The sequence below is a fragment of the Rattus rattus genome, chromosome 2, assembly GCF_011064425.1.
Source record: "Rattus rattus isolate New Zealand chromosome 2, Rrattus_CSIRO_v1, whole genome shotgun sequence".
Classification (NCBI taxonomy): Eukaryota; Metazoa; Chordata; class Mammalia; order Rodentia; family Muridae; genus Rattus; species Rattus rattus.
In genome coordinates this window covers 116596542-116884899 of record NC_046155.1, presented here as the reverse complement: position 1 = coordinate 116884899, position 288358 = coordinate 116596542, and the positions used below count along the sequence as shown (strand labels likewise).

Genomic DNA, 288358 nt, shown 5'->3' with positions numbered 1-288358 from the left:
AGCCCAGCCACACTTACTTAAATTGAGACTCTTTTCTTAAAAAAACACACTCATTTAGCATTAAAGCAATCCAGCGTCTAGATTTGGCAGATCCACATTACACTGTCCTAATCCCAGTTCCCAAATTACTCATCCCTGCACCTTTTATTTACTGTCTCCAGCTTCTTCTCCCCCTGGTACCTCTAACTCCTCTCAGTTCCCCATCGTCTCACCAACTCCCTCTCTTCTTCCTCCTGGCTTCTTCTCTAACCCCTCCTCCTCAACTGTCAATCCTCCCCCCCTCCTCAGGTTCCACTCGCTCAACTGTCTCCAACTGTCAACTGTCAACCAACCTCTGAATCTAATCCCCTCTCACTCCCAACTCCTACCTCTGCCCAAATCTCACGCTCTTGCCTTTATTTAACAAATTCAGAGAAAACCCCAAGGCAAACCACAACATTTCCCCTTTTTGTCCAGTTAAAAACTTTTTCCTATACATAGGTGAACTAAGCATCATTATTACCATTCTGCAATTTATAAAACCAACAATATGCTGATCACCCAGTCCACCAACTCTGTTCACCAACCATGTTATCCACACCACATCTTGGCAAGGCAAACCACAACACCCATAAATGCCAGAGAAGAATGGTGATGTGTTAACACGAGAAATGCTAAGACAGACAGCAGGGAGGGAGGGAGGGAGGGAGAAGGAGAGAGAGGAAAAGGGAAGAGGAGGGAGGAGGAGGAGGAGGAAGGAGATGGAGAAAGGAGGAGAAAAGGAGGGAAAAGGAGAGGGAAAAGAAGGGAGGAGGAGGGAGAAGGAGGAAGAGGGGAGGGAAAGGAGGAGGGAAGAGGGGGGAGGAGGAGGAAGGAGAAGGGAAGGAAGAGAAGGAGGAGGAGGGTGGAAAGAAGGAGAATAAAGAGGGAGGAGAAGAAGGAGGAGGGAGGGAAAAGAAAGAGGAGAAGGAAGGGGAAAAAGAGGAAGGAGGAGAAGGAGAAAGAGAGAGGAGAAGGGAGGAGAGGGATGAGGAAGGAGAAGGAGGACAAGGAAGAGGAGAAAGGAGGAGAAGGAAGAGGAAGGGGAGAACAAGAAAGAGGTGAGGAGAAGGAAGGAGGGGAAGAAGCAAGAGGGGGAGGAGGAAGGAGGAGATGGAAGGGGGAGGAGGAGGAAGAAGAAGAAGGAGGAAGGGGAGGAGGAGTGGGAGAAGAGGGAGGAGGAGGAAGGATGTGCAATGTCATCAATGAATTGTTTCTGCTCGAGCATGGGTTTCATACTGAATTGTACCAGAATCTGTTGGCTTCTCGGAAAAGACAAAGCTGTTTCATAGCCACATGAAATCTGCCCTATCACTAGAGCACAACACAGATGGACACAAAGCACACGGGCAGGAGCAGGAGGTACTGGGGCAAAGAAGCCCTGTTGTCTATGCTAAATGGATTCCTAGCCTTTCTGGTGCGCCGTCCACATGGCATATCTTAAACTATGCAAAGATCTTTTGAGTGTCTGGCAACAACATGGGGCGTTTGAAAATAGAAAGAGTTCCACAAAAATACATTTGGTGCTACTGACCACAGAGGAACTGGGGCTTTTCTGTTTATTTGTTTGCTTTGGAACACCGGGAGGCAGCCATTCCAACAGCCATAGGCAAAGGAACCAGAGGAGAAACATTCCATGGATTATGCAGAGTGGGGCTAGAGGGAGAACCTAAGAAGATGGAACTCAGTCTGAGCCAGAGGAAAAGCTTTTCTTGGCCACATCTGGATGGGAACTTTGCCAGTTCTGCTGGCAGATGGCTTGGGAGTTTGTAAAGAGTTGAATTGAGTGGCATGTGTGGTTTGTTGTGAGTGTAGTCTGAACTGCAATTAACTCTTTAAACAAATCATCTCCCAGTTCAGCCAGAGTGAAGTTGCCCCATTCTCACCTAATTTTTGGGGGTACTTGTCCTGATGATGCAGAGCCCTTTTCTAGAGATGTTTTGAGCCATAAGTCAATGGAAGAAAACATAAGCCAGAATCCGTGCGCTGGGAGCTCTAGAGACAGCTTATTTGCACCGTGGGAATGAGAATGGCATGGTCCGTGAGCCCGGAATATCCCCTAAGAACCATGGACCTCCTGTGCGCGTTATTTTAAGAAAGCATTTCCTACTTTTAAATGGCTATTGCAGACATCTCTCTATGCATGCACATAGACTAAGAAGCACTGGCAACAGAGACAGTAAAATGGTGATGAATAGTATACGAGAACAAATGTCACGTTAAGTCTGTCAGTGTGTGAGGAACGTACTCAAAAAAGAAATAACTACACAACAGAAAATACTGAATCGCTCTCCTTAGATCCCAATAATACCAATACATTTTATATCTCAAAATACTACATTGAATTGAAAAAATAAAGTAAAAACCAGCACAGTAACAATATTGAAATGAAAAGACCAGCTGAATAAAAGATCTAGGTAGGCTGGTAATCATCTCTCTTAGGCTGGGAGTCAGTCAACTCTAGAATTACAACCTGTGTTTTTAAAACATTTAAAACAGCCATTGTCCTATAGAATGAGTCCACCATCTCCTCCCCCAGCTTTTGTCACAGTCAATGTTTTTGGTGAATTTTTTTTTTCCAGAGCTGAGGACCAACCAGGGCCTTGCGCTTGCTAGGCAAGTGCTCTACCACTGAGGTAAATCCCCAACCCCGTGAATTTTCTTTAAACTGCTGTTTTGCCAAATTGATTCCATTATGTGGTGTGAGAAAATGGCTTTTCTATCTGCATTTATTCTATTACCTTAAGTTGGGACTCACCAGCTTCTGGTTTCTTTTTAACATGTTGCTGGATATTTGACTGTAGTTTAAATTACACTTAAGGAAGTAACCTCCCACCTTACATGTTGATTAAGTCACTGGAGCTGTGATTAATAGTTTACACTGTGTCTACTACAGCTTGGGGTCCTTGAGGAAGCCAACCTTTTAGGGAAGAATCCCATGAAATGGCATAATATTAACCTACTATATCCCAGGTAAACAAACATAAATGAGCTATCTCAGGCACATCATACATTTTCGTCTCATATTCTGCTTCTGTGAGACGCTAATAATTGAACTAAAAATTATGCAACGTCTCTTGATGGGCAATTTCTTATAAAAATTCAGAGAAATTCTAGTTTTAATATCAACTTTCCATCTCCAAATCCTATATTGTGTTATTGCCTATGGCCACAGCTGTTTAAGACATAAGAAGGGGCTGGAGAGATGACTTGGCTGTTAAGAGCACTTGCTACTCTTGCAGAGAATCAGAGTTTGGATCCCAGCACCCATGTCAGGAAGCCCACATTTGCCTATAACTCCAACACCAGGACATCCACCAACCTCTTCTAATCTCTTCTTTCAGGGCACAGTGCTGATAGGCAGGCTGCCTTACTTACCATTCGGAGGCTTGGATTTGGACGCCATTCCTCAAGCTTGAACAGCAAGTGCTTTTCTCTCGGTCTTTACCCCCGCCCTATCCTTGATTTACAGGAGAGCAAAATGAAACAGAGGCAGAGGTGAAAGAGTCAAGGTTACATGGCCTCAAGTGATGAGAGTGTTCCACATAGTACTCGTTCAGTTGCTTGGAAATAGGGAAATGGCTATAGAACTCCATTTCTTCCCACGTTCTTCATGTCACTTAAACTTTGGTGAGATCAAATACTTGGGCGTTGTTATTCAAAAAATAAAATCTTCATTTGTTTGAAAAGAAGTGGTATCCAGGATAATCCCAGAAATTGTAATACATTGGCAAAAATATCTCATTATCTCTGAGAAGAAATAAAATTGTAGGTCTTTTGACTTTGAATGATTGGTGGGAATTTCATCGTGGGATGCAAGGACTCAGTTCATCGGCTCCTAATCACCAGGAAAGGGGCAGAACAAAGATACCCCACCCCACCCCCATGTTGCCACTCCTTGTTGAGGTCTGTCTGACGTTTTGGAGAACAGCAGCATATTCACAGACACTGAGATAACAGAGGTGTGTGGCAGCAGACCACATATCCACAGTCTTTAGCCACCCTTCATCCATGCGCTGCTCAGCTTTGTGGGAAAACGGCGTCATCTTTTGTATTTAGACTTCTTGGGCAGCCTCACACACAGCGTCTTGGCATTGAGCTTGTTACTTTCCTGTCAGTTTCATTTCTCTGTAGGTCTTTGTTTGGTCTGGTTTGGTTTTTTGTATCTTCAATTCTTGCTATAAGTATCCTAGCAAGTTCTTGTTATCTGATTTAAAAAAATGTAGCTACCTCTAAATCAGCACAACATTTGCTGTCGGTAAAACAGGAGAAAAAGCACCAAAACTTGAATCCTAGTGTTAAAAATAGTTAAAAATCCAATGCCTCTTGGAGAATAAAAACTAAAGATGGGCACTAGCCGATGCAGACTGCTGTTCGAAATATTATTCAAATATTCTCCCATCTCATTATTTAAAAAAATTATTTTCTTTCTCCATTTGAGCCCCACCATTTGAATATATTTTTTTACCTCAGCTAATATTGTCAATTTCTTTATTGGAATTAGCTTTAGGGGAGAGCTTTACTTTTTAGAAGCATTTGAATTCCTACACATACTTAAAAACTTATGATTGTACCACCTCCAAGCCCCTCCCAAAGAATGTCAGAGTATACAACCAAATTAATAATTGTTGCAGTAATATGCCAAACTCAACCCTCAAAATATATTATTCATGACTGCTATGTGATTTTTTAAAGCCTGTATAATTTCCCCAAATATTTTTGATACCATAAGAACAAATGAATTCAGATGGTTTGTGGATGTAGGCAGGCATCAAAAACCATGCAACTGAACATTTAAGGGCAAGGTATTTCCTCATCTATTCATTTTCATCTCCATTTTAAAAAGTAGGAATGTTCCATCACTGTTAGCTATGGTAGATGTCAGAAGGTAGGAATGGATGAAAAACCTCTATAGTAGAGAGCATAGAAAATTTAAAATGAAATTGCTAAATCAACTTACATGCATATAGGCATTGATTCTTGCACAGAGCTGAATACTTAGTCTTAAAATTCCTATGAAATAGGTGCACAATCAATTACTTATTAGGACAGAAGAAAAAGCACAATGTTAAAAATTGTACTGACCATAATCTAGAGCCATGGTATGACACAAAAATGCATTTAGTGATGTAGTTAATGAAAAGTATGGGCAAGATTGGACTGTACAATTAAACTGCCATCAAAGATTAAATCAACATGGCAGAGTTTGAATATTAATGGAAACAGCATAGATGATAGTTTAGAGCTAACAATAAAGACCAAGTTATCCTTGAGGGGAAACTCGTGGCTCAGATCGCTTTCTATCAAGTCGTTTAAAATTTCAATGAATTATTTAGGAATTTAACAGGAGGTTATAAGAAAGGACAACATAATATGCTAAAGTAAGGCAAAGGGGACTCTTTATTCAATAAGAAATGAACAAATTTCAAAAGAAAAATGGAAGAATGTGTTGAAATTTTGGCCATTTTTATGTCACCTGGTGGACTCTTTCATATCTTTGATAAACATTCTTTTTAACCTCATGAATTGAACAACTCATCCTAAATTAAACATTCCCTGGTCCTTACCTAACTCATCACTTCAGAAGGTAATTTTTGAGGTGTTTATATCTTTTTATCTAAAGATGATGAATTTTTCAGTTGGACTATGGTTTAGCCTGATGTAGTGGTTCATGTCTATAATTATATCCTAAAGAAAACTGAGGCAGGAGGATGCTCATGAATTTAAGGTCAACCTGGCCTACATAATTACCTTGACTCCAAAGCCAATAAATAAATTAACCAATCTGTGTGTGTGTGTGTGTGTGTGTGTGTGTGTGTGTGTGTGGTGTATAACAGAAATAAGGTAAGTATGCTGATTCACTCCTATAATCCCAATACTCAGAATGCAGTGGCAAGAAAGCTGTTGCAAGCTTGGGCTGCATAGTGAGTTCAAGTCCGCATTGGCTACAGAGTAAGGCTGTTTCTGAAAACAAATAAACAATAACAGCAAAAATGGCAATGTAATTGCTCAATCCATCTCTTACAAACCTGTTAGGAGGTTCTGGCAAAATGGGGCTTTGAGTCTGCCAGATATATTCAAACAAGTAAACAAAAATATATTATTCACTAGATGGAATGAATTCAAAGAAGAACCTCAGTACTTACTATCTGCCCCAGAGTGAAGGAAGGGGAGCTCCCCTATTTAATAGGCGCCTCCAGCCTCAGGATGGGTGCCACAGGAAAGGGGCCCATTGATAAGGATTCTGCTGCTCAGTGCCAAAGTCCAGTCAGGCAGAGATGAGGAGTCTGGTTTTTATATTGGTGTATTATCTGAAAAGAAAAGATATATAAATTTTCACAGTCCTGTGCTTTACCGAATCTTCCATGCTCCTTTCTGTGACTGACAGAAGAGCTTACAAGGAAAGACCCCAAGCTTGTCCCACGGGAAGGGAGTACTATGTTTTGCCTTTTTGTCTCTACGCCCACCCAGGCCAATAAAGGTCTAAGAAAATCTGGCAATGAAACTGAACATAAATCAATATTCCTGGCATCAGCTACCAGTGAGAGATATGAAATTATGTGATTCATTTAATAGATTCCATGAACATGTGCTCCAGAGACTCCAAACTCTGCCCCCGACCTCAGATTGCTAGAAACACAGCTCTTTGCTAAGGACATGCAACCCTTCACAGTAGTCTGTGGAAAACTCTATAGTCACCCTGAAGCCTGCCTTTCCCTCTTTATTTCCTAAATATTCACCTCAGGGGAGTCACAGGAACAGCATTCCAAATTTCCTGTTATGGTAGATTGCTGCTTGAGTAAGTAATCTTATTTCCCACCAAGTGGTCCAACATCTCTTTCCATTTTAATTAGTATTTAGAAAACCCCTTGCTTTTTTGTTAATGTGCTTCCTAATTAACCCCACACTTAAGAACAGATTTAGTTCTCACTGTGATTTGGATCTGGAATGTCCCCAGAGGCTCCTGGGATAAACGTTTAGTTCCCAGCTTGGCACTATGAGGGAAATGCTGGAAACTTCAGAGATGAGACTTCATGGGAGAAGTCACAGGGCATGTGCTCCTGACTTGCTATCACTCTCTTCCTGGCTCTGTCATTCCTTCGATATGCCCTCTCCATGCCCTCTCCATGTCCTTACCATGTCCTCACCATGCCCTCGCCACGAGATGAGCAATTTCACTCCACTACCCTTGCTCTATCCATTCTGAGGCAGAGGGCAACGAATGAAAGACTGGAGGCTCTGAAACCATGAACCAAAACAAACCATTTCTCTTCATGAGCTGATTGTCTTGGGTATTTGGTTAGGAGCAGAAGGCTCACCAATGCAGCCATTTCAGTGGCCGATCCCTAAACCTGACCATCTTTGAAATCTCACTCTCAATATTCTAGCCTTAAATCATCACCTCTAACACATCAGCTTCCTTCAGCCTTCCTCTCCAATGATTTGTCCCATAGGAGTTCCTCCATTCTTCACACCGTTCTTTTCATGCTGCAGCCTTGGCTGTAAAGTTCATCCCCTCATCTGTACCCATGATATGGTTGCATGTTAGATACCTCTCAATCAAGTATAGAAAGTCTCCCGACTTTTTTTCTACACTCAAGCGTGTGGACAGCTAAGTGAATTCCCTTCCTAAGAATAGTATGCATATTCAGCCAAGCTGGAGAGATAGCTCAGTGGTCAAGAGCATGTACTGTTCTTACAGAGGAGCAGAGTTTAGTTCCAAGCACCTATGTCAGGCAGGTCACAACCTTCTGTCACTCCAGCTTTAGGAGATCTAATATTGCAAAACCTTCACTCTTATTTGAAAGCAAAGAAGCTTGGAATGTGATCTGTGACTGTGGGATAAAACATGGTGTTCTTCACACAGCAATGTTTCCCATGGGCTACCAAGTGAAACCAGGCTGCTTCTGAAACACAGTGAAGTTTTTATGCCCCTCTCCTCACTTTTCTAGTGGATAGCCTTGAAAACAAAATCCACCTTATTTTGCATAATGAACTGTACACAAGTGGGGCTCTTTGTCTCTCATTCAGGTTTCTACATCTGGTTTATTAGCTCACTCCACGGCAAGCTTGTAACTTCTCCCCACATAGCAGGGTAAGTGTTTTCTTTCATGTAAGTCCTTCAATTCTTAGCTAAACCTGTGTCAGCTTTCCTAGGGTCTTCCAGCGTTCCTGAACCCGGCAGGACCTCTCTTGTCTCCAGGAACGTGTTGTAAATGTCACAGATGACCAACTTCTGCTGTTGCACTGTAGGCACTCCTCTGTAACTTGTCACCAAGCTGTCTCAAAGTCTGGAGCTTATCTGTCTACAAACACACTGTTTATCAGCGTTCTTAGACATGTATGAGTCATACCATCATCAGTGGCATATACACTCTCCAAAAAAACCTCCAGTTTCTCCTCTAATGACGATGTTCCTTCCAGAAACTTCCCAGTCCCATTATGTTAGACTCCTTGTATGCAGTAAACTCATTTGGATTATCAGTTTCTTTAGGTTCCCATCCAAAGAAAATTTTGTTTTCGCTGATATTTGTATCATTTTTCTTTTTCTGATAGCTGTAATTGCTCAGGTCAATACTCTACGTCCCCATTGAAAGCTGATGTTGTTCAAGTTCAGATGAGTCAGCTGTCAGAGTTCTTCCTTGCTGATACCAAAAACAAACAAACAAACAAACAAACAAACAAACCCTCTCCATCCAGTCCACAGAAATCCCAGAGATAAACATTGGGCTTGTCTACCAACACTAAGCTGAGAATCATACACCTGACACTCTTCCCTTCCCTCCTCCCTCCCTTTTCCCCTCCTCCTCCTCCCTCCCCTCTGCACAGGAAATCTGTCAAGGGTGTAAATGATTAAAGAGTAAGAATGAGCCAAGCATCATTCAAAACAGCCATACAAAAACTGACTCATTCTGACTTGTTCATGCCCTGAAGTGTTTGCCTGCTTCCCACTTCCAGCCAAGCTCTGCTGTAATGGAATCTCCACTGTGCCCCTCTTCAGTGCTTGTAATCCTGTATAGCCCATGTTAGCCCTTGCTCTGACTTCACACCGTCCATGCACAAATCCTTGAATGTCTATGCTCGGCTTTGCTTCTTCTTGATGAATTCACTCTCACCCACCTCTCTCTAGTCCTTGAGCAACTCTGTTCCTTTGGGTTCCTGCCTCTTTCCTCCTACTGTACCAAGCATCTTCAGTCAGCTTTCATCTGTGCACCAGCTGTTCTCATTCTGTTCCATCTTCTAGAGAAGCTATACCTCCACCCGGCTGTCTCATTAGGACCTGACAGGAAGATTTTTAATGTAGGGGAAGAAACAACTTAAAAGAAAACGGACATGGAGATGGATTGGCAAAGGATGAATGAGTAGACGATGGGCAGATAGGAGATAAACAGATATAGTTTAAAAGATGAATTAGTAGAAAAGAAGCAGAGATGGGTGATACACACACACACACACACACACACACACACACACAGTAGTTGTTACTGGGCTTAATGATTCAATGAGTATGAGGATTTTATAGCATGATAATTTGAATCTAGATGAACTTTCTCCTACTTTTAGAAGAGTTTCCTTTTGACATAGTTTTTTTCAGCCAAAGGGCATGATCAGTATTTTGGCCATTATATACACATAAGATAGCTCTCCACTCTCATCAGAACTAAACATCTGAAGATGTTAAGTGGAAAGGTCAAAATGTCACAGTCCTTTCTCTTCCACCAGGACACCTGTACTTGACTCGTACCTACTCCAAATACTAATACACAACATAAAGGAGGGGCAGGGCAACCAAACTCATGTGACTGGATAAGTGGCAATTGGTTTTATTATTCTGCTTGTACACGTGTTGGATTTTTACTTAGCACTTTCAAATATTTTGCACTTTAAAGTCTCCATCTCACCTGGGCTCAACAGAAACCTACCTTAAGTCAAATTGCATAAAAGATGGAGGGGCTGGAAAGTTGGCTCAGAAGTTAAGAGCCCTTGTTGCTCAATCTTGATGGCCAGTGTCTGAATTCCAGCCCCACCTAACATGCCAGGCATCCTGTAAAACACCTAAAACTCCATTTCTGGGGGGTCTGAACTCATCTTGTAGCCTCTTCATCAAAAGGCATGACTACCTCCCCCACATAAAGAACTAAAACAAATATTTTTGGTGGGTAGGCAGCAAGTGGAAAGGAGCTGACCGCCAAGCATGATGATCTAGGTTGGATCCCAAGGATCCTCATTATAGAACTGACTCCCCCTATTTGTCTTCTGACCTTTATGCGTGTGCTGTGGTATACACACACCCGCAACAAACGAATAAATGTAATTTTTAAATACACGGTGCTTTTTCTTACCATGAATTCTTGCATATCTTGTATATCCCTGTACTTACGCGTAAATCTCTAATTGTCCACTTTTTTATTCTACACCACAGGGTTAACTTTTTTACTACTCTTTATGCAACAGAAACTATTAGTTTATTATTTAGTGTGTTTACATGTGTGTGTGTGTGTGTGTGTGTGTGTGTGTGTGTGTGTGTGTGTGTGTGTGTGTGTGTGTGTACCATAGTGTACACAGGGAGGTCAGAAAACAGCTCTCAGGAAATTCATCCTCTCCTTCCACTGTGGTCCTGGGGATTGAACTCAGGTTGTCAGTGGAGCATGGCAAGTATTTCAACTCATAAAGCCACCTCCCTGGCCCAGTAATTCTCTTTTTGTATGTTGGCTATTTCTTGTTTTCTGCTTTCACTGGTGTTCTCTCTCTCTCTCTCTCTCTCTCTCTCTCTCTCTCTCTCTCTCTCTCTCTCTCTCTCTCTCTCTCTCTCCTTCCCCCCCTGACTTGAGTTAGACTGGAACACTTCTCCCTCCTGCCACAATGTTATGTGTTCCATCTCTGCCACATACTCTCATCTCTCATTTAGAATTTTCCTTCTGGCTTTTTCTCAAGGATTCCTATTTTTTAACAAAGTGCTCTGAAATCAGAGAGGGCCATGTTTTTTTTTTCCCTACCTGGTTCATTTAATCACTTCCTGTATTTTTCTTGACCTTCTATTGCTGCCAACAAAGAATTTCCAGTGGCAAGGCAGGCACGTGTGGAGCTATCCTTTGTGTGGTTGAAATATCAGTCGCTCTCATGAGAAGCAAACATCTGGAAGATGTTGGATGGAAACGTTGAAATGTCATATTCTTCTATTCCCTCCAAGATGCCTACAACTAGCCCAATTTTTTTCCTAGAATTATCATTACACCATGGGAGTGGTGGGCCACCTAAGGTGACCGAGGTCGTGACAGTTTGCCTCACTTCTGCCTGTATTAGTTTCCTGCTCTCCTTCAGTAGCACTCTACCATTTTTCCTACTTCCTTGAGTTGAATTATTATCAGTTTTCTTTCATTTGCAATAAAATTTCTCAATTATATCTTTACATGTTTCTTCCACTTCATCTGTCCTGGTATCTGCTTGTTTTCATTACCAGATTTTTACCTTTTTCATTCCAGCGGTGGAGTTTCAGCGAATCTATCTGCACACGCTACGGTTCCTAGAGTGCCTCGTTTGCCTGAGTTCAGGGCAGTCTATTCCTCTGCTTATTGAAACAGAGCCTGCTCCTCCACTGATGCTCGTTCTCAAGAGCTCCTTGATGATTTCATGCCCCCTTTGTCCACAGATAACTAAAATAGTTTTGTTTTCAGACCTGGCCTCCAAATCTGTTCACAGACCGTGCTGCATTTCCATTAGCTCCTCATCCACTCGGACACACCACACTTTCTGGTTTATAAGCATTCTAACCTCTCATTTTTAGGAGACAGTCCATGGCTGTGCTGCTGGGATCGGGTAGAGAGATGGCTAGAAGCCTCTATAACCATAAAAGGCTAGGATTCTTAATGGGAACATCTGTTCATGATTTCCCATTGTCAAATCTCTCCAAGGACACTGTATTTGAAAGAAGCAGTCCTTCCAGAGAATGCAGAGTTCATTGGCCTCATGCCTTACTGTTTTCTAAGAGGTTGGAGACAGACGCCATAGGAAAGCAAGACCTCGGACTAGAGAGATGGCTCAGTAGTTAAGAGTATTTGCTACCCTATCAGAGGACCTGAATTCTGTTCCCAGAACCCATATTAGGTGTGAGTACCTACAGTTGAATGCACACACCCTCACACAGCAAACACATAAACACGATTAAGATATAAACCTTAAAAAGCAGGAAATCAGGTGCCTTGTACAAGAGGCTTTGCTCACCTCACTGTTAATTTTAGAAAATAAATTGGGTCTTTTTTATTTAAAAGAAATGGTTTCATTTTAAGATACAAAAGTAAATTGTAGTATGGAAGAAAAATCAAGAAGTCACTCTGTGCAGTCCTATATGGTTTACTGTTAGTGTTCAACTATCCCTGACATTCAGCAGGAAGTCACAAAGGGTCATACCAGGTGACACTTCCAGAGCTCATTCAGAGTCCTGGATGCCCGTTGCTCCTCTCCACCCTTGCCTTCACTCTTTGTATTTTTTATTTTATAAATACTAGATCTTACCTAAACATTCTGGATCTGTCAGGATTCTGGGGGTGGGGGGGGGGGTGGGGCTGCTTTCATGGTGAGTGTTTTACCTTTGAACAATCTCCTCACCAACACTACCATGTCTTTGAAACAAGACCTCTTGCTGGTATGCAGACTGCTAAGTAGGTTAGTCTGGCTGGCAAGCAAGCTTCAGGTCTATCTCCCCAGTTCTGGGATTATAATCCTATGCTACATACACACACACACACTCACACACACACACCCACACACACACCCACACACCCACACACCCACACACACACACACACACACACAGTGTGTGTGTGTGTGTGTGTGTGTGTGGGTGTGTGGGTGTGTGGGTGTGTGTGTGTGAGTGTGTGTGTGTGAGTGTGTGTGTGTGTGTGTATTCTGGGGGTTAAAGTCAGGTCTTCATGCTTGCATGTTAAGCATTCTAGTGACTGAACATCTTTCAGCCCCGTTATGACTCTCATTCTTTTTCCTTTGTATTTTTTGCCTATTAGATAATTCCATCTCTTCATCTTTTCCCTTGAGTTTTTGTAGAAATTAATAACAATCTTTTTAAAACTCTTGAATTTTTTTTACAAGCTAGCAGATTACATTTAATATTGGTTACAGCAACTAGAACGTAATGTGTTTCTTCAGATTCCCGCAGGGCTTCTCAGTCCCACAGAGCACTGGTATGCCTGATACTTGTGGCATCATACTCTTAACTACAGGCGCAGAAGCAGGCATCTGACAGTTATAGACACTTCCCAGCAGACAAAGTGATATTTTCAGATATGGGTATATGACTTTCCCCAGTTCAGTTAAGTTCTATCTGGTTTGGGGAAAATTTAAAGTAGAGCTTTTCCTTGAGATTATGCACTGCCATCATAGAGACTCAGCTTCTGGTGAATGTTTTGTTGGGGTTTTTGGAAGTCTGTGTACACTGAGAAGGATCAAAGTCAAAGCAGATATAAATGAAGTCATAGAATCAATAAAGCTGATGCCATCATTTAAGCTCCAGAGTCAAACCAGGCCTGAAGCTAAGTTCATTGTTCAGAAGTACCCAGTGATAAGAGACAGTAAGTTCTCTCGCTGTTCCCTAAGAATCCAAGAATACTAATTATCACATCTATTGTGCCATGACTGCTTGCCACGTCCAACTCTTCCATGGTACTTTCTTTTTATTTCTTGTGTGTACACAATACAGATTTTATGTTCGCCCTTGTCTATGATTCTATGCTGTGGTTTCATAACTGAATGTTAAGTGAAATGAAAGGTTTGGGGCATTTTCTTGGAGCTTATCATCTTCAAAAATGTTTCTCCAAGATATGCAATGGTCTTTTCTCTATCATGGCATCATTGAAAGTGTGTATTGTGGATATAGTTTGTAGTTGTCAGTGTAGTTGACTTAAAAACAGTGGCTGTCCAGTGTTGGTGTTTACTTAAACCCCTGACAGTTTACACATACATATTCTTGTATTTTTAAAGATGTATTTGATTATTGATTGGGTGTATGTGTGTATGAGTCTGTGCATATGTAGTTGGATGCACACACAGAGGCCAAAAGAGGGCATCAGGTCCTTTGGAGCTGGAGTTAAAGGCCATTTTCAGCTACCACATGTAGGTGCTAGAAACTGAACTTAGGTCATCCACAAGAACAACAAGTGCTCTTAACTGTTGAGCCATCTCATAATCCCAATACATATCTATTATTTTGATCATTTAGATATGAGTTACAGAAATGGTAGGAAAGTTCAACTCGATGGAAATTTGTAGGATTAAGCATCCAATGACTGGTAACATTAAGCAAACAAATAAGCAACCACCACAAATGGAATCACAGAATTTGTGTGTGTGTTGCCAGGTTTTCTTTTAATGTGCTTAACATAGCAGCCAGTCACCTGACCCAGGGCTCTCATTTCTTGAGCTTTGACTTCTCTCTACCTTTTCTTAGCATGTTTTCTATACAAAAGTGACCACTATCCCTGTTTGAGTGGCCTTTCTCACTACGCATTTTACACATTCCTTCTCTCTGCCTGATCATACGTTATTGCTACAGTTAATTCTGGATGCTCTAAGAAAGTGATGATAGCCATTAATGAGGAATTTCCATGTCTTGTTACCCCACACCTCTGCAGTTGTAAACGCAACAGGTCAGTTCTTGCGGCCTTTCTTAATCTAATGTGTTCTACAGAAATGTCTTCCTTTTGGTGCTTTATATGTTTTACTAGGACAGTATAGATGTACAGACATTTGCTATTATTGTGTTCAAATGCAGAGAAGAAAGCAAAGAAGAGAAGGGGAAAGAAGAGGAAGAGAACAGGAAAGATAGCAGCTCACTGGGTATGCTTAGCTTGCTGTCCGTGTGGTCTTGCCAAAATTATAATAAGAACAGCACAGCTTCCCAGGTAGATGGTTGAAAGTCACCTCTCCCTCCTCTTACCCAAGACCTGCATTCAAAATTAGACTCCTGCCAGCTCAAATGGAACCATCTTTCTTCTCTGTCTTTCCTTTTATTATGATTTTTTAAGACAATTATTTATATATTAGTCACGAGTGTTTCTTCACAGAATGTGACATAATTGGTAACTCTGTAAAGGCATGGGAATTTTCTCTTGTCTGCAGAGTTAAAGCTCCCCATAACGAGAAACACATGTGTGGATTTTTTTAAAAACTATGTCTAGACTTGGGATCTTTCCCAGGAGAACTTCCAGGTGTTTGTCTAAGCAGAGCAGGCCAAATTACTACATTTTTGGAGGCTGAGAACCAGGAAGGACATAACAAAAGTATAAATATGACTGGACAGCCTCATAATTCTAAAATGAATTTAGAAATTGGAGAGTCTTGAGTGAAATGAATATGCAGGAGCTCTGGTTTTAGAATTAATGCTAATTTCTGTTGGGTAATCTCTAGTCGATGGTGGTGTTCTTGGGTCTCTTCTCACTTGCTCTTTTTTGTCTCCTGGTCAATGAAAATCTTCGTCTAACATGATGCAAATGTTCAGAGCCGGTCTGTAAGCTCAAATCACAAATCTTCAATATACTGAATGGCACTGAGGCAATGATACATTCAAATCATAATCCTCACTAAATTCTGATTCAGAAAAATCCAAATGCTAATTCACTATAGTAACTGATCCAAAATTTCTCTTTTTTTTCCTTGCATATATAAACTAAATTCTTCAAAAATGTCAAGCAGTAAGTTTACTGTAAGTCTGAACATGGAATCCCATCCCCCGATGGGCCCATGTTCTCACACTTGGTCTCAGTTGCTACTGTTAGTTTGGGGTTGGCTGAAGTGGCAGGTAGTATAGGTTATAGCCCTACCCCACTTCCAGACAGAGCTTTCTGCTTCCGGAGCCACTTGGAAGTAGTCAAGTCTTGCCTCAAGTCCTTAGCTACCTCAGTAGACAAGCTTTCTCAGCCACAATAAGCTGATACCCCTTAAACTGTGAGCCGAAACCTCTCCTTTCTTTAAGTAGGCCCTGTCAGGTGTTCTGTCACAGGGGGAAAGTAACAAACACAAGAGAAGGAATTGGACTGTGGCCCTTCACTCCAACCCTGTCTTCTCCACTCTACCCAGACAATTTCAATTTGGATTCTTCAAGAAGGAAGGATGGTGGCACTCTTGGGAAGCAGACAAGAACCTTTTCTTTTTCTGTGATCTCTTCTCGATGCTCTCCTCTTAGTAAAGGTTCCACTCCTCCATGACAGTATTTAGTTTTGCGTGTCAGCTTTTTTCAGGACTCTGAGGAGCTACGGCATCACAGACTTGCAGAGTGTTCTGCCAAGTGCTGCCCTGGTAAGAGGCCTTGGGTCCAGGTATATGAACCCTACCTCCATACTTCGTGTTTCAATGGCTCCAGGTGCCTTCCTTTCCCCAGTTCTGTGGGTGACCACTGCTTTGTATTGTGCATGTTCGTAAGCACATATGTTTCCTCATTTGCTGTGTGTTCTCTTTCAATATTCCAACTAAAAAGTAACTCTATTTCCAATGGCCTCAGTTGGAAGCCATTTATATTTATATTTTTATGACTAAACCCTAAGCAATTCTAATATTATATTAGTCCTGAGAGACAGAGCTTCATATATGGGGTTCTGTTTTGTGGGTGTTACTGTTATGTATTTTATCACCAATATCACTTTGCAAAGTCTTCTAAAAGACCTCTTTCATCTCTTGGAGACAACAGGATGAATTCGTAACCTTGTGTCAAGTCAATATTGATGGCTTATATCTGCCACAAAATGGTTTTCAGGGATCCTAATTGTCTTGTCTTTAAAACGGCACCACACTGGCTCACTCCTCCGATGCTATCAGTTGACCTATACCTGATGAACTGCAATAAACCAGTATGTCAGATGCCCTAACAGCTTGCATATGAGCCAATGGATGTAAACCTGTAAGATTGTAGGTGTACGCCATCCTAGTGAAGTTACTCAAATGCACTCAAAGTATTTCAAGCAAAACTCAATGTCCTTTGGAGACTGTTTCATGCTCTAGAAGAATGACAGTTAAGATGGCTGCCATTTTTGATCCAAGCCATGCCTTCTTTTACAGTCTCAAGAGCCAGGACCACTTGTTCACATATATGCCCAGGCAACCCAGGAATTTCAGATTACCTTGACAAATTAGATTCTTGCTTTGTCTTTTTTTTATAAGGGTATTTTAATGGGTATTTTTCCCAGCCTAAACTAATAGATTAAAAATAGATGATGTGAACCTGTATAAAAGTCTCTTAATTAAGTCTTGATAATTGGCCAAGTGGCCATATACTTTTTGAAACTCCACAAATTATCCATCGACTTGATCAAAACTAATTCAGGATAGAAAGTATAAGAACTGAACCCTTTCTTGCACACAGAGTGGATCAATTTGTGATGGAATTTGAACTGTTTTAATTCAAAACATCTTCTTTCCTAAAGCTGGAATTCATGTGCATTTTGTTTTAGTGAAAGAAGAGGCACATTTTAAACCAGTGATGTACTAGGTCCACTTCTGCCAATAGTCCTTTCATTGGATTATGTAGAAGACCAGTAATTAACATAATAGAAACAAATAGGACAAAATGTACGGTTCCCAGGCCTCCCTTGACAACACTACTTCATTTAATTTTAAAGAAAGCTACTAAGACCTAATCATAACGACTACCCAGCATGCAATGGAAAACCCAGCCATCTATTACTACCCCATTTCTTTCAGGAAATGTGGAGATAAAAACCTCAGCTTTTCTGTAACTATTTCCCTTGGTGGCCTTGGACTTCTTAGGCTTCAATCAACTGAGACATTTAGACCAGGAAGTCTTCTCCAGACTACTCCATTTGCAGGGGCTCACTGGAAGCAAGGAATGAGTAAATTAATGACTCAGCTCCTAAATCAGAGGCTATCACCATTAGGTTCTTCGATAAACTAGTATTTTCTGTGGCATTGTGACAGATGGCAGATATGTCAGTTCCTTCTAAAAGAGAAGGAATCAATAAGTCAGGAAGTCCTCCCCTGTCATTTACATGTTTGGAAAAGCTCTTTCTATTCTGAGTGGCAAGAGACAACAGAGAAATAGACATGGGCCTTCAAAAGTCCCAGTCAGGACGAGTCGTCCGGCTTTCACACGTTATTCGGCACAGGTTGTCTGCTGTGAAGACTGTGTAACCGTCCTCTAAGATAAGCACTTTTTAAAATATATTTATGCCCCCCCTCCTGCCCATGGGTAGTTCTGTACTTATATACCCTTTGAGAAGAAATTCCTCTGAAGTTCTGCTAGTCTCATTCCTATTAGGGCCAAAGGAAATTCCAGTTCCCAAAACTCCCAATTCCCAAAATATCCAGTAATGGGTTCGGCCTTGACTATAGGAGTATTTCTGGAGGCTAGACAAAAGATAGCATTTCTTAGGAACTTGTAAATCCAGTTCCCCTACCAAAAGAAGTCATTTCCCTTATCACTGGCAGAAGGGACAAATGGCCACCTGTGGTGCCTATTACCATACCAAGCACGTGGTGGCCTCCAGGCTCCCTCAATATCTGGAGTACCTTCTTTTCTCACTGTCTCCCTACCTAAACCCCCCCCCCCCCAGCTCACAGAGCTTTTTCATCCCCATAGCTACTCCTACTTATAACCTTGCTATTTAGGGTTCTCTTTTCTCTCTCCTCTCTTCTTTGTCTGTGTCTCTACCCCCACTGTCCCTTTTCCCTCTCCCCCTCTCTCCTATTTCTTTCACGGCCGGGAACACTCTGCTGGCCATGTTCAGTCTACTTCTTTCTTCTTCTCTGGACTCTTCCGGATGCCTCTGGCCATTCTCTGTCATATCCACAATAAAAACCTTCCTTTTAGTCAAACAATGGAACAGTCACCATCAATGTACACAGTCCGCACAACACACAAAAGGTCCCCTGCTCAGTTCCCAGTCCTCTCCCTAGAACAGGTCCTCACTCAGGTAATCAGAACATAGATTTCCTTTACAAAGTAGGTCACAATCTAAGCCCTTTATATCTCCCAATTCTCTTCCTCTTTCTCACATAGTAGAGGGATATTTGTAAGCCTCAGTGAGTAGAGAGATATATTAGATCTACCAAATAACCTTTATGCTGGTAGTTTGTATTGTGCTTTGTCCAACACTGGCCAATAAGAAGACATCCTCTGCCAAAATCAAATATTTGTTCATAGTATATCATTGTTAATTCATTGCTGTCCAACAGAATTTTATATACTTAGGCTTATTGCTCATGGTAGTGCATTCAACCTGTATTTCAACTAATTTGAAGCATTTCAAAATTGTTCAGCTGGTCTCTACACTACCCCCCACTCCCCGGATGTTTAACCTATTGCTTCTAAACCCTGTGAGATAGTCCACAGCCAATTTGGGTCCCGAGAAATTTCTATGTCTCTCCTCTATATATTCTTGTATAATTTTCAATGAAGATGTTTTTCTGAGTATCTTTTAAAGCCACCTATCCATTTTTCAATCTTGGGTTAGCTTGAAATATAACCCAGAGACCACTAAGCTAGGCATGTGGAAATGATGAGGAGGACAGATAAGGAACAAGTACGGCTAATGCTCGTAGAAGGGGAAACCCACACTTTCCTCATTCACCAAGATGAGCTCTAGGGCCAGGGCACCTACTCCCCTGCAGAAGCAAACTCACACATACATTCCACATTCCAGTGGTTCTGCTTGTATGCTCTTTGGAAAACATTGCTATATGAGTTTCTGCAATGTTCTCTGCCAGAGCATCCCTCCCATGAAGCCACAAATACATTGAGAAATAGGGAGGGAGTCACAAAAGGAAGTCAGAGGATGAAGCAGAAGCATTGTCATTTATATAAAATTCCTTCTTACCATATTTGGATTTGGATGTGTGACAGAGATACAGCTTTCTGAGCCAGGGACAAAACTTGATCTGAGACAGGGATTAGGGATCATTAGGACACATGAAACCTGCAGGCTTTCTGGTGGGTGTGCACTGTGGGTTATGGAGACAGAGATCTGCTGGGCATAAAAACACCACAGTGGGGCAGAAAGAGAGGTTCTAACCATTCATGGCCATTCCCTTTCCTCATCCTGTCCACCAGCACTGCTATACTGCCTTCGTCATGCTTCCTGCCCTGGAGAGGTTGTATTCTCCCCACCCCTGCTTCTCCACCACCACCCAAGGCCTGCTGTCATTAGCCTGTCCTGCCGCTGTGGCCTCCTAGCTGGCCTTCCAGCTGCCCAGTCTGTGCCCCTGGTGGTCCTCCCACCTCCCTCCCAGCTGTATTTCCTACCATCTTGCAGGACATCTTGATTTATCTATATCATCTTCTAACAGTTCTTTGAACAATGTTACTTCCTTTTACTATACAGATTTTGGATGTTGTATGGCCCATCCCCTACCATATCCTACCATTTTCAGATCCCACTAGCATGGTTCTCTAAGCAAAGTCTCCCTCAAGGTCCTTAACTGAGTCAAATCCCCTATCATGGAATCACTGCCCCATATCCTTCTGTCACATATCATTTTTATTGGAAACTAAGTTTATTTATCCCAACCCTGAAAATAACAAGTAAGACTAATTCACAGAATATAAAAAGCAACCAAACATTGTAGCTCAGTGATAAAGCATCTCACCTCCTTAGACTGATGAGAGAGAGAGAGAGAGAGAGAGAGAGAGAGAGAGAGATTGAGATATCATGGAGATTTCATTAGAATCAATAGGACAAAGCTGTTGTCAGAGGAAAATTCATGGTCTTAAATCATTTTACTAAAAACTATAACTCGTCAAACTATATTACACATCTTGTCCAAGAAGTTCACCTAGGAAGAATAAAATACAGCTATAGATATCACAAGGAAGAAAAAAGATGGTTATAGGGAAAAAGGCTTTAAAAAGCTATTTTAAATATAATCCTGAGCAGGTAATTTTGGGAGTCTCCATGGTTTTAAAAAGTGTTAAGATGTACCCTCAAAGAAGAATTCTACATAGCTCAACTAGCAGTGAAGACTGATGCTTCCTAAGACTCAAGCAACCACGAAAGTACAAATATTTCCACAGAAGCATAAAAGCAAAGCACCAGTGTCCCATCCCTTCTCCAGAGGTTCTGCAGGCAGAGAGGTCCTTCCCTTCCAGCTATCTAGAAACTAAATAGCCCTGGTCAGCTTCCCTCTGGACAAGAGCTTGTTGAGTTAGCAGGTTCTGTGGAGATGAGTTCAATGACATTTCCCTTAACTTCAGTGATCATGCATTCTGATTGTCTAATTTTTTCTTTATTTTCCCAGAAATAATCTCTGTTTTCTAGGAGTAGATAGACATTGGTTGATTCGTGGTTGAGTCTGCATTGCGGGTGCCTTGTGTGCATGTATCTCTCTCTCTCTCTCTCTCTCTCTCTCTCTCTCTCTCTCTCTCTCTGTGTGTGTGTGTGTGTGTGTGTGTGTGTGCACATGGAGGCATAGATTTGAATGTCTTTCTCCTTCACTCTCCACTTTATTTAATACAGAGTCTCTCACTGAACTTAAAGCTCCCTAATTCAAACCAATCTAATTAGGCATCTTTCCCAGGAATCCCCTGTCTCTGCTTCCTGGGTGCTGGAAGCACAGGTGGACCCACACTTGTCTGTCTTTAGGTCAGTTCTAGGGATCCAAACTCTTGTCCTCCCCCTTGTGCAACAAGCACTTTATTCACTGAGCCATTACCTCAGCCCTGGCAGTTGGTAGATTTAATACACAGTAACGACATAAACTGGATCCTAAATCACTGAATACTGGAACTCGCCATTTTAATTAATGGTAATTTCACAAATTAAGGTGAGCACACGAATACCAAAATCAACAAGTATATGATGGTGAGGCACACCTAGGTTATTTTAATAGCCAAAGTCCATACACTCCTGTTAGTCCGTTGGGCTAAGAGGCTCCCTACTGTCATCAGGACAGACATGGACACAGGTGGTGCCCACCAGGAATCTATTGGCAAGTGCCATGTTACGAGATTATTCTACCAGTCTTCAAAGACACTTGAAAGTTTTGAAAAAAAATCTTGCAGTGCCTTTTAAACTTTACTGTCGAAACGACTACAAATGATCCTTTTGATAAAAAGAAAATATTTACTTTAAGAAGCTTTGCCGAAAGAAATGCAATTGGTACAAGGAAGGGTTGCAGTTTGCCTTTTGTCTCCAGAGATCAGCCTGACTCATGCAGAAAGGGAGGCTAATAGTCTCTTCACTCCAAAGGCTCTCTTAGCTGTAGACTGGTGAGTGCTTCCCTGAATAGATGGCCTGTGATAAGGTCCTGTAAAATGAGGTTTACTGCAAAGCATGGATCCCCCTCTCAGGGCTCAATCACAGTCACACATCCTTCCTGGAGTGCACAGTAAACCTTTCCAAAAGCATGCCTGAAAGTGTGGACTCTGCCAGGGACGTGATGTAAATCCTGTAAACGTGGGTGATGCTGCTCGCAGGCCGCTAGCATGAGTCACCTCCGGCGCAACACCAATTCTACGTAAAACTTCACATTCTTCGAAAGACTGTTTTCATCAGTGCACATGGCACGAGACCGAATTATCATAAAGCATGTTCTGTTCTTGCTCCGTGAGTTTAAAGTATTTTGCTTTAGAAATTGGATAGCATTTCATGTTTTGTGGTGGCCGAGCAAAGCATCTGTTTAGCTAGAAAAGTCAAAGCATTTCTTTCAAAAGTTAGTGTGGGGGATTGCAGTCTATAGCTGAGCTCCAGGGGTGTCCAGTGCCTCTGGCTTCATGGACAGATGAGGGACCCATGCCGAGACACAAGCATGCACATAGTCAAAAGTAAAATAAAATCCTTTTAAAATAGCTAATATGAACTTCATAAACCATCAGCTAGTATATATATATATATATATATCTTTAAGAAATTTAAGTAATGTGAATATCGCTTGGTAACATTACTTTTTATAATGCTAATATCAGTAAAGATGATAGAGTCACTTTTTGCTTTTTTGAAAGTGCAGAACATATGAATTGCTTTATTTGAACATGCAAGGAACATGCATATGCATATGGTGCACAAACTTGAAAGAATATTGAGGGTTTGCCTATGAATATTTTAAATATTAAAGTACATTAAATTGATTTTTTTTTCTTCAGGACCTTGTATCTGGTTTCTGGTTTTATATCATTCAGTGCTACAATTATTTTCCACTTAATTTTTTTTCCAGAATTGCAAGGGAACTGCTCCCCAGAACCAGGGCCCATGTGACTCCTCACACGTCCATTGGTAATCAGAATGATGATTTAAACACAGACACAAGCTTCTGGGAAGGGGGAGTCTCTCTGGGTGTTTGCCGGGACTACAAATCTCTAACAGGGCAGGAAATGAGTGCACTGAGGAGCCGAAGCCCATCAGAGGCCTCTGTCTCCAGGTTCCAGAAGCGCTTTTCTGTAGGGCAGAAATATGCTTTTATAAATGACTCTGTGCACCACGGTGGTCCTCAGAAGAGAAAGTAGAAATCTCTATTTCTCTAGAATTCAGCAGAAAGCAAGATCTTTACCCTAGGGGAAAAGAAATGTCTTCAAAGGACTCCTCGTCCTTCATTTTAAGGTTCATTCACCTTACATTTGCTGTCTGCAGTTCATTCCTTCAGTGGATCTTCAGTAACCTGTGTGTTAGACAAGAGCTGGGGTTGGGGAGGACACTGGGACCCAGAGAGACAGAGGTCCTCCTCTCTGGAAGGTAGCTATTAAACATGCAACTGTGGCTGCTGTGACTGTATAAAGACAGGGGAAATGGGGAGCCTTGGGGTCTATGTAATAGCACAGGCTGGTCTTTCTAGTCCATGGACAAAAGGCTCACTGGAAAGGATTTATGCAAGTTTCAGGGCACAGGCAGATTTCTATGTGAATTCTGTTTTTTTTTAATTCTTCTTTAGTGAGACCTTCCTCCTAGGGAAACAAATAGCTGTTGGAGATTGTAGAAGGGCAGCTGTGGTTTCATGATGATATATTCAATATTCTATAAATAGGGAGGAGATGCAAATCTCCCCTCTAGCTAGTGAGCAGTAACTCTGACCTTGATTTCTGTGATGGATGATCCTCTTCCATCAGAAAAGTCATCAGTGGCTATTAAAGGGATTCCATAAAACCTCTCTGGATGACCCAACTAAGTTGCCCACAGGTGCTTGGAAAAACATAGAAGAGTGAAGAGTGTTTGGGCAAGATGAATTCTGCTAAAACATTGTCATCAAGTTCAAAAAATAGATGGATGAGGAAATTGGTAAAGCAAGAATTGCCAACTTCTATATTAACAAAATTACACTTCAATTTTTCAAAATAGAAAATGCAGTCAAACAAGTAGAAAAATTGAACATCACCCTAATCTTTACTCAGAGAGGACCCCTGCCTGCATTTTGGGGTGACTCTCCAGACTGTGTTTATGTTATGGGTATTTAAGGCAGATTAGATGTAATGTCATATCAACATCTCTGAAAAGAGAGGAGAGTTATCAATAGTTTTGACTCCTTTGGCTGGAGAAATGGCCCAGTGGGTAAGAGTACTTATTGTGTAAATATAAGGACCTCAGTTCAGAACCTAGCACCCATGTAAAAGCTATCCGTGGGCATCTATACCTGCAACGGGGCCTGGGTATCAAAACAGTTGGACTCCAGAACATCACTGACCAAGGCAGTGTAGACAAAGTGGTGAGATGAAAAACCTTGCATGACGGCTTACCCTGGCTGTCAAGTTCACTACATCTGGCATCAGCTAAAACGCAAGCCTCTGGTACGCCTGGAAGGGTACACATTATTTGAGGTTGGGGGCCCACTCTAAATCTGGACAGCACCTTCCTTTGCAGCCTTCATGGAAGGACACGGAAGAAGGAAGATTTTGCTTTTTGCCTGCTTACCAACTCTCCCGATGGCAAGGTCATCTACTCTGTTGTTGAAACAACCCTTTGTAGAGAAACTATCTTATGTTTATGTGGATGTGGCACCTGTCAATAATAAATCTGGTGGCCTATGACTTAGTCAGGGAATAGGAGGTGGGACAACCAAGAGAAAGAAAGAATTCTGGGACACAGCCAGGCAGGAGTCGCCTGGAAAGCTGTGAGGAGATAGACACATAGTACCTGAGCACAGGTAACCAGAGCCATGGCAAAATGTAGATTAAAATAAATGGGTTATCTTAAGTTATGGTTCTAGTTAGAGAAGAGCCTAACTATATGCCCAAAGTATTTGTAAATATATTTTAAATCTGAATCTTATTTCTGGGAGTATGTGCTTAGGAAGAAGAACTAGTCATAACTTCTATATTCCTTCACTGGTGTTAGAACCTAGCTGTGCATATTTTTCAGGATTCCTTTAAAATACAGCATGGCAACCAGCAGCTCTGTTAGGAATTTCCTGAACAGTCCAGAACTGAATTAGTGCCATGATTTAAACTGCTGAGACATCCTGTTTAAATCCTATGGATCAAAAAAACTATGGTTTTCCATTTATTTTTTATTGTAGAGACAGACATTTGAAGAAAAAAAATTGTAATTTTGGACTCCACCTGGCATGGTTGAAAGACCACAGGTTGTAGAGCCAAGCAATGCAAATAAATTTGATGGAGTAGTGTGGTTTTTCCTTTTATATATATATGTGGTGTGTGTGTGTGTGTGTGTGTGTGTGTTCATTCAATATATATATATATATCGGACAACATAGAATCCCTAGGTATGCATGCACCCAGCGTGAGGCCATGCATCTCTGTGTGTGTGTGTGTGTGCTGTGTGTGTGTGTGTGTGTGTGTGTGTGTGTGTGTGTGTGTGTGTGATGGATAAACAGTTCTCTACCCCAAATTGGAGGGAGGGCTCTCAGAGAGGTACTGTCATTGAACTCTCTAAATTGCTGACAGAAAAACACAATTGACAAACTGAAAAGCCAGATCTATTCTAATGGGCAGAACCCCGAGAGCACTCGAGCCTCAGGGGCCACAAGGTGACACCCTTATCTGCTACTGTCTTGGACCTATTTCTGCTGAAAGAAGAGAGAAAACTCTCAGCACTCCTGACACAGGCCTATAGGACAACACATGAAGGATATGTGTCTGGACCATGCCCAATTCTCCCCATCAAAACAGTTATCTATTCAAAATCATATTTGATCATGATGGAGAATCAAGAAAGACATGATGAACTCCTTAGAGAACAAGTAGAATTTGGCAAAAAATTGAAAGTTTAAATTTACAAAAATGAAGAAACCAATCAAACAGTGGAAGGAATTAAATATAAATCAAGAAAGAACACATTTATAGAAAAACCAAAAGAAGAGACCTTACATTTACAAAGAGATGGAGAGAGAATCTCAGGAGCAGAAGATTCCAGAAATCACTCAACCAAAGATTTCTTTCAATACGGAGGAGTTCAAATTGTTAAGCATTTCCATAGCCTTTAAAAAGACAGTCCATCAACTGAATTAGTGCCCATGATTTAAACTGTATGATTTGGAAGATACTCTGTTTAAATAACTCTACAGATCAAAAAAAAACTATATTTATTATGCCATTTATTTTTCAATTATGACTCTAGAGACTCAAGCATGACATTTGAGAAGAAAAAAATGTTTTGTGTAATTTTGATTTAGCTACTCCACCTGGCATGGTTGAAAAGCGCTTGAGTGTTTTGTGCCAGAGCACACTGATTGATTTCAGTCCCTCCACAGAGAGTTCTAGCTCATTGCCATTTTTGCAATGCATACGTGAATGTGGTTATGATGGAGTCATGAGCCAAAATGTGGTTTTTCCTTTTTGACTCTTCTGTCTCTGGTATTTTTCAAAATTGACCATATAATTGGGGTGTGTGTGTGTGTGTGAATGTGTGTGTGTGTGTGTGTGTGTGTTACCAAAAATGGGACTCCATTGAAAACGCCTCAGAAAGAAACAGTTTCAGGAAGACAGATAAAAGTGGCTTAGTCAGAGGAAATCAACCAAAGAAACAAAAGGACCTCAGGAACAAGTTGGTTTTTGAGAAAATCAACAAGATAAGATAAACCCTTAGCCAGACTAGCGAAGGACACAGAGAGAGGGTGTCCAAATTAACAAAATGAAATGAAAGGGAGACATAACTACAGATTGAGTTTGATCATCAGCACTATATCAACAAAACTTGAACAAACAGGAACAGATAAACCAGTTAAACAACCCCATAACTAATTTTAGGTTTACCCTGATTTTAAGTTTGCCCTTTCCTCTTCTTTACTGGAAATGACTTAAAGTCTTTCTGCCCTTAGGGACTCTTGCTTCACAATAAATATTCAGTGTGAACTGAGATGTTCATCCATAGCGTTTTACCTTGTTTCTCAAATCTTGGATTCCACATTTTAGTAGGCGTGTGCGTTGCAGATGGACCGGGATAAGTGGGACATATAATAATGTCCTGTGGGTTGGTTGATTGTTTATTTGTTTGTTTTGTTATTTGGGGGTTGTTTTAGGTTGATGAGTTTGTACTCTTCTGGTACCTGGTACTTCTTTCTCAGGAATAAGACAGAGCAGGGAGCAAACTGGACAGATCCTTTCTCCTGTGGAGCTTAGATGTTTCCAGCGAGGAAGATGACAAACTTGCAGCGATTGGTCCATGTAATGTATCTGTGGTATTGAGAGTGGAACTGCTTTGTTAAATGAGCATCAATGGCTCTGCCCTTACCAATTCTAGCAAGATCTAGAACTTTCTGCTCACATTCAGGTGGCGTCAAACAAACAAACAAATAAACAAAAAAGGCATTCATAGAGTCATTTGATTTCTCGTGACTACAAATACAATCTCAATTTTTATTGTGGGTTTCTGTTCGTAGGTAAGAGTGAATATGAAGTAATTTAGACTCCAGCCTTCTCTGAGTCCCTGCTCAGCTATGGCAAGCTTTGTACGTACAAATGCAATGGGAATGGGCCATCTTCTCTTCTCCTTCCTGATGTGGACCTACAACTTCCCAACTTCTGGATCTGGCCTCCCAGAGCTTGGAGAGAAACCCCACACTCCTGCTAGGCACAGCTGCATAGTAACCCCACCTGCCTCCTGGTCCCCACTCATTCACTCCCCTGTATACTCATTTCTGTACAGATATTCCTCTTTGGCTGCTCTATTCACCACCTCCACCTGTGCTTCAACTGCACCATCTGGATGATCATAGGTTCCTCCATCACTGCGCTGAGATGAAGGCAAGGAGATTTAGAGCATCACGGCCTTCTGTTCTTAGAGGAAGGAAAGTCTTTTTCTGAAACCTTTCTGACACCCTTGTATATTCTTGACAGCTGAGTCATAATCTTCAGAAATCCTAAGATGTTTAAATGATAGAGATTCATCTCACATTCACTTTGGTGTGAACCATTGTAGTCACAGCTTTTAAACAAAGACTGGAAGAATTTGTTTCCATGCATGGGGCTGTAAAGAGAAGCAAATCAGGATGGCGAGAGATGTGAGTGTCAGGGCAGAGTGATGTTTTATATGGAGTGTTCAGAGAAGCAGAGAAGCCCTCTCTGTGGATGTGAGAACAAACTCCAACTAAAGGGTGGAAAGGAGTCCTATGACTACCTCCTGGAAGATCATCCATTCTGGACAGAAAGAAAGCATGCAAAATGAATGGTCTTGGAGCAGGGTTATACCTGGCATAGAGGAGCTAGAAAGTCAGAGGCTATGGCAAGTAAAAGGAAATAAAATAGCCTGTGGATGACAGACAAGTCAGGAAGATAGCTCAAGCCTGACTCTGTGAGTCTTGCAACTGAACAGTCTTTGGATTTTTGTTTTGATGTTGTTCTGTCTGTTACTGCAGGTTTTCTGGATTTGTTATTTGTTTGTTGTGGTAGTGGCTCATGTTCCAAGAAAAGAGTGTTCCTTTAAATGTCAGGGAAACACATGAAAGGGATCCTGTCACTATAATTGAGTGAAATACAGTGGCATGTAATATTACTGGGGACATAAACATGGTTGATCTACTGATAACTAAGACTGTTTGGGTGGCTTTTTGATATACAGAATAGATTTCTGTTTTATAACTATATAAATATATACTGTTAGTTTCCAGAGATTTTATTTGTATATTTTCTTTTATTAAAAGCTGGCCTTAGTCTTCTTGAAGAAAGAATTTTCATGTACTCCTCTTAAATACAGTTCAGTACTATTCTACACATTGGCTCTCCCCTCCTTGAGCACTTTAGGTGAATGGAGCCTGAAGTCACTCAAAGGCAAGAATGGAATGACTAAGGATTGAGGATTGTTGTGGCAAGTCAGGCAAGGGTAGGAACTAACCATGTCCTTAGTATGGGACATGGAGGTGTCCCACAGGACATTACCTGCAAGAAGGCCAACTCTGGGGCACATGTGCAACTCAGTTCTGGGCCATTCTGCAGCCTTCTACAAAGTCCAGGGTGATGTTACCAGCTGGTGATCCATGAGGTTTACTCTTAGAACAGGAAGTCAATTCCCAGGTCTCTAGGTGCCCAACACAGAAAAGTCACTGAAGGATTACTGCTCTCGTAAATTAGGGTCAGTCTAGAGCCTATGTGGGTAGAGAGAATAACACTGTAGGAAAGAGCTGAGACATCAGAAGCATAGCCTTTCCAGGACAGAGAAGAGTCTGCCAAGCTGTAAACAGAGCCTGAGACAGTAAGGCAAAAGTAGAGAAGACAGCAGTAGCAATACTGAGGTTTCTATCAATATAAGGCATGTGCCCGACCTGGCCACAGCAGGGAGATATCATCAAAGAGACAGAGTGGTAGGTGTCTCTGTGCTCTCTGAAGTGAGTAACAGCCGAGGACCAAGGAGAAAGCCAAGAGTAAATTTGAGTCACCAACTGTATGCCTGAGAATACAACTCCCCTACTCACTGTCAACCTCTCTATTCGGCAGGTTAGGCACAGAGCTTAAGACCTGAGATATGTTTAAAGAACTATATTTTTTTTACATCAGAAGAATGAAAAGAATATGCTTTAGATATTGGTATTTAGATTATGACCTTTATCCTTATGTTGGGGTAATTTTAATATTGAATTAAGTAAGAGAACTATGAAAGCAAGTGCCTAAGACTCACAAAATCCACAATGCTGTTATTGCTGTCCTCACTCTGCCCATCTAAAAATGGATACAGTAAGGAGTCACCCAGCCCATCCATTACTAAGACAACACATAGGTACCACTTTCTTGTCCCTGGAACTGCACACATTGCGTCACTGCTGACTGCTTTACTTAATGGGAGGCAGCCAGACAAACACATCAAGAGCTCCATCTCCACCCAACAGGTGTCACTGCAGATCTGCCATGTGCCTTTCATAGCATTGTTCTCAAAGAACAATGTTTTCTGTGGTTCCCAAATATATATGTCCATTATGATGGACCTGAGAACCTCAGACCAGATCTCCTGAACTTGTGTGTATGTGTGTGTGTGTGTGTGTGTGTGTGTGTGTGTGTGTGTGTGTGTGTGTGTGTGTGTGTGTGTGTGTGTGTGTGTGTGTGTGTGTGGGGGTGGATGCGTGCATGCATATGCACAAATGCATATGTTGATTCCCAGATGAGTATCAGCCAGCCTTGGAATGCCTGCTGTCATAAACATTGATCGGCCTCTTATATTTATATTCCCCATGCATCCCCATTCCTGATTTTTCCATTCTTCTACCTGTCCCATTGTATGCCCAGATAAGCACATCACTATGGCCTATTACTCTGGCTTCTGGTTTGGCTCTGCTCAGGGGGCTCTGGCAGGAGAGGGTAGGAGGAACTCAATGAGCTGAGTCCAGGAATCGACCTTGGTCCTTCCCATGCCAAAGTTTGGCAGCAGTTGTGTTCATCTGTTTAATGTCTCTCCTAAAGCTCTCACTTTCTTCATGTTCTGTCGGAGAATGTTCCAGAGGGCTGACAACCGAAGGCACTTTGCCATTGCCTTGTAAGTTTCCTTTACCCACTCCTAACTTTGTAAATGTACCTTTCATTAAACCCTCTCCACTGCCTCTTCTGAACTGAACCATCCCGCTGGGGTTGGGGTGGGGATAGGGACGGCTCTTTCCTCATAATCTGCAAATGTCTTGAAGGTAACGCTGCAGTATTGATGTGGTCACCTTCAGGATCTGCAAACATGGATGCAGTCCCATGGCATGCACTTATCATTACGGCTCGTGCTTTGTGCTCTCAAGAACTGAGCACTTCTGTTTTGCTTTTATACTACGATTGTTGCTTTGTCCCTGCAGCAAGAGCAGGAGGTTAGTGAAAGAAAGAAATGCACACAGTCAGAGGGAGGCAACTCACTTCAGGTAAGAGGTAAAGCCAGAACCCATCACACTGACTGCCCTCCTAGGTCCAGCCTTTCCGGCGAACCACTCAACACCCCAGGAAGAAGGCAGCTGTCATATCTGGCACCTAGAATTTGCTTTTCACAGGTTGGCAAGCCGCGGCTACTGGATTATAGACTTCTCAAGTGCAGCCTAGCCTTGCTCCAGTTTCTGGAAAGGGCTTTATTGAAATATTTTTTCCCTGTGATTGATGGGCTTAAAATCTCCACCATGAATCTGGAGGTCGCAGCTCACTTCTTGCTGCTGCTGAGGCAGTGCCGTAGATTGTAATGTGCAGCTACAATAGAGTGGGTGTTTTCCAGGAACAATGCCTGCTTCTACTTAAATTTTATGGGGGTCCCCACTTAAAATTTCCCCACTTAAAAAATCCATATATAGCTTTTCTGCTCTAGGCTTTCCCAGAGATACCCAAGGGGCACAGAGTCACATCATCCACTCCAAAGAAGGAGGGAGGAAAGGAAATGGCACACTTTGGCTTTAACTGTTTGCTGGCAGACGTTTGTGTGAGAATGCGTACCTGCAAGCAATTATATCCCACTCCTCGGGCGGCTTACAGACAGAGAGGTTTGGGAATGGAATAGGATCTACAGTTTGGCCTGATGTGTTCCTTTTGCATATAATTTAACTCTTTCTGAGCCCCGCTTTATTCACTTGGAACTTGAGATTATGGTTTGGACTGAAAGGAACAATAGAAGAAGAGGGCAGGGTAACAAAAGACAGCTCACTACCCAGATGTTGGCCATCTTCTCGGGATATTCTGGGTCGGGTGATTGGATATCTTTTGGTGTGACTGGAGAGCTCACGCATAGAAATCTTGAAGCTCTTATATTCTATGGGTCACATGGAATTGGTCCCTTGCACATGGTTCTATCTGTTTCCTCCACAGATTCCATCCACATGAAGACAGACCTGGAGAGAAAGACAAGACCTCAGTCCAATTCTCTACAAATCGAGGGATATGTGAAGCACACAGATCTGAGAGGTGGCCAGACAGGCTGAGAATCTGGCAGTGGGTTTAAGACTCTACCTTTCCCACCTGTGTGGACAGGGTGAGTCCAGTAATTCGCAGAGCCCTGTGGTGACACACTGACCTTGTTAGAGAAAATCAGGGCAGCAACCCAGCATGGGCAGGAGCTTTTCATCACAATCAGACCCTGTACACACAGGACCTTGGCCAGATCTTGAGATGCTGAACCAACTGCTCTGGAACCTTCTTCTTTCATCTTGGTTTGCTTGCTCGCTTGTTTGTCACGGTTTTCGTGGAGTCTATGCTGGCTTTGAACTTTCTGTGCAGCCATTGATAACACTGAAGCCCTGATCCCCGGCCTCTCCTTCCAAAGTGCTAATATGACAGCTGTTTCTTACATCTTTAAAACGAAGGCCAGTTGCCAACTGGCAGACTGTGCTAGGAGAGGCTCCTGGACATCTGGTGGCAAAGTACAGACTTTGAATTCCCAGGACTCCATGGAACTGCTGTGAGGTGGGTCAGTCCCTTCACAACACCACTGTCCAACCAACTTGGAACAGCACTGCTCCATTGTAGGCTTGTTCTTGAGTGATTTTTTTCTTTTTTTATTGGATATTGTATGTATTTACATTTCAAATGTTATCTCCTTCCCCCATCCCATCTTTTCTCCCCTCTCCCCCTGCTTCTATAAAGATGCTGCCACTCCCACCCACTCACTCCCACCTCAGTGCCCTGGCATTCCCCTACACTGGAGAAACAAGACTTCACAGGACCAAGGGCTTCTCCTATTGATGCCAGACAATGCCATTTTCTGCTACATATGTGGCTGGAGCCATGGGTCCCTTCATGTGTACTCTTTGGTTAGTGGTTTAGTCCCCAGGAGCTCTGGGGGATCTGGTTGGTTGATATTGTTGTTCTTCCTATGGGATTGTAAATCCCTTCAGCTCCTTCAGTCCTTTCTCTAACTCCTCCATTGGGGTTCCCGTGCTCAATCTGATGGTTAGCTGCAAACATCCTCTTCTGTATCAGTAAGGTTCTGGCCAAAGCCCGTGAGGAGATCAGCTATACCAACATACAACAAGGACACATGCTCCACTATGTCCATAGAAGCCTTATTTATAATAGCAAGAAGCTAGAAAGAACCCAGATGTCCTTCAACAGAGGAATGAATACAGGAAATATACTACATTTACACAATGGAGTACTACTCAGCTATTAGAAACAATGACTACATGAAATTCTTGGGCAAATGCATGGAACTAGTAAATATCATCCTGAGTGAGGTAATCCAGTCACAAAAGAACACACATGGCATGCACTCACTGATAAGTAGATATTAGCCCAAAAGCTCAAAGTACCCTAGATACAATTCACAGATCATATGAAGCACCAGAAGAAGGAAGACCAAAATGTGGATGCTTCGGTCCTTCTTAGAAAGGAGAACAAAATATACATGGGAGAAAATACAGGGACAAAGAGTAGAACAGAGACTGAAGGAAAGGCCATCTAGAGACTGCCCGACCCTGGGGATCCATCTCATATGCATCCACCAAACCCAGTCACTATTGCTGATGCCAAGAAGTGCTTGCTGACAGGAGTGATTCCTTCTTACAAGCAAAAGACCCTTGGGAGGGTAAAACTCTTGATCCAGATGGAGTGCTGTTGGGGTAACCACTGTCAGCAAATCTTGATTATTGTTTACTGTCACAGTTGAGTCTAAATTTAGCAACAACAGAAAAACTATTTTTTTTAAATGAGTAGACTTGTATTTGGATCACGTTCTCTTTTAAAAATTTTAATTATATTTTATTAGTTGTGTGTGTGCATGGGTGTGTGAGTGTGTGTGCACACATGAGTGGATACTCCCCAAGAGGCATCAGACTTCCGGAAGTTAGAGTTATAGGCAGCTGCGAACCTCCCAAGGTTAGTACTAGAGGGGAGAACTTGGAGCAGTCAGTCCTCTGGAAGAACGGTACACGCTCTCGACTGCTAAGCATCCCTCCAGCCCCAGTCTGTAATTCCTTATTGGAGCCATGCGGGTTATTATATGGTTAAAATCCCCGCTGTACATTTCTTAGAGGAAAAACACTCCAAGGCTCAGAGAAAGCTGCCAACCCCTCATGCTGCAGCCTTTAGGTTTGGGGTGCTGAAAGAGACCCTCACTCTCCTCTCCATCACGAAAGGTTTAAATTGTCAAATCAAACTTGGAAGCCTTCACTCAATTTTGTTGCTCAGCTACGTAAGTGCTTGGAGCCTTAATAAAAGGATTTAACTCAGGCCTTTTCTCCCCCTACATAAGCTTCCCCATCGAGATCAGGGAGAATGTTTTAATGTGCACACACAAGTCAGACTGAGCCAGTCTGTGGCTGCAAGGTTCCTGGCAGACTTCCATTGTTGTTAGAATTGATGGGGCAAAGAGCTACACCACAACCCACAGCAGGGAGTCTGCCACTGGGCTTCGGTCCAGAGCCTGGCACAAACTCCTACCTCCAATCACTTGACCACTGGCTCTTTTCATCTACAAACCGATCCCTTCGCCAGACCATCCTTCATCCTGCCAACTTTAAGTGAAGGTCTCCAAAGTATCTCCCGCTTCCACTGTGGAGGCACATTTCCCTCCCTCACATCCTCCGCTATCTGAAAAGTCACCAGCCTAGCCAGTCTCTCATCCTGTGGCCGAACCAACTGATGGCAGAGTGCTTTTGAAAGTCTCTGTTAACACTGATGAAATTCAGCGGAAGCATTAGAAATGACTGAATTGTTTTAAAATCTGGACTATTTATTATTGCTATTCTTACTAGACAAGGTCCCACTCTACAGCTCAGGCTGACCTGGAACTGGTGATCTCCCTGCCTTAGCTTTCAGAGTGCTAGGATTACAAACATTCACCCCCACACCTTGTTCAGACCTTAGTGTTCTTATCACAATGATGAGAGTTTGTCTTACTTAAGTAACACAGCCTTTCTTTAGGATGTGTAAACCTGTGAGGATACTCAACCACCTCGTTTATAGCTCCCTGGTTATTGTAACAAAGCTCTACTTCCTGAAAGGGTTCTGATGGTTACGAGCCCATGGCAAGTCTGTCACATTCGGCTGATAACTTCCGCTCTGCTATGAAAATGTATGGCCCCATGCTAAACAGATTCTAGAGTGAAGCTTGGAGCCTGTTACCGCCCTTCCCCCAGACCCACCCCCACCTCTTTCCCTACCTTTTCCCCTTATCTACTTTCCCTTAAAGAATTCCATCCCTGGTGAGAATAAAGTCCCTTTGGCAATCTCAGCATCAACCTTTTGTCTTCCTTAGGACCAACTCATTGTAAGCCAAAGATGTACCAGAAAACGGTGTGCATATCAGCCCTCATTGGCCTGCCTTGGAGATAAGGATTTTTGTTTTTAAAGTGCAGCAAGCATATGCGTTGCTAAAACTTTACACAATTATAAAATTGAGGTCGCACTTTCTCCCCAAGGAGCAACCTCTAACTTCTAACACCGTTCTGTTCTTTTCAAGTAGGGTCTTTGCAGAATGATTGCTTCTTGAATGTGTTCCCTGCACCCCATACTTCTCTGCAAAAGTCCTCATGTTGATGTCATTTCTCTTGAAAATCTCTCTGCTGGAGTCTCTTTCACTCTCTGAGATACCCTGGGAAGGACACACTTTCTGAGGAACTCTGGAAATAGTAGAGTCTGTGATGATGGTCCCTAGACCCCCTTCTTTGGCAATAGTATGAGTGTGTGTGTGTGTGTGTGTGTGTGTGTGTGTGTCTGTCTGTCTGTCTGTCTGTCTCTGTGTCTGACTGTCTGTCCTTCCTCATCTCCTTGACACAGAAGTGGCTGGCACTTGTTCTCGAGGTTGATCCATCTCATTGTTCTCTGCAACTGGGATCTCCCTGAGAAAATATTGCCCAGGGTTCTGGGAGTTTTAGCATGTTATATCTCCTCCCCTGAACTGTCCAACCAATTTAGAGACATTCTGTATGCTGGCATGTGCCTCTACATTTGCTTAAGTTTAAAATGCCTTGGCTAATCATTTACTGGGCAGTTCTAATTCTTCCCTTGTTACCCCATTGGCCACCCACCTGAATTCTCCCATGGTTCTTGGCTTCTGCAGCTCCTGCATCCCATTCTTCTTCCCCAAGTCATGGTCATGCTCTGCTCTGTGTCCTAGCCCAGGCGACTCTAAGGATCCCACCCAATACCCAGCCATTAGCCATTGGCATCTTTATTGATTGATCAAAAACCAGCTGGGGACAAGGACCTTCAACATTTGGACACACAGATTCCAGGTTGAATCAAAGCATTAGAGTCAATTTCCAACAAAGACTAAAGTTTGACGAGCTGTATCTTTAAAACTAATATGCATTACATATAAACACACAACTAAAGAAAATTCAGATTAGAAAAAAGAGTAGCAGCACTAAACATGACAAAAAGACAGCTGCGGATCTGCTACTGAAACGTTCTTTTCTTTTATTGTTTTAGTGATGTGGTGTCACGATGCAGTCCTGGCAGGCCTGGAGGTCTCTGTGTAGACCAGGCTGAACTCACGGAGCCTCTTGCCTCTGCTTCCCTAGTGCTACAATTAAAACTGTGGGCCACCTTTGGTCCTGTGAAGTCTGGATGCTCCACTGTAGGGGAATGTCAGGGCAGGAAAGCGGGAGGGTGTGTGTAGGGGGTGAGAGAGCACCCTCACAGAAACAGAAGGAGGGGGAATGGGATAACAGGGTTTCTGGGGGAGGGGGGACCAGGAAAGGGGATAACATTTAAAATGTAAATAAAAAATATCCAATATTTTAAAAAGAAGTTTGGGAGACAATGCCAGACAATTTTTCATCTCTTAACATATAAGATTGAAATCTTCTTTTTCAAAATTATAAATTATTACTTGTCCGTATTTTCACATCTTACTTAACTTATATAAAACATTATTACCTTGTATAGTCAGCCAGCCTTTCTCTGCTCTGGAGTTAGAAAATATATTGTTTCATTTTTAGAGATTTAATTTATTTCTACTTCTGTCTCTGTGTGTGTGTGTGTGTGTGTGTGTGTGTGTGTGTGTGTGTGTGTGTGTGTGTGTGTGTGTGTGTGTGTCCATGTGGGGATATGTCAACATGACGTAATCTAGTATAGAAGCCAAAAAGGGACATCAAATCCAATAGAGCTGGAGTGACAGACAGTATAAGAGCTCTAATAAGGGTGTTAGGAAAAGAACTCCAGTTCTCCACATCAGCACTATACACTCTCACCTTCTGACTCATCTTTCTAATCCCCTAAACTTTTTTGTCTTAAATGATTATAAAAACAAATCTATCAATTTTTTCTTAATTCTGTCTTTCGTTTCCTGTTTATCATGGCATTCTGCCTTATACTTATAAATATAGCCATGATTTATGCTTTTGTCTAACTTGTAAACTATATCCATATACTTGTTTTACTTGCCACTGGGGAGAGATCTTTCTTAGTTCTTCCCTTTCATCACTAACGTCGAGACTGTCTTCACCCTACACACATGGAGCTCCATCTGCAGCAGCCGTGGGTGTCAGCAGATATACACTGACTTTGCTGCTCTTCCTGATGTTTGACTATGATGCGAGTAGATGTTGGAAGATCGGTAATGAAGTTGAACATCCCAACAAAGCCAGTCCACCATGAGCACAGGACTTCTTACATACTTCCTTTTACAAATGAACTTGCCTTAGTTAGGACAAGTCCCTCTAACTAGATACGTTTAACTCTCAGAGTGAGCTTGTACTAACTTATTAATTGAGCTAGCAGTTGGAGAGAACTGGGTGTGGTTATATTGTCCCTGTGAACATATGGACAGCTGCAGCCTTTCTGGAGATCAAGTTGGCAACATACACCAAGAACTAAAAATACAAACACCCTGGGACTGAGTCATTCCAGTTTTCATCATCAATTCCAAGTAAATAATTAAAGATCTGCACAAATAGCTACCTATAAATATCTCAACTGTATTTTGTAATATAAAATATTAGCAATACATAAATGGTTCTTATTTACTGGAAATTATTTTATACCTGCATACATACATACATACATACATACATACATACATACATATATACATATATACATACACTCATACACGAGACAAATTATAGGCAGGTACAAAGGTGCTTTGATCAAGCCAACTCTCTGGGGACAAATGCTTAGATGTGGCCTTTGTCATTTTCTGTAGTGTGAAACAGACTAACAGCCAATCTCAAGGTACCAACTCTGAATCATTTAAGTTCAGAACTGAAAAAGCAAGGTGCATGCATTTCTCCTGAACTATCTGCAGGACTCTGATGGGGACAAGGGAGAAAAGGGAAGTGTGACCTATAAGTGGCTTCAGCTTTTCTTTAGTTCCTGAAGTGAGAGTGCATTGGAATAGTGAGAGAAGTCTCTGATGTCTGCACCCTAAGTGCATAGTGGTGATGAGGATGCATGGAGAGTCAAGCGAGAGAGTGGAAAGGGAAGAGAGTCAGCAAGTCTGAGCAGTAGTGAAAACAGGGTCCTCAAGGCCCCAAGGGAGCTAAGATTGGAAGCAGAAATACTGAAACATGCAACCACCAGAGTTCTGCAATATAGATTCATTTTATCTCCTTTAAAGTGTGCTTGTTGCCATGTGCATGTGTCTATGTGCATATGCAAGCACATGCACATATGTGCATGAATGTGAATGTGTTTGGGTGCATACAGGTATTTTTATGTGTTAATATATATGTATACATATGTACACATGTGTTTATGTATATTGAAGGAAGGCTTGAAGAAGCCAGTGACATACATGACTAAGCATAAGCCTGCTGGTGTGGGAGGGAGGTACTGCAGAGAAGGAAGTGCAGAAGTTGGGTGGGGTATGGTGACTGGAGGGATGTGAAGTGTGGGGGTGGTAAGAAGTGGTGGTATTAGATGTATTTAGAAGGGACAGGATTTGCTGTGAATCTCATGCCACCAGACTGGCACTGCTGTGCAGACAAGTGTCCAGGCATCCTGATTTAGGTTGCTTCCAGTGAACTATTCTTTGAGGGAGCAATTAGATTTTATTATCCTTGTGGAATGCAGCCCATGCATATATAAGGGGCCAAACAGTCACTTGAGCAGCAGCTCCAATCATGTCACTTCCCTAGTTAGTGGCCCTCTCCTGTTCCTTATGATTTTCTGTAGGGTCTCTAAGTTCAGAATCCTGTCCTGGCTGCAAATGACTGTTCACTGTGTTTGAGAACCTCCTTTCAAACCATCACATGCCTCATTAACCCATTATTTCCTGTTCTGATTGTAGACACCCTACTATGACAGAGTATATTAATAAATGCCCAAATTTCACTTTTCCTTTCTCCACACTCCCTGAGGGAAAATGTATGCTTCCCACCCCAAGGGAGTTAGCCTGACCCAGTCACTTGTCTTTTCCTAGTGAACTGAGTATGAACGTCTGAGCAAATATGGCTTTATTCCTTCCCATCTTCCAGGAGACCAGCTCACCTCCCTGGACAGACAACAGTACACATTTTCAGCGCAAAGACTGATTGAAAAGTTGGTTTATATATTTACTGTGTTGGGTGTACTTCCTATATCCTAAATGAAATGTCTAAACTCTGCATGTGTAAAGAAAAGACATCTACTTAGCTCACAGTTTCAGAGGCGGGAAATCCAAGATTGGGCAGCCTACACTGGTCCACTGAAGGGCTCACTGGACACCTCATATCATGGTAAAAGACATATGGTGAGAGCAAGCAAAGTGCAAAGAACAGATGGTACAGTAAACAAGAAGCCAGAAAGAAACTGAGGAGGGGGCAATGTTGCTTTTGTATATGAATCCCCTCTGACAAGCTGACCAGGACTAGTAAAATGGCTTGGCAGGAAATGACACCTACTGCCAAGCTTGATAACCTAAGTTCAATCCCCAAACTCACATGGTGGAAGAAAAGAAACAATTACTACAAGTCATCTGACCTCCATACACCAGTTGTGACACACATCAAATCAATTAATCAATCAATTAATTAACCTTAATTTAAGCATTAACTAGAATGCCATGAGAATATATCAATGCTTTCTGGAGACTACACCCTCAGTCACCTAGCCTCCTTTCAGTAGTTTCCAACTCGAGAACCCCACCACTTCCCAGCATCACTACACTAAGGACCAAACTTTTGAAGTGGGAAACTTTGGGGGACATGCTTAAACCACATCCAGCCACTGAATTGACATTATTCATTATTTTTTCCTTACTAAGAGAATCACTCAAGAGTAGAAGGGTTTATTCTGGCCCGTGGATTAAACGTACAGTTCTTCTTGACAGAGGAGGCAGCATGGCAGAAGCAGCTTTCAGCAGCAGCAGCAGCAGCAGCAGCAGCAGCAGCAGCAGCAGCAGCAGCAGCAGCAGGATTTGAAACTTCTCACTCACATCTGGGAGGACAGGAAGAAGAAAGAACAGGTAACAAGGGGAACGGGAAACAGAAAAAATAGGTAGGTAAGAGGACAGGAGGTAGAGAAGGCAGGAAGTAGAGAGGATAGAAAGCAGTGAGGACAGGTAACAGAGAGGACAGGAAACAGATTGAGAAACAGAGAAGAGGTAATAGTGAGGACAGGAAGTAGAAATTGAAGAAAGCAAAGAGGGGAGGAAGCAGAGAGACCAGGAAGCAGAGGGGACAGGAAGCAGGGCAGAATTATAAGCCTCAAGGCCTACCTCCTAGTGACTCACTTCCTCTAGGTTACTTCCAATTCCTAAACCCTCCAATATGATGTCAGCATCTGAGCACCAAGTGTTCCAGCTCAAGAATATAAGAGGGACTTCTACACCTCAATAGTGCTGACCCTTCCAACACTCTCATGATTCCATGGCTCTGACAAGCAGGGTTAGACACAGTGTGGGCTGTTTCCAGAGAACTGTGAGGAGCTTGGCATGGGCAGCTATGTGCACTTTGCTAACATCATTGAACAGGTTGTACTGGAAACCTAGAGAACTGACCACAGAAAGCTCCTACTCTTTGCCTGTGTACAGGATTCCCCTGTCTGAGAAAAAGGTGACTGGTCTCCTTCCTCTCCAACAGCAAGAGCTTGTAAATGGAAGGCTCCTACTGACTTCTCTTGAATGTTCTAGCACCAAATCCCTGCTGGATAAACAAGAGATGACAGCAATCACGCGTAGATTCTCTAGACAGACCTCCTGGATCTGAATCTTGCCTCTAGTACTCATCAGCTGTTTGCCCCCGAGCAAGTTATTCAGCTTCTCTAAACCTTACTTACTCACCTGTAAAAATGATGTGAAGTCAACAACCACACTTTAGCTCACCCTGCTGTTAAGAGGAGCAATGAACTCTGACCTATGAACCATGTGTGAACCCTCCCTCCCTCCACTTTCATAGCATCAGTTGAAGAAATAACTCCATTCTTATAAATCTAGGCTCTTCTGGAGTGGGAGTGGGAGCATACGCTCTCTAATACCTCATACATAACACAGAGCTAGAAAATTCATCCTGATTAGCAATGAGTAGATTAATTTTGTGAGGGACAAAGGGTAGACCTGGAAAGCAGGCACTGAACTTTCTTTTACTCACTTACAATTCAGAAGGTATTTATTGTGAGGCAGAGCCCTAAGGTCTAGTGTGAACATCCTGGCCAGAACAAACAAAAGTCCCTACTCCTGCAAAGATATTCTATACTGAGAGCTTGGGAGAAGGCAAAGAGCAAGATGAATCTGAGAAACATCCAAACTGCATTGGATAGTCCTGAAGAAACAAAGAAAAATAAAGAAAGAGGAGAGACTGCAACTGCAGACCAGGGTGGTCAGCAGTAGCCTACTCAGGGAGGTGGCTCTCTAAGGCAGATTGTCCCCAGGATATTTTGTGTACCTTGGAGAGTCCATGACTCAGAAATCAAGTTCTTATCCTTTCTCCAAGACTCCTTGACTCAGGTGGAGCAAAGCAAATCGGAGTCTCAACATTTTTGCAGGCACTCAAGTTAAACATTGAACTTGGAAGGGCATAGAAGATCATGGCTGCTGGGCCAGGGTAAGCAAACACATGGGCCAAACCTACATTTGCTGAATTCAGTTTTGAAAGAAAATCTTCATTAGAAGTGGTGATGACTGAAGTTTCCCTGCCCAAGGACAGTTGGCTAAACACTTCACAAGGAAGCAAAAAGAAAGCCCAAGGGGAGGTTGCAGATGCCTCCCCCTTCTGAACTCTCCATATGAAAACCCCAGGGTGTCCAGGAAGAAGGCATAATTACCCCAGAGACAGCAGCCAAGAGAACACAAGCCCTTGCATTGTGCTACAGTCTCTGATACCAGCAGGCATTGGCCCTGCTGCTAGCATTGGCTAGCTCCTAGGTTTATTTATCATTGCTTCTGAAAGTCTTACTCATATCCAAGTTTTAGATCCTCTGTCATTTGTCATTAAGACTAATTGCTCCTGGGGAAGGAGTCTGGCTTCATGCAGAGATAGGAAAGAAGGGCCTAAGCAGAGCCCAGCAGATAGAGCTCCATCTATCCTTGGCTCAGCTTTCCCCAGCACAGGTAGTGGGGCCTGGTGGGCAGTAGGAAGAGGAGGAAGGGCTCCCCAGCAGTGGGCTTTCCTGGCTCTCAAATGCAAAAGGAACCATGGGGATGACAAGATGAATGAACCTACTAATGGCTGCTTCATTGAAACCTGGCCCACATCCTCAGGAGCCATGCACTATAGAAGCTATGCATCCATGCTGTCTGCCCCTCCCCAGAAGGTGAAAGAAGAGATTACTTCCTTCGGCGTGGAGGCTGAACATCATTTAATCAGGATATTCTGCACCAAACTAATTTCACCTGAGTCAGCTATGGGGCCCTGACTTTCCTCTAGTCCAGCGGAAGAAATGCAGAGGAGAAAACACAAGATGTTGTACCTTGAAACCAACAGCCGACCAGTGCTTCTAGGGAAACATACGTAAGAATCACAGATAAGAAAAGCTCAGAAAAGCTAAGGGGGTGTGGAGACAAGCACCAGAACAGAGCAACGAGAATAACAGTCAAGAAACACTCAAGTGGGTCTGGTTTTGTTTGTTTGAGGGGTAAGACAGATCAAGTTCAAATTTGGTTTGGTGTAGGGAAAGCAAAACAAAACAAAAAACAAACAAACAAACAAAAAACCCTTCTAACTCCTCATTTTTCCTTTTAGATTTTTTTCAAGGCGGTGACTTTGTGTACAGTTCTAGTTTTCCCTAGCTGGTCATGTGAAATAAAGCTCTAAGAGACTTACCTAGTGTTACCCCTCTCCCTTCTCCCCTCTCCCCACCATTAGATGACTTTCCTGGAATTCACAGGAAGCCAAAAACCAGTTTCAAGATAAGGCATCCTGCCCTGCCCCCAGGAATTCCTCTTCTGTGTCAAGATCACAAGGCCAAGTACATGGGGTTTTTGCCAAACAGTATTTTTTGATGTTCCTGTGCTTGCTGGTTGGTTGGTTGGTTGGTTGGTGGTTGATGGACTTTCTATAAACTAGGGTATAGTTTATAGAAATGTTAGGAGATCTCATCTCATCAAGCCAAAGGTCTTAACTCCAAGCAAGAGTTCTGCCAGCAGGTAGCTATCAGATTTGGAGTGATACACTCCTAGATCCCCAGCCCTTGGAGCCACTTGGCAGTCTTCTGCTTCCCTCTGAACAGAAGCTAATCCCTTGCCTGATACATTGACCCAGAAGTTTCTGGAAAAATAACACATTTGCTGTGAAGGATTAAGACAATGTCTAAAAGCAAGCATGCCACACACAGTGTGCTTTAGAAGGCGCCAAATGCATCTGTTACCGTTTTGGCAAGCATCCTTTCAGACAGCTCTTAGTGGGGACATATTCTCATTCACACATACATGTAGACAACTTTTATTGCCATTCACAAGTTGCTTGTTGTAGTGAACATGACTCTTTCTATTTTTTTTACCACATGAGTGAAACTTCTGGCTACACGATGATTCTTACTGTCATAATTAAATGGTTCCCACAGACGACTATTGGAATTCCTTTCTGAATAGACTGTTTTTAATTGTGTATATGCATGAGGGTATAAGTGTATGTGTGTGTGTATGTTTGTGTGTGTGTGCGTGTGTGGTGCATGTATATAGTGTACAGATATAGCTATAGACATACATGATGTAGAGATAGAAATAAAGAGATAGGTAGGTACATGTGTGTACATGTGTGTGTGGAGGGCAGAAGTTGACACTGTTGTCTTTCTCTGTCACTTTTCATCTTATCTTTTGAGACAGGGACTGTCACTGAAATAAAAGCTCAGCAGTTGACTAGACCAGCTAGCCAGTTAGCCAGCTCTGGGGATCCACCTGCTTCTACCCCCTCAGAACTAGTGTTACACATGCTTGACCACACCCACCTAGTATCCAATGCTGAGCTCAGGTTCAGGTGCTTCTACAACAGACACTCTGCTGACTCAGCCATCGCACTAGTTGCAAATGTTTCTAATTTTTAGCAATTACTGACAATTCTGCGATGACCTGTGCAAACTTCTCCCGAAGAAAGTCACTGAAGTGGGGAAGTATGGTCACAGATACAGATATTTTGCATTTTGTTGGACAATGCCAACCTGACTGGGAAAAAAAGCTAGGGCATGCAGATTGTTTACATTTACATAAATGCTTCAGAAGAATGCCCACCAGTGAAGCCTGTGAGTTGACCCCACAGGGCCAGAATGGGTTGGGAATGTCTCTTTATCCCTGATCGCCACCCCTCCTTTCTCTATGCTTCAGCCTCCTCACATTCTTCCTTTGTCCAAATATATACTGTTTGTCCTTCCCCAGTCTGTGGGGTTCTCCTGAGCCTCTCACCTCTCATTGTCTTGCGTTCAGCTTGTCAAAATTATCTCCCCACTTCTGGGCCATTCAAGTCAAAGAGAGTCATGGGATGTCACCTCAGTCACCACTGGTCTCTTCTCACAGCCCTTGGCTTATTCTCTCCTAAGTCCCCAACAGTCTCTGTTGTTGTTTAACAATATATCTGCCCTGCATATGCTCAGCTTCTGTACCTAAGGATTCAACCAATCATGGGTTGGAAATACTTGGAACATATGCATGCATTCAAACTTGCTGACAAAGTCGTGTTTGTCATCATCCCCTAAATAATACAACACAACTGTTTGCACAGAGCATAAACCACATTGTGTATTATAGGTCATCTGGAGATGGTTGGAAGTATGTTGGGGAATTACATAAGTTCACTATAAATTCTGTGCCACTTAACAAAGGGACTCAGGTATGCACAGGCTTTGGTGTGTACTGAAGTTGTTAAACCAATCTTCCACAAATCAGGAAGTGACTATGTTTCTGTTCTGGGTTTCTACTCTTCCTGATATACCCTGAGGACAGAAGTCTGTTTCCTGGGTATGCACACACGGTACCAACTTGTCCCAGTGTTCGGAGGACAGTATGTATTCAGTGGCTTGCCCTTGAGGACTCCACAACCTTTAGCAGATACACCAAGAGAGCTATTCCATAGTCTCAGGATCTTGTTATTATTATTGGTTAGAGGACATCAAAAGCTTGGTGAAGGCAAGCATAGTGAATGTGATCTCAAAGCCGTTTGGATTCCCCGTTAACCATGAGTGCTCCACATCTCCAGAGACTAAAGAGCCTGGAAATTGATCCTTCGTACATCCAGGGAACTAGAACTCTTTTACTAGCAACAGTGGCCTATGATAGCTTCCTGTGATTGGACTGCTGACTGTTATACACAGCATCTAGGATTCCTCTGACAATGACGACAATCAATGGAGCTCAGAGGGTAAAGTGATACAGATGTCTTTTTCCACAGAAAGGAAAAAAAGTTGTCAGTGATGAAGAAGAAATTACTTTATTGTCCCTTGAAAACATTACACTGTAGTGAGAAAGCTTTCCGTCATTTCCCAGTCCACAGTGGCATGAGACCTCTGGAGACCTCAGGTGGCATCAGAAGTGCCCCTGAACCTGGACTCTTGATACTGAGTGAGTTTCGAGTTGGTCATGACAGCCTCTCATATTGTCCTGGGCTGGGGCCTCCACCTGCTGATAGTACCTATTGTCCTCTGGCAGGGATGAAGTGAGACCTAGGGAACAACACACACTGATTTCTGCACACTGGCAGTCACACTGGACTATGTAAATACTGTCCCCTAGTGGGGGTTCATGACAACTCACCCCAAAACCTCAGGCCTCTCAACTTCACAGATTGAAGGGATTTGTCCAACCTTTCCCTTGTGACAGATGCAGTTGTGAAAACTGAGGCCAGGTAGAAAAAGTGACTGTCCCAAAGTGATACACTGCATGATATATTCAGGAGCCAAGTGGAAACCTGAGGTTCCGTCTGGTCATCTGTCTCCTCTCTGGTCAGAATTACTGGGAAAGAAACTTTCCGGGAAAGTTCTATTTGCTGAGAGCAAAACACCAGAAAAGGCCCTGAGCTAACTTGTTAGGATGGTTTTCATTTTTATTGTCTTGTTTTTGAAAGTTGAAAATAGTCTCTTTCACACAGTATATTCTGATATTTAATGTTTCATTAATGATAAACATTTTAGGGAAAAATCTGTTAGTGGATCATTGATATTTTTCTTTATTTGAAGTTAATGTTTAAATATTTCTGAGTTCTACAGAAGCCATGAGCAAATATATATATATATATATATATATATAATATATATATAATATATATATATGTAACATAAACATGAGCAATTAAAAATATATATATTTATATATACACAAAATTAAATATATATACAAACATGTATGTATGTCTTAAAATATTTTGTTTATAAAAATAGTTGTTCTTTTTAAGTTACATTTATTTGTTTATTTAATTTTTTGTCTGCACTTGCACATGCATGCATGTGCATATGTGTATGACATGAGCTCAGGCTGAAGGTCAGGGGATAACTTACAGGAGTCAGTTCTCTCCCTACACCGTGTCGATCCCAGGGACCAAAGTCAGGTCGTCAGGCTTGACAGAAGGCTCCTTCCCCCACTGAGTCATCTCAGTGTCCCAGGAGCAAGGGTTCTTTAGATTCTGTTGGGGTCAGCTTACATAATTCCTTTTGCCTTTTTCATTTGTCCGTTCTAAGAGCTATCAATTGGGAAACTTTCTGCTTGGCCTCTTCAGTTGGAAACGGTGGTTGCCTTATTGTACTGTGGTCACTGTGGCGGCAGCCATTATGGTGCATGAAAACCCGCAAACCCTGCGGGAAGCGCATCTCCAATTGTCTCCTGACCCTCCATCCTCTTCTGAGATGCACCTCCCTCAGTTCCTCGGGTTTGTGGGAATGATAATTCTTTCCTGGCATTTCTCTTTGGGACCCAAATCAAACTGGGGTTTCTCCTGACTTTGTCTTTAGAAAGTACTGAATTAATAAGTATGGGAACATGGAAGGTTGAGATTGAGTGAGTGAACGTTGAATCATAGACCCGCCTGTAGTCTCCTCCTTGCTTTCCCTAGGAGGCAAGGCTAGCAATCTGTTCGGTTTAGGGTTACGATTGCTATGAAGAAACACAATCACCAAAGGCAGCTTGGAGAGGAAAGGTTCGTTTGATTTATTTGGCTTACACTTGCACATCTTAGTCCATCACTGAAGGAAGTCAGGACAGGAATTCAAAAGGGCGCCACCCTAGAGGCAGGAATTGATCCAGAGGCTGTGGAGGGGTGCTAGTTATTGGTTTGTTCCTCATGGCTTGCTCAGCGTACTTTCTTATGGAACCCAGGACCACGGCCTAGGAGTGGCACCACCCGCCATGGTCTGAGATAATCACTAAGAAAATGCCTTACAGCCAGATTTTATGGAGGCATTTTTCCATTTGATGTTCCCTTCTTTCAGATGGCTCTAAATCCCATCAAGTTGACATAATCCTAGCCACCAAATGGTCATAATAGCAATTGCTGTCTTTGATGTACTATTTCTGACCCTGTGCTTGATTACCACAGGATTGTTTCCAGCCCACAGTCACACCTAACAACCCCAGCTCCTTTAAAGTCTTTTTACTGTGATATAATCAAGACTGTCTCAATTCTCACCACTTACCTCTAAGGCTGTGGCATTCACCCCTACTTTACAAGGCACAAAATTACTGCTCAGACATGTGAGACAGAGCCAACCAGGCCACATCGTTAACACGTGGAATGCTAGAGATTCCAGCCGGGCCTATCTAACCTCACTTCCTCTGCCCTGTGCCTCCTGATGGCACAGTACATTAGGGAAATCTCTGAGAGAGTGCTGTGACTTTGATATGGCTTGATGATGTCCCCCCAAGGCCTCATGTGCTGGAATCTAATCCTCGAAGTGAAGTGTTAAAAGGGTGAAAATTTATCTGACTAAGGTGCTTAGAAAGGAAGTCTTTAAGAAGGGATGGCAATTAAGTGAGGTCATCAGGGTGGAGCCTCGTGATCAAAAACTGGTGGCTTTATAGGATGAAGAGAAAGAGGAGAGAGATGCATTTGCTACCTCTTGTCACGAAATGCCCTGTGCTTGCCGAAGCCTCTAACAAAGGAAAAAAGAAAGAAAATGAAAAAAGAAAGGCTCTTGCTCTTCATAACTGTGAGCTAAGTAAACTTTATGAAGCTATCCAGGCTCAGGTATTGTATTATAGTTATACATAGTGGACCAACACAAGAGAGAGTCACTCTTCTTCTCTAGGCTGAGAAATGGGTGTTCAGAGAGGCTGGGGACATCAGTGTCAGAGGATCTCAATCCAGTCTGTCAGCTGCCACCATCTCTGTGTTTATTCTATTTATTTGGTCTCAGGAAAATCCCTTAGAGAAGAAGTGCATCTTCAGGCCTCCTCATGTCTTGCTGGGCCACTCCAAACCTGGTAAGGCTTCTGACTAGGACAGTGGAGCCGAGGTGGGCTCTGTGGCCTCCGTCCACTCCATGTGAAATGGAGTCTACAGTCTATTACCATTTTAATTTTATTCCCAGAGTCAAATTAAGTATTTTTTTGACTTTGAAGTCTATTTTGTCTGACTTAATATAATTACCTCAGTTTGGTTTTATTTAGCATTTACTTGTAAATTTGTTTTCCATCTTTGAATTTCAACCTTTCAAAACCTATTATGCCTTAGATGTATCTTTTATAGACTGGGGACTTTTGTTGTTGTTATTTATTTTGTTTTGCCTTTACTAAAATCACCAAGATTCATTTATGTCAATTGTGGATTTATTCTTTCACCCATCTCTGCATTTCTGCTGTTTACTTTGACTCGCCGTCATGTAACTATTATTCCATTCATTCTACTTCAGACGGATTTCCTCTTTTGAAAACTCTAGATGACCAAGTGCTGCTGGAGTAGAGGTCAGCCTCAGAACAGCCTCACTGTCACCTGGTCACTAGAGAGCATGAAGTGTTCCCTGAGTTCTGGAAAGTTCCAGAAGAAATGTTTGATTTTTTTTTTGGATATTTTATTTATTTACATTTCAAATGTTATTCCCCCTTCTTGGTTTCCCCTCTGCAAACCCCAAATCCCATCCCCCCCCCACTGCTTCCATGAAAGTGCTCCCTTATCCACCCACCCACTTCTACCCTCACCGTCCTAGCATTTCCCTATGCTGGAGCATCGAGTCTCCACAGGACCAAGGGCTTCCCCTCCCATTGATGCCAGATAAGGCCATCCTCTGTACCTATGCAGCTGAAGCCATGGGTCCCTCCATGTGAACTTTTTGGATGGTGGTATAGACCCTGGGAACTCTGGGGAGTCTGCTTGGTTGATATTGTTGTTCTTCCTATGGGGTTGCAAACCCCGTCAGCTACTTCCATCTTGTCTTTCCCCTAACTCCTCCATGAGGTCGCTGTGCTCAGTCTGATGGTTGGCTGCAAGCATCCATATTTGTATAGTTAGGGTTCAGGCAGAGCCTCTCAGGGGACAGCTATATCAGGCTCCTGTCAGCAAGTGCTTCTTGGCACCAGCAATAGTGTCTGGGTTTGGTGTCTGCAGATGGGATGGATCCTTAGGTGGGGCAGTCTCTGAACTGAAGGGATGACCTTTCCTTCAGTCTCTGTTCCACTCTTTGTTTCTTGTGCTTAGTTTGTAGTCCTGAGTTTTAGGTGCACCACTAGAGTTGAGAAAGAAAAGAATGCTTCTCTGCTGTGTTGGGGCTAGGAACTCTAAAGGAACAGAGCAAAGGAATGAGAAATTATTATAGAAGTAACTTGAGTGACAAGGGATGAGTGATCTGACAATGGTGGCCTGCATCCTGGAAAAGCAGAGAACACTGTAGCTCCCCAGCCCAGAAGCTCAACAGTCGCAGCCATGGGCTGAAAGCCTGGCAGATTCCTGGAGAGCTATACAGTGGTGAGTCTGTGTTATAGGCCCAAGAAACTGAAGTTTGCCTTAGCTCATCCACACATGCACTCTTTTTTGTTGTTGTTAATAAATTTTTATTGGATATTTTATGTATCTACATTTCAAATGCTATCCCCTTTTCCCCTCTTCCATCCCCCCTTCCCTACTTCTATGAAGATGCTTCCACTCCTACCTATCCACTCCCACCTCAATGTCCCGGCATTCCCCTACACTGGGAAAACAAGCCTTCACAGGACAAAGGCTTCTCCTTCTATTGATGCCAGATAGTGCCAAGCTCTGCTACATATGTGGCTGGAGCCATGGGTCTCTTCATGTGTACTCATTGGTTGGAGGTTTAGTCCTGGGAGCTCTGGGGAGTCTGATTGGTTGATATTGTTGTTCTTTCTATGGAGTTGCAAACCCCTTCAGCTCCTTCGGTCCTTTCTCTAACTCCTCCATTGGGGTCCCCATGCTCAGTCTGATGGTTAGCTGCGAGAATCCTCATCTGTTATCACCAGGGCTCTGGCAGAGCCTCTCAGGAGACATCCATACCAGGCTCCTGTCAGCAAGTATTTCTTGTCATCAGCAATAGAAATGCACTCATTCTTAAAGAACAGGATCTGCAGATGAGGGGCTGGATTCTTCCAACTTCTTCCCATGACTGCCACTATGTTTGAAAGTGTGGCTCAGTTCAGGGTCACTCTCCCCCATAGCAACACTGACCCACACACCAATGTCAACTTCTCTGGCAGTGCCACATAGATGTCAATCAGTTTTACCACCCTAGACAATTCTTGGCTCGGTTGACAAGCAAGGTCAGTCATCACCTCTATTGCTTCTACAATTCATTGATTCATTGATTCATTCATTCATTCATCCACATATCTCACAAAAATTAACTAAGAATCATATAGCTAATGGTGCTTTTTGAGGGGCCTTACTGTGAGAGTCCTGCTGTAAAACTACTTTGTATTTGGTTTTGGTTGGTCGGCTACTATGCTGTGGTCATTATTTATCCTGAGTTCATTTTCAGTGCTATTTCAGTGTCATTTGCTATTACTGGTACTACATCCGATTATCATCAGAGTGTCTATTATAGGATTCCTTGTGATGAACAAACTTGCAGGAAGGTCTTCAACTGTAGATGTTATTGTTTTCACCGGATAGCATTTTACATATGAAATGTGTGTCTTGAAAGGTAACGTGAAAGGCGAAATACAGGAACTCGGTGAATTCGGCTCCATTTAACACTCCAGAGAACATTCAGATTATTTGGGGTGGGGAGAGACTTGTAAGAAAAGCTTTGAAGAAAATAAAACTAAATAAACCATGTAAGATCCCCGTAAGTAACTAGAGAAAATTCAAAGTATCTGTACAAAATAAGAAATGAAATACAAAGTGATAATTTTTAAAAATGTAAATGCAGAATAGAAGCTAGCTTGTATTCTTTTAGATCCAAGAGTCATAGCCTGCCCCCCCTTGCATTTAAATAAAGCTTTATTGCAACAGGCCCAAGGCTACATATGGGTTCTGTCCCTGATGCTTTCATATGAGAGGTATGCAACCATGGTATAGACTGGTTTAGTCAGTTTAGTACAGTTTAGTCAGCTGCAGAACAAAGAGTGCAGTCTCTGGTGTGAAGATGAATGTTCTGATCAGGTTAAGAATCAGTAAGAAGGCAAACTCAGTTTGACAAATATTGACAGAATGAACCCTGAGCTGGGTCCTGCTGCCAGCGTAGAGCTGAGTTTGAAAGGGGATGATAATAACAGATCTATTAGCAAATATAAACTATGCTCTACAAAGAAACTTTTAAAATGACAACATATGTTGTGTTTGTAGCAGTTTTATCTCGGGTTAGAATTAAATTTTAGTGTACAGAGCCAGTGTTGGTGACATAACTAAAGTCAGGTGCGGGGATCAGCACTCGAACGTGAGAGAACTGTAGAACGGATCTCTGTGCAGCTATTGAATATTGACAAACAGGTAGAGATTACATATTATATATAACTAAATAAGTTAGTGTTATGCATCTGTCCTATAACAAATGCATTGATCACTTATAACATTTTTCGCAAATGCACTATGTCTGAACAAGCTTCTTTTTATTCAGTCACTGCCCCCCTCACAATGTGTGGGAAAGTCTGGAAGAATAGTTTTAAAGCCAGGTGTTATAGCACCCACTGTGATCCCATCTCCAGGAGGCGGAGGCTGGAGAGTTGTACCAAGGTTCAGGCAAGCTTGGGCTACATAAGTTCCAGGCTAGCCTGGTCTATGGAGTGAGACTATCTCAAAAGACAAAAGCAAAACCAATAGAATAGCCTTTGAGTTGATGCTTGACCGAATTCTATCTCAAGGAAAACTTCTCTGACACAGGACTGCAAAATCAACTACAGGGCTTGAGAAACTCCACTGGATAGTGCACAGTCGTGTGCATTTCCCCTGGGCAGCAGGAAGGTTGGCTGTCTCTCAAAGGTCCCCTAAAATAGTTCCATTGCTTCCAACATGATGTGACAAATATTAGTGATAGATGTTAGTGGCTATGATTTTCATGTGGGTCAGATTTTACATACTAATTCGTAGCTCACCTTTTAAGAAACTTTTATATTAATCGCTTACATGTTGTTCCAATGTAGTCATTGGCTGGGGGACATGGTTTACATTCAAATAAAAAGTCATACCTCCTCGGCAGGTCTGTTCACTTTTGTTCATATATTCCTTTATTTCACCATTAAGTATGGGGCTGACTGATTCAGTTTAAGGAACAGCTTAAGGAATTACCACTTTCACTGTTAGTTTATGAAGAGCTTTTAGCCAAAATGAACACTGAGTTTATGTGTCTCCTTTGGTGGAGAAGTAACTAACTGCCCTGCTATTCACCTGAGACCTCTCGGTTTGACCCATACATGACAGTGCTTCTTCCTGCTTAAATGCACTGACTTCATAAAAACAACTCATGACTTTATCAGTTTGACTGCTTGTAAAGAGCTACGGATTTTTGTGTGATGCTTTCTCCTTAGAATGTTGCTAAATTCTTTCTCCTATCATTTAAGCAACCAACCCATATGGTATTTGCTACACTAAAGGAAGCAAACTTTGAAGTTCAATAAAAATATTTGCCCGTTGTTCATTTACAGAACCCAACTTATGAAAAGGACACATTATTGGGGAATAACGTGCACAGAGAGTCCAGTTGAATCACTGTAATAACACAACATAGCCTTGGTGGCTTAAATAGCAGAAACCCACTTCTCAGAGTCCTGGAGGCTAGAGGTGGGGTTTAGGACACCAGTGCTGTTGGGTTCTGGTGAGGGCCCCCTTCCTGGCTTACTGCCTTCCTATGCTCACATGGCCTTTCCCTGATGGGTATAGGTAGAGAGAGTCCTCTTCAATTAAGGCAACAGTGTTATTCAAGTACAACTCTCCCCTCAGAACCTCCATTAACTTAAAGGGCCTCCTAAAGATCTACTATTTCAAAAAAGAGATTATTTGGAGAGACACTATTCAGTCTATAACAATGTGTAAGCAGGTCCCTCTTCATGTGGCCTGAGCAAGGAGACTCTGTCCTTTTCTCTTAGATTCCACACCAGCTCCTCATTCTGATAGATACACCATCTAGTGTGCTGAGGTATTTCCTTCTGCATACATTTTGAAATATATTTATTTTCTGCTACTATTACTTTTAACATTGGCTCAGAATTTCATTCTCTCGTGGTCAGACAATGAAGATAAAAACAGTATGAACATCCTCACAAAAGCTAGAGTAATTGCTTACAGGGGTACTGCTGGGTAATTTATACAAGGGAGAGCATGACTTTGCTTTATTTACTATCATTAGTGCATGTGCACACACATATGCTGCATGCATGTATGAATGTGAGTGGAGACATGCCATGGCCCGTGTGTAGAAGTCAGAAAACAGCTTTCAGGATTGAGTTCTTTTCTTCCACCACGGGATCCTGAGGTCACATTTAGGTTGTGAGGTAAGAGCCCTTATCTGCTGAGCCACCTCATCCAGCCCAGGGATTTTTACCTTAAAAAGGAAAATAGATGGGATAGTTTGGGTTTACATCAGGATAGTTTTCAGACATGAGGGCTGGTGAGATGGTTCGGTGGGTGAATGTTCTTGCTGTCAAGAGAAATGAAATGAGTTTGATGCCTTGAACCCACATGATGGAAGGAAAGAACAGACTCCTGCCATGGCCTCTGATTGCCAAATCTGCACTACAGCACACACACACACACACACACACACACACACACACACACACACACACACACACAAATTAAAAAGTTTTGAATGACATGAGGCCTATACTATAACAGCTCTCAGTCACATGCACATATTTGAACTGAAGTAAAATAAAAATTTTGAAATTTCTTTCTTTCTCATTAATAACACTTCAAGTAATTAATAGCCATGTAAGATTGACAGCTTTTGCCTTGGACAGTGAGGATTAAATACTGCTGACATCACCAGGCATTCATTGCGGCTTGATTTATTAAGACTAACCAGGTTGACTATCACGTTTATATGACTGAACTGAGGAGATGAAGATTGACGAAGAAAATGTGTTGCCTTTCCTGGGACCAGTGTCTTCTTTTTTTTTTAAGATTTATTTATTTATTATATATCAGTACACTGTAGCTGTCTTCAGAGGGCATTGGATCTCTTTACAGATGGTTGTGAGCCATCATGTGGTTGCTGGGAATTGAACTCATGACCTCTGGAAGAGCAGTCGGGTGCTCTTAACCACTGAGCCATCTCTCCAGCCCAACCAGTGTCTTCTAACACCATTTCAGTTCTAGAAAGCAAACCTGCGGTCCTTCCGTGCCTTTCGGGAACACATTTGCACCACCTTCCACTCACACCTTCCTTCGTTCTCCCATTCACTCCAGCCCCGGGCTCCTTGCTTGCAGCAGACTGGCTGGATACCTGAATTTCTAGTGCCAAGCTGATGGGGTTCAGGCTCTCTGCTGCTCTAGGTGTGGCTAGGGGATGCTCTCCAGAGAATTTCAGCATTGGCCAAAATGGGGAAGGGAGGGAAAAGCTGGAGAAAAGCAGGGGAGAAGCCAAGACAAGCGATCCTTAGATGGCCCAGCGCTTGCCTTCTTTGTTTCTGAAGGGCTTTGAGCATGCAGCAAGCTGAGCTGGATTCATTCCGTCTTTGCAGCTCCTTCTGTCCTTTTGGTTTCTTCACTGGTTTAGTACAGGAGAGCAGCTGCGAGGATGAAGAATGCATTTTCCAATCGTATTTGCTTCAAAATTCTGTTGCTGCTATAAAGTAAAGAGGACTATCCTTCCTGCTACCCATATTCCTGAGTATGAGTTGACTTTGCAACCTCGAGGTCCCTAACAGTCACTGGCTGCCTCTGGATTTCACTGGAGCTCACAGGAACTTTGGCCAGGTTGCTTCCTCTCTTCCTGGCTTTTTGCTTTCTAAACATTTCCATGTGACTTGAAAGTTCTAGGCTGTAAATCACCCAGGGTTCTCTGCACCCTAAAAGAAAGATTCTTTTTATCCTAGTACATCTGAAAAACTCAAAGTAAAATGTAGTTGGAGAAAGCCCCCAGATTTTTATTTGGATTTGCCTAAAATTATTTTGTATTATATGTGGTGATTTTTGTAGTATAGCCTGTTGGGCCTCAATCCACTCTAACTACACAATGAAACTCACAGGCCAGCCTAGAGCAGAGCTAGAGAAGCAGTTTCTGACATTAATGTGGGTGACTTCCAGGTAACCATGACCCAGGTCTGGCTCTGAACCAGGTAGTGAAGGCTGACATATTATTTTCAGAGCCAAGGAGATTCCTAGAGGGGCTTGAGATGCTAGGAATTTAAGCTGAGATGAAGTATAGAGGACTGTCTTACTTAGGTTTAAATAAAACACTATAACCAAAAGCAACTTGGAGAGTTTATTTCTATATCATAGTCCATCAACAAAAAGGAGCTCAAAGCAGGGACCTAGAGGTGGAATTAAAGAAGTTGAGAAATGGTTCCTACTGGCTTCCTCTTCATGGCTTGCTTGCTCAGCCAGCCTTTTTATAGAATCAAAGAGCACCTGACTAAGGAATGGTGCCACCAACAATGGGCTGATCCCTCCCACATCAATTACAAAGTAAGAAAATACTCCAGACTTGCCTACAGGCCAGTCTTATGGAGGTATTTTTTTTTTAACTAAGATCTCCCATTCCCATATATCTCTAGGTTTGTGTCAAGGGAACAAAAAACTAACACAGGGACTGAGGGGAGCTTCACTTTCTTCATGATCTTTGTTGAGCTCCAAGCTCTTTGTCACTGAGTATGATGTTGTAGGCATCTTTATCCAGTTGAGGAAGTTTCCCTCAAGTCCTAGTTGAACTGAATGTTTTCCTTCATCTTGAATGAACATTAAATTTCAACTAATATCTTCACCACATCTATTGATCCAGTTGTGTGCTTTTCTTTGTAACTTGTTAATGTGGCGGATTACACAAATTGATTTTTTTTTTTGCAAGTTGGAGCAGTTCTGTATCCTTGCAAAAATCCTTCTTGTTCATGTTTTGTAATTATTTTCATTTGCTGTTGGATTCAATTTCTAACATACTGCTAGGAATTTTTACATCTACATTTACAAAAGGCATTAGCCTAGAGTTTTCTTCAGGTGTCTCCAGGGTTGGTACTGGTGTAATCCTGTCAGCATAGAATGAGATATAGACTGCTTCCATCTTCTGAAAAAGATTGTGTAGAGCTGGTGTCCATCTGTCCTTAGGTGTGTGGTAGACTTCACCAGTGAATCCACTGCAGCTTGCTGTTTTATGTTTTATGTTATTAATTGTGATTCTTTTAAAAGAACATTCTGATTCCATTTGTAGACTCAGTTTCAAAGTTACACACACACACACACACACATGTATTTATCTCAATACATTTGCATGTAATGTATTCAAATCATTTTTAAATCTTACATAATATCTGTGTGTCATTGATAAGTATATGTACTCATTCTATATTATGCATCTATAATATACCCTTTCACTTCAGTTATTATTAGGTACATAGCAGTCCCTAGATCATTAGACTACTCAGAAACTTCAGCACTTTATATTAAAACAAAGCAAAATTTGCATTTAAAATGGGGATTATCAAACCAAAATATTTCTTTGATTCTTTATAAAATGTATTTAGTTCTTGCAGTGTTTGAACCATTAGAAAAGATTTTAAAGATGATGTTATCAAAGACTTTGTGATAATTTATCTCTCTGATCATTTATTTTTAAAAGTTTTTAAGCACATTATTAATTTGTGTGTATTGTGTATATGTTGAGGTACAGAATAACTTGTGGTAGTCTGTTCTCTCCCTCTAACCACGAGAATTCCAGTGATCACAAACTGAGATCATGCACTGAGTGGTAGGCACCTTTACACACTGAGCCATCTCACCAGCCCTTTAACATTTTCTTCAATGGTAGTGGTCTCCACATTAGCCAAAAAAATTCCTGAGAATGGAGTGTATTCTGGAGATGGGTATACCACTGTTAATTTAGAATAAATCATAAGAATCCTAATGCTTTATGAATAAAGAGAAAGATTGTCTTACAATCAGAGATGAACTCGGAGATAGCCTGTAAGCAAGCCATTAAAATTCTTTATTCTTTGGACCAATTGCCCATCTGACCTTTGCTCCAGAAAGTTACCAAATCCCACGACATGATATATGGGAAATTTTCCTCATGACCTTATTCCAGGTCTACCACATTCTTAGGTCTACCACAGTCAACACTACGTCATCTAATAGGTGATTGTCAAGTGCAAAGAAAATAATCATCCAATTGAATTTGAATAATACATAATGAAGTCATTCCTCTGAGATTTTTGTTTTAGTACAACAAATATATAAGTAAATTTGGCAACCTATCATCTGTCCAGACCTGGGTAGTCTGGACATAGACCAAAGTATTCAGTATTCCCATGGAAGTGCTGGAAAGCCTTGTGTGGGGATGAGAAACCCCAACTCCTTGCAGAGGGAATCCAGGTCTGTCTTTCCTGAGGAGATTATTAGATCCTGCAAACTTACTATGCAAGCTTGGAGGAACTTACTGTGTTTAATTCCCTCAATGTATTTAATTTTCTTTTAGTTGTAGGAAATATAAGTTTTTCTGAGTGAGATCTCCCCAGTGCATTTTCAGTCTGTGTTGGGTAAGAAAGACAGAGTATGCCCTGGATACACATTCTCCTGAACCCTTGCCATCTGTGTGTTGCTGAGTACAGTCTAACAGGAGGAACTGGGAGGAACTTCAGTGAATTTCCCCATCAAAGGCAGTCTGGTGATGCCATATCAGAACCACTAAATTGCTTTGATTTTCTTGAGGTCAGCCAAGCTTCCAATCCATTCATATATATAGTCTCAACTTTTTAAACAAGGGTGACAGGCCCAACAAAGATCTTCCTAAAGCAGCAAAATCAATAGTTTTACTTCCCTTTGACTCCTGGAGTAAAAAAAAAAAAAATAGACCCTGATTGACCAAAGATGGTAATGTTTCTTCCATGTGCACTTCTTGGAAACTCAGGCAAGGGTGTGTCAGATTTATAAGGGCCATTAAGAAGAGTGAGCACGTGTTCTCATCTGCATCCATAATTTATGCTAATGGCACACATTTTCTGAGCACATATAAAAGCAAGCACATTGGACTGTGGTTGTGGGATGGATACAATTAGGCATCAGGTTACACGTGTGGAATCTTCCTCTGAAATGTCAAGGCTGTAACAGAAAGCACAGGCATGCTCAGCAATGGCTGCCAACTCGTGTGTCACTGCAGAGATAATGACTTTTGCATTTCATCATCTGTCATTCTCTAGCATGGTCTTCTTTATAAGTGGGCTTCTCACCAAATGATTTCCAAGTGAGTATTTAAAGTCACTGCATGGATTTGACAAGGGGCTCCTTGTATTTGCCACAAGGAGATATTTGAACATTTTTCTACTCCAAAGTTTCTCAAATGCAGTGTGACTGTGTTGGGGTGGCGGGGTGAGGGTGGGCGAAAAGGTCACCCCTCCAAGCCATCACAGAGAATTATTTTGGAGAATAAGAGCAAATCACAAGGATGACGAAATGTTTAACAATATGAAATAAATGCTAGGCCTTTTTTGTTTAGTTTTGTTTTTAAGTTTTCAATTAAATGGGTAGGAAATTACTTATCCTGTGACATTATAAATTCCTATGCTTATTCAATTTCTGTATTTATTCCAGCTCCCAATAGTGACAGATACTTGACAGAGATACTTGGATCGTAGTCAGTGCTTTGAGTATCCCTGGCCTAGATACTGAGAGATGAAGGAGCTTGCAAAGGCTGCCAGCTTCCTTTTCCTTGCAAGATGAATAGAGTGTTAATAAAAGTACACTCTTTTTATTTAAACTTGTGGGGTCTTATCGTATACCCTAAATCCTGTATGACTGAGGAGCTAGCTGAGAGCAAGGAGCCAGTAAGTCTAGAATTTCCTTCTTGATCCTGCTCTCAGACCTTAAAGATATGAGTGAACCTCTTCAAGCCTCTGTGGAAGGGCTTTATTTTAAGAAAATTCATGACAGTGGCTACATGGAGGTCAGAAGAACATCCCTCAAACATCCACTTGTCCCTCCCTTCCTCTATCCCTCCCGCTCCCCATCTGCAAATCCATCTGCAATCCCACTAGGTTCTTCTTCAGGCCATCCTGTGTATGACAACCATCACTGGTATGATGAGGACAAAATGGTGCACCAAAACGTGTCATCTTACCAGCCCCTTTTCCTTCACTCTCCTAACACTCCCAGAAGCTAGGTTCGTGTCAGAAAAATTCAAATGCCAGATTCGTGTGGTTCTTGCCAGGGAGAGATGGAAAAATTCAGTTGACAGTAGATAGAATGTCTGCAATACATTAAAACATGCCACAAATGTACTTAAATCTTTGTGTTCACAGTAAGCCTTCTGAAAGGTACTGTTCACATTCAGGAAATTAACTTAATTTTCCGAAAGCGATGCCAATTAGTTTTCACTGTCAACTTGACATCTGTGAGAGTCTCTCTTGACTTATGCTTGATCTGTGGAGGCCCAGCCTGCTGTAGGTAGCGCCATTCCTACACAGGTGGACCTGGTGGTATAAGAAAGGTAGGTTAACATGAGACAGTGACCAAGCCAATAAGCAACATTCCTTCATGGATTCTGCTTCAAGCTCCTGCCTTGAGTTTCTGCCCTGACTTTCCTCAATGATGAATTTTGACCTGGAAGTATAAGCCAAACAAACACCTTCCTCCCCAAGTGTTTTTTGTCCATGGTATTTTATCACAGCAACAAAATGAAACCAGAATGGGTGGGTGAGTCAGGGGGAAGCAAAGGCAGCTTTCCCACAAGCAGTTATCTCCACTCTACAAAGTTCATCTCAGGGTGGGTAAAGGTTTTCATTTTAACAGAATTATTTCAAATAATACGTTTTTAAAGATCCTCAGTTTGCTATCTCTGTTAGAAAAATTACACATCTAGACAATGATCACTAGTGGAAGAATTCTTTCTAACAACTCACACCTCAATTTCATTGAGCCCATGGATCTAACTACAAGGTTCAGGAAATGTAGTGTGGGGGAATTCAGAAAGGTCAGTTAAGAACATGGGAGACTATGCGGGGTGAAGTATACTGCCCCTCCAATAAATGTCAGGTGAAACTAAGTACCCAGAGGGTAGAGATCTGTAGATCAAAGCACAATCAGATGATACTCCAAACAGCTGTTTGTAAACTGTGTTTTTTGACTCAGGTTTGAATAGATCAAACTGCCTACATATAGACAAAGAGATATTTTGAATAGTTCATGTGGAGTTTGAGGAGCTTCAAGAACTGTAGGCTGATGGTGATAATCTGGCTAATTGTTTAAAGAACTTGTGTCTTTAAGCAGCACTCTCTCGAAATGTGGTAAATTAAAGCATACAAAAGCTGAGGAGACAGCTTAGTTGGTAAAGGGCCTGTCTTGCAAACATGAAATCAGGAATCTGAGCCTGAGAACCTAGGATTAAAAAAACAAAGCAGGTTGTGATTGGATTGGGCAAACGTATGATCTTTGTGTAGAGGGGTTAGAAACAGGCAGAACCCTCAGGCTACTTGGTAAGTATCCAGGCCAATGAGAGACACTACCTCAAGAAAGTAGGGGTCCATTGCCTGAGGAATGACAGCCAAGGTTGATCTCTAGTCAACATATATACACACCTTCACACACATGTGCATATGCATACATAAGTATGCACACAGACCCACAAGCATGAAATGTTTGTCTTTTCTCCAATACAGGCAAGTCATGGTATGTGTGCACATAAAGTAGGATATGATATCAAAACACATAATATTAGGTGACCCAAGAGTTCTTGACTGTATGCTTTGGGTTATTCCATTTGAATGTTTCTAGTCATTTTTTATTAAATCTTTATTTTTAGGAGGCCCAAATGATCAGTGTTTATGCTACTTCTGAGCCAGTTGTTTCTATAAATGTCTATAATACAAACACTTCACTTGGAGTTTGTCTCCATTACCTTTCTTGCTATTGTGACCAAAACACCTAATAAAAGCAACTGAAGAGACATAGTTATTTTGCTCACAGTTCCAGAGGGCTCAACCCATTGTGTCTTGGCTCTGTGTTTCTGGACAAGTAATAAGATGAATTGTGTAAGTAGTGTAAAAGAGAGATTTCTCATTTCAAGGGGGATAGGAAACAGAGAAGGAGGAAAGGTATGGAGACCAGGTACAGCCTCCAAAAGGGCACCCTCAGTCGCCCACTTTTTCCAGTCATCCTTATGTCCCAAGTTTTCCCATATTTCTGTATGGTTAATGGCGGAGTCCTGCATCAGGGCAAGGCTGCTCATGGAGGCAAGAGGCAGGAAGTTTGACCACCTTTACTCCACACTGTTGTTGGGCCATAGGGCAGCTCTGAGACACCCTCTGGGAGTGGGGAAGTACAATCTGAGGCCTGGGACACAGCTGGAGCTGGCTTGGGGTTCTCTGGACCTGCAAGGAAGCTGGGACCATCGGATGGGTTCTAAAGCTCTTGGGCATCCAGGTGACACTAGAAGCCGCAGAAGAGCTGAGAACAGAGCTGGATCTAGCCTAGGACCAAGGTGGAAAGAGGGGAGCTCCAGCTGGTCCAGTAGGAAGGAGTCCTTGGCTTGATGATGGTGGGCTTGGCCTTGGTTTAGCTTGGTGGTGGCCCTGGCTCGGAGCACACAGAGGCCTTCTATGAGAGATTAGACTGTGACTCTGTAGGCAAAGGCCATGTCCATGGCTCCCCACAGTGGGTCTTGATGAAAAGAGACAGTCACTGGCTTTAAGACATTTATTGTCATGGAGGAAGGTGAATGAATAAAACTGTACCCCACTTCTCAGGATGGGCATGAGATTAAGTACCTTTTGCAAAGAGGAACATCTGGGAAGGAAAGGTTATTGGTTAAGCCTCCAGGCCTTTAGGTACCTCATTATAATAGAGATCTGTCTTGAGCCTATGTGACCTGTGGTCACATCCTGTACCTGAGGAGGGGCTTGGGGCATTGCCCTTACATGACTGATGGCCACAAAGCTATGGGGGTTTTGCTAGTGATGCAGGCCTGATTTCCTGGGAGTCAGACAAAACATCTACCGTCCCTTCAGGGTCATGGAGGTTTCTAGCCTTAGCTCAACCAGGAACCAGGCTGCCTTTCATGGTTTCACAGCTTCTAGAAATAGCACCACCAACTGGGACCAAGAATTTAATATCCAAGTCTGTGGGGGACATTTCATATATGAGCTCTAAACAATACGGTTTTTATTTTCTGGGAGAAAAGGGTTTATTGCATCTACCAATTTACAGTCCACTATCAAGAGAAATCAAGGCAGAACTAAGAGACCATGGGAATGTTGCCTACTGGCTTTTTGCCCCTGCTGGTGCAAAAACTTTTTAATATAACCCAGAAACACCCACTCAGGCTAGATGTGACCTCCCACCTCAAAATAAATGAAGATGGTGCCTACAGACCCACTGAAGAGCTCATTTCTTCAGCTGCGGTTCCCTCTCCAGGTCTGTAAAGTTTACAATCAAGATTAGTCATCTAATGGCCACCACTTGTCTATATGACAGGCAGACATGTCCCAGATACTGGGCTCTCCACTGCGACAGAAGCTGAATCATCACTAATGTCTCTCTCTTGGCTTCTTACAATGCCAAGCCTCAGCTTTTCCACAAGACCCCTCCAATCCTGCAGCTTTAATTCTGCCAAAACCAGTACCAAGTGGGAGATTTGCTCATTACCAAGTTCAACTGCCAGCTGGAGATGCAGCCTTGAACTCCTCTGGACCACAGCTTCTGTGTGCTGCCCATGGGCAAATACTTCCCAGAATAGTGACCTCAATTCTATGGTCTTTTCCTAATCAGAATGGTACCTTAGTAACTCAATCCTAGTTAACCAGCACCTGATAAAGCTAAGGTTATACTTCCTTGAGCCTTAATACAAAATGTCGAATGAAATGTACTGATAGCCCTCTCTGGTTGCTGAAACTTCCCAATCTACACATCCATCTCCCTCATCTGCCACATCATTCTTTCTGTTTTTCTTTTATTAAAAATATTTTTTCTCTCTACTGACCTCACCCCTACTGCATCAGGCATGACAGCTAGCAAATAAGTATATGGTAGTGAGTCTGAAGAAGAGGAGAAACCAAGAGGTTTAGGCTGAATGGGAAACACCAAGGAAATTGTTCTTGCTTCTTGGGAAATTTCACTGCCCTTCAATAGAGCCAGTAACAAACAAAAGTGCTGGTGTGTTTATATCTTCTTCCTTTGAGAAGACCCCTCACACTGTGTGAGTTGTGATGACTCCCAGAGCTATATCTTAGCTGGGAGGAAGAGTAGTATCTGCAGAGTGGAGACCCATAGCTGACTCGACCTGTCCTGCCACCTGAGGCCATGGTGAAAACCCAGCCCAAGCTATCACTGAGGATCATATCTGAATCTGTGGCCCTGTAGCATCCAAGGTCTGTGTTGATGTCTATGGCTCATGGTACTACCAAAGGCCATGTCTGGGCTGCCACATGGGCCATGTAGATGAGAAGAGATGTCCCTACCCCTCTCCAGCCATGAAGTGGCATGGACATGGGAGAGATAACCCCCCATCTCCCCCTAGCAGTCTGGGACAGGCAGAAGAGCTGACCCCAGCCTTTGCCTTGGCAAAGTGGGAGAGCTGGCCCTGGTGGTGTGGATATAGGAGAGCAGGTAGACACTCCAAGTCAGCCCAGACCCAGGACTTTGAGTTAGACCATCCCAACATCTACCCTATCTAGGAACTGCTAGACATGTGAAAAGACCAGTCTTGCACAACTAAAGCTGATGGATACATGACATAGGGAAACAAGAGACTATCAGAGAAAAGTCCAATAACCATGTGACAGAACCCAGCATCTTCAATACAGACCAATGACTCATTGCAGTGAACATTTTCAAGTGAATCTGTTTAGACAAAACGGTATATTATGCAACACATTGCAGCTTTCACAGTGAGATTTTTATTTTTCTTTGCTTTGTTTTGTTTAGGGGACAGGTTGCAAAGACAGAGGACAGACATGTAGGGATGAGGAAATGAGTGCAGTTGGGGTACATAATGCAAAAAAACACAAAGGATCAATTTTTTAAAAGCTAAAAATAATTTTTTTATTTTTTAACAAAACAAAATATAGATAAAACAAAAGCCATCATATTAAAGTTGGATAAGGCAAGCCAGCAGGAAAAATATAATTGAAACATCCCGAGAGAAAGCACAAGAATCAGACACCCAATCATTCATCCATTCAAGAGTCCCATAAAAGTACTGAACTGAAAGCTATAGTATGTTTGCAGAGGACCTGCTGCAGACACATGCAGGCCTGGGATTCCTGCTTCAGTCTCCATGAGTTCATTGAGCTCTTCTCAGTTGTGTTCTAGAGCATAGTTTTCCTGGAATCCTCTTCTGAGTCATAATATTTTAATTTAAAAGAAACCAATGCATACATATTGCATTGGGGTAGAACACGGGGATAGATAATAATTAGGGGATGTCCTAATATATAAGTAATTATTATTTGAATAGAACCTTACCCTGTATAACACTTATTTTTTTATTATTTCTGTTTTTCTACAAGGTTACCACTATAAATCATGTCTCACTGAACTTCCTTGCCTCTTGGTCTCTAAATTATAATTTCCTTAGGAAAAAAATCAAATTGACCAGTAGAATTAAATGAGAAGCCAGGCACAGTAGCGTAAGTCATTCCATCACTTGGAATTATAGGCAGAAGGACCATAAGCTGACAAACAGTCTGGGCTACCTAGAAAGAACTTATCTCAAAGGAAAAGCGAACAAAACTTAGCTGCATTTCTGTACGGTCATTAAGGAGTTCAAAGGAAAAGCACAATCCATTAACAAGGTGGGCAGAGTATAAAGAAAGCCAGGACGCCTCAGAAGAGGAGTGTCACCCATGTCTGATGAAAGAACGCACACAGAAATCTGAAGCCTCAGATCCTACTTAAAGCTAAAAGACTTTCTGGATGAGGTAAGAAACGTCATCTGGCCTCTTTGGTTGTTAAGAGAGGCATCCTAAAGAAATCACAGACGAGCTGAAAGGAAATGAAAGGTAACCACACAGAGACAAAAGCTTTGTATAATAGGAGTTGGCAGTCAGAAGCATGGCCACAGTAAATGCACTACTGTGGTTTATATAATTAACACACGTGTGTGTGCATATCCTGGAGTATGCAGGTGCCCTCTTGTACACAGGTGTATGTGTATGTACATTGAGAGACTCTCTCTCTCTCTCTCTCTCTCTCTCTCTCTCTCTCTCTCTCTCTCTCTCTCTCTCTCTCTCACTGGTTTGCTAATTCACCTAGGCTGGCTGCCCAGTGAGCCCCAAGGATGCTCCTGTCTTCACTTCCATAGAGTTGGGATTACAATCAAGTTCTACCACATCCAGTTCTTTATGTGGGTTCTGGGACTTGAACTCAGTTCTCAGTTCCTCAACCCTGTGTTCCAAGTACTTTCCCATCTGAGCCATGTCACCAGCCCCGCGTCTAAGAATATGAAATGTTTCAAATAAACGTTGTTACATTTAATGGTAATAAAATATGCATAACAAATTACTCTCTGTATTAGTCAATGAGATAAACACTTGGGATAAGCTGTCTAGGAGCCAAGACTGATTTGGTCTAGGTTTACACAGGTCTCAGTTGATGGCTACTGGGCTATGAAGTTCTGTGAGGAGGAGTATATCAGGGGGCAGAGCTAAGCTCATATTAGGACAAAGCGGCTCATCTCATGGAGGCCAAAGGGGTGGAGGACAAGTCTTTCCAAGGACACCCCAGTGACCTCACCTCCTTCCATCAGGTCCCATCTTCTAATGGCTGCATCACTTCCTGATAATGCCTTAATTGATGAGCAAGGTTTTACCACATGGTTTGGGGAATAATATCCAAACCTAACATAGCCTAAGCATTTGTAGGTGTGGATTCCCAATATAGAATCTTCCCATGTAGCAACCAACCATCCCCCAAAACTCTTGGCATCTTACAAAACTGAAACTTGATGTCCATCAAACACCACCCTAATCTACCTTCCTCTGGACTCAGGAAACCACAATTATTCTGTTTGCTATTCTTATGGATTTGACCACATTAGATGCTTCATATAGTATTTGCCTCTATGTAACAGGCTTATCTCGGTTTACATAATTTCCACAATATCATCTCAATATCAAATTAATACCTTGAGTCCTTCCTTTTCAGGGCTGAATACTATCCCATTGTGCCTAACGACCACATTTTCTTGTCCATTCATCTGTGAGTGAACACTTGGATTGCTTCCTTTGTTGTGTGTGCAACATGTAAACTGTGTGAAACATTTAATTGAATATCCATTTTAACAGAACCATTGCGGAAGGACTCAAATGCAAATTCTCTGTCTCATCATTTTACATAATTTCAGTTCTCCCAGGAGACAAATCTTCACTTCATCACTTCGAAATTGATTATATCTGTGTGACTTTGCCAAGGTGTCATGGAGAAAAGCAGCCAGCAAGGCTCACGTTTGGACCTGAATACGTCTGCCTTCAAATTTCAAGTTAAAATAATCAGCTCTCCAATAAAAACCCAAAAGAGACATCAGCTATTGCCTGCAACATGGATGGAATGAAGTATTCATTTACTCCCATTTGCCAGGGCTGGTCTCCCACATACTGCTCATCCCTCTGTGTGATGGTTTTCTTTCCCTTCTGGCAACTAAGGGCAAGTCCTTGGAAGGACACGGAAGGGAATAGAAGACTCTCTCTCTCTCTCTCTCTCTCTCTCTCTCTCTCTCTCTCTCTCTCTCTCTCTCTCTCTTTACACACACACACACACACACACACACACACACACACACTCAGTTTCATCTCATCTCGTAGTTAAGAATTCCAAAGTCAAATACTTAAATAATGTGAAATGAATTTAAAACAAGCCATGACTAGACAAGACAAGCAAAAACACCCATCTCAAAGACAAACTAGAGGGGAGAATGAAGGGACAGGGAGGGCTGGGAAGCACCCAGCCCTCATCCGCAAGGTAAACACAAAGCCTGAAGTAAAAACTCAAAATGTTTACATTTCAAGTTATGCCTCACCTTGAAGAGGTGAGCGTACTTTAAAAAGAAATATTTCTAGGAGGCAGTGCTAACTGGGATTTAACACGATGCCCTTCCCCCATCTCCTTGGTTTTCTGCTCCATGCTATCAACACTGCTAAGCATAGCCCACGGCTACTGGACTCTCTGCCCACCCATGTGAGACTGCATGGTGCCCATTAATTCTTAAACACATAAACTCTTATCTTCCCACTGTGCTTCCTTCCAGGTGACGCTCTCCTCCTCTGTCCTGGATTACTGCAGAGAGAAGGATGAGGAAGGATGCAGTGGGTGGAATAGGATTCAAAACAGAATTTTTGAACTTTTAATAATATAAAAGTTAGAAAATGTGAGGCCAGGTTTGCCAGTATGTATGCCTTTATGGAAATGAGTGATTAGAACATGTTAACAAAACATTGTTAATAAAGGAACCCTGGATTGTTTACAATATGATTTTATTTGTTTAAGAAATACAAACTAATTTTTTTAAAAAATAGTATTTTTCAATGTTAAAATGTCATAAATAACCAACCTGATTTTGCAATTGTAAGCACAATTCCCTGGGCCAAATAGGAAGAGGACACACAAACCCTCCAGAAGAGAAAGCTATCAGACACCTGCCATGTCTCCCCAGAGCCATGCCCAGAGGAAGGCACTCTGTCTGGCCAGTGCAGCCCCATTTCTGCAGAAGAGAGCCTAGGAGAGTGGAGGGTGGTTGTTTTTTTTTTTTTTTTTTTTTATTAACTTAAGTATTTCTTATATACATTTCGAGTGTTATTCCCTTTCCTGGTTTCCAGGCAAACATCCCCCTAACCCCCCTTCCCCTTCTTTATGGGTGTTCCTCCCCATATTCCCCCATTGCCGCCCCCCCCAACAATCTAGTTCACTGGGGTTCAGTCTTAGCAGGACCCAGGGCTTCCCCTTCCACTGGTGCTCTTACTAGGATATTCATTGCTACCTATGAGGTCAGAGTCCAGGGTCAGTCCATATATAGTCTTTAGGTAGTGGCTTAGTCCCTGGAAGCTCTGGTTGCTTGGCATTGTTGTTCATATGGGGTCTCGAGCCCCTTCAAGCTCTTCCAGTCCTTTCTCTGGTCCTATTCTCAGTTCAGTGGTTTGCTGCTGGCATTCGCCTCTGTATTTGCTGAATTCTGGCTGTGTCTCTCAGGAGCGATCTACATCCGGCTCCTGTCAGCCTGCACTTCTTTGCTTCATCCATCTTGTCTAATTGGATGGCTGTATATGTATGGGCCACATGTGGGGCAGGCTCTGAATGGGTGTTCCTTCTGTGTCTGTTTTAATCTTTGCCTCTCTATTCCCTGCCAAGGGTATTCTTGTTCCGAGGGTGGTTGTCTTCACCATGCTCTTCTCCTTGAAGTCTCTAGTTTCTTTAGAGCTTCATCTCAGACTGGGTAAACTAATGGAGCAAGCCCATAGCTGGTAGAGAAGAGTCTGTGGGTACTACTACTCAGGGATCACCAGCCACAAGTACTGCCACAGGAACTCAAAACTGGGGCTTTAGTGAACAGCATGAGAACTTGCTTCAAAACTCAAATTCAAATTGTACTGCTCTGTGCTACCTGGGAGAGCCTCACAGAGCCTGTTAACGAGCTCTCATCTCACTCTGTTCCCCAGGGTACATCTCTCCATCTGAGCCCTTCTTAGCTAGAGGAGTAGGCACAGCTCCTGCCAGACTCTGGACAGAAGGTTTTGATCCTCTGATAGCCAGTTGCATCCTCCTATGGGTACCACAGATTGCCCGTCTCTCTTGATCCTGCAGAGCTACCTGTCCTGTTCTTGTTTGGCACTTAGTTGCTGAAGTCAACCTCTGTGCATCTGTGTATGTCTGGGTATTCTCCTCCATTAGTTGTTTGACTTTTCCTGGGGAGACAGAAAGTGTATTCACCCCAGATTGGGCACTGAATAGACTAAATAATTCTACCTCAGTCTACCCTAGTGAGCCTGTAAGATTGCTGGATGACTTACAAGAGTATTTGGCTACTACAAGAGTCTGGGGTGTCACAGGGTCGTGGATCACTCCAAGGTAGTTGCTATTACCACACAAACCCACCCCAGCCTGGGCCACAGCTCATAAAAGTTGTACCCAAAGGGCTCCCCATGTAATCGTTGCTCTCCATATGTTTATGTATCTATGGGGATGGAGCTTGTGACTCTTAGGAGCTTCCTGACCTTAGGAGTTTCAATTACTTCTTTAGCCTTATAAGCCTCCTCCTCTTTCCTGCCCCCAAATAACAGCCACACAACAACCAGGCTGACAGTAAGTCAGGCCAGCTCTGTCCAAGGTAGGGGTCATACTTCCATCCTTCATCATAATCATAAGGCAGCAGTCTTTCCTCACCATTTTGATGTATATGGAATGCTAACACTCACTCAACCCCTTGCATTTGTGTTGAGGATCGGACAAATGTGTCATTTCATTAAAGACCAGGCTAAAGAAACTGTGTAAGTCTCCCAGCAACCAGAGCTTGACTCCAGACATCCAGAGGATGTCCCACCTGATGGATCGAGGTACTTCCTCTCCCTCATTCTACTTCATGGGAGAAAACAGTGGGAGGGGGATCTCAAAATATGAACATTTAACCCAAAGAAACAATAAAACAGACAGTTTCATTAAATTCCTTGCCTGGCTCCAACAATTTAATGGAAGTAAGTGGAGGACCATAGGCTGAGTGTAATAAAAAAAAACTAGAAAATGTTGATTTATTTTTCTTTCTAAAACTGAGTGTAACTTAGTAAATATTCACAGCCCACCCTTGTAAAAAAATATCAGAAAAACAACTATAAATGGATTAAAGCTTTTATGTGAGAGACGAAACCTATACACTGAGCCAAAACCACAAATCTATATTTATGCTATCTGAAAAAGAATTTTTTAGATCAAAACAAAATAAATTTAGGTCAGACAAATGTCTATTTAAGATAAATATGAAAATGTATTAAACAATAAGCGATGAATTCACTTCTGCCGAAAAGGAGAGAGATTCAAATGAAGAGTTACTGTCACACACAGTCTAGAACAAATGACAAATCCCCCAGCTAAATAAAAGCTCTTTTCCTTTTATTATTCGTGGCTGTGGGTAGCACAGTGGTAAAGTACATGATGGCTTGATTTGACTTTGCATCTGTGCACTTTCATGTAATCAAGTGTGTGTGTGTGTGTGTGTGTGTGTGTGTGTGTGTGTGTGTGTGTGTGTGTGTGTGTGCGTGCGTGCATAGAAGCCAGAAAATAGCACTTCACCATTTTTTAGACACAGAGTCTCTCACCATGTAGGTGGGACTGTCTGGCCAGTAAACCCCATGGACATACCTCCTGAGCACTGGGGTTGAAGCCACACACCATCACACTTGGCTTTTTATGGGGGTGGGAGGTCCTAGCGTTTACTTTCATGTCTTTTGGCTTGCAAGGCAAATACTTTACCAACTTTAATACATCCCAGCCTCTTAGCTTGTCATTTCTTCTTTTGTTTTAAAGATTTATTTATTTATTCTATATAAGTAGCTGTCTTCAGACACACCAGAAGAGGACATCAGATCTCATTACAGATGGTTGTGAACCACCATGTGATTGCCGGAACTTGAACTCAGGACCTCTGGAAGAGCAGTCACTGCTCTTAACCACTGAGCCATCAATCAAGCAAGGCAAAGCCTTTACCATGTGTTTCTTCCCTCACAATGGACCCAGAAATGCTCCCATCATTTCTATGTTCTGTCACGAGTGATCTCAGCTTCAGCACTGGGACAGTGTTTCCTCAGAAGGTATGCGAGTCATTTCCCCTTGCACAGTTGAAACAGTTGACTCCTTTGTTGAGACCTTCAGCCCCAGTGTCATTGAATAGCCTTGGGGAAGAGACAGGCCTGGAGCATTGGCTAACATAGCCAGGATCCTTTCTGGGAAGTCTTTACTTCCACCTGAGGGGTGTGGTATGACCGGCCTTTCAGGGTTCTGTTTCTAGGTTCAGGAATAGAACCACCTCACCTTGGATCTGTGGTACCTGCCTCCAGGCTGAAACATTTGTCATTGTCCTTTAGTTGGGTGGGGAACCACAAGACCACAGTCAGAGTCCTTGGGCCAAGTCCACACTTCAAATGTAAGCAGACTAATTGGAGCCCTTTGATTCCAGCACCAAGGAGTATGAGGCAAGAGGATGAATATTGAGTTCATCCTGGGCTATATCGTGAATACTCATTCATCCTGAACTACATGGTTGAATAGAAAATGAAATGAGAAATTATGCTTATATGTAAAAGACATGTTTTATATAATTAGGAGTATGGGTCTTGCAAACATGTAAGCATTTTTCCTGTAGGAGATAAGCTTGAAACAGATGTGGAATGACTTCAGGTTTATAATTGGTAAGAGTTAATGCCTTCTCGAAATTCCTATCCCATTACAAAAATAACTGTAACTCTAGAGTGTCCCCCTACCTCTTACCTCCCAAGGCTGACTGTTTCCATTCTTTCTGCTGGCACTCAGTGCTTCAGTCCTGCCCCCCGGGTCCCTACCCCCAGTACCTGATCATATCTCCTCTTCCCCTCCCTGTTGTCTTTCTCACCCAGGTCCCTCCCTGTCTCCACAATGACTCTGCTCCTGTGATTGCTTTCTTCTCCCTCCCAGGTAGGACTGAAGCATCCTCGCTTGGACCCTTCTGCTTGTTAGCTTTCTTGAGTTCTATGGATTGTATCCTATGAACTTATTTTTGGCTAATATCCACTTATTAGTGAGTGCACACCTTACATATCCTTTGGTGTCTGAGTTACCTCACTCAGGATGATATTTTCTAGTTCCATCCATTTCCCTTCAAAACTCATGATGAACCTGGGAGGTAAATGATTCTCAACACTTAAAAGGGAGGGACCTTGGATGAAAGGTGGGGAGAGGGAACTTGTAGAACCCACCTCCAGGAGAAAGACAGGGCATCAAGCAGAGGGATGGGGTTCCCATTCCACAGTCAAAAACTCTGATCCAGAATTGTTCCTGTCTGAAAGAACTTCAGGGACAAAAATGGAGAAGAGACTGAGGAAAAGGAGGTCCAGTGACAGGTGCAAAGTGGGATCCAGCTCAGGGGGAGGCCCCAAGGCCTGACACTATTACTGAGGCTATGGCATGCTTACAAACAGGGTCCTATCATGACTGCTGTCCGAAAGGCCCAACAAGCAGCTGAAAGAGTCAGATGTAGATATTTACCCCCAGCAACCAACAGACAGAGGCTGGTTAACCCTGCAGTTGAATTAGGGAAAAGCTGGAAGAAGCTGAGGAGGAGGGCGACCCTATAGGAAGACCAGCAGTCTCAACTAACCTGGACACCCGGGATCTCTCAGACACTGAGCCACCAACGAGGCAGCATACACCAGTTGATGTGAGGCCCCCAACATATATACAGCAGAGGTATATGCCGGGTCTGGACTCAGAGAAGAAGCATCTAGCCCTGGAGAGACTTGGGGCCCCAGGGAGTGGGGAAGTCTGGTGGGGTGGGGTGGGGACATCTTTGGGATGGAGGTTGGGGATGGGGGACGAGGTGTGGAATGTAGAACAGTTGGAGGTTGGACCAGGATGAGGATAAAGTCTGCATTGTAAAAAATGATTAAAGAATAAATAATAATAATAAATAATAAAAAAAAAGTTCCTGTAACTCCAGTCAGTGTCTCAGGTACTGGAAGCATAAGACTGTTAACAGAGAAAAACAGGAGCTTGGAGGGAAAACAGTTTTTTTAATTAAATTTGCAACATTCAGGTTAAGTACGTGTCTCAGTTGGCAGTATATACAAAGTCCTGAGTTTAATTTCCCAGCATTGAATAACCTAGTCTTGGTGGCACATGCCTACAATTCCTGCATTCACAAGGTGAAGAGAATCAGAAGTTCAAGGTCACCCTCAGCTGCATCGTAAGTTCAATATCAGCCTGGGATACATGAGACCTTTTCTCAAAAATATAATAATTGATTTTGACAGTTTTCCACAGTGGTAACTTTTGTAAAGTATACAATTTTTTAAAGTAAGGGAATTGGAAAACCTAGTAAAAGCAAATAAAAAGGGGCCGGGGAGATGGGTAAGTTGTTAAGAACATCTGCTGCTTTTCCAGGGGACCAGGGATCAATTCCTAGCACACACACATTGGCCCACAAAGATCTATAACTCCAGTGCCACAGGGTCCAATTCTCTCTTCTGTTCTCTGCAAATATTGAACACATTTGATACACAGATATACATTCAGGAAAACAAATACATAAAATAACAATAAAATCTTACAAAAAGAAAAGAAAAGTTAAGACCAAAACCCCACTAGCAAGCCAAAAACAATTCAAGATGGCTTTAGTTTTGTAAGCTAGATGTTGAAACAAAGTTGTAGTTTTGTGGACCTTTGAATTCACTGCACTGGCTTTGAGGTCCTTCCTGCTTCCTTTGGGTCTAACTGGCAGATGCCGATTGCTACTGTTGCAGATAACTGTTCCTAGTTTATAAACAAGGCTTGAGGAAGGATGGTTTCTCCTCCATTTACTGGCAATGAGATCACACACAGCACAGAGGAGTTTCAGGAAAAGGGCCGTCTTCTGTGGGCTCACTCAGTCAGTATATGAGCACTGCGAGCGCAGGCTTCAGTGGCTTCTTTCACATGACTTTTCTAAAGAGAAATTCAGGAACCAATGAGGAAGAATTATCGAATCTACAATCCACTCCAGTAGCCATGATATTACAGTAGAAGGTTGAGACCACCCTTGGTGATGTGTCAGAAAGGGGAAAGAAGGAAGGAAGGAAGAGAGAGAGAGAGAAGGAGGGAGGGAGGGAGAGAGAGAGGGAAGAAGGTCAATTTAATTAACAACAAAGAAACAATTAAGAAACAAAGAAAGACAGACAAAAAGCCACCTGGGATTCACGGGGGCGGAGGTGCCCTGGGTATAGGGCAACCATGATCTTCACAGTTGCCACAAACATGTTCCTCCTCCATGTGATTGAAATAGATTCACACATGTGTTACTGTCCTAGCCTTAATAAAAGCAGGAGAGATTGCCACAGGATGTATCGCCCAAAAAGGAATTTGAAATGCTTTATCTAGGTTAGGTGATGACTTCATTGTCGACAGAGAAAACCAGAAAGGGAGAAGAATCGTGTTCATCATTTCACCCATACTCTCTCTTGTGTTGATTCAAGCTTCTCCAGGAGCTATTTCAAGAACTACTTTCACACGTTCACTGATTTTGTTTCCTTTTTTAAGCCTTATGGAAGCGAAATCCAAGCTGTGGACTGCAGCCATGGAGATAAACAGAGATCTAAAAGCCATCAGTTTGAAGTTGCTTTGCTTTTAACTATTCTTAACAGGGTGAAGCTACCCTGTCTACATCAGAGAGCCACCTGGGGAGCTTTTCAGAAACCCTACATGCTCAGGACACGTCGAAGGCCAATTAACCTGAATCTTGCCAGGTAGACACCAGCAACGGCTGCTTCCTGGTGGCAGCATTGTCCTGGGCCCCAGATTCACCGACATTTTTTTAAGGCCATCATTATAAGCCATAATGTTAGACTAGTTTTTTTCCTTATTTTTCAAATATTTCATTTAATTTTCGCTATGTGTTGTGAGTGTGTTTCATTATTCTTTTTATCCAAGTAAGACTAAGGTTCAAATGGACTTTCCCATGGCAGTCTTGAGTATGAGATCCACTGACCAGAATCCTGGGGCGAGCTAGAAGATTCCAAGGCAGACCTCGCACTAGCTTCCACAGTGGCTTTAATTCTTATGACCAAATTTCTGTAGGTTGGGGTTGGAGTCAAGTGCTCAGTGGTTAAGAGCACTTGGGGCTCTTGCAGAGAACTGGGGTTTGGCTTGGCATCCAGAACTCACACAGTAGCTCACGATCATCTGTAACTCAACTTCCAGGGTGTCCAGTGCCCTCTTCTGGCCTCTGTAGGCACTGGACCATATGTGGGGCACACTAATAATCACAAAATAAGCAAATCTTTTTAAAAATCTGTAGAAGGGAATGGCTGGATTCCTAGACAAGGACATACATATATATGTATAGGGATGTGCACAGGTGCACAACTGTGCATGTGCCCTGCTAAGATCTAAGGCAGTTTTGAACTCCTGTACCTAGCCAACCCTGGGGCTCCAAAGAAGTGAGTGGCGAGAGTAAGAATTGTAAAGTATCTGCCTAGATGTGAAATTGCCCCACATCTTGTACCAAAGCTTTGGTGAATACAGGGATAATCATGGATTCCATAAACTTAGGGGAATCCCTGTTCAGGCATGGCTTGATCATTAAAGTAACTAAGCAGATTTCAGGTGCCTTGTGTCTAAGTTTGGGTTTTACTGCTGTTGAGAGACGCCATGACCAAGGCAACTCTTACAAAAGAAAACATTTCATTGGGGCGGCTTACACTCTCAGAGATTTAGTCATCGTCATAACAGAAAGCATGGCAGTGTGCAGGCAGAGAGGGTGCTGGAGGAGCCAAGAGTTCTACCTTGGTCCATAGACAGCAGAAAGAGACTGGATGTGTCACCGAGTATAGTGTGAGCATTACCTCAGTGTAGCCTCCCCCACAATGACACACTTCTGCCTACAGGGCCACACCTACTCCAATAAGGTCATACCTCCTAAGAGTGCCACTCCCCATAGGCCAAGCATTCAAACGCATGAGACCATGGGGCCATTCCTATTCAAACCACTATGTTCCTCTCCTTGGCCTCCATAGGCTTGGGAATGGAAATGTATTTAGTCCAACTTCAAAAGTCCCCATAGTCTATCACAGTCACAGTTTAAAAGTCCAAATTTCAAAGTCTCTTCTGAGATTCATGAAATCTCTTAATTGTAAAATCAAAATTTAAAAAAGCAGATCACATACTTTTAATGTATCATGGCACAGATATACATTAGCATTCCAAAACATAGGTGAGGAACACAGTGAGAAAATATTGACCAAAGTGAAACCAAAAACCAGCTGGGCAAACTCCAAGCTTTGCATCTACATGACCAATGTCAAAATGTTCTTCAGATCTCCAACTCCTTTCAGCGTTGTTGGCTGCAATTCATTTTCTCTCAGACTGGTTCTACTCTGTTTTACCTGCTTTCTTTGGCAAGTATCCCACAGCTCTGATATCTCTAACATCTTGGAGGTGTCAAAGGCAATCCAGGGTTCACCTTCACAGCTTCATGCAATGGCGTCTCTAGGCCTTCATGCAGGGACACCCCTGACACTAAGTTGGCTACAGTAGCTTTCTTAGTTGTGGAGGGAGAGTCCATGACCCCTATTACACCATGGCCTCTCAGAGCCTCCATACAGGGACACTCTTGACACATTTCTGGCATCGGTGTCTTTCCTTAGTTGCAGAGAGAAATTCGGTAACCCTTTCTTTCTATCCTTGATTCTAAAGCTAGAACCACGTGGCTGAAGTTGCCAAGTTCTGGTGTTTGCTGGGGCTGGAACATGGCCTCCTTGTTCAATTCTATCTTTACCAGCTTTCTGTTTTTAACAGTTTCCTTCCCCGCCTAAGCTTGGCTGTTCTGGAACTCACTCTGTAGACCAGGTTGACCTTGAACTCAGAGATCTCCATTCCTCTGTCTCACAAGTGCTTGAACTAAAGGGATGTAACACCTCACCTAGACCTAAGCTTTTCTTTAATTCCTTTCCACCATAGATCTTTATTAAAGATGTGTGTTAATCTGGATCAAAAATGTGTGTCATCTCACCTCAAGATACAGATCAATAGCCTGTGTTTTCCAACCTCAAGATACAGACCAAAGGTGTGTTGTCTCGCTCACTCAAGTTCCAGATTTGCTCTCCATTTCTGCATTGTTATTTATTCTAGATATAGTCAAGATGATAACTTAGAAGAGGCATAAAATCTACCTCTTGTTAACTTGACACACAATCCTATCCTCTTATGTCCAAATGAAAATAATAACCAGGTCATTATAACATCTAACATAATATAACTGTCCTTCATATAACAGCGAATGCATGGTAAGTTTAGAATATCTGTCCCTCTTTTAACATCCTTTTCACAATATGGAAGCTTAGCTGGGTTGGTGTTTGCCCCAAGGTCACCACTCCCTTAATTCCTTTTCATATCTTTAATCTGTTTATTTCCTTGAACACAGAAATTATCTCTGTTCCACTTCCTGGTGCCCCTTTAACTCTTGAACCATATATTTTGTATTTTTCCTTTCTCAGCTTGCTACCTTTGATCAAAATACTCTTCATAAATGTGAACTATCGGACAAAGTCTATGCTAAACTGTTTTGAAATTTCCTTTGTCAATTCAATTAATCTAAGTCTCTTCACTTTAGCCTCAGTCAAATTCTTCAGACAAGGGGGGAAAACAGCCACATTCTTCACCAAAATATCACAGAACAATCTCTAGTCAACATACTAAAACTCTTCTTTGAAGCAACTAGAGTTAGACCCCCACCATTCAAATCACCCTTAACACCACTGTTGTCCATGTTTCTACTAGTATAACCCATTAAGCCTCACTTAAAGTTTTCCACTGTTTTCTTAATCCAAAGCCCCAAAATCCACATTCCTCCATACAAAAGCATGGTCAGGTCTATGGACAATAGCCCATTCCTGGTACCAACTTCTACCTTAGTTAGAATTTCCATTGCTTTGAAGAGACACCATGACCAAGGCAACTCTCATAAAAGAAAACATTTAATTGAGGCTGGCAGTTTCAGAGGTTTACTTCATTATCATCATCATGGTAGTGTGCAGGTAGGCATGCTGCTCAAGCAACTGAGAGTATTACATCTTGCTATGAAGGAATCCAGGAGGAGACCGGATTCCACACCGGATGGAGCTTGAACATAGGAGACCTCAAATCCCACCCCCACAGTAACATACTTTCTCCAATGAGGCCACACTTGCTTCAACAAAGCCACAATTCCTAATAGTGTCACTATGGGCCAAGCATTCAAACACGTGAATCTATGGTGGACAAACCTACTCAAACTACCATACCTTGCATGGCACAAATGTAAATTTTATATAATTAATTTAGGTAAGTCATTGGAAAGCATCAGTAGTAGCAGAAGCAATGGTAACAGAGGGAAGAATAATACACTGTAATAACTATATATAACATATGTAATATATAATTATGTAATCTAGAATTATATAGTATATAATTATATAATTAAAACTTCCAGTTTTCACCAAAAATATGAACTATTCAAAGAAATAAGCCATACATAGAAAAAATATTTTCTGAGAAACCCAAGATGTTCACCTTACCAAACAAAGACTTTATTTAAAAAATGTTCAAAACTAGAGAACACCAAAAACATCATCCATGAAAGAAATAATTCATGAATCAAACTTCATTAAAAATACATATTTCTGGTCGGGGGAGAATGGGACATGCACTTGCAATGCAAGCATAATTACTTGAGTTTCGAGCCTACATGCAGCTGAATGCATTAGTGCAAGTATCTGTTACCTCAGCACACCTACATGCTGTGGGAGACAGAACCTCTCCTGGAGCCTGGCGACCAGCTAGCCTGGCTAATGCAGAGGCAAAGAAACCCTGACTCACAAAACCTGGAAAGACAAGAACAAGTAACTGAAGGTTGTCCTCTGACTGTGCCAGGGTATGTGCACGCCCATACCTACCCATGTAAGGAAGCACATGCACATGTATTTACATGTATGCACATACACACACACACACACACACACACACACACACACACACACACACCATTTTTGCTCTGTGAAAGAGAGGAAGGACAGAAGACAAAAGCTGAAATCTCAAGGTAGTTTCAATCCTATTTCCCTAATTTGCCAAGAATGCTAAGAACTATATTTCTTGGTCATTCTCATTTCTTCTTTTGAAGACTCCCTGTCCAGATCTATAGCCCACTTTCAATAGATTTATTTATTTTCTTGATTAGTTGAAGTTCTTTTTCATCCTTTGTACATTCTGGATATCAATCCTCTGTCAGATGAATAGCTGGCAAAGATTCTTTCTGGGGTGTTTCGCTTGATTGTTTCCTCTGCTGCACAGAAACCTTTTAGTTTTATAAGGTCTGATTTGTTAATTATTGCTTTAATTGCTGAGCAAATGGAGTCCCATTCCTATGTCTACATCATGTACTGCCTGTATTTTCTTCTAGCAGATTGAGTATTTTGGGTTTCACATTGAGGGGAGTGTTTCACATGGGTGGAAATGATGTGAAATAAGTTTCATGAGTGAAATAATGTTTAAAATAATTTAAAAATGAGAGATGCTTAACCTTATATGCTCTTAGAAGAGTACAATTAAAACCATAATGAGGTACCACTTTATATTCATCATAGTGACCCAAGTTCAAAACACTGAAGATAGAGGATCCCTGTGATGGGAGAGCGCTCCGGCTCTTTAATTGATGACTGGTGGAATTGTAAGGTGGTAAGGCCAATTTTAGAAGACTGGTAATTCCTTATAGCACCAAACCTTCTACCTAACCAGCAATTCTCTAAAATCTCTGTAGGCACGAGGGAGTTATGCTCCTACAAAGAACCCATGTACTTACATCTAAGCAACTTTATTCATAACTCTCAAGGTCAAGCACAAATACATGAATGTCTAAAACATCACGGCACATTCACGCAATAGAATATTGTTCAGTGATGAAAAGACACAGCTCGAGCTATAAAAACACAAGAAGAAAAGTAAATAGGTATAAAAGAGCCCGATATAAAAGGACAAGATGCTGTGTTGCGTGTCATTCTGGGAAAGAAAACACTTTGGGAAGGGTGAAGGACCAGTAGTTTCTAGAACCCTAGGGAAGTGGCAGGGTGAAGAAAATAACAGAAACAAAGGCCACTGACAGGTAAGTGAAGGTATTAAAAAAAAAACCCTCATCCATCGTATGCCTTGAAGGAGAGAGCTTTCCACAGTGTGTCTAGATTCTCTTTTAATATATATATATATATATATATATATATATATATATATATATATATAATCCTCTATTAAAGAAACAAACTACACACATTGATCCATCTACATGAGGCTCAAAGGCAAACGTGTGTTCAGGGACACATATCCAGGTGGAAAACTCACGAGAGGAACTATGTTTTAAGCAACAATTAAAAATCCATATAACTGTCCTGTTAGGGGGTTAAGAACCATGTTTTAGATTGAAATACTGGTGAGAAGGCGGGTACGGGTGTGGGATTCTGGAGATGCTTCCTGTTTCAGTATAATGATGATGACAACCCCACTATTCATTTTATACTAGTTCAAAAAGTTGCACAAGTATTCAATGCGCATTTTGGATTGTGTGCTGTACATCACAATAAACATAAACTTGCTAGCCAAACATTTGCTAATGAAAATCCCATGGGTTAGATGAACTACATTTTTCCCCAGTCACTCCCACATTATTGATATTTTGATGGCTCACAATTGTTCATCACCCTCATGGACATTACCATTAACATTCTGGGGCAAAAATTTCCTTCTATAATTTTTATTAACTTCAGAAGGACTTGCAAGTGTGGGGATGCTGAGCCAAGAATTTAAGATTGATGCCATAGAGTCCCAAATGTAGTATTTTTAATAAGGCCCATGGGACTTAGTTCAACCAAATGTTCTGTTTTTGTCCAAACCCCTGATGACCTCTGAGTCTGTCCTTGGGTATTGGTAAGCTGACATTAGTCTCTGGAATGTGTGTTCCACCTTTTTCTCAGGTAGCTTCGCCACCACCTCTCAGCAAGGCCAGGTTTGACAAGAGTTTGTTTGGGTCCTTTCTCTTGGTTATCTGTATTGGATGAGTAGGACCCTGCTGAGAGCCCTTGATAGAAGGGACTTTGGTGTTGAGCACCAGAGCACCCAGTGACCTGTTACTGTCAAATATCCTCTATTCTACAATCCATTCTCAGAAAGTAAAACCAGGATGCAAGCCACCCACGATGTCAAGATCCAAAAGTTATAAAAAATAGAGATGGAACATCTGTCAAGTATTTTATTCAAGACATCAATTAACACAGGACCAGTAGGACACTGAAACTGGTTAAAGAAATTTATCAAGGAACAAATATTGCTGGAACAGGTAAGTTTAAAAATACTTAGGAATACTCTGAAACTATGTAGAATTCTACTGTGGCAGGGCAATATGAAAGAGTAGCTGTTGGTGTTATTTTTTTACTAGGCATAAGTTCACACATTAACATGTAATTTCATGATCTAGGAGCTCCAGTCAAGTGGCAACAAAGTCAGACTCTGATGGTTTTTGCCATACAGTGAGTCTCCATAGGAAAAGACCATAAAGCTTGCAATATTCCTGTGCAATAGCCAAAGGTCACTGGGTCATCCCTTGGCTGTACTCCCAGGTGTAAGGTTGCTTCTATAACACCTCACCTCTCTCTCTCTCTCTCTCTCTCTCTCTCTCTCTCTCTCTCTCTCTCTCTCTCTCTCTCTCTTTCAGCCACCCTGAGAAAACACTGGTTGTGTCTTCTGTTATTGTCCCAGAGGACTAAGGTAGGTTGTATTGTTTAAAACCAATCAACCAACAATGGCAAAGACAAAATAAGTGGCTACATTAGTCGAGTTTCTCTAGAGTAGCAAAACTTTTAAATGAATATATATATATAAATGAATATATATATATTATATATATATATATAGAGAGAGAGAGAGAGAGAGAGAGAGATAGCGACTGAGAGAGACATAGGGAGACAGAGAGATAGAAACAGAGAAAGACGGAAACATACGGAGACAGACAGTGAGGGACACACAGAGAGAAAGATTTATTAGGATGACTTAGAGTCTGCAGTTCAGCTACTCCAACAATGGCTGGCCATGAAAAGAAAGTCCAAGGATCCAGTAGCTGCTCAGTCCACAAGGCTGGATGCCCCAGCTGGCCCTCAGTACATAATAGAATCTCTAAGAAGTAGGCTTTAACGCCAGTGAAAGGATGGATGTGCTAGCAAGGTGAGAGCAAGCAGATGGGGTAAACCTTCCTTCTTCCAAGTCCTTATATAGGCTTCCAGCAGAAGGGGTAGCCCAGATTTGACGGTGTGTCTTTTCCAAGCTCAAAAGATATGGGTTAAAGATCCAGACAGAAGTGCATCTTCCTACTTCAAATTAAGAAAGAAAGAAAAAAACCCTCACAGATGTTCTCCACTCTTGAGTTTTTAGTTCCTGATGTGGTCGAGTTGACAACCAAGCATATAAATCACAGTGGCTAACTGAACTCTGCTTTATAATCTGAAAACTCAGGGCTCAATTCTCTTTTGCTTAAGGCCATTGATATCTTGCAAGATATAAGAAATTGTCCATCTCCAAATGGACTTGGATGGAGCATATGCCACTGAATCTCTCTTTAGGTTTCGTTCAGATGATCACCACAGGTGCACACGGGCATTCTTCTTAAAATAAAACCAAATTCTGTGATGGCACAGGGTTGAGACAGCTGGAGATAAATACACCACAGTTCCTAGTCTCTCACTGGGAGACTGCAACATTATTTGAGGAGGGTGGCATGAGATAGCCTTTTCTTCGCTTTATGTTTGTACGCATCTGAGTCCCCAGTCCCTGATGGGAGACTAGAGAGCTACAATAGGATAGACTGAAGCAGGTGAGTTTGTCTCACTGCAGTTGCAGGGAACACTGCAAATGCCAGCCAGGGGATCAAGAGCAAGGCAACGGAAGCGAGATTAAGACGATGCTCTGCTAAGTGGGGCTCCAGCAGTCGGTGCCTCAGCAGAACTGGTCACCATGTCAAGGGTGTCTACCTTCTCCTGTGCATTCTTTAGAAAGACTGCTTATAAACTCTGCGTGTGCTTCCATCTCACCTACCCAACAGCTCTGAATGGCTGTATCCTTCTTGAGAAATAAAAGGTGTCCAGAGCACTCCATGGGATCTACTCAAACGGAGCCGCCCTGTCAGGAAGGAGCTGCTGTGACAGTGTCTACCATACTGTGCAATCACTAAAGGCTTTTCTGAGAGGGAAAGGTACCTTTGTTAAGATCATGTCTTTTATGCTAACTTATACCTATTACCCAAGTTTATTAAAAATCCAAACACCTCTAGGTGATGATTCAGGGGATAAAAGCTATTGCTCTACAAACACGAAGACCTGAGTTCAAATCCCCAGACCCCATGTTGAAATAAGTGGTTCATGGCTATGCATGCCTGAAGCCCCAGCATTGGAGGACAGAGACAAGCTGATCCTGAGAGCTTGCTGGCCAGCCAGCCTAAGGGGAATGGTAACCCTCTAGTTCAGGGAGAGACCCTTTCTCAATGTAATAAGGATGAAGGCAAGAGAAGGCGGCACTCAAAATATTTCCTTGCCCTCCTTACACTCATGTGCAACACTCACGCTGTACACACATAGGCATGCACACATACATACACATGCACACACACACACACACACACTTGCACGCACGCACGCACACACGCATATCTAAAACAAAGGAAAGGAGATTCAAACACATTCATTTATATCATATGGATGCATATATTTAGTCAAGTTATTCCAAGGCGACAAATGTAACTGAAGGTAAAATTAGCTTTCCTCTACAGTCTGTAAGCTAAACTTCATAATCAGGATGCTTACCTTCACCTCTTCACAGACACGATCAGTCATGTTTTCACCTTATCAAAAACAAAAGTTTCAAAACAAGTTGTCAGAAGCTGCATTTAAAACACACATTTCACTCCAATTAAAAAGACCAAGATATTTGGTAAGAGAAGAAGACATCATAGTACTCTTATATTCGTTATACCCTAAGATAGCATTTTGCTGGGACTGTGTTTTCTTAGTTTAGTGGGGGAAATAACACAAGAATCAAAAAATAAGGGATAGGAAGGATAAAAGAGACAACTAAAACCCCAGACCAGTGCAAAATGTGTTTAACTTTTTGAAAAGTCAAGAAAGTGAACATTTCCATAAGGAAATAGGTTTAGCAGATCAATGATCATTTTTCAATGGCATGCATAATATTTGTCAAGGATCCTGAAAGGAGGGTCCTCTTATTTTAACAATGGGATGTTGTATTGGTTAGTTTTTTGTTAACTGACAGAAGCCAGAGCCATCTGAGAGGAGGAAAGTATAACTAAGAAAATGTGTCTATAAGTTTGGCTTGTGGGAAACCTGCGAGGCAGACTATTAATGCAGAGAGCCCAGCTCACTTCAGTTACTGTCATCCCTGGGAAAGCAATCTCCTACATGTTGTAAGAACACAGGCTGAGTGAGCCACGAGGAGCAGACCAGTCCACAGTGTCTCTTTCCTGACATCTGCTTCAGTTTCTGCTCTGCGTCCCTGCCTTGAATTCCTTCCCTGACTTCCATCCATAATGGACTGACTGTAAACCATAAGACAAAATAAACCCTTTCCTCTCCAAGTTGTTTTTGGTAATAGTTATCTCTTAACTAAGAAAAATGTATACAAATCCAAACATTTTAATGGAAAACTAAAATTTTATATTTACTTGCCTTCATTATATACATTTTTCTACCAAATCTACCAGTTGTAAAATATCCTAAGGAAGCAGCTAAACAGGGGACTATATACTTAGATAACTACGGCTGCACAGTGAGAATGGAGGGACAGCATAAAGGCCCAATTGCAGGGAGCCACTTAAAGGTATTGTGGCATAATCATTTAGGCTGTCATTAATCATAGTTTGGAAAAAATATGTTATTTTAAATTAGCTGAGTAGAAAGGCAAAAGAAAAAGATCCATTCCTTGAGGAATGAATCTGATAATCACTGTCTGCTGATCATAGTGTAAATAAAGCTGAGTTCAAAGCGTGCCAGGAAAATTCTCCTCACACAAACACACAAATGCATGCAAACAACAGACGTTAGAAAAGTCCCAGAGGTTATGATGATTTTTCTCACGAAATCCAAGCAAGAGAGAATTTTTTTCAAAATGTTTTACTTTTATTATTACCAAAATCACATAATTTGTGCAAACCCTAAGATGTCCAAAGGAACTTTCTGGCCTGCCACCCTTTGTAGATGAAGTTTGCTTTCAGATCAGGCTTGCGATTCAGAGAACTCTGGGAAGGATAGTGCGTCCTGACCCTGCTTCTCTAGGTCTGGTGTATGAGCAGCTCTCTCCTGGGAGTTCCTAGAGATGACTATGTTGGGATCTCCCTTCTCAGGAGACTAATCTTATGAACTGTCTTAGCTCTTGCTACTATGGGTAGCAAGATAACAAATCACCATGGGTTGGGTGGCCTAGACGACATTCTCCACAACCCTAAAGGCTAAGGTGTCTGAGATCAAGCTTCTGTGCTCCCATGTGTGCTGTCACCATTGTGAGGGCCCGGCCATCAACACCAACACACTGGGTTACGACTTCCACATAGCTATTGGGGGAAACCTGAGCAGTCAGTCCGTCAAACAGCCTAGTTGGCCTTGTCTCTCCTCTGGTTCTGAGTGAAAAAAAAAAACTATGAGGTGATTACTTAAAGGTGGAGCTGTTAGGTCTCAAACCAGAGACAAATGGCTAAGATGCCTATTTAACATATATCTCAAAGCAAACCTGGCCATTGAGTCTCCCACCACCCCTCAGTCCCTATCTGCTACAGTGGCTGGCATACCTGGCACCCTACTGAATTCTCCAGCCCAGGGGGCAGGGCTACTCTTTTCTCTATAATCCAACCATTTTGGTTACTCTTTCTCCATGTGCCTTTGAGCCTCCTGGCTGCAGCACCTGGTTCCTTCCCCCTCCCCGTCCCCTCACATGGCCCAGCTTAGCCCAGTCATGTCTACTCTGGACTCTCCCAGATGTCCCTGCCTCTGTCTCTGCTCTCCCACATATTTATAAGAAAGCCTTTCTTCTCCACCATACACCTTTTTTGCTTATTTTTTTCATTAGGGAGACACATGTTTAACCACTAAAGGACTTCCCTCTGCTTGTAAAATGCTCACGCCCTCATCATGGCCTCTTGTGATTTGGGTGAGCGTGAGACAGGCAGAGCCAACTCACTGAGTTCTGGCCAATGGCCCCTGAGGCCAATCCCCCTATTGCAACAGCAAGAAGAAGCCTGCCAGTCACTGGGACTCATTGGAACAACAGTGTTGTCATGAGGGGGAAGATCTTGGATCTTTTCTCCCCTCTGCCTAACTTTTGTCTCATTAAATCAAAGTGCAAGGAAAATCACACAGACGAGACTCTGAATCTTTCATCAGAGGTCACTCCATTTGTCCCTGGAGAAGATGGGCAGAGATGTGTACACAGCTGGGACATGAATGAAACCAAATGCACAGTGACCACTCCTCAAGGGTCACAGCACCAACAGTAGCAAGTCTGCTGCTGGACCTGTTGGGTTCAACCCATTGGGAACGTGACCTGCTTTGGAACTGGGAATATAACATCCTATTGTTGTCATAGCGAATGAGGCCAAGTGTCGTGGCATCGATTTTCAAGTTTTATTTCATTTGATTTTATTGAAGTCTTGAATGAGAAACTGTTCTTATATAATCGTTACATCTCTTGGCTTTGGAGGAAAGACAATACTATGAAAGGTGGTTGCTGAAAGCTAATTCAATCAGCGTTCTCATAAATTACACATGTTTTCAGTCTGATTTTCATAGAGGGAAAAGTCTTCAGGCAGAGTGTCTTCCATTCTTTAACTGGATTTCTAAGCCTATTTGCATATGCCCAAACTCAGTGCACTTGTGATTTCACACCAAGGAAGATATCTTGGGATACAACTGCGGCCTTTGCAGCTTCTGAAGCCACCATCCTTCCTAGGAATCAGACACCCATGGCAAGCCAAGGACCCAGGGACCACTTGGAATTTACTTTAACCGTAGATTAAGTAAAAGATTTAATAAAAAGTGACTAGATGTAGCTTCTTATGGAAAATCAGTGTAATGTTTAAGCAGAAAAGTCATGCAATATGAACAGTGAAGTTCCAAATACCCACTGTTAGTATGAACGTTCACACCTTCTCCCCAAGTCTAGCAGTATAACAGAAGCTTTAGCCCTTCCAGTTGTTCGTTTGAACCTCTTTACCCATTTTCCCAGTCCTGTCGGTGAGCTGCCAAATCTAGGGAGCTGAGTTAGCCCTGAACTTGGGATCTTTCTGTCTGAGTGTTCTGACTCCACAGTGCTGGGGTTACAGCCCTCACCACTATGCCCAGGTTAGTCCTTTTCTCCCTTTGACATGCCTGAATTATTATGACGTCTCCTATTTACTTCCTTTCTCTCCAATCTTTCACTTTCTGATCATTTAACGTGTAGATTATCACGTCTACTATGTAAGCTGCCTGTATTCATAATCACTTCACTCACAACCAAACCCAAGCCCTTTAGACAAGTAGGAGAATAAAAACAGGAATATTTGAGATTAGAGAGGCAGCTCAGAAGTTAAGAGCACTTGCTTGCTGATCTTTCAAAGACCTAGATTTGGTTCCCAGCATTCATATTGTGGTTCATAACTGCTTGTAACCCCAGGTCCCGGGGACACATGTGGGCACAAATACGCACACAGAGAAGCACTTATGCAAACACATAAAATAAAATACATTTTTAAAAACCAATAATTTTCACAGCAGCAAATTTTTACTAATATTTATTTCCGAGATGCTTTTCAAAATAGTCCCCATGACTTTAGCTCACTAGTTGTGATAGTTTGTATATGCTTGGCCCAGGGAGTGGCACTATTAGGAGATGTGGCCCTGTTGGAGTAGCTGTGTCACTGTGGGTGTGGGCTATAAGACCCTCATCCTAGTGCCTGGAAACCAGTATTCTGCTAGCAGCCTTCAGATAAAGATGTAGATCTCACAGCTCCTCCTGCACCATGCCTACCTGTGTGTTGCCATGTTCCTACCTTGATGATAATGAACTGAACCTCTGGACCTGTGAGCCAGCTCTAACTAAATGTTCTTATAAGAGTTGCCTTGGTCATGGTATCTGTTCACAGCAGTAAAACCCTAATTAAGGCACTGGTTCTCATGATAACCCTCAATATAACTAAGATGATGCTCTCACCATCGATGTGGGAGTGAATAGCAGATAGTCTGAGTTGACTTTACCATCACAGGTCAGGATGGTAGAACTTTAGCCTAGATTCTGGCATAGTTCTTGGGTCTGAGCTGAAAACTGGAAGGATTGAGGACGAGTAGTGAGATGGTGCAATCTCAGGAGGTGGATTACCGGCCCTCTGAAGGTTAGCCTAAGAAATGGATAGAGAAATCCTGGAGACTCTCCATTACAAACATTGAGAAGATGTGAGTCCAAGAACCCAGAGCTGAAGACATGAAGAATGGTTTAACACAGAAGCATTGCTCTGATGCATTGCAAGAATGAAAGGCCAGCATCCATTCTTACAGCATGTACTTGGAGAAGCCTGCACATTCAGAGCCCAGGGAAAGGACAGCACAGGCATGGTTCTGTCGGTTCCACAATTATTTAAATGCCCACTCTTCTTCCTCTTGTTGCCATCTTATATAAATCTTTCCCAAGAGTGTCTGCCTACAGGCCATTCCGTCTCTGGTCCCATGCAACATTCATTAGCTACAAATGATCAAGTCTGTGAAGATTTTATTTTGTGTCTTGTTTACAATTTTCTGTGCCCTTCCCCAAGGGTCAAGAGGGGATTTGTTGCATCATCCTGTATGCTCTCCAAACTTACCACGACCACAGCAGACCAGTGAGCCTCCCCCCAGAACTACATTGTGTTCAAGTTTCCATCCTTCCTTCAGGAGACTAGGAAGCAGGCCACAGCCTCCGTGGCCAAAAAGTCCAAGCAATCGAAGTCCCAATAACATTCCTCATCAGCTCAGCAGTGACAAAGTGCTCGTTAAGGAAGTAACAACGGCAGGATTGCATCTGTCAATGGTTTCCCCACAAAGAAAAGACCCTTTCATGATTCTGAACATTATCTAAACAAAATGATGTTCCCTGGGCCACTCAAGCCATTTGAAACCATGAGGGAAGTCAGCCTCATGGTGAAGCTAATGTTAGGGTAAGCAGAGGGAGAAATTAAAGAACCATGAATCTGTGGTGATAGACGCTTCCCTCAGTCTGCATTCCTTACTCTCGTGTGGACACAATAATACATTTCCTGAAGACAATTTGATTTGGGGTTGTCTCTTGGCTGCCAAGATGTTTTAGTTTAGCCCTCACTCATGATGGCCTTCTGAAGTTTTTAAGACTGACAGATAACTGAGTTAGTGGACCAACACATAGATGCTATTATAATGTGTTCAGGTCAGTGTCACAAAACAAAAGGAACTATCACCAAATCTTATAATTGAGTGGCTCTCATGGAGACTGGCATCTGCTTTTTAATTCTTTCATTTAAATTTCATCAGAAAAATGATATTTCATCAAAATGCCTGTGTGAAGATGTATTCGAGTGACAGGTATGGCAATATTGCATGCTGTTGTGATATAAGATGTTTTTATGCTACAGTTGTAAAATTATTATTAAAGTCAACATATCATAGCTATCCATTGCTTGGATTTAAAAACTGGTTTAATATATAGATCATAGAAAAAAATTGTTGCTATTACATCTGTCTATAGACTTCCGGACAGTGAAATTTTACAAAGGTTCTATGGATTTGTTGATAAATGCATTCACTCTCCCATGCCTCCAGGATCTCCCTAGAAAAAAAATGGGCAACTGTCATTTGTGGAAGTTGTGTGGGGATGCGACTCAGTGGTTTAGAGAAGTTATCTAACAATTGTGAGACCTGAGGTTCAACCCTAGCTCTGATGGGGGAAAATGCTGTAACTGATTGTGATGCCTTATTTATGCTGTGTGTGATGACTCATGCCTATACTCCAGCATCGTAGAGGCTAAGGCAGGGCACACACACCTCTCAGAGACATCATCTCCCAGGCTCTACCTCCAGCTGCCCAAGTCTCTTTCTTCTCCCTTCTGCAATCTTCTCATGGGGATCCGATGAGTTCCCATGAGTTTGAGGCCAGCTTGGGCTACATAGTGTTTTAGGATAGCCTAGATGGACAAAAGGAAGCATTGCTATTTTATGATTGTAAATGTGTTGACTTGTCACTTCTATTTTATCTGCCAAAATAGGTCATATATGTCACTTAGTGTTCAAGAATTATTTTACCAGCTTTGAGCCTTTTTGAAAGTGTGGATCCAAATTTTTCTATTTTTGCTTTCTTTCAAAAGGGTGGAATTGCCCTCTCCTTTCTAATAAAACCTTGCCTTTTGAGAATAAGCAAGCAGTTGAGGAGGGCTTCCGGTTTTTTTGTTTGTTTGTTTGTTTGTTTGTTTTCAGTTTCGTTAATCACAATATCGCCAAAGAGACAGAAGCTAGGGTTCTCCTAACCTCCTGTGTTCTGAGGCAATTGTGTGTTTGGTGTGTTAGATGCTCTATGCAAAGTCAGTGGCAGGGAGAGATCTTGGCGCAGATGCAAGAAATACTACTCTGTCTCCTTTCTCTGTGACCAGGGTGAACTGTCTGAACTCAGAGCCTCCGGCATCAGGAGTCAACATTTATATTTTGTGGGTCTTGGCCACATTCTGAAACATGAAAGGAAGAGCAAGGGGCTGTCCCCCTGAGATCATGCTAGGGGTGGGAGAGTAAGGGGAGGTCAAGGACCTTGGTGATTTCAGCGTCTCCAGTTACAGTTTAAATCCAAATGCTGGGCAGAAGAATTAGCAGAACTTAGCCCTCTCCTTGCTTTTCCCAGACTCTGCCTCAGCAGAGGGTATAGGGTGACTATTTTTGAAATCGCATCCAAAGAAAGTTGAACACAAAGCAATTCAAAGTAAGCAGGACCTGTACCAAGCCCTTGTGGATGGCCTCTCTTTCTTCATTAGAATGTGGACTTTGAAATGTTTAATTTTCTGAGAGATACATATGGAAATCACCTGGGAACCGAGAATGAATATGTACTTGGGAAGCACGTTGCTCTGACAGTGCTGGTGTAAGGCAGACGAGGGGCTGAAGCAGCACAAAGTGCTTTCTCAGTTTGGGATGCATGAGTTCACAAATAAGTACCAGCAGCCTGCAGAGTAGGGTTCCCATTAGAGTCCCCCCTTCTGGCTTATATGCACTTTTAACACCATGTCCTCACTTGATCTCTTCCCTGTGGGGGCGTGGGGGGAGAGAGACAGAGCTCGTGGAGGGAAAGGAGGAAAGGAAGAGAGAGAGAGAGAGAGAGAGAGAGAGAGAGAGAGAGAGAGAGAGAGAGAGAGAACAGGGCAGGGAGAAGGAAGGGGGAAGAGAAGACAGAAAAGAAAGGAGAAAGAAAAGAGAGGCTAGAAGGAGTGGCCTCATATCCCTGTTATATTAAGGCATCCCTCTTAGAGCATCATTTAACCTTAACGACCTCTGTTAAAGGTCCTCTAAGTAAGATGGTCACAAGACTTTAACACACAGATTTGGGGAGGACACAGGATGCCATCGACTGCCTAATAACAATGAATCTGCTTGAACACAAAGTGGTTTGGCTTGTTCTGGGTGCCATAATAAAATGCCAAAGATCGAGTGTATTACCCAACAGAGATTTATTCTTGGCAGGCTTTCAGTCTAAAGTCTAAAGTTATTGTGCCAGTAGGACTAGTTTCTTTGGAAGCTTTGTTTCTTAGCGTTATGGTTTGAATCTGAAATGTCCGTCACAGCCCCCTGTTTTGAGCACATGTCCCCTTATGGGATAATTTCAGGTGGTTCCCAGAACCTTGGGAAGATAGGAAGGAGGAATCCCAGAGGGTAGGTTCTTGTGGGTATGCTATCCCTGCCAACTTCCTGCCATGCTTCCCTGCCCAGTGTTATATGAAAAGCCCCTATCACATACTCTGCCAACATGATCTCAGCTACCCCATTGTCTCCTCTCCAACAAGATCGACTGAGACCCTCTGTCACATAACAATAGTCACAGTGTATGAAAGTAATTAATACACTAGACGGTTTTGTGACTTTTCCTGGAGAGACATGAGCAAATGTCTGTTCACCTTAGATCAATAACTGATCACAGAAAGAGCCCACCTGTTAGCTGGGTGACAGTGAGTTTATTGCAGTCACTACAGGAGCATAGACCACTCAAAAGCAGCTACGTACGGCGAAGCCATCCAAGCTTGAGTGACAGGTCACAGAACCATATCCCTGAGGTGGACTGCACAACTGGACGTAAATCCACTGAAGTGTCACGTCTCCTGCACACCCCTAGCCATTGTTTACTGTATTTATGACACGGAGCCCTGTGACTTCTCCAAACTGCTGAGTTTCTGAAGTTCAATTGACTTCCAGGTCTTATAAGTTCTGCTTGCTTTCAGAGTCTCATGTGCCTCAATTCAGAAAAAAAAAAAAAAAAAACAGCTGCAAGGCATTTGTAATAGCTGCCCCTCCCAACATGATCACTCCTCACCCGTTCTGTTGTGTGCATCTCCTGTTTTTATAACAGAGAGTCGTTAGGTTAAGGTATTTAATAACAAGCTTGTCTTATCTTTGTAGCATTTCAAAGGGCCCGTCTCCATACACAGTCACATTCTTGGGTATTGGGAATCAGGACTTGCCTTGGATGGTTTTTCTCATTGTTGTGACAAAAATACCTGACTAAAACGATTTAAGGAAGAAAAGGTTTACTCTGGATTATAGTTGACAGAGATCATTCCATCAACACAGGAAGGACATGGCTTGAGGCAGAGAAGGCAGGCAGGAGGCCAGATGGTAACAGTGCACCAGCAGGGACAGAGCAGGAGTAAATAGCAGTGAGACCAGGCAAAGAGAACCACCCTGAGTGACCTACTTCCTTCAGTGAAGCTCCATCTGATAAAGATTCCACAAGTTTCTCAAACAGGATCAGCATCTGGGGACTAAGTGTTAAAACCCTTGAGACTATCGTGGACAATGCACATTCACACCACAATAGGACATCAGCATCTGTGTCTGGAGGAAACAAAATTGAGACTGTGATTTAAAATTAGAGATTGGTGCTATGATGAAAACTAGACTGGTGCACATTAATTTACAATAAAACACATTCAATAGATGATACCAAGATCTTAAGAACATGTTTATAAGAAAAGCCCAAATGAGTCCCAATCTGTTTATTATTTTCTTTGCAATCCTGTGTGGAGGTGGGGGGATTGGGGAATATCACTACATGTGTAATGTGTTTATTACCATTCAGTACTAGTTTTAAATGCTTCTGTTTATGTGTATTTGATTCAGGAGTTTTTTTAAAGTATCTTTTTTTCTCTTTTTTTCGGAGCTGGGGACCGAACCCAGGGCCTTGCGCTTGCTAGGCTAGTGCTCTACCACTGAGCTAAATCCCCAACCCCAAATCAGGAGTTTTTTAAATGTCTAAGCACATGTTGCACTTTTTATGATGAGATTCTGGATGCCTATATGAAAAGAATTATTTTTAATTATTTTAAATGTGTTAAAATTTCATTATAGCTTAAGATTTTCTGAACTTTGTAACCATCCCATGTGTTTCAGAAAAAACCAAAACAGATTCCTTAGTTATTAGACTAACATTAGTTTAATTGGAACTAAACTAACATTAGAACATTAGTTTAATGTTCTAAACAGGACCGTTAAATATTGACTAATAGTGTTACCGATTTTTCCAGTCTGTAATAAGAGCTGTGCAGTAAACAGGGGGTGGTGGTGGTGGTGGTGGTGGTGGTGGTGGTGATGGCGGTGGTGGATAGATTTCCTTTGCCTCTAATTGTTGCTATGGCTAGTGAAATTTTCTAAAATACGATAGTTCCATTATTTTTTTTTTTTTGCAACTAGCCTATCTTTGTTTCATAAATCTTGATACAACTCTGATTACATTTAGAATCATTCAAGGCTTACTGTTATTTAGCAATTTTCTACACTCTTTGATATTTTACATCAAAGCCCTCTTACAGACATTCTGGGGTTCCTTGGTTGGTGGTTGTATCACTTCTCACCTTCTATTTTGAAGGTTGATATGTTCTTTGCCTGCTTTACTAGGATATACCCCAACAGGATCTCTCTTTTCATCTCCCTGCACTGTCTGTGCCTTTTATAGATGTGTTTCAATCTCTCTTTCTTAGGTTATTGTTTGTTTTATTTTTATTTACCTTAATTAGTTTGTGCTCTTTCCATATTTCTCCTTCTTTATTCTTTCTACCGCCTCTGTGTTCTTTTAGTTATTCATTTCACACTTTGTTCTTGTGACCCCCCCCACGTTATTTTGTTTAATTAAAAAGCAAGCAATTAATTGGTGTGCTCTTCCCCTGGGGAGGGTCACCACTCCTGCTCCAAGATTTACTCAATTGCCAGTTGTTCTTTGTGTAGGTGGGGCCTTCACAGGCTTTACCCTGTCAAATGGAGATGTTTGCTGGTGTTGATGCTTACTGACTGTCCAGTGTCAAACCATCAGCCCTGAAAACATTCATACAAATAGCACTGTGTGGACTAAACAGGTTATACTTAGGAATATATAAGCTTATACAAGTACACAGGCAATAGCAATTAATGGAGAGGGGCGGCATGAAGGAGAGGGGAGAGGTGGGTATACAAGAGAGTTAGGAGGGAGGAAAGGGAAGGGAGAAACATTGTAATTAAATTGCAAATTCAAAAACGAACAAGAAAGCAAACAGTTATAAATAAATGTTGTAAATGAGTGAAGCGACAGAACCCAGATAGCTGAATCCAAGCTAATAAACAAGAAGAGTTCATTCAAGCTTCCTTTGCAAAACTAACAGAAACCATGTGACTTATGAACAGTAAACGTTCGTTCGTCCCTCACAGTCCTGCAGACCAGGACACCGGGTCAAAGGACTGTCACAGTGCTCAAGGAAGCCTCCTTCCAGGCACATGCCATTGCTCTATTGCATCCATACATGGCAGAGAGATGAGGCAGATCTCTGGGGTCCCTTTTACAAGAGGACCAGTGTCATTCATGAAGACCACCCCCTCTACCTTGGAACAGAATCACTCCCCAGAGGCCCTAAAGAGTATTTCCATCACCTAATGTGACCGGAACATAGAAGGGGAGCAAGCCTCCACACTCTTGTTCCAGTTGTTACAAACTTGTTGGCAACAGGAAACACAATGGTGGGAACCATTTATTTGTCTTACAATTCTGAGAGGTGGATCACTTCAGGGAATACAAGGCAGGAACTCAAGCATCTAGTCACATAATATCCACAGTTGAGAAGGAGGAGATTAAAAACCATGTTTGCTTGCTTGGTTGATGCTAGCTAGCTTTTGTTACTCTTACATGATCCAGGGCTCAGCCTAGGCAATGGCACCACCCACAGAGGACCGTGGTGCCATTGGATTTGACTGAAAAAACTCTTCATTCTGATTTAAAGGATTCTCTCATTTCTGTTCTACCACTTTTAATCCAGCATTCCATCTCTCAGTCCTCTCCTTATCTAAGTCTATTTTGCTTGGATCTTTCTTAGAGAGAACATAGAAAACCATAATCATGACCAAACAAATTATAATTATTTCCATGTTGTTAATCAAAACAAAACTATATGAGGTTCAAATGCCCTCTGCCATGGTGTCCTCCTACATCAATTAACACTGCACAAAATCCAAAGATATGCCCACAGGCCATCCTGATCTACATAATCCCTCGCTAAGACTCTCTTCCCATCTAGGATGTATCAAATTGACTGTTTAAAATAACTGGTACATCCGCAGACGGCAGCAGGCAGGAAGTACACTACTACACTAACCAGACTACAAGTGAAGTGGGTGGGCAGTGATCAGATGTCCACAAAAGTCTTTTAAGGAGCCTAAAAAGGACTTTCATACAAACCCACCATACCAGAGATAATGTGGCATCCAAAGAGAACAAGTTAAAGCCAGTTAAAATAGGACTTTTTGCCTTTCCTCTTCCCCCAAAAGCCCCCCACAACAAAATAACAAGAGACATGGGGATCAGTAAAGGAGAGAGCAGGGAATGTGGGGCAGAAATGAAGAGCTATGCATGCTGACCCTGAAGACATCGGCCACAGCCCCGCTGCCCTTCAGCAAGCCCAGGGTGGGGGTGTGAGCTGGAGGGATGTGCAAAAAACAAGGAAGTCCCCTTTATGTTTACATTACATGGGACTTTCAGAAAACAGTGTATAGTACACAGCTCGATATGTACAAAAGTAAGAAAGAAGAATAAAATTCATCCCCAAAATACCAACACCTCTACTCCAACAATTACCCATGCTTCCTGGTTGTGTACTGTGGGTCACCTTCCTTTTGTTTTAGTTTTGGAATATCTCAGAACAAGTATCAAACTCCATAACATTTTGCCAAAATATGCCTCGTTTAACATCTTTGATGGATGTGGACATTTCTCTTAAAGGCATTCACAGGGTCACTGTGACAGGCTTTGTGTGGCCTGAAATGAGGCTGCTCTTAGGTTAAAAGTGAATGGAGAGCTGGGAAGCTGCCCACTGTCCATTAAAAGATGGAGAAGGCAACATGACTACATGGTTTAAAGACAGTTTGTGGAAGCAAGGGAGAGTTGTTTCCAGATTGTCTTTGGTCAAAATGTATTCTCTGCATTTTTCATAACTGGCCTGGCACAGACCAAAAAGGGGGGCCTCCCGGTTTCATATGCACCGTTTTGAACTTGAGTCAGTTGGGATTTGCTTCTAGGCATTGCTTGACCAAAGACTTCCTTTTCCCTCCGGGGTACACACCATATGATGAAACCTTCTTTCAAAATGGAGAGCTGTTTGTTGATTCTGTGAGGGTTAACCTTCGCCATCAGCCTGCCTAGATTTGGAATCCCCTAGGAGACATGACTCTTGCTGTGTCTACAAGAATGATTTTAGAGAGTTTTAACTGGCAAGGGAAGACCCACGCAGAAGGTGGAAGGCACCATCCGCTACCCCAGGGTCCCAAGATGAATACAAACGTGAAAGTGAGTTCATTCGCTGCTCTGTCTCCTGACTGCACATGGAGTGCCTCATACTTCTGCTGCCATGAACTATAGCCTCAAACTATAAGGCAAGACAAATTCCTCCTTTCTTATGTTGCTTTCCATTAGGTATCTTGTCATAGCAGTGAGAAAGGTAACTAGGACAAATATTATTGCTTAATTCTTACTTAATAATAGGACTGTATTTTTAAGATTCACTTTGTGTTTTGAATGTATATATGTGTATGTGTGTCTGTTGGAGTGCCTGCCACATGTGTGCCGATGCCAGGGAAGCCAGAAGAAGGTGTCAGGCTCCTGCAGATAGGCTTATGCAAAGCTCAATCTTTCATCTGTGAAATGGGGTGAAGCCCAGTGTGGACGAGATGAAGGCATACATGATGAAACGGGGAAAGGATGAACGTAAGCATGGGTGAGAGTTCTTAAGTCTGAGTACTTGTGTAATCTGTTCATTTATTGAGCAACTATTTAGCAGATTGCTTTTTATATACAGCAAGCCCCACTGAAAAGGCAGCAGTGCATGGGAGCCTTGGCTTTCCAAATGCTCACCTTCCAAAGGAAGAGAAAGGGGGAAGAGAAACCTTGCTATTTGCCAGTCAGTAGCAAGCATGATCTGTTGGACTACGAGGAACTCAAGCCAGTATGAGGGTTCCGGGGAGACTTTCAGAGGTGGGAACAGATGGCCTTTTCCAGTGCACATGGGTGTTCATTAGAAATCACTCGTAATACACTCCCCAGTATAAAGAGAGTCCTTCTGGACTGGTGAGCTCTCTATGCAGTTGCCCACCTCCACATAAAACAGCAGGCACACCCAGCTGCTCCTGGTTCATCCTGGTTGTCAGTTCTCACAGAAATCAGGCACACTTGAGAGGGAGCCTTTGCTGCAGGACTCCCAGGCTCTAAGCTCATGTTTTCATCATCTGTTTTTAAACACGGTGGAGATGATTATCTTTTCCGCTATCTACAATCTTCTTGTTTTTTTCTTCGGGCGCATTTTAGTTATTTATGTTGACTTAATAGTCTCCCGTAATAGCTTTCATCCTAAATGTGATGTTTCGAATCAAATTTCATAACCAGAAGGAAGTAGAGGGATGGGCCAGCCTATCAGTCACCAATTCAGTCATTTGTTCCATTTTACAAAGGCGTTTACGATGTGCGGCATGCTGTACTCAAAGGTAGAGATGCAGGAGGAGGCAGACCAAAGAGGGTCCTGCCCGCTTCAACAATAGTGCAGGCAGGGGAGGCAGACAAAGGAGTGTAAAACGAAGTGATTTTATTTTGATAAGTGCTAAATGGAAATCAGTGGAAAATGTGACAATATTCGAGAGGAAAAATCACGTTAGATAGGAGGGTGGGGGAGGCCTCACCCAGTGGGTGGCAGTTTAATCAGAGACACACGGAGAGGAGACATGAGATCATTCAGGAAAACAGCGTTTGGGGTTCCTCCTGGTCCCCTGGACTCTAGCCCAGCAGGTGAACCTGTGTTACAGAGCTAAGCCATGATTTAAGGATCAGCCGTGTTGAGCCATTGTGGATGGGGGTGTTGGGATTGGCCCCGGGTTGTGCTGAGCAATGCTAACAATGCTTGAGTGCTTCGATCTGTGTCTAAAAGATAAACCAGTAACTGGCTGAAGGAGGTAAGGTGAGTATTGGCTGTCGGTTACAATCTTACCCACCCTGCCAGCTGGGCTGCTCACTGTTTTTCATCCATTTGCTTCGAGGAGAGTACATCTCTCGTTCTATTACGATAGGATGCATTCCACCAGGTATTTAGGGACTCATCTCTCCAACTCTTTGCACTGGGTTTGATAGCTGCTATCATTTTTCAGCACGACTTGTTTGTTTCTTTGTTTCTTTCGGGCTTAACGAAAGTCCCTGACAGGAATTGCTATTGTAAATGAGAATGCCAAGGACCCTGCCGCCCCTTCGGATTCCTGTTTTCCTGCAGGCATCTGTGTGTATTGGATTGTACTGCAACAAAAGCTGCACCGATGGCTTCTGCAGTAACACATCTATCTCTCCGCACTTTGTTCTGGAGACAGTGGAAAGGACCACCCTCTTGACTCTCGGATGGCCGTGCACAAAGGCAAGGCCTGTGTGTTTGCATCACGGAATTCCACAATCAAGTGTCCCTGACAGCAACTGGACATTTGCAAAGTGGGTCATCCAGACAGTCCTCTTCCTTCATGGCTGAGTGACAAGGGGCCATTTCCCTCAGTCAGCCTGCCTCTTAGGAACAAGACAAAGGCTCATTGGAAAGAAAAAAAAAAAAAATGCCACTCTGTTCTTTCTCTCTGTTCTCTGGTGCCATCTGGAGGTTTAACGTTAATTTGCATCCACGCTTTAGTTCCACATAAATGACTGGGTGTGGGCCAGAAGACCCTACATGTAATCTATAAATTAAGTCTTAGCCATGTCCGAAAAAGTGAAGTGAAGCACAAGACTAAGGCAATGCATTAGCTATTTGACCAAATAGACATTCTAATATAATGCCAAATAGCATTGTTGGCCACCTGTGTGAGAGATAAGGAACAATGGACAGACATACGCTATCCTGTTATCTGTATTGAGAAGACATAGTTGGCAACAGCTTCATTTAATAGAGCACACTCATGCTTACATTAAACTGGCTCAACTTCAAGGGTGAGAAGAACAATGGAAGATAATTAAAGTCTCTTCCTCTAAGAATATGTTTTCTGGGACAACTTTGGTTTGTTTGGGTCCAGTGCCTGCTTCCATCGTTTATAAACACCCGGTCTTAAAGAAGCTGTATAAACCCTGGTATCTTATCCAACTTTTACTTTGTGAAATGAGCTTCAGAGTCTGTATCCTGGAGTGTCACGATGACTTGCAGATGACATAACGTGTGTTAAAGAGCCTGAAGATCGACACTCGACACACGGAGATGTATGAGGTAGGGCTGGATCCTCCCAAGTTTTCTCCAACAGCCTGTGAGTGAGAGGTTCTGTGGGCTGGCTATGCAAGCAGGCTCCACTGCAGTGAAGAAAATGAGACCCACGGAGTGGGTGTCCCCCAAAGGCTTAGGGGTTTGAACATGCTAGCTACCCACTGGCTGTCATCAGAACGGGAGGTCAGGCTTGAGTGTTCCCCTTCCACATTCCTCTCTGCCCCAGACAATTATGCCAGAGCAGTTCCAATCAGCCCAAGTGGCCTTTGACAGAAACGATTGCTGAACAACATCAGATCCTCTTGAGGAGCATTGCTGTGTGAGTGAGACTTTGTCCCTGTAGTCAAATGCGGGAGAGAAACAATTCAGAGGAGTAAGGAAGATAACATGGTTTCAGGGTTTCACTGCACAGTCCGTGAATCTGTTGACTGCGTGGTGAGCAGAACATCATGTGTGCAGAAACATGTGCTACTTACCTTATGGGAGATAAGGAGAGGGAGAGATGCAGGAAGGGCCAGGGTGAGTCATAATTCACTAATGATGTACTTCCTTCAACTACGGCCCACTTACTTTCTACTACCCTGCCTAAGGCCATCATACTACAAATCCATCAAGAGAATCACTCATTAGCTCAGAGACCTCAGGATGCAACCTCTCCCCAAAAGCCCATCAACCAGCATTCAACACATGAGCTCCCAATGCATGAGCCTGTAGGGCTAGTTCACAATCAAAATAGGCATCGTCCCCTTGCCTTCTAATTTAGGTGGGAACGGTATACAACCACAGTTAAAATGGCCGTCTATTGTAAAGAATGGAGTCATAAATAGGAGTAAAAGTTTACCAGATTGGGTAAAACAGTGGGTGTGTATAGGAGAATGTAAAACCTCCAGAAATGGAGACGCAGAAGAGAGAGCCACAGTCTCCAGTAAGATAAGCACTGAGGAGCTGGAGAGATGGCTCAGCAGTTAAGAGCACTGGCTGCTCTTCCAGAGGTCCTGAGTTCAATTCCCAGCACCCATGTGGCAACTCATTGCTGTCTGTAACTCCAGTTCCAGGAGATCCAACAATCTCACCCAGACATACATGCGTCCAAATCACCAATTTACAGAAAATAAAAATAAATAAATTGTTATTTTTTTAAAGACGACAACTGAAGAGTAAGGAGGGAAGGCCTGGTTTCAGGGTATGCTAGAACAGGCATTTTTCACTTTTCTTAAATGAATACTAACACAAATGAACTTCTGAAGTAATGAAGGAAAAGCACATCTTACATTAATGCTTGCTGTTCTCGGGGCCTTAGTAACATGGTGACTCTGCATCATAGTATAGCATGTAAGGGGCTTCCCCATGTGAAACACCACCATAGGCTTTTAATTTCAACAGTTATTGAGTCCATATATAGAAGGCATATAAGAAGTACTTAGCACCTGGATGTTATATAATATTATTAGAGGGCTGTGAGTCTAGAAGTAATTTCTTCACAGCTATGCATGGTCCAGAGACTAAGTTTTAGAATGCATTCAGTATGATGTTCTCTTCCATAAGGAAAGTGAAGATTTATTTGAGGAAAAGTAAACTCTCAATGGCCATGTTGCTTGCTGGGTAGCTGGCTCTTAGCACATCAGTTATCCTGTATTGGACACTAAAAGGTTGATCCTCAGGTAAATAAATCATACTAGTTAAGATGGTGGCCATCTTCAGAAATGTGATTCTAGGTGGCTATAACTGATTCTGTGGAGCCGTCTGAACTGTATGAGACACCCCATGAAATGGTTTTCTGTTTTCTCTGGTCTTTTACTCTCAAACTTGATTGCCTGCATCTTGCCTCCCCTGCACTTAACAGACACTTTGGACAAATCCCATAGCTTTTCAGTTACTTTTGAGAATTAAAGTGATATTTTAAAGCCCACTCTAGTCTGGTTTGTTTTAAATTTCAATCACTCACCCATCTGCTTTCCAAAAATGGGCAGACATCAGACCAGAGACATGAGTGTAGTCTACGATCTCTGTCATGCTTCTACCTTTGGGAAGAGAACTGGTTAGAGAAGAAAGCCAATGTATTATTTAACTGGTATTGTTGTAGCCTCTGTGGTGAGTGTGCTTTGTGTAGGCTACTGGCTACTTTGTGGCCTGTGTGCATGATTCTTCAGGAGGCTTCCCAGGGCACATTTCCTTTCCTTAGGAAACTGTTGTGGTTTAGAGACGGAGTGTCTCCTGAAAGGCTGGTCTGTTGAAGGGTTGGTACTCAGCTGGTAGGTGAATTGAGAAATGGATGGATCATGGCGGTCAGTGAACTCATCCTTTGTTAACTTCCTAATATGATGACATCACTGGAAGGTGGGGGTCTAGCTATAGGAAATAGGTCACTGGGGTAGCGACCTGAAAAGATGTGTTTTTTGGTCTCAACTCCCTCCATGCCTCACCCTCCACTTCCTGGCTGGTCTGAGGTGAGCTGTTCTTCACCAGGGTTCCAGGTGGTGGTTTCTTCCCTCACTTGACTCATGGGCCCAAACACAAAGGCCAAATGTCCACAAGCACAAGCAAGAAGCCATAAAACTATGAGCCAATATAAGACTTTCTTCTTCCTGAAATGTTTCCTCTTGGGTATTTATTACAGAGTTGGAGAACAGACACCAACAGCAAGTCCGGCTTAAGCCCTTACAAAGGCCCTCCCCAGCTCCTGATCACAGTGAGATGGGCTTGTCTGTGTGTCCTCTGGCTAGCCTCCAGATGTTCCCATCTTGCCTACTGGATTCTTAATTATAAAAACAAAACAAAAAAATCACCCAGCTCCCTCCTGTGGTATCCTTTGTTGGGGAGCAAGTAAACTGCCCATCCCCAATTTGCAGGGAGCATCCTCCACTGCAACCCTCCCTCTTCACATCTCTTTCCCTTCTCTGCCTTGCTTCAGTGTACACACAGGGCAGATAAGACAGAATCTGGCTTATGTTCCTGCAGATGTGCAGCAAGGCCTGAAACATTTTTTGCTTTCCCTCTCCAAGGATATTGAGCGATGACACCTCTGCCAGTGGCGTGTAGAGTGCTTCTCATGTTGTGTGGGAAGCAGTGGAGACTAAGAGCTGTGCACTGCTGGCCTGGGTCTCAGTGGCAGAGCACTTGCCTAGCATTTGCATGACCTTGGGTTCCAACTCTGATAAAGAGAGTGAGATGGAGGCGGAAACAGAAGAATGCCCTCACCTCTGAAGGTTCTATGGTGGCTGCTTTTCTTGTTGCTGTGATAAAATGCTTTGACAATGGAGACTTAAGTGAGGAAGGGTTTATTCTGACTCCAGGCTTAAAGTAGAGTCCATGATGACAGGGAACGTGAAGCATTTGGTCACATCCAGCCAGGAGGAAGAGAAAGATGAATGCTAACTCTCTTCTGTGGTTTGTCCAGATCTCCATTGGCCACCCATACTTGGAACATCTTCCCACACTTAGTCTAGACAAGATGACGCCCAACAGGCATACCCAGAAGAAGCCTACCTCCCAGTTGACATGGAGTTGAGCTCAGCCATCACTGTGCCCTTCCCTTTCTGCCTTTCACTTTTAAATACAGTAAGGCAAATAGGAAGCTTCGTGTATTCCTGGTAAAGGCATCCATCTCAAAACAGCTCCTGGGTGGAACTCCATTTGGAATGTGTCGACACTGGACACTTCCTGTTTTCAACTGAGGAGCTTAACCCTAAAACTGTTAGAGGATGGAAAGAGTCTTAAGAACATGTTGTCACGGTAGTGTCACTGCTGTCTTAAAATCTTTTTTGAGACTCTTCGTTTGTTGCTGAAACCTTTTCCCTTGGCAGCCAGCATGGCTCCACAGGAAGAAGCAAAATTGTACCCTTGCTGCCAATTTCTAGGTGAAATTTGCTAAAAATATGTATTCTCTGTGGGCATGATTTGATTAGACTTAAATTTTCTTTCTACAAATTTGTAAATACTAAATGAAGGGCAGGTATGCTATTTTTGGGCCAATGCAGCTTTTTAGGAAGCAAAACAGTGAATGGATTGGCATCCAAGCACACATTGCAGGTGAGTAGAATTGGTTATATTCTTGACACATCTGAATTTCTAGTTTACAACAGTTTACAAGCTGGTGGCACATACCTGTAATCCTGTCAGGAAGCTGAGACAAAAGAAAATGTGAAAAATGTGAATTCAGGAATAGCCTAGGCAACAGATACATACATATATACATATATATATATATATATATATATATATATACATACACACACACACACACATATATATATATATATATATATATATATATATATTACTTAGTCTCTTAGTCTAGTCAAGATGATGCCAAACAGGTATACCCAGTGTGTGTGTACATATATATACATATATATGTAATATATATATATATATATATATATATATATATATAGTGTGTGTGTGTGTGTGTGTGTGTGTGTGTGTGTGTGTAATTTCTGATTCTTGGCCTTGATCAATGGTAAATAGTAAACCAAGCAAAAGTCTATGTCTAGAAAATTAATAGTCCTTGGGTGAGCCCATTAGACTTTGCCTAGGCAAGGACAATGAAAAAATGAGCAGTTCTTTTTTTCTACAGTCTGAGTAATTTTTAAGTGGCAGTATTTGCTTTCTGATACATGCAACCAACATCTTCACATGGTGTCCACTTGTGCATTTTTTCTACAAACGCAGTGACTACTTACTCTCCCAGACACAATATTTATCCTTGCTTCTGTGTGGCTTCTAAACAGTGTATAAGGGATATAACTTTAAAAGTGCCTCATTTACTTCAGGCTTCTCCACTTTCTTAGCTTTTCGTGTCTGTGGTATATACATATATATCTGTGTTCACGTGTAATATACATATGTGTGTAGGTACACATATACATCTCTACATGCTCATGTAGAAGCCAGAGTTCAATATTAGGCATCTTCCTCAGCTGATCTCTCATTTATTTTTATTTCTTTTTTTAAAATTGCATTTCTTAAATTGAAGTAAAACTACCTCACTCTCCCCTCTCTTTGCTCCCTTCAGCCTCTCCTAGGGACCCTCCCTCTACCTGCTCTCATGCTCCCCTCAAGTTGATAGCCCCTTTTTCTTTTGTTCTTGTTTCATACATATGTACATACATACATATATGTATTATACACATGTATGCATGTATGCATAAATATATAAATATAACCTGATGAGTCCATTTTTTGTTGTCTGTGTGTATGTGATTTCAGACATTCTCACTCAGCCTTTGACAACAAATAAGAAGGTTCATTCCTGGGGAGGCTACTTCTCTTTCCCCCAGTAGTCTTTAGTTGTCTATAGTTCTTTGTCTAGGGGTGGGTCTCTGAGAAAATGTACCCCTTCCACATTAGCTTGTCTATTGATATTATCATTGTTCTGTCTTATTTATGTAGCCATTTCTAGGGTGGTTCCCTGACTTCTCAAGATACCACATCTTAGGACACCAGGATTCAGATGACTCAAGCTGGATCTGACCAAAAAAAAGCCTCCTTCTTGCAGTCCAGTGTCAATGGTACCAGAAAACACCATGCTGGCTACCAGGGCAGGGAGACAATCAAGCAGCCCTTATCTATGTGCTACATCTATGAACCGTGGCATCTTGGCGAGATATCCATACCTCAAGTGGCACTCACAAGTTGATGGTAATCAGTAGCTGTCTAATTGGACTTAAGATCCACTAGATAGGAAGGAAATCATGTCTGGTATTGGAAAATTAGCCACCTTCTCGTACTTAATGAGGTCATGGATCTTAGAAAAGAATCTACTACAACCATTTTGCTAGACCATCATAATTTCTTGCTATATTCTAAGTCATATCTTTAGACACAGAGGCAATGTGGCTCTACCCTTCAGAAGCAAATGGAGATCATGACAGAAAACTACAACTAAACATTATGCAGAGATCAAAGATGGGAGGGGATCCCAGCTTCAACAGATACATCTACATCATAGCTTCTGTATCTGTGGGTCATAGGACATTGAGGAAGAAAAGGCAAAAAGACTGCAAAAGACAGAATACCAGAAAGTCTCCTGTGAAAGTGTCTCCCCTTATTTTTTTTCTTTTTATTTATTCTTATCTCATACAGTACATCCCAACCACAGCATTCCTCCCAGCCCCTGCCCACCTCTCCTCTACCCCAGATCCACTGCTCTTCCATTTCCCTTCAGAAAGTGCCAGACCTCCCAGAAATATCAACTGAACACAGCTTAACAAGATGCAACAAGAGTACACACAAACCCTCATATCAAGGCTGGAAGAGGCAATCCAGTAGCAGGGAAAGAGTCCCAAGAACAGGCGAAAGAGTCAGAGATAGCCCCACTCCCACTGTTCAGAGTCCAACAAAACCCCAAGACAAACAATTACAACATATTTGCAGAGGACCTACAGACCCATTAGGGTTCTATGATTGCCACTTCAGTCTCTGTTGAGCCCCTATGAACCCTGCTTAGTTAATCATGTGGGCCATGTTCTCCTGGTGTTCTCAACCCCTCTGACTCCTACAATCCTTCCTCCCCCTTCATAGGGCTCCCCAAGCTCTGCCTAATGTTTGGCTGTGGTTCCCGTCAGATGCTTGTGGAAACCTCTCTGACACCAATAGAGTTAGGAACTGATCTTAGAACTCTGGGCCACCCAGCTTTCAGTTCCTGGCCATTCATGGTTGGCTACTTCTTGTGGTTTGAGCCTCAAATTAGACCAGTCACTGGTTGGCCACTCTCAAAGCTCTGAGCCACTCTTGCCCCAGCACATCTTGCAAACAGGTCAGGTTACGGGTAGAATGTTTTGTGGCTAGGTTGGTGTCCCAGTCTCACCACTGGATGCAGAAGATGGCTGGTTCAGGCTCCATATTCCCCACTACCGTAAGGCCTCACTAGGGTTACCCTCAGAGATTCCAGGAAGTTTCCATCACACTAGGTTTCCACAACTCCCCTCAAATGTCCCCTGGTCCCAGTCTTCTCTCCCCATACTTCTTATTCCTTCCCTCCCTCCCCAACTTGATCTCTCCCGTTCCCATGCCCACCTGCCCCAGTCCATGCAAAACAACATCTATTCTATTTCCCCATCTCAGGAAAATCTATGCATCTTTCCCCCAGAGCTCTCCTTATTGCTTAGCCTTTCTGGATCTGTGGATTGTAACATGATTATCCTTTGTTTAGTGGGTAATATACACTTGCAAACAAACATGTTTCATGTTTATCTTTCTGGGCTTCACTCAGTGTGATTTTTTTTCCTGGTTCTATTCATTTGCCTGAAGATTTTGTAATATTTTTAAACTGCTGAGTAATACTCTATTGTGTAAATGCACCACGTTTTCCTTATCCGTTCTTTGGGTGGTCTCCGGTTAGTTATTACGACAGCATCTCTCACCACCTGAAGCCCACTGACTCACCTAGGCTGCCTGGCCATCACACTCCAAGGATCTATCTGTCTCTACCTCCTCCCACACTCAGAACCCAGAAGAGCTCAACTTTTTACATTGGTGTTGGGGGTCCAAACTCAGGCCCTCATGCTTGCATGACAAGCATTTTATTACTGAGCCATCTCCCAAGCTCTTTTCTTTTTCCAATGAAATTCTTAGTAAGGTTTTCTGGAAAGTTGGCAGGTAAAATGTTTGGAGAGTTCTTGTACATACTGGGTATCCTTAGCAGTGCTTTATAACAATAGAGCCTTTGCTAAACCAATGAACCAAGGTTAACCTATTTTTAGCCAAAGTCAGTACTTTACTGGGATTTTCTTAATTTTTATCCTGTGTCCTATTTCTTACTCACAATCTCATTCTGCAGCGACTTGTTCTGTTTCCTTATAGACCTGTGTGAGACTCTCGCTTTCCTGTCTCTTTAAGACCTTAATGGCTGTGTGAGACTCATTTTTAATGACTTCAACACTTAATCCGGTTCAGTAAAGCACTTTGTGGAATATTCATCAACTCAAACTTGCGTAACACTTTTCTCATGGCTGGGGGTTGGGAGAGGTAAGTGACATTCTTGTGTCATTTTATCAAATCATAGCGACGAGATTGATGGCAGCCGGTGTTACTTTACTAACCTCTGCCCAGAGATCGAGGTTCTAAGCTTTTCTCCACAGCAAGTTTCCATTTTCCTCTACTGTCTCTCTTGTACACTTGGCAGTGAAGCCATTATGCCCAGCTCCACTTAAACAGAGAAGTTTCCTGACTTTCCCTGACTGAAAAGTGTCTGTATTAGTCAGGCTTCCCCAAGGAGCAGAACCAAATGGACCACGTACTTACATTTACAGTTTGAGATCCAGCATACAGCGTCTGTGATTCTGTAGGCTGGGTGGGATGGTAGACCAGGACCCAGACACCATGGATGAAGTCCACTGGATAATCTTCTCTTGCTTAGCAAGGCCAAGCTTTGGCTTCTGCTCTGGTTTCATCTAAGTGAATGGATCCCACCCACACCTTAGAGGACATTTTAAGTCACTCAAAGTCTACATATTTAAAAGTTAACTTTACCCAGAAACACCTCCTGAAATGACACACAACACTGAGTACCAGAGTAGTTGTACCTGTGACTTGGCGCTCCTTCATGCTGGGCCTTGGGCTCTTCCTTCACTTCTTTGCTTACATCATTCATTTATAATAACAGGAACCCATAAACATTGAGTTCGCCCTTAGGGTTACTCAATGCTACTGTTGTATTTTGTGCCCTTTGGTTTTCTGTTGCTTCCCATGTCCTTTTCCATGCTGTGTCAATATGAACTTTTCAGTCCTTCCTTATTTATTTCTGGTACAACAAGGTATTCTAGGATCATGTTTTGTTTTTAGACAGTTTTATTGAGCATATTAATTATATGAAGCAAAGGTTTCTTTATGACATTTTAATGCATGTATCTACTGTATTTTGATCACTTTTGCTCCTCTTGACCCCATCTCCTCTCATGCCTGTCCATTATTCTTCCCTAATAACCATCCTTCTAATTTCCTGTGGTTTATTTGCATGTAAATTATGTATGCGATAGAAAACATGTGTTATTTTGTAGGAATCTGGCTTGTTTTGATTAACATGATTATCACCAGTTCTATCCATCTTCCTAAAATGATTTCATCTTTTTGACACATGAACAAAATTCCATCCTGTCTATGCCACCTTTTATTCTCTATTTACCTGTGGATTGACATTTAGGTTGGATCTATATCTTAGCTATTGCAAATAATGCAGCAGTGAAAGGGACACTGTAAGCATCTCTGGGAGGTGTTGACTAAGACTTGTCTGGGTTTATGTCCAGGAATTGCACAGTTGGGTCACATGGAAGTTCTGTTGTTAGGGGGTTTTGTTTGTTTGTTTGTTTGTTTGTTTTGAGAACCTTTACATTGATCTCAGTTTACATACCCATCAGCACTGAGTACGTTCTTTTCCCCCTCTTCCTCACTAGCATTTGTTGTCATTTGTTTTCTTGAGGACAGCCATTCTGACTGGGTGATAGCATTTTGGTATGATTTTAATTTGCATTTCCCAGATGGCTAAAGAAGTTGAACATCTTTTTAAAAAAATATTTGTTGGCCACATGTGCTTTTCATTTTTGAGAACACTCTGTTCAATTCACCTGTCCACCTTTGGATTGGATGATTTTGGGGTGTTTAATCTCTTGAGTTCTTCATATATTTTGGGTATTCATGCTTATCAGATGAAAGATGAATTGCTTGTAAAGGTGTCCTCTCATTTGATACCCTCTTTGCCCTGCTATTTCCTTTGCTATGCAGAGCTTTTTAATTGTATGCAATCCCACCTGTCAATTCTTAATATTAGTTTCCAGGGTTATCTTGTATTCTCCTGTAGTTTCTAGGTTCATTCATTTCTTCAGGGACCCTCAGTCTTTTTTTTTTTTTTGAGAGTGATATAATAAAAACTGGGGTCTGGATCCAGAGAGAGATGGCTCAGCAGTAAGAGTCTTTCATGCTCTTCCATGAAATACAGTTTGTATTTCAGCACCTGTGTAGGTTTCTTTTTCTTTCTTTTTTTCTCCATCTTTACTAAATTAGGTATTTCTTATTTACATTTCAAATGTTATTCCCTTTCCCAGTTTCCAGGCCAACATCCCCCTAGCCCCTCTCCCTCCCCTTCTATGTGGGTGTTCCCCTCCCCATCTTCCCCCCATTACCACCCTCCCCCCAACAACAATCCCATGTCACTGGGGGTCTAGCCTTGGCAGGACCAAGGGCTTCCCCTTCCACTGGTGCCCCTACTAGGCTATTCATTGCTACCTATGCAGTTGGAGCCCAGGGTCAGTCCATGGGTAGTGGCTTAGTCCCTGGAAGCTCTGGTTGGTTGGCATTGTTGTTCATATGGGAATCTCAAGCCCCTTCAGTTCTTCCAGTTCTTTCTCTGATTCCTTCAATGGGGGTCCTGTTCTCAGTTCAGTGGTTTTTTGCTGCCATTTGCCTATGTATTTGCTGTATTCTGGCTTGTGTCTCTCAGGAGAGATCTACATCCAGCTCCTGTCGGTCTGCACTTCTTTGCTTCATCCATCTTATCTAGCTTGGTGGCTGTATATGTATGGGCCACATGTGGGGCAGGCTCTGAATGGGTGTTCCTTCTGCCTTTATTCAAAACTTTGCCTCCCTATTACCTTTCAAGGGTATTCTTGTTCCCCTTTTAAAGAAGGAGCGAAGCATTCGCGTTTTGGTCATCCTTCTTGAGGTTCATGTGTTCTGTGCATCTAGGGTAATTCAAGCATTTGGGCTAATAGCCACTTATCAATGAGTGCATACCATGTATGTCTTTCTGTGATTGGGTTAGCTCACTCAGGATGATATTTTCCAGTTCCATCCATTTGCCTATGAATTTCATAAAGTCATTGTTTTTGATAGCTGAGTAGTATTCCATCGTATAGATGTACCACATTTTCTGTATCCATTCCCCTGTTGAAGGGCATCTGGGTTCTTTCCAGCTTCTGGCTATTATAAATAAGGCTGCTTTGAACATTAATGGAGCATGTGTCTTTGCGGTATATTGGAGCATCTTTTGGGTTTATGCCCAAGAGAGGTATAGCTGGGTCCTCAGGTAGTGCAATGTCCAATTTTCTGAGGAACCTCCAGACTGATTTCCAGAATGGTTGTACCAGTCTGCAATCCCACCATCAATGGAGGAGTGTTCCTCTTTCTCCACATCCTCACCAGCATCTGCTGTCACCAGAGTTTTTGATCTTAGCCATTCTGACTGGTGTGAGGTGGAATCTCAGTGTTGTTTTGATTTGCATTTCCCTTATGACTAAAGATGTTGAACATTTCTTTTGGTGCTTCTCAGACATTCGATATTCCTGAGCTGTGAATTCTTTGTTTAGATCTGAACCCCATTTTTAATAGGGTTATTTGTCTCCCTGCGGTCTAACTTCGTGAGTTCTTTGTATTTTTTGGATATAAGCCCTCTATCAGTTGTAGCATTGGTAAAGATCTTTTCCCAATCTGTTGGTCACTGTTTTGTCCTAACCACAGTGTCCTTTGCCTTACAGAAGCTTTGTAGTTTTATGAGATCCTATTTGTTGATTCTTGATCTTAGAGCATAAGCCATTGGTGTTTTGTTCAGGAAATTTTCTCCAGTGCCCATGTGTTTGAGATGCTTCCCCACTTTTTCTTCTATTAGTTTAAATGTATCTGGTTTGATTGTAGGTTTCTAACCACTTCCTATAATGCCAACTCCAGGGTATTTGACATTCTCACATGGCCTCCTGAACACCCATCCACATGTGACATACAAATATACACACACATAAAAAGTATATATGTGTGTGTGTGTGTATGTAGGATACATTATATATACATATATATGTATATATACATACAAATATAACTGTATGTTATATGTGATGTTATATGTGATGGTTTAAATATGTTTGGTCCATGGGAAGTGGCACTGTATTAGTAGGTGTGGACATTTGGAAAAAGTGTGTCATTGTAGGGGGTGGGCTTTGGGGTCTCCTCCTATCCTCAGGCTCTGCCTAGTGTGGAAGACAGCCTCCTCCTGTCTGTCTTCTGCCTGACTTTGGATCAAGATATAGAAGTCTCAGCTCCTTCTGCAGCACCATGTCTACTTGGATGCTGCCATGCTTCCCACCACAATGACAATGGATCTCTGAAACTTTAAGCCAGCCCCAATTAAATGTTATCCTTTGTAAGAGTTGCCTTGTCTCTTCCCAGCAATAAAACCCTAAGACATTATATGCATAATATATTAATATATCATAATTTATAATAATGCATAATATAATAAATAAAAATATATTATTATGTACCTAATGTCACATATATGTGTGTGTGTGTGTGTATATATGTATCTATATATGTATGTATGTATGTATGTATGTATGTATGTATATAGGATTTTCTGGGATTTTTTGAGACAGGATTTCTCTGTGTAGCCCTGGTTGTTCTGGAACTTGCTCTGTAGACCAGGCTGGCCTCAAACTCAAAAGATTCACCTGCCTCTGTTTCCCAAGTGCTGAATTAAAGGTGTGCACCAACACCACTCTGCTAAAGGCAGAATCTGAGTACGCCTTGTCCTTATTTCTAGTTCCTTCTAGTTGACAGTGCAAAGAATTGTCCACCAATCCCCATGGAGGACTGGTTGATTGCAGAACCCTGAGGATACAAAAGACTATTGTCCTCAAATCCTTTCCATAGAATAGCATACTGTGTGTGTGCTACGCACAGCCACCTTTATTCTGTCAATCATTTCTAAATTACAATGTAAATGTTATGCAAATCTTATTCTCTATTGTTTGGCCATAATAATGAGGGAAAAGTCTGTATATATTCAGTATAAACATGAGATTTTTCTTTTCTTTTTTTTTTTTTTTTGGTTTATAGTTATCTGAAGTCATGGTTTTAAAGCCTAAAAATGGCCAAATACCTATTTGTATATTAACTGGTGTGTGTGCATAGCTATAAATATTTTTATATAATAAAGCAAAATATGATTTCACACTGATGTTTCCAACTCACGTTGCCCACGGAGATTTCTGGTATCCTTTCTCTGTTCCTTAACTTACAATAGTGAGTGTACTGATTCCCATGCCCATCACACTTAAGTTACTACTGCCTCATGGTTTTACAATAAAATCATTCAATTTTATGCTGAAAAAATATTATGCTCATTCAAAAATATTATTTGCCCCACTAAAGTGATAATATAGTATATTCTAATAAGTTCATGGGCAATTTAAATATTTCTAATCACTGGAAGATGTTACAACAGAACACACGAGACCAGCAAGTGAATCAAGGTTGAGTTCTCCTCTGCTCGTTTTACTTGTTCTTTCTTCTGCTCCTACTAACCATGACTCTGGGATCTCCCGACTCCCAGCGTGTGCAGCGTTCCCTTCTCCATGCTCGGGGTGTTTTATTATATCCATTACAGTCTTCAAAATTAGTGTTTTCATTTGATTGTAATCACTGTTTTAAAATAACTTTGTAAAACTTGTTTTAAATTACTATAGAAATTAAAATGTTTTATTTTAAAGTATATGCTATTCACTTTACATTCGGATCACTGCCTCCCTCCTGGTTCCCCCTCCCTCACACGGTCCCTTCCCCGTCTTCCTTCCCCTTCTCCTCAGAGAGGGTGGAGCCCTCCCACATCCTCCCACCCTAGCACATCAAGTCTCTACAGGGGTAGGAGCATCCTCTCCCACTAAGGCCAGACAAAAGCCTATTAGGAGAAAATATTCTACAGACAGGCAACTGCTTTAGGGACAGCCCCTGCTCCCGTTGTTGAAGATGCCACACGAAGAACAAGCTGCACTTCTGCTTCATAAGTTGGGGTGGGGGGTTAGGTCCAGCCCATGTTCGCTCTAAAATGTTATTACTTTTTTTTTTTTTTTTTTTTTTTTTGGAGCTGAGGACCAGACAGACGCCTTGGCCGCTTGCTGAGCAAGCACTCTACCACTGAGGCTAAATCCTCAACCCAAAAATTTATGTTATTATTTTAAGATCTATTAAAATATTATCTACACATGACAACATGTACTCACTTTAAGTGTATAATTTGGAAAATGTTGTCAAATGTTTATATGCATGAAACTACCTCCACAGTCAAAATTAAGGACAATTTCTTCTCTCCAAGGATGTCTTCAGTATCATGGACTTCTTTACAGTCAAGCATTGTACCTCCATAATTGTTGTCACCATAGATTACTTTCAGCACAGTGATTAAGAACACAAATCATGGGCTGGAGAGTTGGCTCCGTGGTTAAGAGCACTGACCATTCTTCCAAGAGCCCAGGTTCTATTCCTAGCAACCACATGGTGGCTAACAATTGTCTGTAACGATGGATCTGCCACCTTCTTCTGGCATCTGTGGGCAGTGCATACATGTGGTGTGCAATTACTTAGCCTGCAATGCCATTGTAAAATTAAAGTTTATAAAACACGTGTGGGATGATTATTTCCCTATTTATTTCTAACCCTATTCAAACCATACATCGAACTGACAGAGCATGAGGACTTTTTATTTCACATTTCAAGAATCCCATTTCTCAAAGGAACCCCACACACACCTGATACTGCCTGGAGGGCCAGGAAGCAGAGGCTGAGTAGCCCAGAGGACTAACAAAAAGAAAAAAGAAAAGAAGTGAAGCCAGAGAAATGATTCCTAATCGTATTCTGCTATACTCATAGACAGGAGCCTAGCATAGTCACCATCAGAGGCTTCGTCCAGAAACTGGTGGGAGCAGATGCAGAGAGTGAGAGCAGAGCTCAGAGAATCCCGTGGAAGATGGGGAAGAAGGATCGTAGGAGCCAAGGATCTCAAGGACACCACAAGAAACTCCACAGAATCAACTAACGTGGACTCACAGGGGCTCTCAGAAGCTAAACCAATAATCAGGACACCTGCATGGGTCTGACCTAGGCTCTCTACATATATATTACAATTGTGTAACTTGGTCTTTTGTGGGACTCCTAACAATGGAAGTGAGGCCTGTCTCTAACTCCTGCCTGCTATTGGGCCTCTTTCCCTCCCACTGGCTTGCCTTATCCATCCTTAATATATGGGGAGGTGCCTAGTCTTAGGCAGCTTGATATGCCTGTCTGGTTGATATCTCTGTGCTCCTCTGAAGGGAAACAAAGGAGACATGGATCTGGGGAAGAAGAGAGGGAGGGGGAGGAGAAGAAGGAGAGAAACTGTGGTCAGGATATGAGAGAAAATATTTTTTAAAAGAGAATCCTATTTCTAGGGGGCTTTCCTGGCTTTAAAAGTCATGGCATTAAATACACAATATTGTGTGTGGGATGAGACTGAACCACAGTGTAGGTCCAATCTGCACAGTCTCCCGGGAGGAAAGGTCATTCACTACCCACACGCTGAGGCAATTTGAGGCCTGGACAGGGCAGTCAGTGAGTACAGCAGACTCTCAGGCTGCAATTAGGCGTCTTCTACCAGGCATGCGTGCAAATGTTATCCCTGACAGTGTAGCTACTGGAGGCATGGCCCAAAGAGCTGAATCCTAAAACCAAAACTGATTCTAATGCAAATGCTCACTGCCCTCACCTTGAGAGAGACATAACCTGAGTTTTTATTTATTTTACTTCTTAAAGTTCAGTCTCGGGTATGTGTGTGCACTACACGTATGCCTGCTGTCCACAGAGGTCAGAAGAGTGTGTTAGGTCCCCTGGACCTGGAGTTTGTGAATGCTTGTGAACCACCATGTAGGTGCTGGAAAAACAACCCAGGTCTTCTACAGAAGCAACAGCTTTCTCTTAACTACTGAGCTACTTCTCCAGCCCCAACCCCGAGTCCTTTTAAAAGACCTCTTTAAATGAGGGATTTCAGTCCTGGCTTTCCTGAAACTGGAATTACCTTTTCTGGTGCATTATGAAAGTAGGTCAGAGGGTTTCTAACAGGCGCTTCCTTTGCTGATGAGACACTGAAGAATCCCTGTCCAGCTGGCTGTGAGCATCCCTTTGCCCAGGCCTGGGAAGAAAAAAGTTGACACACCCCTGAGAGGAGAACCCCGGAGGGGTCATAGGATAGGTTTTCAAAGGGTCTGTTCTAGCAGGAGTCCTCTAATTCTTACTCCGGCATTTAGAAAGCCCTATCTTCCCTCTGCTCTCTTCTCTCTCTCCACCAAGCCAAAGCAAGTAGGACAGAAAAGCAAGAAAAGACAGAGAAGATGCAGAAAGGGAGACGCAATTTGTTTCTCAGAGCACCAGCAGAAGACAGAGGAGTCTTTGGATGACCCAGCACCAAGTTCAAAGGGCAGGAAACCACCCCCAGCACATGGTGAGCTGGCTGCTCTTGTGGGGACTCATTCCCTGCAGGAGGGCCTGGCCTCCAGCCCAGGAAGAAGCCATGGCCACTCCTGAATAAGAGCTCAGAGAGGGTGTTGCTCATTCTCATCTGCACTGAAAAGAAGCAGCTTCACATCTATTATTAGTGCCAGGAAATGACCCACAGAGAATATGTCACAAATAATTACAGGAACTTTCTAACAGGAGGGACCCTTCAAAAGAAGAAAGAGGACTGGTTAATTCAGCCTTGGGAAGGGTTTGCCATCTGCTCCTGTAAAGGCTGACAGTCAAGATGAGTGCTCACCAAGACAACGTCTACAGTGGACGGAAAGGATCAAGCGGCACAGGGATTGCCCTGAGATAGCCCCATGGAGAACTTCTCCTTGGAGTCGATATGCTTCCCAAATGATAAAAAGAAAAGAAAAAAAAACACAAGATATTCTGAACAATGATCTCATTACCCTGAAATTTCACTACTTTTGTTAGTTCTGTCTTTTTAATTATATTTTTTTACTTTAATTAAAAGAGAAAAACTCCCAAATAATACAAGCATATAATTTGTGTCCGTGTTTGTGTGTGGGGTGTCTATACACCTATCCACATGGGTACTCACGTGTGTGTGTGTGTATGTGTGTGTGTGTGTGTGTACACGTGTACCTTGGACGCCAGAGATTAATCTCTGATGCTTTACCCACTCTCTACCTTGTCTTTAAGACAGGGATTCTCACTGAGCTACCCTCTCACCAAGGACACTAGGTTGATTTACTGGCCTGCCAGCCCCAGGGTCTGCTCGTCCCAATCCAGGAGCATGCCACAGCCATGTCTGACTTTTTAAACATAGGTTCTGGGAAGCCAGTTCAAATCATGCCCTTGTGGCAAAGACTTCACTGACAAGGCCATTCTCTGCCCCCAGCCCAGCACATTTGTAACTACAAAAAATAATTTAAAAAATCAAATAGAGGTTTACAAACAGACACAAGGCTACAGTTCTTTGTAAAGAAAGTCCGTTGACCTTTGTTGTCCCTCGAGGTAGCCAACACAAAGATAAATCCTATTTTCACAGTGGTGATGGTGGCGGTAGGGGTATCCTGGATTGCTCAGAACTGGTTCGAGCATCCATTCCCAGGTGGAGTACTCAACACGGGAAGGGGAAAGTAACCCTGGGCTTACCATTCGGAAGCCACTCTGGGGTTTCTAAAGACAGTCAGTGATAAGCCATGGCTGCAATCCAGTGACCGCAGAGAACGAACTGTAAGGGGCCACCGTGATCACCGCTACACCTCCGCAGCCGCTTCGCTCTTCCTCCCCACAGTAGGCTGAACAATGGTCCGCAAAATGTCAGAGTCTTACCCTAGCAGCTGACGAAGTTTTCTTCTAGGGCAAATATGGTTTTCTAAATGTGATTAGATGGAGGGTCCCGTGATAGAGAGATTTTCCAGGCAGGGAAAGAGAGCACAAGCCAGAGGAGTGGAGCACCACATACACAGGGATGTCATTCAGCTTTAGAAACTGGAAAGACGAGAGGAGCACATCTCTTGAGTGGAAAAACAAATACACGGTGAGTGGGGAAAGTGGGAATCCCTGTCCAGTTGCTGTGGCTGGACCCATATCCCTGTACTTAAAACTACAGAAATGTGTTCGTTTCTCACAGATGTCCCTGACCTTTCATGGATTTTCTGCCTGCTTGATGCTGTCCTAAGAGTGCGTGCAGATCTGAATGCAGCCACAAGATGGAGACTCTGTCCTGGTTAACACTGGGAACATCCCCACTCCAAGAATTTCTGTGCCTACCAAGCAACCTTAGTTCATCTCCAGTGGAGCCCCTGATCTGAGCACCAGAGGGGAGAATCTGGGAGCCACAAGATGGGTCTTCAAAGGGGGTCTGATCTAACACGCGTCGGTTAATTCTCACTGCGACTTTAGGAAAGCATCAATCCTGATGCTTTTCCGTCCATAAGTGCTTTCTGCTCCTTTACTCTGAAAAGCCTCTCTTCGTGTAAAAATAAATCACTATTGCTGTTGTTTTCTGCTTTCTATTTCCTTCTAAAAATTTTTTCATAGTGTGTTACCTTCATGAAACCAAGAGAAGACTTTGGTCCAGACAACCTCCCACGGACTGCTGAGCTCTCAGGTTTCTGAATGAAGCCGACATGAGCAAGGGGCTCTGAGTTAAGGAAAATATACAGACAAGCGAATGAGATAATTGGTATAAATGGAACACACTCTTCTTCTTCTTCTTCCTCTCACTAGAGAAGAGTACAGTCAACATTGACGAATAGGATCTAGCAACCGAGGTGGTCCTTGGGCAAACGATAACCTGAAATAGACCATGCAGGACTCATAAAATTTCATAAACCCGGAAGAGGGAACGTGGCTCCGTAAGCAGACAGATGGCTTGAGCGAATTATGCAGCCAGCAAAGGAAGCAGAGCCGAGAGAGCGGAAGGTATGTCAGGTCAGTTACAGAGTGGGAGCAGATGACTCCAGAGGATGAGAGGCTTACAGAACAGGCTTCTTCCTCACTCGTGGCCTGTGCAAACGTCAGCAGAGCTTTGCACAATATGGTCTCTCAGGGATCCAGGCTGAGGTCAGCCCGGTCATCCTGCATTTCCATCACCTGTTTCACCATCTGAGTTGCCACCATGGAGAAAGCGAAATTGAAATATTTTTCACTACCGGTCCCACAGCTTGGGCCGGAAGGGGGGTAGCTGTCCACTCGGTTCATATTTTTTTTAAATCATAACAGGTTCTAACCAAATACCAGCATCCAGACTATTTGGAGCACATTACTTTCTCTGTCACAGGAGAATTCCAAAATCAACCTATTCAAGCTTTAGTGAAAGGCAAAGGACTTGCTTCTATGCTGAGAAAATCACAACTCCATTTTAAACACACAAAAATACATGTGTGCACCAATGCACCAGATTTTGCCAAGAGTCAAACACAAGAAGCAGTTTTTTTTTTCTCTGATCCTGTGTGTGGAGTTTGTAATTAATTCTACAGAAGGACAGCTGGCAGGAATGGCTTCCAGAGCTGTGTGAGGACAGCTCCAGGTATTGCCATGCCAGCCAGATCTGGATTCCCAAATGTCGGTGCAAACAAGGGAAACCAATCCCCCAAATTTCAGAGTGTCTAGCTACCGATCTTCAGGTGGCTTCAAGTATTCGGTCTCTACAAACCTTCGCAAAAGGTTGTCTGAGGTGGTCAGAACAAATATGACCTCACAGGCTCAGGCTTGGACACTTGGTCTCTAGTTGGTGGCTTGTTCGGGAAAGATTAGGAAGTGTGGCCCTGTGGGAGGATTATGTAACTGGGAGGTGGAATTTAAGGTTTCAAAGGCCCATTCTGAGTTAGCACTCTCTCTGCCTCATGCTCATGGAGCAAGACATGAGTTCAGCTGCTCCTGCCTTCCTTCCATCATCATGGACTCTTGACCTTCTGAAACTGCAAGCACAATTAGATGCTTTCTTTTACAGTTGTCATGGTACTTTATCCCAGCGATAGAAAGCCCTAGTAAGACATCCTCCTTCTCCTTTTTTGACATGCACTGAGGAAAGTACACAGTATGGCAGCACTGCAAGGGTTGTCTTGACACAGAGGACACTGTGAAGTTTACAGAAAAGCTGACTGACAGGAATGTGTAGTTCTATGATAGGATGCTGTGTAAACTGGTGACCCGACCACTCCAAGGACTGGGTAAGCAGGGAGTCCTTATTGTAGATAGGAGAGACAACACAGCCAGAGGCATCTGGGAGAGTCCAGAGCAGAGAGAGAAGTAGGCTAAACATGCTCAGCGGACTGCACTTGGCCAAGAGAGGAGAGCAAGAGGGGGAAGGAGAGAAAGAGAGTAGGAGACAAACAAAGAGGGAACCAAGAATGGGGATCAAGGCAAGGCATGAGAGAGAGCTAAAAGAGGAAGTTAAAAGAAAAAGGCAGCATAGCTCCTAGTAGGGCAATAAGAAGGATGGGAAGCAGGGAGAAGGGAAGTTTCTCAGCCAGAGAAGTTTAGGGTGAGGGGATGGGGTGAGAAGATCCAGGATGTGACATGGACTCTGAAATGTGTAGCAGGTACTTATAATCCAGAGGAAGCCTGTTGGCCAGCACGATCGGTGGTATGCTGATAGGCCCCACGGAGAGCCATTTGTCCCTCCAGCCAGTGGTAAAGGAACTGGTTTCTTTAATAGTTCCTGAGGGAAACTGGCGTTTGTCTAATCACCAGCATTTTGACCTAAGAGGCACCAAAGCAGTAAATGTGACTGTCTCCATGGGATAATTGAGTCTGTTCGTACAGGTGGAGGGTTTATGACTTGACTCTCATGGCTCTACACATCACAGAGAAGCAAATACAGCTATGCACTTTACATTAGGGAAACAAGAACAGGAACTACGGACAGCATGGTTATCTTCCAAGGAAGCAAAGCACATTTGTTTATAAATTCTATCTGTAAACAGTCCTTGAACGTGTTCTAGTTGGACTAGAAATTTTTCTGAAGTCTTTCTGGCATCCCAAATCATTCCCTAAACCATTGCTCCTAGAATTTCAGTATTGGGGAAATATTAGTCTCAGCAGACCCAGACTCATTAAGCCAAAGAAATCCCAGTTGTAGGTGTTGCCACATGGGCATAGTTCAGACATTTTGTGTGTTCTGTTGTCTAGATTATGCTCTGGTGATGGGGAGGATCCACAGGTGTCTGGGAGGCAGCATGCTTGTGAGGTCAGGCATCCAGGTTGCCTAGTTACAACAGGACTGTCTATTGTAAAGCTAGAGGCAGAACCAGTCCACCCAGAAGGGTAGACCAAGGCTGAGAGGGTCAAGCCAAATGAGAGTAGCGAACCTTTCTCTGGCAGATTAACTCAGTTCCAGGGAACTGCGTATGTCTTCCTGTGTGCTACCTTCTTCCCTGCTGTGACCAAGTGCATGATGTGAAGCAATTTAAGGGAAAGTTGTACTTTAGCTCATAGATTGAGGGTGCAGTCAGTTATGGCTGGGGAACAAATTACAGAGCTCATAGCAACAGAAACATGTGACTGGGCATACTCAGCTCTGGGCAGACCAGAAGAGAAAGAAGAGCACTGGTAATCATTTATTTGAGATCCCTAACCCAAGATGGTAAAACACACACACACACATACACACACACACACACACACACACACACACACACACGCACACGCACACATGCACGCACACGCGCACGCACACAGAGCAGGCCTCCCTCTGCTCAGTTAATTCTCTGGAAGTAAGCATAAGTCTATGCTCTAGGTGATTCCAAATTCAGTCAAGTGGACACTAAAGCATATCCATCGCAGACTGGATGGACAAAGGCTTGGTAGTAGAGCCAAGGTGTAAGGAAGGTGAGGAGAACGGGGTCTTTCTCTCTGGCCTGGAAGGTAACGTCTTCAGAGTTAGATCGTTCAGAGCACACATTATCTCCAGATCTCCCCTCAACCCACGCTCTGCTTCTGAGTTGGACAAGGTCTGGGACTGGCTGACTGTCAGATAGGAGGATCTGTCCACTAAGAATTATAAATTCATAAGAGCCGATTCTGGCTGTAGAATTCCGAGACACTGCGCTCTGAATTGTCCATAGAGAGCGATGCTGTTCAGAATGTGCTTAAGCCTCCCTTCAGCTCACCACATGGTCCAGGACACATTTCAGAATGGGCTCCTAAAAGATGGTGGACTATTCAAGGACAGCGTTTCCACCAAGACAATGAGAGAAGAGAGCATGGGAGGAAACGTGCGTCTACGTGACCTACAATGTCTTCTCCATGCGACTGAGAAGTTATAGTCGTGATAAGGGATGGTGTGACCACGTAGGTGTGGATGCACTGTATGAATGAACGTTCATTTTCCTTCAGACATCTTTCTCCAGGACCTGGAAATAGGCATGGAGAAAGTGAGATTAAGCAAAAGGAAAATGATCCCTCCCTCTCCCCTCACTGTGAGATGGCAGCATAAGTTTAATTACACAATAAACTCCTTCTCCATTTCAAATTTCTACCAACACTGGATGGAGATCCAGTTCCCCCTATCCTCAACAGCCCTTGCTCTCTTTTTTCTTCTTAATGGGCATGTGCCAACTCATTGGTGTTTTAATGACTTTAACAATGACTAATGTGGATAGACACCTGCTCTTGTACTTACTTGCTATCAATGGCCTTTCTTTGATGCAGAATGGATTTGTAACTCTGGTCTGTGTGTAAGTGGGCTGCTTGTTTCCTTAACATTGAACCTTAAGAATTTATACTACATAGTCTAAGAAGGAATGTCGTAGATATGTGTTATGTTCATATTTTCTCCTAAACAATAGATTCTGTTACCATTTTCTTAATGATGACTCTCAAAGAATAGATTTCTTTTGAGAGATCGATTTAGTAATTCTTCAATTTGACAAAAGATGTCTTTGATGTTGTACTTAAGAGAATGTTATATAACCTAATAACGTAGAGGTTTATGTTTTCTTCTACCATTTTAAAGGTTTATATTTTTGCATTTGAAAATGGCATTAGAAACCAAGATCTGGATCCTGGGTCCTGGGTCCTAGGTGCTGGGTATTGGGTATGCTCACAGCTTCTAGGTCCTCCTACCTGACACATTCAGAATGTGTGTCTGATAATGTAAGCACAAACACACAAACTTAGTATTTATTATGAATGTGTGTATGTGTATCTGCCTATATGTATCTATAACATGAAACCACACTGATGAATTCAACTCTGATCCATTGCTATGGGTCATTCCTGTCTCTGGATGCTTGTCTGTAACCTTTACTTCCAGTGGTGAGAAACCTGCTCCCACCACCTGACTTCCATCCACCCTGGTGTTCCACTCAGTCCACATGTATGGTTTCATGTACATGAGTGAGTCACGTAGTCTCAGAAATGCAAGCCCGTGCCCCATGGGAAACGACTTCACCAACGAGAGGGCTGGTTGACTTCGCTGTTGCTGTTGTCGTGATTGTTAGAGATTTGTCTTTAGTTTTACCCAATTCCAAAGTCACCCAGGCCAGCATCCTCCCCATATCTCTTCACTGGGGGTCGCATGCACACACACGTTCTGCTTTCTATCAGAGGATGCAAACCTTTCAAATGCTTTTTTATTTTTTCATGTATAGAGAGGTTTATTACATGGTGGAAAAGTTTAGTGGGCTTAAGCAAAAGCATATTACTGACATGATTACTACGTCTATCATGTCAGTATACAGAGCAGTCTCCCTCTCCTAAAATGTTCCCATGTTATCCTCTTCCCCACCCCTACACAGCAACTAACACTCAGATGACCACTGGCGTATTGACTGACCGACCACGTACTGTCATTTGTGTGGGCTAGGCTTTCCTTCACTGTGGCAACTAACACTCAGATGACCACTGGCGTATTGACTGACCGTGTACTATCATTTGTGTGGGCTAGGCTTTCCTTCACTGTGGCAAAATGCTGAGCACGGCAACTAAGAGGAGGTTTCTGTTAGCTCACATTTCAGTGAGCCGTTGGCTGCCTCTGTTACTTAGGGCCTGAAGCAAAGCTGAGCATCACAGTGGTGGGAGCAAGGAGAGGAAGAGGTACAGGAAGTAGAAAAAAGGGAAAGGAGTGGTGACCAGCTCTGACCTCCAAGGGCAGGCCCATGAATAGCCTGCTTCTCCATCTAACTCCCTCTTATTCTAGCCCTATATCAAGAGCAACTGGAAATGCCTCGTTCAAGAACCTCTGTGACTGCAGGACTTTCCTGTGACTCTAGAAATTGGCCAGCAGGAAAGACTGGAAAAGGAACTTCTGTGGGCTGAGAATGTAAGGCAGAAAGGCAGAAAAAAGGTGAAGGCAGAGAAGTGGGAAATTCAAGAGAGGGGGGAAAATGCAGAAGTGACCCCAATTCAGACCCACTAAGATTTTCAGTTCAGAGAAGGTGATGGGGGAGCTGCTGTAGTGGTTGTGGAAGACTTTAGGGGGAACATTGAACCCCAAACGGGTGAACAGCAGAAGGAGACTGTTCTGAGGACAGAGAGCCATAGACGATTTCTGTCCTGACTGGCCAGCCTATGTCCTCACTCGCCTGCCACTGTACTTTCAGAACATGAACTTACCCCAGAGACTGAAGCTAGGCAGGCCTCCTCCCCTCCCTTCCTCTTCTCTTTCTCAGTTCCAAGCGTCTGCCCAGCAAAGCCATTACCTCATTCTGCTTAGTCTTCGCCAAGCTGCTTCCAGAGGAAGGGAGGGGGTGTTGCTTACTTTCTTCTCGTTTCCTAAGAAAATATACTGAGCAGACATAAGCTACTACATGCTTGTGCAAGTATGAACCTTTTCTAAATGAACGTTGACTCACCCAGATAGGGGACCAATGGGAGAAACAAAGAAATGATTCCTTCCAGGTACACTTTGGTGAATCTGTGAATTTAATGAGTATAAGAGTGTGCATGAGGGGTTACAGAAGCAAAGGCAACCATACAACTGAAGAAAAAATTACTCTTCCCCACCAATAGTTAGCTACTAAGTAAGTCCTGGGGCTGGGGGTCTCAGGTCTCTCCCTGTTAGTACGTGCTTCATTGGTAGGTGCTGGAAAAAGCCAGAAGAGGGATCAGATCTCTTGGAACTGGAGTGACAGATGCTTGTGAGCCACTGTGTAGGTGCTGGGAACTAACCCTGGGTCCCCTGGAAGAGCAACAAGTGCTCTCAACCACTGACGCCTCTCTCATTCTCACCCCCCCCCCGTTAGCTCTTTATAGATCTTGTAAGCCTCTCCCTTCCTTTGAAACAGAAAGCGTAGCCATGTGCAGATTTCCTTGGAGAAATCACAGTTGCTGAGTTCAAAAGTGCACGAGCTGTGTCGTGCCCGGAAGACGTCGTTCTACATCAGCTTGTGGGAGGATTGATGAGCGAATATTCTAATTCACTCTGCGTTACACAGAAAGATCTTCACGGTCTCCTTGTCCAGGCTATGCCATCTCCTCCTAGAATACGCCAAGTAAACGACTTGTACTGTAACCTTAGGAGGGTGTAAGCTTGTAAGACACAGGGCAGAGAGGTCACAGACAGAAGAAGAGCGATGGAAATTCTAGACCCAAGCATACAGAGGAACTCAAACGCAGCATCGGGAATCATCGGTGGTTTTCCTGTACTTCTCTGCTGACTGCCATCTCTGTGATATGGCCATTTGGGGATCATTTGATGCCTATCCCATAATTGTTTTTTCACTAAGTTTCCTTTACACAGAAAAGTGATAATGTGGTTAGAAGGCTTTCAAAGGCCCCTGGGGAGATTGGTTTACAGGGTTTTGTATCACATCATGAGAACAACAAAACAGGACAGACTTCCTTCCCCCTCGGTCCCGCTGGAATGCCTGCCTCATGAGGTCAATGCACAGGGGATGTGTGCAGCATCCTGGTGAACTGTGGTATGGTCTGACTGTTAGAAACTGTGGCTTCCAAGCCCATCCATGACACAAGTTCAAGTTCTTAGTTACAGTGGCTCAGCCCTTTCTTCATTCTTACAGGGCTGATATGATCAGCACATACCAGCACGTCTTCAAAGTTCATCTCTGACGCTTTCCTGAGAGAGGACACTAGTGTTTGTGAACCTTCCTCTCCACCTTCTACCTGCTAGGTGCTCTGCGAACACCTAGAGGCTACTCCATCACTCTTAACACTGGAAGAGAACGCAGGCCACACTGAAGCAGATGGCACCTCGGGGTGATAAGTAGGCACATGGAAGAGAGATCTGATGATTAAATAAATGCAGGGCCTACATCTAACAGCACAGCATAGTGCAAATTTTCCAAATGACAGCATTCCACTCTTCATTTTTATCCTGTTAAGTATGCCAAGTACGCGTTACCACAGTTTCCAAATTAGTAAAGCAGGACTGCAGTGAGATCCCATCTTGACTTCATCAATGATACGGTTGCCGGAGTTGTTGAGGTCAGAGCCTGCGCCCTGGCAGCTCTGACAAGCCAGGCTTGCTCAGCTTTCCTCAATAGGTCGGTTAAAGAAACACGTAACAGTGAAAAGCAGAAAGGGGAGTTGTAGCCAATGTGGCCACAGTGGGAAGAGAATAGAGAGGCTGTATGAACCCACTGCCCAAGTTCCTCTTCAAAGTGCTGGCAGGAGGTTTAAGTTTAAAGGTTTAAATAGAAGGAGAAGGAATGTATAGACAAGCAGTCCTGGTCAAGGTGTGGTCCCCTCCATCCCTCCTAAAGGTCGGAACAGTCCTAAAGGTGGAATCTCTTTCCAGAGACAAGCTTCTTTACCTGACACCAGGCTTCTGTATTTTCCTTCTCCCAGTTTGAGACTCCTGGAAATATCCCGGTTTGCTTCTTTCTTTTCTCTTTTTCTTTTTCTTTTTCTTTTCTTTTCTTTTCTTTTCTTTCCTTTCCTTTCCTTTCCTTTCCTTTCCTTTTCTTTCTTCCTTTCTTTCTTTCTTCCTTCCCTCCTTAAAATTTACTTATTTTATGTATAAGTACACTATAGCGATCTTCAGACACACCACAAGAGGGCATCAGATCCCATTTCAGATAGTTGTGAGCCACCACATGGTTGTTGGAAATTGATCGCAGGACCTCTGGAAGAGCGACCAATGCTCTTAACCACTGAGCCACCTCACCAGCTCTGACCATTGTTTCATTTGTCTGAGAGCCAAAGAGAGAAATACAGAGTACCTGCTTTCCTGTTACACCACCACTTAGTAAACTTCCTCTTTCTTGCAGTGGGGCTAGGACCACATGCTCAGGTACCCAGCAAAACCTCACTGACAAGCAGGCAGTCCACCACAAGCTCTAGGAAGGACTCCGTGTGTCCCTAGCTTTGATAAACTGCTTCCTTAGTCCATGGGCAGATGAAGCAACCACAGTTATCTTCTTACATAGTTGGATTGTCTTCGGGCTGGTTTCTTGGGAGGAGGAAGGTATTTTTTTGGCATTTAGTCTGTCTGTGAAACGGGTTAAGAGAGCACGTGTGGTGTATTCACCCAAGAGTAAATCCCTGTGTACCAGAAACAGGTTTACAAATTCCTATGTGGAATTAGTTCATTTATCTCCCGGGAGCCAGAGAAGGTAGTAGGAGAGGGCACAGAGTAGGCCTCTGGCGATGACTTTAAAGTCTGATGGTCTCGGGACATTCTATCTCTCTAACTGCACTGAAATGCTAATGACAACTTCTAAAATGTCCTAAAAACTTTCTTGCTCTTTCTAAGAGTTAAAGGGCTGCTGGATTAGAAGATGACACCAGTAGCCTAACAGCAAGGGGGAGGGGAAAACAGGGGATGGGGAATTAAGTAACCTGGCCTTTATCCTACCTCAGCAGGAACTAGGAGGCTCTAACTTTCAGCCTGCTAGTCTGAAGTCACAGGAAGAAAAAGGGACATGTTTAAAAGTAATTACAGCGCTTATTATTAAGTTGTAAAAAGTTTCCTATGAAAGTTTTATCTAAGGGGGAAAGCGGAAAGATCCTAAGTGGGGAAGGGAAAAGAATCACTCCTTTCCTCTCCTTCTCATCACTTTATCCACAGTACTTATATATCTTTCAGAATACATATGTTTAAAAGTTCATCACAAGTTCACACACAAAAAAATCAAATCATAAATTTAAATAGAAGTCTACAACAAAGAACGTTTACATGCATATCCATTAAGAGTAATTAACCTGGCTAAACATCCGTCACCTATCACAGCTCCACGGGTTCATTGCAAGTTGGAAACCATAACTAAGTTATTAGTGAAGTTTTGCACAGACAAACCCAGTCAATATTTTATCTTCTGTCCTAACACCCATAATAAATTCTTAGTTCCCTTTTTATGACCTTTAGTTAATTGTTTTACAACCTCTTGGAATGTGCTCTGAGTAGGAGAAAGTCTGGTTACCATCTAAGAGCAATTAACTGGTGACACTTGGGAGACTGGCAGAGTTCTTGTTGCAGTTTTGACTAGCAGAAAAGGACCTAATAGCAACCCCACTATAAAAGAACTTAATAATCACTGATAGAATTTTACGAATTCTTATAGAATCATCGTGTCTATATAGCATCACCACAAGACACTACATCTTCGTAGATCTGCAGAGATCTGCTCCAAAGGGGTGGGCTATTACTTAGTGATTGTTATATGTGTTTAATAATAACAGGAAAAGCATATTAGTAGCAGGAATCTTTCCTAAAATGAATTCTCCTATGGCCCTGCCCAATAAGAGTGAACATGTCTCAGATTATATAATAATCTGAAGCAGGCCATGTCAGGAAGGTAACCTGCTAGTTATTAGCTTGTCCCAGTATGGCTCCTGACAATTATCAAAGCTGTTCATTCCAAGCTCTCTAGCCAAACTTTAGGATGATGTCATTATGCAGGTGAAGGCAGGTACAAGATAGAATGGGGCCCATCATTGGATAAGAAGGAAGGATGGGCGGGAGAAAAGTTTTACAGGAGGAGGAAGAGGAAGAGGAGGAGGAAGAGGAGGAGGAGGAGGAGGAGGAGGAAGAGGAGGAGGAGGAGGAGACTGGAGCAAGAGTGGGTAGCAGCCAAGAGAAGATGGAGGCAGATGTTAATATTCTTCTCTGCACATTTACAGGTTGTTATGAATGTTCTTAAGGGATGGATGTGTACAGGGCTTTGTATGTCTAGGCGGGCAATTATATATCATCGATTGGATCAGAGGTTATTGTGTTGTGTGTTCTTTCATGTAGCGATTTAAGTTCAAGAGAGTGTGTGGTGGCTGCCATGAAATCGGGATGCATATGTATGGCATGGTGACAACCTGCCTCGGGAACTAGACCGGTCTCTACCTGTTGCCAGGCTCAGAGAGCAGCCATGGTCAGTGTAATATGGGATGGGATGGAGCAAAGTGGGTGAGATGCTTTTCTGACTGAGGTGAAAATATCAAACGGATGTCACGGGGCACTAGGGTGCCGGATCTAGTGCAGGTTAAAAGCAAGCATATTTTATAATTTTGCAGCAACACCAAACTTCTGTGGTGATGCTAAAATAATTTTAAGAATTATGATAATCATCACAGTATAAACAATTCATATAAAATTAATAAATCCAAAGCATCCTATCCAGAATCTCATAGTGAGGCTTGAATAATCAATAACGCTGCTAGTCTAGAAAATCATGGTGCTGCTTTGAGAACTCCCACCGTGGGCAGGCACAGTGCTGGGCCTATAACACACAATATTGCTAACTGCTACAAAGTGGTCGGGTTTCAATATGACAGCCTGCCAGGTGATCACTGCACTTCACATTAGGAAAAGTATCAGAGACAACCACTCCTGGGCTGTGGCAAACACAGGGTTAAGGTTTAGGCTATTTAACCAAAGTCTGTGCTCATGATCACACAACAAGCAGATTGTTTTTGACTGAAAAATTAAATTTTTAAAGAGAAGCAGAATAAGTCACAGACTCAATTGTTATTGTTTTTTAATTCACCTAAATACCATTTTTAGAATAAAGATGGAATATGGAAATTGATAAGTTCTGGGATTTTTGTTGTTGTTGTTGCTGGTCGTGATGGTGGTGGTGGTGGTGGTGGTGGTGGTGGTGGTGGTGATGGTGGTGGTGATGGTGGTGGTGGTGGTGATGGTGGTGGTGGTGGATGGTGGTGGTGGTGATGGTGGTGGTGGTGATGGTGGTGGTGATGGTGGTGGTGGTGGTGGTGGTGGTGATGGTGGTGGTGGTGGTGGTGGTGGTGGTGGTAGTGGTGATGTGGTGGTGGTGGTGGTGGTGGTGATGGTGCTGGTGCTGGTGTTGGTGCTGGTGCTGGTGCTGGTTTTTGTTTTTACTGTCATGTAAAGGTGTTGTGCTATAAAAAGCAAACTATCAAGGAGTGTGTGTGTGTGTGTGTGTGTGTGTGTGTGTGTGTGTGTGTGTGTTTATCACCTAGAAGGGACAACTGCTGTTAATAAAAATTAAAACAAAACATAGTTTGTAATCAATTACAGGTTTGTGTTTGCTGTTCTAGCTACTAGGGTCCTGAAAGAGACCCTGCGACCCTGAGTGAACTGTGCTGGGTAGAGTGAAGAGGGCAACATGGTCAGAAGAGAGAACAAGAAAGCCAAATTGTTTTAAATGTAGCTACACTCAAGTATTACTTGTTTCTCAGGAGAGGAAAAGCATTTCAGGAGCCTGGTATATATGTTTATAATAAACATATTTGTAGTATTTGTCTTCCCACAATATCCTCACAGAGTTGGGTCAATTCCTGAACGGCTTATCTCAAGCTCCCCTGCTGATGTTAAAATGTTAATAGTCATGATTTACTATGGCTATAATGACAGTGCAGAGCTTTCTGGCTGTGCTTTTGTGATGGAGTTTAAATGACACTGCCATTGCAGAAGAACAACAAATGAAGATAAGATATAATTAACCCAGGCCTGAAATCCCAGATAATAAGAAAACTGAGGCAGGGGAATCATAAGTTTCAACCCTACTGGACTGTAGAGTGAACACAAAGCCAGCTTAAGGCTATCTCGAAATAAAAAAACACAGAAGTGCCAAGGATGAAGTTATTTTTCTAGCATCCAGGATTAATCTCTAGTACTGAAAAATAAAATAATTTTCTTAGCGACAAAAAAAGAGTGAACCTTAAGCGAGAGGCAGGAGTTTGAGAGTTGAAATGAACCTTATATCCAAAAGCATTTGTTAAAGGGACATTAAGGCTATCACTATTTGTCTGTGTTTGAGTAATAAATAATCATTGTACCCTTGTGCGCATGTTGTGTATCCATTTTATATTTATGACAGGGTATCAAAATTGGAAACATTTATTATAAGACTGCTTTCACCAAAGATCAGACTAATTTATCTGAAGTGTACTTCAGGCAAATCTACCTGCCTAAATCTCAACATTTCTCCTAGTTAATGTCAGCTGTCAAAGTCACAGAATTGTCTCAGGTCCCAGCCCACCGCCAGTGATGCAATCCCCAAGCCAGTCAACCAGAGCTCTACCAAAATGCAACTGAACATGAGCAGGACAGCAGTCCAAGGGGGTGAGATTTCACCCGAATTTGTTAATCATTTATATTTAATTTCAATGGACAGCTTACATATCCACTTAAAAATGAGTGTCTTTTTGTGTTATGTATTAAATATACCAACTCCTAGTCAAAAATGAACAAATCTATCATAAATGTTAGCCCAATATTTAAAATGAATTTATCACAAATACATTACATATATGGATGCTTTTCAGACTAATACTCTTCTGGGCTTCTTTCAGAGTATTTGTTCATTTTTATCTTAATGAAAATCACCTTAAAGTAGAGACTAGTACTGACTTCATTTTAAAGATAAAATGACTGTATTAGTGTCTACTGTTATTATAACAAATTACTCTGAGCTGGTGTTTTTAAAACAAAAACAAACAAACAAACAAAACAAAAACAGGAATCAGTGAGATATAGGAGTCATACCCAGCATCTCAGCACTTAAGAGCCTGACAGATTGACATCAAGTTTGAGGCCAACTTTTAATACACAACAAATTCTAGACCAACCTCAGAAGCATAGGGAAATGTTGTCTCACCTACTTTTCAAGTACTATATTGAGACACTATGAGCAAGGCATCTTACAGAAGAGTTTATTAGGGCTTACAGTTTCAGAGAGTAAGTATATGACCACCATAGTGGGGAACATGGTGGCAGGCAGGCAAGCAGGCAATGCACTGGAGCAGTAGCCGAGAGCTACTTGCATTCTGATCCACAAGTAAGAGATAAAGAGAGACACTGGGAATGGCAGGAGTCTTTTGTGACATCCCCAGTCACACACCTCCTCCAACAAGGCCACACCTTTTAATTCTTCCCAAACAGTTCCACCAACTGGGAACCAAGTATTCAAACATATGAGTTTATGGGGGCTGTTCTCATTCAAACCATTACAGGTGATATTGATATCCCATAACAAAGAAACAACAGACAGAAGTCTATTCTTCCAGTTTTGGAGATAGAAGTATGAATGCTAAGGCCTGAGACCATCATTGTGTCAACTTGTAGTATTAACTGGACCCTCCTTTTGAAAGATCCAGGAAAACATCTCTTGCTTCTTCTAGGTGCTGGAGAGAGTTAGTGCTCTGTGGCTTCTGGCTGCTGCATTCCTTCAGTCTTGAAGACCAACATCTCCCAAACTTCCTCTTTCTGTTTTCCTGTCACCTTCTCTGTCTGCTGTGCTGGGTGACACACACATACGAGCAGCAGCAGCACCACCACCACCTCTCCTGATTCCTCCTTATTATTAGGTACTGGAAGTTTCATTGAGCTTTACCCAGAACAGTAATAATCCTGGATCTTTCCATCTCCATATCCTTCATTTACCCACTCCTCTCCACTCCACGCCTCTTCCACTCCTTTTTACTAACTGAAACAATTATTGTGTTCCTCAAGCTTATGATGGAGAGGAAAGAGGGGATCCCAAAGGATAAACTACAAACTAATAGCATCAACTCCGATAGGCTATTCCTCTGCCACCGATGTAATGAGCCAATTCAAGCCAGATTAGAATATATTAAAGACAGGTTTATTGGGAAGCTGCTCTCAGGAGAGAGAGTTCACTGTCGCCAAGGATCAAGGCCAGGGAAGTTGCCCTGGGTGGGGCGGGTGGGGATAGAAAGGATGGAATGGAAGAGAAAGAAAAGGAGGGAAGGAAGAGAGAGAGAGAGAAACAGAGACAGAGAAACAGAGGCAAAGAGACAGAGAGACAGAGACAGACAGAGACAGACAGAGAGCAAAATGTCTGGATTATATAGGAAAGAGCCTCTGGGGAAAGGGTAGCCCAGCCCCTGGGCTGGGAAGTTAGGCCAGGAAGGGACTGAGGAACATTGGAAGAACCTGGAGGTCAGGTCTGCTTTGATGTACACCTCAGTCCCTGGTCCCAGGGTCCAACACCAAATAACCTCTACCATCAAATATGTGATGCCCCAAAGAAGTCGGTGAGCCCAAGACCCAGAACTGCTGAGGAAACTCAGTGGAGACTGGAGTTAAGGGGAGTCTAGGATGTTTCTTTTGTGAGGGGCAGGCCAGTTGGTAAGAAACTGTATCTGCCACTGTTCCTGGTGTCCCTAGTCTATATTCAGAGCAAACAAACTACACACTCCTTCTTGAAACCCTTCAAATCTCAAATCTCTGAGTTGTGTGAGAGAAAGGAATCTTAGGAACGCACTTCTGCCTCAGCTAAATGAACACAGTCCCAAGCTTTTCTGAGAGATGTGAGGTCCTGTGTGTGGCATCTCTTTTCTAAGCTTAGCTACTCAGAACTCATTCCATAGGCACCCTGTGGAAACTTCAGGAAGGAAAGTAAAGTTGGAAAGTAAAAGTGGGGTAAAGGAGAAATTACTTTTACTTGCTATTGCAAGAGTCTGAGCCATCTCTTCCTCAGGTTGCAAAATTTCTAAATGAGCAATATACAAGTTCAAGTGGTAGAAGCCCAAAAGTGGGTCTGTGAGGACCAATACCATGGCATCATTGCAATAAGGATCAGTTGGAGGCATTAATGCTACTTCTAAGCATCCCTGAACTTGGGGCTTTCCCAGTCCAGACTCAGCAGATACAAAGCTGGAGACACTGTGAGATGTGAATGCAATTCATCCGATTTAAAACATCCATGTCTAGCCTACAAATAAAGGAGACTCAGACTATGGTTCTTTAATTTGGCTTTGACAACTACTGAGGAGTAACCCCTAATCTAGCCTTCTAACTGCTGACCTGGCTATCTCCCTAGCAGTGTACCCCTGCTACTTGCTATTTCTTCTGGCCATGTGCTCTTCGTCCATCTCTCTCTCATGGCAGCTTCCTCCTCCTCTCCCTAGTCTCTCCTCCTCCAAACCCACCTACCTCTAATCCCTCCAGTAATTGCCTGAAGCCAAATTTATTTAACCAATCAGTTTTTTGGGTTTTTTTTCTTTATCTTTATTATTTACATTTGATTGTTATTTTTCCCAGTTTCGGGCCAACACAGTTTCCCTCCCCTTTATGGGTGTTTCCCCTTCCCCCCCATTACTGCCCTCCCCCAATCAATCACTGGGGGTTCAGTCTTGGCAGGACCAAGGGCTTCCCCTTCCACTGGTGCCTTACTAGGATATTCATTGCTACCTATGAGGTCAGAGTCCAGGGTCAGTCCATGTATAGTCTTTGGGTAGTGGCTTAGTCCCTGGAAGCTCTGGTTGTTTGGCATTGTTGTTCATATGGGGTGTTAAGCACCTTCAAGCTCTTTCAGTCCTTTCTCTGATTCTTTCAACGGGTGTCTCTTTCTCAGTTCAGTGTTAACCAATAGTTTTAAATCAAGGGATAAAGTTTGAAAAAAAATGCTTGTAATCATGAGAAGTCACTCATAGGTCTAGACCTTTGGGTGTAGAATTTAGCATTACAACACATAGCAATGGGCCAAAGCTCAGCGTGTGAACCTACAGAAGTATGCTTTAACTCAAAGATGGAGACCAAAGACCAAGGCAGAGATGGCAAAGCCCCCAAGAGGGTAAGCAACTATAGGTCCTGCTTTGGGGGAAAGTTCTTTGTTTAATTTTATGTGTATGAGTGTTTGCCTGTACATTTGTCTGTGTGCCATGTACATGCCTGTTGGCAGGGGAGGTCAGAGGAAGGCATTGGATTCCCTGAAATTGGGGTAACAGATAGTTGAGAGCTTCCATGTGAGCTCAGGAAACTAAACCTGGGTGCTTCAGAAGAGTAGCAAGTACTCTCAGCCGCTGAACCATCTCTCCAACCCCAGGAAATAGATGTTAACAGGACTTTATAAGGCAAAACGTTCCATGCAAAATATGCTAGTGAATGTGACCTGGACACAGTATCTGCATCCATGGCATCAACTCAAAAGTCTTCAGTCCAGTCAACCTGTGTTGGAGGTTTTAAGTGTCTTAAAACAAAAATAATTAAGTGCAAGAAAGTGTCAGTCAATCTTGATACAATTTCTAGACAATGAGAATTTGCATGTAAAGATTCTTGAATTTCACCCCATGACGCGATCAAAAAACCGGAAATGACCGAGCTATAGCAACAGGTCAACTCAGCGGAACTGTTTTATGTGGCATCTGCTCTGTTCGGTTCCCTTGGGAACTGGAGATGCTTTAGCTTCCCTTCGTCTGCTGATGGCCACAGAGCTGCTGTGCAAGAGACCTAGGAGATGCTGTCAGACTTCCCTCCCTTAAGCAACAGTGTCCACTGTGCTGACCCGGTCCCTGAGCAGTAGGGATGGATCAAGATCACCCGGAAATCACTGCGGGAAGATATTAGCCACCTTCCAACCAGTTATTTGACAAGGAATTCAAACTACTGGTTTTTTGTTATTTTGGTTGTGTGTGTGTGTGTGTGTGTGTGTGTGTTCACTTCACTTTTAAAGAGGCTCCAGTTTCCTTTTCTGAAGACTCTTTAAACACTTGATCAGACAAGAGAATATTCTTCCAGTGGCAAAGTTTGACAGCATTCATGCAAAGTTCTAAAGCTCACACATATATCAGCTGCCTCTCAACTTCAGATCAGTGTCCTTTCGTCCTCTTAAAAGTTACATTATATTAATTATTTTTACCTTCAAATGACAAATTGAGTGTATTCATTGAGTTCGTTGTAATTTTTGTGCATGCATACATACCTGCCAAATGTGTGTGTTCCCTGATTCATCACAGTGAAAAGTGTTTCTCTCTTTTTCAAGGAACTGGGGAGAGTTGGGGTCCCACTGTATCCCATGTTGGCCTCAAATTCACAGTGATTCTCCTACCTCACCCTTCCAGGTTCTGGAATTACTCGGGGTGTGGTGGGGAGGAGGCATTCAGCTAAAAGTAATTCCTTTAAAAATTACTGTGCTGTGTGACCGTCTGCATTCTCTTGCTTTGAGGAGCCACTATGGTAAAGGCCAGCCCCTCCACAGACCACCCATGCTCCTGTCACAGCTCCAAAGGAGCAGAGTTTCCCAGTCAGGGAATCCCAGCATGAATGAGCCTCCAGGTGGCTTGAAGCCGAACACACCCAGAAACTGTTCTCTTGTCTCAACCAATTCAGCTGCAAGCTCAGATCTGAAAGTTCTGTTTTAACCCTCTTCTCTGGATTGCAAACCCTAAACATTTTTCAACTTCAAACCAATGCTTTCAGAGTTGTCAAAACAGTGTGCCAGACACTCATCCAAATCCAAACAGGAGGAAAGATTGTCTTGCTTAAAAAAAAAAAAAAGGACTCAAATCTTGGTATCTGAGAATAGGGTGCTTAGCAAGGAAGGCAACAGAGTAATGTCTACATGTCAAGATGCTCTCAGGATATTAATGTCTAAGAATAGAATTCACTTAGCAATCGGCAATGTAGGAAATAAACGTTTTTGTTCCTGTAAGCTAAGCCACCGAGTGATTTCTACTCAAATCTTCTGGGATTTGCTTTTGGAAGTGCCAGTATCCACAAGCTCTAACTACAGTTAGCTTCTGTCTTCTTTCTTCTTCTCCCTTCACTTTTCCTCTCCCATCAGGTGAACCCTGTAAGCATTTACAGTGCATAAAATTATAGTTATAGGTCATTCTGACATTGCCTGGATCCCTTTTAAGAAGAATGTTTGACTTGGAAGCACCTGGGGACTTTTTAGTGCTATTACACTGCAAAGGCTGGGCTGACGTAGCATCATCCAGTAACTGGGGGTCTAGTCACTCTCTCATAGTGGGCGGAAGGCATGCAACGTCAGCCATTCAAGCATTTAAAAAGATGCATCTGCAGAAAGGTGCATCTGTATTTGCACTTTCTGCCCCCATCTCTGGAGTTCAGAGCAGCAGAAGCTGAAGGAAAGGGGTTCACACACAGGACAGTAAGGACCAACTTCAAGAGCCTCATCCACGTGTCCCTAGCAAAAGACTGGAGACTTCAGACTGTAGAAACCATGAGGAGCGCCCTTCAAATGTCATTCTGTGAAGTATTTTTATTTAAATTTATTATACACTTCAAAATAAACAGAAATGGGGATTTTTTTTTTAACTCTCCCAGCACCCTCCAGACAATGGGTCATTAGTCTGATTTGACTGTATATACACTTTATTGTATATCAATATAACACACAATACATTAAACATGTACAATCATGTGCCGATTAAGAATGATTTAAAGTTAACAATTATTTTAAAATTCTTTACTTCGGTACCCAATAAGAACATATTAAGTCAAAACAAATGTCAGAAGAGAATTATTCATTTGGTCAGAGTTCTCTTTTGCCTTTCACCAGATTTTATTTGTGTCAATAGTTAGAGCAAAGGAGTTATGGGGTATAATAAGTTAAAAGAAAAGTAAATGAACAAAGGAATGAGACCCTCTCCCATCCCCACACTTTGTGGTTGTCTGTGACTTCCCTCTGCTCTGTTGTCTCCAGCACTGCCCTGACCTCTGCTCCCTGAGATGTGGAGTTCTTACTGCAGGCAAGACAGAGCGTTCAGCAGAGCTGGGCCATGATTTCTAGCACTGCACTTTCCTGCTCAGCTACACATTAACTCACGGAGAGCAGCCAGCGCTCTGAGTGTTCACCAGCAGACAGGTCTATAATTCACAAGCACAGCAAAGCCCTCGGCTGGGGATGAGATGTTTGGCTGAAAAGCCAGTGCACCGCTAACAAGGAAAACATGCATAAGACACGGGAACAGGCCCCATTTTCCCTGTGGCTAGGACAGGAATAGTTGCTGGCCTTTGCATGGACAAGATGCCCCATTTTCAGAGGCTATATATTTTTTGATCTCCAACATACATGTATCTCCAGAGTCTTGTTTTCTAAGGATTTCTGAGAGAGAGAGAGAGAGAGAGAGAGAGAGAGAGAGAGAGAGAGAGAGAACCATGTATATGTAGGCGTCCACAGAGGACAGAAGAGGTCATCAGGAGCTGGAGTTATAGGTGCTTAGTGAGCTGAACTGAGGTCCTCTGCAAGAGTAGCAGTTTTATTTAACTTCTGGAACATCTCTCCAACCCTGAGATTAAAATAAAATAAATATCAATCTTAATTTTTCTTAAACTCAGCTTTATGGGTCATTATGCATATTGATACATCCATACTTAACACACATAAGACCAGAACTAAAGTAATTGAGTTTCTGTTACTAGAACATGCCAGTCATAAAGGTTGAAGAGTCATTATCTCTAGAGTTACTTGTAAATAGTAGGCAGCAAGGAAAAGATTGGTAGAACTGAGACAACGGTGACAAAATGTAAATGGTTAATTACTGAAAGTAGCCAGGTGTTCGTGGTTCTATGGTGTCAGCATTTCTGTAAGCTTGACATCTTTCAACGAACAAAAAGAGAAAGATGTAGAGGGAGGGAAAAACTAGAGTGCTATTGTCTGTGCCTGGACAGGAAGTATACTTGCGGTCTCTAAGCCTCTTCTGGAGAGACCCACCACACCCTGCCTTCTATGCTCCGAAAGTGTTTAGCAACAGTCAGCTGTAGTAAGAGGTAGAGGAGTTTGCAAGTCTTTGAGCTCTGTCTGGACACAAAAGATTGAGGATGGACTTTAGGAAGAACCAAGACATCCTTAGGCCACTGGGCCACGCCTCCAACTGTCCAGATCTTAGCCAATCAATGTGGGCACACCCACCTCACTGTTACATATGTATGACCCTGGCTGGCCTCCTGGCTTCTTTTCTGCCCCCAGCACCAGCTGCAGGCAGGCATTTGTTCCTGCTTCTGAGGGAGGAGAGCAAGTCAACTCTGCAGGCCTCTCAAACAGCTCATTTGGAACAGACCCCTGCCTGCAAACTCAAGGCTTCCCAATTCCCCGGCTATCCCTGGGGACCACTGACTGCAGACCAGGCCTCATGAAAACCTCAAAGGCATCCCAGCGCTACAGAAGCATCCGGAGAAATGCCAGCCAGTGCTACCTCTACCAGGACTCCCTGCTGCTTGGGTGAGTGCCCTGCTGGGTTCTCCAGTGCAGAAACTTACTTCTCTGGGGTCATGCGGAGCTGGGATGGTGACCATGCTCAGAGAGGGAGACAGCTGCCAGCACCCGGCTCCAAAGCCTGTACCCTACACTTATATTGTGGCCCGCCAATTCCACACATGAGCTTCATCTGCTTCTCCCTGTTTCCTCAATTGCTAGTGTCGGAAGAGAGCAGAAAAGACATCTGCCGCCTCTAATAAATCAGGTGTCTGCTAGAAAACGCTTCCAATAGAGGAGAAGTGGGCGAGGATGGGAACGGAACGTCTTAGGTTTTTATCGGGAATATTTTCTGTTAAATGCTGGAACCTCCTCTGACTCTAGAGAAATTGTCCTTTGAGGAAATAAAAGACATTCTGATCAAAATTAGAAGAAATGTGTTCTCTTGCAAAAGCCATAGATTATTCATCTCCTCCTAAAAAAAATTATTGAGTTACATGTTAAGTATTACTAGGGAGGAAAGGCCCTGCTAAATGTTGAAAAATTGTTCTTCTACACAGTAGCTATGCCCTGAAGGAGTTTGCCTCATGCAGTCATTTAACTCACTTTTTTCTTTTGTTTGTAACAACCATTCTTGTTCTGTGTTTAAAATGAACACAAGCGAACAGAGAGGCATCTCCAGGTGACACAGGGTAGTGTACATTCTTTTACCTTTAGAGTGGAAGAAGGAGGAATTGAGGCTCTAAGCTTCCCTCGTCACCTTGGTGAGCCTGCAGATGACATTGTGTTCCTTCTCAAAACTACTGCGCCTCACTTCTCCTCTCTCCTTTCCTGCCTCTTGCCTTGAGAAGTCATTCTTTTTCACTGGCCACTGAAGTAATAGAATCCCACAAATGAGTTCCTAGGGATTTGCTGACACCGCCAAATTCTGTCAGTCTATGGACACACACACACACACACACACACACACACACACACACACACTATACAGATGACCCTGGGCCAGTGAGATGCAGAAGTTACGCAAGAAAGATGCTCTTGCTGGAAATAATTCTATAATCAGATTTCCTCCATGATGACCCTTTTCCATTCAGTAACTTCGACGACAGCTTTAATGCTGACGAAGCAGGAGACAGCAGTGATCCAGAACAAATCTTCCAGAATATACAGTTTCAGAAAGATCTCATGGCAAATATCCGCTGCAGACCCTGGACCATGGGGCAGAAGCTTCGGGCACTGAGGTAAGGAGGAGGTCTCCATAGCAGTCACTGATAAGAGTGAATATGCCATCCAAGAACTGTGACCGTCTTGCGTCTGACTAGAGAAGTCCCAAAGATGCTTGAGGGGACCATGTAGTCATCGCTGTTACAGTGCCTGTGAGTGTGCATGTGTGCTTTTATGCCTTTGTGTGTGTTTGTGTGTGTACATGCATGTGTGTGAATGTTGTCTGTGTGTGTTGTTTGTGTGAGAGTGTGTATGTGTAAATAGGGTGTGTTGCACATATGTGTGTCTGAGTATGGTGTGTGTTTGAGGGTATGTGTGTGGTGTATGTGTGTGCATGTATATATGTGTAGTGTTATGTGTGGGGGGGTATATGAGTATGGGGTATATGAGAGTGTATATGTGAGTGGGGTATGTGTGAGTGTGTTTATGAGTGTGGGGTGTGTGCACGCGTGTGTGTGAGTGTGGTATATGTATGAGAGTATTGTGTGGTGTGTGTGCATGTATGTATGTGTGGTGTCATGTGTGTGAAAGAGTTAGAGTGTATATGTGAATGTAATATGTGTGAGAGAGTGCATGTACATGTATGTGTGGTGTGTGGGTATGGGTGTGGGTGTGTGCACACACGCAGTATTGTGTATTGTTTTGTGTTATGTTGGTAGACAGTGCCAATCTCTTTTCCAAATGCCAGATTTTTACATTGTCTCCAAACTCACAGGAGACAAGTTGAGAGCCAGAATCAAAGAGACATCTACTTCACTTCTTTGCTTTTATCTCCCTTGGGTAGGAAATCTCTTCGGGAAGCTAGGTTATTAGGATGTTTTGAGTCTATTAGAGAATCTGTCTCAGTCATAGTTAAGTGCTTACACTTTGAAGGCAGATTCCCTCCCTGAATTCAAATACTACCTCCTCAGATCTCTAGCTGTTTGATATCCGGCAAGTTCCGAACCTCTCTAGATACAGGGTCCTCTGGTTAAAGCTGAAGTGACAGCAAACAAAGACTCATACGTCCTGCAACAATGTTGCCAAAAATGCCAACAGTTAACTAAGCGTGCCTTCAAAAGCACTGCCTGTGCAGTCCCTCGGATCCAGAAAACACTGCCTGTGGGGTCCCTCGGATCCAGAACCAAATGCAATGGGAGATGAACCCAGTCTCCCCAGCCCTCTCTCACCTCTCATCTCTGTGACACTGGGAATAGAATCCAAGGCTTCACATACAATAGTCCATATTCGACTGAACTATATTCCTGGTCCCCAGCACTTTAACTATTCAATTCAGCTTGATCCTTTTGTCCGCTCAAGCTTGAACTTCAGGAGTTTAAGCTTATTGAACAACAGATATGTTAAGCACTGTTGGGGCTAGCCTTGTGTTCAATATGTGATATTCACACCTAAGAATGGGGGTGATTGCCACAGACCCCATAAGGGTGGCATGGTCTTCATAACCCATGTAACTGAGCTATTGTGAACCAGGAATACACATTCCTGGGAAAGCAGCCCCCATGCCTGATTTCAAACACCTACTGTGTGCCAAGAGCTGCTGTCACACCTTGCTCTTCAGGGTGGTTTTTCTAGATGCCAGTGTGTATTCCTTTCATACTCCCATCTATCACACTTATACATCTTCCGATCAAATAGTCCCTTTCTGAGATTTGAGTCCCAGTCTAACCAACATGACCCTCAGGCTAAAGACATCCACACTTTGATCCCAGATGACTGCACTGGATTCTCCTCTGCCCGCTGTCCTGGTTTGTTTCTGGATCTCATCGTTTCTATTCTTTAGGGGTGTGCAGCATTCTGCCCACTTTCCAGATGAGGAGACTGATGGAGACAATAATAGAGCAGTCTGAGCAAATATAGCCTGTGAATACATAAAGCTGTGACAAGCTCAGCTTTAACCTAGATACTCCGACCTTAAAGACCAGGGTCTCTTGTGCTGAACCATAGAGATTTTATGTAATTTTTGGAGCAAATAATTTAAAGCTAACTAAAAACAAGGTTAACTATCAAACACCATTCAGAAATGTCGTTTTTTAAATCTGGGTAATTGGAAGTTAAACAGTGGTGTGTGTGTGTGCGTGTGCATGTGCGTGTGCGTGCGCATGCGTGTGTGTGTGTCTGTGTGTGTCTGTGTGTAGTGTGTGTTTGAAAGTGTGTATTTTAGAGAGAGAGAGAGAGAGAGAGAGAGAGAGAGAGAGAGAGAGAGAGAGAGAGAGAGAGAGAGAGAGCGCTGCCCTGTGTGTACACTAGTAGAGGGGATGGGATCAGCAGCAAACATCTTCATCTTCTGTTCCTCTCTACCTTACTCTTTGAGACGGAGTCTCTTACGTCTCTTACTGAACCTGGAACTCACTATTCTAGCTAGACTAGCAGGTCAGTCAGTTCTCAATACCCTGTTTCCTCAGCCACCCATGTGGTGAGAGGCTTACAAATATGTGCTAGCTTTTACCTGGGCTGGGTATCCAAAATCAGTTTCCCATGCTAATACAGTAGGCTGTTCTCTCCTTCGAGCCACCTCCCTAGCCCCAAGATAAATCCTTCTAATACTGAGACAAGAACAGAACACCTGCTTGCCATTCTTTCAGATAACTCAGGACTAAAACACAAGTCTAGGTGTCTGGTGAATTCAGTCACACCTTCTGACTCACCAAAGCTCCCAAATATCATACACAGGCCATACCTCAGGCTGACCGCATGGCTCCTTTATCCTCCCCCTTGAGACCTACATCTCTTGCCCTTTACCTTGAAAGGCTCCACTTCATTATTTGGACCTGCTGAGGCTGATCCTGGTGTCTGTGGAGGGTGCAGAAGGCACTGAACCTGACTGCTTAGAAAGCAGGAGGGATACCAACAGCAGTGAGCTCCCTTCTGTGAGGGCACAGCACATACCGGTTTCCTGTTAAGGGGCCTGTGCGATGCTCACCTCCTCTTTACCTCTCCACACCTCCCCCTTCTACCGTGGAGCCCACACTTCTTCATCGCTGCATCTTGGTCGCTGGGTTGTATTTATTGAGTAGGAAGCCCTTCCAGGACAGCAGTTCTCTTCATGTCTGTATTCCACTGTCCTTGACCCAAAATAAAAATGCAGAAAATACACGCAGGGAACAAAGTCACAAATGAGACTATGAAATTACTTGCTATTTTGTCTTTTGCAGTGTTTGAATTTTTACAAATGGGTGCTATATTTATGTATAGAGGGTGCCCCTTGTTGTTTCTGTACTTCTTATGTTGATCAGAGTAGAGTCAGGGTGTGTGGTGGGCTACAATAATGAAAGTATTATTGAGTAGAGAGGAGAATGGGTTAGTTCAAGGCCATCTTTGGTTGTATGGTAAGTTGAAGGCCAGACTGGAACAGACAAGGCAGTTTCAACAAAAAGTGTAATTGCAGTCAAAGGACAGATCTAAATCTCAGAATTTGGTAAAGGAATGATTTGGGGAGGTCACCTTTTCTGCAGAAACAAGCATTAACTTATCCCCCGTGACTCTTAAAGGATCGACATTCAGTGGATCTTATCAGGAGGGTTTGCGGAAAGCACATACAGGAATAGCCTGTTAAATGGACTTGTCAAACCAATGAGCTGAGAAGAACTGAGCTCTTTAACAGTGGGTGTAACCCAACGGAGAGGCTGATCATCAGGTGTGGTTGAGTGTCTCTGCCTTGGGGTTGTCTATCATTAGGTTATTTTATGGGTGAGCATATCTAAAAGCCTCTGAAATCAGTCCAGCCCATAGTGTCCACTCTTTCATCTAATCTTGTTATTCATTGGGTTATTGTTTTAACCATAACTTTCCCAACAGATTCAGTCTATTGTGTGCATATTGTGTGTGTGTGTGTGTGTGTGTGTGTGTGTGTGTGTGTGTGTGTGTGTGTTTGGAGAGAGAGAGAGAGAGAGAGAGAGAGAGAGAGAGAGAGAGAGAACCAGCAGGTACGTATCTGTGTACATATCAGAAGCTAGAGCACAGCCTCGGGTATCATGCCTCAAGACTCTTTCAATCCTTTTTAATGAGACAAGGCTGGTCTGTTACTTGCCTCACCCAGCAGGCTAGATTGGCTGGCCTGTTTACTGAAGTTCTAAGTGGTCCCTGTCGTACCTGTCTTTTTATGTAGCCTTTGAAGATTGTACTCAGGTTTTCATGCTTGCAAGCAAAGCATTTTATTAACCAACTCATTTACCCAATTTCAATTTCTGTCTATTTCAAAGACCCGAGTGGTGGTGGCACAGGCCTTCATCCCAGCACTCAGGAGGCAGAGACAGGTGGATCTCTGAGTTTGAAGCCAGCCTGCTCTACAGAGTGAGTTCCAGCACAGCCAGAGCTACACAGAGAAACTCTGTCTAAGAAACAGAAAGGGGGGGTGAGGAGGGAGGGAGGAAGTGAGAAGAAAAGGAAAAGGAAAAAGAGAAGAGAAAAGAAAAGAAAAAGAAAAAGAAAATTTGGAAAAAGATCAAGTATTGAAGTGGGGATCTCAGGTCATTTGAGTGTGCCGGTCATTTGCCAAGACTAGATTGTGTTCATGGCTTGTACACACACAACTTTGTTACACTAATATATACACACAACGTTGTTACACTAATAAATTTGACAGCACCCCTTCCTTGAAGCAGGGTCCTTGAGGGTAGATATGGCGGCGTTACTATGACAGAATTGACTAGACAGGGCTGGAAAGAAAACCGTGACCTTCCGGAGAACCTGGGTCAGTTCCCAGCACATACATGGCAGTTTGCAATGGCCTGTAACTCCAGTCCCAGAGATCTAACTGCCTGCCCTTCACCAGCACTGCGCTCATGTAGGGTACCAATATCCATGCTGGCAAACACTCGTTCACATAAAATAAAAATAAAATCTCGAGAACTGTGATGAAAGGAAAGGCCTGAAAGAGACAAGCTATGAAGCGGAGGACCTCTATGGTGGCTGCAATCAGAATCCCCAAAGCCTGTAAGCCCAGCCAGCCGCCAGCCTAGGAAGCACTGTGACAAAGTGAACTGTAAGCAACTGATGTGAATTTGTTTTTCCAATTAGTTCATGCACATAAATAATAAGACAGTTTTCAGATGCCTGTGCATGTGTGTATACAAGCATCTGTGGAGGTCAAAAGAGGGCAGCCAATCCCCTGGAACTGGAATTATAGGTGTGGAATTAGAGGTGTGGAACAGGTCCTCAAAGGAGCAGTAAGCACTCTTAACTGCTGAACCATGTCACCGGCCTCTTAAACAATAGTTTTAAAAGCATTTATTTTCTTGTTTTCAAAGGGCAGGAAATGAAATATCTTAATTCTATTCCTGTATCGCTTGATGGTCCTTTCCTGGCTGTGGTAAATTTGGGGTCACTCTTATGTTTCTCTTCTCTCAGACGAGCAAAGGAGATCGTATTGAAGTTTGAAGGCAGGCTGACCAGGACTCGAGGCTACCAAGCAGCGGGAGCAGAGGTAAAGAGCACACCATGCCCCGGTCCTCACACATACTTAGGAGTACCCACTGTTAACCACTGTAGAATAGCGATAAATCCACAAGTTCAAACACCACCAAACCTGGCTTTCAGTCCAGCGGACCACCAGTCATCAGTTGTGTGATACAAATAAGTCTAGTTTATTGGGAAAAGGAAAAATTTTTTTGTGAAAATATCCGGCAGCCTTCCTTGACTCAGTCCCATAATGCTTCACTTGCTTCATTCATCCTTGTATCTGGCTCTGTCACTGAAACACTAACACCTCGAGTGACTCAGGCAAATCCCAGCTCTCATGTCATAATTCAAGTCGGGTGGGGAAGGAGATTATCCTCTTTCCTAAGCAGATAGCTAAAACTAAAATCAAGTATATTATGAAATTTCCCATTGTTGACTAGATTTTTCATCTTCAAAAAACACAGAAAAAAATCATGTCTATGCCTACTCATCCCCAACTTAATGTCTTTCTAAAAAAGACATTTTAATCTTAAATCCCATTTAATGCCATTATATAAATGCCTCCTTTTTTACTTCATCATACTGACAATGCCTTTCTCTTGCTTCTTGTCCAACTTAAAACCTTAAATATTCTTATACTGAGCTATAGCATCTGTTTATCATTTTATAAAACTGGTCACTATTCCATCACAAAGTGTCTGTCCGTTTGTTATTTGGCTGCTGGTAGATAGTGAAGTTGCTCCTAGCTTTCCCTTGTAATTAACTCGACAAAAACATGTTTGTCGCGTGCAGATTTTTAAATTCATTTTTAGGTTAAATGCAGAAGCTATAATCCACCTAGGAAGCATTATGAGTTTGGACTTTTTGGTTTGGTTGGTGGGTTTTTATCTTTTGTTTTGTGGGGTGTTGGTGGTGGTGTTTTGGCTTGGGTTTATTTTTTGGTTCTTGGTAAATATTATAACTTATTTTCCAAAAGTCTTAACATTTATATCATCATATAAATAATAAAGTAACTAACCTGACCTTATTTACAGCTACACAAATATTGAATGTTATATTTTAAGTTTATTAATTTGACAGGAGAGATATAAATAGACTTTTATTAAATTTTCTGAAACAAAATTTATTAACTTTGGATGTCTGAAAATGATTTTTAAAAATTCTCCAAGGTTAGGCCTTGGTGTTCTTTCTTCTTACTCTTCAGAGAATCTCTTCTGTTTCATGACCAAAATAACTTCTGCCTCCTTACAGCAGCTGCACTGAAAGGGAGATGGTGAAGTAAATAGACAGAACACTACTGTTTTTCTATGTTCTCCTGTGCTTCTATCTTTCTGCTAGTCCCCTGTAAACCAAATGCAAGGCTATGGGGAAATGGTTTTAAGTAGTACAAGACCTCTCATTGCTTGATTTCAGACAGTGTATATAGACATGTGTGTGTGTGTGTGTGTGTGTGTGTGTGTGTGTGCGCGCGCGCGTACATACACATGCATATATATATATATATATATATATATATATATATATATATAAAAAGGTGTTGGTACTTTTAGCACCATCAAATTTGCTATGGATAAAAAGCGTAATCTTATTTAAGGTAAAACTCACTAACAGGCTGATGAGATGGCATACATCTATACTCCCAGCACTTTGGAGATTGACAGAGAAAGATTCCAAGTTTGAGGCCAATGTGGGCTACAAAGCAAAACTCTGACCAACAAGCATTTTTTTTAAAAGAACATCCCTTATGTGAAAGGCACTCTGAATTATCAAAAGAAGAGTTTTGTAACAAAAATAGGTAACCCAAAATCCCTGCCCTACTTGGAAGTTATCTAGTCCTCACTATGGGTATTAGTTACTTTTCTGTTGCTGCGATAAAACACCAGACACAAAAGCTACCTATGGAAGGGTTTGTTTTGGGTTTCAGTTCCAAATTGTGTGTCTATAACGGCAAGGGAGGGATGGTGGCTGGGGTATCACGGGTTTAGTCACAAGCACGAGGCAAACCAGAAGTGTGGCGAGGCTGTGAACACTTGAAACCCATGTTTCCTGTGACCATAGCTCTTCAGTCAAGGCTGCATAACTGCCCAACCCGCACCACTGACTGGGGACCAAGTGTTAAATACGTGAGCCTGCAGGGGCCATTTCCCACTGAAACCACGGCACAGGGCATGCGTCTCCAGCCCAGTTCGCATTGCCCACGTCTGGGCAAAGGGCATTTTCTTCCAGTTAAGTTCAGTTTGGGGCCTAGAGACGGTAGCTACTGCTCTGGCTTGTTCGTTAAATATGGCTTCATATTGATTCAGCCTCAGCTCAGGTGCATCCTTGGAAGCCTCCGCATCCCAGCCTACGTACATGAAAGTACGTCCCACCCAACCTGACCAGAGCATGGGATTGCTGTGGTTACCCTCCCTGTGCAGGGAAACAAACTCCCCCAGCTGACACTTATCCCACTTACTGCCTCCACTGCAAGAAAACACAGTCGAGGGACTCCAGGCTTGTCGGAAGTGAGCGTACTTCTCAGGAAATACGTGGTACTAGAATAGTTATCCCAGGTGGACAAGAGCTTCTCTAACCAACATAAGTGACAAATTTTACTAAGCAAACAATTTACCAAAAACCCAAACTTAATAATTACTAGAATATTCTAACCAAGAGAGAGTTACCAAAACACAGTCACCCAAGCCCACAGTTGTGACCTGCTCCATCCAATCTTGGTGAGTTCTTTCCAGTTGTTTTTTGTTGGCTTTTTAGACCTTGACTCAGTCTAGATTCTCCGCTCTTCTGCTGTGGGGGTTGGGGGAGATCATCAGAGAAGCATGGCACACTTTTCCCATGCCTGCCAATCAACAAAATGCCTTTTCCAATCACATTTGTTTCTATTATTATCATATACTAGTTACGTATACATGGCTTTTTTGTGACATTTTTCACACATGTATATGAAGTAGTGGATCATATTTACCCACCACTACTCTCTTGTCCCCCTTTGCCTCCCACCAATCCCTTCATGTCCCCAGATAATCCCTCTAATCTTGTGTCCTCTTGCTGTCTGTTCACAAATCAATAAGTTTCATTAAGTTTACTTACACAGCGAACATGGGTTGGGAGTCATTTACAGGAGCACAGACAATTTCCCAGTAGCAACGTCATGGAAGACAATGTCACACACAACCCTCCACCTCTGTCTATGGCTCAGGAAAGCCCTTCTACAGGGCCAATGGCCATGTAAGTGTAGGAATTCTGACTTTTCAAACCTCACACTGATAGGGAAATTGCATCTCTCACCTATAGAGCTACCCTGAGCTAGGCTCTTCTGTGGACTGACATCCTCAGACCATTAAAGATGGAAAAAAAGATTGGATGCCATCATCACCCCAGCTATCATTAACTGCCTAAAGATGCCAAGGGAGAGGAGCAGCCTCTTGATGTCCACTCCATCAGCAGTCTTTAGAGGAGGGGCAGGAGCTGGCTAAGTCCTTCCTTCCTCCTTGAGGCATGTTGACAGACCCAGTCTTATAGGTAAGCAAGGTTGCTGAGAGTGGACAGTGAGGTAGGTGTGCTGTGTTTGCATGACAGCATCCCGCAACTCTCCGCCCCTTCCTCTAGCTCCTGAAGCCCTCCTAGACAAAGCTGTTATTACCAAAGACCACTTAAGTATAGGGAGTCTGGTTCTTCAAGCTTTACACTGGTGGGGAGTGCATCTCTCACCTACAGAGCTAGCCTTGTTTGTGCACTGAAATCCTCAGACATGTAAATGGGGAAAGACTGGATGTTACTCACTGCTTCTTCCACAGATAAGCCAATGGCTGCCCATAGAAACTTTCTATGGGGGCTCATGGCAAGACAGATGTACAGCAAAAACTAGGGCTTGGACAGATCTCTGGACTTCTGTGCTTCTTTAACTGTAGGGCTTTAAAGCAGTGAGGAGAGTCATTGTTTACTAAGCCCAGGCCTTGCTGAAGAATGTTTGAGCCAACCTGCCTCTGAGGATCAGGAAGCTCGCATTTTCTGGGCAGATGATGCCAGGCAGACATTAGAAAATTGCAAGAGAGACCAGTGATCCTAACAAGACGAACTCAGAGACAGACATATTTCTTCCTAGTTGCTCTCATGCTGTCTGTATGATTGCTCACAGGAATAGTGGCGTGTCTTTGAGTTGGTTCTCAAATCATGAGCTAAAGACAATTCGAACTTCTGATAAAACTCAGACTTCCATGTGCAGGCAGCCGTCTGGCCTTGGCAGATCCATCCAGAATGACATTATCTTGTGAGTCTGTGTCAGGACCGGGTGCTTGTCTTACAGTTGGGAATGCAGTAATTACATTTGTGGCTCTTCCTTGTGCAATGATATCATTTGCTTCCAACACAAACCCGGGCTGTTTGTGTGTTAGAATGCACAACCTTTCAATTTTGCTGGACAGCAGAGCCGGCATGGGCCACATTCTGTTTTGCTCTCCTTTGAGAGAAAGAGTCATGATTTCATACTTTTGGCAGGTGTATGGCCAGACAAGCTTATTCCTGGCAGCTTCAGCCAGGATGGAGGCTGGGAGACACCGTGTAAGACGCAGATGCACCTGGAATAGGACTTATTTTCAAAGAGAAGTCTAGATTTTTGGTTTCTGAACTGGGGCGCAGGTAGAATCATTTGGGGGACTGGTGAGTCAGACTGATTCCCAGGCTCCACACAGAGAGCTACTAGGGGTCTGTGGCTGGGTCAAATGAGTATCATGAGCTATCATTCCTAATGGAATTTCCACCTTCCTAGTCCTCAACCCATGAATAAGGCAGACTGTGACCCGAAAGATTATAGATCACAGGGTTGGGACGTAGCTCAGTTGGGAGGATGGTTGCCTGGGAGTGCAAAGCCCTGATCTCAATTAGTATTGCATTAAACTGACTGTGCTGGGGTCCACTTGAAAGCTAGAGACAGCAGGATCAGAAGTTCAAGGTTATCCTCAGGTATACAGCCAATCTGAAGCCAGCTCAGAATTCATGAAATTCTGTCTCCAAAAAGCAGTGCGGACCCCATAGCTCAGAGCGCAAACCAGATGTATACCGCCGGACACAGGGAGAGTAAGGGGCTGCTTTGTTCTAAACATGCTTAGCAGCCTGAGAAACTATAACTAAAGGATGTGTCAGGAGCCCCTCCTCCACCCAGGATCCACCCCAGAGCCCTATGGATTACCAGGGTTATAAATGAGAAGTTTTCTAATCATGGCCTCTCCTGTCTAGCTCTGGCGGAAATTCGCCCGTCTGGCCTGCAACTTTGTGGTCATCTTCATCCCCTGGGAAATGAGGATAAAGAAAATCGAGAGTGAGTATCCACTGGAGCAATGCAGGGGTGTGGTGCAACGGTGGCCACTGCACAGCCTGAGACGCCTGGTGAGCCTCAGCCATCATGGAGTAGAGTCAGCCCAGGACACTTGTGCAGCTTGAGACTCTGCCCATGTGGGACTCGGAGGTGGGAAACCTGGTCCCTCCCCACCTCCCGAGGTGGAAGAGTCCCCATGTTGCCTTTCCACATTCCTCCAGGGCTCCATGACCATTCCTAGTACATTCATTCAGTCAGACAGCAAACTCTGAATGGTCAGTGAAAACCTGTAAGGGTAAGTAAGATGGTAACTTCAAGATATAAACATGAACATACGTGCTTTTATAGAAAAGACTGTAAGAATTTAGAAAATATATATTAAAAAGTAATTAATCATATCCCAAATCTCTTCTCCTCCCCCATACACAGAAGAGTGAACAAACTTTTTAAAGTCCCAAAGTGAAGAAAAGCATGAAGTTGGAGCCGAGAAGGTGATGCCCTTGTGAAGAGACAAGGACACCTTTATTTCTAGTTATAGGCTTTCCTGAAAGTCAGTTGCCACGTTTGATGCAGTTCCACAAACATGCTCAATGCATTTCTTAGGGTTCATAATCAAATATCAGTAAATGCAAGAAGAAAAACATCCAAAAGATAAATTGGGAGATAGGAGTAAGGAAATGTTCTCAAGAAATTGCATGGCCAAAAAGGTTAAAATAAAATACACGATTAAATGCTAAACAGCAAAATAGCAGCATAGCACATCACAGTGCGGGAACTGACCATTCAAAGGAACAGGCAAACACTTCAGAAACGGGAATGTTGTTACTTCTGCATCAAGTTGTTCCTGGAGTCGATAGAAATAAATCACTCTGTAGAGCCAGCTGTTTCAAAGAGTAAATCTAGTCCTGTCATTTTAATGTTCTGTTAAATACATGAATGTACAGTCAGACATCATGGAAATTATTAAAGAAAATATACATTAACAAATCAAATCTCAGCATGGAGACCTGTTTAATCATAAAAGTGAAGGGGGAAATTATCTAGAAAAATTTAACGATTGGAAAATACTCTTTAAAGATTTGTTTATTTTCAAGTGTATAGATGTGGCCCCTTCATGTATGTGTCTGCACCACATGTGTGTTCTGCCCACAGAGGCCAGCAGAGGGTGTCTGAAAGTGGAGTTACAGATGGTTGTGAGCCACCATGGGGATGCTGAGAATCATGTCCAAGTCCTCTGTGAGGACAGCTAATGTTCTCACCCGCTGAGCCATAGCTCCAGCCTCAGAAAATAGATTTCATACACATAAAAACAAAATCAAAAGCTAGATGGGAAGTTAAAAGAATCATTTCTGTTATTTCAATGGAGTGAGATGCTCTCTTACCTTTAAGTTAAGAGGAAGTGTGTGAATACAGAGCATTACAGTTTCTACACGCCCTTTATCTGGCTTCTCCAGTTAACACCACAATAGTTTCAATGTTGAAATTAAGACAAAGAACCTTAGAGAAACCTCGGAATATGTAATCTAATGGAAAATAGGAGAACAGAATATGAAAGTCTCCCAACACATGAGTTAGTGAGTTTGATTCAGCATTTTGAATGGGTACAGCACTGGGGAGATTGTCAGTGTGCTGGTCAACCAGAGGTGGTCCTTCTCTGTACAGAGACAGAAGCCAGGATAGGATGCTGACTCAGCAAAGCAGCCAGAGGTGTTGGGGGTGGGGGTTGGAGGGCACCATATGACATCACTCTTCCTGTGGGTCGTCCTGGTGTAGGTGAATGACAAGACTGCTGGGTATAAGTTCTCTGTGCCATGAAGGTTGAGCAGAGCCACGCTGTTGTCTTTCCACAGGTCACTTCGGATCTGGCGTGGCCTCCTACTTCATCTTCCTGAGGTGGTTATTCGGTGTTAACATAGTGCTCACGGTGATGACAGGTGCCTTTGTTGTCCTTCCTGAGGTAAGAGTTGTCCCAGGAATGGGGCCAGAGGTGAGGGAGAGGCAGGTGCTAAAACCTGCTGCCCTCACTGTTACACTAGGAAGAACATGGCAAGCCCTGTAAAAGGACACAGGGACTGTATCAGATTTAGTCACCACTACCCAAAGCAGCCATGTGTCACAAAAGAAGGTTTGAGCATGACAGAGACCAGTGTGTGTAGCTAAGATCTGAATTTCATATGCATGAATTTTTTTCTTTTGATTATTTTTCCCAGTGGCTTAATGATGTAAAAAGCATTCATATCCGTATCTCTCAGGCCATAGAAGAGGTGACAGAGTGGATTTGGCCCATGTACTAGTTTGTCTTCCCAGTATTCCAGGTAAACTCTGTCCTAATTAACAAATAGAGCCATTCATTTCCTCAGGGTATAAGAGGTCCAGGGACCTCCATGATTTAGTCACAGAAGCCACTTGCATTTTTTTCAAATGGGTTTACACAGTAACAGGGCAGACAAGCACATATCAGACAAAGGAAAACTCAGGCACATTTTACTTTCTCGTTAAAGAGAATAGAGCTAAAGTCTACCACAATCCCTAGAGATACCATCAGGGACCTCGACAGACACATGGGGATCCACCATTCCTTTAATCTGGTCCCCCTATCCCAGAGGAACGTGTCAACACTTCCTCTCTCTCTCTTACCAGCTAATCGCAGGCCAGCCCTTTGGAAGCACAGCCAGCAAGACCATCCCCCAGGAGCAGGTCATGTCTGCACAGGATCTGGACACTGTCTGGTCCCTGGGGGTAAGGCTACTGTTGACTACACCCAGACCTTGAGGGAGAGCTGAAAGGGCCACAGTTCTGGGATCTAGGAATCAGAACCAACTCGAGTGCTCTCTTTGCAGGGCTACCTTCAATACTCTGTTCTGTTCTACGGATACTACGGAAGAGAGAGGCGGATCGGGAGAGCCGGCTACCGCCTGCCCTTGGCGTATTTCCTGGTGGGGATGGCAGTGTTCGCTTACAGCTTCATCATTCTCTTAAAGAAGTATGATTGTTTCTCCAAGACCATGTCAGGAGTTGGGTTAGAACACGTGTGACCTCACCTCCTGTCAATAGCCCTGTTAAAGTTACGAGTCACTATAGTCATTTATAGACAAAGAGGCCAAGACTCAGAGTTATACTAAGTTTAGCCAGCACTTACTGTACTCTGACTACTGTGTGCAAGGCTCTGTGAGGGATCTGGTTTAGACGATGTCATAGCTGCACTAATAAGATATGATCGACCACATCGTGACTAGAGGTGGAACGCACACAGCTTGTATGTGTACCTGTGACCAGATGGTAAAGCACTGGTCACTGCCACTGATGCCTCCTGCTCATCGTTGAGAGGAGGTCACAGTACAAAAGAAAGAAAACTGACTACGTAACTGAATTACGAGGCCTGCAATGTACCACTGTGAGCCCCACCAACTTCACCCAGAGTCCTGTGGCAACACTTTTCCTCTGTGCATACATTGACTCAGAAAGGCACCAGGCTTCCTTCCAGGTTAACATTCTATGCTTCTGTGTAAAGCTAGGGGGTCAGAGGGAATACAGAGTTGACAAAGGAGCATAGGGAGAGCCTGGCCTTGTTACCTTATCTCTTGCCTTTGGTCTACTTAGCTCTTTCGCCATTGCCACGCCCCCTATTGCCCAATTGCAAAGTGTGTTTAGAAACAGCATAGCAAGTAAATAGGCAAACTTTGAAGAGATGCAGAGTAACTTGGAAGGGCTCTTCTGATGACAGAAGGCTCTCCAGCTTAGCTCATGGTGGCCTCAAGACCCTTCCAGAACAATTCCAATCCTTTACTAGGTGTTATTCTTTAAAAGTCACTCGGAGCAGACGAAAGAACAAGAACTGTAACTGGGGAAGAAAGCCAAGGCTTACTACTGGAGAGATGGCCCAAAGGACAGAGAGGGGAATCTCCTGCCTTCAAATATATAAGAGAGTGTCCTGTGCAAGAGGGAATCAGTGGCTTGGCGTGATCACACAGAGGAGTTACCATAGGCAGAAACTTCAGGAACACAGCTTCAGCGCAGAGAGCAGGTGAAGACTTTACCCTCACAGCTGCAGACACGAGACCTCCTGGGACAAGCAAACCTCAATGGCTGCTGGCCACCACAGGGCTGGTGGTGTGGTATCACATGGTGGACTCATGTGATAATTACCGTTGTCATTTCCACATAGGTAAACGATGGGCTGAGGGGTCCAAGTATAGTTAACGTCCAGCCAGTGTTCTGCATGCCAAGCAGGAACTCAGGAGTTTTATCAGAGGATAGCTTTGCCCAGGTCGCACAAAGGCTCCATTTCAGGTTTTAGCACTTCAGAAAGGGTGATCCCATCCCTGAGACATACTCCTGTGACCTCACTGGAGCCTCTCTTGCAGAATGGCTAAGAACTCCCGCACCAGCCTGGCCAGTGCTTCCAATGAAAACTACACCTTCTGCTGGCGGGTGTTTTGTGCCTGGGATTACCTCATTGGGAACCCAGAGGCTGCAGAAAGCAAAACAGCTGCCATCCTGAACAGCATTAGGGTAAGTGAAGACGGTGCTATGGAGTCCCGGCAGCAGGACAGTAGCGCCCCCTGCTGGCAGACTCAGCACTGCTGTCTTCCCTCCCTGGCCCAGGGCAAAAGACCCAAAGAGGTGACCATGATTGAAAATGAAAGGCAAGAGCCCATATAGGATGTGGGAACAAAAGCTCAAAGCGTCTCTTTATTTCCATTGTCTTACAATTTTTATTTGTGTATTTTTAATAATTTATACAATGGATTGTTAAAACCTATACATGAATAAATACGTCTACATTATGTGTATAAGTGTTTTAGCTTAGAAATAAATGTGATCAAAATCAGAGATTTGGGTCAGCTGAGGGTCATAGGCAATTAAAGGGAACCTTATTTTGAGAGGGAAATATTTCCATTATTCAAAAGATCACAGTCCCCTTTCTCCATTCTTTCTTCCCAATCTCCAATTATTTTTGCATAATTGATTATTAGATAATTGATATTTAATCTATTGACTTATAACTTATAGAAGAAAGTCACAGATATTGAAGATAAGAGTTAAGACAATAGAGTGGGGATTTTTGTTGTTGTTGTTGGTGGTGGTGGTGGTGGTGGTGGTTTGTTTTTGTTTTTAGATCCAGACAAGCACACACTGTGTGGCCAAGCATGACCCTAAAGTCTTGATCCTCCTAGGGCTTGAGATCACAGTGTGGGCCATCATGCCCAGTACGATACATTATCCCTAGTGCTTATAATCGGTTATAAGGCTAAGCTCCTAATGCTGCATGTATTTTTCCTTCAAGGAGGCCATACTGGAAGAGCAAGAAAAGAAAAAAAACAAAAACATGTAAGTATCACTTTGTTCATCCACTAATTTTTGCCTCATTTGGTACAAAAGGTTACCAAGTTGTCCACATCTTATTTCCACAATTGTTACACACCTACTCTTTCCTCTTAATGTCAATCTTCTTAGTAATAGGACCTGGGGGAATCTCATTCTTTTTCCACAGCAGGCTTTAGGAGTGCTTCCTCTTACAGAACCTGCTGAAATTGGACAGGAGTTCTGAAAGGGACCAGCTTCCTATTCTTTGGCTTATATAATAAAATGGCTGATTTTAGCAATAGTTTCTAGTTTGCGAAGTGAAGGAAACACTTGAGTATAGTTAGGACTGCTTTGTTTAGAAACAAATCTCTGAGTTCCTAAGATACAGGGAACATCCCATTCACACCAGTAGTCTTCAGAGACGACCTCCTGGGGGCCAGGTGTGTCATGAGATTTTAAAACAGAGACCCAGTGGAAGAGGAGAGTGCTGCTCTGAAGGGGCCATGGCCCTGCCCTCATGAGGACAGACATCCGCACCTCCCTCATGTCCTTGTTGATTTTTATAGCCCTTCTGTTCAGTTAAACGTGTGTCTATTGGCTACTGGGAATGATGGAAGCAGGGGCAGGGCCAGGAAGAGATTACACAGGCAGCTGGGAAGGGTGGGTTATAGCCCCCCTTACAGAAACCCCAGTGACCCAGAAAGCTAGCCCACAACCTTTTTGACCTACATTTCCTCTCCAGTGAAATGCCAGGATAGGTCCCATCAGGCCTCTTAGAGGCAGAGAACAAGCCCACCATAGTCATGTACAGCCTCCGAAAGCAACAACCTCAGTTCAGATTAACATCCCTGGCAGTGAAATGGAGAATCTATGTCTTCACCATATCTAATCAAATGATTTAAATAATCCCCAGAACTTGAAAATGATAGCCACCTTTAAGTTTATTCTAGACCCAAGAGGTCTTACTGGTGAGCCAAGGAGGAATGAGTTTCCTCATTCTCCTTCCACAAACCCTGGTCCTCATTCTGTTGCTCAGAGGAAGACAGATGTATCGGGTACTCTGGACCAGGGGAGAAGCAGAGGAGGAGGAAAGTATCATTTTCATCCAAGGCCCAGCATGCTTTTACAGCTGTGAGCACCAGAAGGATGCCAGGGGCTTGGCCATGCAGAGCCAAGCTTTGTATCCCCTGCTACGTATCTCCTAGCTACTGCCTTGTGGGTAGTATGATTGTGGAAATGATAACTGTGTGTTCCAGAGGCAGGAGGATGACGTTGATGAACCTAGCTCTCTCCATGTCTTCTACCCCAATGCTCCACAGCTCAGGGTCTATGGTATTTCCCTTCCAGATCGGGGAATAACCATGTTATCTACCATGCTATGTTTTCCTTTTTCACCTGGAAGATGTCGTTCACCATCTCATTAGGGGCCAGTTCCTTCTTATGCTGATGAAGGGCAAAAATGTGCATAAAAGGAAATATCTTGACCTTCGTAAGCTCCCCTGTAGTAGGACTTAGAGAGGAGTGGTTCAATTCTGTGTGCCCCTTCAAATCATCTTTCTCCAGGCAGAGTTGTGCAAGCCAGGCTGTACCTAGACTAACTACCCACCTACCCGCCCCCACCACTGCCCTGGGAAGTACTCAACAGAGTCCTGGTCCACACTCATGCACTGTTAACCACAGAATGACTGTACTGCAGAAGAGAGTACCCATGGACTCCCCTGGGGTTCATGGTAAGGAATGATGTGTGGGTTCACCAACTGTCATCTGAAAAAGAAATGAGGCCAGTCTTTCTTCCCTTCCCATTCTTCTTTTGTTAGAAACTTTAGGTGAAGCATCGTGTGGTGTGCATCATAGGACTTCAATGTGTGTGTAGGGGAGGTGTGGGTGTGTGTGTAGAGTAATGCATATACTGTTTAGTGTAAGATATGAATATATATGTGTGCATGGATGCCCGAAGTCTATATTGAGCCTTTTCCTCAATGCCTTTCTGCTTCTATGGTTTGGGACAGGGACTCTCGCTGAATCCAAAGCTCACCAATATGACCAGACTCACTGGCCACTAAGTTTCAGGGATCTGCCTATCTCTGCCTCCCCCAAATCAAGTGCAGGGGCTACATGTACACTCCATTTTGCCTGGCATATTTTAAATGTGGCCTCTTAGAATCTGAACTCAGGTCCTCGTGCCTGCATGGCCAGCACTTCACAGCTGAATCATTTCTCCAGTTCTGTGGGACTTCAATTTTAAGCAACAAACCTCAAACTGAAACCAACATACTTCATCCTAAAACCAATCTTTGACGGCTTTTTAGTTCTAAGCTGCTGTCTGGCCAAATTTACAACTCTGTCGATCTCTCAGAAAGTGAGAAATTGGAGGCAGAGGAAGTAAAGAGGCCCCCAGTAGGGGAAAGGCCCCTTTCCCCGAGTCCCACCATCTGCATCCGAGTACTGGGTACTGCTTTCTCTGCAGGGCGGTGACCGTCTGCCTGAGAATCATTGCCAACATCCTGGTGCTCCTCTCGCTGGCTGGGAGCATCTATCTCATCTACTTTGTGGTGGACCGGTCCCAGAAGCTGGAGCAGTCGAAGAAGGAGCTGACACTTTGGGAAAAGAATGAGGTAGCCAGCGACTAGCAGCTAGGCTTTGTAAAGCAGGTGCACTTTAGTGGGGATGACAGTATTGCCTCCTCTCGCTACTTTAGTGAACGAGACTGAAATATCTCTAGAAATGAGTATAGCCTGCTAGTTCTAGAGTAGGGACCAGGGTCTTCAGCTCCAGTACTATCGAGTCCTGGTTTAATAACCAGGAAGATGTTGGTTTAAGAATTCCTCCGGTGCTCATACTGGTCTTTCTGGTTCAGTTTTGCCATACGCTGTCTGTTCCTTAGCATCCGCCTCCTTAGGCATGAGCTCCACCCACACAGCTGCTGCATCGGTGACAACACTGGCCCACTGCGCATGCTTCCAGTCCCACTAGCTGCTACCAGCCAGCACCTAGGTGGTTTCCAGAACCAGCCACAAAAACTGTTTGTGTCTTCGACCACCCACCCATAAATAGAAAATTACCAAGTAGGAGATTAAGGAGAATTGCATAATTTCTAATAACTGCGACTGTTGTCCTGAATGTTTGGCCCGATTTACCTGCCCAGATTTGAAAGACAAAAGTAACTTCGAAAACACTTTTTGTATTACTCTGATAAAAAAAATGACATTCATTTTAAAAGCAGCTAGATGGGCATACATCTCTCCTGTGTGTGTTCACTGTGACCAATCATTTCCCGGAAACTACGCTTATACCGGGAAGTCTTTCTCACATCTCCTTGTATTTTATACAAGTTTTGTGGGTTAAGTAAATTTGCACCTTTTTGCACATTTATAAAATGGCGGATTTTTAAACATCTGTTCAGAAATTATTTCTTAATTTAGCTCAGACATTTTATGTACCAGCTTAAACTCGCCTTTCTTTTCCTTTAAGCCCAGACAAACAAGAACCAGGCATGGTTCTCCAGATAATTAATCCCCTGTGTACAGAGGGATATTCAATTACCTCTCTGCCTTCCCCTTTCTGATCATAATAATAGCAATTATTTCCATCTTCCAACTAGGGTCAGGGAGGTATGAATACAATGAGGTAGTGATTGGTAATCGGAACAGAAATGCTACCAAAGCCCGGACGGCACATATAAGAATCCCCATGACCCTAACAGAGAGTTCCAGAAAGGACCAAAGCCATGATGGAGTGATGGTAGCCCAAAAAAGGGGATAACTCTCAGAAATTTGAGGAAGTTTCTAAATAGGGGCTCAGTGTCCCTGTTAACTACCATTCACATTGCCAGGTGGCCAAATACAAAACTAATTGTGGCCGAGAGAGCAGAGAGGAGGAACTTGAGGACCATATACTCTCTCCATAGGTAGGCGTGGTGGTCTCCCTTGTCACCATGCTAGCACCGTCTGCCTTTGACCTCATCGCTGCCTTGGAGATGTACCATCCACGGACGACACTGCGCTTCCAGTTAGCAAGGTAGAGCATCCTGGTGGGAGGAGCCCCAGGGCGGCTCACCCATCAGCTGCCCACGATGGAACTGAATCACTGCAGAGCTAAGGCATGCTGCTGCGTCTCCACGCTTGGCGTAGAGCTTCCCCTAGGGACATTGCTCAAGGAGAGCTGGGGGCAGTAGGAATGGAAAGGGACAGAGTCAGAGCAGGGGGTAACAGAGTAGTGCTGGTAACAGCTGGAATTATAAGTAATGCAGAAGAGGAAGCAGAGAAAGAAGAGGATGAGGGGCAGAGAGGAAGAGGGAGAAGCAGGCAGGAAAAGCAAGCACAAATGAGCAGCAAGATGATGGAATACATGTCTTGTTTTCCTCATTATTGAACTCCTCTGTGGTCTGACTCTGAGTGGTGAAGTAGACCCCCACTGTTTGACAGCCAATAGCTGCCACAGTAGATGTCATAAACAGATGTGGCCTGAAAAGACTGTGTCCAAGGGAACATCCCAAGACTGCCTCCTTGAGAGTTAGAGCCACATTCATGTCTAGCAAGGGCTTTGCGGATATCTTTCTGAAAAGCTGCCTCTCTTCCCTGAGCTTCTATTTACACCACTTCAACTCATGTGTTAGTAAGCAGGGAGCATGGTATAGGAGTTATCAGAGGCCTGATCAGTTGTTCCCTACCCTGTCTGCACTGGCTTCTCTAAGCCATATCCCGTGACACCTCATGACACTCTCTAAACCTCAGACCACTATGAGAAGGATTGCTTCCATTCTGGAGCCAGTAAATATCTTCTGAAAGAGACAGGACAGTTAATTTTTTAGACTCTGTTGTTTACGCATCTACACAAACATGTCTGTCCTGACTCTGAGCTCTAAGGGAAGAGCATTAAAATAACCACAGCTGATAGGTCAAACAGAGGGCTGCCTGCCATCCCTTTATTTACTAAAATAGGTAAGGGTGTTGTTTGGCCTGATGACTCCAGTTGCCTGACTCCTGAAATCCTATAGCTGTAAAGACAGAAAACCATCACTAGAGAGATAAAAGAGTTGACCCAAACCCCACGGCATAGGATAGACCTGGGGCAAGGCTTGGGGGCCCCCCTCACCCTGCTGAATTCTGTTCCACTCTGCACCAATCCCGCCTGGATGAGACGTACCTTTCTTAGATCCTTCCTTACCCACAGGCACTAGGGAGAATCGATTCTGTTATTGCATTTGGTGTAACGGCAATCCTATTACACAGATTGGTCTCGTTTTTCATACTCAAAACTACAGAAACAGAGCCACAGAGAGACGCAACCCCAGACAAATGAGGCATAATTCTGGTAATAAGAGCAAGACATATTATTTCAGTTCCATTAACTCACCACCAGACCATGATACCTTTCATCCAAGATGCAGTGAGAGCCTGAGCAAAAGCCCGGGCTCTGCCAAGAGCTAATGAGGCCCTTCCTCCATCAGCATTGACCAAATACCATTGAAGGGGCTGTGACCCACATAGGCTGAGGCAGATGCTGAGATCATCCTAGGGAGACACATAAAGGAGCCCTTTCACAGCTTCTGAGGAAAAGCAGTTGGCAAGGGTGTCTACCTGCGAAGCTGCCTATACTTGGACTCACCTGCAGCACCTCACAGAGATGAAAGAGGCCAGTGTGGATGCATGAGGCATCATTTCCATGTGCAAGTATTCTCCTTAGTATAAGGTCACTGGAATTTTGGCCACATCCGCATATCGCTGACCCAGTGAAGGATCTGCAGAGGCTGTTTTCCTTGCCGCCCCCTCCTCCTTCCTCTTCCTCTTCCTCTTCCTCCTCCTCTTCTCCCTCTCCCTCCTCTTCCTCTTCCCCTTCCCCTTCCCCTTCCCCTTCCTCCTCCTCCCCCTCCTCCTCCTATTCTTCTTCTTCTTCTTCTCTTCTTCTTCTTCTTCTTCTTCTTCTTCTTCTTCTTCTTCTTCTTCTTCTTCTTCTTCTTCTTCTTCTTCTTCTATGGTGTGGCCATTTATTTTTACATATATAAGTACACTGTAGCTGTCTTCAGACACACCAGTAGAGGGCATCAGATTCCGTTACAGATGGTTGTGAGTCACCATATGGTTTCTGGGAATTGAACTCAGGACCTCTGGAAGAACAGTGCAGCACCTATTGTCTTATTAGCATGTCCATGATGACCTAGAACTCCCTGGTAGCTCTAGACTGCTGGTCCTATGTCTGGTGTTCTTGTTTCTCAAGACAGCTTGTGGTTTTCAGGGTCCTGGTACTGTATCTAGGAAATCTCTACAGCTTGATCATTGCTCTTCTGGACAAAGTGAACAGCATGAACATTGAGGTGAGTGTCCAAATGAGGTCAGTGTCTTCGTCATCTTTGCCCTCTTTAGTGCTTGTATTTGTGTCTCACATGTCCCAAACCATACCACTGTGGTCCTTTCAGGGTATGGAGAGAAATTTAAGCTCCAACAGTGCTGTTATGAGAGCCTGGGCTATTGCCACCACATCTCTCTGGGTCATGCTATCTTATTTTCATTCCTCCATCAAGAAAAACTGCAACAGTGCTTCAAATGAGCACATATTTGATGATCCCTCAGCAAGATGAACTGGCCATAGGCTCATCCAGAATGGTTCAGACTGTGCTCCAGTCCCAGCCCCATGCTCAAAAAACAGCTTTTAATGTTCATTTCTACCTGCTCAGCCTTTGAGTGGGAGGGGACAGAAGGCAGGAGGAGGAACTACATGAAGGTAGTTTATTCAAAGAATACAATAAAAGGTATATATATATATATATATATATATATATATATATATATATATGCCAAAGAGGTCATAGAGAGTCATAGTTTTGAAGTCACATAGACCTTAGCCCTGACCTGCGACTTATGTGCAGTCTGTATGGAACATTAGTTTACCACTCTCTGAAATCCAATCTCCTTGTGAACTTGACTTAAAATTCCCTTGAGGTTGAAAAGAGATGAAAATGTCACCTAGAACCATAGAACCATTTCTGATACTCGTTAGGGGACAGTGAGCACGGTGTGTTTTAGCTGGTGTCTTGTGAGTGTGGTCACCTTTAGTCAGATGGTAAGGGGAAAGGAGGAAGAGAAGAGAGGAGCAAAGAGTGAGAAAAATTATAGCTAGAGATGGAGAAAGAAACAGGGTAGAGGTAGAGGGAAAAGAAGACAGGTGGAGAGAATGATCCCTCCAAAGCAATGTGGTGTCCCCCTTCATTTGTCCAAGCTGGATTCTTAGAAACATAAATTTCCTTCCTTCCTTCCTTCCTTCCTTCTTTCCTTCTTTCCTTCCTTCCTTCCTTCCTTCCTTCTTCCCTCTCCTTCTCCCTCCCTCCCTTTTTCCCTCCCTTTCTTCCTTTCTTTTCTCCTTCTCTTCTCAACAGGAAGCTGCTGCTAAAAACAGCACAAGCCACTGGGCAGATGCTCCCACCTTCTATGCCACCAGGACAGTGCCTGAAGAAGGGCAGTGGCCCACACCTGTGTCAGGGGTGGAGCTCAGGAGAAACACGAGCATGTGGGACTTGGAAGAGACAAGCTTTCTGACTTCTATCACACCACACACAGTAGCCAACAAGACAGTGTCCTACATGCAGGGCCCACAAGGCCAGTGCTGGGAGACATACGTTGGCCAGGTGCTTCTCTCTGCCCTTTGAGAAGTTTCAAAAAACACCCCACCTTGGGAACTCTCTGGGACATCATTGTCCCTTTTTCATAGAAAAAGAATATGGAATCCAGTGAGATTTTACTTTTCTATACTCCAGGACTCAAAATTAATCATAGTGATCAGAGCAAAGTTATTGTAGAGCAGTAACTAAGCAACCTTGTAAAAGGTCATCATCAACCTCAAAGGCACATCTGGTTAAGATCTTATGTTTTAGAACCTTAGACCTTAAGGTCTTCCCAAGTTTTATGTGGTAGTGTATCTGTCCTGGATCTTGCAACACAAACTCAAATGAACAGATACTGTCCAAGTCCCTGTGATATGATATAAACCCCTCCCTCTGCCACTGTGCTCTATAAAGATATGAAGGGAAAACATCAGAGGGCTCCTGGCTCTGGCTCCATGGAAGGGACAGAGACAAGAAGAACCAGGAAGAGAACTGTGGAGAAGACAGGTGGGGAGGATTGTGGGATGGCATGGTGGCAGCAGGACCCAATGTTTTGCAGGAGATGCTGAAGCTGTCTGTCATTGACATGCTCTTCACTGTGGCCAGCATCCTCCTCATAGACTTCTTCCGAGGACTTTTTGTTCGCTACCTAAGTGACTATTGGTGTTGGGACCTTGAAAGCAAGTTTGTAAGTAAAATACTTCCCTGGTATTTAACTTGGGGGAAGGTTCTAGAAATAAATCCATCTCTTCCTGTTGGCTTGTCTTCAAATCAGTCAGGCATGTAACATACAGCTTTTTTTCTGGGGAGTCTACTCTTATTCATCTCAAATAGATGAAAACAGACCCAAAAAGTAGTTCTATTCAAGTCTCTCTTAGTGAACCTACAAGATTCTTGGAGTTACTTACAAGAGCACAAGTGAAGGGTTACTTAGAGACACATGGGTGACTCAGGCAGCTACTTCACTAAAATGCAAACCCCAGCATGGGCGATGTCAGCAAAGCTTGCTGCACAACATGCAGGCAGTTCCATTAAAGAGTCTTTCCTTTCCTTGTGAACTGCTTGCATAGGCTAGGGTAGGCCCTTCAGAGCCTTGGACATTTCCTGAGCTTCTAAGTCTTGACTTTCCTAAGTGTCCTGACCCTTCTTTCAGAAGGGAATGCTTCAGTCCAAGGAAATAGCTACATCAGAGCGTGGCTCAGGGAGTGAGGCAGAGATACCACAAACCGGATTCATAAGGAAAGAGAAGCAGGCTTGTACCACTAAGCTCCTGCCCCAGTCTTTCATTACAGCATTTGCTGGATAGCCAGCAAGACAGTGAGTGATCTCTGAGTATCTACAAGAGAAAAGAAGTCGCAGTATAAATGGCCACAGTACACAACTGTGCACAAAGGAGTTTATGACTTTGTTCTTAAACCAAATGCCTTTCTCTAACAGCCTGAATATGGAGAATTCAAGATTGCTGAGAATGTGCTGCACCTTGTCTACAATCAAGGCATGATTTGGTGGGTGTCAATGCAGCTTCTCAGCTTTTCTAATGTCATCTGGGCTAAGGTTTCACTGGGCCCAGATGGACCTATATACACAACCGTGAGCATCATCAGGATGACCCTAGCCCTAACTCTAACTCTAAACCTAACCCTAACCCTAATGGAGGGACTAATTCTTGGGTGAGGTGATTTTATTAGTGACTTCCTGAGGATTTTACAGAAAAGAATGACAGAGGGAGTGGCTCCCTTTTAAACCATGTTTGGTCACAGCCCCTAAAGCACCTGCATAGGAAGCAGTGAAGTCCTTCAGCTAGGAAGGGGGTAAGCAAGCAGAGGACTGTTTCTTGCCAAGAAGGTGTCAGGAACTCTGCACTTACATTGGAGCATCAGAGACAGACCCATCTTGGCCATTTCCTTTCCTTTCACATAGACACTAGGCCCAGATGGAAACCCATTCTTCTGGAACATCCTGAGGGTGACTAAGATCCTGGCAAGATCCTTTGGCTGGGACACTTCCAGTCAAGCAGATCCTGTTTCTAGGGGCACCAGGGCACTGACAGGGGTCATCCTGCCATCCTTTCCTCAATAGTGGGTGGGGATCTCCGGGTTTACCTATGGGACCACAAATGGTGCTGTAGGTCCAAATACTGTCAGAAAGGAAAAAAAGGAGGCTTGAGTATTCTATGCATTCAGAAAATACAACCTCCAACATCTGTCACAGAATGCACAAGGAACCCAGTGGACTAAGTGTAGTGTTTGGAATCATAGGCACTATTTATTTAATCTGTGCTAGATCCCTGGAATGCTGAGTTAATTGTTTTACTTCAACTCTTTCAAGTAATTGCAGTCATTGTATGCAGTAGAAGATGATGGAGAGAGGCACAGGAGGCACGTCTGCCATAAGAAAGCCAACGGTTGCTCTTACAACATTTATTAAACACTTCATTTTCCTACCACTAAATATGAATTCTACAGGAATAGGTTCAATTGCATATTCAATACAAATTGATTTTGAACTAAAGTGGGTTTGGTTGTGCATTTGACATTTGTATGGTGGTTAGGTGCCGCAGCTCGTCTGGGATAGCTGAGTACCCTCAGCTCACTAATTCTGCTCTCAGAAGTGTCCACATCTAGACACAGGGGCACTCTTTGGGCAATATGTGTTTGAGCAAATTGATTAGTTTCCCCGGGTTCGCCTTCCCGATCTACTAACTTGTTGACTTTATCCTTTCTTTCACAGTTTCAGACAATTAAGTGAGCTAACATGTGTGAGGGCCCTGAGAGCAACAGCCAACAAAAGTTGAGGATGTTTGACCTTTGTTGATTCAGTCTGAAATTCAGTAACTTATTAACTTATTCTTGACCAAGACCTGCAAAGTCTAGAGTTTATTTCAGGACCTGGCTCTCCAGTGTCTTTCCTTTGCCTAAGCGAGAAGAGAACGAACACATCACCACCGCCCACCTTCAGGGGCTCATTATCCCTCTGGAAAGTGGAGAGTGGGTCTTGTATCTTTAGAAGTTTCTTCAGTTCTTGAAGTACAGGGTGTATGTGTAATGTCTCACACCCTTGCTCCATCATGGGGTATGTGGCGTGCAGCCCTGAATGTGGACACACAGAGGCTGACTTACCCTTTTTCCATTTCAGGATGGGGGCCTTCTTCTCGCCGTGTCTGCCAGCATTCAATGTTCTCAAGCTCATTGGGCTGATGTACCTGAGGAGCTGGGCAGTGCTGACCTGCAATGTACCCCACCAGCAAGTGTTTCGAGCTTCCAGGTTGGTAGCAGCTGTCTCTGCCTAGAGCTGAGACCATGTATCCTCCGAGCATGCCTCTTCCAACAAGGGGCCTATCTATCTCTAGCTATCAAACCCTCCAGTTTCTCTGCTTGGTTCCCCCATGAAATCACTGCCTATGCCCCCCTCCACCTTGGAATCAGTTGTCATCCCTTTGGAGCTCTTGGTACATAATTTTTAAGTTTCTACTGATGTCTAATAAGCATTTGGAAAACATTCACGTTAGGGATATCAGATTTGACCTTTCACAGACTCATCACAATGGTACGCCCAGCACCCACACAAAGGCAGAACACCTCATCCTGGTCCTTCCTCACAGTTCCTCCTGATTTCTACAGACCCAGTTGGACTTGCCTGGTTCTGTCACCTATATAAAATGCGACACACAGAATGTGCTCATGTTTCTTATTTTCCACTCAACATTGTGTCTCTCAGCTTTATGTCATTGAGGAAATACACACAACTGACCTTCTGATTTTTTTATCTCCATCGTGGCTGGCTGCTAATTGTTAGGGCTAACATCCCTGAACACTATGCTAAGCAGTTTTTGTCAGGTGTACACCACAAAGTGTTATGCTGAGTTTCTAGGCAGGTACGCATCATTCCTCACAGTTGCTTAAAAGATTAAATTTTTCTATTGCTCTCCCCTGCACTTAGCCACGTGGTGGATTCAGAGTACATTTTAAATCTCATGAATAGACCCCAGTGATAGTGCTTTGTCACAGCAATTGTCTGTATGTCTGCCTGACTCTATTAGTGACCTTCAAACATTTCTAACATGACCTGGATAGTAATCTATTTATATTTTATCTGATGACCATATATGCTTATTATTTGGATATATATGGTTTTATATATTTACATGTAATTATTTAATCTATACATATTCATAATACAAATATGAATATGGGTGTTCATGAATATATAGTATAGGGGAATAGAGACAGGGAGGTACTTCCCATACTTTCTCTGGTAATTCCACTTGAGCTGCTGTAACAAAATACCTGAACCCAGGCAGTTCACAAAGTACATATTTTGGCGCACTTTTCTGAAGCTAAAAATTCAGCCTAAACTTTACTTCTAAGATGTTCCTCAAATGCCATGTCCTCTAGAGGAAAGAATAGGCGTTTCTGTGTGCTAGAAACGCAAAGACCAAAAGAGAAAATGGGATGAGCTAATATATATATATTATATATATATAATATATATATAATATATATATATATTAATTCCACTCATGAGAGTAGAGTTCTTGTGGACCAAACCACCTTCCAAATATCCCATAAAAGCAACCACATATCAGAGTGCCTGTGGAGGGTACAAACATTAGCCCCTGCCTGTCACATTCCACACAGGACTTCTGGTTAAATACTTGTTTTCAGCAGAGAAGGAGAAAGATGGAGAAACCAACAGACAGGATAGTTGAGCATCACTAGACCCAGAGACTACACATAGGGCCTCACATGCCAAATTGGTCTGAGCCACCACTGGGGAAACCTGGGCAGCTGAAGGCCCTGATACCAGCCTGGGACCCAGGTATGAGGCGCCAGGGCTTACCCCAATAGAACATTCACTCTGGGCAGTAAGGAGCAGAGAAATAAACAAAACAAGAGCAAATGTAATCCAAGTCAGACGGCTAAGGGTCCCAACCAACAGAGCCCCACCTCCTGGGACCTAAGAAGCAAGCTCAGAGACCCAGAGGAGAGGAAGGCATGGGTCAGGACTCTGCTGGGTTCTAGGGTAGTTCTGAGATTTCTATGAGTAGAGAAAACTGGGTAAAAGCCATGCACGCAGGGATAGGATCACTGCCTTCTTGGTTTACAGCTTACAAGTGCTCAGCCAGTATTTGTAAAGTAAATTTGGAATGGAAGCTTCTCTCTGAAAGCTGATTTCTAGGTTTGTAAGTTGTGCAAGCCCCTCACACATAGTGCTGACGTGTGTGTGTGTGTGTGTGTGTGTGTGTGTGTGTGTGTGTGTTAGACAGTGTATATATGCAAGTGCATGTGCATATGTGTGCATGTGTGTAAAGGCCAGAGGTTGGCACCAGGCCTCTTTCTCAATTTCTCTCCACCTTATGCTGTGCCAGTCTGGCCAGGCTGACTAGCCAGTAAGCCTCAGGGACTCTCCTGTCTCTCCCTCCCCATTGCTGGGATTTCAAGTACGCCAGCCACTCCAGCCTTTTCGCAGGAATGCTGGGGAATCAAACTCAAGTCCTCACGTTTGTGCAGCAAGCGCTTTAGCAACTGAGCCATCTGTCCGGGCCCCTGATTAAAGAACAGTTCCATCCACAGAGGTGGTGGCTGCTTCTGGGTGGTTATGCGGACGCACTCATTCGGACTCTGGAGTGAGTGCTGCCGCATGATACCTGCTCTTTCTGCAGATCCAACAACTTCTACCTGGCAATGCTCCTGTTCATGCTGTTCCTCTGCATGCTGCCAACTGTCTTTGCGATTGTCCACTACAAGCCGTCCCTGAACTGCGGCCCCTTCAGGTAACACACAGAAAAATGAAGTAAGTGAGCAACAGATAAATTAATAGAGAGTGTGGTGTGGCTCATCACCCCTATCATCCTAGTATTTGGGAGGCTGAGGCAGGAGGACTGTCAATAGTCTAAGGTCAGCCTGAGCTACTGAGTAAGACGCTCTGTCTCAAAACATATACTTACAATACATGCAGACTGAGTAGGTTGTAGTTATGTATTTAGAAATGTATGTGTATGTATACAATATGCACATATGTACAAATATGCATGGGATGTCAACAGATGCAAAAGGAGATCATGGGTTTGAAAGAGAGCAAGTGGGGACATCTAAAGAGGTAGAAAAGAAAAGGAAGAGAAAGGAAACAGATGGCTGTATAGAAATCTGTATGGCTGAACCCAGGCTTTATTGAAGACAGTCCATGCCAGCTTTCAGTCTAGAGTATCTCGCTATAGCCATACAGGAATCTTAACTGCCATCCCCATCTTTGCCTAAGCCAGTTTTGACCCAGGAACTGTTTGAGGTGTCTTCGTTTACTTGTTACAAAGCCAGTGTACTCACAGTGCGGTCAGTGGCCTCACCTCCTGACCTACCAGATAACTAGATCATTACTTCACATAACTTCGGGAATTTTAGGCATTTTTGTCATTTGAAGATTTGTCACCCAATGCGTGTAGCTGGTTTTCGAGATCCACCTCCAGACCCATACATTTTTGATAGATCTTGAGACATTCCCTAGGCAAAAGCAGTCCAATCTGGAGTGATCTTTTTCTTTCTCACAGCGGACAAGAGAAAATTTATGACATCGTGTCAGAGACGATAGAGAATGACTTCCCCACGTGGTTTCACGTCGTTGTTGGACACATCAGCAGCCCCGTGGTGATACTTCCAGCTGTGCTGCTTCTGTTGTGAGTACTACACCTCCCAGCCTGCAGGGGGCATCACATCTCCTAGCCTCCAGGGTCGGTCAAAACTCCCAGACTTGAGGGGACACTACACCTCCCAGCCCGCAGGTCTCAGTCTGCTAGGGCAGCTGTGTGTGTGGCCACCTGATCACACTGATGTCCAATAATTAAATAAAATTGGACCATTCAGAAAGCATGCACAAAGGTTGATGATCTGAGCCACCCTTCAGAGTACCGCGAGCCACTGTGCCAGGGAGGGATGGCCGCAGAGCTACTGAGTCAACCACATCACCCAGTCAATTGCTGTGGCCACTCTACTGGGGAGGGACACTATTAATACCAGTATAATATTCTGCAGAAATGTAGATAATTTTTAAATGTCATAATTCAGCTGAGTAGCTTATGTGTATTAGGTCTTACAAAGAGAAGCGAAACCAGTAGCCACGGCTCGATTGGCTGCAAGGTACCTGCTGGTCTTATATTTAGTGTCAGGGTGCAGAATCTGAAGCAACGGGAGTCAGCTGTGGGAAGGAAAAGGAAAAAAAAAATGAAGTTGTGCTTTCCCAGTGGCCACAGGCTATGAGAAAGAAAACAGAGGTATTTTTTGTTGAAGATTCAGAGGTTAGTGAGTAGCACACTTCTAACCTGGGAACCCTCACTTCCACCGCTACCTACCTGGGCAGGGCTGGAGAGTGAAAGAACCAGTTTAAAGAAACCCACTTAATGTCCCATGTCCTTCCGTGCCAGCATGCTCATCTACTACCTTCAGAGCATCGCGAGATCACTCAAGCTCAGCAGCCAGCAACTCAGGATGCAGATCCAAAACGCAAGTATCAGCTGAACTCAGCTCTCATCCATGCCAATGTCAGCCCTGGCCACATACCTGCACCCTCTCCAGCCTGAGAGTCCAAAGCAGCTCCAGCCCTCTGGTTATAGCGATATTTGCACATGTACTATGGTACAAAGTGACTACCCACCAAGTCCTCTCAAGTCGTTTCTAAAAATACCCAGTGGTTGCTTGCTTTTGCTAGGAGCGAGCCTGCTCACCTAAGCATTCTTTTCAAGGCAACATCAGGATCCCAATGTGACAGGCACCTCTGTAGACTTTAATAGACTGGTGACGAGCCACTTTAACCTGGATCAACTTTGAGCCCTGAGCTCCTAGTATTGCTTGGACCCCAAGCACTCTTCTCTCCTCTTTTTTATCCTTTAGATTTTGTCTGGCATGGACTTCTTTCCACCTGTAAGACACACCCCTCCTAAAGTAGCCAGATTGAGGCAGATACTTCCAGGCCTTCCACTTCTTCTCTGTATCCTGCTCCCTCAGGGTCAGGAGGAGGCCAGGGAGGCATCTAAGATACCGAACTCTCTGGGTCAGTCTATCCTGAAAGTCACCCTTCCTTAAAGGAGGCCTCCTGCTCAGCTTCTGTCCCTCTCCATCATTGAAAAACAACTCCAAGGAGCCTTTTCACTGAGGAAAGAAAAACAACTGTTCCCATACATACAAGTTTATGTAAAGGGGTAAGAGCCTGGCTTTGTGAAATGTGGAGTTAGGGATCCATTTCCACTTGCAGGGCATTTTTGCCCGTGGATATCACCCTAGTGGCTGCTTTGAATTTTCTTTCTGACTCTAAACATTTCAGGCTGAGCCTCCTTAAGCTAAAGACCTGAACTGCTTCGGGACCCAAAAGTCCTTGAGTGTCAACATGAGGCCGAATGTAAAATTCCACACCGTGAAACTCCTTTGTGTACACAAACCGTCAAAAATAATATTCTATGAAATCACCTCCAGGCTGAACGTGCTCAGTACAGGTAAAGCAAAAGGAATCTCCTTTGAGAGTTGGGTCTCATCCCTAAAATATCCAGAATATTAAACTCTACAGATGCCAACTCGTTCAGCTACAGGATACTCTGTTTGCCTTGGAGGAGTCTCACACATGCATGAATTAGTTGTTCTTACAGGAAACCCATCAGGCAAAAATCCTTGGCTTTTCCATTGTACATTTTTTTTACTCAAATAATAGGTCTAGCTCGTCTCTATGACCTGAGCATTCTGTCCCCAATGGTACTGTTGTGCCCAGAGTATGAATGATAGCACCTATGTCTTTTTCTCTCTCTGCCAAAGAAAATGGTAACTGCTTCCTCTTAAACCTTAAGCAAACTGGCTGTACTTCCTATTCCAGGCGAGATCAGAAGATAAGAAAAAAGTTGCCCAAATGGTAGAGGGTAAGTAAGTCTTAAATTACAAACGTCTACTCTCTAAGTTGATGAGCCCTTACAGAAGGGGCCCCATAACCAGTGCTGGATTTTCACAAGTCACTGGGCACACTGAAGTAAAACCAGGGCCAGCCACTGCCCTAAACCTTGATTTAATCGTGTGCAGGCCTATAACTAACCCCCAGACCTCTATAATCAGAAGGGGACTTTGAAACAGGAGAGAAAACTCGGTGTGATAAGATGGAAAATGTTCCAGCACCTGCTTATCTAACCACTTTGTGTGCGTCCTCTCAGACATTCATCTCTCCCCAGGCGAGCCCATCTCCCCAGTCTCTGCCCAGGCTCCCAAGTTCTGTCTTCTCTGTCCTACTGCCCTAGCCATCCCTAGTGATGCCAGGCAGGCAGGCTCAGCCACTGAAGCAGATCCAAGTGAAAATTCAAAGCCAAAGGCTCTCCAAGGTCATCTTTCTTTTGCCAGTTCTTTAAACTCAGACCCATCAAGGAGAAGAGCAAGCTGTGCCCCCAGAAGGAAGGGGAGTGTGAGAAACAGATACCTGGCATGGCTAGAAGGCTGGACTTGGGGGTGGAATGGCAAGTTCAGCTCAAAAAAGAACCAGGAGCTCTGCCCCATGAGGCCACTAATAGAATGCACTGAGAGCTGGAGCACTGGTGCTCACTTGGTACCACTGAGCTGCCACAGCCCTCGCTACCTGCCTGAGCATGAAAGGGAACGAGATTCAAGCATTCCCATGAGCTAGCTCCCACAACTATTTTAAGGTGAACTGTCCGGAAGAGAGTTCTTCTCCTCCAGGAGTCTCAAGCCTGAGGGTCACATTCCAGGTGGAGGAGTCACCAGGTGACAATTTCGTATGCGAGATGACTGTGCTTTGTCAATGGAGAATACTGTATAATCTAGACAGAGCCACCCACCCTTTCTCCAACAGCCTTCCCTTGCCTTGGGGGTGGGGGAGGGGTATCAGACTGTACCCTGTAGTCTCAGGTACAACACTGGGCTCCTCCATTTCTTGCTTCATTAAGTTGCCTGGATCCCGTGTTTCGAATAGTGGACTGTGTATTGCCAAGGGTCCACTATGTTTATAGGTGAGTTTATATAATCTTATAAACTCGGTCGCTATTGAAGTCCCTTAGCTAAATAGCTTTGTTCCAGCCAGCGTTCTGTTCGATCATAAATACACCCCGCTCTTAACGACGGAAACGTTTGTTTTGGCTCATGGTTTCCGGTTCCAATCTGTGTTCCATTGGCCCCATTGCTTAGGAGGGGCGTCATACCACCCTGCGAGAGAGCGCCAAGCAAACCTGTTCACCTCACAGTCAGAAGCAGGAAGGGGTATCCCAATCCCCTTAGAGCGCATGACCCCTATGACCAGAGGACTGAGCCCCAGGCTGTAGTCTTAAAGATTCCACCTTTTCCAAAGGGGGCCAGATAAGGGACCAAGTGAAAGCATATGCCACGTGGGGATTTTAAGGTTCAAAGCACAGCAAAGGTCGATATGTCACCTGCTCTTTCTTCTGCCTGCAGCTCGAATCCAGACTCATGAAGAAAGCAGCAAGAAGCTTCTAAAGGACAGTGACCTTATCAGCCAGCTGTCCTCTGCGTACCTGGCAACATCCCATAACAATGGCAACATGCTCAACTTTGACTCTCTGAGTAGCAAGAGCCTCAGGATGGAGACAATTACAAGGTCCCTGCCCCAGAGTCCTGGACAAGGGTCCAGGGGTCCCTGCTCTCCTCTTCCTGATGGATCTAGATCAAGGCCAGAGCAGGACACCAATAGGTGAGGGTGAACTCCAGCACAAAAAGGAGGCAAGGACATTAAATTCCAGGACTGCCAGAAAATCAGAAGGCGGGGACTGCTAGGAATGGGGGAGGGGAGGTCAAGAGTTTTGAAACCTACATTACCATATAATCTGTAGTACACCTTCCTCACAGCCTAGTATGCATATTTCTGTAGCCTGGGAAAGTAAGATGTCGCTCCACAGTTGATGTCCCAAGCCAGCATTTTAGACTACAGAAGCAGAAGGTACAGTTCCCCATGGTCACCTTCAGTAGCCTGGGGAGTTCCCCAAGACTTTTAAAAACGTGATTCAGGCCAAACTTAGATCTGATCCATCCAGGGATGAAGATCAGGACTAGCTAGTTTAGAGCCGAGGTTGGTAAAGGCATTAATTTAGGCTTAATCAGGAGGGTTAAGTGAAAGAGAGGTACACTCGGAAGGAAAACCAAGGTGCACTGGAGAGCAGGGGTGAGCCCAACAGTCAAGGCTCATTGTTTTTGTGATGATGATGATGTTGTTGTGGTTGTTGTTGTTGTGGTTGTTGTTGTCGTCGTCATTTGTTTTCAATAGTCTTACGTAGGACTTCGGTGGGGTTGAAGTTATTATGTGCAAAGGTTTATTAAGAAACGTAAACGAGCCCCTGCAGAGCACCTGACAGGATTGCAATGTGTAAGGTGAAAACAGAGATCTCGGGGACACAGAGAGTCAGGATACCTTCCCTGGGAACAAAGTGAGCAGTGTTGTTTGAGATCCTCAGGCCTAGACTAGGGAAGGAACAAAACCCTACACAAGGTCGCATACATTCAGCCCTTAATCCTGTTCCTTATTACACTGTAGCCAGTGTATTACAGTGTAGCCAGTGTTGAGAGTGCTGGGATTCCTGATTCTTGGCTAGTGGCAGGTTCCAATGATACCCTGGGGTGATGAGCTCTTCCTTTCCCCTGTGTCCCATGGAGCTTTCTTATCTTTTTAACTGGCCTCATTCCACTTTGGGTCTCTGAATGGTAAACAGTCTCTTCACGTAGACTGGTAAGTCATTGGCCAGACCTTCAATGTGTTATTATATGGGCCAGATGCTTCAATTTCATCTTCAAGAAAGCAGGAGAACCCAGCTTCCTTAAGTATTCAAACAGAACCCAGAAGAACGAGGAGACAGGATTGTGTTCATCATTGTAGTACAGCGGACACCATAGAGATGGATACAATTTTTTCTTTTTCCTTCCCGCAAATTATTGTAGAACTTGAGAATTTGTTTTATGCAAGTTGTCTTCATATCCTCAGAGTACCTTGACAAGTATGGAGGGATCTAAGTCTTTCTTGGGATGTCACTGAGGGCAGGGTCAAAGAACAGTCACTGGTCCTTTGAGCAGGTATAGTTCCCCCAAACGGACACTCTGAAAAGTTGGAGAGCAGGTTAGCCCACTAGAGCAGTGTTCCTAACATGCATTCCACAAACATTAGCCCTGTAAAAGGTTCCTAACAGAACCAGTGCTCTGTGGTAGCATATGTTAATGAGGTTTGCCTTGATGTGCACCCTTATGGAGAGTGGCATCTCTTATCCTATCAGGGCTCTGAGATGTTCCGTGTGATCCTGCTCCCTGAGTGCTTCCATGCATGCAGCCCTGGGATCACCTACAGACACTTTGGAATTCCTGGAGATGTGGAGGGATACAGAGTCCATAGCTACTTAACCACTTCTGTCTTACAGGAATCCACACGGGCCGTGTTCCAGCACAGGCAACCTCCACAAGAACAGATCCTGCTCGTCTGTGACACAAACACAGCCACTCAAAGATGCTCGCTCAGAGCCCCTTTCCAGAAAAACCTTTCATCCAATCCGTCCTCCTTTCTGTGGATCTGAAGTCTCTGCCTTGATGACACATGGCCACGGTCTCCGTGCTCCCAGATACTATGTCGTCAATGAGCATGACTCTCACAAAAAGACCCACCCAGCTTTCTGGCCAGAAAGACATTTCAAGATAGATGCTTTAGGTGACATTGTAGAGTTGTACCCCAGGAATGTAGGGCAGTACATGTCCTGGGTTCCCCACCAGCCTTCCTCTCCACAGCTGAGTGAAGAAGAGGAGGAGATGCTGAGAAGAGATTTGATCCAGTGGTCAATCCCTGCTGGCTCCCTGACAGACCTCCCTCGGTCTTCTTGTTTTTACACTGGTGACAGATCAGAAAATAACACCAGAGACCCTAAGTACCAGCGAAGGGTGTACTACAGATCTGGGGAAAATAGTTTTGAAGACCAGCTTGAGAGGCCAATATTTGTACACAAAAAGCCACGACCCAGGAATGTCCAATACCCACAGCATCCCCTGAAGGCCAGAGTCAAAGCCAAGTTCGAACCATCGTTCACAGAATCTGATTCTGTGTCAGCAGCCTCCAGCAGTGACCAGCAAAACAGCAACAATGACCAATACAGGCATGTCATGTCCAGCCAGGCAAGATTCCCCAGGTCTGCCAGCCAGCTGGGCAGGAGGAAGGCCAAGTACAGGCAGGTACTGCCCACAGATCTAAATGACCTAATTTGTTCAAATGTCTAGGCTTCTATCCATGTCTCCTCCTAAAGACTGGATCTCTTTGGAAGTATTGAAGGCACGTCGTCCCATTCTTCCTGGAAGAGAAGACCTATATGTGAGGTGTTAAAGATCTGTAGAGCTTCTTTGGGCTTATACATCACTGCTGTCCGAGGTTCTGAGACCCAGGGGCTGTAATTTCCTATTCAAAGCAATGGGGTATGCATGGCCATTCCCAATGTTTCTTTATGTCTAGCATATATCACTGTATCAGGCTGTCATTTCAAGAAAATACCAGGCCTTTTATTCCATTCAAGATGGCCATGCTCACCTGCAAGCCAGACATCTCATCATGACTGCAAAACCCAACCTCAGCACTCTTCTTATCTTTAGTTAACATGAGTGAGTGCTTTGCACTATGATCTTTTGACGTATGAGTATCAGGACTCCATAGTGAGCACCAAAATTAGGTGACTGCCCTTGAAGTGTTCAGAGTACATAGTTTATGAGGACAACAGGTTTAGTTGTGGCCAGAGTAGTACACTGCAAACCTATTTAACTCTGTATTACTCTACCAGAACACAGATTAGAAATGACCACAAATTTATAGCTGGGTTTTTCTGGTTCATGGGAAGGAAGGGGGTTGAGACTCAGCGGAACCAAAGCTCAAACATCCCTAAAAACACCCATCTTCTTACCTCTCAGCTCTGATTCTGTGGTTGCCGATCTTGTTTTCCCCCAGTGCCAATAGACAGAGGTCTGTTTCAGTTCAGGTAGGAGGTGAAAAATTCACAGTCACAGAGATGCCCGGTCCACAGCCTCCAGCTAACAAGCCCACAGAAAAGAGCAGAGCTGCCGCTCCCCGCTTCCCCTCTGTCTGCTCACAAGGGTTGTTCTTTGGCTCCCCTGACAGGCCCTGGGATGGGTTTGCCAGCTGTGTGTGCGCCATCCCATAGTAACCAGCTTGGTGCCCTGGCTCCTATTTCCATATCTTTTTAAAAGCCCTGACTTTTAACATTTCTGTCTCCTCTACTAAATACTCTGAATGTCTGGAACAAAAACAGCACCATGGTTCTACATTCCCAGTAACTGACACACAACAGATGTCACATGCGTGTTTTCTATCACTGCTGATGATTAGAATAACAATGGGGACCCTCACACATTGAATTTCTTTGGCAACAGGGAGCATCACATTGACCATTGACGATGCCATGGTCTGGTAAGCCATGAGCATACACAGCATCCAGAGCAAGGAAAAGGTTTCACAGGTAAATGAGTCTTTCATAAGCTCTTTCTATCAACTCTCTTTGTTAGTGAGATCAACAGCAAGGGTGGCACCATCCCAACCAGGGTCAGACAGATGTCCTTGCAGAGGTATGGTCTGCACTTGTGGTAACCCTAGTGCCCGGTTGAGATTCTGGCCAGATCATCTGTTATCCTGTCCATGTGCACCAATCTCCCTGCTTCACAACCACCATGTTTCATTTGCTTTCTTGTCGGAGCAATTCCGTTCTGCCTGTTGCGATTTTCACACCACAAGTGGCTTCTTAGGATGCACACTTGTTGTTCTAGCATCTCCAGGGGTCAGGAGTACAGGCATTGCTGCCTGGGTCCTCTTCTCCAGGTCTCACCAGGCAGCAGCTGAGGCACCATCAAGGGCTGACATCTCACAGAGGCCCAAGCCCTCTTGCAGCCTCATGAAGTTCTTGGTCAGATGTCCAGGCTTTGAGGTTGTAGAGGCATCCTGCATATCCCTGCTACCCAACATGGCTGATGGATCTACACTGGCAGTGAAATGTGTCCCCATTTGGTTTCCAGTCCCTTTTGGCAGGGGTAATATGGGCCCTCATTTTACAAGTTGAAAACCCTTCTTCCTGATTCCTAGAAGTTGACTCATGGGGGACCTTAATCATAGCATCAAGACCACTTCACCTTTTCTGTAAAACATAGCCCTACCATAGGGTGACATTTCCTAGTGTTCAGAACATTCCACAAGCCATCTATCCCATAGAGGCAGGAAACTTGGAGGCCTGCCACAAATACTTAGTACCTTGCTAGATGTAAATAGATGAATGTCCTAATGACTAAATCACATAGGGGAAGGCCACTGGATCAGAGGCCAAGGTAACTCCCAATGCTAACCACGAAGGTTTGTATAAATATTGGTATTTGCAAAGTTCACACATCTGTGGATAATCTCCCTCACTGAACTCATGAGGATGAGTGTACAAGTTTTTGAATTCTATGTCAAGTTGGCTCTAAGAGGTGATGGTCTGGATGCTTCTGCAGTGACTGGAATGTCCTTTAGTGGCAGAGGTACCCACAGCAGTGCCACAGTGAGGAGGCATACCATGGTTCTGGGATTAGGGCTGGGGCCTAGAGTTCCCTGGCATGTGGAGAGGTTAAGAAAGCCAAACCTATTTCCAGACACTTGCAGGATCAGCAACCTGTGTTGCAAGGGAAAGAGAGAGTGTGAGCAGACCCCCGGGCATTGCAAGGAAACAGAGGCTTCCTGAGATAGCCAGGGTTGACGTGTGAGTTCAGAGCATGTGTATACAGCACCTTGTACTGGGTGATTCCAACTTAGAAAACTTTAGGACACCCAATAGCACAAAATTGAGTGTGGTGAGCACCCATATTCCCCTTGCAAAGGTCAACAAATGTTTGTATTTTGTTTCCATGGAGCCATTTTGGTTTAATAATAAATCACTATAAAGCTGAATCTGGAAGACTGAAACAAGAGGAATGGACCACAAGTTCAAGGTCAGCTGGAGCTTCATCGATCCAGGCTAGGATACTCAGAAGAGAGAGATAATCAGACTACTCTCTAGCCCCCACACTAGAGGTCTTCCTTCTCACACTGTCAAGAGTTCAGTGTAAATTGATCCAGTAGCTTGTTGTTGCTGAAATATTAAATAGTCTCAGCATGGGGTTCCTTCCTGCCATAGACCATTTGACCATTTATGTTCCTGGAAAGACACACACGAGAGAGAGAGAGAGAGAGAGAGAGAGAGAGAGAGAGAGAGAGAGAGAGAGAGAGAGAGAGAGAGAGAGAGAGAGAGAGAGAGAGAGAGACAGAGACAGACACACACACACACACAGCCTTTATAGTTTAATATATCCTAAGCAGCACAATACCTGGGCAACTGCCTACCCGCCATGCTGTTAGAGTCCAGTTTCTATCCATAGCCCCCTTATTACTTACTGTTTCAATAGGGCTGCTACTAGCTCCAATTGGCCAGCCCACATGGCTATGTTTACTGGAACCTCCTTTCTCCTCTCCCACACTCTCTAAGGCATGGCAGCTCTCCAACTCCTGCTCCTTCCTCATGGTCTCAAGCCTGGGAAACCTAAACCCCACCTATGTCTCTTCTTCCCAGCTATTGGCTGGGGGCATCTTTATTTGCCAATCAGAATTAACTGGGAGCAGAGTCCCTCAGTGTCTTACTTGTGGACTTTCTTATACAAATAGTTTTGGGGGACACAGATTAACATTAGAATACAAGCAGCGTTAGGCCAAACCCACTATAGATTGTCCTATTTATAAACACTGTATTGTGAATCTATCATATAAGCATCCATAGGCGGTACCTATGCCTTAAGCCAATGCTACTATCCTATATCTATTACCATACTTATTTGTATTTTGAGATCTAGCACAGCACTATGCACAGATAAAGCTCCCTATGACAGCTGGGTAGTGTTTCGTTATTGGATAAACTATATGGTATCTCTTCTTTTCCTTCACTATGGGTATTGAAATAATTTCTGTGTATTCCCTACTGAAAATGTGTGCTAAATATCTTTTGTGTGTTTTCTTTGAGGTTATTAGTCCTAGAAAAGAGAAACTTGAGCTTGCTGCAGGCAAATATATCAGTGTTTCTGGTTTCCTCTTTTTTCATCTCTGCAAGCCCATGTGTGGCCAAGGCAGGAGATGGGGATGTTTTCCTCAGAGGCTCACCAAGAACTTAATCTTGCTACATTATGCAATTTTTACCAATCTGATGAAAAAAACAATAAATCAAATGGTTTTAATGCCTTTGCTCTTTTTTTTCTTTCTTTCTTTTGCCTGTCCCCACAAGCTGATAAGTGATTTACCTCTCAGTGACCTTACCCACTCTCTTGCTGTGGTGCCATCACCCGTGTGAATGGGACCGACCACGAAGCTCCTAACAGTAGCATAGTTTGCTGATCACTCATCTCCCTCCACTCTCAGAAAACAGCCCCTACGGATGCTGTAGGCACAGAAAGTAACCAAGCTGCCTTACCAAGCTTGCTTTATGTAACTGTGTTTTCACGAGATGCCTGCATAGCTTAGTGAATGGTCTGTGGCAAGAGAGATTGTCTGCTTAATTACCCTGTCATCAAACTATTATTGGTAGCATGATTCACTATATTACTAGGAGTTGAGGAGACTGGAGAGATAACTCAGTGGTTAAAGCACGCACGCTCTAGCAGAGACCTGAGGTGAGTTCCATTACCTTGCTGAGAGCCTCACAATTGCTTGTAACTCTAGCTCTATCCCATGGCCTCTTGTGGCCTCCTAAACACTGCTTGTGCATACACACATGCTCACATGCGTGTGCACATGCACACAGGCACACACACATACACACACACACACACACACACACACACACACACCATGCACTTATCCTAAAAATCACTACATAGTGAATGTATTTGCCTTTTTATTTTTTGTTTATTTGCAAGTGATTAGGTCCTTTTATCTTTTCCAAGTCCAGGTAGCCACTGGTCTCTACCCCCCAGTTCTGTGACTAGGTGACTAGATGCTAAATGACTCTATCCAGGTAAAGTGCAGGTGTCGGGCAGCAGCCAGCAAGCAGTAAGCCTCAGCCAACAGCAGCTGTTGCTAAGGGAATGATAAGCAGGCATCTCTGTGCTTGTTTACTAGATCTACAGTGTCCTGAGCTAGTGCAGTAAATGCATTGTGGCACCCCTACCCTGAGCACCAACTCAAAGTCAGCTAGGGGCCCTGTGTGCTCTGAGAGGGCACATGGTGGACTAAGAGGCTAGGGCCTTGTGGGAGGACACTGAATAATGAACTTGAGTTAAATTCTTCCGCATCCCCTTCAGCTCTGAGTATAGCCCCTAGCAGCTTTCAAAGGAGCTCCTGTTCCAGCCCATAGAAGAGATTTGTGGGTGCTGCCCAGGTCCTCTTTGCTCTAGGCAGTTGCTTTCCCTCCACTGGGCCAGCCTCCAGCATCAAAACAGATGCACCAGCTGTGGGCTACCTCTGATCTCACCTGCTGTGGGCAGCCAGTTTGTCACAGGCCTTGGATACAAATTTTACTGCTCGAAATATTTTGTCTATGCAGAACCTCCCGTTTTGGGGAGAGCAAGGATAAAAAGTTAATTATAATTAACTTGGTTTTTGTTTTTCGGGGGGCCTGGAGAAATGACTTAGAAGTTAGGATCATATACTACTGTTGCAGAGGACCCAAGTTCAGTCCCCAGCAATTGTGTTGGTTGGTTTACAACCAGCTGTATGTAATTCCAACTCTGGGGTATCTTACAGCATCTTCTGATCTCTGTAGGCATCCGTACAAACATGTACATACAGACACAAATAAATAAAAGTAAAACTTTTTGTGGATAAAAACCTTCCCACTACACTTTGTAAGCATAGTCACCTCTTCTATACTGATCGTTGCTAAGAATCATTTTCTATAACAAAATTGGCTTCCCTGCACAGGAGTGCAGCTCGGTGGTAGAGCATTTGCCTGGGTTCACACCCAGCATTTAAAAGGGGCGAGGGGGCAAAACTCACTTCTGTGCAGTTTTGTTTTCATACTGTTTACGTTCAAGCAAAATTCTAATAGGCTCCATCCTGAGTCTCAATCAAGAGTCACAGAACTTAATAGAAATACATTATATTGAACTCTAATTAGACTTTTAAAATGAAGTAATGAAACAGCATACTATGATTTAAAATGAAAAGGAAGTGTCTGGCTGACTCTGCACTGTTCTAAAATCACACCTTACTAGACCGGAACACTCTGAGTACTGGAGCATATCAAAATTCCTAGCACGCAGTGCTTCGTGGAGAAATGTCCTTCAAGATGTGTCATGAAGTGATTTTTGTCATTGTGTGGACCTCATGGTGTATTATGAAGAGCAAGAGGCCTACATTGTCACTGGGCAACATTGTCTCATGGGAACACTGTTGTACATACTGCCTAAGATTGATGTCTTAGGGTTTCTATTGTTGTTATGAAACATCATGACCAAAAAAGCATATTCAGGAGAAATGGGTTTATTGAGCTTACACTTCCGGACCACAGTCCATCTTTGTAGGAAATCAGGACAGGAACTCAAGCAGTGCTGGAACTTGGATGCAGGAGATGATACAAAGGCCACAGAAGGGCGCTGCTTATTGGCCTGCTCCCCATAGCTTGCTCAATCTGCTTTCTTACAGAACTCAAGACCACCCCAGGGATGACAACACCACAGTGGGCTGGGCCCTCCCCCACAGAGCACCAATTGAGAAAATAGCTTACAGCTGGATTTCACGGAGGCTACTTCCTCTCTGATGACTGTAGCTTGTGTCATGTTGACATACAAAACCAGCCAATACAATTGACCAAAATAACATCCTCATGTGGTTTCACAGCTGTATATAAAATTAACAAACTCACACACATGTTCATACATACACACACACACACATACACAGAGAGACAGAGAGAGAGAGAGAGAGAGAGAGAGAGTGAGAGGGAGATGTACACATGCTTCTTTCTTACTCAATACATGTATGTACTTAATTGAGCATAGGTATTGGTATGGTATGCAAATGTTTACTGCACATCAAGTGCCATTTGAATTACTATTCACTATTAAGTCGTTTGGCCTTCATTTCAACTGCTACCACTATTACTTATTTCACTTTTCAAGTAAAAGAATGAGAAAATTTTAAGGTCTGGAATGGCTACTCATTGGCATCAGTGCTAAATACTTGCCAACATGATGTGTGACTTAAATGATCTGATGAGTGCTGGCTCGTTTTTTAAAAATTACTTTCATATTTTAATTTTTTCGGTGATGAAAATGCAATCCAAGGCCTTGAGCATAGTATGCAAGTATTGTCTAGCTGAGCCGTACCTGCCAGCCAAAAAGCAAATGTGTTCCTCTCTCTCTCTCTCTGTGTGTGTGTCTGTCTGTCTGTCTGTCTGTCTCTGTGTCTCTGCTGTGTCTCTGTCTCTCTTTTTCCCTCTCTCTTTCAGGTTACCCTCTGTAGCCCTGCCTAGCCTGTAGCTCATTATGTACACCCAGTGAGTGACAGACTTGTAATCGTCCCTCCTCTGCCTCATGAGTGCTAGAATTACAAGCATGCCCCACTTATGCATGGCTTCCAAGCACAGACCTTTGTATTCACAACACCGTTACCCTTCAACTGGCATTTTTGACTTGTTTATGTGACATAACTGATGACCATCTTAAACAGTGATCACATTTGGAAAAAGATAAGAACTTACATTATATGCAGTTAAGCTTTAAACTCTACCCATGTCCTCCAAACAGCAAATGGCTGCTAATGAGAAGAGCTGCCTCCTACAAAGCCCTACGGTTAGACACAGTCTGGCCCTCTGTTCTCTTGAGCAATCCTCTATGGCGCCAGCCTCAGTTCTCTCTGCTGTGTTACATGAGTTTAATGGGGACATAATATCCCACATAATGCATTGGCAAATAAATTAGTTTCCATTACAAGGGCGATCTTCTATGCTCCTGTGCAAGCAAGGTCGTTGTGTTGAAGAGGAAGTTAATATGTATCTGTTAATATGTAACTGTTAATGTGTACCACTGCTTTGCATGCAAGCTCTCATCCAGTATGGAAAAACCCTTTCTCAGTACTGTGAGTAAAGCAGGGTACTAACAAACCTTGTCCTGTTTGTCCACTAGATGGGTCCCCTTATTTGATTTATAATTCCCTCCGACTGGGGTTCTGCATCTTTTTGTGCCATGGTCATTTATTTTGCCACAAAGCTTCTTTCCATGTAGGATGCTTTCTTTTTGCTTGAGTTTTTACCACAATTCTTAACAATTCAAAACCTCATTTAAACACCCAAACAGTATACTTTTGGTTAAAACGTATCTCAATTTTATCTCAGATTATTGTTCATTTATGATTTTATTCACTTAACTTTTAAAGTACAACAAAGTGTGCCATGTATTTTATGACTCCCAGCAATGCACATGCACTTCTTCGTGTGTTCTTCATAGTAGCACAGGGAGACACATGTTATTATTACATCTCACCGCTAAGCAAATTGTATCTCAAAGATGTTTAAAGACTTGCCCAACCCACATGGTCAACATTGGGTCTGGATCTCTAAGTGCCCAGATTGCTTTCCCTGTCAGACAGCCCCTCTTTTCTTCCAAAGGGGGATTTTCAAATCACGAGTCCTTCCTAGCCTTTGAAGGAAACAGTGAAGAGGATACAAACAATTCAGTTGGAGACAGGCTTGAAGAGGCGAGAACCTGGGCTGCTCTAACAGAGGGGATGCCATTCCACACACTCCCACGGGCCTGGTTGCCTCTGTATCCAGAAGTAGCCAAGCATTCCTGTCTGCTTAGTATTCATTTGCCTATTTAAAGATGCTGGGATGGAGCTCAGGTCCTAGCAGGCTAGGTAAGCACGCTGCTATTGTACTATGTCGCTAGACCTCTTTCTACTTTTTTATTTTGAGAGGAAGATCCATTATATTTCCCAGGCAGACCTTTAATGAGTGATCTTCCTGTTTCCATCTCCGGAATCCGGATTAAATCTCTCAAGGGAAAGCTGGGGTCTCCACCTGGTGCCAATGCGTGGCGCTGTCTGCTGGATATGTGTATCTACTAAGAGCTCCCTGGGTGTCTGGAACTAAATCTGACATTCGTTTCAGCTTCTTCCTCCACTCATTTCCACCCATTCGAAATTGTCTTTCTTTACTCAGCAAAGGCATTAGCTAGTCAAGGCCAAAAAAGAAATGGGAATCGCTTCAGCTTCGGGTATCAGACCAGACATCCCTGCACAGACCTCCTGAACTGTCACCGGAGGGTACCCCTCCTGCCTACCTCTACGGCCGGTTCCTCCACATTCTCCGTGTCACCCAGCAGAACTCCCCCCAGGAAGTCCTTTGCTATGAAAACTGCACCGTTTCACTAGGGGTCGAAAGCACCTGAGCACCAAGGAGAAAACAGCCAAATTCCTTAAGCTTCTTGGTTCCTGGCCCTGTCCCAGAGCCTGCTGTTGCGGAGCAGGAGCTCCCTGAGACCCGCCCAGAGATGACGCTTACTGCGCAGGGCCGGCCCTAATCTCCAGACCTGCCAATTTCAAGAAAGGACGGAATTGTCTGAGCGCGAAGACCAATTCTGAAAGAGAGGCGGAGCCCAGGGGCGGGGCTCCAGGCTCCGCCCAAGGCCCAGTTTTCCGTCCAGCAGAACCTGTGCGGCACAGCTGGGACCCTGCACCGTGGCATAATGGATCTGTCCTGGGCCACGCAAGAGAGTGAGGCGGTGGCAGAGAAGGTGCTCCGGTACCGGCGGGACGCGTCGGGCTGGAAGAAGTGCCGGGAAGGCGTGAGTGGGGGACTGGGCGGGAAAAGGGATCTGGAAACTGCTCCCAGGGCTTGGAGTCCTCCAAACTCCCAGGCTTCTCCTCTCCTCGAGATTATCCGCACCCAGGACTCCAGAGGTGGATTGAGGGAGCGATTCCACTGCGGGTGTATGTTCTCTGGGACTCCTGGAGATCCCTGCCCCTTTCATTTCGAAACCCACTCAAGGTCATCAGACTGCTACGGAGTTAGGATTGTACCTGAAACTACAAGTACCAAGTCTTTCCTACGTTCTTTATTGCACAATGCTTCCCCCAGGGAGTGCCAGGGAAATAGTTTCCTTCCTTGAGCCTCTGACTTTTTTTTTTTTAAAGAAAGCCCTAAATTACTTAAGAAAACCAAAGTTCTTGGTGGCATTTAAGGTGACTGGAGAGGGTCCCATAGCTCCAGGAATCAGCCAGCCAGGATCTCTCTGTTCATCACCTGCTGTAGGGGCATCTACATCCATGATGAGTCCCACCTGTGCCAGGAACAGATTGGGTGACCTTGGAGAATCAGGTTTTGAGATCTCCTCTCCAAGACTTCTTCTAGCTCTAAAATTCTACAACCCTATGCCTTTTGACAGAATGGAGTTTCAATTTCCTGGAGGCCATCTGAGGAGTTTCCAGGGAATCTGTAAGTGCATACTTTTAACAGAGTTTGTCAGAATCTTGACTGCCTTCCTGGTGTCTCTGCGGGTGCTTCATGGAAGATTCCAATCCACCCTGGCCTTCTGTGATCACTAGTCATCTTCCAGAAAAGCATTAACTTGTGTTTTGAATCGTTTCTAGCAAGCTGTGTTCTGTGAGGGCTTTGTACCTGTAGCTTATTCAGGCTGGAGGGGAGGCGGGCTAGCATATTTTAGGCCCTTTTCTGTCAGCCAGCCCTAGAACTAGAACAAACATGTAATAGACCTGAGATAAAAATCCTAAAATAAACAAGTTTAATTGATGCTGTGGGTCAAATTCCTTCTCTGTTCCAGGTACCGGGGAGAAGGGATTCTGTGTGGGACACCAGAAGAGGTGTGGGATTGTGTAAAGCCAGTTGCTGGGGGTCTTCGGGAGAAGTGGGATGACAATGTGAACAGCTTTGAAATTGTCCAAAGCATCACGGATGTAAGTGTCTCTGGCTGTATTATCTGTAGTGTCTTGTCTTGCTGCAACACCCTGACCCCACATTGCCTGAAGAAGGATCTATAACATCTGTAGGCAAGAGGAATGCCATGCAGACCAATCCAGCCTTGGCCCTGGTGGGAAACAGTATATCTCTGAGAGGCCCCAAAACCCTCACCAGAACCAGCGGACAGTAGCTGATGATTTACAGGGCAAGACCTGGTCCCCCGAGATAGGGAGGCAGGCCTGGATTTAGACTAACATATCTAGTTTGAAGCATTGTCTCTTGACAGAGCTAATTTGGTCTTTGCCCACAGTAGGACCACCGCGAGCCTCCTTCAGAAAAGTGTTCGTCCTGCAGACTAGCCACAGCCAGCAGAACGCCTGGGTATACGGCATTGCTCTGAAACTGCTTTGTCTAGTATGGCAGCCTCAATTCCATGGGGCCAAAGAGCATGAAAAGGTGGCTGGCTTGAAGAAATGAATTGTTCAATTTAACAAATACAAATGTAAATTGAAATAGCCAAGTGCGATAGGGAATGTTATGGGAGACAGCCCCTGTCCTGATGAACCCGTCCTGGCATCACCCATAACTGTAAAATTGTGCTTCATTTTTGACTCTAGAAAGCTCAGAAGAATAGAAAATCATAGTGGAAACAAATAACGCAAGCAACTCTAGGGGGGCGGACCTGTGTGCTTTGAATGACATCTTAGTGTTGGCTTCTAGGACCTGTCTGGCGCTATCTTGTCTGGTGCTTACATAAGCAGGTAGCATTGTGAAACCTTGCAGTATTTTGCAAGCTGTGGAGCCAGGTGTCTTTGCCCTGACCTAGAATCCTCAATTCAGTCTGTTGTCCAGAGAGTTTATGTTAGAGTTGTCTGAAGGATGGGGCAAAATCCCTGGAAGAAAAGGTAATTTTATGCCCTTAACAGTCAAAGATGGAATTGAAACACACAATGAGGATAATGCTACATTTCAACTCTTTCTTTCAGCCCTCTGGTACCAGGAAGAGGAGAGTGGAACTCGGGCACTAATGTGCCTGGATACTATTTAACTGTTGCTTTCCCTTACGAGACTAACAGGTGGCCTGGGCTAGGAATCAGACTGTAGCACTTTTGTATGTAATTTGAAGTTACCTTTAATTTATAACAAGTGGTTCTTTCTTCTTTCATTTTTTTCTCATTTATAGTTAAGTAGCTTCCTTTATAAAAACCAGCTGGTCTAAGTGGGGGCATTTGATGAACCACAATGAATAGATATAATTTTCTTATTCTGGATTAAGTGACACCAGCATCAGAAAAGAAAAAAATACAAGGAGAATATATAAATTATTACACATACATGGTTAAAGTTGAACAACCCCAGTTAACGCCTTTTATATATTATGCACATGCTATAACAGAAGGACTTGCATTACGTGTATATACTATACATGTGTGTCTCTACGCATGCTCATTTGTATATGGAGCCCCGAGAAGTATCTCCTGCAGTCACTCTGTACCTTTATATATTGAGGCAAAGTCTCTTGCTGAACCTGGAGCTTGCAGTCCTAACCAGCTTACTCCAGAGATTCCCTGCCTCTAGCTCCCTTCTGGAGTTACAGCCAGAATAACACTCCCAACCAGCTTGTGTGGGGGCTCAGGGAATCTAAGTTCTGGTCCTCACACATGCACAGCAAGCACTTTACCCACTAAGCAGCCCCCAGAGCCCCGCACATCACCTTTTGGAAGCTCCAAATCCCTTTAGCCCACTTGCACCTCTTGGTGTCAGTGCAGTGGCTGGTGGGACGAAGAGAATGAAAAGCTAGGAAATCCATAGGTTGATACCTGAGCAGCCATAGCAATGGTTAACCTGTCAACGCTTTCAAGGCAGTTACAGGAGGTTCTATTCCTGGCCACAAGCCTATCCTGAAACCCAGGGGAAGAAACAGTCTGACAAAGGTGAAGAGAAGCTGCCAAGTGCACACAGATAAAGGGGCCAGGAGGAGCTGGTTCCCCTTTGCTGTAACCCAGCAGCCCTGGAGATATGGGGATCAGGGTGCTGGGGTCAGCCAGACTGTTGATGAGCGCCAGGCTAGGCAGGGCTACTTCCCAATTCAATAAGCAAAGCGAGCCACCAACTCTTGTTGGTACTTCTTAGTACGTTTTTCTTAATGGGTGTGTAATTATTTTTCTTAAACTTTGCTTTATACAGCCCACTGAGTTGTTTGGGCTGTTTTGTTTTGTTTTGTTTTGTTTTGTTTAAGATAGGGTCTCTTCATGTAGCCCTGGCAAGTCTAGAACTCAATATATACACCAGGCTGATCCCCCTGCTTCTGCCTTGTAAGTGCTGGGATTACAATTTACACCACCAGGCCTGGCCTCCCAGTCCATTTTAGCCCTCATATAATGCATGTGATTTTTTTTTTGACATCACCAAATTTTATTAGAAATATTCTTGTAAGTTAAAGAAAAACTGTTCTAATCATGTACCTCTTTTGATCACAAGTCTTTTTTTTAAGTACTAGATTAAGGTATGAGTGTGATTTATTAAGGTAACATGAATGTGTTAGAAATTTGGATGAAGAATGATTAAGCACAAAGAGAAATGTATTTTTTTTAATCTCTGCATGAGATATGTGGGAACTCTTGGTTCTCATTAATTCATGTGTCCATGAAGAGATTTGGTTTGTTGCCAGAGAGACACAATCTTCAGCAGACTCTAGGCACAGAAGGAGGGAAAGTACAAGCTACTGGGGAACTTACACATCCTGAAAAGTAGAGAAGCCAGTAACAAGTCGGGGTCTTGCTTATTAGTTGAAACAGTGACAGTAAGGAGGCAAAGACCCTTTCCAGTGGCATTCATCAGTGTGGTTTGGACAGCCCTCAAGCATCCTAACCCTTAATAGTAGATGGGTAAAGGATGCATGGATGAGACGTGAACCTGGAGTGAGCTTAAGTCTGTAACCAGTGCCTTTGTCTTCAATAGTCTTAAAATTAGGCTTTTCCCTCAGGCTCCAGCTGGAATCAGAAGATGTTATGGTTGTAGAGAATAACCATTACTTCCGCTGTGCCTGCTGCAAGATACAGGAATTCAGAAATGGACTCGTTTCTCAGACTGTGCTTAAGAAAGGGAGACTGACATTCTGAGCCCAGTGTAGGGCACTATGGTCAAATATTGCAGTCAGAATTCTGCAATATTCTGAAGATCTGTAGCTCCTCAAGAGATCTTGTACCCTATGCAGTACAAGCTAGGATAACACTAGATGGATGGGGAAGGAGACCCATTTTGTAGAGCCATGCCATTCTCAGGTGAGTTCTTTTATGAAGAGACATGGAGATGAAGTCCTTTAGAAAATGATGAAATTCTTTCGGCCTCAGTGCACCCACTGGAAAGTGCCCGAGTGCCCCCACCGCCGGCTTCCTTGCGTCCTGCTTGCAGCTCCCCGTATTGCCCGTGCATTTAGTTTCCCGGGTGCAGGGAATGAGATGGACTTGTCTTCAGCAGACCCAAGCCTCCCTTGTTTTGGCAGACGCTGTGTGTGAGCAGAACCTCCACGCCCTCAGCTGCCATGAAGCTGATTTCGCCCAGGGACTTTGTGGACTTGGTGCTAGTGAAAAAGTATGAGGATGGCACCATCAGCTCCAATGGTGAGTGGCAGTAGGTGTTTACTGGCTGTCCCAGATGCTGGGCTCTTGTCTTATGGCACCCCTAGACCTTCAAGGAAAGCTGGGTGATTGGAAACCATCAACAAGCTCATGCATTCCGTCCTCTTCCCTCGTATAGTTGGGATTTTGTGCCATCGGGTATTAAATGGGGAGACCATATACCTAGGCTTTATTATGTGCATCCCAGATTTTGTCAACGCTGTTTTTATTTCTGCTGACCTCAGTTTATGCTATGGACATGCATATAGCAGCTAATCTCTTTGTATGTCAGTGTGTCAAGCATCTTAATCATATGGTTGCTTTCTGTACCGTTCCTGCCCTCTGGGGAGCAGAGTCCAATGACGCCTCCGCCTCTGCCTCTGCCTCTGCCTCTGCCTCTGCCTCTGCCTCTGCCTCTGCCTCTCTGCCTCTCTGCCTCTGCCTCTGCCCCTCTCCCCCTCTGCCTCTGCCTCTCTCTGCCTCTGCCTCTGCCTCTGCCTCTGCCTCTGCCTCTGCCTCTGCCGAAGATGGGGAGACACAACCTTCTTTCTTTGAGCTGAAATCTGAGAGAGGAATCTTTCTTCTACCCTGAGCCTTATATTCTGGAATGATATTTCTTCTGAAATTCTTAAAGGGTTGGAGAAAGCTGTGTGTAGCAGTGAGTGCAGTGTGTGTATGTATCTGAGCATGTGTGTGTGGGGAGGGTTGGGGGTTGAGGATGCATATGTGTAAACTGGAGTGAGTGTAAGTGTAAGGAGGGAAGTTGACAGGTGGCAGAACCCTTTGCTGGCATTCGGGGCTTCAGTCACTTAGTCTGTGCAGATGAAAAATCTTCAGTGCTGGGGGTGATGACCCTGCTGTCTGAAGGTGAGTTCACTGACTTCATGACTGTCTTCCAGCTACCCACGTGGAGCATCCATTGTGTCCGCCAAAGCCCGGTTTTGTGAGAGGATTTAACCATCCATGTGGGTGCTTCTGTGAACCACTGCCAGGGTAAGGAAAGTAGGTGGAGAACTTTGTCTTAGACACCACTGTGAGCTCAGAAAACAGGCACTTTGACTGTAATCTACAAAAATAATATTGATGTTACAAAATGCATGTCACATATAGGCATGCATGACCTGATGTGCACCTGGAGAAGTGGTAAGGAGGTGTTACCAGATTAACTTTTGCTGTCATTGAACTCAGAGATCTGCCTCCCTCTGCCTTTAGATGCTAGGGTTAAAGGCATGTGCACCCACCAGGTGTCCATCCTCACAGCACAAGTCAGGCAAATGTCCTGGTGGTCCCATTGGGCAAATAAGCAAATTCAGGGTTAGGAGAGTTATGTGATTTGTCAAAGGCCAGGAGTGCAGGGGACTGCCTGAGCTCCAGATCTGGACTCTCTGACGATACCCACCAGACTAAAGTAGCTACAGGAACAAATTCCCCACCCTGTGTTCACACAGTGGCCAGTTTCCTTTACAAGGAATGGGACAGATCTCAGGGCACGGAGGACAGCTCTGAGACTACTTTGGGAATCAGCCCTGGAAAGAAGCCAGAGAATTCCCTCCCAGACACAGCCAGGGTTTTCCCAGGAGCTCTCTGGGTAATGAATTACCTGAAGGTCCCAGGTTTATAATGAGCAGAGTTAACAGGGAGAGGGATTGCACTTGCTCATGGGTCCCGGTGTCTCCTACAGATAGCCAGAGGGAAGGTGTGGACTTCCCACGCAGTTCCAGGAAGCAGGCCTCAGAGCCTAGAATATTACTAAAACCCAGACAGAGCACCCCCACAGAGCACCATGTCTGCTAAGCTGGCTCCCCAAATAGCTCCGGGAAGGCTTCTCCTAAATGTCACAAAATTCTGAATTCGGCAGTAGTAGTAAAGCACCACACACATGCATATTGCTTTAGTCCCAGTACAGAGGAGACCAGACCCTCTGGTGTGGGCCTAGAAAACTACCCTTGGCCATTTTTCCTTGCTCTGTTCCCAACAGTCAGATGCTGCCTTGCCCTTCCACGTTGCCAGACGTATTGCGAGGAGTGTCTAGATGAGTAAAAGCAGAGCTCTTTCTCCTTGAAGCTGAGTCTTAGGGCTGGCTTGGGGAACACACAGTGGGCAAGCTTCAGATTATGTAACAATGGTGATGGTCCAGGTTCTATAAAAGGAGTGGGTAGGCCAGAGAGGTTAAATAACTACCCCAAGGCCACAGACAGACTCAGCAAGTGATAAAGCCACAGCTTAAACTCAGCCATCTGTCTTTCATGTTGACTATGTTTTTTTTTTTTCTTTAAAACAAAAAACATAAAAAAACATCTGTTCTCTGAGCGCTTAATTTTGATGGGGTGGGAGAAGATAAACAAGACACAAATGAAAGTAATTATGTTATATATAAACTAGGAATTGCTTCCCACATGATAAATGCTGGGTAGAAAACTAAATATGATGAAAGGAACTGGGGTACAGTGGGAGTGAGCCACCCCAGAGGTGACCAAATCTTCCCTGATTGGAGCCTCACATGATACAGTTGTCCGTGCAGGTGCAAGGTTCCTCTTGATGAAAGGAAGCAGGTGTGGGCACAAGGGGGACAGAACAGGAAGAAACCACTGTGTTGGATCAGTGCAGCCAGGGGAGAGGCCAGGAAGTAGTCATTGAGAAGGCGGGACCAGACCCCTGTAGGCATTTTTATCTGAGTAACTGGGGACTTTAGTGAAGTCTGAGCAGCTGTGCCATGACTTCAGTGTAAACTGCTTTGTAACCGGAGTAGAAGGAGCTGTGACTAGAGCAAGGGTCCACACTGGGGAGCAAGGCTGTGTCCAGACCAGATTTGGAGGTGTCTGGGCTCAGACTGTCTGTGAGAGTGGGAAAGCATCTCAGAAGGCAGGAGAGTCTTTGGAGAAGGCAGCATCAGAGCTGCGTTTGTGATATGCCTACTCCATGCAGGGAGCGTTCTCCATGATCCTCACGTGTTCTGATGAATGTGTCAGGACAAACTCCTGGCTTTCTCAGTGAAGACAGTCATAGTGACTTTGAGCCTGCTTTTATCTACTTTGACCTACTCCATGTGTCTTTCGCCATGTGGTCTGTCTCTTCTGTGATGTTCTCCCATCAAGCTCATGGCTCCCCAGAGAGAAGCAAAATCACTAATTCTTACTTAACCTGTTCAAGTTTCCAAAGAGAACACAGTTGAATGACTATGAGAGATAGCCTGAGCTCAGGGTGGGGGTGGGGCAGAGAAAGTACCCCAGAACCAGTGGGAGGTGGTGAGGGAGGGAGGACATGGACACTGACAGAGCTGAGGATTTGTGCCCTCTCCCTCTGTCCCTCCCTCCCTCTCTCCGTTCCCCCACCGCATCTCTCAGCACAGGGATAAAGAAATGCTAATCCAAAGTAGCCTGTGCTCTCCTATACTGCTCATCTGTTTGCTCCGTCCTTCTGAGACCACAGTAGCTGTCTATACAGCCAGAGGGAAAGACTGTAGTCTTCAGTACCAGAGGTTCCATGTCAGAGAACCTCTGAGGCGCAATGCTGTGTGGAGTTTCTGATGAGACCAAAGCTGTTGACATGGTTTCCCCAGACCTGACCACTGCAGAGTGTGTGACCATGAGAACTCTTCTATGCTCCTATTTGGTCATGACTCACTTCCTCTTTTGTGTAGAGCAATCTAAAAAAAAAATCTGTTTACAAAATACTAGTAAATGAATCGCATGTTAAGTAACATTGTATGAAGAATAATCAGCTTAACACACACACACACACACACACACACACACACACCTGAGAAGAATGGTACTGTTTTCCAGTTTTGTAAATTTCTTTCATGTTAGACCTAACAGATGCTCACATCTATGACAAACCACATAGGCTGGAAACTCGGTCGTGTGTTTGATAGTGAGCACGGAAAGAGTCTTAACCTTGCTGACCTCTGGAAAGGGCCCAGAGTGCCCCAGAAGTCCCCAGCCTTCAGGTACCATAGCAGGACCTGTCCTGCCGGTTGAATGTGTGCTCCTTCTGCACAAAACCCAGGAGGGGTTGAGGGGATGGGCTGTCAATAGCCATAAGGAACATTTGTCCCTATCCTACCCAGGGCAGGGCAACAGCTCACCAATGTGTTCATAGCAACTGGATAGTGTGTCCCCTACAGGATACGCTATCCAGAACAAGAAGGTTGAGAGGAGTCCAGGGCACTGAATGTAGAGCAGGAGTAGAAATGACCACCATGTTTGGGTCACTTCTGGTGGTCTTGGCTCTGTGCTAGAAGCTTCTATGATACAGATCTAACCCATCTCTGCTATTTCTTCAGGGAGCCCAACAAAACCCACCTGGTCACATTCTTCCAGACAGACCTGAATGGCTACCTTCCTCAGAGTGTGGTGGACTCCTTCTTCCCTCGCAGCATGGCTGAGTTCTACCCCAACCTTCAGAAGGCCGTGAGGAAGTTCCATCACTGACAGCCGCCTATTGGCATGGAATGCCGATGGTCCTTCAGGAACTCCAGCTGTTAAGCCTCAAAGAATACGGAAGAGCTGCTGTGGCCTTTGAGATGCCATAGTAAACAGCAAATCTCAGGGTACCCTTTTGGAAGAGCAGCCCATCGCCCCACTCCACCCTCCTTCCTCTTGGGCTTGGTGTGGATGGACCTGTCCATCAGCTTGGTGTGGTGTTCACAAATACCTGACAGGCCAGGGAAGGCCCTGCTGTGGCCGTCTGAGAGATGGCTCAAGTACTCTGTGATTCCTGTGGCCCAGAGCCCTGTGTGCTGGCTGCTGTCACACACCTTGTCCCTGTGCTGGTCTTAAAGAATCATTATCCATCGTGGTCACTACGTCCTGTTCCTCTGGCATCTGGAGTTCCCAGATTCCTCTGTCCCTTTCCTGACATGCTTTTGTATACACATTTTTAGCACAAGACTTTCCCCCTTTACAAAGGTGTCAACTTGAAAAATGTTTTAAACCACAGGATAGCACTTTCAATCTAACTTTTGTGGTATCTTCCATCAGAATCATCTTTTCCTATCTGTTTTTTCCCTTCACGGGTTAAGGTTCACATCCCCATGAAACCAGTTTAAATCTGCCTCAGGACAATTTGTATCTTTGGGAAGGAATTTGTGTCCTTGAGGCCCATGTGAGTGATTCTAAGTGGGGCCAGCTGCTCCTGTGTGCATGCTGGACTCTGGGGAGGAGAGCCCCCTGGCATACACCTCACTTTGCCCTCAGTCATGGTGAGGCAAGGGTGCTGGAGTTTCCTCACCCCAGCAGGCTTTGCTGTCATTAGGAAGGAGGGAAGAAAGTCTCCTGTGCTGAGACATAGCATACTATATGCCTATTGTATCTGACAGTGACTACAAAGCCTTTAGGAACAAAGGGTGTCTTCTTAACTTTCCAAATAAATCTAGAGTCTTGCTTTTCATCATACAGAGAAAGGCTGTATAGAGACATTGTCTTCAGAGTGCCCTCACCGTCCAGCCAGCTGCTCCCTTTTAGTAGATTTTAATAATTCCCCTATTCTTCCTCCTTTTGTTCTTCTCACTGGTTGGGGCAGCTCGGATTTGGTCAAAGGGCTCATTAGGACACAGTTTCATTTTGATAGGGCTTGTTCAGAATTTACCACAATCTGTATAGATCTGTCTGGCTTTCTTGCTGCCTCCCTGTTCCCTGGGATTTGGATGTTGATGTCTTACTGTGTTTTGTTTTGTTTTGTTTTGTTTTGTTTTGTTTTGTTTTGTTGAGACAGGCTTTCTCATTGACCTTAGACTCACCAAATAGGCTAGATTGGATGTCCAGCAAGTTCCAGGGACCTACATCTTTCTGTTTGTCCACGTCTGGAATTACATGTTGAACGCCACCCTATCTGGTTTTCTTTTCTTTTTTGTTTGCTTGTTTGTCTTGTTGGTTGTTTGGTTAGTGGTTTTGTTTTTTCTTCTTGTCTCTGGGGATTAAGTTTGGGTCACCATGCTTGCATAGCAAGCTGTCTCCCTTTTACTGTTAGATCAAATGTTCCTTCTATTAAATCTAATAGATTGCTATAAATAGTACCTTGAGTTCCTCATCTACTGGTCTGCTATAGGACAGAATTCAGAGTGGACTGGAGAAGTATGCATACCAGCTCTAGTAACACGCAATCATTTTTCACAGTAAGTGAGGCCAAGCTGTGCAAAAGTCACTGAAGGGCTTTACCTGAAGAGAGGATCCAGCTGGGGTTTCTGAATCCACTTCCAGCAAATATTTCTGGCTTCCAATTCTAGAGAAGCCAGCAAGTTATGTTAGCAAGCATTCATGGGCGATGCCCTGAAATAAATGGGCTCGGTGTTTTCTCTGTGATCCTTGCTAGACCTTCCCACATCATCTGTACTTCATGGAATGACTGGAGATGAGGATCTGAACCCCTGGCCCAGACCTGGTAAAACTATACTTGCTCTGGATAATCAAGAATGACACTGGGTTGCCCTGAGCTTGCCTATCAGCTGTTGAGAAATGACCAAAGCAAAATATTATACTGGCCATGCACATGCTACAAACAACGCAAGGCGGGTGCTTGTTTGTTTTTATTCCCTAATGTGCCATGTTTTAAAGCTCCTGGGCCTGCTCATGTCACAGAAGGAATGACAAAATCTCTACCCTACCACATCCTAGCCAGACAAGCTGTGTATGGTTCTGAGGTTCAGTACCCTCCAGTACACTGGCGCCGGACCGCCATTGGTGAAGTGGCTGTGATCACAGATGACTATCATTTAATATCAAGCAGACAGAGTGCCTGACACGAGACAGAGAGGACATTGGTAATTTATTTTAAGCTTGTACCCATGCTGGTTCGTCCTGTAGACGTATCCTGTCCACACCTTAACTCACGCTGCACTCCTCTGTCTTCCGGTTCCACTCCTAGGATCTCAACCCAACCAAAGCCAGTCTTGTAAGTGTTTGAAGGTGTTCTGCATCTCACAGATATCCCCTTTCCTTAAACCTAGGCAGGTTTTTGCCTGCTCTCGGCAGGCGTACAGCAGAAGCAATGTTATGAGTCTTCAAAAGCAGGACATTCAAAAGATGCACCCCCATCTGGCTGTGGTGTGCCCGGGCAGCTTGATACAGTATCAGCATGGTGCAGAAGCACCAGTCATGAGGAGACTTTCCCGGTCATCACCCAGCACCTCTGAGGAGAGGTACAAGCAGTGACCCTTCATAGGATCCCATCCCAGCCTTGACTTCTGAGGAACTCCCCTCTGAGACATGAGGTTCATGAGAGAAGAAAAGATGTTTCCATGGGATGGCTTTCGTAGTCCCAAGGTGATTTTTCAAACCAGGCCATTTGGTTCATGGCAAGCTGCAGTACAACCACTTTATTACGGCACCAGAATATTATCACTAAGCTGTCTCTGTACAGTGGAAGGTTTGTATCAGCCACCTCTGTGTGACTCCTGATATTTGGAACAACCCTCTTGATGGGCAGTGTGCCCGAAGGTCCAAACCTGAGCAGCAGCTACCAGAAGCGCACCTGGGCTTTCCCCAGCCTGGGTGAGGTGGGCAGCAGAGACCCTGAGAATCAGCAATTACTGGAGCTTGGTGCTCCCGCTTTGTCCTAGCATTGGCACCCTGTCTATGAGTCTGCAGAAGCTGTCGTCTGCTTGCCCTCGACGCCGTTCCTTCTGATGACTACAGTGACAGGTCCATCAGGTAATGCCTTGATGACATTCCAGGCTTCAAACCGTGTAAGACCTTGCACAGCAGTGCCAGCGAGCTGCAAGATCTCATCCCCTGGCTGGACCGCATCACCTTGTTCTGTTCCTATAAAGAAGGAGAAGGCGATAGGTGATCTTGGGCTTTGTGGGTAACAGGAACAGTAAATGACACTTTCTGGGGAGCCAGGAAAGCTTACAAGTGGATAGCACACCTATCTTTGGGAGCTTGTGAGGGATTCTTAAGTGAGACATTTCACATCAGGGTAGCACAGAGCTCAGCCACCAGGCTTAGCTCTCTGGGGCATAGAAAGCTACAGTAGACAACTCATGCTATTTTTAAGTGAGGCAGTGCTAAGCCAGAACCTAGTTAGAGACTTCTACCATTCCTAGAGAACCCCTGGGGTCATGTCCTCCCTAAACCTCCCAATTGTCTCCCTGGTTCATATTGACAACCTGCTTCTGGTAACATCATCAGCAATGGTGGGAAGGGGTGTGACTGCTGAGACATTTGTGAAGCAATCTTCACAGGGCTTTTGGCTTCAAACAGCCTGGGAAGAACTCTGTATCCACTCGGAAAGGCGTAACCCTGCATGGTGCCTACTCAGTCAAAGATGCATACAGAAATCACAAGGTTGTCTTCTACTGTTTACATTGAAGGGGAACCCCACCACACACACACACACATACACCATTCTGACCCCCTGGCTTTAACCAATCGTGAATAAATACAGAATAATAATGAAAATATAGTTAGGGATGCTGAGCGATGCAGTGGGCATTGTGCTGGTGTTCTGCACGCATGGCAGCATTCTTTGGGGTACACAACAATAGATTCTGTTTTCACAAGCATGGAAACCAAAGATAGAGAACCTTACTCGGAGCCTGAAAGTGGCTACTCAGAGGATCTAAGTTTGGACTCTGTCTTACAGGCTCTGGCATCCACATCCCATGGCACCACACCTGCCTATGACTGGAGGCTCATTCCCATGTGTTGCACATGGGCAAACAATAGGCCACTGTGCCTGGCAAACTTATCATTCGGACCCAGGTCTTATATTTGAGCTGTGTGCCCAAGGCTTCCAACTAAGAAGTAGCAAGGTGTTACAGATATTTTTGCATCATAGCTACAAGGCATTCATCATTTTCTCAGGGAAATCCATATCCAGCTGACTCATGGGTTAGATTATCGGGCAGCCCATTCCATGATGGATAAGACATCAAATGGAAAATAAACACAAGAATCAATGAATCCAGGGCTAGAGTAAATCTAACCAGGCTATCAGACAAGTGCCAGTCTCTGGCTTTACTCAAAACATTGAAATCTTATACATCATGAATTATTTGGTTTATTTGAGACAGACTCACTCATATAACTCAGGATGACTATTGACTGACTTCATCGTATAGCCAAGGGTGACTTTGAACTCCTGATTGTCTTGTCTTTGCCTCAGTGCTATCGCAGCTGTATAATTTTTAAGTACACTGCATGGGAATAGTATTGATCTCTCTCAGTGCATATTTTGGTGCATCTCAACTCTGTCTCAAGCTTTACATGCCTCTTCCTAACCTTGGTCCTGCCAAGCTGAAGCAAGCCCAGAGCTGGGTCATGGGAGAGGACCCAACAAAAAGAGAAGTTAAGGTAGGCTTGTAAAGAGGCACTAGGTCACAAAAGCAGAACTGAACACATAGTAGTCAACACGTGACTCAAGAGAGTATGGGAACCCACCATGGTCAAAAAGGTTCTCAGGAGTTCTGGGTTTGGGGGTGTTTGCTGCATCATCACAACTGGAGAGAATATACGGGGGGTGGGGGACAAAGGAGCCTACCTTTGAAAATCCTATTTATGGTAAGAGGCTTGTCACCATGCAGGGAGCCCTTTCCTCCTTCCAGGCTGAAGCCCAGCCCTGCAGAGGTCTTCTCCAGAGTCACTGTGCAGACAGTGGCCTCCACTGCAAAGGAAAACATGGTCTTGGTCAGTGATGTACTCTTCTCTCAGGCCCTGTTGCCCAGACTGATGCTTAACTACACACACACACACACACACACACACACACACACACACACACACACACACACACACTCACACTAACATCTCTGCAGCACACCAAGCACGCTAGGCAGGTGTGATGTTGGGGCCACCCATTACCACACAGTGCCACCAAGTATACATCTAAATGGCCAAAGACAGAGTGTGGCTCAAAAGGAGCCTCTCCCCACACCAGCCCCCACTGCACTGGGAAAACTTACCAGATTCTACAGAAATGCCACTGGCTACTGAAGCTGATGCTGCAGAGTCAGTAGAGGAGTTCAGGTCATGAGTGGCCTCCACAATTGCTTTCCTGGTGACAATCACAGCTTGCCTTGGGTCCCGAGCTTGGCGAAGGATAGCTAGGGCATCATTGTGGGTAGCGCCCTTGAGAGATTTGCCATTGATGGAAAGAACCTCATTGCCTTTCTGAATTGTGCCTTCCTGGGAAGCCAGTCCATTTGGAAACACTCTGTGAACCTGAACAAGCCAAAGGAGTCAGGAGCCACAAACCACGCAAATCAGACCCTTTTATGGTGCAGGCAGAGGCCTCTGAGCCAGGTATCCAACTGACCCCCAGAGGAAGTTAGGCCAAAGACACCACAGACTGACTATATCTCAGGGCAGAGCAACTGGACTGAGCCAGCATTCTTCCCTTTCCTTCTCTAGTCAGGGCAGGGACCACCAATAGTATGACCAGTGAGGACTCAGCACTCTTCTCACACAATACCCCTGACTGACCCGACAACTGCATCCATTCCCAGGGAACGTCTTCTGCTTGACCTACTCCAGAGAACATTTTTGAGAATGGTTTCCTGGAAAAACTGAATCTAGGGCTTATTGAGAGATATTTATGAGAATGGGTTTCTAAGATCAAAGAAATTTGGTGACACCCAAATTTTAAGGAAAAGTTCCAAAAATGTTCATTGTTTAAAGATGCTAGCAACCCTACAGTGTCAACTTACATCTTGGTTTCTGAGTAATGTAAAACATGGAGACTCTACAAGTGCATTTCAGGAGAGCTTATCCCTTCCGAATGGATGTTCATGTCCCATTCTCTACAGGAAGTACTTGAGATACACTATCCTAGGCTGTCTAGACATCCTTACTCTTAGATGGTCCCTTTCTCTTTTCTGCATGGTTTGCAGTATTTAAAAATCTATTTTACAGCCCGAAAGACAGCTCAGTGAGTAAAGGTGCTTTGCCACCACACCTGGAGGCCTGAGTTTGATTCCCAGATCCATGCCACCCACGTAGCCATCCTAACCTACTTGGCAAGTTCTAGGCTAGTGAGAGGCCATGTCTTAAACAAAGGAATGGTGCCTAAACTGTGACAGCTGAGGTTGTCCTATGGCTTCCGTGTGCATGTGCACATACTTGTTCCTGGGAACACACACATGTGTGCATACACTTGAGTGTGCACATACATATGAATCGGGGACAACTTTGGTACAATATCACATGGTTTCCTTTGGAAATTTAAATCATAGCCAGAGTGTGAACCCTGGGAATCTGCCTGTCTTTGCTTCCGTAGCGCTAGGATTACAGATGCACTCCTATGCTCAGCTTTGCTTGAAAATGAATTCTAGGCATCAAACTGAATTTCTCATGCTTGCAAGGCAAGTGCTTTATTGACTGAGTTATCTCCTGATTCTGATCTCCACTTTAATGTAAGCTCTACATATTTTCAAAAATACAGAGATTAGGGTTGTAAGCTGTGCAAACTTCCCGTTCAGATGTTATGTGTAGAGCATGTGTGCACACACATGTGTGCATGTGTGCACATATACACAATATTTTTTGATACTCCATGTGTGTTTCCTGTTTGGTGTGCTGAGGCCGTTCTGGGTGCACAGCAACCTTCTTTGTTAAAGGCATATAATACTGAGGGTTAAATACAGAGCAGAGAGGAGCCCATAGTATGCCTCTTGAGAAGGATGGTCACAATAACTGTCCTTTAAACCTTTTGTCTTTACCCCTCCCCAGTGGCCTGGTGTACCCCTCGTCCCCCTAAAACATCCTTCCAGGCAAGTCTTCTGTCCCCCAGCAACCCACTCTGGTTCTGACATGCCCATCCCTGGACCACTCACCGTGATCACCTTGTTTTCTAGATCTGCCCCTCCTGCCAAGCTGAATCCAAGCCCGGTACCTTCTTCCTTGTGTAAGACGGTGACGTGAATGCTGTCTAATTGCTGTGGATGAAAATACATACATTCACAAACACAGTGCTGCAGCAGCACGAACAGTCGAGCACATGCTTTAACACAACACTGGTTTGTTTTATTAAACACCAGCTGGGCCAGTACTACCACCTCCTCAGACTTTGGTTTCATCCACAGAAGTTACTGGAAGCTGAGGAGAGTAAACAAATGTATGTAAAACAGCAAGCTCAGCTCTCTCCTGCTCCTACTCACCCGTTCACACCCACCTCCGACAGACTGGGCTGCACAGTGCAAAGTCAGCTAGAGAGCCCTGCAGGCCAGAAGAGACTGCTTTGCTGTGCTTTTCAAGACAAGGACAGGCGGTAGGATTTGGGTCAGCCTCCCAGTGCTGTTTCACAGGAGCTGGCTGCTCCTTCTTCCACAGGCAGAGCGGCAGTAAAGGGCCCTTGGCATCTTGTTCTGTCATACATGGCACGCCCAAATGTAAAACAGGCACACAGACACAAACAGACACTCCCAGTCAGGAGCCAGGACAACTTTCCTACACTAACCAGAGGCAGAGGCTCCCATTCTAGTCTCGAGCTGGATCCTGGAGTTCCAGTGCCCACAGAGCCATTCAGGTCACATACATGGACAAGATAGACAGGCATGAGTGACAGACACAAAGAGGGTGGGCCAAACACACCTCAGAGGAAGGCAGTCCCAGCACTACTAGCTTATTCCTTTTAAACAAAACACTCAATTATCAGGGCTTATGATATCCAAGCACTTTAAAAGATCAAGTAAATTTTATTTTCAGGCCCATAGCTCTTGGGCCACTAGTTTGTATCTGGCACTAGGAAATCAAAACATGACAAAGCAGTTCATTGTCTGTGGGCTACCAGAGTCCCTAACTTGCAGGTCTTCTGCAATCTCTTAATGTGGAGTTCCCAGATCAGAGGAGGGACCAGAGTGTAAAGGTCTCATCAACCCACACTGGCCCACATATATCAGATTATTCGGAGTTGTAGTGTGTGTGTGTGTGTGTGTGTGTGTGTGTGTGTGTGTGTGTGTTGTTTGGTTGGTTGATTGGTTTTGGGTTTTGTTTGTTTGGATTATCTGTGTGTGTGTATGTGTGTGTATGTATTATGTATGTATGTGTTTTGTTTTTTGTTTGTACTGTGGGTGGTTGCCCTACTAGAAACAAAGTCTTCTACTGACACTTTAGATAGGCAGTTCTGAGCCTGAAGTTTTCCTTCCAGCATTTTATTTTTATTGACTCGGGCTTGGGGACTGATGGCTAGTGCAGGCTACAAGTGACTAGTGAGATCCTGGGAGGAGAAACCACAACCCCGAGTCATCCTGGGTTTCTCAGACTTAACCACCACACCTTTGACCTTGGAAGGGCAGTGACTCTTTCGATAAAGAGTCCTTCCTTCCCACTTTTTATTATCCCAGTGTGAGTACAGGTATGGAGCCTAAGAAGCTTCCAGGAAGTGAGATCCACATGGCCACCTCCTGACGGCTAGCTCCAGCTCTGGCTGGGCCATCTACTCTCTCCACACCATTGGCTGTGCTCATTGGCTGTGCTCAGCAGCTACATGGGGAGTGGAGCTTTCAGGACGATGTGGCTGAGGCACACAGGCCCTCCTGAGCACACCTTGAGGTGTGCATAGGAAACAATAAATGCTTCAAGGAGAGAACTTACTTCAGTTTACCAATGACAGTGCTACACCATACGGTTTCTCTCTGGACACTAATGCCAGGTCAGCAGCCCATGGGATGTTGACATAGCACTGGGCTTGAACTTAGAGAAAGAGCACCCTGCTTCTGTGACCATGGACCTCTTCTCATCCATAAAATGGCAAAAGAAGCCAAGACAGAAGGTCTGCCCATGTTTCTCTCTCTCGCTCGCTCGCTCGCTCGCTCGCTCGCACTCACACACACACACACACACACACACACACGACCCATCTCAGGTAAGATCAGGTGTTAATACTTGCTGTGTCGAGTGACATGGTGCTCCTCTATCACTGACAGGACAAAACCTGACCTGATGTCAGCCAGCACCATAACAAACCTTAAGGCCCATGAACTTCTTTAGCTACTTCCCCTCTGGCTCAGCTAAGATGACAGCTTGTCACCGCAGATGTGCACCCAGGAAACGTACCTTCAGTGTCGCCTCGTCTAGAACTCTCACTTCCTCGATGAGTTTTTTCAGTTCTTCTGCACTCAGCAAGGAGATAACTGACTGACCGGCCTGAGACGAACAGTGGTTCCTGTCCTCGGTTTCCCCAGGTTCTGTGAGACCTTCTGAATATTCTCTCAGCTCTGAAAGGCTTTCACAAGCAGAGATAACACAGTATGAAAAACAAGATTTTTTGATTCCACCCTGCAAGAGGCTCTGTTAGCTGCAAGCTATTCGGGAACTCTGTTGTTGCATATGATATATCCACTCCCAGCAGCACAAACAATAAATCAATCACAGCTCACTCAAGAGGGAAGACCCAGACCCATCCCTGCAGCAGAAGATCTCAGATCCCCTACTGACCCTCACATATGTGAAGCTGGTCTCACCCACCCCCTGGCTCTAGCAAAAAAGGGAGTAGGGTGTACAAGTCAGGACTCTGCTCATAGAGTCAGAGGCTGAGCTAAAATAGGACTAAATGTCCTATTTCCTGCCAGATCCTGGGCCCATGTGAAGAGCAAAACAGATTCTCCTTGGAGAGCATCTCCTGGTCTCACCCAGAGCTCCTTAAGTTGAGAGTAGACCTTTCATTAGCCCTCTGTATCTTTGTGGGAAGCTTACCAGGGGCCTGGTCAAATCCCCCACTTCTCTACCAGCAAAAGTCTGCTGTTACGTAAACTATTCCTTAACATGGAAGACAAAACTCCAATGCACGTGTACACACACACACACACACACACACACACACACACACACACACACACACATGAGACAAAATGATTTGTTTAACTAGTGTGTCTGAGAAATGTTTAAATGCTATGTAATGTAAAAATAGAAGAATGGGGACAGTGGAGATCAAGCAGGGCAGACACTCACTTGAGAGAAAACCCTGTGTCGGAGGCCACAGCTTCACCAAAACCTTCTGCAGCTGCGCTGTTGTTGCAAGGTGACTTTGGAGACACCCTCTCCTTGGGGATGCACGTGATCTGGCCACAAGAGGCTGAAGATGGAAGGCATAGCAGGGATTTCATGACAGCAGATGATAGCTGACTGCTGATGGAGTAGAGCTTGCTGGACTTTTCATCCAGCAGCTTTGTCTCGCAGGACTGGGTCCTGGTCAGGGGGAAGCTCCGTGCCCGCTGACTTGGCATCTTGAAGCCTGGTCCTTGAGTGTCCTCGGTTTGTGTAGTCAACAGTCTCAAGAGAGGGTCTGGAGACAAAGCTTTCAGGTTGGGTCGCTGACCTGGGGGAGGAGACTCAGACATACCTGGGTCCCTGACCTCTGAGGAGTTAGGGAAGGTTGTAGATGGAGGCTCTACCTCTGTCTGCCTGTGCTTAGCAGTTACTTTAGCCCCTTGACCCGGGAGACCAGAAAACCGTCCTTCATCTTGCTTTCCTGGAAGTCTGGTAGTCTCCCCAGAGCTGGGCTGCAGGCTCAGTCTCTGGACTCCTCTATCTGGCAATTGTGAGGAGCCAAAGTTTTCAAAGGAGCTGATTCTCTGACGGATGGAGGAGGAAGAGGCCTGAGACTGTGGCCCTGAGGCGTCCCTAGAAACTGGTGTTGTCTGAATGGCTGAGGCTACTTCCGGGGCTCTTCTGGTGTCTGGGACACGATTCCTCAGACCTTTCAAGCTCTGCTAAAAAACCAGGCTGGCTTTGGGGGCTACTGGGGGTCCCTTCTTCACAGTGCTGCCATCTGCTGACTTGAAAATCCTGGGAGCACCATTGGCAGTGTCCATTTTTGACAGGCCCCCCTCTGGGCCCTGTGTCCTGTCCTCTTCACCAAGGCTGGCGTTGGGCTGTAGTGGCATATGACTATGGTTCTCACTCATGATAGGGCTAAATAGGTTTTTGATGCAGTCGGAAATTCTAACCCAAGGGTCTTCAGTGGTGCTGTCAAAGCTATAGTCCATCCGCGCCTGCCTCTTCAGCAGCGGGTGTTTTCCTGGGGATGCTGGAGTCTCTGGTAGGCAGAAACAAAGCCAAACCTGAGCATTATACCCTGTTGGGAATTTTCTTGCTAAATTCAAGGAGCAAAAACAGTGAAAAAAAAAAAAAAAAAACAAAAAACAAAAAAAAAAAAAAAAAAAAAAGCAAAAAAAAAAAAAAACCAAAAACAGAAACAAAAAAACAAACAAAAAAAAAAAAAACAAAAGTAAAGTGAAAGCAATTCTTTTGCCTTTTAAACTTTCACTCTACAAATCTCAAGTTGGTCACCAGATTTGATTTGGACTACCTATGCTGTTCAAAAAGAAGAGTGGGCATACCCACTGGGTAGGGTGTATACAGTTTACTGGGGCTCGCTTGTTTCCTAGGCATATATCTCATACTTATGGACTTGCCTGTTTTTGAAGTCACAAAGTCATGTGAGTGTGAAACTCTGTCTACCGAGACACAGGTCATTGACCAGCCTGCTTGAAAAATAAGTTTTTCTCAATTAAAAGGAGTGATGAACCTGTTCCAGGGAGAGAAAAGCTGTGGCATTGATTTTGAACTTTGGCTACACGTTGGACTGAGTTCTGAGTTCTCAGTTCTGAGTTGATTTATCTGGCCTGGACAATGGGGATGTAGTAAGCCCCACAAGGAGTTTCATCACCGGCTTTATGTCCATGATGTTCTCAGGCTGCCATGTCCAAGGGGCAGCATGGCCAAAGCTTTCTCAGAACAAGATAACATTAAGCCGACATCTACCTGCATGGCTGGGGGGACTCTGCACTCATCTTCCTTCTTGAGGAACAAGGGAAGTTGGTGCATGAGCCCTAGCAGTCAAGAGGGAAGTCACTGGGCCATTCTCTGTGTTCACCATGAGGCCTCATCTTTCTCTACTTACAACTAGGCTGCTTGGACTTTGTTGCAGGGACAGTCTTCATATGAGAATGCACCCTTGTTTTGAGGAACACTGCTTCCTCTTATGTCCTGTCACAGTGCCTAGTCTCAAGGGAAGCAGAACTCTGCTGATACCAAAGAGGACCCATGTAGCATCATGAAGGTCTGGGTGGGTACTTGTGACAATGAGACTTCCGCAAGTCAGTCTGACCCTCTTAGCCTCTCTCTACACTCACAAAATGTTCAGCTATAAGGGGCTAATGTGGTAAGAATTTAAGGTTCCAAGGTTCTACAGACAAATCCTCTGCAAACAAGGTAGCCTCAATACGGTGACTAAGAGAAGAGAGGGTGGTCAGGTGGAGTCTCCCTTGGTGGGGCATGTCCCTGGGTGAAATGTCTAGATCATTCTCTTAACTCTCCAGAGGCATTCACATACTTGGGGAATATGGACTGCACCCTCCCTATTTACTCCTTTGTGACACTGGGAGCTCCTCAGGTCAGGAACGGGTCTGTGGCACCCCTTGGTCTTTCATTCCTAAGCACAGCCTCACACACCTACCACTCACTGTGTGCTCGCTGCAGTGAATCACATATTAGGATTCTCTGTGGCCTTTAATATTTGCTCCCTAGTGAATGGGCCAACAAAGGCAAAGTTGATGGCCCAGAATCACAGCTAACAATGGAATCCTCTGTTCTTTCTAGTAAGCTGCTACATAACCAAGATACCAGGATTTACTAAAGTACCACTTGGACCCACCATTTCTACCCACCTCCTCCACAGTGACCATCAGCAAGCACTGCTCCAGATTTTCCCATGCTGCACTCTCAGATTTGGGCATAATGGACGAAGCCTGCTGCCTTGCTGACATCCATATAATGCAGCTACTCAGGAGAGCTGAGCTATTGAAATCTTTGGGTAACCGTCCATGTAGACCCTCAGGAATGCCGTGCATTGCCACCATCACCACCACCCCTGAATCACTGCTTCAACTGGGAAGCGTATCTATCACTCTAAAGAACATTTCCACTGTCCTGTTGCCCTGCACCTAGGACACCTCACTGTCCATCAACCCCAGTCACAGGCTGTGTCCACTGTGTCCATGTAAAACACCGACCTTAGATCAAACTGTAGCTCCTGCTTGATCCATAGAACTTCCTCCAGAAAGATCTTCCTTCTGGAAGATCCCTATGGCGGCTCACCTGGGCTGGCACTCCTCCTTGGCTCTCCTTCTGTGGAGGATGAAGTCTGCGTGCTGGCTGCAGGTCCTGGGCAGCAAGCAGCGGTGCAGGGGGTTCTCCCTGCAGTGTCTTCCTGTAGCAGCAGTGGCAGCAGCTCTCTGGTTTCCTGTGGTGTAAACAGGAAGCCAGACTGTGTCAAAACGGTAGTCTACAGCTGCGAGAAGGCAAGGCACTCTTTGATTAGGACTTGAAAGTGAGTATTGAGACACCTTTAGAGGGAAATTCACAGCAGCCATGAGAAAGGGGTCTCTTCCCTCCTGGGATGTTGCTGTATAGCTGACCTCCTCTTAGATGCTACAGGTGTCCCTAGGCTTCCATGGACCTGTTGTGTCCACCATGGCCATGCACCATGGATACGGAAAGTGGGCTGTCTGTGATGGCACAAGAGGTGGGGATAAGAAATATGCTTGCACAACTTTGCTTAAAATAGCATGTTGGCCAACTATCTGACCCAGGAAGGTACACAGGGCCAAAGGAACTGTCTTCTAGTGTTGTCTGAGTTAAGATCTAACCCCACTCAGAAGAAAAGCAGGTCCATGGCTTGCCTCACTGGTTTGAAGTTCTTTAAATTACATTAATCATTTGTTTATTTATTGTGCTCCCAGCACAAACCTGAGTATCAGAGGACAATGTGTAGGAATCACTCCTTTCCTTCTACCACATGAGGATTGAACTCAGATCGTCAAGCTTGGCAGCAAGCACCATTACCCACTGAGCCTTCTTGCCAGTGCCAATTTCGATTTTGTTGGGGCAAGGTCTTATGCATCCTAAGCTAGCTTCAAGCTCTCTGTGTAGTCAAGAATGTCCCAAGGGCACAGATTCAAGCCATGCAATGCCATACTGTTTTATATAGTGTTGGAAGTCAAAGCCAGGCTTTTCTACTAGGAAAAACACCCTACCAACTGAGCTCTGCATTGAGACTCTCAAGCCTGTGCTACTGAGATTCAACGTGGCCTCTGCTGACTCTGTACCTCTGGGCCCTGCTCCCCCCCCAGGCTTTGTAGTAACTCTACCTAAAGAGTAGATGGATACTTGGTACCCAGTCCAGCTCCTCACAGGGATGTTTTAAGGAGAATTCTGAGGTGTCAGCCCTTTCCATAGAGGAAAAAATCCGCAATAAATTTATGTTCTTTGTTCTAAAAGTTGTCTTGGCCATGATGTCTCTTTTCAACAATAGAAATATAACTAAGACAATATCTGTGTGTCTGTCTTACTTTTCTTTTTAAAAATGAACTTAATTTTAAAAAACTTATAGAGAAATAAAATAAAATCATGCTCTAAAATTAACCAGACCCAAAGTCTATACAACTTACATACAGTTGGAATTGGACTTTGAAATGGAAGCCGTGAAGCTTCAAATTAGATTTTGCATTTTCAGGGTCAGATATTCTCAGTGTACTTACCTACCAACAAAAGCAAAAGAATCCATGATCGCATACATGTTCACCAAAAAAACTTAACTTTCCATCCTCTTCCCACCTTGTTTTCATTCCCTGTATTCAGTCTTTCCTCGTCCCCTTCTCCTCAGCTTTTCTTACTCTTTCTCTGTGTGATACTTAAAGCACATGTCCGTGTGTTTACATGTATACATAGCCAACGCATGGATTGGTTAGATCCAACATACTCTCATGTTAAAATGTGCTTTATTTTTGGGACTGTATAGCCTGGGCTAATAGTATACATTCTAAGTTCATCTGTTTTCCTGAAAAAAATTTTTTCTGAATGTTTTTAATTTAATTTTTCTTTAGAGTTGAGAAGTATTTTATTTTATCGATATTCTTTTCTTCTCTTCCTTTTTCTCTTTTCTCTTCCTCATGTATGTACTTCTATGCATGTGGGCTTGTTCCTGTGAATATATGGGTGTTGTTTCTCAGGAACTATCTACCTGTGTTTTGAGATGGTCACTCCCTGGTCCCAAGTGCCCCAAAGAGGCAAAGCAGACTGGCAGCAAGCCCCAGGGATCTGCCTGCCTCTGCCTCTCTATGCTGGGTCCTGCAGTTGTTTTTGATGTGGGTTCTTGGACTGCGCTCAGAACCTTATGGTCCTTTGGAGCTCCTTTACCAATTAGCTGTCTCCTCAGCTTTTACCTTCTAATCAACACCTCTGATGTTGCATTCTCTTTGGGAAAGGTCTTTAAACTTAATCCCAAACTTAATTTGATTTCTACTGGGGAAAATGTTTCCTGGCTTGGCACTTGGTGAATGAGGAAATAGCAAGGAGGTAAGGCAAGAGGATGAGGGATGGAAACACTGAGAAGATATCAATTTCTCAAATGTGAGTGTTATTTTGAGAGAGTGCGAGTGCCCACAGAGCCCATGCAGAGGCCAGAGTGGGCATCGGGTCCACAGGAAGCAGAGTTACAGGTGATTATTAGCCTTTCTATAGGTGCTGGGAATGGAGCCTGGATCCTGTAGAAGAGCAAACAGTGCTGTTGCATCCTCTCTTCAGGTCCATGGGAAGTATCTTGAAAGTCATTTGGGTACAGGAGTTGCCTTCAGTTACATGAAATGGGAAACGTGTCATTCATATCTGCTTGAGAAGGGTCTTGGGACCCTAGAGAGAAAAGACTACAAACAGAAACAGGAGAAGAAGGTAGGAGAAAAGAAGGGGAAAGGGAGAAAATGGAGAGAGAAGAGGTTTTGAACATGGAACCACAGGCAATAAGATCCGTTGAGAAAGGTGTGGGAGTGGCCAAGGATGTGTTAAGAATGATGCAGAAGGTCAATTGCTTCCTGTTTTCTGTCAGACTAGAATCCTGTCTTTGTGATCTCTCTGACAGCACAACAATGCTCTGTTGGTTGTGTGAATAAGCTACACAAAGGTCTGCTGGCCACGTGGGACAATACAGAGAGGACAAAAGAGCAGCCACAGAATGGCTTTTGTGTTAGTGTGGACCATGTTGCCAGTGCGGACAAGGAAGGACGCTAAAGGCAAGACAGATTGCTCAAGATGTGGGATGCTGAACCAAGAAAGCAGAAAGAGAGAGAGAAAGAGAGAGAGAGAGAGAGAGAGAGAGAGAGAGAGAGACAGAGACAGAGACAGAGACAGAGACAGAGAGACAGAGAGAAAGAGAGAGACAGACAGAAAGACAGACAGAGACAGAGAGTCAGAGAGTGTGTACACATGCTTGCTCGTACATGTGTTTATATGTGTCTGGGTGCTCTCTTAAACAGCTTGGCTCCTTGCCTGGCCTTCCCTACAGAACACCTGCTTCCTCCCCTGGCTGTCTTACTTGGCAATGCTCCCTGCCTACATGTGGCTCCACCCAATCAGGAAGCCAAGGAAATTCATCAAGGCACCTGTTCTTCTTTCCTGGGCCTGCAGGAGGAAAGCAAAATGTCTACCCTTTCACCATCCTCCTTCTGATTTTCCTTCTACAGTCAGTCTCAGACCCGAATGAAGCATTTGCTGAACGGGGAGATAGGAAAGCACATCCAACAGGACAGCCTACACTCCCTGGTTGCTAACCAGTCCCCGCCTCTTCAACTGCCTGAAAGTCTGTACTTCCTGTTTGATTACTTGGCTCCTCCTTCACTGTGTCTTCACCAGGGAACTCAAGAATTTCCTTCCCCAACTACCTCACTGAAGCTTGTCAACCTGAAGTTTGGCTTCTTCTAGGGGATTTCCAGAGGCCTTACTTTACCCATAGCAGCCCTCACTGTACCCCTCAGCAATGCAAACTTAAGTAAGTTCCTCTTCTGCGTGACTGGGATTCTCACCCTCAGATCCTGGGGAGGACAAACTAAACCAATATGCATGAACATATTTAGTATAATGCCCGTGGTGGTTTGAGTAGGAATCGTTCTCATAGAGTCCTGTGTTTAAATGCTTGGCACATAGGGAATGGCACTATTAGGAAGTGTGGCTTTGATGGAGGAAGTGTGTCACTGTGGAGGTGGGCTTTCAAGTCTTCTATGCTCAAGCTATGCCTCGTGTGGCAGTCTACTTTTCTGTCTGCAGGTCAAAGCTCCCTCAGAACCATGTCTGCCTACCCGGTGCCATGTTTTCCACAATGACAGTAATAGACTAAGCCTCTAAAATTGTAAGCCAGTTACAATAAAATGTTGTCCTTTATAAGAGTTGCCATTGCATGGTCATGGTGTCTCTTCACTGACATAGAAACCCTAACTAAGACAGTGTCCTTTGTTAAAAGGGATTAGGTTTCAGAAGCTGCCTTCCTATCTACCCACCACCCTTGAAGAGTAAAGGCTAGAGGAAGAAGTTCTTGACAGGGTGATGGGGAAACAACCACTTCCAAGAGAAGGCATGGTGCTGAAGCCTGCTATATACTGAAAGGAAGATGTAAGTCTCACAACAGCCTGTAGAGGGAGCCACTCAAAAAGCCCAAAGTGGTTTCCCCAGTCTCCCCCACCTACTGGAAGCCAAGTTAACAGGGAGAAATGGGGCCAGTTTCTCATGAACACCTCATATTCCCCCTGGCACTCATTCTCCCTCTCTTTTGGTCACTCAGGTGATTTCTTGGATAAGCAGAGTATCTCAGATTCCTGCTCTCAGCCTCCCCACCACAGAGTAACCCTGCTGAAGATCCACCGTGCTGTGAGCCACATGACCCATGAGTGTTACTGCCAACAGCTGGCAGAACCGAAACTTCCATTTTGGTTCTGCGGAGCTTCATACGCCTCTGCACAGTGGCCTTAAAGAGAGCGCTTCTCTATGTCAGAGTACAGGAAACCTGCAGACACATCTAATGCTCAGGGGCAGCTGTGCACGTCGCAGGGGACACAGGTCCCACTGCGCACACCCTCCTACCTGGCTGCAGGTGGGCAAGGTGTGCCCAGAAGGGTCTGTGACCTTCTCTTTCTCCTCCAGTTTCTTCTGAGGCTCGCTGCCATTTTTAAAGTATTTTCTGGGTGGAGGCTTGGGTTTGGTGGATGTCGGCTTTCTCACCAAAATCTCAAAAGATTTCTTCAGTTTCAGTGGTGGGTGGCTGTCTCTTTCCAAGCCCTCAGAAAGGGGTGGGCTCTCCTGATGTGGCCTGGATGGGACCCCTGGACACGGCTCTTGCTCCTCCCCTGGGGGCAGGCTGGGGCTGTGGGTGCTGCCTTCCCCCTCAGAAGGCTGTGGCTCCGCACCTGCACTGCAGGGACTTCCCCCTGGTGACCCAGACATGTAGCTGCTGTCACTGCTGGATCGGACCATGATCTTCTGGGCCCTTCGATGCGGGGGCGCCGAGTGCTTCTCACGTTCTTTCTCCAAGGTGGGCCGCCCATGCCAGCTGCTCTCCAGCCTTTTGACACCTGCATGGCAAGCACCAGGAAACATCCTAGCTGAGCATCAAAAGACCAGACAAGCTTGGCTGCGGCCAGGAGGACTGCAGGCAGCACCCTGTCCATCCCACTGCTCAGTGGAAGACTTGGAGCCGGGGTAGCCTTGGATTCAGACTCAATGAGTTTTCTAACTTTGAGTTGAGAACATTCAACCTTTTCTGAGCCTGCATGTGACAGTCCCAGAGATAAACCATTCATACCACACAGCATTACTACTCATGCAAGAGCTCAGCACCCTGGTTTTGAAAAGACTGGTGGCCAACATCTAGCTGTGAGCCTCTCCAAGGCTTTGCAGCTACAGAGAGCTACCATGCCAAAGTGCACTGATTCCAGTTCCAGGATCCGGGGGAAGCGAGGGAAGTTTATAGAGATCTACCCATTCCTGCCTACTCATGCTAACTAGAATGGATCACACTAGCTACAGAGCCCCAGCACTGCTAATATCAGTTCTACCAAGCTCTACTCCTCTATTAAACTCCCTTCTACAGGAGCTGGTCCCCAGGAAACCGAAAAGACATCTCACATGCTATGCTCTACCTGGGATGAGCCTGACACCTCTCTTCTGCTTGTGTGAAAGAAGCTGCAATTCTACCATTGCTAAGCTCTTTTGAAGTGCGAGAACAAAGAAAGAAAACATTTAGAGTTGCTTTGAACTTTACACTTAAGGAGGTCCCATCTTCTTCCAACAAAAGAAGGGCAACCATAGCTTGCCCTCCTCCCTTCCTTCCTTACCCCACATCCCATGGTTTTCTGAACAGTGGCATCTACACATCTCTAAGATGCTGGGTTTTCTTCTAGTGACAAATGGTCACAGGTACCCATTTCCTGAAGCTGCAACTCAAGGCACTGGGGAGCCACTGAGACCTGGTCACTTGGGGATTCATTCAGTGGAACTAGGAGAGCCAAAAGGAGCCTCGTGAGAAAATACCAAAGCCAGCGGGATTCCAATCCAAACACATTCTAAAGGAAAGGCTTTTTGCTCTATCTTGGTCACAGAACGACACATATTTATTTGAGAGACATAAACCACTGAAGGAAGGCATAAAAGCTAACATTCCCCTGCATCTGATCACCTTCTCCTCTGCCACTATCAACAGCAGTGACAGTGTTGGGGATGGGAGGGGTTCCCTGTCAACTCCCTTGCACTTCTGTACGTATGGGATGGGTGGAGCCCTGAGTAAGACTTAGTGGAAATAAAGGGGTCGCGTCATTTCCTGCGAATATTTTTGCACAGACTTCAGCGTCCTTGCCAATATTAGATTGTCCTAGCATATGGATGTCGCAAAGTGACCTGGCTAATGCCTAAAGACTAAGCATAGGAACCACCTAGCAAGCCAGGTCCCTGACCAGTTTCTCCAGGTACTGGTCACATGACTTTGGCAAGGAGCCTTCCAGGGCCTTGCTTATTCTGATAATATGTACGTAAAAGTTAGATGTGAGGATGCAGTGAAATAATACATTAAACTAAGATTAATTAGTAATTACCAGTGCCTATTGTTACAGAGTAGGGATTGCAGATTTGCAGCCTACAGGGGCGCTATCTAGGCAAGGCCTATAGCTACATCTGACAGACAATGAACGGGACAGAACTGGCTGCACAGAACCTGTCACACTTAAACTCGCCCACACAGGAAAAAAAAGTGAGCCAAATTTCACCGGCGGGCTCCTGTCTTTCAGCAGTCGTCTAGTGTCAGGCATGCTTACCATGACTGCTCGCATAGTGCTGAGCTAGACCGGGTTAATGGCCGAATACCAAGCTTTCTAAGGAGACAAAGTTTCTCAAGCAAACCTTCACCACTTCCCTTACCTTCCAAGCTCCACTGGTGCCTTTCCTTCCCAAACTTGACGCCTTCCACTGCCTGAGCCACAGCTTCCTTGAGTTGTTGTTCAGACACCTGGAAAACATCCATGAGCAGCTCAAGCAAGAGGTGAAGGCAGGTACAGCCGGTTCCAAAGACCGTGCCTGCCATGCCCATCCATGGCTTCTACTTTCCACTCTTCAAGAGCTGACAAATCCAGCTTCCAGAAGTGCCCTGGGCAGCACCCTGCCCCCAGGGTCTTCCTGGTGTCAATCAATAAAGGTGCCATCACTGATCACTCCCCAACCTTCTCTTCACCACTGCAAAACTCCCAGCACCCACATGGTGGCTAACAATTGTTTGTAACTGTAGTACCGAGGACTATGACACCCTCGTTCAGTGTCCTTGTGTACTGCATGAACATAGTGCACAGACAGAAGCAGGCAAGCACCCATACACATAAAGTAAAAAGCAAACGTCAAGTGTGAGTCTAAGAGTCAAGCAGGCTTACACCCCCATCCCAGTTTCTTCATAGAATAGACGCATACACCAAGACACAGCTTGATCTCCTACATCTCAATTTCTTGTTCTGTAAACTATAACAATAAAATCTTCACAGTGTGGAATGAGGATATTTTACAAAGTAAATTATTGGCAATATGATAAACAAAATCTAAAAATGGTAAATAAACCGCCCAGCCTGAAGAGACGGGTCAGACGTTAAGAGCTCACACTACTCTTGTAAAGGATGAGACGTCTGTTCCCAGCAGCCATGCAGTGTGACTCACAACTGCTTACAGTGACGTCAAGGCTCCTGGACTCTGAGGGCCCCTGCATTCCCATGCACATACCCACACGCAGACATATAATACGTACAAATAATTTTAAATAGTAAAATAAATGATAAAAGAAGTAGTTAACACCAAAATTAAAAAAAAAAACTCATTTGACGACATTCAACAGACTGAAAAGACCAACTCTCAAATGAGGAGGAATACTTACAAATCATATATCTAGTGAAAAGATAAGATCTAGACATTAAAGAATAATAACAAAAAACAAAATTTGTTTAAAAAAACAAGCAAAAAAACTTGGGTGGACATTTCTCCAGAGAAGATATACAGGTGGCCAAGAAACATGTGAAAAAGTGTTCAACAGTGCCAACCCTGGACAAAACTCTCAATCACAGAGAAATTAGGGCAGCTACTCAAACAAAACAAACAAAAACAGAAAAGAATAAATCTTGGGCTGGAGAAAGGGCTCTGAAAGCTTCAGAAAGCTTGCTGCTCTTTCAGAGGACCAGGGTTTGATTCCCAAACTTGCACTGAACAGGTAGGTCCAGGGCATTCAGTGTCCTCTTCTTCTGGCCTCTCCAGGCACTGCATTCACACACACACACACACACACACACACACACACACACACACACACACACACCACAAAAAACGAAATAACAAGTCTTTGCAAGGGCACAGAGAAATGAGAATTCTTGTGTACTGTTGATGAGGATGTGAGGAGGTTCAGTGCCTATGGTATAGAGTGTAGACAGTAATTAAAAAAGAATTAGCACAGGAGCCACATCTGGGCATACACACAAAAGACAAACAAACAAACAAACAAATACCAGGTGGCTCGTGCCTCTAATCCCAGCACTCAGGAGCATGAGACACCAAAAGCATGAGATTGCTTCAGCTTTGAGGTCATCCTGAGCTACATAGTGGAGTGTCAGGGCAGTGTGAGACTCGTTCGCAAACCAACAAGAAATGAAAATGTATCTCAAAGCCATGTGTATAGATCATATTCTTTTTTCCATTATCACAGTAGTCCAATGTAGAAACAAGCAACTCTCCACCAAAAGCCGAGTGCCTAAAAACAACTCAGCACATGCATACAAGGGGAGTATTAGCCAGCCTTAGAACGGAAGGCAGACGGCACAGGTTGTGGCATGGATAAACCATGAGAGTAAAAGCTAAATGCTTTAAGGCTATAAAAAAAGAACAAATGAGTCACGGTTGTACTTATAGGAGGTATGGTGGCAAAAGAGAAAAACAAGCAAGTGATTACTAAGGGCCTGGGGGAGGGAATCCTTTGATGGGTAGAGTTCAGTTTCTCAAGACAAAAACATGGCGGTGGTTGCACAACTGTGTTGGTAGCCTTTATACCACTGAACTATACACCTGACTGCCTGCTTCGCTGACTTATAAGCTGTGCTCAAGACAGCTACTGAGTAGCTTCCTTTTCCTTTCAAGCCTTGGCTTTTGTCATCTGTGAATCGGAGTGGGGAACAACACAACATCTTTAGAACTCGGAATCACAACCGATTCACACTGAGGAAACAGTGAGTAAACAGTGGGAGTGGCTGTCACCAGGTTGCCCAGGGTGGTCTCACCTACCTGTCAGCATGGTGTCAAGTCTCAAGTCTAGGTCTAGCCTTAAACTCACAGAAGCATTAGCCCTCGGGGTAACTGCCTATGGCATGTCTCTATCTTGACATCCCAGACACATCTGAGCTCCAGCATGTTATTCCACAACTCCAAGGTCATTCTGTCCTTTTCCAATCCTTTAGTCATAATCTGTCTTTCATTCCACAACTAAGTAGCCAAGAGCCACTGCTGATTCTTCACAACTATGGTGTCTCGTTCCTTCTTTAGTTTCCTCCCATGCCTTCCGTGTAGTTCAGGGCCTCACCATCTATTCCTTTCTTCGAAAGATTCTGTACTCCACCCATTCGACCTTGTTCAAAGGTTGGAACAATAAAATATGATCCTGTTGCATCTAGAGCTAATGGCCTGTGGCTTCCAACTGGATCCAGAAAAGAACACAGACTCATCAGCAGGGTGAACACACTTACAGTACAATTCCAGCCAACATCAATCCTCACTCTTGCTTGGTCCACAAATCCTGCCACCCACTTACCACCTATGGCTCACCCTTTCAGACTCTGACTTTGAACTTCGTGCTCCCACTTACTGGGATGATTTTCTGCGTCCTCTGTCTAGACAAACCTAACCTCCAGTGACCTCTGCTTTATTGATCCCCCCTCTTCTTCTTTATTGAGGCCATGAGCTTACTCTGGGCCCACACTATGAATTTGCTCACCCCTGAGTCCTCAGTGCTGAGCTCCAGACATTTTCACTGTGAGTTCACACTAGTTGCACACACAAATAGATCTCTTACACTTGCTACATAGGACTCTGCATTTCTGTCTTCCTGTTCCGAAACTTGTAACTCAGCTATACGATTTTCCTAAGTGGATAGCAATTGTTTGTCGGTGGGTCTCTGCTACAGAGCTTTGTTCCCACAGAGAGTCTGAAAGTGTTTGGAGGAGTATAGATCAAACCCTAGCCAGCAGCATCTCCGTTTCCATCCAGTTCTTGCTCTGACTCGAGTGAGCCTGGGAAGAGGTAAGTCCAGTGGCACATTACCTGTGGGTCCGGATGTCGGCTAACGATGATGGGAACTGGGCCAGGGTCACAGTGGCTCAGGATTGTGTAGACTTCATTGAGGGTCATGCAGTGCACTGGAGAATCATTGATTTCCACAATCTCATCACCACACCTGCAAAAGCACCCACAGGAGCCTCATCAATACTAATGACATGACAGAAAGAGGGTCAGCTCTCAGGAGCCCACTCCTTGCTGGGCAGTTCATAGCATCTCAATAAATAGACTTTCTTTATCACTTAACCAAATTCAAAACAGGGCGGGCAGGTCAATGCAGCAACCCACTTCTGTCACTGTGGCCCACCCAATGGCCAGTGTTTCACACACGGAGCAGTCAACACAGACAGCAATTCACCTGTTACTATCCCCTTTCTTCTTCCATTGATCCGATCAAGATGGAGCTCATGGTTTACCCTCTCTAGCTGACCACTCATAACATAATTCATCACATCCTGGGCCTTAATGTCCTCAGAAGCAGAGTGTCCTGGAGGAAGGACTGGGCAGCATGTGTTAAAAGTAAAGAAATTGGGGTTGGGTATTTAGCTCAGTGGTAGAGCGCTTGCCTAGCAAGCGCAAGGCCCTGGGTTCGGTCCCCAGCTCCGAAAAAAAGAAAAAAAAAGTAAAGAAATCACTGAGGAAGGAAGCAGCAGAGGACCTTGCACAGAGAAGCAAGAAGAGCAGCCCTTTAGTTCCAATGGGTGTCCCTGGTACTGGCAACTGCTGTGGGTTAGAATGGCACCCTCGTAAGGCGTTTGCACCAAATGCTTAATCCTCGATTGTCACGATTGAGAGGTGGTGAAACTGAGGAGCTAGGGCCCAGAGTAAGCCCTCTGGTTACTGGGGACACGTCCTTACAGGGACCGCTGTGATTGCTCTAACCTGTCTGTCAGCATTCCAGACAAGAGGTGAACACTTTGTTCTGCTTCCTCTCCCTGCCCTAATGTGTTTTTTTTCATCACAGACCCACATGCAGTGGGACAGGTCAGACACAAATGAATTTTCCAAAACGGTGAGCCAAAATAAACCTGTCTTCTTATTCGTTGATTGACTCAAGATATTTGCTACAGTAACAGAAGGCTGGTTGACACAACCACTGAAACGGAAAAAGAAGAGACATGGAAAGGAGAGAATTGTATATTATTGTGGATATAAAGTGTCCCAACTTGGGCAGCAGGGTCCTGGATAGCCAATGGCCTGTGAAGCAACATGCCTAGGTTTTACTGTGACAACTGTGGTACGCATCTTACCCACGATTCTGTCTGTGAGGAAGACACACTGCAGTGGTCAGAAACACAAAGGGAATGTGAAAGACTATTACCCCAAATGAATGGAAGAGCAGGCCCAGAGCCTGATTGACAAAACAACGTCTTCATTTCACAAGGACAGAGCCCTCCAGCTCCATCCTCTGCTCCTCTGCCTTCAGGGGCCATGATCCCACCTCCCCCCAGTCTCCCGGGTACTCCTCTGCTTGACATGATGCCTGCACCCGACATGGGAGGCCCTCCCATGATGCCAATGATGGGCCCTCCTCCTCCTGGGATGATTCCTGTGGGACCAGCTTCCTGGGATGAGACTTCCCATGAGAGGCAACATAACCATGATGCCCGGGGCCTCCAACGATGAGACCTCCTGCCCACCCTCTGATGGTGCCCACAGGGCCTGGCATGACCCGCCCAGACAGATAAGAGCAGAAGCGCTCCATCGTTTTGTACTTTTGTTGCTTCACCAGGAGATCTTGGTGATGAGCCTGAGTGTTTCCTAGATGCATGACAAACAACTTCCATTCCTAACAGAGGGAACGCTTCTAGAGGGAGAAGTGATACAAAAAAGTGTGGTTTTCACTCATATTGTGAAATGTGAAAATAAAATCGTCAGCTCTTTAAAAAAAACAAAAACAAAAAGCCAAAAACACCTGTCCCAACTAGTGTTAAGGCAACTTGGCACAACTTGAAGTCTTCCAAAAGGAGGGCATCTCAACTGAGAAAATGCCTACAGAATATCAAGTTATAGGCAAAGCTAGAGAGCATTTCCTTAATTAGTGATTGATGGGGGAGGACCCAGCTCATTGTGGGTGGTGCCAGTCCTGGGCTGATGGTCCTGGGTTCTATTAGAAGTCAGGTTGAGCAAGCCAGTAAGCAGCCCTCCTCCTTGGGCTCCGCATCAGCTCCACCTCCAGTTTCCTGCCTGGCTTGAGTTCCTGTCCTGACTTCTTTCAATGATGAACAGTGGTGTGGAAGAATAAGTAACAGAAATCCTCTCTTCCTCAAGGTACTTTTGGTCATGGTGTTTCATCATGCAATAGTAACCCTCTACCCAACCCCTTCTACCATCACAGATGGAGAAACCGGGGCATCAGTGGTAAAATGACTTTCCTGTTGCAACCTATATTGGGGAGAGACACTTTTCTATAAAGGACCAAGAGTAAATGTTTGTTTTTCAAGCAAGCTGTCTGTGTCACAAATGTTCAGCTCTGTCATTGTAGGTGACAGCTGCTGCCATGGGCAGCAAACAAGAACAGTGCATGGCTGTGTCCAAATAAAATGTTAGGGGAAACGAAGGCAATGGGTAGTCATTTTCAAAGTAATCAGCTGGGTCAGAATGAGAACTTGAGTCTCCTGACTCTGCGTCCCCCACTTCCTTCTGTGTTTCTGTTGAGCTGACCCCTTTTCTTGCCAAAATGATCCACATTCTCTGGACATGAGTTTTTGGAAGTTTGAACAATTGAAGACTCCTGCCATGCAACACGAACAGTCCCTACCCCACGTTGGGCCTCTGATAAGGGCAAATGACATAGAACAACCACCCCAACTCTGAAGATGGGTCCACCAACCCTGCAACGAGGTGCCCTGACTCTGATGCTACATCACTAGCCTATAACTGGCCCCCTAACTCTGCAGTGGTGTCTCAGGCACAGTAGCAGTGGTTCTCCTGCAGATGGCAGCACAGACCTGTTCCTAGCTCAGCATTTCTATTCTGACCATCGCACTGGGGGAAAATGCTTAGGAAAAGTGTGTCCTAGCAACAGATGCATTTATACCACTGGCAGATGTCAGAAGGGCTGCAAAAGTGTTGTAACAGGTTAAACTGAGATAAATGACTTCTACCCAATCAGATCACTTACTGAAGCTCTTTGTAGAGAGGTGTGACTGCAGTATCTATCTAAAGTTACTTTGCTTCTCTCAGCAAGGACATGCATACATACATCTGATTTGCCTACAACACTTCTGTTTGCCTATAGAGCTCACGGGTAAACCTCAGAGATGCCCATCTGTGACACCATGGATTCTGTCTGTTGAATCTGAGTTAAAATATGCTCCTTTCAATTTGCCCTTGCAGCCTGACATTCTCAGAAGTCATGTCTCTTTAACTGTTACATGCACACAGACTTCTTAGGAAGCAGTAACACCAGACTTAGCAGCTCTGGTGTAGGGCTATGAACACTGTGTATCCTCCTGTTGAGGTTTGGTCTGTTGCTATGTATTGTAATGCTAAATATTGGTCCCCAAGATCTGGTTGGTGGCCCCTGATGAGGAGATTCTCACATATACCAATTGATGCTATGTCACCTTGCCCACCAAATTATCCCTAATTTGTCAATAAAGACACCTACAGCCTGTAGCTGCACACAAGTGAGGTAGGCAGGTTTGGGTTCCCAGGCTTGGGGTCTGGGGCAGAGACCACAGGTGGGAGAGAAGAAAAACAAAGAGGAAGAAGATGCCATGGGGTAGGTGGACTGTGAGAACAAGGCCACGAGGGTCAGTCAATTGTATTAAGAGCAGTCTAGGTGGAATAGGCCAAGTATTATTAGCTTATTAGCTGAGAAGTAGATAAATAGCTTAGAAGGCTGATATCTGCTCAGCTCTAGTGCTCTTTAAGGCTTATTATAAATATAAAGGTTTTGTGTCGGGGTTGGGGATTTAGCTCAGTGGTAGAGCGCTTGCCTAGCAAGCTCAAGACCCTGGGTTCGGTCCTCAGCTCTGGAAAAAAGAAGGTTTTGTGTCTTTATTTGGGAACAAAATAATCTAAGGTGGGATTGAAAACGCCTAAACTATATTTACCACACCAAGTGATTAACAGGACAGCTGCTGAGGTGTAATTGAATCAAGTCTGAATCATTCACCATTTCTCCTGAGGTCAACCCAAGATCCCTTTAAAGGATGTCTTCCATGCTGCAAGCCAAGGGTCTATTCAGAAAGAGAAATGAGGACCCACCTCAGCCGTCCATCGAGATGTGCCACAGATCCTGGTGACAGCGTGTGAACGAAGACGCCTGAAATGCACTGGAAGTAGGGGATGCTGCACAGGCCAATGCCCAGGCCAACACCCGCCTCTGGAATGCAAAATGGAGGAAGAGTGGGAGATGTGAGCTTCGCTGGGATGCAGTGGCCTATTAGGCACCTCTGACCCCTGACATCCTGGGCTGGTCAAGTGTCCTGGTCACAACATTCATTCTACCCCTATGTGTGGAGTGTCACTGTGCACAGGGGCCACTTAGGGACTAAGTGATGGCCAAAGCAGACAGTGAAGAGGGGCTGTAGTAAGGTCAAGGAGAGAAACACTAGGATATGAGAGAGTGGAGAGTGTGGGCAGGAGGATAGAGAAATGTGAGCTAGAGGAAAAGGGTCAGAGACAGTGATCTGAGTACTACGCGGGAAATGAATAGGAACGTGTTAGACGGTGACAGCACACCCCTTCATACCTCAGGGACTACACTTAGTGTAAACCATGTAAACCATGGATGACAATAAAGACCCAGGATGAGGAGATGGGGCAGAGAATTGGCAGAAACAGTCCAGGTACAGGCTGGAGGCTGGGAGGAGTGCGCCATGTTGGTATAGGTCCAGAAAGGCCAATGTGTGCAGAACACGGATAGGCACGCAGAAAGCTGATGGGCCCAGAAAGCAGGGGTCCTAGGCAAACAGGAATGAGGATGCAGAGAGGGATGAGGTGGCACAGGGCAGGGATCAAGGGCCAGGCTCAATAGGCTTCGTATGCATGGGTGTACAAAAAAACCAACAGAGCAGAGATGCCCTGGGACAGCCAGGAATGAGGAAGTGGCATAATCTAGCTTCCATCTTTAGTAATATGCCTGGCTCTATAAGGAGAAAAAAATCATGGATGTTTAAGAATGGAAGCACGCTGGAGAGATGGCTCAGAGCACTGACTGCTCTTCCAGAGGTCCTGAGTTCAATTCCCAGCAACCACATGGTGGCTCACAACCATCTGTAATGGGATCTGATGCTCTCTTCTGGTGTGTCTGAGGACAGTAGCACTATACTCATATACGTAAAATAAATATATGTTTTTAAAAAAAGAATGGGAGGACAATGGTCATTGGAAAGGTCTAGGGGATAGAGAGGGCAGCAGAAACAGGAGTGCATGGAATACATTCCAAAGGAATGGAATATAAGGATCGGATTCACAGAATATCTCCAAGGGTCCTGAACTGAGGGACTGGTGGGCGACAGGCTGCTTTCAAACAAGGAAGTCTGGGAAGGACAAGACCTATGAAGTCCTGCCCTACAGGCACCCATGGTGTCCATGAAGGTGATTGGGAAAATGTGAGAGAAGATGGTTGCACAGGGAACATGGATCCCAGGCAAACAGGACTGCAGGTGATGTTAGGGCTCTGGGGACCTCCGGCATGGAAGAGAAGAGAGAGGGGGGCGGGGCGAACATCCGGCATGGAAGAGAAGAGAGAGGGGGGCGGGGCGAACATGGATCCCAGGCAAACAGGACTGCAGGTGATGTTAGGGCTCTGGGGACCTCCGGCATGGAAGAGGAGAGAGGGGAGGGTGTTGCTAGATTGGAAAGGCCTTGGAAACAAAAACATGGCCGCTAAGAAGGACAAAAGGGAAGGTCCATGGAGCAGGAAGGATTAAGACCCTCCTTCAGGTTTCCTTTGGCACACACCGCTTATAAAAAGGGTTTTCACCTTTTGATGTTTGTTCTCCCAAAAGCGCCAAGAGGGATGCCTGTGGTGGGTCATTGTTATCAAGGTAAAAACTATGGGCTGTGACATGCACTGCGAACAGAGATCCAAGTCAGTCCTGGCATCCGGGTCTCCTAACCAAAGAGCTCTTTGACCTGTGGGTCCTTGAAGCTCACCCCCAAGCAAAGCTGAAACAGTCTGTGGGGGCAGAGGCTGTGACGTAGCTGCTTAAAGCAGCTCAGCACTGTTTCTAGTGTAGTCCATCAGGGGAGGCACCACACTGGGGCCATGCCTCACCCACACATCGTTCACCATGGGAGCCCTATTGGCAGTGTACGAAGACAGACCGATGGCCACCGAGTATTTGTGTCAGAGATGCATGAGGGCTCAGCAAGCTTGTGGTCCAGCAGAGGTACTGAGGCATTCATCAGACAAGGGAGCTTTTGCCTGGTCATGGGCCCATTCTCACACCCATCGCTCCACATTCATCCCCTTCTCTGGTTTCCCAGCCTCTGCTTTAAAATCCCCCTTTCCTTCCTCTCCATCTTTCAATCCCCACCTCCCCCACCCCTTCCACTTGCCTACCCTGCACCAGTCATACTGGCCTTCCCTCTCTCCCCAGAATACTTGCTTATCACTGTGGTTGGAAGCCAGCTCTGCACCTAAGAGTGTCCCTTGTCCTTCCTGTCTCAGCTCAGCTTCAGTTTGGCAGAGCAGGCCTCTAGAGCCTTCTAGAGCTAGTTGTCCATGTGGGAAGCATGAATTACTGTGGATCCCAAGGGTCAGTGAGCTGCTCAAGGTCTCAGGATATTAGCTGCAGTGTCTAGGGTCTGATCTATTATGGTGTGTGTGTGTGTGTGTGTGTGTGTGTGTGTGTGTGTGTGTGTGTGTGTGTGTGTGTGTTTAGTCTGTTGGTTCTGCCTGCTAACCATCTCACCAAAAGTCATTGTCTGGGTTTGGATAACATGAAAATAATCTTCTAGAAACAGGATGAGGAGCTGTGAGAAATGGCTCAGCTGCCAAAGATGAACTGAGTTCAATCACTAGATCCACGTTGTAGAGGGAGAGAATTAACTCCTATTAGTTGTTCTCTGTGTGGGATATGCACATGCGTGTACCCAGATACACACTAGTAAGAGGGGAGGAAGGGGAGGAAAGGGAGGAGGGAGGGAGAGAGGGAGGAAGGGAATGAGGGAGGGAGGGATCGAGGGACGGACCTAATGTCAATCCCAACTGGAAAAAAGACATAGCGTTTGCTAGTCAACCTCCTGTGACGTTTCCATATGATGGAGGCCCAGGCAGCTATGACTGACACTGAACTCAACTCTACTGCACTGAACTCACTGACGCCCCACTAATTCTCCAAACTCAACTCCTACCTTTCTTCAGAGACACCTCCACCATGATTCTGTAGTTGGGTTTGGCAGTGCTGGCAGGAGACGCTGGGCTTTCCAAGGAGAAGGGGCTGCTGTCCTGGGCACCGCACGTGCTGGAGCTCAGGGAGCGGCACAGAGGGGGAGACAGGTGGCTGCATAGTGAAGGGGGAGTTGTCAGGCGGGTCCTCACTGTCAGGGTCAGCAGTCCCTTCTTGGCTTGCTGGAAAAGAGTGACAGTATCTGGAGCAGCTCCCAGGCAGGTGAAGAAAACATGCCCAGTGACAATGATGGATGCTTCCCAAGGAAATGTGTGTGTGTGTGTGTATGTGTGTGTGTGTGTGTGTGTGTGTCTGTGCGCGCGCGCACGTGCATGGGTAATATCCAAACATGTGACAAGTACATGACACGTACATGCACATACACCAGAGTATAAATGTTATACGGCATAGGATGTGTATACTATTGAATGTACTAACTGGAGATTCAAAAGTAGATTTTAGTAATGTCTTAAAAACTCAAAGCATATCCATAAATCTACTACCATGGAGTACTTTGAGGCAGCTTTATAAATCTTAAGTGGTTTGAATGCCTTTGACACCAGCTCAGATTATACTATCTTTTGTAGAGGAATTTCTTTAATGTTGTACCCAGGGCCACCATTGGCTAGACACCCCTGTAAAGGATCAATTTTTTTATTTTGTGGACTTAGAGGAAGAAGTTGGTTCTGGGTTTGGTTTTATTGCCTGAAGTGCCCAATTGACAGGAATTTTAATCCAGCAACATGGCAAGGGATGACATCTAAAGACCTAGGAGTGTGTGGTCCAGGTAGGATACAAACATGCCACACATTTTTAATCCCTCTGATTGCAATACAAACACACCCTTAGTATACACCTTTAAGATAAAATTAGTTTGTAGAAGGAAGCAGCCATGTTTGAAAGGGATATCTAATTGAGGGGCAAACAAAGTGATGAGTCAGAGAAAGATTTGACAGAATGAATCAGAGACAGGATATATTCAACTTTCACAAGAATAGCAGAGGAGAGAAGCGATTTAAGAGCAGAACAGGAAGAGAGTCAGTTCAGTTGAATGGAGATGAGTTTGGAGGGTTAGTGGAGAGTCAGTGAGTTCAGGGCAGTAAAATTGAGTTCATTTTTTTAGTTGGGTGCAGATCAGTAGAAGCAGCTGCAGCCAAAGAATAAGAAGGAGCCAGAAAATTAGAATACATTTCCAGAGTGAGTTTGAGGCCGAGCAAAACAATTCAGTGAAAAGCAGAGAGAAGCCAGCTTCTCAGTCAGCTTGGAGAGGAGTTTGAGCCAGGACAGCTGAGTTGAACCAGCCAGCCAGAGTTCTGAAATAACTAGAAAGGGTGAGCTTATTCAGCAGTAAGCCTCTGCGATGGCAATTATAGCCTGATGTATAACATTTACATCCCCGAGTGTGGATATAGAATGAGAAGTTACCTTAAACTTCTGCAAAGCATCCTGGTGTGTTAGGCCAGCTATTGATTCACCATTGAGTTCCAGAATTTCATCACCTATTGAGAGACAGAAAGACAGTAGCTAACAAGCTCTATTTGGGGTTTTGGAATATACTTGGGGCCTTGTATTCTGTCCCTGTGTGTGCCTTCCGAACCTTGCTCTTGGCCTTTGGATTCACCATACTTGAGCAGTGCCTGGGCCATCAGTCAGCAAAGACAGACTTTGCTACACTAAGATGCAATTCTGTTTCCTAGCAGCTTGCTGTAACTGTTTCTTTCAGCTCAGATACTATTTTATGTGTCAGTGTGGAGGTGGCAGAGAAGCTCAAAATGATGGGAACCAAAGGGAACAATGACAGAACTCAACCCTTGTCACTGGAAGACTGCATGACCGAGAATACACACAGTAAAACTGTTTAAAATGTGCTAGCCTTGAGGGCTTATGACTGTAATTCTGTAACTTAGTAATCACAAGCCACAGGATCACTAGAAGTTGGAGCCACAGCCTGGGCTACATATCAAGTCCACAGCTAGCCAGGCTATGAAACAAACAGAATCAAAACATAATTAAATGGGGCTGAGAAGAGGATATACAAATTCAAAACTTCAGAATACGCATTCTTAACTCCACAGGGGCTGGCTATAAGTTATCAAAATATCTGTTCCGAAGGGCCAATAACCCTTTCCTGGGCTTCTCTGTTGAGTCCTCATCTGGCCACAGCTGACTAGCACTCCTGAGCCACATCTGTTTTACACAATTGTTTTTGGGAAGGAGAACAAAAACTAATTGTCAGTACCTTTGATCTGTCTAGCAAGCTTGCCATAGCCAGCACATTCTTTCACAGAGTAGATTTGAGCGTGTCACTTATTGGAGGCTAGAGCCAGGAAGTGACTGTTGAAATTCTCTGTTTTTGTTATTGCTATTAACAAATGTCCCTCAACCCCCAAATAATGACGGTTTCCATACAAAAGTAACAAAACAACAAAGGCTAACACCCTGGATTCTAACCCACACATCTTCCCCAATCCCTGGCTCCTATTTTCTTCTTGATCGTGACTTAGCTGTTCCGCTAGACCTCCTCCCCATCCCCATCCCTATCCCCCTCCTCTCCCTCCTCTACACCTTCCTTGTTTAATCTGTTCAGTTCACCTCTCTGACAAAGAGCTCCCACAGGGGCCAACCACTTTTCAGTGGCCTGCCAGACAGCGCCATCTAGTGCTCACCTAGGCTCATCGCCCTCCTGAAATTCACACTTAATCCTTTTCCACGTCTCTCCTCCTTGGCCTTTTTCCTTTTCTCCAGTTGACCAAGACTAGAAACATTCACATTTCCCAGCATTCCTGTACTGCCTCTTCCCAGGCTCTGTGCATTCTCATTGACTCTAGTCAATGGGAGGGTTACTGAGCCAGGCAGCCAGCCCGCTGCATTCTATACACTGCATCATGATTCATCCAGAGCCGCTACATCCAGTGCCTCTCCAACGATAAAAACACCCACTGCCCACATGATACAATCCTGGTGCCCAGTGCTGCATAGTGCTTGGATTGGCAACGTTTTCTGTAAACAGCCAGATCATGAATCTTCTAATCTTTGATGGTTATACCATTTCTCTGATGACTCAAAACATCACGGCTGAAACATCAAGGCAGTCATGGCCTTATATGAAGAACATGGCAAAAGTTTGAATCTCATCCTAATTTGCACATGTCACAAAACCCAAGGTAGGATGTTTTTCAGTGTACTGGATACTTTATTAGTAGACTGGTAATCATCAGTTGATGTGTATGAGCATTTTGCCTGCATCTATATCAGTGCACCACATGTGTGCCTGGTGCTCTCGAGGGCCAGAAGAGGGCATTGGATGCTCTGGAACTGCAGTTATGGGTGGTTGTGGGTCACTGTGTGGGTGCTAAAAGCCTGGGTCTCTGGAAGAGCAGCCAGTGCTCTGAAGCACAAAGCCATCCATGTCTCCAGCCCCTCGTAGAATGTCTTTGCTCATTTAGAAAGGCGGAAGCTTTCCATTGTTGTGATATATGCCTGCATCCGGAACTGTAGTGTTCCCACAGCCCCTCCACCCCCACCCTGCCCACTGCTCAGATTTACAGGTGGTTAGACTGCCAGCCTGACTTACGGATGCTGCCCCGACAAGAAAGTAACTGTTCTTTCTAATTCAATTCATTTTTTTCCCTTGCCTTCCCTTCCTGCCCTTGAATTTTGCTCCCTGACTGAAACCCAGGGATCTCTTTGGACCAAGTTGGTTGCCCATTATTCAAACCCAGACTTAGGGTGGGGTACAGTGGGGTGTCTGGCAGCTGTGTTCCCCAGGTCTCCTACTTAGAGGGAGCATCTGTCCTATGAGATATGAAAAGAGCTGAGAGGGGAAGGGAGGCAGAAGGGAGGGCTGCCCATGGGGAAGCCATTGGCAGTTCAAAAGAGAGGTCCTCTCTGGTTTTTCTGTAGATAAAGTTCCCTGGAAAAGATACCTCTTTGTTGAAGCTTTCAGGCTGGCTATTCAGAACTGTCTCTCTGTGGAGAGTGGGAATGCTGCAGATCAAGAGCCAAATTAACTTAGGCTACCTTTAGTTGCCCTAATAGCCCTATGATACTCACCATCTTTGTATGTGTGTACCGTCTTTCAGACTGTCAGGTCAGTTCTTTTTGAATGTATTGAGATCACCACCTTACCCAAAAAAGAGGTCACAGGGACCCACTTCATGCCAGTCTAGATGCATGTCCCTGGATCACGTCCACTCATATGTGGCTCAAAATAAACTTCCCTTTGTTCTCGCTGGTGTGAGGACTGTGGTTTGTGTCCTTGTATTCTATATTCCTGAAGCCTAGAGCTTGGTGGGACTATGACAGAGGTGTGGGACCTGGTGTCCCATGGTTTCAGGTGGAGGAGCAGAGAAGATGAAGGAGATGGGGTATCACTGAGTCCCGGAAACTGAACAGGGGCACAGGAAGGAAGGAATAGAATCGGAGAACAAATGCTTCCGCCCCGGGCTGACAACAGCGCCTGGGAGGGGAGGTATTGTTGTAAGAGAACGATAGTCTGATATAACTAAGATGGTGCTTGTGCCCTCTCAGCCACACTCGGAGGGAGCGATGGAAACCTACCTTCCTGAAGCCGCCCGTCAGCTGCCGCTGCTCCCCCTGCAAAGATGCTCTTCACATAAATCCCAATAGGGCCGTAAATACTGTCCTTTCCCCCAACAATGCTGAAGCCCAGGCCCTGGGGAAAGAAGACAGGGCAAGATGTAGGGATATTCCAGGTGTTTCTTAAGCTGGTATTTCATGACCTGCCCCTTACCCCTGCCTGCAGAAAGGAATGGTGAGGAGACAAAGTCCCTTTAATCCCAGGGGCTTCAGAGCTTAATCAGGCAAGGTGGGGAGAGTAGTTCATAGCCAGCTTGGGCTTTGCCACAGGCTCACCCACGAGGCTGGCATTTCCCACACAGATGGAAGCTGGGTAGGGACTAGTACCCCACTCTCTCCACTTGACTATTTCATCCAATCACTCCCTCCCTCTGAACCCCAGTTTCTGGTGGTAAAATAACAGCAGCTAATTCACAGACTGTATTTGAAAATAAACTCCCATACCCGGCAGAATCACAGAGACATCAACAGCGTCAATAGTAACACAGCCTGTGCCACAGGAAGCATCCTTTCTGTTAACAAAGGCCCCTTGCTACCCTCCATTCTGTGCCCAACCTGTCCCCTGCCTAAGGACACCAATCGCCTGCTCTTACTACGGGTGTTGTCCTTGCTGTAAGGTGGTGTCCTTACTTCTAGGTCATTCTCGGGACTGACAAACACATCCTAGGCACTGGGAGAAGCTGAGGCTCAGGAGACAGCCTCAGCTGTGAGGAAAAGCTACGAGGCAAGGCAGTCCATGCACGTAGAGGATAAGAGTGAGGAGATAGATGGTCTGGGTCCCCTACAGACTTTCCAGTGGATTAAAGGGACAATCGGGATTGCTTTAGGTGATGGCAAAGGAAACATCTACGGCCCCATTCATTATGTTGAAGATAAAGGACCTTTGCAATTCCCCAATAAGCTGAGTTCAGCCTCAGGGAACTCCCTTCCAAACTGAGAGCTACCAGAAGTCAGTTGACTTCATTTATTTCATGACTGGCCTCAGACATGGGGTAGAATAAGTGAGGGTCTTTCGGTTCACCACCGAAGCATCTAGGTGGGATCAGGTGCTTGGTTCCTAGACAAACCCTTAAAGCGATAGTTGCCTCTGGTAATGGTACTAGTCTTCATAGATCGTTCATCTCTGGTCCACAGTTCTCAGAGTTCATATGGAAACCAAAACATCAGTGGTGAGAGAGCACCCCAGATATCCCTTGTGCTCACCCCAAGGCACACTCGCGTCCTTATACTTGGGGCTTTGCATTGTGTGCCCTATTGGGTCACCATGTCTAAATGACTGCCTTATTAATCAGAAAGCAGGGCTGTCCAGAGAGAACCACACTGCACTTGCTTCTCCCTTGTCACATTAGTAAGATGCGTCATCATCTAGACAGAGCAGGGTCCTTTCTGAGTCTTCAGGATGGGCCAACAGAGCCAGACCATCTGCAGCCACCGAATGACCCATATGGAAACACGGAGTTTGTAAAATTTGTGTTTGAGTCCAACTTTCTTCTACCAACACCAGATGTGGAGGTGAAATCCAGCCCCATAAATCGATGTAAGGGATTTTAACTTATGTATCAGACAAGATTAAGTGGGGGGAATATTGTGTCAAGAGGAATAGGGAACAAGTTTGGAGAGTGCTGAAGCAGCTGGGGACCACGGTGGTGTCCTCAGAGAGAAAATGATCACTTATGGAACTGGGAGAGTCAGTGTTGCCTTGACTTCAGCAAGCACGTGCGAGCTTGCTTGACCCCTCTTTTGCTGAGTGTATGCTAACTCCGTTCCCACTCTTCCTTTGAGCAACTGTTCCCAGAAGAGAGCGAGCATTGCTGTGGTGCTTCCTTTGGTGGCGATCTTTGCTCACCTTTGCCTGGCCCTTCATCAGCACTATGTTGGAAATGACTGACGCCTGCAGACCCCCAGACAGCTGCCCAAGCTGAGCTGTGCTCAGTGACCGAGTTGGTCTTGCAGTGCCCTGAAATGAAGAACCCAAGAGGGCAGAGATGAGCCACCGGTGACATCAGCCAAGGTGAAGAGTCCCACCCTCTGTCTCCCAAGGGCCAGCAGTGTAAGAGCTAGAGGGTGGTTCATGGAGTGTCACTTGGAAGTGATGGCCTATGCAGGAAGCTTTCCTCCAAGTGACCTGGCTGCACACAGTAGCAAAGGCTCACAAAGGCTTGGGGAGGCAGCAAGCCAAGGGTAGTAATATCACACACCACACTGTCCCCAGCATAAGCCGTGAAGGTCAAGCAAGACCTTCAGCTGAATTCGAGACATCACAATAAAATTGTGTTCAGCTCAAAGCATGCTCCCAAAGCCCTGCTTGCACTAGGCATAATAGTGCAGTAGGCAAGAAGTCTAGAACCCAAAGACTCAAAAGGGAACATGAGTGCCACCGATGGAGGTTAACCCGCTGCATAGAAGAAGCAGAGAATGTCAACAGGGAACAGGCTTGTGTCCCAGAGCCCCAGTGAGGAGCAGCACGGCTTGGTGGTATGCTGAAACTTTGGAAGCCACATCCATTTTCCAGATGGTTCCTGGCCCTGCCAATTATTAGCAGATTATGGAGAAGTGACTTTGTCCCTCTGAGCCTCAGTTTCCTACTGTAGAAGGTCATTTTTTTTAAAAAGACTTACCTGTGTGTGTAGCTCCCAGAAATAATTAACCATTTAGGTGCTAAGGCCAGGGCTTGGTCCCCAGGAAGTGACTATACATCCTTCATTTTCTATCTGCTGCTTTCTATCCACTCAACCAATATGTCAGCCTTGAGTGTGGAATGGGGCTGCTGGATCCCTGCTCACTAAGATCTCATGTTGCAAGGTGAGACACACACATAACTAGCCTGCAGGGAGCATTGAATACATTTGGGCTTCAAGACAATCTTGCCCAGAAAAAAAAAGCTCACCTTCCCCTCTCCTCTCCCCTCCTCTCTCCTCCCCTCTCCTTCTCTCTCTTCCTCTCCCCTCTTCTTTTTCCCTCCCCTCCTCTTCTCTCTTCCTCTCCCTTCCCCTCCCCTCCCCTCCCTTCCTCTCCTCACCCGTCCCCTCCCCTCTCCTTCCTCTTTTTTCCTGTTGCTGGCTTGAAGCTGCTCTAGTTACCAGGATAACCCCGTCTTTATAGCTTTAAGCTACACAAAAGTTTCCCCTCCCCCAACCCCAGAAACAGCCTTCCTGGAATCCTGTTTCCCTCCATTGGAAGCTCCTATGCAGAAAGAGTGTGACTCAGCATGGATGATGGTTAACCAACCAACGTCGCTGGTCAAGAGATGTCCACATAGTTAGTCAAACTCTGTCTCTGTCTCTCTGACTCTCTGTCTCTCTGTCTCTCTGCCTCTCTCTCTCTCCTCTCTCCGTCTCTCTGTCTCTGTCTCTCTGTGACCCACACGATGGAAGAAAATAAAGCCAGGTCTCATCATTTGTGCTCTGACCTCCACGTGCAGGCTATTCACTCTCCCAACCCCCACACAAATACACAGACATTCACACATACTAAATCAGTAAATGTTTTTAAAAGCAATGTAACTGCAAGGCCCAGTTCTGTTACATACCAGTATTTTGATAATAAACTCCTTAGCTTATCAAATCCATCGTTCCCTAGTCCTCCCAGGTCAGTTATTATGAAGAGGAAATAAAGAGAAGCTTTAGTTGAGAGCTGGAGAACAGGGACTTTCTCATCTTTTGACTCCTAACAGCACACAAGCGACAGTGGTTATGTGTATCGGGCTCAAGGGGCTCTTGGCAGGTGGGCCTTGCTAGATGACTTTTTGCCTAGTAGTTTGCTTGGGCTGACTAAGCAAGCTCTATGCAGTCTGTGGGCAGAAAAACTACTAAAAAGACTCCCCCAGCCACTGTGGAAATAACACAGACCTCTGTCCTCCCACATCTCCAGGACCCCTCCCCCTCCATCTCACCGAAACTGGGTAGTCCAGTTGTTGAGAGAGGGACTTCCTGTTGCTACAGAGAGAGTAGGGCTGCCTGTCGGTGGGAGCTGCAGATTTCTTGGTCATTGGAAAATCCATTTCTCTGGCACTGTAGGGATTAACACCTAAACAGAGATGAGAGTGGGGAAACAAACAGGAAGAATTCATTTGTGTGCACTCAACCACCAAGCCTGAGAAAGAACAAAAGCAGCCTTGCCAATCACCAGCCCTGCCTTAGGTAGGGCTCTGTGTGGGCGGAAACCATTCAGCACCCATCATTTTAACTCCCTTCGTCCACAAATCTGGTGCTGCAGGTGCCACTGGATTCTTCATCAGAGTGGGCTCCCTCTTCACCCCTACCCAACTCATCCAGAGGTGATATGGTCTCCTGCATGTCACGGGGTATGCCACATCATAGCTCTAGCCCAGCCTGCCCAAGAGTTTCCAACCCCAACTGAAAGGAGAGGAGACAGCACAGAGGTTCCTGGGATAGGAACCGAGCTGGAGGTCAAGCAGGGAGAGAACAAGTGGCCACCTAGGGGAAACCAGGCAGGGAGAGGCTGGGCCAGGGAGTCCTCCAGTCTTCTGTGGACCCACCACTGCCTCTTACACTGTGATAGGTACACACATCTTTGGGGATCTACGGAAATGCTAAGTATCAGTTTCCTGGCCCATGTGGGATACGGGGCTTCCTGTCATTCACCTGTGTCCTACCACCCGTCACTACCCACCTCTCAACCATCGCAGTCAACTTCAAACCTTTATGGTTGACAGGCTTAACCTGCTGACATCTAGAGCTGCCCCATGTGGAGACAAAGTGTGCTGTCACAGGCCATTTAAGTTTGTCTAGTAGTCACATTGAAAAAGTTAGAGGAAGACCAGGCAGAATAGTGCACACCTGTCATTCCAGCGCTCACACAGGAGGATGGGGACTTCAAGATCATCCTCCACCATATACTAGGTTTTAAAAGTACCTAGGCTATCTGAGATCTTGTCTGAAAGAAAATAAAAATCTAGATAAAACAAAAGAAAAAGAGAGTTCAGGCCAGCCTGGCCTATGCAGTGTGGACTTGTCTTAAAGAGCCAAAACAAACAAAATAGGTAAAAAATAAATAAATAAATAAAATAAAGATAAAGATAAAAAGAACTAAAAGGAAATAGAGGCAATTGGTTTATTTGTATTAATATATTTTATTCTGTTCACTATGTCTAAAGCCATGTGCTATCCATATACAAACAATACATAAAGACATTGATGAGATGTTCATGTTCTATTTTTTCATATACTTAGTCTTCAGCCAGGCACGTCTTCTAAAGTTTCTGTGTTCTCCACAGTGACCTGCCGTGTTCAGGAATCATGTGTGGTCACTGCCTTGGCAGCTGCGTTCCAGAGGCCCAGAGAGGGACATTTTCCCAGCAACCTTGGATTTGAATAAGTGGAGAGCCCAACCCCCATACCAAGAGCATAATGAATGGTGGCTCACAGGAAATTCAATATGCAGCAAGGTTCAAGGTTTGAGAATTCCTTCCTGAAGGGGAGGGGACTGGGAAAGACTTGTTTATAAACTAAAGAAAGGAAGTGACTCGCCAGGCAGGGCCTGAATGAGGAGGCTTCCTGAGGACCTAAGATGCCTAAAGACAACTGAGAACAGAGGTAAAAGCACCATGGAAAGAGGGAGATTTGGCTCTTCAGTGCTCTGAAAGTACTTAGAAACACTTCTCCCTGACAAGATGGCTGCTTCCAGAAGTCTTTTCAGAAACACTGATCCTCTGTAACTTGTAGGGACCAATTGCTCCCAGATGGGCCAGGAGGGAGAAGCATGGGGAAGGCAGATGCAGAGACCGTACAGAGGTCATCTAGTCCGAATCTGCACACGCACTTCATTTATGTACGTGTTTAATAAGAATGTAGACCTCATACCCATCCTGGCCCACTGATGAGGCCTGGGTAACTCTCCCGCTGATTGCAGCCAATTATCAGAGACTTTCTGGAGTTCTGGTCTACTTCCTACTTATTAATGAGCAAACAGAGGCCCAGGGGCTTTATTGCAATAAATAAGTCTAGTATATAATCCAGACCTCTGTGTCCTGGACTTTCCCATGGCCACAACCTACACTGAATGAAGAAGAGAGGAAGAGCAATAAGTACAAATGAACTTGAACTGAGCGACAGCAGAGTGATGACAGAGCCATGGGCAAGTTTAGTGCAAACCCCCAAACCCATGCTGAGCTGGGACCTGCCCTTCCTGACCCAGGCAGCTGCTATGTTTTGGGTGCTCTGCCTGAACATGGATTCAAGCCTGTATAAACAGAGTCTAGAACAGGACACAGTTGATTCTCTAAAACATGTTTAAGAATCCAATGTTCAATATTAATTTAATGGAGAGTTTCGTAAATTAATAAGACAAGGATAACCCCAATAGGAAACTAGCAAGAGTCATCAAAACATGTACTAAATAAATAAAGAAATCTTTCCATTTGCCTAAAGAGGTCTGTTTTCCAGACGATTTTGTAAGCCAGTGTGCAAGTCACAGCTTGTATAAGTAACCAAAGGCACACTTACACTCAAAGCCAAATGTGCTGAGGTCCTAGAGGCCATTACCTCCCCAAAGGCCTGGAGTCAGTTGGGCTGACTAAGCCACATCCAGGGAAGACAGGCCACTTGAGTGATTGACAGTCAAGGTACCAGGAAAGCGAAAGCGGTTCCTACAGAACTCTATCCTACAGCCAGTCACTCGCTCAGTAACTGAACCCAGTTGGAGGTGGGCGGTACTGTCTGAGAGATCAGCTCCTAGGACACCAGCATGGCTGCATTTGTGAACATGTGGTGCGTGCAGTCACCAGGGGCTGTGGCCAGAAGGCTCCCAGCTTGGTTTAATGCTGGGCTGTTGCCACTTTGAAATTCTTAATAATTTTGAACAGGGTCTCTTTGTTTCATTTTAGACAGAGCCCCAACAAAGTGTGTAACTGGCCCCAGATGCAAAGCAAAGCAGAGAGGCAGAAACAGGAAAGAGAGAGAAGGCTGTGGGACAAATATTTTTAAAAGTAATAGCAACAGTAACTCAATGTGAAGAAGCAGGTGATCATGTTTGCTGCCGAAGGAGTGTCAGGCTAACGTGTGGACAAAGTTCTTAAGCTGGATCTACCTACTGTTTAAACCAAACGTCAACTCCTAGGCAATTACATTAACAAGAAACCAAGTTACGCAAGCCTCCAAATGGGTTGTAATTCATTTAAGAATGACTCAGAGTGACATAGAATAATGAGGCTTGCAGAGTCAAAAAACTTCCCTGAAGTCATACAGATAATCTTTTCCAAAGAAGCTAGGTCCCAATCCAAGCACACTCGCCCTGGAATATGTTCTCTTTTGTTTTGCTCATGGTGTTTTGTTTTGTGATTTTTGTTGTTATTTGTTTGTTTTGATTTTGTTTTGTTTTGACTTGATTTGATTTTGAGACAGGATCTGCTGTAGCCCAGCCTGGCCACACACTCCTGATCACCCCACTACCTCTACACCCCACATGACGGGACGCTAGCTGTAAACCTCCATACTCGGCCTTCAGCCCACATGGTTGTCACTCAGTGGAAGAAAAATTGATTCAAGGACCCCCCACAGGTGCCAGAATAAGTGGTGTTTTTCCATGTTACTGCACTGTCATTACATAACAGATGCATAGACATGTGCTTCTTATGCTGGATTGTTAGAAGACAACAAGAAGAGAAAGAATCTGCATATTTTCTGTACAAATGCAATTTTTTCAAGTACTTCCCATTTGCAGATATGGAGGCTGACAGGGTTGCCCTTTAGAACCAGCATGGGTGCAAATAAAATTTCATATATAAAGTAAACAATATTGATTATGCTAGTGAGAGACTGATTCAATATCTTTATCTCTATATATCATATATAATCTCTATATAATATATAATGCAAATATCTAGGAAGAGAGAGTTGGTTAACTAGATCATAATGTTCATATAATAAAATTGTGTGTTTCTGTTAAAAAAAAAACAGTGTTTAGAACAGAATTTCCAATGACTTGTGAATATAAGTTTTCTGAAGTCATGTGGGAAGAGCATGAAATTAGCTGAAAATGTTAGCAGAGCTTAGTATTAGCATGGCTAGAGTTATGATTCACTGTGGTCTTAATTTCTTCATTTTTCTGATTCTGTTTACATTAATTAAGAGTCTGGAGGTCTTCCAGCCGCAGGTCCTATTATATCACAGATAAGGCAAGAGAGGTTGTAGGGAGAGAGAGAAGATTGCTCAGCCAGCAGCTAGAGTAGCCACTCTGCTTGCTTCTCCTCTCCTCTCCTCTCCCTCTCCCCTCCCTCTCCCTCTCCTCTCCCTCTCCCTCCTTCTCCCTCCCTCTCCCTCCCTCTCAACTTTCCCCTTCTCTCTCTCTCTCTCTCTCTCTCTCTCTCTCTCTCTCTCTCTTTCTCTCTCTCTTTCTCTCTTTCTCTCTGTTTTTCTTTTTTTCTCCACTTGCCACCCATCCAGAAGAACTGGTCACAGAGAAATGCTAAGGCCAACGCTAAGCTCTCTAAGCTGTCAGGGAAGCACACTCACGAAGAATGTTCTCTGAGAGATAAACAGTTCCCATCTTGGTTTATTCTTGAAAGACCAGGGAAGAGCCATCCTCCTAATCTCCCCCACAGCACTGGCAGTCTTGCTAGTCCTGATATTCAGGAGCAGATAACCTCTTGGGGTAGTTTGAATGAGAATGTCCTCCACAGACCCACATAGGCCCATAGGTCTCCAGTTGGTGGTGCTGTTTGGAGAGGTGTAGGATCTGTGGCCTTGTGGGTGGAAGTTTGTCACTAGAAGCAGGTTTGAAAGTTTAAAATCTCCCATTTCTAGTTCTCTCTCTGCTCTTTGCCTATGGTTCGAGATGTGAGCTTTCAGCAGCCTGCTTCTGCCAGCATGACTATTGTCTCTTCCAGCCATTATGAACTCTAGCCTTCTGGAACCATAAGTCAGAAAAGCCAACCAACCAATCAACCAACCACCATCACCACCAACAACAAAAACCCTCCTTCTTTAAGTAGCCTTGGTCATGGTGTTTTATCAGCAACAGAAAAGGAACTAAGACAGCTCTGTTCCTGAAGATATTTTGAGAAGATACTTACTGGTGGAGTTGCTGCGTGTCCTTTGGTGGCAGGTTTTAGGAAACAGGAAGTTGCTACTTTGTGCTTCTGATTTTCCAGTCTTTTCTTTAGAGGAAGTTGTAGAAGATTCCTGTGAAAACAGTTCCCATCTTTTTATGCAGCAAGTTAGAGCTGACAAGAATGCTTAGCGTAATGGGCTGTTGGCATGGACCAGAGAAATATTTATTGATTTGCGCATATCTCTACTAAAATAGCAGGCACTTTGAGAACTGGATTTAGGACTACTCATAACCATTCATTTCTAGATACACATCCATTTACATTAATATTAAACAAATGCAGCCAATGTTGGGTGCATGCGTCAGGCTCTTCATTAGACATGCGGAGTTCAGCAGTGACCAAGAGGAGCAAGGAGCTGACCGTGGAGAACTGACATTTTAGTAAACGAAAGCTAACAGTAAGCAAATATAAAAGATCTCTACTGAGAAGGGCAGTGTTCTGATGTGGCTTAGAGAGTGGTGTGAACAGAGAGCCTGGAGACTGTGCTAGAGATAACGAGGGTGCTAACTTGCCCTGGGATTCTACCATAGACTCAAAAATTATTGTTGAACAAATATTATAGAGTTTTAAAATACTGAAACGTCCGTGCATTCTTCTGAGTATTGTGAATTTATTGCATTGCTGATTTTTAGTGGTCAGCACTTAATTTAGAACCTTAAAAGTCAGTTCCGGTCAAATTGTTTACAGTTCTCTTTTATTTCTGCTTCACCATGCTGAGTGACAACAGTTTTTTTTTTATAGCAATAAGTTTTTGTATGAATAGTTTTTAGGGCTGGGAAGATGGATCAATCTATAAAGTGCTTGCTGAGTAAGGATGAGGACTTAAGTTTGGATCCCCAGCACTATGTAAAAAACCGGGTGCAGCCTGATCTGCCTGTAACACGGATGCTGGGGAAGAAGAGGCGGGTGGACTCCTGCAGCTCACTGACCTGGTCTTGCTGAATCAGTGAGCTTTGGGTGCAGCTTGAGATCCTGTCTCCAAAAAATAAGGTGTAGAGTAAATGAGGAAGATAGCCAGGGTTGACTTCTGATCTCTGCCCATATATACAGGTGTATATACATACAAACATATACACATACTACATACATACACACACACTACAGACAGAGATCATATACACATCATTACATACACCACATACTCACATGGACACTCTCAAACACACACACACACACACACACACACACACACACACACACTACACATCCCCCCTGCACACTCACACACATACTCACAGACGCACACCCCACACATTACACACACTCATATACACATTGTACATACAAAGCTTACACACACACACACACAGTCTTCATCATACTGAGTATGTTAAACAATACAGTCGGTCTCATTTCTCTTTCATGGTGAAAGAGAATATATGACTCTTCCTTATGTGAGAAAAGACTCTGGAAGAACTTGTACCTCTTTCCTCTCCTTTCTCTGAGATATTAGAAATGGATGGTGAGGGGCACAGAAGTTGACAGTGAGGTGAGGGGATTATCTTACTTCTATTCCTGAGTCTGTTCTATTTTGTAACTTTACCAGCTACAAAAAAACGATAGTTTCATCAGTTACTACTGCAACTGTGTGTGTGTGTGTGTGTGTGTGTGTGTGTGTGTACGTGGGTGTGTGGGTCTGTGGGTCTGTGGGTGTGTGTGGGTGAGTGTGTGGGTGTGTGGGTGTGGGTGGGTGTGTGCGCGCACTGTGCAAGCATGTGTTTCAGGGAACCTGTAGGTGGGAAACTCTTTAAGCGTTAGCATGACTGTGGCCGTTGAATTTGAATGACTAGGTAAATGACCTGTGGATATTTGTCACTGGACCTGAAAGCTGTAGCTACAGACAGCTAAGGTATTTGGGGGCGGGCACTTAGTGCTGCACTGTGCTGCAGACCCCTATACTGTCTGACCTAACTACCTATCTGAGAAGGCAGCTATGGCAGGGGCTGGTTAATTCCATGTGCCGAGTTGTACAAAATCTCCAACATCTGGTGTGTTGCCAGGGAAGAGAATCCCCCTCTAACCTGCCTCACACTAGCTACCGCTCACTTGGTGCCTCTCACTCGGTACTTTGTCCCCAGCAGCAGGCCAGAACTGAAGATACTGCTCCCATCCGCCCCATTTGTTTCAAAGCTTTCCTCTGCTGTGCCATTGGTGGCAGGCTACTGAGACTTCCTGAATTCAATTCCACCTGCATCATGGCATACAGAAATTCCTCACGGGTTCCACAGCACAGTTAAGCTCCATCCATGGCTGCTGTTCTCTCCCTTGAATATTGAATTTTCTGCCAGGTAGTGGAGTTAACCTGGTGGACTTTGTAAGCAATCTGGACCCAGAATTCCAGTAACAGCCTTTAAAAATAAAGCTCTGTCCTTTCTGACACAAGAAACCACAAATCAATTCCCTTTTATTTCCTTTGTAAATCAATGTGAAAATCAGAGATTAAGTCTGGGCAGACTGTTAAGTGGTCATTTTTCTATTTAGCAACAGATGGCGCTGTGTTAACCTGAATAAAATTACCAATCTTTAACTGTGCTAATTTGGGAAATTCTTTAAAAGCTATGAAAGCTGTGATTATATACAGAAGTAAGTTTGATTTAGTTGAATTCTTAAGGCTCTGATTTCGAAAATTATATGAACCCTTTTTTGAGCACATTGGAATATCTAACCTAATATCCAAGACATACTTTTTGATTACAACAGTCAGGTAAGGTCATGTCCCAACTCCAATGTGAAGACTACTTTCCAGTACCAGCTCCATTTCATGCATACTAATGAGAAAATGGATGTTAATGTAGCCTTGGGACCTTTATAAGGTCACCAGGCACAGCAGCTAACTGGTCTACCTGTCCAAGGATGACTGACCCTTAATCTTGAAACATCATGTGTTATCAGACTGTATATGTCCACTTCTAAATGTCTAATAATAAGAAAGTAAATGAGGAAATGGTATACACAGGACACAGCATACAAAACTCATCTTAATATAATGTTTAAAGTTTTTGTGTGACCATACCTGTATTATCTATAAGTTTTAAAATACTTTATAACAGTCTAACCACAATGTAATGTAAAAAATACAATAAAAAGGACTACATATAGATGCACCAAAATAGCAACATTCATTCAACTAATGTTTGCTAAAAACTTACTATGTACTGGGCCCTCTTCCTAGTTGTGAGGATACACAATCGGCAAGATGTGAAATACAAGACTCAGCTCTCATGAGTTAACAAAAATGTGTTTGAATGATGAAATGATATCTATTTTTTCCTTTCTTTCCTTTGTCAAATGAAGATGGCTAGAAAATCACAGGAAATAGAACAAACCATTCCCTCCTCACCTGGATGAAAGGGGGGAGTGGCTCTCTGTTCCCATGAGGTTATTTTTCTCTGAGATTTTCAGTGTTGACTGAGAAAGGCTGGATCTAGAAGAAACCATCCTGATCCTCCATGGGACTCCATGAATTCCTGAAGCACATCTGAGCCTCATGACTGCTCTCCAGGGCAGTGGGACCATTTTTTTTAATCCTCCTGCCTTACCATTCCATGTCCCCCAAACCAAGCCATCTCAAATGCATGTCTCATGACAGTTGGTCTTTTCCCTCAGCAATGTGGTCAGACACTGAGCAGACTGGAAGCTGCAAAAAGTTGCACTTAATCGTGTCCATGGCAGTAAGCTTCCGGGTAATTATGTGAAAACTCTTTAGCCTGCTGTGGAGGGAACTGTCTCCTTAGATACCACTGTGGCCGGGATAGGAGCACAGTGATGATGAAGATTAAACTTAAGTGGCAATGTTACATCACTGTGAAAAAACTTACAACCCTAAAGTTCCTGAACAAGGCAATTCACGTGTTTCTAGGCACACAGCAGTGCTCCTGTGTGCTCTGAGTTCATTTCATTGCCAAGCAGGAAGCTGCATAGGTGGATCAGTTGATAAAGTGTTGTGTCGAGATGATAACCTGAGTTTAATCTCTAGAACCCACGAAAATGTCTGGATGATGGTGAACTAACCTCAGCACTGGCGATGTAGACACACAAAGATCCCTATGGCTCACTGGCTGCTCAGTCTCTCCTAATAGGCAATTTCCAGGCTAATATCACAACCTGTATTCAAGGATGACACCCTAGTTTGTCTTCAAATCTCCGTGTGTGTGTGTGTGTGTGTGTGTGTGTGTGTGTGTGTGTACCCATGCATGTGTACACAAGTATGTATATCCAGTCACAACAATGTTTTAAAGAAGAAGCTGGGGAAATGGTGAAGCAGTTTAGAGCACTGGCTATTTACTCTTCCAGAGAACTGGGGTTCATTCCTCAATACCCATGTGGCAGCTGACAACCATTTGTAACTTCTGATCCAGGGAACCCAATACCTTCCTCTAGTTTCCATGGGTAATACATGCATGTTGTGCACAGATTCACATGCAGGCAGGACATGCATACACATAATAAAAATAAATAAATCTCAAAACAAGTTTGTTTTCATTTTAAGATGTCAAACTTGGTGACCTCCTCACCAGAAATGTGTGACAAAATGGAGATAGGGTCCTGAGGCCAGCAAAGCTAACTTCATTACTCTGAACTCGCTGTATCATTGCTCAGGCTCTGTTTCCTTTTCTGTAAGCTGAGAGATGTGCTAACCATCCCTTGCCATCACTTTCAGCTTTGTACTTTTGAGTGATGATTTTGAGAGATGATTATATTTAAAGCCTCCTGGGCTGCTTCTCTTTCTGAAATTATCACATATCAGAAAATGATTCATGGGAAATCAAACTGCTTCCCTTGGCTCTCAGGGGATCCTGACCACTCTTGGACAAGCATGTCCTGGGTGGGGCAGCTTCTCATGAAAGGAGTCTCTGTAGGATCCATGAGAGCAGTTCCACAGAGGCCTCCCTCTGCAGCACACAGAACAGGATTCTTCTGTTCTTGCTCCCAAGGTGGGGCTTCTCTCCATGTTGAGGCTTTGTCACTGAGGTCAAGGGGCTAACAAAGTCATTGGAACACACTTACCCTTGTTTTCCTCAGAGACTGAGACCATGGCAGCCATTCTTTGGGCCACACACCCCATGATTACCTAGACCTCCATCTCTGTACCAACCAGTCCTCATGGGACTGAATGGTCTTGGCCAAAAAACTCTTCACAGTACTTTTTACAACATTAAGATCGGGCCATATTGCTTTTAGGGACCAACAGCTAACTCTACAAATGGAAAACTACCTAGTCGCCATGGAATGAGAGGATGAACCCAGGATGATGGTGAGGAATTCTAGGGCATTGTGTCTTACAAACAAAATAATGGACTCCTGCAGATTTGTTCTGGGGAAGCCACCTGGTCATAAGGAAGATGTTTCCTATCTGCTAGTCTCAAAGGGAAGGGGCAGGCACAACCAAGATTTCCCTTTAATGTTCACTTCCCTTCTCCCCAACATGACCACTGTCACCAAGTCCTTCTAATTCCATCTTCCCATACTCCTTCTGAATGCCCATTCTTGGTCCTATTACAGTACAATGTCCAGGCTCAGATCAGCCTACCACCATGGTATTTGATGCCTTGAAAAGAATCATTCTAATGAATGATTACTGGAAAGACACAGTTCTACAGAAAGTAACTGGACTCCTTTCTCACACCATACACACAAAGTAATTCAACATGATTCTAGGTCTATAAGAAAGGGGCAGAACAGTACAACTCTAAGAAGGAAATCAGGCAAATGGAAATGTAGGCCAAATCCTTTCCTGCCCTGTGTTGTCTTTGGTGCTGGAGTTTGTCATAGCAACAGAAAGGAAACAGAATAGTCATCGTGTCAATCAAAGCCAAGATGAGAGACTGCTTCACACCAGTTAGAAGGTACTGTTCCCGCCAGCAGAAAGAGGATACACAAGAAATGATCCAGAGCTAGGGAGGTGCCTCAGTGGGAAAAGTACTTGTTTTGCAATACTAACACCTAAACACCTCAGTCCCCAGCCTAGTATGGTGGTACACAGTTATAGTTCCACTTCCGGGAAGGTGGCCATCCTTGCAGCAGCTTCATGAGCATCCTAGACTACTCAAGATCCTGCCTTAGAAAGCAAGGTGTTTTCTCTCATACTTGGATCCTAGCCTCTAATGTATACACACATATAAATCTCTGTCAGTGTGGGTACCGTATATTATCTAAGAAGGAGGTCAAGAGAGGGTGATATAGGGTAATGGGGAAGCACAGAATATAGGTGAATGGTCACAAGAGTTGCGGAAGAGAATATAAATCTAAAGTTTTTTTTTCTACTTTCAATTCTATCATCATAGTTTCTGTATGTGTGTGTAGACAGGGATCAGGTGATGAATAAGTGTATAAAGACGCAATTGATAGTGAAGGTATAAGACTTTAATCCAAGAGCCACAGTATCACCACCACTGGGCCTGTCAGTAAAAACTGCTGATAAAAGTTACCTATTTCTATCGTGCAAAAATCAGGCAGACTGTATGGGCTTTCAGTCTTCATCCATCTATATTAGTATCATAGGAATGACACAGTATTGGGAATGGAAATAGTTCCAATATATGACTAAGTCTTCAAATTCATTCCAGTTTTTTATATAATGCCTCTTCACGTCAACTAGCTACTTGTTTCATTTGTACATTAAAATATTTTAATGCCTAAAAAGTGAGGTAGATGGCACCTGATAAAGAGCACCCTAAGCTGACCTCTAGGTTGTACATGACTGTGCAACAGGTGGGCCTGTCCCCACCCACACACATGAATGTCCACATGTGTGAACACATACATATATAACCATACATATAACAAAATTTTTGAGTCTCACTCTAATGGTAGACATGTAAGGCACTGAAGCTGATTTGGAAAACAAGCTGAAGATTTCTCAAAAAAAAAAAAAGGAATGTTTTGCTGCCATTTTTCAAGACAGGTTCACTTTGCTTAGCTCTGTATGTCCTGGAACTCACTATGTAGACCAGGCTGGCATAGAAATTCATGCCCCTGCCCCTGCCCCTGCCCCTGCCCCTACCCCTGCCCCTCTCCTGCACCTGCCTTTGCCTCAAGTGCTGAGGCTAAAAGCATGCACCACTACACACAGTATAATTTGTCAAAAAATTTAATACAATATCACTCAATTTCACCCCTAAGTACACTCAAGAACTAAAAACATACACCCATGTAAAATTTTGCACAAATATTTAAAGAAGTATTCGTAGTATCCAAAAATAGAAAAAGTTCAGTGTTGATTAAATGATTTATGGGTGGCTGTGATATATTCATATATATTAATATTATATAATTATGTGTCAATTAGAAGTAATTAAGGGCTAATACTGCCTGCAATAGGATGTCTGGAAAGTGTCCTAGTAATCAAAGTCAGTGGAAACTATCACATACATGTGACTCCATTTATGAGATGTCAGAATTATGGTGATAGGAACAGAGTAAGTATGATCATAGTCTCTGAAGCTCGTGATCTTATGGGAAACGGGTGTGACAGAGGTGTAGGCTTTGGGGAATTTCTAAAGCCTATGGGGTTTCTTTTGAAGTGGTAAGTGGCTTTAAAGTTAGCAGTGATGGTCATAAAATTCTACAGACATGCTGAAACCACAGAGTATTATTCACTTAATTATATGATATATGTACTGTATAATAATAAAACTATTCAAAGTGATCCAGAATGGTGATACGTGCCTACAGTCCTAGAACTCAGGAGTCTGAGGCAGACATTCTTAAACCACCTGTGAGTTTAAGACTAGCCTGTGTTTAGTAGCAAGATCCCATCCTATCTGTGTTGGTCATCAAAACCCCAGTATCCAGTCTCCAAGGAATACTAACTGCTTCCCAAATTCTCAAATTTTATGGTAGGAAATAATTGTATAAAATGCATGTGGATGTTTGTAGAAGGGTGTCCATCACCACACGTAAAACAAAACCCTGGGAGGTAGGACATTGAAGGACAGGGGAGGATCATGTGCTCCCTGCTGTGGTGACCACTGGCTGTGTTCCTTCAGCTAAAGCCAAGTCACTGTTTTAAATGGGATGGAAAGGCATCACCATCGGGCATAGCCGGCAGCTCATGGCTGTGATAATGGCTGAGGAACAGCTTCTTGTAAAATTAGTAGCACCCAGAATCTGTGGTGGCTCTGAGCTCATTCGATGAGTGGCTGAACTTGGACTTTGCTGTTGGTAACCTAATGGGCAAGAGAAATCTCAGCTCCTTCCTAAGACTAGAGCCTAACAGGAAAAACTCTTCTCATCAAGAGGATGATTCAAAAGATTATCTCCTTATTTTTAGATATGAACTAGAGTGGATCCATGCCATCCCTGAGGTAATGAAAGGAAATTATAGTCTGGACATAGCCCCAAGGGGAAGAGGGGAATCCCCCAAGAATTGACAACAACCAGTGAGCCCTTGCAGGAGCTTTAGCCCTAATTCATGCCATATGGACGGCTCACAACCCTCCAGACAAAAACATGGTTAATTCCGCTCCAGGCTAATGATGCCCCAACTACCCCACAGAAGCAAACGTGAATCTTCTGTGAAAGCATCAGCACTGGCTGTGCCTACAAAACACCCACAGAGAAAGTGATGGGGCATAGGAGCCGTCAGGGAAAAGAGATCAATGGAAATAAAACTCCTCAGAGCATGGCATGATCAGAGAAAGCCACAAGAACCACACACATAAAAGCCAGACCTGCACACGCTGCAAACTGCACAGTGGGCACAGCGCACACTGCAAAAGCAACAGGCTTTCTGTTTTAAAGACATCAAGGAAGTGACTGGAAATTCAGAGGAGAAACCAAAAATTTCTCAGCAGGCTCAAAAAAAGAACTGAATAAATTAATAGTCAGAAGTAAACAGACTGAACAGGGTGTTTAGACAGCACTGAAGGGAGGGGAAGAGAGCTGGGGCATAGCTTTAAAAAATACCCAGATAGTAACACGAAGATGTGGAAGATGCTAATGAGAGCTTAAAACAACATTCTCGACACTGACAAGCATAGATACATAACAAATTTCCAGAGTGAAAAGACCAGTGTCATCTGTCTGTCTGTCTGTCTGTCTGTCTGTCTGTCTGTCTGTCTGTCTTCTATCATCTATCACCTATCTCTCATATATCTATCTATCTATCTTATCTATGTATCTATCCAATACTTCACATGACAGTGTCTGAGAGACATTAAATGATAACCTCATTAAACTCAGCAAACCTAAGTAAAAGTACTAGAAATTAAAGCATAATGAAAATTTCTGAGGAAAAGTAAAAACTCCCAAACAAAAATTCAGCCATGTAGTTTTTTTTAAAGCAGTAGGCAAGAGCAAGGGAGATGGCTCGGCGAGTAAGAATACTTTCTGGGCAAGCATGAGGACCTGAGTGTGCATCTTAGCAAGAAAGTAAAATGTCACACATAGTCATGTGTACACCTCTAGTCCCAGCATTTGGGGGAGGGATGGAGACAGAAGGATTGCTGGGGGCTTGATAGCCACAAGTCTAGCTCCAGATTCAGTGAGAGACCCTGTCTCAAAAGAATAAAGAGGTTGGAGCACTGGAAAGATGGTTCAGCAATTAAGAGCTCTGGCTGCTTTTCCAGGGAGCGAAGGTTAGATTTCCAGCAGCCACATGGCAGCTCACAACTGTCTGAAACTCCAGTTCCAGGGGATCCAATATTCTCCTCCTCAGACCTCTGCCAGCACCAACTACACAGTGGTGAACAGATAGACATGCTGGCACAACATTCTACCCATAAAATAGAACATGTGTGTGTGTGTGTGTGTACATATGTGTATATGTGTGCTTACATGTGTACACATGTGTATATATGCATATGTATAAATGTGTGTGTGTACACATGTGCATGTGTTTTGCCCTTTACTGCCATTTCTTTAAATCTGGACACAAAAGCCAGGAGCAAATGCTAAGCATAAGTCTTTGTACAAAGATTGAGTGAAAAAATTTGATGAAAATGCCAGGTGAAAAGGCCCCCACATAATAAAATTCAACTATTTTTAGATGTTCAATCTAGTTATGGATGATGCATTATAAGATCCCCAATTGGTCAGTTGGAAGTATGGATGTCATATATATACGGCAGAGGATGATAAAGCAGAAATATGACATCCTCCTCCAGCCTCTGTAGGCGCAGGCATCTGCAATTACACCACATAAACGCAAACCACATACACACAAATTAATTGTTTAAGAGCAACAGGCGGAAAGAAATGCCAAACTGTCTTCCAACAGGAAGCAATTAACTCACTTCTCAGCAAGAACTGTGTAAGACGAACTACAGGAAGCAAGCCATTAGAAACCATGTGTGTGTTTGCTTGTGGGGGGGGGTGGGGTTAAAAGAAAGAGCAAAAATTAGATTAAAATGTGGGTACCTACAAACATGTACATACAAGCAACACTACACAGACCTGGCAGCTTGTGTTTGTATGTTAAACACTTATAAACATATATGTAACATTAATAATTGAAAAAAAAGAGAAGTGGCAGGAGGGATTGTGTTAATACACTATTCATATATGAAATCAAAAAATTAAATAAAAATAAAACTTTCACAACAAAAAAGAAGAAATAAATGCTAAAGAAAATAAAACTTGGTGGACTTTATAGAGAAAACAGACTTATTTAATCTTTATTTTATGGGTATTTGTGTTTTGCCTATATGTCTATGCACCAAGTGTGTGTCTGTTACCGACAAAGGCCAGAAGAGGGTACTGGATCTTCAGGAACTGAAGGTACAGCCTGCTGTGAGCTTCCATATGGGTGCTGGGAACTGAACTTGGGTTCTCTGCAAGGGCAGTCAGTGTTATGAATCTCTGAACCATCTCTCCAGCCCTGACTAAGCTGATTTTTTATTAGAAAGAATTAATAGTAATTGATCTGCTTGATAATAGCAGATGTAAATCACAAATAAATACAATGGTTCTGAATGTGCTCGCCTATACTTCACAGCCTCACAGATGGTTAGCATAACTAAAACAAACTAGAACGTGACCCCACAGCCAGGGTAACTTATGGAAGGAAAAGTTTATTTTGGCTCATGGGTGCAGAAGGACAAGGCTTCCTCATGGTGGGCAAGTGTGCAGTTGGCAGTAGCCTGAAGCAGGATGCTGGGGCTGATGTTTTCATCCACAAACAGGAGGCAGAGAGAATGATCTGGGAATGGTTCCAGGCTTGGAAACCTCTAAGTCCAAGCCTGGTGATGTTTTTCCTCCAAAGCCTCCCCAAACAGCACCACCAACAGGGGACCAAAACCAAGTATTCAAATGCCAGAGTCTATGAGGAACATTCTCATTCAAACCATCAAACCCCTTAAGAAGCTGCTAAGTCAACAGAGGCAAAAATTATTAGGGTAACTGCAGAACATGGTGTCTTTTAAAACATACACAAAACATCTCTGAAATAATCACATGCAGGATCATCAAACAATTTTGAGCAGTACAAAGAACTATAATGTCACACTGGCAACAGCACAAATAAATTGAGAAGCATTGGAGAAATTAAGTGGAGAGACAAGAAATAATACTTGCTACGGTAGTTGATGTTGGTAAGGGGGGTCAGAGTGTGTCTGGGTAGTGTAGCACTGGAGACATTTTCTTGGTAGTGCATCACTTCTCTGCTTGGATGATGTATTGATTATAAATGCGTTAAAAACTACATAAATCTGCACGTGTAATACAGCAATGTCAAATCAGCCATTTTAAGAAGTTCACCATTATTATTTTAAGTCATATCTAAGTGTGTGGATGTGTGTGGAAATGTGCATGTTAAGTACACATGCCCTTGAAGGCCAGAGACGTTAGATCCCCCTGGAGACAGAGTTACAGGTGCTTGTATGCTACCTGATGTCCTCTGATAGAGTAATGCATACTCTTCACTCCTGAGCCCCTAATTTGCCATTTCCATGTTGTGTGACTGTAACTATAGTTATATGAGATGTGCTGTTGTAGAAAACTTGTGAAGACTTAGAACTTCTCTGTGTTTTCTCTGCCATTTTCTGTGATTCAATAATCATTTCGAAAGCGGTAAACATGTATTTCTGGAGGTAACTGGAAAATACTTGTGCATCTGGAAATTAAGGAGCATCCTTCTAAGAAACTCATGACTCAAAGGAAAGCATATGGGAAACGTAAGGCATTTAGTACAAACTGGTCGTGAAAATGTACTTCGAAATCTTCTGGTTTATGCGTTCAGCAATATATGTAAAACTCTTAAGTATTCTTAAGTTCTTTTTATATTAAAAAGAAAAGATGAAAACAGGTACTGAGATAATCATTACAGAACGCTGAGCAGAACAAATAATAAGGAACTTCTAAAATAAAGATGAGCATGTAATGGAGACACTGAACAAATTAAAAGTTGGTGCTGTGCAAAGCTTTTAAAATGTTAGTGCTGCTCCAGAAGAGGTCCCTGGTGGGGAAGACAGAGAACAGAAATGACATAAAAGAACATAGCTATAGATGCTGTCTCAAGAGTCAAAAGATGGCAGAGAAACACAGGATACATTTGAGCAATCAGATGAAACTGGGAAATTATGAGAATGCATGCTTTATCAAAATCAATTCCAGAAAAATTAGGAAATCTTTGTGGCCTTGTAAAAATGAAATAAGCCGAAAAGTAAGGCTCCCCGTGAGGAAAACACTAACACCAGATGGCAAAAACTGTTACACATCATCACAGAAGTAAGTAATTTGAAACTTTGGTAACTAAGGACCACATCACATATTTCATGAGATTTGTTATGGTTTGAATATAAGCAGTCCCTAAAAACGAAACAAAATAAAACAAAACAACATGTATTGAAGGTTTGGCCCCCAACTGGTGGATGGAGTCCCTGAGAGAGGATTGGATCCTGAGGCCTCTACCTCACCAATGGACCAATCTATTGATGGGTTTATAATGGGCTGCTGGGAAGAGTAGACAGTAGGCGGAAACTAGCTGGAAGTAAAAGGTCACTCAGAGTGTGACCTTGAAAGATGCACATTGTCTCTAGCTCCTCTCCTCTCTGTCTCTCTCTCTTTCTCTCTGTCTCTCTCTGTCTCTCTGTCTCTCTCTCTGTCTCTGTCTCTCTGTCTCTCTCTCTCTCTCTCTCTCTCTCTCTCTCTCTCTCTCCTTCCCCTAAAGGCCAGGTGATGAACTTGGCCACGTGCCACGTGCTCTCTCCAGTATGCAACAGGTGCAATACCAAATGCTATCCACTGACACTGGATGGAAACTCCTGGGACCATGAGATAGGATAAGTATCTACACTTTACACTGTTTTCTCCAAGGTACTTGTCACAGGCAAAAACATACAAGACTAGAACATTTTCAATACTGGAAAGGAAGCAAACCTTGATACCAACCAATGAAAGAAAGAGGAAAAAAACACACAGAAATTCCAGTATCATCATGAGGCACACACAAGCTTGCAACCAGAATAACAATGTGGGATACAATCTCACACATGAATATAAGAGCCCAAATAAAATAGTAGTCAGCTCCATCCAACGAACTATTTAATATTGGGAAATATATGAATTAACCTATAGATTAACAGACCAAAGAAGAATAACAAATAAAAACATCCAAAATGAAACTTTCAATAAGTTCTAGAAGCTACAACTTACAGTTGTAACTTATACAAATACAGGGTTTGATTTAAAATTACCCATCATACCCAAACCAAAAAAGATTTCAAAATGAGTAAGAAAAAACATTCACATATATCTTATATTTTTGGTTGGGAGCCTAGCCTTTAATGGCTGAGCCATCTCTCCAGACCATTTTTTTGTGCGGCCACTGCCCCTCCCTCACATATCTCAACAATAAAATAACAGAAATTCTCAAGTTAACTGCCAAAAGTCTTTAAGCAGAAATCAACAAGTGTTGTGAGAAAAATTGTGAGTATGCCTAAAAACAATGAAAAAATAAAAAGGTCTATGAGATAGGAATAACCAAATCAAAATATTAGAATTGCAATGTATACTTAGAAAATTGAACATACCACAGAGGACTGGCTCAAAGAACAGAGGAAAAAATAAATTAGAAGCTGGAACAAGAAAATTACTAAATATAGTGCCCATAATATCATCTTTAAGAGTATAAAAGGGGATCTATTTAAAAGCAATAGTTAAATCAAAAATACAATTGAAATATTTTCAAGCATCCTCCATAATACTAGCAAAAGATCTCATGTTGTTATCTTCCGGATTGTGAAATTTGGAAGGCAGAAGGTAAAATAGAAAAGTAGCCAAGGAGATAATGACTGAATCCTCCCCAAATGAAGGAAAAGACAGAAAATGCTAGAAGAGAAGAATCTGAGAAGCTGAGAGAGATACAAGAGATAAACCTTGTAAAATAAATCCACATAATATACACTGTGCATACATCAAGGAAGATGATCCAAGTTGCAAAAGACAATGTTCCTCATTCCTTCTTGTCCGTGAATCCTAGCATATCGTATACATGTGTACATATCTAAATGGGTATAAACATGTAATCACTAAAACTTTAGAGAAAAGACCGGGAGATGGTAAAGAGAGGTGCTGGGCAAGGGCCAACAACCAGCGTGGCATGAAAACAGAAAGAAGACTTGGGGGATTCACAAGGGAGGAAGGAGGGGCAGGGAGGTGGGAGAGGGAGAGGACAGAGGACTCTACTAAAACACTTTCTTTTAAAATGCCACACTATCTAAACCTTTGTATGCTAATTTAAAATGTTTTAATCTTTAAAAGGCATTTTAGTTAAATTCACCAGTAGATGTTGGGAAGAACTGATACTTTTTGTTTTCATAAGCATGGCACGCAAACATCTCCATTGTTCAGGTAGGCCTCTTTTAATGTCAACTCAGTGAACCTTGTAATTTTTTCATAACGGACTTCTTATATTTCTCATATTATTTCCTAAACATTCTCTGATGTTATCGTAAATATTATCTTTTTAATAGTGCTGTTTCCAGATTGCAACTTTCTGGCATATGAGGTGCATTTTTTAACATGTTCCTGGAACTCATGTTCTGTCTCTTACTGTAGAGTCACATAAAGGTCCAAGAAAATAACGCAGAGACACATGTGCCCTTTCACACCATTCCCTCCAGCGGTAACACCCACAAGATGACAGCCCAGTGTCCCTCTTAGGTCATCAACATGGCCACCACCACACGGAACCCCTCTGTTGTGCTTTACAGCCAAAAATATCTGGTCCTCGCCTCTAGCATTTCTCCTAGATTTACTGAACATTTAAAGTTTTATGGTTCTTCCAGGGGCGTGTGAGTCTGGCCACCCACAGTTACCAACAGGCAAAACAAAAAAAGCAATCAAGAAAATGAGTTTGCTGTGTGTGTTAAAACACCAGGGAAAAGGAAGGCCTGTAGATAACTGGAGTGGACCCTTGGCACAGGTTTCACAGACATATCTCACATGCCACCCTGAGGACTGGAGACCATCTCTACGACCACCATTATCAAGGGGACACAGCAGCAATCAGACCACCTAGCTACTGAGCACTCATTTTCCTACCCCCCAAAAGATGGCAGAAAAGACCTAGGTCCTACACCTTCTCCTGTCCTCTTCTTGTGCAGCAAATGGTTACTGGGCTACAGGAAGGACTTGATGGATCGAGTGAGCCATCCGGTAGTGTGACAAGGATGAAACCCAGCAGAACAGAAACGCAGCATAACTACAGTGCCATGGCAATGGACATTCAGAAGAGCCAACCAGAACTATGTGCTTCACCTACCTACCCAGACTGCTACACAGAACTGAAGGCCAGCATTTATAGCATCAACAATCAAGAATACGCTATTTGGGGAAGTAGACGTGAGTGAATCCCTAGATAAGCCAGGTGCTGGGGTTGTCTGACCAGGACTGTAAAGCAGCCACCATCAAAATGCTTATTTCGGAGTTGGGGATTTAGCTCAGTGGTAGAGGCTTGCCTAAAGGCAGATCCCCAGCTCCAAAAAAAAAAAAAAAAAAAAAAAAAAAAAGAACCAAAAAAAAAAAAATGCTTATTTCACCACTGGAATTCTCTTGAAACAAACAAAAATTAGGCATAATCAAGGTGTTAAAGTGGTGAGTAGCAAGATCTAGGCTTCTTCTTTGTACTAGACAATGCCACAAAAAGAGCCACAGGAGATGCTAGAACTGGACAAATCTAGCCCAAAGAATCAACATTATGGTACCTCATAATCAAACTTCTAAAATCAGGGCCAAAGGCAAGTGCTTCAAAATAAGTAGAGGTGAATGACACATCTCTAAGGAAATGCTGCCACATCTGAGCACACAGAAGGCAGAAGGAACGATATGCCAGGATCTAAGAACAGAAAATAAGTGTCAGCCAGAAATGTAGTGTGTCTCAAAGCTCCCTTCCCAGGTAATCTCAGCGCTAGGAAGACTGAAGCAGGAGGATTACCAAAAGTTAGAAGCCTATATATAATGTCTCAAGCAAACAGGCAACCTCCTACTTAACCTTTAGGCACAAATGAGAGACAAAAGATATTCTCGGATGGATGAAATAAAAAGAATTTATTGTAAGTCAGTATATTATTAAAGACTGTCTAAAGCAGTGGTTCTCAACCTTCTGTGGTCCTTGAAGGCAATTCCTCATGCTGTGTTGACCCCCAACCATAAGATTATTTTTGTTGCTTCTTCACAACTCTGATTTTTCTGCTATTACGAATCATAATGTAAATATCCATGTTTTTGATGGTCTTAGGCCACCCCTGTGAAAGGGCTGTTCAACCCCCCCCAGGGGGGGGTGGTAACAAATTGAAAACTGCTGGTCTAAAGCAAGTTTCCAAATAGAAAGAAAACGATGAAATGGCTAGAACCTTCAGAAAGGAAGTAAGAGTGTTGGGACATGTGAAAACAGAATCGATTCTGTCTCCAGTGTGAATTTAGTAATATTTCTGCTTGAAGCAAACAGCATTTCTTCTATTGTGCTCAAGCTATAAAAGAAAGTCTTGGGAGGATGATATATAAAAGTGAGAAGAACCAAGGGACCTATGCTACCTAGTTTTGTCAACTTGACACAAGTTAAAAATGCCTCCATCAACTGGACTGTACATAATTCTAGGAGACATTTCCTTGATTAATGATTGTTGTGGAAGGGCCCAGCCCTGGGGTGCATGAAAAAGCTAACTGAGCAAGTCAGGAGGAGTAGGTTAGTAACCAGCATTCCTCCATGGCCCCTGCTTCCGTTCCTGCCTTCAGGTTCCTGCCTTCAGGTTCCTGCCTTGACTTCCTGCCCTGACTTCCTTCATGACTCTAAGCTGTAAGGTGAACTAAACCCTTTCTTCCTTAAGGTACTTGTGGTCATGGTGTTTATCTCATCAATAAAAACCTAATTAGGACAGAGTATAAGCGTAAGGTCTCCAAAAAAAAAAAAGATAAAATGTCAGTACCAAGAGGCGATTTGAAAAGTCATGTGTAGTGTAAATGACTATACACCTAGCAGCCACAGTGACAACTATAAAATAAACCCTCAAAGCATTCTTTAAAAAAGGAAGTTTAGAAGGGTGTTCAAATAAAGTAGAGAAGCAAAAGGAAACAAGTGGAGGAACAGCAAATATATATATATATATAAAAAATTAAAACCTACCTAAGTTCTAATATATAAATTATTACTTTAAATGTAAATGGTCTAAGTTCAGAGATTAGCAAAATAGACACCGACTTTTAGAATTAAGGTGAAGCAGGAGGATTGCAAGTTCAATACCTGGGTGAAACAAAAAGTGAGTTCAAGTCCAGCCTGGGAAACTTAGAGCAACCCCGTCCCCAAATAAAACCTGAAAAGAGACCAGGTAGTGTAGATTTGATGCAAAGTACTTGTGTAGAATACCTTAATCCTGGGTTTAAACTCCAGCACAGAAAAATAATGGACGGAGCTATCTACAAGAAACTCAGAATTATGAGGCAAGCAAACAGGTCAGAATAGGGTGAAAATATCAAACAAACATCAATCAACAATAAGCGAGGCTAATCAAATGCCATTCAAGTAAGTAAGCAGATTGGGCAAAGTATGCAGACAAGCAGGAAAATAACACTTTCAAACAAAGGATAGTATTGCCCATGAGAAGGCCAAGAGTGGATAGATTGGGTAGGGATGCTCACAGTAATCAATTTGTTTCTTAAACCAGATATTTGTATTAGAAGACTTTTTAAGAGTATGAATGCCCAACAAGCAGCTGACTGAGATGGAGGTAGATACGTGAACCCAACCAATTGTCTGAAGTCAGGGAATTGGGGGAAGGCTGGAAGAGGTTGAGGAGAAGGGCGGTCCTATGGGACGACCAGCAGCCTCAACAAACCTGGACCCCCAAGATCTCTTGGACACTAAGCTACAAACCAGGCAGCATACACTGGCTGGTGCCCCAACACATATACAGCAGAGGTCTTCCTGGTCTAGCCTCAGAGAGAGAGAGAGAGAGAGAGAGAGAGAGAGAGAGAGAGAGAGAGAGAGGATGCACATAGCCCTTGAAAGACTTGGGGCCCTACAGAGTGGGGGTTGCTGGGGTGTGGGGACATCCTCATGGAGACAGGAGAGGAGGGATGGGATGGGGAACTTTTGGAGGGCAGACTGAGAGCGGGTTAGTGACTGAACTGTGAGGAAAGGTTAAAGATAATAGTAAAGGAGTATGAATGCATCTGTATATTTATTTGTATATGCCCAAGATTTCATAAAAAGTTTTAAATTCTAAACTTAAACAAATATATAGTATACATTCAGGTAAGGGATGGAATGCCACGAGGCTTAAAGACTCTTTGAACCTTCTCCTGAGCTCACAGTAGAAGCACCCAAACGTATTCTTGGATGGAAACGCACACGTGTTTTTTATTGGTTGATGTTTCAATTAGTATAGTGGGATCTGGAGTGTAGGATGAGGGGAGAGGGTAGTGAAAGTGGCAGATGCTCCTGAAGCACACCTGCCCCTTCGTCCCTGGTCCCCTGGGGGCAGCACATGCTCTGACAAGGGACCAACCCACTTGCAGGTTTACTACCACACAATGGGCTTGGGAGTAGGGAATTGTTACAAAGAGCAAGCCTCCCCACCCTCTGACTCTGGTTTTCACTCTTGCTCACGCTATCTGTTCCGTCTTGGTGAACACGCTCCTTCACCACACAGGCTTCCTCCTCCGTGATATTCTGCTCCTCCATGAATCCAAGAACAATGGAACCAACTCTGATCATGAACCCCAATAAACCATGCTGGCTTTGAGTTGATTTTCTCGGGTATTTTGATATAGTCCTTGAAAGCCGACTAACACACTGGGCCTTACAGAGTGACCCAGACTTGGTTCACGGGTATTCCAGATAGAGGTAGCCATACAGCAGGAAGGAGTAGACTGTGTGCAGAGGCTGGGGAAAGACTCGATAGACTGTAACCTACATACAAAGGACGATGACTGAGTTGGAAAGGTAGCTGTTTCACTGACTTTTCCCAGTTCCCTTTATTCTCCTTCTACCCAGGCAAACTCTTTACTAGCCAAATGGTGCTTTGCCAAAACCATTGAGATTCAAAATGCCAACTACTGAAGCCAACTTCTAAAGGAATATTTCCAAATGTCTTCTAGCATTGGAAACAACTAGAAATCACATGGAATTTGGGTAAGCATCAGCAAGTGGGCATGAATCATACCTGTGGGCTGTCCCTCCCCACTTCCTGCACATGGACCACCCTTGCCTCCCTTTGTGTCCTCCCATATACTCTGGGGACCCACCAGCTCCATGGGAGTCCTAGAAACCCAAGCTTCCCTCACAGTGACTGCTCTCAGTACCCACAAGCGGCTCTTCTGTGGCAGGAAGAGACGAGCAGCCAGGGTATAGGGTTTCCTGCTTGCCAAGAAAGCCTAGGCCTCAAGCCACAAACTGGGCTGCTCGCAGGCAGAGGAGTGAAGGAACTGGTCTGCCCAAGGAGGCATTGATTCCACCCCCTCTGCCCCCACAGCACATGCCAGAGAGGCAGAGAGTTGAGCTGACTGCACGACCCCTGAGTCACGCTATGTGAGTGGTGACTTTGCCTAACCAATATTTTAAATTTGTATAGAAAAGCAGGATGTGCCACACTGTGGATCAAAGCGTTGCACATCATTTCAGGGGGGCAGCTGGAGGAGCAGGACCCCCCACATGTGTCTGGCCTTCTGGCTGCTGTCCTCCTCCCCCCAGACTGAGCACCGCTAACTCTAGATTGCAGCCAGAGAATGCCGACAGAATGTCTAATGCAAGCCCACATGTTAGCTCAAGAAAGGGCGATGCCTATAGACTCTCTGTCTTAAGGGTGGCCTCATTGTGCCGATTCGTACAGAGTTCTCTCCATAAATACTTATAAAGGTTGTTACTCTGAATAAGTTCTCGGTCTTAACAAAGCCTGTGTCCCACAGTTCCTTTAAAAAAAAAGACCAACTCCAGAGAGTATCAAGTGAGCAAATGGGTTTTCAGGACTATGTAGCTATCAGTTAAGATTCAGCCAAAGAGGAAGTGAGGAGCAAATTTAGATGGTGGTATTTTATCAGAAGCACTTGTGTACCAAAGCCTTCTCTCCCAGAGGTGTGTGTCATCCAGAACAGATCACAGCCTGGGTCTGAACATCTCTGAGCTGCCAGGGCTTGCAGGAGGGGGGCATCAATGGGGAATTTCAGGTGATGACTTACTTAAACCTAAGGCCCTTGAGATGAGGGACAGAAGGGATGACCAGACAGAGGGTGATGGTCAAGAGTCAAGATGGACCTCCCAGCACCACTTTCCAGGGTGGAACTCTGAGAAGTCCAAGCACTTAACTGAAGCTGGCCTACAAGTTCTTATGGAGACTTATTTACCAAGGTGGAAGGACAGAAGGGTGCATTTTAAATCTTTTTACCTTGACTTTTAGACATTTGACCTGTGGGTGTCATCTGTGCTCTAAGCTCAGGTCCTGCCCCTGTTAAAGGGAGGCCGTTTTCAGGCAGAAATGACCTCAGTGAGACACAGAAAGACAAGGAGAAATAAGGAATGGTGGAGGGAAGAACATAAGGAACCATGCAAATGAGAACCGACTCACAGAGTAACAATCATGGTATGCTTGGAAATTATAAATGTGTGCAAAATCAATCTTTGGCAGCAGCAGAGAAGAGGCTATGAGTGTTGATGGAACTGCATTCTGAGTAGTGCTTGGGTGCTCTAGTGAACTACTGGTTTAAATGAGATTATAGTATTTACTAGTATATTTTTATTTATTTTAGTGATAAAAATAATCAAAGATAACCCATTACTAGCAAGCTAATCCAAAAGAAAATGTAACAAATATATTAGTCTAAAAGATAAGAAGAAAAAAACAGGTGTAAAACATTTCAGACAACTAGAAACCAAAGGACAAGATGGTAGAAATAGTTGAACCCCTGGAATGACACTAAATATAGGCAAATGTAAGATAAAGAGTGTGATATAAAAGGTAAATAAGTGTGTACTGCTTGTGTAATTCATACCTTAAATGTATGGGCACAAGTTGAAGATGGGGTTGTGGGGGATAAGCCATCCCAATAACTAACGTCTCTTTACCCTCTACCTCCTGAATTCTGACGTTACATGAATATGGCCATCCCAAACAACCTTTTCTTTGTAATTTATCTAGTCTTTGGTATTTTGTTACACAACCCAACGCTGAGAGGCCATTAGCCTGGAAGAGTCTGTCTAGGATATAATAGACCTTCATAGAACTTTTCATTAAGAACACAGTATGAGGGGCTGGAGAGATGGCTCAGTGGTTAAGAGCACTGACTGCTCTTTCAGAGGTCCTGAGTTCAATTCCCAGCACCTGCATGTTGGCTCACAACCGTTTGTAATGGGATCCAATGCCCTGTTCTGGTGTGTCTGAAACAGCTACAGTGTACTCATATAAAATAAAATAAACAACCTTTAAAGAAAAACAAACAGAGCATGAGCCACTTGGGTTCATTATGCTCACATTGTCATCTCCACACGGATCCCAAATTCATTTCATTAAATTTCTTTTCAATCTTGTGAGTCCCTTGCCTGTATGAATGTCTGTGCACCTCAGCCACGCCTGGTGCCCATGACGGCTGGACGAGAGGCTTGAATGCCCTCAAACTGAAGTTGCAGATGGTTGCAAGCCTACATGTATGTGCTGGGAATCAAACCTGGGTCCTCTGGGAGAAGAATACGTGTTCTTAATCATTAAGACATCTCTTCAGCCCCCAGATTTGTTTCTTTACTCCAGATAATAGCTTAGAGCATGTGAAAAACCCAGTTTTTGTAGAGACTGGTAGCAAATATTGAACAGGGAAGGAGGAGAGAGAGAGGGAGGAAGGGAGAAGGAAAGGAGGGGGCGGCCTCTTTCCTCGGCTTTGACGTTCTGCTCAAAAGGCATTTTTAAAAATACTCTTTGGGGTTAGAACTTAGCTTAGTTGGTAGAATGCTTGCCCAGAATGAAGGAGGGCCTGGATTCAATCCTCACCGTTGCTTAAACTTGGTGTGGTATGTCACTGAGGTAAAAGGCAGGAAAATAAAAAAAATCAAGGTATCTTTGTCCACATAACTGTGAAAAAATTAAAGAGAGACAGACAGGCGGGCAGGCAGGTAGGCAGACAGACAGATAAGAAATTGAATTTAAAAAATAGTATTTCTATGGAAAAAGACAGCCAGTCTGAAGTATTCAGGAAATCCACCCACTTCCTCTTGTAAATGTTCTAGGTCCAATGGGACAGGTTCTGTTGGAAAGCTGGCCCAGAAGCAAGAGGCCACTGGGGCCTCAGTACACAGCAAAGGCTAGTCACTCTCATTACCATCCCAGCTGGCTGTGCACATCTGCAGGCAGGAATCACCTCAGTCCTGGGTGTGCCACACAGCACAACTTTCCAATGACACCTTCCTTTTCTCCCTTAAATTTCAACTTGGCTCTTTAAGCAACTTCCTCCTTTATGAGTTTCACATTAGGCATTTCTAGAGCAGGGTCAGGCATCACAGGGTCTCTTCCAGATGTTTGGAAATCAGTTTAACCATGGCACTGCTGAAGGCTGAGAAGGCCATCTGGGCCAACTGAGTCACACCCAAGGACACTTCTGTCAAGGGGAAGGAGGGAGCCCAGGGCAGGGACTAGAGTGTCCCCACTGGAAGGGAAAAGGGGTAGCTGTGAGGTGCTCTGAAGATCCTCAACAACCACCAGCTGACTGAGACAGAAGCAGATTCTTACACCCAACCATTGGACTGAAGTCTGGGACTCCTATGGGAAAGGACTGAAGAAGCTGAAGGAGAGGGTGACCCCATGGGAAGACCAGCAGTCACAACTAACCAGGACTCCTGGGAGCTCCCAGACTGAGCCACCAACTGGACAGCGTGCATGAGCTGATCCGAGGCCCCCAGCACATAGGACTGCCTGGTCTGGCTTCAGTGGGAGAAGACACACCTAATCGTGGAGAGACTTGAGGCTCCAAGGAGTGAGGGGGCATGGTGGGGGGTGGGGTGGGGCATCCTTCCTCTCTGTGTCTCTGTCCCTCTGTGTGTGTCCCTTTCTATCTCTGTGTCTCTGACTTTTTCTGTTTCTCAGTCTCTCTCTGTCTCTCTCTGTGTGTCTGTCTGTCTGTCTGTCTGTCTGCCCTGACATACCACACATCCTTTCCCTGAGCTGCTGCTCTGGCTAAAGTATGCAGCTAGAGGTAACTCCTCTTGTGTCTTCACACTCTGAATCCTCCTATCAACAAGCCCTTTTGGCTTTGTCTGGACAATGAGAGTTCCTGCTCCGATTATCTTCTGGGACCCCGCCCCATTCCCTCAGTTTAACCCACATAATTCCTGGCCTGGGTTATCCCCAGAGCCTCCCAAGAAGGCCCCCCTTACTCTTAGCCAGGCTCCAGAGAGTTCCCGTTAAAACAACCTGATCATGTCACTTCCCTGCCTCCAGCCACTACAATAAAGCATCAAAACATTGCCACAGCCCAACCTAGGACCCCGGCTGCTACCGTAACTTCCTTACTCTGCCTATTACTCTTCCTTTTCTCTCTGACTACCATGTTCTAGACTTTTTGATGTTCACAACATACTTTTTTTAAGGCAAAATGATGTGTATCCCTGGCTGAAGTTGAACTTGCTATGTAGCCCAGGCTTGCCCTGAACTTGCAGCCACCCTCTTGAAGCAGCCTCCTGAATGCTCCTAACATATTCTTTTCTTCTTTGTTGCATGTGCTGCCCCTCTGTCTGTGATGCCCTTCCTGCATGATCATATGTTACTGAGATTCTTTCTCAAGAGTCTGGTTGGTAGAGAAGGCTTTGTGGTCCCATACAGCACTATGGTGCCTCATGATACACACTGCACGACCTATTCACTACTCAATGTTTCTTTGTGGCCCTTCTCTACCAAGTTGTACATAGAGCCTTAGGTTGACATCCGTATTCTTCAGCCAGATGCAAGCTGCACAAGGTCAATTCATGAGACAATGCCTGCTCCAACTCGGTAAATACTGCCTGAGTGAAGGAGAACCAGCACACTTCAAGACACGCTCTTTCTCTCTCAGCCCCTTCTGCACTCCTACACTCCTCTTAGAGTACAGCTTTTACTCTAAGAAGTTTTTTGAGGGGAGCGGCATCTAAATCAAAACAGTAGCTGGCACATATTCGGTGCTCAAAAATGCCTTGCAGTTAAATAGAAGTGAGCAAATAAATTATACACTGTGAGTAAGTGAGATTCCCAAATGATTTTGCAATCCGCTTATCTGAGCTCTCATCTGCAAAAGTTCATACTGTCATCAAGTAACTTGACTCCCGTGCTAAAGATGTAGCTTGGTCAGTAAAGTGCTTGCCTAAGATTCAGGGAGCTCTAGGTTTGATCCAGCACTGTAGAAACAAGATGCAATGGCACAACCTGCAATCGTATTGCTGGAGAGGCAGTGACTGGAGAACGAGTTTATGTCCTTCCTCAGCTACATGGGAGACCAGCTTAGGGTTTATGAATCCCTGTCTCCAAATAAACATATCTAACTCTTGGCTGAGCATATCTCTCCTTACTCATGGAAAGCTGGAAGCCCAGACAGTTTATCTGAAGCCCATCAAGATGCTTGCTTTGTCTTCTACCCTACAAGGTGAGTTCAAGACTCATCAGCAGTAGTTCCGGCAAGCATGATGGTACAGCCTGCTCTAGGCAGGACCTTAAGGATGCTGCTTGTGTCTAGATGTTACTGGGACAATTGCCTCTCCCTGCTTTGTAAGTGTGGCCTGATACCTCATATTAGATAAATATTCAAGAATGGTCAGTCTGTACAAAGGTGCCAGGTTTCACCAAGGCCTTGGGATGCGTTCTCGATCTCTCTGTTACTTGATCATGTAACTGTCTCAGGGTCTGGGCAATAGGCTATGGGAGAAACCAGGCAGCACTTGAGCCCAGATCCACGGTTCTTTGGATCCTTGAGATGTACCTCCTTCTGTAGGTGGCACAAAAGCAAGATTGTGGCACTCCTTAGGGAATAACTGTAGCACATCTTTAGCCTGGATACCCCACAATTTCTATCACAGAAGACTGCCATCTAACAGGAAGAGAATATTCTCAAGCCTGGAAAGTCCTCTAACACTTACGTTGAAATTGACTGAAGGGACCTGGAAAACATTCACAGTTGCATTCTGGGAGTTAGCTTTCCATCCATGTTCCTCACCTTTCTTTCCCAAGGCCTCTCCTGTGTCCAGGTACCTGCTTCTCTGGGTATGCAGGATACGTATGTTTTGACTTTCCTATACTATGCCAAAGGATGCTTGTGTGCTGATGAGAGCTATTGCAGCTGGCATTTTTTCACCAGGGATCTAGGCTCAGTATGTCTCTGCCTGACACCATCTCTCACCAAGTATCTCAGAGAAGACTGTTGACTGTACCTGATTCACTAGCAAGCCCATGGCTGTGAGCCCTAGGCAGCCCTGCCTCATTTTTTTTCCTTGCTGCTCTGTACAGTAAGAACTCTGTTCTTCTGACTTTGGCTTAAACGGATTCAAAGACTAATTCACAGCACCAGAAAACAACTATAAGCCCTGCCAGACACACAGCCCCTGACCTACCTTCAGGAAGAACATCTTCCTGCAGTGCTTGCCCCGATCACTCCCAGCTGCTTGGAGTTGAGCAGCCTCTGAGGCCAGTGCCAGGTCTGGTATGTTGCTGAGCCCAGCCTCGGATGTGTCTGCCAGCTGCATGGAGGAGTGAAAGAAGCCCTCCTTGTCCTGGCACAGTGAAGTCTCAAAAGGGTCGGGGTACTTCTCATCAGGGCTGGAGCTGTCATCACTGGTCTTGGCGTTACAGAGGATCAGGGAACGGGAAATGGAGCGAAATTTCGTGGATTTCCGGCTCTTTCCAGAGTGGCTGTGGGGCTCCATCCTCAGAGAGGAAGTGAGGCCACGCTTCTTCCTCTCCTGTTCTCCAGGCCTTGGCCGGTGAGTGGTAGATGAACTAGGCTTAGCTGCCGCTGCATGGGTCCCTGGAGGAAGGAAGAAATGGGAAGTAGTGTGACTTGCTCCCAGCTCAGGTCCAGGAATTGAACTCCAGTGCCCAGGAAGCAGGGCAGACCAGACCCTTCACCCAGCTTGTCTTCAGGGCAAATGGAGCTTAGATAACTCAAGAAACTAACACCCCCTTCCATGTCCCAGGCTCACAGAGACTAAATCTAAACTATTTATCCAAACCTGTATCCTAGAGACAGGGAAATGGAGGAGCAGAAAAAATAAATTTAAATCCAAGGTACTAGCAAATGAGCTAAGACTCAAAATCATGGGAAAGGCTTAGGAACTGAATTGCTCCTGAGGACCCTGGCTTTGTAAGACTTTTAAATGTGCATGTTAATCTTTAAATGAAACTCTAATCTGTAGATCAGAGCAGGGAGGAAGTCAAGGAGCCCACTGCCCTGGTCCCCTTGTTCTTCTTAGTATCTTGTGCGGTGTCTCCAAAGGACTCAAAAGCCCAGGGCTCAGGCCAGTGGCCACTGATGTAAGCATTCTGCTTCCAGATGAAGATCTGCCCGTTTGCCATGGCTGGGCTGAGTGCAGAAGGCTCAGCACATAGCTAGCTCTTGACAAGCCCACGTGCCCTTCCTCAGCCTGGCCAGTGTACCACATGGAGCTAGGAGCGCCTACTCTGTCAGCCACTCCTCCGGTTTATTCACCCAGCTTCATAACCCTAGTCTGACTCCCCCATCAGGCATACAGTCCAACTCAGTTTTGCCAAGAGGCACCTCTCGTGGATTCGGTGTCCATGAGATAGGTGGCAAAGCGGCCTAATGCTGTAGCCAGACAAGTTCTGACTTGGGTCCAAGCCACAAAATAAAGCCTGTTGCCAGAACAACAAACTGTGGGATGCTCTTGGCAACTCGCCCTGCTGCTTGTGTGCATGCAGGATGGAAGCAGGCGATGCACAAAGCTGCCAGCAGTTGTGACATAGACCCTTTCATCACATGTCCCCCAGAGAGAATGACTTCTTAGGATACTGCCTGAAGCACCTGGCAAACACACACACACACACACACACACACACACACACACACACACACACACACACACACACAGTGTTAAAAAACAAAACAAACAAACAAAAAGCACTGTTGCATCTTGGGCTGAAAAAATGAGATGTCACAGCAAATGAAGGTGCTTGTCACCAAGCCTAATGACCTTGGTCTGGTCCCTGGAACCCACATAGCAGAAGGCTGATGCTTCCAAGTTGACCTCTGACGTTTAAGCTCCACAATCTACTATGGTGTATATGTTCATAATCATACATGGACACACTAAATAAAAATGCAAATATTATTTTAAAAAACTTAACTCTATTTTCCATTTCATGAGGGACTCCTTGCCAATATCCCAAAATCCTTTATTCTTTGCCCACCTAGCTCACATGATAAGAGAACTCCAGCCATAATGGACTGTCCCTGTAATGACAGTTGTACTAGGTGATATGTTTCTGAGCCCTGAAGGCCACACTCATTCTTGAGCAGATTGGTACAAGGAAACCTTCATGGCTACCAGCTGGGCTCCAGTACTGGCCAACAAATGTGCTGTGTTTCTATAATTACCTCCAGCATGCACTCAGTCACTTCAAAATGTCACGACTGTAGTGTGCCAGGAAGTGTTCTGACGGCTTTAGCACTTAGTCCTCATAACCCATGTTATGAGGCTCTGATATTGTCCTCTTGTCACAGAGAGATGACCAAACCACAGGACAGTGACCATCATGAAGCTATGCAGTGTAGCTAGATCCTGAGCCTCCAAGCTGGCTCTCCACAGGCCGAGCTGCTACCACACTCTTCTTCACTTAGTAACTCCTGCTACATGGGATCTTGATGGCCCACACATCACCCTTCCTCTGTCCCTAAAACTATGTGGTAGTCCAGGTACCGTGGTGCCTGTAATTCCAGCATCTGGGAGGTAGAGGCAGGAGGATGAGAACTTCAAGGCCAACCTCAGCTACGTAGTGAGTTCAAGGCCACCCTAGGACAGAGGAGACCCTATCTTGAAAACACTAACAAATCTGGCTCCTTAAATCTATTCTTGCAGCTGCCCTTCCTGTCACCCCAGCCTGGTACTCTTGAATAAATGCTCTGTGCTCTGCACTTTCTCTCCTTAACTCACCACTGCTGCCAGATCCGGGACTGGGGTTTGCTTCCTTCCCCTAAAGCCATGGAAACTCCCGTATCAGTTCCACATTCAGTGTGTCCACAGTCTCAAACGCAAAGCTGAAACTACCTTTGTCTGGAGAGGATTGATCTGCATCTGTCCATGGTCTTTGAATTCTCAGTGCCTTTTTTTTTTTTTTTTTTTTTCTGTTACTTGCTTCTCTTTTCGATATCCCCTTTCAAATTCAAACCATCACAGCTGCCCTCGGGCTGCCATCTCCAGCACAGGAGGTCCTCAACTCCCTGTCCTTTCAAATTCCCAGAACTGGCAGCTCAATAGCAACATCACTGTAGATAATGACTTAGGCTGAACCTCCTTCCTTTCAGATCAACCCCAGTGGGACGTGCATGGCCTATGTGTGTTGTGTGTGGGATGTGTGGTGTGGAGGGTGTTTTGAGTATATGATTGCGTGTGTTTGTGTGTGTGTGTGTGTGTGTGTGTGTGTGTGTGTGTGGAGAGAGAGAGAGAGAGAGAGAGAGAGAGAGAGAGAGAGAGAGAACTTGTACATTAGCTATTTGAAAATTCGAAAACCAATAAGATTTATGTTGGTTGGAATCTTTCTAAAACTTTCTGAAAGCAGGCAAGGAAGAGCTAAGGAAGAGATGCTAAGCATCACTGTATGGAGAGTAAACCTGACAGGGAAGATTCAGAGGTCAGGCAGATGGGGTGAGAAGTGAAGAAGAGAACAAGGAACAGAAGGACAGGGAAATGTGAGCAGAGCCAAGCCTAGATGCTGTCACATAGCAGCTGGATTTAACCATGCCTGAAGCTATACTATTTATGCTGTTATGCAGATCAACACATTCAGGTTTAGGCTTAAAAGTGTATCTTCCTGAAATAAAAGTCTTTGGTCTACTGCTAGTAGTCTAATCCCGAAAAACAATGACTTCTGGAAAATAATGTGTTTTCTAGGCTACTTCAACCCCAGCCAAAGCTTGCCTTTCCCTCTCTCCATTCCCACTCAGAGCAGCTGGTTCTGAAAGTCTTGATCTACCAATCTCCACTGAACCTCAGATTACACACCCCGTTACCTTTCTCCCCCATGTCCTCTCTTTACCTACCCCAGCCATGACCAGTCACTCACTGGACGTCTTCTAGAGCAAAGAAACTATGGGGTCCTTTGAGGTTGAGGTGCAGAACTGTAGGCTTCCTTGGCTGGGGACACTGACTGCATGCAGGACTTAGACCAGAGGAGGCTCAGATTTCTTGGTGGAAACTGCTCAGCCCATGAGTGTAACCAGTGAGTCCTGTCAGCTCTGAAATGCAAGCTCTTCTACAAGGAGTGGCCATTTCTAAGGCTGGGTCCTCCTGAGAGATGACAGAGACCGTGAGATAGAAAAGAGGCACTCACCCTCCATCTGAGAGCAGCAGACCACTCCAAGTGAGCCTGGCCATCCCAGAGACTGTGACTGGGAAAAGAATGCAAGGCTGAGGTGGAGAGACCAGAACCTCGCTTCTGTGGAAAGGGACTTCCCTCTAGGCCTAACACCAAGAGAGACAGAGATGGGAGGGGAATAATTGAAAACACAGCATGGCAGTCACGTGGCTCAGCTTGGCTTTGGTAATTGTGCTCAGGACATTAGAACTGGTTATTGCTCTCGTGTGGAACCAAATGTCAATGGTGCTGGGAGCCAGCTGTGCCACACACCCCCTCCTCAGTCCTCTCTGAAAGTTCAAACCAATAGCTTTTCTCTTACTTGGTCCCCAGGATTCCTAGCCAGTGTCCTACTAGGTTTCTTCTGACGCTGGCAGGCTCTGCCCAAGATTTCCCCAATGTTTTCTACATACAGAAGGGCGTCAGTAAGGAACGCCTCAGAGAAGCCCTGCCTTCTCAGTCCAGGGAAGGACAAAGGACTAGAGAACTATTCTCCCATGTCCTGGCCAGTGTCCCTCCTAACACCTGAATGAGACTGCTTCTCTCTGCCAGGCTTCCCAAAGCACAAAGGTACTATATAGAGTCACCTTTTCTGTCATGCAGAAGATTAACTGGAAAAGAGGAATGGGGACCAGGGTCCTCATAGGTACTCAGGACACCTGACCACAGCTGAGCTGTACTTTATGTACATTGCAGTGCCAAGGACTAGAGAGCAGTGACACTTGCTTCCTTTAGAGGCCTTGAAGAAAATTCCCCACTTCAGGCTAGGCAGCAAGGTCTGTAAGCCTTCCTTCCCTCTCTTCTACATTCCCTCACTTCCTCCTCTCTCTTCTTTCCTTTCTTCCCCATCCCCCATTTCCCTGCCCTCTGCTTCCTTCCTTTGTTCTTTCTATCCTCCCCCTCCTTTCCTTCCTCATTTGCATGCGGCCAGTGTGTTGGGCAAATCCATCACTGGAGCCGCAGCAGCCTCACGCTTGGATCTGCGTGAAACATCATTCACGGACTGGAGAACTGGAGAGGACTGTAAATCACCATGTGGCGAAAGGGGAACCCTTTGATAAATGTGTTTGGAGTTTCTGCATTCTCCCACAGTGTCCTATTTCAAAGGCAGTTTTGAAGTCTGGCCATTCCAGCCCAGGGGGTATATTTTTTTGGTCTTCATCTGAAAAGTGATTCAGAAATAAGAAATGAAGGGAAGAGGTGAGTGTCCCTTCTCTGCCCCAAAAGAGATCATTAATAGAATTAAAGGGCCCACAGCTGAGTCTGACCCTCTGTGTGTATATAAACTGTACACAGGATTGGGAAGCCATATAGCATCTCTGGGCGTTAGTATCCCCATTAGTCAAGCTATGTTGGAATATTACACTTGTCATTTTTCTTCCTCTACCCTACTACATCACTGAGGAGACCAACTCTACTCTCTGGGGCTTGGCACAACTCAGGGAGGTTGCATATGGTGGGCCAAAAGCTGAAAAGCATCTCAATGGCCCCTCTCACTGACACCTGCACTAACACAGGAACACCATCCATTTGGGACCACAGACTGGAGGACTCCAATGACATCAGAGTGAAAAGAAGCCACATGAGCTGACATCTGAGCTTAGGACCTATCTAGAAGGACATTCTGGAGTCTGGAAAGTATATAAGAGCCCAGGGTGAATATCTCACATCTCACAGAGGTGCTGAACTTTTGGCATCTGGGGAAGTGGTCCTCAATCACTAAGGCACAGGCCGGACGGGACACCTTTGAATAACTCAACAGCACTTAAGTCCAAGGGCACAGGGCCAGGCAGAGGAGGGATTCCTCTTGAATAAGGAATATTCATACAATGTAATTCACCTTAAGAAAGATCTAGTAAAACTCCAGCAAACATATTTATCTACTCTTACTCCGAGGGGCTACCTCAGGCTCAATACTTGTGACTTCCACCCTGCCAAGCACCAAGCAGAATGTTAGTTCAGAATCGCTTGAGTGAACATCTGCATAAAGCCACAGCATACTTGTAGTTACAGCAAGAGGGTATCTGACTGGAACATCCGAGGCTCGACTCTGGAGCTAACCGTATCTGAATGGTGGGCCCGACACTCACCCCTGCAGTATTAAGCAGTGCACGTCTCGTATGGCTTAGTTACTCATGAGATGGGGATGGCTATGCTAACCCCTGGGAGGTTGAAGGGAAATAATTCAGACTAGGACTTAAACTTGTTTGTTTGTTAAGTTTTATGGATGCACACACGTTCAAAATAAGATAAGCAAGAGTCCGGCTAAGGATGGCCCACCTTGCTTGGCTACCTGAGTTAATAAGAAAGAGAGGAAGAGTTAGGCATGGTGGCACACACCTTTAATCAGAGCACTCAGGAGGCAAAGGCAGACTTATCTCTGTGAGCTTAGGGCCATCCTCCTCTGTGTGAGAGGGACCTTGTCTCAAAAGAAGTAAGGAAGGAAACTAAGAAGAAAACGAAGAAAGAAACAATGAAAGAAAGAAGAAAAGGGAAAGTGAGAAAATGTAAATAACTATGAACAATCTAACAGTGTGCCAACGGGAGACGATGTTAGACAGGTTACGGCACATTGTGCAGCCAACAATGGGAATGAAATCGATCTACATGTGCAGATATGGTGGAAGGTTGGGGGGTTCTGAGAGCTAAGGTCTATTATAAAACAGTTGTCTAAACTTAATCTTAATTTATGAGAAAAAATGCTTTTATGGATAAACTGAAAACTAGTAATCACTTTGAGGAAACTAAGAGGCCTCTCATTTCTACATAAATCGTTTTCTGTGCTTGGTTCCTTTTCATATCGTCACAACTCATCATTACAACCAGGAAAATAAAAGTTGTGTTTTAGGAGACAAAAATATAATGCCACATCTAATTGTTAATCATGTGGTACTGGCCTGGTACTTTTATCCCCACTGCTAGCTTTTATGGTGCTAGAAGTTGCTATGCAGTCTACCAAAGCAGAAAGTAAATATTGCCCATCTGTGAACCCTACTGGGTACAATAATCCCAGAAAGACATCCCCCCTCTGAAGTAATAGTGGTTATTTGAGTCAGAAATACTCACACATGTCACAGGCCAAACTAGAGAAAGTATATTATTATTCTGCTGAATGGACATAGTGTTAAACCAACTCTCAATGACTTATCAATATGCCCATAGACCATTGCATCTGTCAATCCTCACTAGAGAAGCTTCTTCCTGCAGTAGACAGTGATTACCTCAGAGGCTCCCAACTGCTCAATGTACAGAGAATAAAGACTGGAGTGCTCTGGCCTCCCTCCCACCTATATCACTCCCTTCCCACAAAGCTCGGAGATCATTGTGCAAAGTGTGTAGAAAGACTGTGAAGTCCAAAAACAGTAGATGTCAACAAAAGAGTGGTTTCCAGATAAGGCTTGGCAATTGTACGGGCTCAAACCACATAAAATCCCAGCATGGATGGGGAAATGTGGGCAGGAACTCATACTCCTACTCCCACTTGAGAAGCTATTGATAACTAATGGCTGCTGGGAGAGGGAAGCCAATTTACTTTAAGAGTATGACCACTGGTAGGTCAACTAGACTCCAGGGCATGGCCTCATACTCAAGAGACTTGGGAAACACAAATTGCATAGATAGGTTTTTTTAAAAGACTCAAAGTAAGTGCGATGGATCTGGGAGGAACTGGGGGATATGGGGAGTGAGGGAGAACAAAATATATTACATAGGAAGGTCTCAAAGAACTGAAAAATATTATTTAAAACATTTTGGCAATGCTTAGAACATTTATTAAAGTTAAAAAAACTTGTTGAATCTAAGCTGAACAAGAAGACGTAGTAAGCATTCCAGCTTCTGAAACACTGTTGTGTGTCAGGCGGTGGCAACGCGCTTTGCTGAGGAGCTTGAGGGGCCAAACTCTGACCTTCAAATCTACTGAAGGCTTGTGTGACTTGGTTTTGCTACCTGTCAAATGGACATGATAACAGTGGATACTTCTCATAAAGTTTATGATAACAAATGGAAGGTAGAAGTTTGGCCCCAGCTCCGTGCTAGTTGGTTAGTGACATCATACCAGCCATCTTCCTCACTATTACTTAAAGCTAAGTCTCCTCTGAGGCCTTCTTTGTCCACATTATACTATTGTTATATAACTAGTTAGTTAATTTGTTTGTTTTTTTTAATTGAGCACATATTTATTATGTAGAGTGACCTGTAGGATGTAAGCAATTGCCGAGCCATAATCATAGCCCTCTTACTGACTCAGAAGGTCAGTAATTGAAGCTTGGACCTCCAGTTTAAACTCTGTTCTTTACTAGAATAGCATGGTTATTGTCAACTAATTTTCAATTTTACATCCTTGTTTCTTGATTTTTTTTATTAGAAAATTCCAGCTTAGTTGTTTTGTAGCCACAGGGATGTGTCTTGGACACTAGTTGTTGGCATGTGTCGAGGCTGACTTTGTAGGATGACAGATGAGTGTTATAAGTAGTCTTTGAACTATCACATGTGCAGCAGGAGGCTGGCAGCTCATATGTCCCCTCCCACCTCATGCACACATACTTTTATTATCTTCTTTTCACACTTTTTATAGCGTTGGAAAAGTAGTTGAAAAAATGTTGCCCAGACACACTGCAGCAAATCTGACAGTCTCCTGCCTCCTTCAGTAACTGCTATGACCATTCCTGCACTCGTGGGGTTTGGCTGGAAGTAGCGACAGCCACCCTTGACGGACGACGAAAAAAGAGGAAGACAGGTGAGACTGCACCAGCCACCTACATCTGAACCTTGCTGTGGCTTGAGGATATACAGTTAGGAGAGTATAAGGTCAGAAAAAGAGAGGAGAGCTCATGGCTGACGGAGGTATGGCAGGAGTCCTTACCTTGGACAACAGGAAGATGGTCACTGTGTCCAAAGAGAAGCCAGGCATACTTCAGGCTACAGGGCCACACCCACTGGGGCCCTAGAATACAGCTTTTTGAGCTTTTATGATTTGATTCAAAGTTTGAACTTTGAATCAAGGTACACATTATTAACCACACGTAAGATACCCAGATAAGTAAATGTTTATAAACTCATAAATAAACATAGGTAACTAAAGCAAGACATCATCACATAATACCATTATTGTGTTATAAATAAAAACACTGGAAAGTTCCTAGAATATATGACTGTGGGTTAGAGATGCCGCAGGGGTAAAAGACTTTCCTTTTAAGGATAAGGATCAGAGAGAGTTTCAAACCCTAGCTCCCACACTAATGCACAGTGGTTGTGGTAGCCTGCCTATAATTTCAGCACTTGGGAAGCTGAGCCAAGGCACACACACACACACACACACACACACACACACACACACACACACACACCCAGAGCAAATCAGCTAACTACAAAGGTCAAATGGATGATTGGTAGAAGAGCCTGCCTCAGAGAGCAATTGAGGAAAATACCACACACCAACTTCTGAGCTCCACATGTGCAAGCACACACATACACAGACACCCACTCACATGCCTGCCCCCAACACAGGAACACACACACACACACACACACACACACACACACACACACACACACACACACACACGCTCTATACACATAGACAAACAAAAAGATTGATTTTGTGAAGAATCTTATACACTTGTGAGCCCTATCATTTTATATGTAAAAGGGAATTTCTCACTAAATGTATTGATTTCCAATCTACTTGAAAGTCACATAGCAAACCTCGATCCTGACACTTCTGTTGATGCTTCCAGCCGGGTCCGTGGTATATCCTGTGGAGTTCTCATTTCCCTGGATTTCCTGAGTCTCTCCATGTGCCTCTGGGTCTCACAGAAGTAGCTGATACAAAAGCATCCTGATTGTAACAGACTTTTTTTCTGTCACTTTTGGAGCTACATTCCTTGTTGGTCTTTTTCCTATGCTGAGGGAAGATTAAGGAAAGGGCTCAGAGTTACTCACGGTTAGGCTGGCCAGGTAAGAGATGCCATGAGCCGCAGGGAGGGGGTGCCGTCCCCTGACATCCCAGCAGCGGGGTGCGCCTGTGGATATGCCAAAGAGCATATTGGTGGTGGCCTCCTCCAGCTGACAGAACAGAGCAGCCACATCCTAGCTGTTGTACCTGTCCCTTACAGATGCACTTCTGCCCCCACGGTGCAAGACCCATGAAGATCCCTATTCTGCATGGATCCTGACATCAGGTCACAAGGCAGGGAGCTAGGAGTCTAGGAGCTGCTTCTGTGGCATCTAATTCTCTCCTCCAGGGACAAATGGAGCAGGCACCTCAGCTCCTGATTCTCTGCCTTCCTTTCCCCAGGCGGCATGCTCACGCACAAGCTGCGCTCAGCAACCCCATCTGCTCCGTGCTCTTTTCGGGCAGGGACCTCTTCATGTTTCTGGCAGACACCAGGCAACCTTGTCTAATTACAATACTGTCATGGATGAGTCCCGATTTCTACAGAGATCCAAAAGAACTTGGAGTCCGTTGCTGATTCGAAGCTGCCTCCCAATCAGAAACATGGGGCTCACAGAGCCATTTGTTTATTTTCACTGTCTTGGATTTTTGTTCCCCACATATGGGGGTGCGAGGCTGCTGACAGAGAGCTGTGTTTTAAGAGGAAAACCATCTCGCATATGGAGATGCATTGCCAGTCTCAATAGGCAGTGCAGACACAAACAATTCCCTCTCCTGATAAAATGTGTGTGTGTGTGTGTGTGTGTGTGTGTGTGTGTGTGTGTGTGTGTGTTGCAATGTGCACATACTCAAGACTTATCTACATGAGTGTACCCTCCTGTGCATGCACCTGTGGAGGTAAGAGGTCAATATTGGCTGGCTTTCTTCTGTGGTTAGTCACCTTATTTTTTGAGACATGATCTGTCACTAAACCAGAATCTTGCTGTTTTACGTAGGTTGGCTGGCCAGTAAGCCCCAGGATCTCCCTGTTTCTGCCTGCCCAGTACTAAACTTATAGACATAAGAAGTGGAACCCACTTTTCCGTGAGTACTGAGGATCTGAACGCAGGTTCCTGTGCTTGGGTAGCAAGCCCTTTACCCACTAAGGCACCTTTCCAAGACCTAAACTTACTCTTGGTGTTCAAGAATCCACACAATAATCAGTTTCTACTGCTCACTGTAATTCGGACACTTGGGCCATATCGTATAAAGCATGGTCCTTTACAGCCTACTGGGGACCACAGACACAGACAGATACTATTCCTAGTGTGGGAGCTTTTCCAGCAGAGACTTAGAGTTAAGTGCCTTGGCTGAAGGAACTCTTTGACGCACCTCACCAAAGACCTACCTATGAGCAGAGACTTGGAAGCTAAATAAGGGGTCACAAGTAGCATGACCCTTCTGAATTTGGTTTAGATAAATCTATTGGTGGCTGTGGAGCCTGGGGGTGTGGAAGAGAGGACAGTGATGCCATAGCACATTACGCTTTAAGGCGCCTCTCAGGAATATGACCTCTCTGTGCTGTTATCAAATTCAATTCAAAGTATTCCTCCACCTCTTCAGGATCTTGGATCTCTTGTGGTGGGATCTAGAAGACAGGGATGGAGAGTTGGCAAGAGGACAGACAGGTCCTCAACTTGTGGCTTTCTCCTAAAATAATTCTGCCTTAGTTCTCTGTATATGAGTATAAAGAAACTAATTCTAAAATGATTTCTTAGTTGAATTAAAACTCTCCAAAGAATTGTGATTTGATAGCTTTGTTTCATGTGTGTGTGTGTGTGTGTGTGTGTGTGTGTGTGTGTGTGTGTGTGTGTGTGTATTCACATGGGGAAGCTAGAAGAAAACTTTGTGGACTGGGTTCTCTCCTTCCACCTTTACATGGGTTCCAGGTATTGAACTTGGGCACTAGGTTTTTGTGAGAAATGCCTTCACTGACAGCTGTCTTCCCAGCCTGAGTGTTCTTCTGTTATGTTTTTACTCTATGGATATATGACTAGTTTGTGTTTGTTGGGGTGTCTTGGGGCAGTGATGAGCATAAAGCCTGGAGTCAGAGGCTACAGTTAAGCCCAGGATACACCCCCATTCTACCTGAGTGAACCCCACCATTCATGTGGAGCCACACCGCAAGATCACAAGGACAGTGTGTGAAAAAATATCAGCAATGTCTGGGGTTGGAAGAATGCCTAAGAAAGGGGGACAGGAAGCACCATTATGGAATAGATAACTGGGAGGGCTGTAGCAAGGTACAAGGGTACTCTGGCAGCTCCTGAGCAAGGGAAGAGCTCTGTTGGGCTCAGAAGAGTTGGCCACTGTGTAAGCACAGAAGAGGACAGAGAAAACAGATCTGATGACCTTCTTCCAAGGAGCTGAGGGAACGTGTAGAGGGCAGTGACCCCAAGCTGCTCCACGAAGCCCCAGCATGGCTTCAGCTAGCTCCGGGGATGCAGCTGCCATTTTGGAGTAGCTCAACCAGAAAGAGACAATTTTCCCAAATAAAAGCATAAGGAGAGATGCTGCCCCGTGACTTCAGAGCATCTGCTTCTCTTCACCCTCGTGTTTGTCACCTGAGACTCAGCAACAGGGAGAAATCGAACTATGAGACAGAGGGTGGGATTAGCACCATTAGCAAGGAACCAGAGCGGGAATTGGTCAAAAGCAGAAGCAGGGAGCCAAGTGCTCCAGGGATTCTTTTCTCACTATCAAAGCTATCAGATGTACCCATTCATTGTCCCCATCTGGCCAGGTCAACAAGAAAGCATCCTTCAGGTGCCCAAGGCCTTTTAACCTCCCTTCCTCTTCCCAACTGCTTTCACACCCACAGCAATAAAGATAAGACCAGGTTAGGAGTCAGAAACACTAGACCCACAGCAAGGCCGTCCAACTACCCAGCACTACTAGAAAAGCCCCATCATGCTGCATGGTAGCACTGGGACTCCTACACAAACAGCTCTCCCCGCTGAGCCTTCCCTGACCACCTCCAAACAGAACATACATTTTAGCAACCAAATCCCTCCCCATTCAGGCCAGAAGAGTCAGCCTCCTTCTACAGGAAATGGTTGCTGGCTTTATACAGAGTGAAGGACCATCCACTCACCTGACCCTCCTGGTACAGCCCTTCGCGATGTCACTGCCTTTGCTGCTTTCTGCAATTGCAGAGACCAGAGCACACAGTAGTCTGTGCTGCCAGGGTCCCGGGCTCTGATTGGACTAAGTGGGGAGTACTCTTCTGTCATACTGAGGCCAGCCCTGAGCCACATCCCAGCTCAGAGGGATGGCACACCCTATCAGATGCTGCCACCTGCTCTGGACAGGTGACTCTGGGTAAGTGAGTCCGACCTGGCACGGATCTGTGTGAATACTCCCAGCTAGAGCCATCTGACATCTCCACATGAAGGACTTGGCCCAAACAGGGGATGGCAAGGCTGAGAACTGAGCCTCAGAATAAAGTCCGCCATCTGGGCAGGCCCTTTCTAGAGCACAGTGAGACTCTTCTGTCGCTGAGTGTCCTGGACATTCACAGGCAGCCAACGTATGATTAGAAAGACAAGAGGGCTATAGACCAGAGATTGGCACCTGTCAGGAATTTTCCATAAATGCTGCTGCATAGCAGTCCTGATGACCATGCGCCTGAGTCCCCAACTCCTCAAGGGGCTGAGGCAGGAGGTTCACACATCCATCGTAGTACCATGGTCATGCACATGCCTAGCCTGTGTAAGACTTTGAGTTACATTCCCCAGCACTGGATTGAAACAAAACAAAACAAAATGAAACAAAACAAATGAAAAATGCAAGTGGACAAGAAAAAATTATCACCATGTGATCCTACCTGCAACTAAGTACTGTCATAACCATGTCATAAAAAACACCACTCAAAAGCTCACTGCGCATTTCCTCGCTCTGCTGTGCTTGGTTGCCTTGAGTCACAGCTATGCGTTAGATCAGCAAGGACAAGGACCTTCTTTCTCCAAGGTCATGGCTTACAAACTACCACATGGGGGCTCTAAACAAGGTGTGCCTGACTCACAACCCAGCCCCCTCTTCCATCCTGTACAGACATTCCCTAACAGATGAACTGACTGTAGGAATTCTCGGGCCTCAGCCCTCCCCTCCAGAAGGGATGGCTAGCTCTGGAGGAGTCATAGGTATTCCGTAAGATACTGAGCATGCTCCATTTACAACCAGTTACTTAACTTCCATGAAGCACATTGAAACCCAGTCTTAAGAAATATGTGTGCTCATTATCATGTGGCCAACATTTCTTTCTCCCTCTCATCTTTCCAGAGAGCCTGAGATCTCAAGGTGACATCCAATCCATCTGCTCGAGACAATGTCCCGCAACCCTCTTCCAAGCACAGCCTCTGTGGGCACAAAGCTAACTTTTATGTGGCCTCTCTGGCATGTTTTTGGTCCTATGCATTATTAAGTGTGTGGGGTTTAACTGTAGGATGCTTATGACATTCCATGCAAGACTACTATGGCAGTCCACCCACTGCTAGGCAGCCAGGGTGGTCACAAGAGACATCTTGGGAGGGCAATCTGAACACAAAGTTGCCTTTGTTAGTAGGCCTGGGGACAGTCCCCCATTCTGGGACGAAGTCTGGAGGAAGGTGAAGGAATTCTGAAGTGCTTGGGAATGGGGGCATTGGTCACCACTGCTCTGCTTATCTATAGGGTCTCTTGAAGTTATCAAAACAGTGTAACTGGAGCTCCAATGGGCATTGTTCACTGTGGCTACTTCCCTCTGGCAGAAAAGTTGAAGAATCTGTACCCTAAGAGGAGGATCCTGGAACTCTTTGTGTCAGAGCCAAACCCTTACCTTTATCTGATCTGAGTCGTTTTTTAAACCTCCCTCAATTTCCAGGTAATCCATGTTCTCTTCAGACAAACTCATTCCCAAGTAAAGTCAGAACCACGACTGACCCCTCCCACCCCAATTTGGATGCATGATCAGCACCCCACACTGGACATCAGGCTTTCTGAAGGAGAGGACTGACTATTCCTCTCTGCCAAGCAGTCCACAGGTCTCATGGCTGCCCAAAGAAAGCAGAGAAGAGGCATCCAGGAGTGCTCTGCCATGGTTAGAACTTCTATGAGCTTAACTTCCTGTGCTTGCTCCAAGAAGCAAAATCAGAAACTCGAAGGTGTAGGGTGTTATTGAGAGAGTGTGACACAGGGCACATGTTAACAGCCCCAGGAATGCATTATGGTGGGAAAAGCCTGTGTTCCTTGCACTTCTCGCCATTATTCCTTACCCTGTGAACCTCTTGCTCACTGAATTTCACAGTCGCCTTAGCCTTTGAGTTAGTTCTCCAAGTCAAGCCTATGTTGCTACAGCCACTCCCTGACCCAAGAAAGTTCCCTTTCCAACTCTTCCTGAGGCTGGCTCCATCCTAAATACAGCCTGTCCTGTCCACTCAATCTCAATTACACCCCCCCACACACAAGCTCTCTACTACGTCACCCTTGTTTATTTCCTTTGGGGAACCTTCCACCATTGGAGGGTGACCTATTAGCCTATATGAGTGCCTGCGAATCATCAATCTACCCCATCTAGAATACAATCCCCCAGACAGGGACCTCATCTGCTTTGTTCACCACAGGGTCCCCCAAACACGCCAGGCCCACATAAGGGCTCCATAAACATTTACAGAATGAGTCAACACATAACTGAGCGAATAAATAAACGACCGGTGCCTCATAATGGCTTTCCACATTTGTTTGTACTTTACGGTTTACAAAGAGCCCTTACATCTAACTCATGTGATTAGGCTCAGGTTAGATTGCACTTTCAAAATGTGCACTTCACTCCCAGCCCTTCAAGGCCTCGGACTGGGAAAAGGCGGAGCATATTCCCCTAAGTGAACAGAGTTTAGTTATGAGACCATTCGCCCTGGGCTTATTTTAGAGCTACAGGACAAAGGACATTACCTGGAGGTGCCGAACCTGATGGGTAGTGACAGTTACCACAGCACAAAAGTAACGGAGGCTCAGTGCCGTGCTGAGTATGGTCAACCTAGTACCTGTAGCTTAGTTAGGCTTTGGAAGATGCCACAGCTCCCATCCTTGCCCTTAGAGGACCCAGCAGGATGCTGAGGCCAGATGTGAATCCAGTGTCATCTGGATGGCCCTGCCCTTTTAACATGACTTGAAGAAGTGCACTTTCCAAGCTGAGCTGCTGGAGCTTTCCGCCTGTACCACATCCCATCTGTGGAACAGGCTTGGAAAGGGTTAACACAAAGCTGAAGGGAGTGGTCCCAGCCTGCTATTTTAAGGACAAGACCAGGGTGGTTTACTAAGCACCAGCGCTGGCCAGCCCCTCCACCTGGAAAAAGAAATGAAAAGCCAGTTCTAACTGGCGGACAGACGGGGTGAGAAAGCATGGAGCCCCACCCAGCACAGCCCTGACAGGAACTAGGACAGTATTGGGCCCTGCTGGCTCCAAACTCGGGGAGCTGGCTGAATCCCTCATCTTTTTTGTTTTTTTAAGGGTACCAGAGGTGTTCCAAAGGGTGGAGTTTGGGTACTGAGAAGTCATTTCAGACTGAAAAAGCTAGAATCTAAGGAGGGCTGTGCCTAGTCGTGCCAGGCGGTAACTAGCCCCACACTCTCTGCCCACACAACTATCTGAGGAACGCCGCCTCCTGCCTCATATCAGAAAACAACATTTAAAAGATGAAGAAATCCTTTCTTTTCCTCATTTGTTATTGACTGACTCGGTTTGTAAAAATGTTCAATCTTTGCCAAGGTCATAGGCTTGTCTCCTACAGATGTGCCTTACTTCCTTCACTTCCAGGGTCAGCATGACCAACCCCACACCCACCGCCCGACAGAGAGACTTACCAGCTACTGTTTCCCAGAAAACTTGCATGTTTTCCAAGTTTGCCCCAGTCTCCTCCTCCAGGAAGCCCTTCCTGACATAACACGAATTTAGGGCTACCCTCCCGTCAAAGCACTCCGTGCCTGTCTTTTTTCATGTGTGTATCTGCTTTATGCAGTAGCTGTGACTTCCCTATGCTAGGCACTGTGGCTCGTATCTCCCTCAGCAGCCTTGGAACCCAGTACAGACCTGGCACAAAAAGCAGGCTAAGAAGCTGTTAAATGAAGGGACAAGAGGGGGAAAGACAGGGAGGAAGGAGGAGAAGAGGAAGCAGAGAGAAGGATGCTGAGGTCAGATCCAGAAACATGGACACGAGATAGATAAATATGAGGCAAAACTTGCATCAGTCTGGGCTCATGTACTCACACCCTGGCAAATGGAGGTAGAACCACCAAATAACACAGCAGTGGCCCTGGGGGGTCCAGTGGCTTCTGTCCTTGGCTGTGCTATGCACTGCCCCTATGACCTACTACAAGCCGTTCACCCTTCTGAATGCCAGATCCTCTTTTGCAAATGGGTTGTTGTAACAAGGTCTGAAGTGTGTCTGCTGACCCACCGGCAGCTCAGATGCCCGCTTTGCTTCTACTCCCCAAGCTACTCCAGGGTCCCATTCGTTCTCCAAAGAGAAGAGGAGGGACCAGCAGGGCACATCAGCCACAGAGCCCTGACACTGGACCCTCTGCCTCTGTGTGGCGACATCACTCAGACAGTTGAAAGCTTGTCCACCAACACTGCCTGCAGCCCTCTGAGAGGGCTCTGGGAGTAATTTCCAGTAAAAGCAGCTCTTTGCCTCCAGGGCTGGGGCCAGAGCCAGGGTGGGCTGCATCAAGCAACACAGGGCTGCCTCAGGGAGGCAGATGAAAACCCACCCCCTACTCAGGAACTACAGGGGCCCCCAGGAGGCCTTGGGAGAGATGGGGATATTCTTAGAGCCTCTATGTAATTCTTTTATCATGCCTGATCAGATCCGATGATGCACCTGCTCCTTCTTCCCTGACCCAGTCTGTCCTTCTCATCGCATTATTCAACCAAAAGCTACAACCTTCACCCGCTCTAAGTGACAGCCTGGGCCATTCTCCCTATAGCTTCCCCTTTAGTTGAGAGTTACCTCCCTCTTGGAGCTGCCTTGAACTGCAGAATCTGATTTCCACTGGTACCCACTGTGAGCCCTGCCTACAGATTACAGGTAAGGATTGTGCCTCCAGAGCTAAGAGACAGTGAAGCAGATGCTACATTTTATGTAAATAGGCCTTTAAATTTAGTGGCATCTTATATGAGCACCCAGCTATTTGAAAGTACATACAAAGACTTCCTTGTGTGATGAGGGATGGCATAGGGTCTCATGTAGGCCAAGCTAGCTTCAAATTCACGATGTAGCCAAGGATGGCAATGAACTTATCTTTCTGCATCCACCTCCCAAGTGCTAGGATTACAGGACTGTGCCACTATGGCTGCTATAAGGAGTGCTGGGGAGCAAACCTAGAGCCGTGTGCATGCTGGAGAGGTCCTCCGCCAATGGAGCTGCGTCCGCAGCCCAGCATTCCCTAGCAGTAGGTCTCCCAGCAGTACACAGGCTTCTCAAAGCTCCCTAAGCACTGGCTTTGGTGTGTGTTTCACTCTTTAAATAAGAATGGCTGCAGGCTGGGCTTAGTGATTGACACATATTGCATCAAAAAGAGAAGCTTGAGAGGGACTAAGAGATTTTAAAAATTAATGTGCTAATGGAACACGGTTTGTGTTGCCTTCAATAAGAATGGCTGCAGGAATTTGCTCATCAGAGAGTGGGACTATTTTAAAAAATTAAGTGTGAACTTGTTGGAGGAAATGAGTCTCTGGTGGTGGGCTTTAAGGGTTCAAAAGCCCATGCTCCTAGTTTCTCTGTCTCTCCATCTCTCTATCTCTATGTCTATGTCTCTCTACATCTGTCTCTGTCTCTCTCCGTCTCTCTCTGTCTCTCTGTTGCTATGTCTCTCTGTCTCTCTGTCCGTCTCTGTGCCTCTCTCTCTCTCTCTCTCTCTCTCTCTCTCTCTCTCTCTCTCTCTCTCTCTCTCTCTCTCTCTCTCTCTGCCTATGGATCCAGATAGCTCTCAGCTACTGCTCCGGCACCTGTCTGCAAACCTCCGTGATTCCTGCCATGGTAATGGACTAAACCTCTGAAACTGTAAGCCAGCCCCAGCCAAATGCTTTGAGTTGCCATGGTCACGATGTCTTTTCACAGCAACAGAATACTAAATAAACAGTAAGTAGAGTGGCTTCTGCCTCTCATATGCTTACAACTCTTCATGAGACTGTTTTGGAAAACATAAAATTGAAGGCAAGCTGAAGAATCATAGGAAGTTATAAAATAATCCCTGGCACAGGGCATGTTTTTGTCCATCGAGGTTAAAGGTTTTAGTACCTTTATAAGAACTAAGTAGTTATCCAGACTCAATGTCAAGTGGAAGCACCTGCGTTCCTGTGTGTATATGTATATGTGTATGCATGTGTATGTGCATGTGTGTATGGTGCATATATATGTATACATATGTGTGTTTGAATGCTATTTTCCAGCAATAGTGTGGCATTTTAACACATGATTTTCAATACATGGAACATCCTGACCAGGATTCAAATGTTACTCCTGCTTCATGGCCATCTGCTGAAACTCCCAGTGCCTGCATTTAGCTCGATTGTCAGACAGAAACAAGTACATTGCCCTGGCAGAGTGGGAAAGGGAAAGTAAGCCCTGCCTGGGGAAGCCATCACTAGTTGTCCCTGCTGAACACTCTCAGGAGGAAGAAGAGGAGGAGAAGGGGAGGAGTAGGAGGAAGAGAGGATTGACCTTACAACGGGGTGCTCCAGAGGTTCATGGAGACCTCATAACAATATCCGTACTTGGAACCAGGACACAGACAGTTGGCAGATGACAAGGAAGAACCTTGACCCATTAGCAAAATTGTCCTCCTGTACAGTGGCCAGGTGCAGTGGGGAGCTCTGGAGCCACTTTCTTTCCTTAGTCTGACACCATCCAGAACTCTTTGCCCAGAATCTGCATTTCCACCCTGTCCCTGACCTGTGCAGTGATAGTATTATTTATCTCCTATTTCTGCTCATTCAGAAAGGATCTCCTATCTAGACTAAGCTGGCTTTGTACTCACTTTTTACCCAGCCTGTCCTCAAACTCACAGCAATCCTCCTGCCTCAGTCCCCTAAGTACTAAGATTACAGATGTACACGACCACACCCATCCAGAAAGTACAGCATAAGCTAGTCTCGAACTCTTGATCCTCTCACCACACATCTTAAGAAAATTGCCTCCTGATAATGCACCGCCATAACAGATCCTACCCTATCTTAACACCCACACACCCTGAAGATAAAACAAAACAAAAACTGAACAAGTGAACAAGCAAAAATAGCTCAAAACAAGACTTCCTCCCAGAAGCTCACTCTAACCCAGGAGGTTAGCTTGGTTTTCCCCAACGAGAGCCCCTTGAATGCCCCAGCTTGATGTTTTTGGAGTCTGCTGTTTATTTAACATGTACCATTAAATGCTGAGCACCCAGCACAGTGCCTGGGGCGTAGAATGCTCTAGACAAGCAATGTGCTACAAATGAATCCCAAGTGCTTTAAGAAAGTGATTTCACTGGGCATGACTTAGAACAAAGTACAGAGGC

At 44.2% G+C, this 288358-nt stretch overlaps 3 protein-coding genes and 1 pseudogene across 4 annotated transcripts; 3 read left to right on the top strand and 1 right to left on the bottom strand.

Annotated features, from left to right (window-relative positions):
* Positions 1-139870: 139870 nt before the first annotated feature.
* On the top strand, positions 139871-178000 carry Tmc3 (transmembrane channel like 3). 2 transcript variants are annotated; one of them, XM_032895968.1, is made up of 23 exons: positions 139871-139959; positions 141027-141173; positions 146503-146578; positions 151786-151867; positions 153715-153821; positions 154505-154603; positions 154705-154847; positions 156229-156376; positions 157152-157195; positions 159639-159786; positions 161079-161188; positions 163406-163484; positions 164544-164792; positions 165328-165456; positions 166206-166273; positions 167904-168032; positions 170431-170541; positions 171313-171438; positions 172183-172261; positions 173619-173660; positions 174024-174111; positions 175193-175448; positions 177157-178000. In XM_032895968.1, exons 1-23 carry the CDS (start codon positions 139871-139873, stop codon positions 177998-178000), a joined length of 3393 nt encoding a protein of 1130 aa, XP_032751859.1. The 2 variants fall into 2 exon arrangements, with proteins under 2 accessions (XP_032751859.1, XP_032751860.1); XM_032895969.1 differs by lacking the exon at positions 174024-174111 and having other exon boundaries at positions 173619-173661.
* A 9383-nt stretch (positions 178001-187383) lies between these two features.
* Stard5 (StAR related lipid transfer domain containing 5) lies at positions 187384-197699 on the top strand. Its single transcript, XM_032893296.1, has 6 exons — positions 187384-187555; positions 188156-188205; positions 188552-188684; positions 192194-192311; positions 193208-193301; positions 196594-197699. The coding sequence occupies exons 1-6, from the start codon at positions 187457-187459 to the stop codon at positions 196739-196741; spliced, it is 642 nt and encodes a 213-aa protein (XP_032749187.1). The 5' UTR covers positions 187384-187456; the 3' UTR covers positions 196742-197699.
* Positions 197700-198821: 1122 nt separating this feature from the next.
* On the bottom strand, positions 198822-278112 carry Il16 (interleukin 16). Its single transcript, XM_032893295.1, is given in 19 exon segments — positions 198822-200068; positions 201789-201911; positions 202210-202468; positions 204079-204180; positions 206300-206468; positions 207194-208280; positions 210344-210488; positions 215153-215640; positions 217478-217565; positions 220895-221027; positions 225125-225242; positions 228224-228440; positions 229684-229757; positions 232819-232933; positions 234704-234814; positions 236750-236883; positions 241889-241997; positions 267918-268330; positions 277834-278112. Coding segments are annotated over 19 exon segments (4278 nt in total). The 5' UTR covers positions 278039-278112; the 3' UTR covers positions 198822-199880.
* On the top strand, positions 222119-222597 carry LOC116891883 (annotated as a pseudogene).
* Positions 278113-288358: the final 10246 nt, after the last annotated feature.

Coding starts and splice junctions, on each gene's coding strand:
- Stard5 (XM_032893296.1), top strand. CDS start 187,457: ATGGATCTGTCCTGGGCCACGCAAGAGAGTGAGGCGGTGGCAGAGAAG. Junction 188,685..192,193: donor TTGTCCAAAGCATCACGGAT/GTAAGTGTCTCT, acceptor TTGTTTTGGCAG/ACGCTGTGTGTGAGCAGAAC. Junction 193,302..196,593: donor TTCTGTGAACCACTGCCAGG/GTAAGGAAAGTA, acceptor CTATTTCTTCAG/GGAGCCCAACAAAACCCACC.
- Tmc3 (XM_032895968.1), top strand. CDS start 139,871: ATGAAAACCTCAAAGGCATCCCAGCGCTACAGAAGCATCCGGAGAAAT. Junction 168,033..170,430: donor CAAGTGTTTCGAGCTTCCAG/GTTGGTAGCAGC, acceptor CTCTTTCTGCAG/ATCCAACAACTTCTACCTGG. Junction 174,112..175,192: donor AAAGCCAAAGGCTCTCCAAG/GTCATCTTTCTT, acceptor TTCTGCCTGCAG/CTCGAATCCAGACTCATGAA.